This window comes from Anabrus simplex, chromosome 7 (assembly GCF_040414725.1).
Source record: "Anabrus simplex isolate iqAnaSimp1 chromosome 7, ASM4041472v1, whole genome shotgun sequence".
In the NCBI taxonomy this organism is placed as follows: Eukaryota; Metazoa; Arthropoda; class Insecta; order Orthoptera; family Tettigoniidae; genus Anabrus; species Anabrus simplex.
The window spans coordinates 305,441,562-305,729,919 of NC_090271.1; the positions used below are offsets into that span (position 1 = coordinate 305,441,562).

Genomic DNA, 288,358 nt, shown 5'->3' on the forward strand with positions numbered 1-288,358 from the left:
AGATCTATTTTTTAGAATATAATCATATAATCAGAGATATTCATGAATTTGGATTTTTGTTACTAAGTCCATATCAGCGCCGAGTCACGAGAAAATGGGTAAACAGAATTTAGTGAAAATCGGTATGTAAAGTCTGAGAATAAGGAACTACAGTCTAGGATATAAATAATTTTGTAGGACACCCTAATATCACAGAGTCGAAAGAAAACTAATGTGGAGGCCTGCAATATAGAAAGCCCATAAACTTTATCAACAATAACATTACATTGACCATTGTTTGTTGTGATGTGCTTTTTGTCTTCTGTTTCCTCTCATCCCCGATAGATAGGATTACTGCAGCGTACCGAGTTTTTTTAAATTTGCTTGACGTCGCACCGACACAGGTAGGTCTCATGGCGACGATGGGATAGGAAATGAATAGTGGTGTGAAGGAAGCGGCCTTGGATTTAAGGTACAGCCTGGTGTGAAAATGGGAAACCACGGAATACCATTTACAGGGTTGCCGGCAGTGGGGTTCGAATCCACTATCTCCCGGGTGCAAGCTCACAGCTGCGCGCCCCTAACCACACGGGCAACTCGCCTGGTCGTACCGACTGTAACAGCCTGCCTGTATATTGGCGGGAAGTAGCTGGGGAGTAAGATAACTTTCCTCTTTAGCATGCCATTCCTCTGGTTCATACATTTCCTGATATATCTGGTACGTAACACACTGTTTCATCATAGTATTCGAGCTATTCAATCCCTACACTGAGGCACTGATTGGAATGAGTAGTGTGCATATTTAACGGAATAATGACAGAGGAGTGTTCACGGCAGTCTGCGACCTGGTTATTCCATCTCTGGAACTTTGGACTCTTAGATCGGCAGCGTAGTACTGTTTGTTGAAAGTGAGGAAGTGTGCGGTTTTTCATTTAATCGAGTATTTTATATGATAACATTGCTTTCAGTCGCTACATTCCTACTATCGTTTTTGTAATGACCTATGTTGAATTCGGTTAGGAAAACCACCAAGTCAGTCTTTCTGAGAATCCCGTAGCGAAGCACGGGTACATCAGCTAGTTATTAGAATAAGTTTAGAACATTGTGCGTCTATGCCTGCCATCTAGCGGAGAAATTTTGTCGCAGCGTAGTCACAAAGAGGGTTTCATAGAGCAGGCAGTATAGGAGGATCGAGACGGCGGTGTTTGATACAGAATGGTAAATAAGTTTGCGTTATGTTTGGCAATGTACCCAAAAACAAGTGAGACGCAGACGTCGCTAAGCACGATAAGTTCTGATCAGGGGTTGAAGTACTGAAAGGATTAATTCTACCTTTGTTTCATAAACGACGAGCCGAAAACCGCTCACATGGATATATTATAAGTAAAATATACTTTGAGCATTACGTAATATAGTTTGTAATCTGTTAGATTATTTCTGTTCATTAATTGTTATTCTAACCTAATTTATAGGTTATATTGTCATGAATGGTGTAGCTCTTTTACTTTATATTTATACGGATTGTATATGTGCAGTTTTATTTTTGAGCATTGGGTAAACTGGACTATGATACATATATTTGTTTGTTTTCTCTTAATTAGTTTAAAGACTCAATCTAGTAGATCATCAAGGGTAAAGAAATATAGAAAAGTGGTTCTGTATTTAACTTTGTTTCAATTTGTGATATTTTTGCAGTCGTATTATGATCACGTTGACACGGAAACTGAAAAAGGAAACAGATGTGTCTCGCAGCACATCATCAGAGCCAAGCAAGCGAGTTTCAGTTCGGGACAAATTGCTCGTTAAAGAGGTAAATATAACACTTCGCACTATTTAGATGCTGTACCGCCCTTTTCATTAATAGTGCACATGTATCCTTTTATGTATTGATGATGGAAGTTGTGATTCAACTCAAAAATTGTATGAGGTAGGTGGGTGTGAGGTAATATTAGTACTGAGGAATTCCGTGCCATACTGATTTCAAGTATTATACAGTCTTCATTTTAAAGGGATGATCCTTAATTGTTTTGAAAGAGGTGTTATTTTTGTGGAAGGATAATTTAAAAACAGTTCTATCTCAGGTTTCTGAAGTCACAATGCATATGTAGTTATGCATTGTGAATTCTTGATTTAAATAGACTTTCTCGCATAACATAAATTGTAGTTATTTCTTAATGGTGGCATACAACGTTCATGAGTGATATAACATATCTACCATAAATTGTTTTGAAACTTGTCACTGGTTGGAGAGAAATGAGGTAAACCTAGTAGTATCTTGATTAGTTTTTCAAAAATTCTGTGAGTATTTGAGTGTCTTATAATTTATTCTTTACCATCCTGAACACAGACCTATATATTTTTATTAAAGTATGAATTGGAAGAAACGACTGTATTATTCAGCTCAGTACAGCAATTTCTTTTAACTTCATTTGTGTTCTGAGGATGAACGAAAGATGAAGTAGTGGTAATAATAGCATTTTGGATATAATTATGGGGGGTATTGCTTTAAACACTTCAGATTTCAAATCTGGATCAACCAACTTTTATTCGGTCATGTTAACGACTAAACAAGTTTCTGGAAACACCTCAAAAAAGGAACATCTAAGCTGTTCTGCAAGGTTATTTTTGGTGAAACTTTACTAGTGGGGATGCAAAAGAGTAGTTAGGAATCCAACATGGCACAGCTCGCACGTTGTCATAACACGCTTCACAAGGTTGGCAACTTAGTTGCAGTTGTGACAAGACCATTGGTGTAGTTTGGTGAGACCATTGGCTAGTAATAAGAACGGGAGATCAGCACATTTTGTGTTTGATAGTGGACAAAACTATAAGTAATAAACATTGACTTATGCACTATGGAGGGGGAAGGATTATGCTCGCTGCTGCTAGGAGTTTGACTGAGGCCTGTTCCCCAATAACCAGTAGACTATGAAACATATAACATTTATGGGGGAATGGTTCCCTTCCAAAAATGTAGCTCTCTTGGCTGAGTGCTGGAACTTGCAGGCGCATTTCTGGCATGCAAAAATTAATTTCCTTCCCCTCACTTAAACTTCCAGATCTCTCTCACAAACTCCACAATAATTCAGTTATATAATTACAGACATGCCAAGTCTCCCGATTTAAGCGGAAGACTCCCGATTTTTCATCGTTTCTCCCGATCGCCGGGACCAATCTCCTGATTTTCAGAGCAGTATCAGTAATTTTCATATTATTTTAAACTTCCGCGGATTTCCTCGTCCTGTCGATATATGGCTGAGTATGACTGGTCGATAGTAGTTCTAATAATGATACCAGATAGCAGTGCGGGGCACGGTAGCCAGTCATATGCTCCTCTTTGGCCTGTAATACAGTCATTCCCTTTGCAAGCGAGTCAAGCGAGTAACCTAGCCTCAGAAGTAGCACGCCATAGTTGTTTACCCGGGCCAGGACCTGCAGAAGTGCTCATGTTGTGTCTTAATATTTGTTTTGGCCAAAATGTCAGAAAAGAAATATGATGCAGTGTTTAAAAGTGCTTATAGGGAAGATTTTCCATGTTTGAGTCAATCCAGGACCAACGTTCACATTCTGTGCTATATGTAGGTGTGACTTTTCAGTTGCGCATGGTGGGAGGTGCGATATACTCAAGCATATGCAAACGAAAAAACATACGGAGAGTGCCCAGTGTGTAGAAAGAAACAAGAAACTGAACTTTTCATGTAAAAACCAAGATGTAAATCCTATGATGAATGCCACGGCGTTATTTACGTCATTTATTGTAGAACATAACCTACCTGTAAATTGTGCTGATCACGCGAGACCTTTGTTTTGCAAAATGTTTCCTGATTCGGAAATCGCTAAGCGATATGGGTGTGCAAGAACGAAACCAGCGGCTATCGTTACAGAAATGTGCATGGAAGAAAGGGCGAAAATTGTATCACATTTGTAGGAGAATGCATTTTCTGTTGCCACTGATGATAGCAATAAAAGCGGCTTGAAAATATATCCCATTCTTGTAACATTTTTTAGGCCTGAACTCAATGAAATTCAGAGTCATCTATTCTCTGACCCTAAATTAGAACGGGATGCTACTGGAGCTAACATCGCCAATCTTTTGCTCTCAGCTTTTCGGGAATTCCGCATTCCTTTAAAAACTGCCTAGCTCTTGGTGCTGATAATGATCCAGAAATGGTAGGTTTAAAGAATGGTGTGGCAGGATGTTTGAAGCGGGAACATATTAATATAACCATCGTAGGCTGCTCTTGTCACCTAATTAATCTTGCTGCAGAGAAGGATGCGGCGTGCTTGCCCGTAAATGTAGATGAAAGTATAATTGATATATTTTATTATCTGGAAAGGAGTGCAAAGAGGAAAGAAAAGTTCAGAGAATATCAGACTTTATACAACACAGAGATCAGGAAAATTCTGAAGTATGTGCCTACTCGATTCTTATCACTAAGAAGGTGTTTAGATAGGATTTTGCTGCAGTGGGTCCATTTGGTTACTTTATTCAGAAGCAAAATTGTAAGGATTGTCGGATGGAAACTTTGAAGACTTACAAAATTCGTAAGCACATTTTAAGTGCAGATGTGTCTTGTTTGTCTGAAAAGGTGAAGGGTTGTCATAACAGTTCACCACACTCCTCACTTAAAAGGAAAACCCAGTCATCAGTTTCACTATTCACTATTAAAAAAATGAAACTACTGATGACACTAAGAGCATGCATTGTGACGTGAACAACGACTGTTCATGTTCCTTTCATCAAATTTACATAAATCTTTTTGCCTTTTTCTCTCAGTTTTATATCTTTGAGAATACAAACGTAGCTCTTCGGTCAAGTATGCCGCACATCCACTTATTGAGGTCAGTTTTGGAGGAACTATTGAAGAATGTGATGGCAAGGTTTAATAATGTTATTTGTTTTACGTCCCACTAACTACTTTTTTAAGGTCTTCAGAGACGCCGATGGCAAGGTTTGTGAAACCACAAGTTATTAAAAGCTCTTCCTCTCTCCTTGATATAGATTATCATATGCCAGCAAATCAAAAGGATGATTGTGATCTGATGATAGGGAACTCTGTGTTTGTTTTAGTGAACACTTTAAGTCTGAGGAAAAATGCATATTCTTTAATTCTGTTGAAAGTGTTTCTCTTCATCATGTCACTACATGGTACACAAATTTCTGTTCAAAGATGACGTTTTAATTAATGCAGAAGTTGCAAATATTTCTGCTATAAGTAAAGCATCATTTTCTAGCCTTAGATTTTTTCATTAACAAGTTTCCGAACATTCTGACTAGTGAAACGGAACATTTAGATAAGGAAACTGATATTCTGCACTCCCAGTTCTGTAACTTTCAGCTCGAAGAAAGACACCTGGCGAAAGGAAGAATTGATGTTCAATGGGCATTGGTAGGTCAGATGAAATCAGCTGATGGTGAACTTACATATGTCAGACTCTCTAAGGTGATGCTTGCTATTTTATCAATTCTACATAGCACTGCAGAATGGGAAAGGATTTTTAGCAGAGTCACAAAGACAAAAACACAGTTCAAATCCTTGCTGTCTGAACAAACTTTGGGAAAACTTTTAACCTTGAAATCAGTTCAGCAAGGCAAGTGCTTTGAGCAAAATTTTAGTTCCGAGTTTTTGAAGAGGGTTAAGTCAGCTACGGGTGTGTTGAACAACAATTAGTCATAATGTGATCACCATGTTGAAGGATAAGTCACATGCTCCTACAGTTCAGGCATGTCCAGTATTTAGTAGTCACCTGTAAATGATGAAATATATATATATATATAGGCCAAATAGAATTGTTAATGTATTGAATTATAATGAATTAGTACATGTACTGCCATCAGTGATGTGTCGTAATGCGTCGCGATTCGCTGCCAAAATTCTCCTGATTTTTTACATTTGAAAGTTGGCATGTCTGTAATTAACTGGTGACTAATTTAAAAATCAGTGAATTCCACTTGTGTTCTTAATATATTAATGTCACAGATTCTGCAGTTGGATCTGGCACATGCAATGACACGTCATTTTTATTAAACTTCACGGTTTCATTTATTGCTTTAGGCTGTTCGATGTTGCCCAAGACCTCTCCATTTTTACGGATTTGAAACATTAGCTTTAATGTTAGATTATTGAAGGAATTATTTTTGAATTGCTATTTCTAGCCTTGGTAGGTCAGATGAAATCAGCTGATGGTGAACTTACATATGTTCATAATTTTTTAAATGTGTGGTTCATCACAGTGTAATTCTGTCACACTGAATGTACTGAAATATTTTTTCCCCCACAACTTGCTTTACGTCTCATCGACACAGATAGGTCTTATGGCAAGTATAGGCTAGGAGTGGGAAGGAAGTGGCCTTAATTAAGGTACAGCCCCGACATTTGCCTGGTGTGAAAGTGAGAAACCACAAAAAACCAGCTGCCGACAGTGGAGTTTGAACCCACTATCTGCAAGCTGACAGCTTCGTGTCCAAAACTGCATAGCCACTCACTCATTTGTAGTTATTCCTCTGCAAATTTATTCAAAATACTTGTACATTTGCAAATAATGCTCCATTATCACTAGGATCTCTCTAAAAGGCTTGTACTGTTGGGAATATCTGACAGTATCAAGAATATAAGAAGTTTCAGCAGTTCTGGAAGTTTTGAAATATGAGTGCCTCTTGCAAGGAGGAAGTAAGGCATCCATTTCTCAGAGTTCACCATTCTTGCTGTATATGTAACATTTGGTAGAATTACATAAAATATAATTAAATTCAGCACTCTTCCTCTTGCTGTGGTATTATCATTGTTTACTATGAATTGGTATTAGGATCATACACAAGGTTGTCTTTTCATATTTTGTAACACTGCTTTCATTCTTTTCATAGGCAAGTAGGATATTCTAAATGAATTAAAATTGTAGTAGAAAAACTAACAACAACTTGTGCTATAGTAGATAAGCAATGTTCTAAATTTGTATTTGCAATATTTAAAAAATTGATTTTTGTATTTTTAATTTGTCACACATTTAAAAATATTATTTTTCATTTGATGTAGTAAGATTTGATGCTTTTTTTTTTTTTTTTTTTTTTCTACGTGTAGGCCTATACTGGCTGTGTCTCCTGATCAGCTTATTAATGCGTTTCATGCTTCTTTCTCCTTTATCAACAACTAGCAGTTACATGCGGCTTAGTTCACGTGGATTTTGTAATTTGATAAAAGTAATCATTCCTCGGTACTGTACAAAGACATTATCTGAAAATCCCTAAAGTGTAAAAGCTCACTGAAAAATTGAGTTTCATTTACCCCAGAAACTCTTTGTAAACCTCGTTTGTGATATTGCCTTTTGGGGCTAAGATGTCCATTCGACAAAGAACTGTACATGTCAGAAACAGTCTTCTCTCATATTGAAAACAAAACAAAAACAGGTTTCTTTATTTTTAAAGAAGATTCCAAATACCTATTTCCACATCTGTAACATCTTCAGTTTTTGAGATATAAGTATCTCCATAAAAAGAATTTACCCCTTTATCAGTCATTCCCCCTCCTCTATCGAAGTGGATTTTCTGAAAACAAAAAAATACAAGTTTCTTTATTTTTAAAGGAGATGCCAAGTACCAATTTTCATATCTGTAACATCTTCAGTTTTTGAGATATACAGTATCTACCCTCACAAAAAATAATTCAACTCTTTTTTTCACTTCTATTCAACCCCCTTAAGTGTGTTTTCCGAAATAAATACATGTTCCTGTATTTTTAAAGGACTTTCCAAATACCAAGTTTCATGTCTGTAATATGTTAAGCGTTTGACATTTAGGCCTACTGTAGATATACTGGTACTCATTTTAAAAATTCACCTGCTTTTTCATTTTTTTCAGCCCCTTAAGTGCACTTTCCAAAAACAAAAGAAATTCATATTTCTTTATTTTTAACCCTAGACCGGGCGCGCCAATTTCTGTCACACTACCGGGCGCGTGGTTGACTTTGTCAACCAGTTACGTTTTCAGTCATTTACAGGCTTCCAATCGCATAAACATTTCATTTAACGGCATTTTATCTTTTGTTTCAATGTTATTCTCCAAATAAAATTATAAACTTGTATTAGTGATTAATATGAATGTACTTAAAATGGATAATCATGAACACATGAGTTCATTCTGATAGGGACATGAATTCTGCGCCTATTTAAAATGAGTTAAGTAGATACATAATTAAATTAAAATAATGGCCATATTTTAATATTTGCACAATTATACAATATGATCAGATATAATAGCAAAAAATTGACTGGATGAAAAAATAAACTTTGTCGCCATGTCCAAGAAATCTTTTTCTTGTTATATTAGGGATACTTCACCGTAGTGAAACGGATTGGAAAATGTGCTTATCCATTAGAAGACAAGGAAGGAAAGATCGTAGGCACATACAATATAAGAAATCTTAAGAAATATATCATGTGAGTTTGTTGATTAATTCTCATTACTATGTTAATTCACCATGTTTTATGAAGCTGGCATTGCGAACAGGACTTCAGTGAAATTAGCGTGTGTTGTGATATTAAGTGAAGCACGGCAGTGCAATAAACTCCCATGCTTGGAGAAAGTGTATATAATGAAATGTCTACGAGAATTACTTTTGGACACTAAATGAACGTTTGAAACGACCGAAGTGAAAAAGAAATGTATCTCTGTATGTAAATAATACTGTATAATCAAAGTGAAAATGATATTTGATCTATGTTTTATATGTGTAACAATGAACATCCAGATGGATGATACTATGTGTCCAATTTGTAAAGGGCATTTTTATACATATATCTATAGTGTACTTGATTTCAGGTGATCATGTATATATTTCATGAATCAATCGATTCATTTAATCGATTATTTCATGAGAGAGGCGTTCTGTAACCGTACAACAGGGTTACAGATTCCATTCAGTATTATTATTATTATTATTATTATTTACCTGATTCATTGGATTTTATATTCTGTTTTTCATCATTTAGACTGTAATAATTAGGTATCACACATGTATTTAATCATAGGTTAAGTGAATTTTGTTTGTAATTATTCTGTATATTAATTAGTGAGATTTGTTGGTTTCAAATAGTCATGCTGTGGCTTGTAACTCTGGCCAGATGAGCTGGCATAATATTCTGCAATTGAGGCTGTGTTTAACCAAGAATGTATTGAGCAAGTAGGTTTCCCGTGACACATGCAAGGTAGTCATCCGTAGTCCGCGTGGGCACGCTTATACGACACATGATTGATGACATCAGTGCGTGGGCATGTGATTTAGACCAAGTGTCTGTATTCACCAGCTAATGTTATGTATATTGTGTGAAGGAGATGAAGGTATAAGAGTAGTGGTAAGAGTAGCCACACTACACTGTAACGTAAATGTATTCCCAAAATTTCATTTCTTTATGTCCAGTAGTTTTGGCTCGGCGATGATGAATCAGTCAGTCAGGACATATTATTTTATACAGTACTAGCTGATGTACCCGTGCTTCGCTACAGAATTCTCAGAAAGACTGTCTTTGTGGTTTTCCCAACTGAAGTCAATATAGGTCATTATAATGACCTCAGAAGGAATGTTGTGATTAAAAGCAATGCTTTCATATGAAATACTCGATCAAATGAAAAGCCGCACATTTTTTCACTTTTAACGAACAGTCTAAAGTTCCCGAGCTGGAATGACCAGGTTGCAAACAGCCGTGAACACTCAATCAGTGCCTGGAATGCTGTGATGAACAGTGTGTTTACGTACCAGTAGTATCAGAAAATTTATGAACCAGAGGAATGGCATGTTAAAGAAGAGAGAGATTTAACTCTCCAGCTACTTCACACCAATATTCAGGCAGGCTGTTATACTCGCGGCACAGCATTAATCCCATCTGGTAGCAGAAGAGACAAATCGCATCACAACAATAGTCAATGTAATGCTATTGTTGATCAGTTTTATTAGCTTTTGATATTGCAGGCCTTCACATTTATTTTTCTTCCAATTCTGTGATATTAGGGTATCTAATGTAAAGTGAATCCTCCTTTCCTTCATGACTCCCTCTTGTCTTACTTAGGAAAAGGCTAGGAAAGCAACAGATAGGGAATCTGCCACCTGGGCGACTGCCCTAAATGCAGATCAGTATTGATTGATTATTCAAGTGATCATTCCTTTACGGTATTTTTTCATTTTTATAAACATCTTCACAATTTAACCTGACCATGAGTCCTGGCATTTCTTCCACTTACTTGTGCCAGGTTTCTCTCTCTCTTCTCTCCTATCCGACCTCCCTTGGTCAACTCTTGTCCTTTTCTGACCCCGATAGTAATACATGTGGAGGCTTTGGGAGTCCTTCATTTTCACGCCCTTTGTGGCCTTTGTCTTTCTTAGGTCGATACCTTTGTTCTTTGAAGTGTCGGACCCTATCCATTTTTTCTCTCTGATTAGTGTTATACAGAGGATAATCAAAAATTGTATTCTCTATAACTTTCGTTATGTAGTACTTTTCGATAGGACCAATAACATAGGAAATTACAAATTAAATTTTAGGCGCCTTCCCCTAAACTACCATTTCAACCAGGGTGAATAAAATTATTTATAGCGTAGACTGTAGTTCCTTACTTTACATACTGATTTTCATTAAATTCTGTTTGCCCATTTTCTCGTCCTTCGTTGATATGGACTTAGCAACAAAAATCCAAATTCATGAATATCTTTTTTACCATAGCTGGTACGATAAAAATGTATGAGACATAAATGATTGGAAATTTAATACTATATAACTTTAGTTATGTAGTATTTATCCATAGAACAATTAATAACATAAATATTTGGGAATTAAATTGTAGGCCTTCCCCTAAACTACCCTTTCACTCAGCGTGAACAAAATTATGTATGGCCTAGATTGTAGTGACTTATTTCCTGACTTTGCATACTGATTTTCATTAAATTCTCTTCAGCTGTTTTCTCGTGATGTGCGTACATACATACGGAGAGATAGACAGAAATTACGGAAAATTGGCATTTCCTTGTTACTGTGGACACAGCCGATACGGAAATACCATTCTCTTTTCAATTCTGAACAATGTACAGACAAAACTCTTATTTTATATATATAGATTTTGTTCCTAGGAGTCTCCAATACTTCCTTGCATGTAGGTGCAGGCTCCCCAGAATCCGAAGGCCTGCTTGCATCACTCAAGGCGACGGTGGATTGGTTACCACCTGGGGTACAATTTCCTGTTGAGTTTTCCTCCATGCTTTGCAGTTGAAAACTTGTAGTTTGGGGTCGGTGTAGTTTTACATCGACCAAGTTACTTCCAAGGTTGTAAGCCTTGGAGAGAGCCTGATGTTCGACTCGGGATGGCATTTCCTCCATACCCCATGCTTCGGTTCTCCCGCCGGTACTCGGGTCCGAGATCACAATAGAAAAGTTGCCTACAATGACTAGGATAACTGCCAAATCTTGGCTAAATATTTTGAATCTCTTCTTAACTGCGAAGAATCAGAATCAGAATTCACCTTTGAAGAATCCAGACATCCCAACCCAGACTCTTCTCCCCCCAAAAAAGAGGAAATCAAACAGATAATTACATCATTAAAGAACAACAAAGCACCTGGAGAAGATGCGATAATTGCTGAACTCTGGAAGTCTGCAGGTGAAAAGGCGATCGATAAACTGAGATCATTCGCGAGATCTGGGAAACAGAGAGGATCCCAAATGATTGGACAGCAGCCCTGATTCATCCCCTACATAAGAAAGGTGACAAAACAGATGTAAACAACTATCGCGACATCTCCCTTCTCTCAGTAACATACAAAATTCTCTCCAAAGCCCTTCAAACTCGGGCAGAAGAGCAACTTGATTCACAGTTGGGTGAATACCAAGGAGGCTTTTTGAAAAGGACGATCTTGTGCAGAGCAGATCATGAACCTTAAGTCTGTCCTGTCGTACCTAAAATCCAGGAATAAGAATTTTGTAGTTACTTTTGTTGACTTCCAAAAAGCCTACGACTCCATAGATCGACACACTATCCTCCGCATTCTGAAGGAAATGGGCTTAGACAACATATGGAGAGGCTAACGGACACGATTCGGAAAAGGAGGATTAATTTTTATGGCCATATAGCACGCATGAGCACACAGAGGCAGACCAATAGGATCTTTTCCTACTTTCTTAACAAGAAAACCAAGGGACCCTGGTTTATCGAAGTTGAAAAGGACCTTCAAGAAATAGGAATCACACTCGAAGATATCCAGAAACGTGCTCCTCTCCAGAAAAAGCTCCAGGGATATAAGAGTTTCCAAGAAAGGCCAAAGTTGAAAACAGGCAAGAAGTGGACTGATGAAAGAAAGGAGGCTCACAGAACGAGAATGCGTGTGTACTGGGGAAGAATTAAAGCTCAACGATGCAAACGGTTGAAATAACATGGTCCACAGCAGGCCGAAACAAAGAAAGAAAGAAAGAAGATGATTTATAGATTTACAAACTTACTGATATCTTTGTGCTACTACAGTAGCACAGTAGACTAGACTAGAAATGCATTTGGTATTGTTTTGTGGGTTGATGGACACATACATGCCTGAGTTAATGTATGATACCAACCCTGAATGCACTCGCTACATGGTTCCAGGCAGTAGTGGCTTGTGCTGAAATTCAAGAGTATGCCACAATTTTCAAGTAACAAACCTAACAAACAATAATAAAACCTGCAAACACGTAGCTTGTTGTTTAATAATAATAATACTGTTATTGGCTTGACATCCCACTGACTACTTTTGCGGTTTTCGGGAATGCTGAGGTGCTGGAATTTAGTCCCTCCGGAGTTCTTTTACATGCCAGTAAATCTTTGACATGAGGCCGACGTATTTGAGCACCTTCAAATACCACCGAACGGAACCAGGATCGAACCTGCTAAGTTGGGGCCAGAAGGTCCGCGCCTCAACTGTTTGAGCCACTCAGCCTGGCACTTATTGTTTTAAGGGGCCTAACATCTAGGCCATCGGCTCAAACACAAACATGTATAAGTAATGAATAGTAAGTTACTCACTTATTGATAAAGTTCTATACGTCACTGTTTTCTACTGCAGAACTTGTCAATACTTCAGAGGTGAACCTCTCATTGTTGGCAACCATATTCTTCTCACTTCATTGCATGACGCTAAACTGTAGCAAGAAAGGTCTTGTTTTTGTTAAGAGAAGAAAAAAGCATTGTATTGGTTCAGCAGTTGTCATGGATTTTACAACTAATATTATCAACAATATGGTAATTTGAGAGAACTTGTCCTGTAACTTGTTGGTCAGGATGAATTAATGGACCGAGCGAGTTGGCCATGTGGTCGCAGCTCTGAGCTTGCATTTGGGAGCTAGTGGGTTCGAACCCCACTGTCAGCAGCCCTGAAGATGGTTTTCTGTTTTCACTTCAGGCAAATGCTGGGGCTGTACCTTCATAAAGGCCAAAGCCACTTCCTTCCCACTCCTAGCCCTTTTCTATCCATTCACCGCTATAGGACCAATCTGTGTTGGTGCGATGTAAACTTGTAAAAAAAGAAAAGCACAGAAATTAAAACTTTTAATGGTAATTTCATGCCCTCATCCAGAGGTGGCGCAGGTCTTTACAGATACACCTCCGATGGAGGTGAGCTGCATGTTCCTCTTTAACCACACCCAGTCCTCCTCCCAATCTTAAATTTTTGACAGTACTGGGAAACTAACCTAATAGCGCTAACCATTACTCTATTGAGGTGAACTGAAGTAGAGGTACACCTCATTCAATGATCCTGAAGTCTGCTGTCTGGTCTTTGATATGGAACTGATATAGAACTGAAAGCCACAGGCCTGGGCAGCAACATTAAATTCTCTCTCAAGAAAATGACTAGAATGATTCTCAAATTTAGAAGATCCAATAATTTTGTTGCCTCTTTGAGGAGTGATGTGTATTAAAAAGAGAGGAGTAAGCCACATGCAACATTTTGATTGACAGTCTTGTAGCATAAAGTATGATTTATCACCATGCATGTGCATTAGGATGTTTATACATAGTATTTATACTCCTGTATGATATAGTTTCTCTTGAGAATTTCAGCACTTGCAAGGAAAGAAAAATGCATGTGGCTTACTCCTCTCTTTTTAATACACATCACTCCTCAAAGAGGCAACAAAATTATTGGATCTTCTAAATTTGAGAATCATTCTAGTCTTTGATTACTTTTTTTTTTAGTTTGTGACATAAATATTTCATTTCCCTGTCATATAGTTGCTAACCTAATACTCATCACCTTTTTCTTCCAGTATTTAGCTTTTATATATAAATCTTAATGGTGACATTACATTATTATTGGAAGTGAAAGGATATGCAGAAAGTACTACAATAATTCTGGTCTATTTTGAAAATATTTGCATTAAATATCAGTAATATTAATTTCCCTAACTCCCACGTGGTTTTGTACATTTTCACGTACCAAAGTTTATGTTTGCAAACTATTATCATTTGGTCAGTGTAGTATGTTTCTTTGAGAACCTCACATTTATATGGCTTAATAGATTTATATCTCTGGAGTGAGATTATTTGTACACTAGAATAAGACTAGAATTCCATCATGTTTCACTCTTTTAATATGTAATGTATCTCGGTTGTCCTCAGTACATAATATTGTGACTCCCAAAATGGTTTGGGATTTATTGTTATAACCATGGCCAAATTTAACTACTGCAACACGTCTGCGCCCAAATAATTTTGTGCCCCCTTCCTTAAACTTGATAAGAAAAATTGCAACTTTTATATAATGAATAAAGTAATACAGTAGAATGCCTCCGAGGTAAAATATTAAACATTCATACGATTAAATAACAATAATAATCAAACTGCCAAAATCAAAATCATACTGACACCAGAGAGAATAAAGAAGAAGACTCCACGAATACCAAAGTTTGATATGACAAAACTACAGTCATCAGGAATGAAATAGGAATGGGAAGAGGAGACAGCAATGACCTGGGGAGAATTCAAAGGGAAGATAATTAAGAAAGCTAAAAAGAAAATTCCTCTAACCAAAACAGAGACACCCATGGTGGAATGACATGTGAAGAAGTAATTGAGAATAGAAAAGCAACATACAACAATTGGAACAGTGACTAAATGGAAACCAAATTATCAATATACTTAGAGATCAGGAAGCAAATGACAAGAGACATTAGAAAGGTCAAAAGAGAATATCTAAAGGATCAGTTTTGAGGGGCAGAAGAGAACTTTCGTAACCACAATAAGAGAGAGTTCTACAAGATGTTCAAATGCAGGGCCACAGGATATCAACCACAAAACCTTTGCTTCAGAAAACTGGCACTGAACAAGAAAGAAAACTGCAAAACACTAGCAAAACATTTCAAAGAACTCCTGAATTGTTCCGAACCCACAGAGAGATTCCCAAGGATACAACATATCAACAGAAATGAGAAGACAGAAGCACCAGATGAATTATAGATCAAGGCACAAATCATGAAAATGAAGAACGGTAGAGCTGCAGGAGAAGGTGGAATCGTAGCCGAACTACTAAAGGAATTCGGACCGAAAACAATCAGTGAAATCATAAGGATAATACAAGATATTTGGGAAACTGAAACACTGCCTGAAGACTGGAAGAGTTCAGTCATACCCCCTCTTCATAAGAAAGGAGATAGAATGAATGTGGGTAACTACAGAGGAGTATCGCTGTTATCATCTGCATACAAGATTCTATCACAGTGCCTGCTAGATAGAGTACAGTCGCAACTGGAACACACGATAGGAGAATACCAAGCCGGCTTCAGACCTGGTAGATCTTGTGCTGAACAGATACTCAATCTGAAAACAATTCTAAGATATCATGCAATGAGAAGCAAAGAGAACATTTGTACCTTTTTGGACTTTAAGAAGGCTTATGATTCTGTAGACAGACAATCGCTGATACAATAACTAAAGAAGAGAGGCTTGACGAGAAGACGACAAACGTCATCAAACAGACACTAACGGACGCTAAATCCAAAATCAAATTCGTGGGGGAACTATCACATTCATTTGGAATTAGAATGGGAGTAAGACAAGGTGATGGTCTATCACCTATTCTTTTCAACATAATACTGGACAAAGTGATTTTGAATGGAAAAAGGAACTGAAGGCACAGGGACTTCATAAACCCATCAGGTAAGGAAGAAAGAACAACGGAATAGATATCAGTTGTCTAGCATTTGCTGATGATTTAGCAGTACTTGCAGATACCATAGAAACAGCAACAAAACACAATATCTGTCAAACCTGAAAGACGCACCGGAGGAAATTACTAAAAAATTCAGGAATATCAAGAGGATTCACACATTCAAGTACCTCAAAGAGATGATACAGGCCAATGGGATGGAGAAATCAGCTTACGAGCAGAGAAGACAAAAGATGACCAGAGCATTCTGGAAGACTGGGAACATCTAAAATAAATCATGTCTATCACGCAACACCAAAGTGGGACTTTATAACACGGTCATGAAACCTGAAACCCTGTATGCATCTGAAACATTGGTCTTGAATCGAAAAGGTGAACTAGAAAACATCAAGAAAGTAGAGAGAATTGTCAGAAAAATTCTTGGAGCCAAAAAGACACAAGAAGGATACCGGTTGCGAAGTAGACAGGAGACTGAGCAGATATCCAACATAGTACACGACATGATGAAACGTCAACTGAAATTCTGTGGTCACATCAAGAGAATGCCGGGCAGCCGATTTACTAAACAGATCTTGGAATACACCAAAAGCATAAATAACATGAAGTAGACTGCCGAAGTTAGAAAAGACTTGAAGGATGCTGGCATCACAGACTCGGACATACATGACAGATGTATATTCAGGCAAAAAGTACATAAGTGGAAAGTGGGCCTGGAGGTCAAGAAGTTGAAGACTGGAACAACTTTGAAGAAAGGAAGAAAGCACAGTGAGAAGATGAAAGAAGTGTGGCGCCTTGGGAAATCTCACATCATGTAGACGCTTTACGTGGTCCATTAGTGGCCTGTACGAGTAAAGGGAATGAATAATGATAATTCCAACTGAGAGATCAGATGGCTGTCAACTCCGGACAATTCACTACCCCGTCTTTTAAACATTAACATGTAATCACGATGAGAGTGGAAATTCTCATGTTCCGTTACCTGCTGATTTCCATGCTTCCAATATTCATTGAAGCCAGTTGTTGCAAGTTGGGATGTCCCTCCAGAAAGTTTACAAGAAGCATAAAAACCGATCGTGGGCTCCAGGAATAAACCAGATATTCACGTTTCATAATGTCTTGATTTAAAAGCTTTCTTTCAAACAGCACTTTTGTCAGAAATCGCTAATTGTCTGGATATATCCGCATAGAATTACAGACATTGTTCTGATTCTGTTTCACTCCACTTTTTGCATGGTAGTCTCTAGTAACATTATTCATAAAAGTTCCAACAGCAGACCAATGGAAACACAACTAAAAGTGGGCGTACACTTATCAAAGTTTTCTGTGCTGGTACCTGGGAGTTGGCTGTGCGGTTAGGGGCACGCAGCTGTGAACTTGCATTCAGGAGATAGTGTGTTCGAACCCCACTGTCGCCTGCCCTGAAGATGGTTTCCCATTTTCACACCAGACAAATGCTGGGGCTGTACCTTAATTAAGGTCATGGCTGCTTCCTTCACTCTTCCTAGCCCTCTTCTATCCCATCGTCACCGTAAGACCTACCTGTGTTGGTACAACGTAAAACAACTTGTAAAAAAAATTCTGTGCTGGTAGCATCATTTTTATTTATGTCATTGCATAAGAGAAAATTGTTTGAGCTATAGTTTTGATCCTGTGGAAAAACATGCCTAATTTGGTATTTAAGAGAACAGTTCTCTTTCCCTCCTCTTCTTCTCTTCTACTAATCTGCGCCACTTACCGTAATCGTTTTTGACCATCTGTGTTGTGTACGTTACATTTAAAACATTTAATAAAACTTTCATAAAATGAATAAAAATGGCTTTCACTTCCATAGTCTTCTCTGGAACTTGTGGTATTATGGGAAATTAGCGGCCTTCTCGATTCGCTCAACACCCCGCGCTTGTTGATTCGCCGCCCGCTCAACTAACTTGCAGTCTGAAGTCATCTTGATACCCGTATGCAGAACCGAGCGGGTTGTGTTTCAACATTGAGGGGGTATTTATGTTATTACCGACAGCTTTCACATCAGCAGAACAAAAATTCCACTGTTCCTGTTGGGATCTTTCACTTTTGAATACAACGAACCTGCGTGCATTCTAAAAACTCGTTTTCACACTATTAGATCTTTTCATTTTTGCCGCCCCAAAAATTTTCCGCCCTGGTTCCAGGCCCGAATATGGCTCTGGTTATAATGCACATACATTATAGCTCATGCAAATAGTGGAGAACACTTGCATGTGCAGGGGGGAGGAGCGACGCGGTGGAAGGGGACAACACTTGCTGACAAGTGATATGAGGAGTGTGTAAGCGACGATATTTTACAAGCCAAACCATTTGAAACATACAATCTTCCCGTAAGTTGTATCAATGCTGTGAAGAAGACTTCCACAGATTCTTTCAGTAATTACACATACACAATTGCACATTACACACAGTACAGTATGTTAATCACTTGACAGAGGATTATGGATCTTTGAAATTATTTCTAACACATAGGAACATTCCTAGCAAAATGCCCCTCCCAATGTTTCTTCATCTTCTGTAGCTATATCTAACTCGCTGGCACCGTTGATAAATTTTTTATCACCTTTGCTTGCGGTATAGGTATTGCTTTCATCACTGCCCCTATTTGCATCTGTGTCACTTCCCACGTTTATGATCATTTCCTGCGCTTGGTCCAGTGCACTGTCACTTGAAATGTACTGGTCTTCAATTTTTTTTATGTGCTCTTAGCGTTTCTTCCAGTCCTCGTTTGGAATGGAATTCATTCAATTAATGCAGTTAATTTATTCATACGTTTTAATAATGCATCTGTTCTGAATGTCACATATTCAGAAATGCTGTCCTTTACACTTGCTATATCAGCTCAATCGGATTCAGTTCTGGGTGGTATAGAGGAAGACGTAATACGATATGACCATGTTTGGCTAAAATACTGTGTATATAAGTACACTGGACTGGTTTGTTCATTTTGATTTATGAAAATAGCTGTTGCTTTCATCACTGCCACTATATGTGGCATGTCTTCATGGATATGAATTCTCTTTTCTGTTAACCAGGACATCACTTCTCTCCCCGTAGAGATTGAGGTGGAAGCACTAGTTAGCTGCTTGTTGTGGTAAGGAGAGTTACCTTTAACGAGGACAGTATGAGGAAGTAAGTAGATACTCATCTCTCCCTGAGCCACATTTGATAATTTGTGAAGTCCATTCATCATGGTAATCCCCTGTTTTCTGGGTAGATTTAAATCTTGTTTAAGAATTCGGTACAAAACCTTCCTCCCTGCCAGCACGATAATTGTTTTTAAAGTTAAAAAACTTCAAAATGTTCCGTATTGAACTGAGATCACAATGTTAAAATTTGGGTAAAAGTTCCACCTTTTCAATACAATATGTGTTGTTCAAGATTGTTATTTACAACATATTTTATTTAAGGTACTGGTTTCGACACCTGTATATTGTGTTATCATCGGCCTAAAATTGTAACCAAGCAAAAGAGCATACTAAATTGTCTTTACAATGTACATAAATGACACAACACGTTACAGAATTACATGCTAAAGTTAAAATAATATGAAATATGTGGCACTTGTTTTCTTTACAACGCATTATAGCATAATAGTCTTATATGGTTTTTGTGCTATTAACATCACTGGTAATGGAACCAAGATGTGATTAAATATAGGTTAAAAGTTTGATGTACAAATTAAAATCTTGATGAACGTGTTAAAATCGTGTTCTTCTGGTGAATATGAGGAAGAACAGTTGTTGTTAAGCAGGTTCTTCAAATTCTTTGTATTACTGGCACATTATGAGGTGGTAGGATTATACAAGTAGGCCTTAGTTGTTTAGGCCGCTGTTATTCCCAGTCCAATAGGGATTGCAAAGCCTATAAGAAAAAGAGGCCTATTTAGATGGATGTATATTTAAGATGAGAGCCTCCCTGGTTCAAATCCCGGTGAATCCGTGTGAGATTTGTGCTGGACAAAGCGGAGGCGGGACAGGTTTTTCTCCGGGTACTCCGGTTTTCCCTGTCATCTTTCATTCCAGCAACACTCTCCATTATCATTTCATTGCATTTATCACTCATTAATAAATTACCTTGGGAGTGGCGACCCCATTGTAATAAGATTCTATATATGTTTCATTCATTACATCCCTGACCCGGTCAATGACTGGAAAACAGGTTGTAGGTTTTCATTTTTCATATATTTAAGATGGGGTAAGACAAACATGGAATCTGTGTAGTAAGAGATATATGGGGCTTACCTTGTGCAGCGTGTCTTGCAGCTTGTCATGTTGAGAGGAGGAGTAAACTGGAGCGTGTGTGTTAGCACAAACTGGTCGGATGTGTTGGGGAAGGTGGGAGGAGTGAGGGTTAGGAGGGGAAGGCAAAGGTGTTTAAGGCGGGTCAGGAGGGCGGTGAGGTAGGAGTGTAATGTGCAGGAGGGTATTATTCATGGCATGAAGGATCATGGCCTATTTGAAAGCTTGATGCTTTTAAAAAATCTAATTAAAAGTCAAAGAGGATGTTAGCTTTTTCTGAAATTTCATTAAGATTTGAATTAGGGTTGAAAAAGTGGTCCAAGTGAATAAAACATTTTTCTGTAGTATCGAGGAGGGGGCCTTTGGTTATGTTCCTAAGAATTTCCTTATCCTGATCTATAGTACAAAAGTTGTGTTTTGATTCATGAATATGTTGACCCACTGCTAAAAACCTGTTATGTTTGATGGCAGGTTCCATGTATCTAATTTTAAAGTTGTGTCCGGTCTGTCCGATGTATGAGGATTCACATCCATTGCATCTGAAACGGTAGACACCTGACCTTGAGAAGATATTGGTTTTGTTGACTGACTTGGGATTGAGCATAATTTCCACATTCCTGTTGTTATTTCTATAGGAAATCCTGATGTTATGCTTCTTGAAGATATTTACAACATTATATATGCCCTTGTTAAATGTGAAGGTGGAATTAGCAGCCGGTTTAACTTTCTTTTTGTAATGTTGACTTTGACCGATATTTGAATTTGTTGATAATTCGTTCTATGAACGAATTATTGTATCCATTGGGTTTGGCTATGGTGCAGATGATGTTCAATTCTTTATTTAGGTTTTCCTTAGAAAGAGGTATTTATAAAGCTCGGTCAACCATGCTATTATAAGTGGCGCACTTATGTGCATGCAGGTGTGATGAGTCATTCCTAATAGTGGTTATTGTTTGCGTAGATTTTCTGTATATTTCATATGCTAATGAAGATGTCAGTCTCCTTATCGTGAGGTATAGGAAATTTGTTTTGTTAGATTCAGATTCCAAAGTGAATTTGATATGACGATTGATGTTGTTTAAGTTGTTTAGAGTGGAGGTTGCATTAACGGTTCTATCATCTAGGATAACCAAGGTATCACCCACATACCTGGCCCAAAAGCATATGTTCTCGAAGGTATTGTTGTTGTTAATTACCGTATGTTCTAGAAAATCTATACAGGGTGAAGCGTAATTCGCGCACTCGGGCGTCGCAGCGTGACTCCTCACATGCCAGCAATAAAAAAATGTCTCTTACAAAATTTCGTCTTGCGAGTATATCCGGTAGAAAACGGACGTTAAAGAGTAGCAATCTGGCAACACTGTAACCATATGTAGGGTAACTACCACTGTCAGCACGTCGTCGTCGTGGTTCGATCCTGGGTTGAGGCGCATTTTTTATTTGATAATTTCCATCTGACATTACCTACTGTAATACAGTAAGACATTGTTTCTGAGGTCGCATGTATCCTACATTTACAACATAATAATAATAATAATAATAATAATAATAATAATAATAATAATAATAATAATAATTCATTGAGATACGTACTATACAGCATGCGGTTACCAGACGCAGCATGCAATGTTGAAAGGCAGAATTATTGGGACCATGGTGATAACACATACAAATTGTAACCGAGTTTGGACATTATTCGCAGAGCACGTTGCTAGGCCTACTGGTAACGTAAGGCCCTAACGAAATGTAATGGACCTAATCGAGGCAAGAATAATAGTTGGTACTAATCTATTGGGTCCGCCTCTGTGGTGTAGTGGTTAGAGTGATTAGCTGCCACCCCCGGAGGCCCGGGTTCGATTGAAAAGTGGTATGAGGGCTGGAACGGGGTCCACTCAGCCTCGGGAGGTCAACTGAGTAGAGGTGGGTTCGATTCCCACCTCAGCCATCCTGGAAGTGGTTTTCCGTGGTTTCCCACTTCTCCTCCAGGCAAATGCCGGGATGGTACCTAACATAAGGCCACGGCCGCTTCCTTCCCTCTTCCTTGCCTATCTCTTCCAATCTTCCCATCCCTCCACAAGGCCCCTGTTCAGCATAGCAGGTGAGGCCGCCTGGGCGAGGTACTGGTCATTCTCCCCAGTTGTATCCCCGACCAAGAGTCTGAAGCTCCAGGACACTACCCTTGAGGCGGTAGAGGTGGGATCCCTCGCTGTGTCCGAGGGAAAAGCCGACCCTGGAGGGTAAACAGATGATGATGATGATGATGACTAATCTATGGGACCATTGGAGGAGGGTACAAAGAAAACAGGTTTCACATCTATTAGATGAAGTGGTGCGAATAAATTCACGCCCACGACGTGGAAAGGGCGCCTTTCAAAGCTGACCAATGAAAACGATTGTTCGTCCATTTCTAGGATCGTAGTATGTAAGTCCAAATGGTTTCTAGAGGACCCGCTGCAATCGCTGTTGACGATTAAGATGCCACCTGGACTATATTTACGAAATAAAAAACATACGCCTCAACCCAGGATCGACCACTCGACCTTCGCATGCTAACCCAAAACTCTATCCATTGCACCAACTGTACAATACGACTGACTACTGCTGACAGAGGTAGTTACCGTACATATGGTTACAGTGTTGCCAGATTGCTAATCTTCAACGTCGTTTTTCTGCCGGATATACTCGCAAGATGAAATTTTGTAAGAGACATTTTTTTATTGCTGGCATGTGAGGAGTCGCGCTGCGACGCCCGAGTGCGCGAATTACGCTTCACCCTGTATATATATCTCCGCCAAAATCCCCGAGGCCAGCGACCCTATGGCCAAACCGTCCTGTTGATAAATACAGTTGTCAAAGGTGAAAAGATTATTGTTTACCACCAATTTAACCTGGTCATAAAATCTTGGACCTCAAGTTTGCTTAAACTGCTGTATGTGTTTAAGTTATTTAGAATGATGGGGAAAAGTTTTTTAGTATTAATACTGGGGTATTTATTGGTGATATGAAATGAGTGAATGGGATGGTAGGGTTTTATTTGAAATTTATCCAGCTTCTCTATTAGCTCTAAAGTGTCCTTAAACAGATTTGTTTGATAGAAATTTGTAGTTTTTTATAAGAAATTTCTGAATAAATTGAGCTAGTTTATATAGTGGGCTGGGTCTATAATTAATAATGGGGTGGATGGGGACATAGGCCTTGTGGATTTTGGGGAGAGCTTTGGCGGTGGGCAGACTAGGGTTCATATAAGTTAATCGTGTTTTTTCCTATTCTCTGAATAAAAATTATGTGTTCTTAAGTGTTTGTTTCAAAAGATGTTGGATCAGTTGAGTTGGATCTTTTTTAACTACAGAAAGGGAGTTGTCGTTGAAAAAGTTTTTAGTTTTGTCAATGTATTCGGTTTTGTCCATGATGACAGTCGTATTTTCTTTGTCTACCTTTGTAATTATAAGGTTATTGTCTTTGATTTTCTTTTTGAGTTTGATAACGTTATCTCGTTTGACAAAAGATGTTCTGCTAGTGTTACTGTTAGTGGTTACTGTTTTACTTTTGAAAATTTGGATCTTATTTAATTTTCTTTTCACATCCAATCTTACTTCGTTACGAAAAATCTAGGGGTATCTTACTGACAGCTATTTCTGACTCTATGACTAAGTTGGTGACTGCATTAATTTTATTTAAATTTGGCCAGTTGCGCTTTGGACCTTTTGCTAGGATTGCATTTTCCTCTTCTGTTAACTTAGATTTTGACAAGTTGACCACCGGCGGGTGAAATGATAATGTTGTAAATATCTTCAAGAAGCATAACACCAGGATTTCCTATAAAACTAACAACAGGAACTTGGAAATTATGCTCAATTCCAAGTCAGTTAACAAAACCAATATCTTCTCAAGGTGAGGTGTCTACCGTTTTAGATGCAATGGCTGTGAATCATACATCGGACAGACTGGATGCAACTTTAAAATTAGATACATGTAACATGTCCGTGCCATCAAACATAACAGGTTTTCAGCAGTGGGTCAACATATTCGTGAATCAAAACACAACTTTTGTACTATACTGTAGATCAGGATATGGATATAGTAGTTCTTCGTGCCGGTAAATCTACCAACATGAGGCTGACACATTTTAGCACTTTCAAATAGCACCGAACTGAGCCAGGATTGAATCTGCCACGTTGGGGTCAGAAGGCCAGCGCCTCAACCGCCTGCGCCACTCAGTCCCGCAAGAAATCTTGAATAATGGTAGTGTTTATAATCAGGGACTGAGGTATCTTCAGCAGATCATTTTTTTTGTGTCATCAGGAAGTGTGTGTTTGCTTTTAATCAAAGCACATCAATTAAAAAACTTGAAGGATATTACATTTAACACCCATAAAAATGACTATCTTTTAAGTACTAGTATGGAAATACACTCATGTTTATAAAAACCAGAACATTTTGAAAGACTAGAGATAGGAAGTTCATATTCACACGGCATGTGTATTAGTATGTTTGGAAGAAATGATTAGCATTTGAACTATGTCGGCCCTCAGGTTCAAGGTACACATCGATATCTCGGCGCACCACCACTGACTGGTAAAATGTGCCTGCGGCTCTCGTTGTCACTATAAACCGAAGGTGGATCAATGTGACTTGAGCAGACAAGCAAAATGCCTCGCATACGTATGTGAGATCTGTACCGTCAAATGAGTGAGTTTGAAGGAGGATGTATCATTGGCATGAGAGAACTTAATTCATCCATTCAGGAAATTGCTGCTCGTGTGGCATGAAGTGTGTCGGCAGTGGAACGGGTGTGTACAGAATGGTTCACAGAAGGCCGTAGAACACGACGAGGTGGGTCTGGTCGCACCACCCAGACCACCTCCCGAGAAGATCGACACCTCATCCGAATGGCATTGCATGACAGATCTGCGTCCTCCTCGGCTCTGGCAGAACAGTGTAACACATCGTGCACTATCAGGAGTGACAGTCTGTCGCTGTTTATTACAGTCTGGGTTACCAGCGCGTCGTCCACTTCTCTGCCTAACTTTGACTAACGTGCATAATCATGCTAGACTGCAATGGTGTATGAAACTATGTCGCTAGAGACAGGAATGGCAGCAGATAGCGTTTTCAGATGAATCTAGATTCTGTTTGTTCGAAAATGATTGCCACATTTTGGTTCGCCACAGACTGGGGGAGAGGCATCACATTGACTGCATTCGCACAAGACATACAGTGCCAACTCAAGGCCTTATGGTGTAGGGTGCATTTGGGTACAACCACAAATCACAGTTGGTGCATGACCAGTTTGACCTACGTGAATGAGATCCTATGACCCGTAGCGATACCCTTTCTGCACGGCCTCCCAGACGCCATATTTCAGCAGGACAATGCGCGACCACATGTTGCTGCATGAACACGTGCCTTCTTGCTGTCACAGCATGTCAGACTGTTGCCCTGGCCCGCTTGATCACCAGACTTTTCGCCAATCGAAAATGTGTGGGATATGGTGAAACGATGGTTGCGGCCTATAACCCAATGCTAACCACCAAAGATGAACTGTGGAACCAAGTGAATGCAGCATGGATGGCTATACCACAGGATGCCATTCTTACCTTATATGCGTCAATACCATCATGCGAACCTAGGTGACTGAAATGCTAAGTGTTTCTGCAGAACATCCTAATGAACATATCCTGTGAATATGAACTTCCTATCTCTAGTCTTTCAAGGTGTTCTGGTTTTTATGAACATGAGTGTAGATTATCATCGTGAGAAAATGTCTCTAGAAACTCTTAGTATTTTCCATTGATAATATTTAACCCATTAACGCCTGAATTATTTTTTTCTAAATTTTTATTTGTTTTTTACATTATTTTAACTCTAAGTAACACAAACACACTGAAAAAGAAATTTTTAATGTTATTCATCACTCAGTTTTGAAAATATTTGCCGTTACCATATGGCAACGCTAGGCGCTTCTACTACCTACTTATATTGGGTATCACTTTGATTAAAAATTTACACTCTGAATCATCAGCAGGCTACTATTCTACATTATGATTATTATGTTATACTACTAAAATTCAATAACAATTAGAACTTCACATTTGATATATTACACACATCACTTCTTTCTGTGTTTGTAAAACCACACGGTCTAGCCAGTATGAAAAGGAACAAAACAGTCGATGCACAATCCCACTCCACACTTCAAGCACATTGTCCTCACACTGGATTTACAGTTTTCATTAGCGCACCTTTTCCTCTTCTTTCCTTCTGTGTGCTGGACAAGGTGGTCAGTTTTATCAAGTCTTACAGAATCTGATATGCGGCCGCTAAGAGAGGTCCGTGAAACTGCTGGTCTTCCAGCTCCTTTTGGTACATTCTGGTATCTCTGGAGATAGATTGTAGCTATTTCTCTTTTGAAATCCAGCTGAGTAATTTTTTGTTTTCTCCCTTTATTGTATAAAATCCAGCTGTTTTGAACAGCCACATCTAGCATCCATGTGAACAAAGGCCAGTACCATTTTTTGCCTCGTATCCCAGTGCGATAGCAGGCAACATTCTGATCCATCTGGTCAGTGCCTCCCATAAAGGTGTTGTATTTGGCGACCAGCCTTGGCCTTGGAATCATTACAGTTCGCTTCTGCTGCTGTGAGTATCTCTTTACTTGACCGACTTCTTGTGCACCACATGAAGAAGAGATCATTGTTACCACGGAGTTATCCATCCACCGGACATAAAGCAGTCCATCATTCTTCTCTAATGCTGTCTCATAAGTCCCACGATCTTTTTTGGAAAATATTTGCTTGTTTTCCAGAGGACATCCTTTAGGAATTCGATTTTCTCGAACAGTACCAATGGCAGAATAGCCACAATACTTGAGAAATGAGAAAAATCGTGCACTAGAAAATAAATTGTCCATGAAGAAGGTGTAGCTTAGTTCTCTTTTCTCATCTGGAACTTCCTCAAGCAGAACAAGTAGGGGACTTGCAGCCCTACCAAATAACTTGTCATAGTCAGCATTAGATTTTGGTCCTTTACCCTGGTACAACTCAAAATTCACTAAATATCAGTCCTTGGTGTTCAGGCTCCAGATCTTGTATCCAAATCTAATGGGCTTACCACGAATGAATTGTTTGCACCCATGGCGGCCAAAATATTTCACCATACATTCATCAAATAATAGATGTTCCTCGGGTATGAAATTATCAATACATCTCTTCTTTAACTTTTCCATTATAGGCCTTATTTTCCATGCTTTATCATTAGGGTCAATTCTAGATTTGTCTGCAAAGTGCAGAAACCTACAGATTTGAAAAAATCGGTCTCTTCTCATTGACCGAGAAACTGCCAGGTTCTTCAAGTCATCATTCAAATCCCAGAAGTGCCTTTTAGAAGGCATGTTATTGTAGCCACTAACATATAGAATGGCAATGAAGCAGCGTATTTCTTCTGCTGTTATCTTTGGGTCCAGATAATTCAAAAATAATGCATAGCGTCTGGTTTCCTCCACTAAATGTTCTATGAATTCTTCGTCTATAAACAATTCAAAAATTTCAATTACTGACAAGTGTTCATATCTTGAATAATCTGGAAGGGGGAATGCAGTAGGTTTTTCAATGTCAAAATCAGTTCCTTTCTCCCATCGCGTGTCGGATGTTTCCCTCTCAGCGACCCATTTCACCGAGTGTGGGTGGCTGTACCGATGGGCTGTACTCGTTTTCGTCCACACCTATTCTTTCTTCGTTGGATAACTTTATTTCAGCGTTAGCCAGTAATTGACGAGACGTCAGGTTGTCAGCTAATCCACCTTCATCCTCATTTCCAGAATCCTCATCTGTGTCTATATTTGGTATTGGTGGTTCAATAAACACATCACAGTCAATATCATCATTGTAAATGATGTCCAGTGCTTCAGCAAGTGAAAACCCGCTCCTAAAACAATAAAGCAAAATATACCTTTTACTGAGTATAAACGCCTAGCGTTACCATATGGTAAACTTGAAATTCGGAAGCCATAACTTCCACATGTTTTGAGTAAAATCATTTGTTATGGTCATATAATGTATATTACACTATACAAATAAGTATAACACCAAAAAATAATCCATGTAATAATTATAAGTTTATAAAAATGCACTTACTCGAAGCGGATGTCCATTTTTGCTGCACATTCAGCGATAGCAATTTTTGAACTGTCTGTATGTTATTATTGTAACAAACACGTCAATGAGCGCTACATTGTCGTAAGCGCGGTTCCCTTATAGAGCGATAAGCAGTGGTACCAATCCTCCAGCACAACTGTTGAAAGTACAGTAACAGCTTTAATAATGTATTACATGTGTTACCATATGGTAACGCTAGGCGTTAATGGGTTAAAGTGAAGTTAGTATTCTGACACTGTAATGCAAATTAGCAAACAGTTTGTGCCTAAAGTTGCTAATATGAGGAGCAGGAGGTCGGGATTAGCAGAATGAGAAGTGATGGACTAAGATGAAAATAATGAACTTAAGTGAGAATAGAATAATTTTACTTTCAGATGTAAGCTCACTGTACCCTTCTTCCAGGTTCAAGAGATGGAACAAACACTTCCTAATACCTGCAGAGTGAAATTTGAAAATCCGGATACACTGCATGATTTCAATCTTACTGTGATGCCTGATGAAGGTTTTTGGTGTGGTGGGCGGTTCTGCTTTCATATTTACATCACAGAAGATTACAACATGGCTGTAAGTTTGATTTTTTTTTTTTTTTTTTTAATGTCTGTGTTGGTATGAGCTGTTTTAATCTTATTAACCATTATTTTAAAAGCAAACTTTTTGTATTTCAGCCTCCAACAGTCAAGTGCCTAACAAAGTTATGGCACCCAAATATTAGCGAAGAAGGTGATATTTGCCTTAGTCTCTTGCGACAAAATTCCATTGATGGAATGGGGTGGGCTCCAACTCGTAAATTGAAAGATGTCATTTGGGGCCTTAATTCTTTATTTACTGTAAGTATATTTCATTGTTGATATAAATATTTTAAATGGTGCAGTACATCAGATGTTCCAACAATCCAGCATTAAATTAGTATACCTACCTCAAGGTGATCTCTCATACACATCCCTTTTTTCTTTCCCCAGTCAAATACAGTAACTCTTCTAAAATTCATTAGATTTTGATCTTGGTACATTGTGAATTGTTAAACTTATGTACGTACTAGCTGTCTCAGTGGATCAGACTGGTGATACTACGTTATCAGCTATTGTTATTGTCATCAGTTAGTGTTATTGTTACCAGCTGAGGTAGTTGACTTTCTTAAATGCAGGCAAAAATCTTGGTAGTTGTTGACATGTTAAGGATCTCTGATTTACATACATTTTCATTCTGGATAATAACATTAATTCATTTTCATCAGATGTATACTACAGTATGTAGAAAACATCCAATACGCCACATTAAAGGGGCAGTGTTTTTGGGCCATTTTAACCCTTCTGAATGGTAGCATTTAAAAATCTAGCGTTCACTGGATATGGGAGGAGGTTTCACTGGGCATTTAAAGGCTAGCATACCTGTGCACCAAGCTGTTTTATGATATCATATCTCTCTTAATTTCCAGTCAATTTTGATTATATTGGAAATAGCTTTCTGGTCCACCATATGTAGTGTGTTTAATCTCATCTTTGAAGTGAGGTAATTTGCATATGGATTCAAATTTGTCTAAAGATATGAATCAATAAAGGGCGTCACAGTGGTACAGTTTTTCAAGAGTAAATCCTAAAATTTAGTTTCTACACTATTCCCATCAACATGAAGAGGGCTAAGGTAACATACATCTCATTTTCGTTGACTGGAATCAATTCCCTTACCCCACATCGAAATGGAAATAACCTTCCTTGGTACATTATGTACCGTTAAGTGTAGTGATTTGTTTCCGTTACACTCAGCAGGAAGAGTTCAGTTGAAATAAAACCGTTTGAAAGACTTCACTAGTTGCGCAGCATTTAGAGCTAAACCTTGGGGTGAAAGGACCTTACAAAATGTGCATTTCTTAAGTAATTATCCATGTCATCCCAGCAAAATTTATATGCAGCACTACCACATCTAGCATGAATAGTGTCAAAAACAACAATCTCTCCTGTATCATTTCAGCCTCATCACGGTCTAATTCAGCAATATCAACATCACTGTCATCAGAATCATCACTAAAATTATAACTACTATCCTCAAAAATACTAAAACATTCCTTTAACATGCTTTGTATATCATAGCTAGAAAAATTACTGACGCCATTACGGGAAAAGTACACAAGCGAATGGGTTCAAAGGAGACTCACAAGATGGAACGACAATGCACATGCGGCGCAATGCGCGTCGGACACCTCACTCCCCAGCAGCAGACGGCTACTGCATGTCGTTTGCTACACGTCACTCTACGCCGTTGAGTTAAGTCGGGCACACATCAGTATTCTGCAGATGCGTCTGGCCGATGCAGAACTCTTCTCCCTTTCTATAATAGGTATTGAAGCTGTGGATCATGCCGTGGTCCATGGGCTGGAGCACTAATGTAGTGGTAGCAGGCAGTATCACTAGCTTCTTCTAGTTTCACTAGCTTCAGCTCTTTTGAGTTATCAGCTGCTAAATTTCCACAATTGATTAAGATATCACTTTATTGAATTCATACATTACCTGTATGTTGTACATGTTAAAAATATTTAGTCCTTACATTTCACTTACTTTACAGGAGAGCAGATAGAAGCTACTAAGGCACATACTTTGCTACCTTTAAGCCACGTCAAATAGACAGTTTTGATCGTGGTAAACTATTGTAAGAGCCAATACGATAAAGAGTACGGCAGATACCACAAGGTGGAACTGTTGTACGATCGCTTACCATTGTTTATCACTGGGTTCTACTGGCACGTATGATAGTACCACATAAGTTATCTTCATCGTACAAAACATGCCTATACGATATCGTCGGCTGCTACTCGTTTTTGAAAATACGTTTTTCTCTTGTAATTTTTCTTAAAGTCTGTTGGTTCTGTGGAGATGTTGCTGATGACTGATCAAGCCAATCTTCGCATGAAACATGCGACCACACAGGTCACATCTAAAGGTGGGTGGAGGACGTGGTTGGATCTGGCGTAGTTTCCGTTTTTCATGTGTTTCAGTTTCTTGTCTGTGACATGCCTGCTCAAAAAGTGAGACACCTTCTGCAATAGTTTTGCGCCAGAGAACACGGTTTTGTGCAGTTGTTGCTCCGTTGTTAGCATTTATGTTGGTGCTATTCATCATCTTCTAAAGCTGGTCTTTAAAGTGTTTCTAAAGAGCACCTTGAGGCCTTTTGCTATGACCAATCTCACCGTAGAGAAGTTGTTTAGGCAGTCTATCATTCATACGCTGGATGTATCGAAGCCAATGAGCAATGATGAAGGCTTCCATGCTGTTCATATGTGCCTTGTCAAGAACTGCCACATTACTTATGTAGTAATTCCATTTGATGTTCATGGTGGATCTAAGCTTCTGCCGATGGAAGCGTTCCTGTTTCTTTATGTCACGACGGTAAAGTGTCGAGGTTTCACATCAATATAGTAATGTTGTTATGACTACAGCTCGGTACATCATTAGTTTGGTATATATTTTGAGATCCTTATTCAAGAAAACTCGGTAGGAGAGGTGGCTGCAAGCTGCATGAGCGGAGCATATCCTATTTCCCACATCCTTTTCTGAGTTGCAGCGTATAGTTGGAATAATAATACTACCAAGGTAGGTGAATTGATCTACCTGTTCAAGAGGTGTTGCTGCTATGGTGACAGTTCAGGAACGGTACCACCTGGTGCCGGCTGTGCAAGTCTTATGGGTGTTGATGGTCAGACCTAATCATTCATAAGTTTCCTTAAAACAGTTGATGGATGTTTGAAGCTCCTCAGGTGTATGGGCACATGTTGCATTGTCATCAGCATATTGAAACTCCATTATGCGAGTATTATGAGTCAATCTCTGAGAACGGAGCCGGTTTGGTTGAACAGTCCGCCATCATACCAAAACTTACTTTCCACACCTACATGGTCAATAGTAGAAGTCTCGTGAAGCATGGCTGCCATGCACAGGGTGAAAAGGGTGTGGGCAAGCACGCTGCTTTGCCTAAACCCATTTGTGATAGAGAATTCTTCTGATAGCTCATTCAGGTGAAGAACTCTTCCAACCATTCCATTATGAAGAGCCTGTATGAAGTCTACAAAACGGTCAGGACAGCCAAAGCGCTGTTATGCCATCCACATAGCTTCTCTAGGAAGAGATTCAAATGCCTTTTCCAGATCGTAAATACTAAAGGAAGCAGGATTTGTTGTTCTCTGCATTTCTCTTGGATTTTCCTAGCACAAAAGATCATTTCAGTGGTACCTCTTGAGGCTTGAAACCCACATTGAGACTCGGGCAGTACCATTTCAGAGACAGTCTGTAGATGGTTCAACAAAATCGTTGCCAGAACTTTTCCTGCTATGGATAGTAGGGAAATGCTATGATAATTGTCACAGATACCTCAATCGACTTGAAAATGAATTAGGGAGAAAATGCTGGTCTTGAAAGATAGTCCTCCACTTTGAATAATTTCCAGAGGGATGTTATCTGGTCTGGGAGATTTTCTTGGTTTCATACTTTTGAGGGCTTGGGTGAATTCATGGAAGGTTGGTTGGACTGCCATCCACAGTTGCAGAGGATGTTGTAGCACATGTTGGAGACAGTCTTCAGCAGCAGTTGAGCTTTGATTTAAAAGCAGACTGAAGTGTTCTTTCCAGCATCTTAATATGTTTTGACTGTCTGTAAGGGTGGTGTTATTGTCAACGGCTTTCAGCGCACCTGATGAAGAGCGAGAGGGCCCAAAAATTGCCTTTAGTTTGTCATAGAAATTCCGAAGGTCTCTGGTATTGGACAAATTCTGGAGTTCCTTGGCTTTCTGCTGGCACCATTCGTTTTTTTTTCATCTGTCTTATATCAGCCTGACATATCATCTTAAGCCCGTGGAAACTTATTTTCTTCACTACAGAGGAAGGGATAAGCAGGCTTCTCTTTTTTTTTTTTTTTTTTAGTTTCAGAATGTTTTCATTATTATCAACAAACCAGTCATTTCTCTTCCTTTTCTTGTAACCAATTGTTTTTTCTGCCAAAACCTTGATGATAGTTTGAAGTGTGGCCCATTCCAGCTCTACATCCTTGGTGTTGATTGGATTGAAAGTTAGTTTCTCTCTTATGGCATTTTGGAATTCTTTAGCATCAGTTTCATTTTGAAGTTTAGAGGTATTAAATTTCTTCCTTGAAGTGTTTGTGAAACGAGTATGTGGTTTCTGGCGCACCACAATTCTGAGTCGGCTGATAAGAAGTCTATGATCCGTCTGATGTTTCTAGCTGTCTTTGTAATGAGGATGTCTTTCTTGTAGTGTTGTCGAGTTATGACATCAGTGAGGTACCAGTGTTGTGAACGTGGGTGCAACCATGTAGTCTTGTACCTGGTTGGTAAACGGAGTTGTGTATTGGTGATTAAGAATTCATGTTCAGCACAGAGGCAAGAAGAAGTAATCCATTTGCATTACAGTTTTCTATGTCTTAATTGCGCGTGATATTACCCCATAGCCGATTATCTCTATCCGCTCTAACATTGAAGTCGCCAAGTAATAATAATTTACCGAGCTCGATAGCTGCAGTCTCTTAAGTGCAGCCAGTATCCAGTAATCAGGAGATAGTGGGTTCGAGCCCCACTGTCGGCAGCTCTGAAGATGGTTTTCCGTAGTTTCCCATTTTCACACCAGGCATATGCCGGGGCTGTACCTTAATTAAGGCCACGGCCGCTTCCTTCCAATTCCTAGGCCTTTCCTATCCCATCGTCGCCATAAGACCTGTCTGTGTTGGTGTGACGTAAAGCAAATAGAAAAAAAAAAATTTATCCATGGTGGGCACTTTGGAAAGTATTGTATTCAGTTGATGGTAGAATTGTTTCTTAGAGAGGTGAGAGTGATGAATTTATCTCCAGAGAGTGGTATGTGGAGGGTCATGAGCCTTTCATTAACTGCAGTAAGACTTAACCTAAGCATGTTTACCAGTTTAGTTTTCACTGTAAATCCAACACCATGAATTTGATGTTCATCTTCATTTTTCCCTTTCCAGAAGATGGTATAGCTTGAACTAGATTCAGTAAGTTTTTTCTCATTCAGCAGTCTAGTTTCACTTAATGAGGCAGTGTCGATGTCTATCCTTCGTAGCTCATGTGTGACAAGAGCCGTTCGTCTTTCAGGTCTGGCATTACTGTCCTGTAAGCAAAGTTCTCTCATGTTTACGACCGGAAAATTGGGATGTCCCTCAGGGTATGGTTTCCCATCCAAGATCTGAGGCTACTGATGTTTGGCCCACATTTTCTAGGGCCTTTCTCACTCGGGGTGGGCAGTGGTGATCTAAATAGGCCTGCCCAGACACAGATGCAGGACGAGATTCCTGAGTAGCCACTAAGTCTCAGGAAGACGACCATCACACATCTGCTGTCAGCGTGCAAATCCAGGCTAGAAGCTCCCGATTTCACCCTAAATCTGCTTCCACCATCCTTATCCCATCGTCGTTGGACTTTGTAGGAGTAGCAGGAGAAAATGCCACAAGCATGGCCTTGTTTAAAGTGGACCTCAACTTGCAGGGAGTAGCCCCACACACACTATGATTTCAGAGCCTTTCACCGCGGCACATGTAGTATGAGACAGGCAGTAGCCAGCTCCAAAACTGCAATGAACTCCCGCAGACTCCAAATTAGTTGAGTAGCGCCTTTATAGCTAGTCCGCCTGGCTTTATCCTCTTCTGTCTCCACAGCCGTTGGGAAACCATAACATTGGAAATGGATCCTCTTCTGCCTGTTTTGCTATTGGGCACATTACCCTGTGTTAGGGCCCTCCATATTTATGTCCCCTGGAGAGAGGGTGTCCCAGGAAGCCCCCAGGAATTCAGCTTCCTGTTGGTCCACAGATCCAAAGATCATCCCTATAGGAAACCACCTATCCGTCACCTGGCGACGCGCTCTGAAGGGAGCAGGTTCCCCTGGTTACTCATTGGGAGTTAACCCCAGCCACAATGGTTGAGGTTATTTGCAAGACCCATACAATAGTGCACCCCATAAGAAGGCATGACCAAAACAAGTCACACCTCAAAATCGTCATTTTTGCATTTACGTTAGTTTACCTCTCATCCAGAATCAACATTTTAAAAAGTTTTTTTTTTGCTAGTTGTTTTACGTCGCACCGACACAGATAGGTCTTACGGCGACGATGGGACAGGAAAGGGCTAGGAATGGGAAGGAAGCGGTCGTGGCCTTAATTAAGGTACAGCCCCAGCATTTGCCTGGTGTGAAAATGGGAAACCACGGAAAACCATTTTCAGGGCTGCCGACAGTGGGGTTCGAACCTACTATCTCCCGAATACTGGATACTGGCCGTACTTAAGTGACTGCAGCTATCGAGCTCGGTCTTAAAAAGTTTAAGTAACTGAAACAGTGAATGCATTTAAAAGGAATGTTATACAAGCATGATGTGGTCAGTAACTATGAAAATTATTGTTGAAAGTCGCTTGACTTTGCAAGCAGTTGAAATCTTTATTGAGAAGTTAAAATACAGTCTAAATTTATAGTGCTGTGCTACTATTGTGAAGTTTGGCTGTTGGCTGAGATTGACTGTACCGGGTGAGTTTGCTGTGCCTGACATTTTCTGTTGTTAGATATCCTAACAAACTTTAGTGTTGGTGTGATGGTCACTTCTCCTTTGCCATACACCATGCCACAGTCGCCTTTAACCACTGCCTGCACCATCAAAGTCTGTCTAGTATGCTATCTGGTAAACTACTGGCCAGAGTTGCCATGGTGTCATAGGTTAATACTTATTTTGGTACTGTTCTAGGCCATCAGGGCTGCTTATGTGGATATTTTATAAGCAGGGCTGGACGAGGACAGAATAGTTGGGAGTTTGAATCCGCTTGACTGAGCAACAGCCTGTTAGAGCAGTAAGTGTTTGAATAGATGGCCTTCTGCAATAATGCACGTTTAAGCACATCGTTGAACTGACATTCAGGCCTGTTGTATTATTGGAGGAGTCATGGATTCATAGGCTTCTGTAATAAGGTTTCGTAGGCTTTCAGGATCTTCTGGCTGCTGAGCGTTCACTACATCCTTCAAATAGCCCCCATAGGAAGAAGTCCAGTGGAGTCAAATCGGGCAATCCAGCAGGCCAGATGTCAGGTCCTTCCCGTCCTATCCATTGACTGGGCTGTGTAGCATTCAGGTGGTTGTCTGCTGACATGTAAGGGGGAGCTCTGTTGTGTTGATACTACATGGTTACACGCTCATCCAGGGGTACATCCTCTGGCAGCAATGGTAGTTGATCTTAAGGGAACTCTAGGTACCGGGCTCCTGTCAAATGATCTTCATAGAAATATGGTCCAATCAGGTGATCACCCAGTATACTACACCAGACATTTACTCCCATCGTGCCCGAAATGCTGCCTACCTTACCCACTGGAATTTCCAACACACCAGTAGTGCATATTATGACGATTCTCAGAGCCATTATTATGAAATCATGACTTGTCCAAAAAGAAGATGTGAGATACAAACGCACAATCAATTGTCACTTGCATCAGTATCCACGCACAGAAATCAACATGAGTTTTGAAATCTCATCTGTGGAGCTCTTGATGTAGCTGCAGGTGATAGGGATGAAACAAATTGGCGTGCAGGATCGTACAACAAACGACTGGCTGATGTTGGCCTGTTGTGCTATTGCTCGGTTACTCATGTGAGGATTTCTCTGGAAAATGTCCAAAACCATCTCCGCAGTATCACTGGACGTAACGGGTGCCTTTCTAACAGGAACTGTTCGGGAAAGTGGCGAAGTTATATGCAGACGTCGCTCCACCCTCCTAAACATATTTGTGATTCGTTGTTGTCTTGTGTGGAAATACAAGGATAAGGTTATTTGTGCATCAAGAAAGGTAAATATGTGAAATATGTGGAATAATAATAAGAGATATGATTTGAAATGAGTAATGAAGAAGATGTAATGTTGTTACATGAAAGAAATGAAAGATGAATTGAAAGAATATGTGTTGCTACGATGATTTATATTCATTTATAGGAAGGGGAGTTAGGGATTAGAATAACTTACCCAGGGAGATGTTCAATAAATTTCCAATTCTTTGAAATCATTTAAGAAAAGGCTAGGAAAACAACAGATAGGGAATCTGCCACCTGGGCGACTATCCTAAATGCAGATCAGTATTGATTGATTGAATGTTTTTGATGATTTTATCCTATCATAATATTCAATTAAACACAAAACACTACATTGTTATCATAATATATGGCTTTTCGATGAAGTATAATGTCAATAATAAATGTAAGAAATTTATTTTATTTCATTACTTGTAACGAAGTATAATGTGATTAAATCACGTACATATGTGATCCTAATTTGTGTCAGTCATCTCGTCTCTCTCTTCAAATATTCCTAGGAATGGCAAGGAAGCGTCCATGGCCTTAATTAAGGTACAGCCCCAACATTTATCTTGTGTGAAAATGGGAAACCATGGAAAACCATCTTCAGGGCTGCCGAGAGTGGGGTTCGAACCCACTATTTCCCGGATGTGAGCTCACAGTTGCACACTCCTAACCGCACGGCCAACTCGCCTGGTTGTTATAACTTTAATGATATATCAGTGACCTGTCGTTATCTATTCGGTTCATCTCATATCTCAGATTAACATCACATAACAATATTCAAAATTGTAATTTCAATTATACTTAGTATTCGATAATATTCAAGTTGAAATGAAACCTAAGGAGTTTAAGTTAGTACCCAAAAATTCGCCTTGCCCTGCACTTTGTTTAGTCATACCGCCTATTAAAAAGGTTCCATTGCCCCCGAGAATTAATCGTGAATATTACAACTTTAAAAATGCTGATTTTCTGCAGCTCTATTGTAACATACGCGACTTCAACTGGAGTTTGTGTTCCTGCAAAAATATAGATCTTGCTCTTGATTTCTTTTATACATCACTCTGCAAATGTTTCAAAAACTGCATTCCAAAGCAGAAAGTCATTTGAAAATACAAATATCCAGTTTGGTTTACATGTGATATTATTCAATCCATAAAAAATAAGAATAAATGTGCTATAAAAAGAAAATTTTCAAAATATTACAATAAAGACAGCTTCAATCAAAGCTGAAAATAAAATTAGACATGGCGTATGCTGTTTTTATTCATACAACCTGTGGCAATAAAGTTTGGTGAATGAAGTCGGAATGGTCAATCCGGCAACACTGGCGACACACAACCTTCTCCCAATGTTCAGTTGAGCATCGTGTGTGTGTGTGTGTGCCATGTAAGACCTGTTTGACATAGTGTGTGTTTAGTTCGTTGGTTCTGAACTGCGATCAGGAACATGAATCACGAAAAGATCGATGTACAGTTTTTTTTAAGCTTGGCAAGACACCAAAAGAAACGCATGCAATGCTGGTACATGTTTATGAAAATCAAGCACTGTCCTTGAAGTGTGTGTACGAGTGTTTCGCCTGTTTTCGAGGAGGCTGCGAAAGTGTTTCTGACAGCCCCCGTAGCGGATGACCGGCGACCACCGTCAGTGACGAAAACCTTGAGAAGGTGAGGACGTTAATCACGAACAATCGGTGATTAACTGTGCGCATGATAGCGGATGAACTGCAAATTAACCATGAATCCGTGCGACAAAACGTTACCCAGATTTTTGGGAAGAGGAAAACGTATTCTCGTCTTGTGCCACATCACTTGACTGACGATCAGAAGCAGGCACGTTTAGAGGCTTCACAGGATTTTGTCGAAAGGGCAGATGCAACACCAAATTTCTTGAACTGTATTGTCACTGAGGATGAAACCTGATGTCTCCGGTACGACGCTGAAACGAAACGGCAAAGCATGGAATGGCATTCTCCGGGATCCCCTCGTCGGAAAAAGATCAAAGGAACGAGATTTGACGATATTCCTGACATCCAACGAAACGTGACGAATCTCTTGAATATTATCCCAAAGGAAGCCTTTTTGCAAAGTTTCCAGGACATGTATCGCCGATCTCAGCAGTGAATAGTTAGAGGAGGGGACTATTTCGAAGGACAGTAAGGTCACTGTCGAGCAGTGTTCATCTATGTTGATAGTACAGGACTATACACTGAACATTGTCACAGGTTGTACATACATACATACATACATGATTATAGACCGTTATGCCTTTCAGCATTCAGTCTGCAAGTCTCTGAATTTAACTAATGTCGCCACAATCCTCTATTTGCAACTAGTGCTGTGGCATCATTTAATTCTATACCTATTATCATTAAATCTTTGGAAACTGAGTCTAATCATCGTCGTCTTGGTCTCCTACTTCTCTTACCCTCCATAACAGAGTCCATTATTCTCCCTAATAACCTATCCTCCTCCATTCGCTTCACATGACCCCACCACCAAAGCCGGTTTATGCATATAGCTTCCTCCAGAGTTAATTCGTAACTTAGCCTTTATCTCCTCATTCCGAGTAACATCCTGCCATTGTTCCCACCTGTTTGTACCAGCCATCATTCTTGCTACTTTCATGTCCGTTACATCTAACTCGTGAATAAGATATCCCGAGTCCACCCAGCTTTCGCTCCCTTAAAGCAAAGTTGGTCTGAAAACAGACCGATGTAAAGATAGTTTTTTCTGGGAGCTGACTTCCTTCTTACAGAATACTGTTGATCGCAACTGCGTGCTCACTGCATTAGCTTTACTACATCTTGATTCAATCTCACTCACTATATTACCATCCTGGGAGAACACACATCCTAAATACTAGAAAGTATCTACCTGTTTCAGCTTTGTATCACCAATCTGCATTCAATTCTCTTGGATTTCTTACCTACTGATATTTAGTCTTCGAAAGGCTAATTTTCGTACCATACTCATTGCACCTATTTTCAAGTTCCAAGATATTAGACTGCAGGCTTTCGGTACAATCTGCCATTGAGACCAAGCCGTCAGCAAATGCCAGACTGCTTACTACATTTAACCTAACTGAATCCCTTCCTGCCACTTTATACCATTCAGCAGATGATTCATGTAAACTACAAACAACAAAGGTGAAAGATTACAGCCTTGTCTAACCCCTGTAAGTACCCTGAACCAAGAACTCAGTCTACCATAAATTCTCACTGCAGCCCAATTGTCAACATAAATGCCTTTGATTGATTTTAATAATCTACTGTTAATCCCATAGTCCCCTAGTAGGGTGAACATCTTTTTCCTTGGTACCCTGTCATATGCTTTCTTTAGATCTACAAAACTTAAGCATAACTGTCTATTTCTCTCGTAGCATTTTTCAGTTACCTGGCGCATACTGAAAATCTGATCCTTACAGACCCTCTGTGGTCTGAAACCACACTGGTTTTCATCCATCTTCCTCTCAACTGCTGATTGCACTCTCCCTAGTAAGATGCCAGTGAATACTTTGCCTGGTATACTAATCAATGAGATACCTCGATAGTTGTTGCAATTCTTCCTGTTCCCTTGTTTATAGATAGGTGCAATTACTGCTTTTGTTCAATCTGAAGACACCTCACCAACACTCCATGCTAATTTTATTATTCTATGAAGCCATTTCATCCCTGCCTTCCCACTATACTTTACCAATTCAGGTCTAATTTCATCTATTTCTGCTGTTTTACGAGAATGGAGTTTTTTTTATCATCTATTCCACTTCCTTATATTTATAATTTAGAAAAAGAGTTAAGAATAATAAGTCAGTTTTGGACATATATTAAAAGTAAGTAGAAATCACGCCCATGTGACAACGCACTGAATGAAAAACACCTATGCCTGGAAATATTGCAGATGGGTTTGCCAAGTATTTCTCATTGGTGTATGTCAACACAGTCTTTACTTATAATGTGAAATATATTTCTATGAATGAAGTTTCTATTCTGCCCAGGGTTGATAAGTTGTACATCACTCATATTGTTACGGAGATATCCGTGGTAGGTAGAGGTGAAAGAAGGTGCGGGTGTGAATGGGTTTCAAGCTACGAAATTAACGTGCAATGTAAAATTAATTTAAAATTTAACTAGGTTATATTTTCTTTTCAAAAACAAGAGATAACAATCATAACAGGTACAGAGTAGCAAAAATGTAGGTACAATATTACTGGATTCGGGCTCAGTGCCCTTACTTCATAACTCTTGGGCAATCAGCCCCGCCTTACTCCAAAAAAAATTTTAGCCAAGGGGCAGAAAACCCCATTCATGCCCAGGAGCACTGGCTCCAAACATTACACATAAAGCCTGCACGAGGCATACAGAAACAAATTTCAAAGAGCGATCCGCTCTCAAAATTGTAAGCCTATCACAAGGCCACACCAAACTCTACCTTCAAGCTGTCCTCTAAGGACGTATTCACAGGGGTAAAATACCCAACCTACGGAGGTCTATTACATGAAAAGAAGGTTGATTACATGACCTCTAAAATAACAATTTGAGAGGAGGCGAACTTGCACTCCTAATACCCTTTGTTTTTAAAACCTAATCTGGCTCTGGGCCACTAACGCAAGGGCTAATCCCATACTACAGAGGTGACTTAGAGAAGAACACTTTACATTACATAAACGAAGAATAGTTTGAGAAAATAAGTTCACCTCAAAACAAATGTGAGTGGGAGCTCGAGAGGGTTAGCACTCTCTATCCCAATATGTAGCTTTACAAGAAAAAGATGAAAAGAGTAATTACATTTTAGGAGAAGGTTACATGATGGAAATGCTTCGAACCCGCCGCGAGTGTTAAACTGCCGACCTAGCAAGAAAGGAAGTTATTAATAGGCCATTACCTGGTGTTGAACGGCTGAAGAAGAAAGAGGCGCTTCCCGCCTCCTGCTATGTACTTAATACACTGAAAGATGGAACAGAAGTGGCCCGGAGACCCCAAAATCAGCAGTTTAAATACTCTCGCGGAAGTTTCTAGGCGTTAGGGGAATGAAAACACCCGCCCACAATGTTTTTATTGGATAGGACCCCGCAACAGATACAAGTTGGGGGAAGATACACCAGATTGGTCAGAAATTACTAAAAGAAATTCGGGATTGGATAAATCTAAAACAAGGGGAAAAAGAGGGGTATACAGCCAACTTAAACAATAACAGAAAGAAATTTAACAAGAAACAAACTTTTGAAATAAAAATTTCTCCAACAAAATAGTTCTTTGACTCCGCACTAGGGTGCGCTATTGTTGATCTTCAGTAGTGTCCTCTAGAAGAGAAAGTTCACACTTCTTACTTCAAGCGAAACAAAAACACATCAAAAGTGACACAGTTCAAAAACTCAAAATTTTCCACGTGGTGACATCTTCTGAGAAAGTAGAGAATTAATAGAATAGATAAAGTTCAACCTTCCTCCAGAAGAGGAGTTTCAACTGGCGCAACTTTTAAATAAACGGTGTAGAGGTGTACCACCCGGTACAGACCTCCCCCCCCCAAAAGTTCCTCCAGGGGTGACACATGAAATCAGTTTGAAACAAAGTCCAAGTAATGATGTTGATACGAAGATAGATAGCAGAAGCATTTACAAGATTTCTTAATTCAGTTTCAAAATGTTGTTGTTGCAGGTGAATGAAAGTCTTTATGTTTGTAGAATTTGAATTTCTGAAGATAAACTTTTAATACTTAAAGGTGAAGAAAAATTTTGCAATGTCCACCAAATATTGTTGTTGAATTCCCAAGTGTAGTTATTGCTTATGGTGACTGTCCATGTAGTTGATGTAGATTGAGTCGGATGGCCAGACCGGCCGTTGCAGCTTGCGTCCAACGGAGGCCGCTCGGACCCCTCAAGTACCCTGAGATACCGCTCGCCCGCACTATGAGGGGAGCAGAGGTGTTGAAGTACGCCGCGCCCGCGGTGAACAGATACAGGCTGCGGGCATGTAGCAGGTCGTGCGCCGCACATCAGCCTTGGCCGGGAGGAGAGCTCCGGCTCGCCGTGCACATGTCGTCCTCGCTGGAGAGGAGGGGGCCCATCCCCCTCCCCAGTCGCTGCACGGCGCTGCGCGGCTGCGGGGGCGCTGAAACATTAAAGCTAGGCGGCAGAATTGTGTTGGACTATCATCTTCTTTGAGGGTACAGACTTGTGGAGAGGTTGAGGGGCCAGCGGCGTGTAGATATCCATTGCATTTACTATTATGAAGCCACAGTGTAAGGTGGAGCAGGAGACGGGAGCGTGGTAATGGCCGTGGCAAGAACAGGATGGCAGTTTAACGGGTCGGAGCAGGTTTCACACAAGGCTTACATCTAAAACCAAAATATTACAGAAGGGGCAGAATGCCTTAAAAGTGAAACTCAAAAAAAATATAACCTTCATATCCTTTCAAAATAATATGAAGCAAGTTAACACAGAAATTACACCGGTTTCACCTGGGACAGGTGAACTCTAAATATCCTCTCGGTGGCTGGATTACTTAGCAATAAGGTAACCGGCGTAAGAAAATCGAGAATGATACAAGGCCCATGAAATCTGGGGGCAAGCTTGCCTGCGGGAACAAAATTTTTGACCATAACCTGGTCACCTACCTTCAAAGTGGTGGGTCTCCGTCCACGATCATACCTTTCCCTAACCTTTTCATGAGACACTTTAAGATTGGCTTTAGCCTTCTTCCAAAGATCTTTAATGTTATCCGGATCTATTGTCTCGGGTAGAATGTCATTCAAAGACCAGAGGTTAGAGAGCGGCGAGTTGGGAACAAACTTGAACATCAAAGAAGCTGGAGTAAACTTGTGAGATTCATGAACCGCCGAATTCAAAGCAAAAGCTATCCAATGCAGGGACGTGTCCCACCTGGAAGGATCTTCATGATGATAGGCAATGAGTGCGGACCTGAGATTACGGTTAACCCGTTCAGCCAGAGATGGTTGAGGGTAATAAGCAGAAGTAGTTACATGAGAGATGGACAAGTCAAAACAGAATTTACGAAATAAATTTGATGTGAACGCCTTAGCATTATCAGATACAATATATTGACACGGACCAAAAGAAGCAAAAATAGAATTTAAGCAAGTAATGGTTGACTGAGCGGTAGCCAGCTTAGTCGGAAATAACCAGGAAAATCTTGTAAAACCATCTACACACACAAAGATGAACTTGTTGGCATTGCCCTTTGACTGGGGGAAGGGTCCCACATAATCAATATACAGGCGTTCCATGGGGCGCGACGCTTGATGAGAAGACAAAAGGCCTACTTTAGTGGACATGGTGGGTTTACTGATCAAACAAGATTTACAAGCTTTTACGAGTTCCCGAATTTCACCGTCCATACCTTTCCATATGAACATTTCACGAATCTTTTCACGAGTTTTAAAGATTCCAAGATGCCCCCCCAATGGGGTCTCATGATCGTATTTGAAGATCATAGGTACAAGAACCGCTGGAACAACAACTTTCATCAACTTATCATGCCTCGAAGGGCAACATAGAACACCATTCCTCAGAACATAAGGGACGGCATGTTCCCCAGAAGAAAGGGTTTCCATTATCGGAGCCAGCGTAGGATCTTCACGTTGGTATTTCTCGATATCCCTAAAGAGCATGGGAGCATCGGTTAGGATGGCATTAACCTCGGATAGTATGGACTCGGAAGGTGATGAACTGTCGACCGGTTCATGGGTCTCGACCTCGTTTGAAAACATACGGCTGAGTCCATCAGCCACAACATTTTCGGTACCTCTGATATGCCTGACATCGAATTGGAAGGCGGAAATACGGATGGCCCAACGGGCTATACGACCAGTACGACGCGGTCTACCTAAGACCCAGCTTAAGGCTTGGTTATCTGTCTCCAGGTCGAATTTGACATGTTCCAGATAGAGACGGAACTTTTCTAAGGCGAATAAGACTGCCAACCCTTCGAGCTCATAGATGGAATACTTGGCTTCTTGAGCCGATAGAGTCCTAGATGCATAGGCGATGGGACGCCTCCCTAGTTCAGTCTCTTGAAGAAGGACTGCAGCTACAGCTGACGACGACGCGTCCGTTTGGACGATGAATTTCTTCGAGAAATCAGGCATAGCAAGTACAGGGGCATTACAGAGAGCTAATTTAAGATCTTCGAAAGCGGCTTGTTGAGAAGGTCCCCACTCGAATTTGATGCCTTTCCTACGAAGAAGGTTTAAGGGCGCCGCTCTATTAGCGAAGTTAGGAATAAACTTCCTGAAGAAATTCACCATACCAATGAATCTAGCGATACCTTTGATGTCCTTAGGAGGTTTAAAATCACGGATGGCCTGTGTTCTAGAATGATCGACAGCTACCCCATCGGGTGACACAATATGCCCTAGGAATGACATAGAGGGCTTAGCAAAGGCAACCTTGGACAACTTGACAGTTAACCCAGCCTTACGAAGGCGATTCAGAACTTCTCGCAGATGATCTAGATGTTCTTCAAAAGTCTCGGAAAATACGACGACATCATCCAAGTAGTGATATAAGTACTCAAATTTGATGTCGGAAAAGACCCTATCTAGTAGCCTAGTGAGCACAGCTGCCCCCGTGGGGAGCCCGAAAGGCACGCGGTTGTATTCGTAAAAGTTCCAGTCCGTGGCAAACGCTGTAAGATGTTTAGACTCTTCGGCAAGGGGAATTTGATTATAGGCCTGATTCAAGTCCAAGATGGTGAAGAACTTGGCCTTACGAAACCATGAAAAGCAAGAATGAAGGTCGGGAAGGGGCACAGATTGTAACACCACCTTCCGATTGAGAGCCCTGTAATCAATGACAGGCCTGAAGCCCCCTTGGGGTTTCGGGACTAGAAAAATAGGCGAAGAATACGCTGACTTAGAGGGCCTAATAATACCATCTTTCAACATCTGCTCGATAATTTCTTTCAGAGCCTTCATTTTAGGTGGAGATAGCCTATAAGGTGGAAAACGGACAGGAATCGAATCCGTGACCTCAATTTTGTATTCAATAAGGTCAGTAACACCAAGAGTATCAGAGAACACCTCTGGAAACGACTGACACAGTTTCCGAATACTATCAGCCTGCTCCTCAGGTAGATGTCTAAGGTCTAACAACATCTCATCCTGGGTAGGCGAAATAGATGAACATGATACAGAATTACACTTTAACAAGGGAATTCTACAATTGGACGCAAATTTGAATGTGCACGACCTACTCTGGAGATCGAGCACAAGACCAGTGTGAGAAATGAAGTCCGCTCCCAATATGATGGGGCAAGACAAGTGCTTAGCCACAAACAGTTTGATTTTCCATGTAAATTTAAAAATACGAATTTTGACCAGTACGGAACCTAGAATTTCTAATGGCGATGAATTAGCCGAAACATATTGAATAAGAGCTGAGACATGGTCAGGTAGTTTACAAACAGATTTCAATTTAGAATACCATTCAGCCGAAATAATCGAACAAACACTGCCTGAATCTAAGAGAGCTGTTATAGGCTCGTTATTTAACTCAATCTTAAGAAAAGGAACAGGTGCGGGGGTATCCGCCGCAATCCTAAGACATTCTTTAGGGCATTCAAAAGATGAATTTGAAGGCTGATTGTTCTCTGCATTTACAACCTGTTTACTAGGGGCTGAGTCTCGGGAAGATGGATTAGTCGACTCAGCCGATGCCACTAGTCACTTTTTATTATTGGCATAGGTGGAATTTGCACCAGAAGTTGAGCAGGAGGGGGTGCTATTTGAGTTTGGGCAATTTTTGGCGATATGTGAGAAGGCCCCACACTTAAAACAGCCTTGTGATGAACCAGCTCCATTATTTGCCCTACTAGACTTGATCAGAGGACACTTATTGCGCAGATGGTCAGGCGACCCGCAAGCATAACATTTACGAGGGGTGACTGATCGGCGAGGTGGAAGCCGAGTATTACTAAAAGAAGGCGGGGGTTCTTTTGCCACACGCAAGGAATCGGCATACCTAACTCCTTCCGCAGAGACGGCTAATGCTTCCAGTTCAGAGAAGGTTTGCGGGCACGCCGCGAAACACAAATATGACCTGTAGGGTGGTGAAATCCCTTCGATAATAGCTTGCACGATCTGATCCTCAGGGAAGTGGAGAGCAAACACCCTAGTATAAAACTTAATATCTTGGATGAAGTCTGCCAGGTTTTCATCCAAGCGCTGTACCCGATAATAGTATTTCTGAATAAGAGATGACCTCGCGCGGGCAGGAATAAAATTTGCAAGCAGATGTGCATGGAAATCTTCGATAGATGACTGTTCAGCTATGGCTCTTACTATTTTATCTGAGAGAACCCCAATAGCATAAGGATAGATAATTTGCAAAATTTGACATGGGGAAAGAGAAAACACAAGGGCATGATCCTGAAATTCCACTAGAAATCTTAAAAATGAAATTACGTCACTGGTGGTATTAACGGAAAACTTGGATATACCTCTGAGCAACATTGCCAATGGATGAGGCAAGCTGCTAAACCCGGGCGACATAGTAGGTAAAGGTTTCAATGGCAAGGAAGTTAATTCAGCACGTACATTGTTCAACGATGTGCGGCGTTCAGACTCGTTGTCCAATGGGGCAGAGATAGTTTGAGCAGCAACGGTTATCCTATTGCCTTCTCCCTTAGCAGGTTCTTCCTCACTACTTACATTCACAATGGTGGGCTGATCAGATTTGGGAGGAACTTCCCCAGTTAACAATTGAGTGACTTTACTAGACAATTCAGAGATAGTTTCAAGGAGCGTATTAGCTTGCTTCCTCTGAACGTCATTCACCTTCAGAGACAACAGATCATTAACTCTATTTGAAAAGTGATATAATCTGCCTTGCACACGCTTAATTTGGTTAGGAGACGGATCATTTTCATCAAAAAAACTAACTACGGAAGCTAGCCCAGTAATATTCTCCGTGATCGTGGAAAGAGAGTCGTCAATTTCTTTCTCTCCCAAATTGGGGATGGAAATGGGCAAATCAAGGGACTCTCTAAGCTTGTTAGTGTCTATTGCAACCGTGCCTCCAGATTGAACGTTTCTGATAGTTAACTCGTATATCAACTCCTCTTTGCGCAAATAGTTAAGGAGGAGAACATCGCGAGGGCCGGACATGATGACAGAACAATTTTAAAAAAACTCAAAAAATTCCAGCAACTGAGAAAATTGTTAGAGTTCGAATTAAAGCAATGTTTAGCCGTCAAAAGGGGCTAAATTGAGACCCATTCAACCACGCTCTGCTACCACTTGTTACGGAGATATCCGTGGTAGGTAGAGGTGAAAGAAGGTGCGGGTGTGAATGGGTTTCAAGCTACGAAATTAACGTGCAATGTAAAATTAATTTAAAATTTAACTAGGTTATATTTTCTTTTCAAAAACAAGAGATAACAATCATAACAGGTACAGAGTAGCAAAAATGTAGGTACAATATTACTGGATTCGGGCTCAGTGCCCTTACTTCATAACTCTTGGGCAATCAGCCCCGCCTTACTCCAAAAAAAATTTTAGCCAAGGGGCAGAAAACCCCATTCATGCCCAGGAGCACTGGCTCCAAACATTACACATAAAGCCTGCACGAGGCATACAGAAACAAATTTCAAAGAGCGATCCGCTCTCAAAATTGTAAGCCTATCACAAGGCCACACCAAACTCTACCTTCAAGCTGTCCTCTAAGGACGTATTCACAGGGGTAAAATACCCAACCTACGGAGGTCTATTACATGAAAAGAAGGTTGATTACATGACCTCTAAAATAACAATTTGAGAGGAGGCGAACTTGCACTCCTAATACCCTTTGTTTTTAAAACCTAATCTGGCTCTGGGCCACTAACGCAAGGGCTAATCCCATACTACAGAGGTGACTTAGAGAAGAACACTTTACATTACATAAACGAAGAATAGTTTGAGAAAATAAGTTCACCTCAAAACAAATGTGAGTGGGAGCTCGAGAGGGTTAGCACTCTCTATCCCAATATGTAGCTTTACAAGAAAAAGATGAAAAGAGTAATTACATTTTAGGAGAAGGTTACATGATGGAAATGCTTCGAACCCGCCGCGAGTGTTAAACTGCCGACCTAGCAAGAAAGGAAGTTATTAATAGGCCATTACCTGGTGTTGAACGGCTGAAGAAGAAAGAGGCGCTTCCCGCCTCCTGCTATGTACTTAATACACTGAAAGATGGAACAGAAGTGGCCCGGAGACCCCAAAATCAGCAGTTTAAATACTCTCGCGGAAGTTTCTAGGCGTTAGGGGAATGAAAACACCCGCCCACAATGTTTTTATTGGATAGGACCCCGCAACAGATACAAGTTGGGGGAAGATACACCAGATTGGTCAGAAATTACTAAAAGAAATTCGGGATTGGATAAATCTAAAACAAGGGGAAAAAGAGGGGTATACAGCCAACTTAAACAATAACAGAAAGAAATTTAACAAGAAACAAACTTTTGAAATAAAAATTTCTCCAACAAAATAGTTCTTTGACTCCGCACTAGGGTGCGCTATTGTTGATCTTCAGTAGTGTCCTCTAGAAGAGAAAGTTCACACTTCTTACTTCAAGCGAAACAAAAACACATCAAAAGTGACACAGTTCAAAAACTCAAAATTTTCCACGTGGTGACATCTTCTGAGAAAGTAGAGAATTAATAGAATAGATAAAGTTCAACCTTCCTCCAGAAGAGGAGTTTCAACTGGCGCAACTTTTAAATAAACGGTGTAGAGGTGTACCGCCCGGTACACATATAATAGTAGATAAAGTAAGAACAGTTCTTAACTAGGGGACCCGTGCAAGAAATCTCACATATTCATGAAGTATGTGGTGGAGTAGCCCCCTTGTGAACTACTGTTGAACTAAGGAATACACAAATCAGTACAATTTATAGAGCGTTCCAACCTTAAATTGTAGTTCAGCAGTATTGGGATAATTCCGTCTCTTTCCTTCTCTCATGTTTTGCGCGTAGCGCTGTCCTACTCTAATGCAGCGGGTTTGCCAAATATCCGTAAATCAGAATGTTATCGGTTAAAATGGGTGAATATCGTGTTATGTACAGAATTTCAAGGCGCATTTGATGCCGTTAACAAAAAAATTGTAAAGAAATAATTTAGTGTGAAAATGGTAATATAATGGAAAGTTTTGCCAAATGCAAAATCTTCATTGCATAGAACTTATCATGCCATAACTCCTATTTTATATTCATAATTTTCCTAATTTTTTCACTGCTGGTAAAGAAACCTTTCAGCTCGATGTAGATAAGTTTATTTTTAAATTTAAATGGTAACAAAATGCAGTATATGCATTTATTTTCAGTCATGTTCAGGAAATTTTATGTGCAGGCACGAAAAAGTCAGTCGCTGGCCAGCGTCTTTCCTATTGAATTTGCATGGTGGGCAAAGCGAGGCAAATGGTCTTCAGATATGGAAGTTATTTTTAAAACAATCCCGAAGTTCTTATCTTGCTTAGTTCTTAATTTGTGACAGGAAGAATATCTCCTTGAATTTTGGTTTCGCGCGTGACTCGGCTGGCTGGCTGAAGTACCGGTAATGACCTCCCAAACGTGCGCTTTTAACATTTCCAGACAGTCGCATGCAGTGCAGTGCTCATTTCGTCAGCAGTATGTATAATAGTGATTAAATACATATCAGTAACATATGTACAATTCTTGAGGGAAAGTGTATTTTGTTTGTGTGGGTCGTGAGTTCGTGCTCGTGTGTGGGCATCTAATTTCGAAGAAAAAATGCAGAAGGATCATGGCGTGGTTAAAGCAAAGCAAACGGTCTTCGGATGTGGAAGTTATTTTTAAATCATACCTCAAGTCCTTATCTCGTTATCTCTTAATTTATGACAGGGAGAACGTCTCGTTTGTTTACGTTTCACAAGTGACTCGGCTGGCTGAGCTTTTAAATATACTGACAGCCGTGTGCAGTGGTGTTCATTTAATAAGTATTATACGATTGATTAAATAAAGATCAGTGATATATATATAATATTTAATGGCGTGTGGCCTCCGAAGAGGCCGAGTGCAGGTCTTTCGATTTGACGCCACATAGGCGACCTGCGCGTCGATAAGAATGTGGTCCTACCTGTGATGAATTCTAATGCTGAAGACGGCACACACACCCAGCCCCGAGCCATTGGAATTAACCAATGAAGGTTAAAATCCCCGAGCCGGCCGGGAATCGAATCCGGGGCCCTCTGGACCAAAGGCCAGCACGCTAATCATTTAAGCCATGGGGCCGGACAAGATCAGTGATAAATGTATAGTTCTTGAGGACAAGTGGATTGTGTTTGTTGTGTTTGTGTAGTCTGTGTAGTTGTCAGTTCATGCTCGTGCGGGGGGTTCTTAGTTCGAAGAAAAAGTGCAGAAGGATGTACAATGGATCGTGAAATTAAAAAGAAACGTTCCGTAGGTAAATTTGGGGAAAAGTACGCAATATTATAATGAGTGTCCTGGATTATCTTTTCAAGACTATGAATATGAGCAGCGCAGTCAGTGAAACAGCTAAAGCTACAGGTTGTTCCGAAAGAACAATCTATGCTATAAGGAAGCATAAGAAACGTTTGAGGGCACAAAATAAAGCTATAATGTACACAGATGAATTGTGGGTAAATATTGGGCAGACACGGACAAAAGAATGGAAGGATACGACAGTGAAAAGTGCACGGCACGGTCCTTTGCGAACTCCCGCAAAAAAAAAAAAAAAAGAGAGAAGAGAGAAGGACGGCAGAAAAATGCAAGGAAAATTAAATATGATAAAATTGTGCGAAGTGGATTGCGTCGGGTGGTTCACTCTCTTTTATTTGCTAAAATGCCACCGACATTGAAAGTTATTGAGTTGGGAAAATGGAGAAGATTCGTTGCCACGATTTTCCAAAACTATGTTGTATCGCTTCTTACATGCTATAGGCTTCCGTTATTTAAGACGGGGTAATAAAGTAGCTTTCATTAAAACCAATGAAATTATTAATTGGAGGCACAGATATCTCAGGGAGATAAAACGTTTGAGGGCACAAAATAAAGCTATAATGTACACAGATGAATTGTGGGTAAATATTGGGCAGACAGTGACAAAAGAATGGAAGGATACGACAGTGAAAAGTGCATGGCAGGCCGCCATTGAAGGGGTGAGTTCGGGACTTAGGCCACCGAAAAGCCAAGGACCGTGATTTGCCTTAGTCCACGCGGGTAATGAACATGGTTTTCTTCCTAATGCTGAACTAACATTTTTATGCCATAAAATCATAAGACAATTGGGCAAATTACATGAACGAAGTAAAGAAAAATGAAAGATATTTGTGGAAAGCAGACGAATTACAGGACGATGTCGACGATGAAAAGTTTTTAATACGACTTTCTTCATCGTCCAGATCATCCTCAAGTTCATCTCCCGAACCCGGTTCATCCAAAGCGGGAACATCAGGCCTTGCAGAAAGGATAGAAGGTGTACGTCCAATGTCTGAGAGCAACGCCAGTGATTAAGATATGTTGTATTTATTTTACCATCCTACAAAGATTAATTTATGAATGAACTTAAAATTATAAAATTACAAACGAAAAATGTGGAACTGTGACGCCCTGTTTGAGTCACACTCGAGCGTGATCTTCACGAGTCGATTTCGCAACAGCGCGCTCCATCTACGCTGTACTGCAATTTAAGGTTGGAATGCTCTATAGATAGAACTTACCATTTAATGTAATCTTTAATATTTTAACATTTATGGTATCCACCTGAACAGAAGCAAATGCAAGTGCATTATTATACTGACGAATCTTCCGGAAGTAATTTTAAGTTTCACTATCATTCTTTTCTTAACTGACAATTACAGCATATTATAATGACATAAAACAGGCGTCCCGCGGCCAAAATGTGTAGTGGACAGCAATGATGGTGCGTATTTTCCTACAGCAACATTATTTGCAAATCCCACACTTCGTACAATTTTTTTAAAACTCATATTTTAAAGAAATTATTGATATTTATGAAATGAGAGTACAATTCGTCTGTTCTCTTTCTTTTGAATGCTCGTTTGTCACGATCGGTTACTTGTGAGCGCCACTAAAGGGATCTATACTCCTGAAATAATATATGATTAAAAGTTAAAACCTAAGAAATCCAGTGAACCTGATGGCATTTCACCATACATAAACAAGGGCTGTGCTGAAATACGTTACTGGTTACTCATTTAATCTTCATTTTCAGTATTTCTTTAAAGACGTCCTGCTTCCCGGAAAAGTGGAAAATGGCAAAAATCATTCCAATCCTATAGGAAGGAACTCAGAGATGGAAGCAAACTATCGCCCTGTTTCAGTAATTAATACTATAGCAAAGGTATATGATCATATACTGTATTCTAGCATTTATGACCATATTAAGGTAGAGCTCTAACAATGTCGGCATTGCTTTGTGCCCAGCAGGCCTGTCATTACCAACTTGCTGGGTTTTGCTCAAAAGATTTACAATGCATTAGACACAAATAGACGAACTGATGTAATATACATGGATCTAGAAAAACCCTTTTATAAGATTGTCTATAAAATTATTTTGGCAAAGCTGCATCAGTTTGGAGTTTCTAAACCACTACTTCAATTATTATGTTGTTATTTAAAATACAGACCACGGTCTGTTTGTTTCAAAAGTGAAATTTCACATAATTTTGTTAGCTCTTGTTAGCTCTTAGTGTGCCATCATCGAGCAGCTCCTGGAGGAAGACAGACAATGGACTCTACTGGAGTTAAAGAGGGCAAGTGGCATTGAGAAATGCAATATCCCATCACGTCGGTCTGCACACTGACAGGTCATCCTAAGCGTTGCTGATCACCGGTTGCCACATGTCCTTGCTGAAACTTTCCTACCCACAATGTTACTGTTCGGTATGGGAGGGCATTATTCCCAAGGACTTCCACCAATTCACTATAATATTCTCTTGCATTTCTCCCCTGGAGAATGGCTATTTTCAGTATGACTGCTGCTCAACACGAGTTACTTCCATCTCACATGATGCTCACCACACACCTGATTTCGCAGCGCTCTCTGTGCTACTAGCAGCATCTGTTATTGTGAATACACACTATTCCTGCATAGCTTCCACACAACAAATAGCAGTTTGCGAGTCGCTCACATATCTGCAAAAAAAAAGTTACAGTGACTTTTGCCCCAACCCTTGTATTAATCCAACATATTGTATTGATGAAACAACACTTGAAATCTATTAACCTGCGAGTGGTCGTGCATGAGACTTTCTCTCACAATAAAATAAATGAGATTTTTCACAGTTTTGTGGGGCGTAAGGCTGAAATTTACTACTGAAATGAAGTGTAAGTTTTACCTTATACATTTTAGATAAAATGAAATGATTAGCTGTGTGAGAGAGAGAGAGAGAGAGAGAGCCGGGAGTGTCCGAGGACAAGTTTGGCACGCCATATGCAGGTCAGTTGATTTGACTCCTGTAGGCGACCTGCACGTTATGATGAGGATGAAATGATGATGAAGACGACACAACACCCATCCCCCACGTCAGTGAAATTAACTAATTAAGGTTAAAAATTCCCGACCCCGCCGGGAATCGAACCCGGGACCCCTGTAACCAAACGCTAGCACGCTAACCATTTAGGCATAGAGCCGGACATAATTAGCTGTTTATTAAAGACACAAATTACTACTTACAATAACATATGCAATGTACATAAAAATAACTTCCGTCCTGAAGTTGTAAAAAATAAAATCTCACACATGCATTATATCTAGTAATATTTACGTACAAAGCAAGGTTTCTGAACACAATAACATTTTCAAAAGCAAGATGTACTCATAATATAAATACTAACGTGTACAACAGGAATAAATTTCCCGCTCCACTTCAAAATAACACCAACGTCATTAGTCGCGCGATGAGAGAAACCCTCGCACAGCGCGCACGGACACATAGGAACCTTTGTTCTGACTAGGGGAGGGGGTGTTTACCCTTCAAATGTGAATCGCTCTACTCACAACAGTTATAAACTCAGCTAGAAGAGGGAACAGTCACCTCTCTTTCATCACTGTGAAGTAATATCACAATAAAAATAATGTGAGAGAAAATCTCGTATAGCGACCACTCGCGGGTTAATAATTTAGCATTTATTTTCGACAGCAAATTGATTTTAATAGGCATGTTGCAAAAGTAACGAGTTCGGCTAACAAAATGCTTGGTTTTATAATTAGAAACTTCAAATTATTTACTCAGCCAGAAGTAATTGTTAAGTTGTATATAAGTTTAGTACGAAGCAAATTAGAATTTTGTTCAGTAATCTGGGACCCCCTTTATAAGGACCATGTTCGTCATATTGAGACTGTACAGAAGAAATTTCCAAGATATTTGTATTTTAAAACTTCTAATGTACAGTATTTTGTCCATTTGACATTTCAACCCAGTTTTTTAGAAATTTGTTCTTTGAAAATCAGAACAACATTAATTTCATTACAAATATTGAACAAAATTTTAAATGGAAAAATTGACTCAAGAATTCCTCAGTTTCATCCTTTTTCATGTACCACAAGTAAAATCACAACAGCAACTACTATTTCACATCAAGAATATTTATTTGCTGGTGTTACCTTATTCAATAAGCAATAAAAGTGACTTTTACTAAATCTTAAACATTAGTCAGTTCCTTTTTGCTGGAATGCCGGATTCTTATAAGTTTTGTTGTTGTTTTTCTAATGTCAGTAGTAATTTTCTATGGCTAATCCATAGCTTGTATTATAGTATTATGTTTATTGTTTGCAATTTTAATTTTAAATTGTGTTCTTATTCATATTATTTATTTGCTTCTTTTCCTTCATATTGTTATTATTTTTGTTTTGATGCATTTAGAGTTTGAATCTAATATGTCCTGAAAGAACATAATTGGGCTTAGGCTTCTGTACCTTCACATTGTCACATAAAAACATATCAGCCTACTCTCCCATTTGCTGGGGACTTACGATATTTTCATACCAGTCTAATGGAAACAAGAGAGGTCCACCTATTCAATACCATACAATGTTATAAGAAAAATTATAACATTTTATTATACTCGGTACCGGTTTCGATGCTGGTGTGCATCATCATCAGCCAAAAATAAGAAAAATATACATAGACAAGGTTACAATAAACAGTGCATAAAGTATACACAAATTTTACAAAACTGGCAAGACCTAATTAAAAACGAGATCCATAAACATTAACCTATGACTTAAACCTAAAAATAGCACCAACTGTCTTAAAACTTTGAATATACGTCCTCTTGATAAAAGTCCTCCGAATCTAAAAACATTAAACCATGTGCGAGCAGATTAAATTAAGCCGAGGACAAAAACCAATGCTTCACTATCATAGAAGTCCAAGAGCATAATTTTAATTTTGTAACAACTTATGTATAAAAGGTTTTCTTGATGAACATTCACTGAGTATTAGAGTAACCGGTGCAAGAAGTAAGAAACCATTTTTCTCTTGGTTAAAAATGGCTCTCATTAAAATAACGTAACCAATCAAAAGACGTAACAACTTCCAGTACTAAAAAAGAACATGAGAGAACTTCAGACAGTGTTTTGTGTAATAAAACATATGTCTTCTCTAACTTAGCAGACTGAATCTAGCCGCGTTCTTTAGGTGTTAAATAACAAGATCTTTTTAATGAAAAATCGGCGGACCGTATTGACGGGATTTGGACATGGCCCGTTGTGCTTAGGACCTTTAACGAGAATAGCCCTTTCAACCTCATCCAAGGTTATGCTGGCCATGTCCAAATCCCGTCACTACGGTTACAAAACTTGTCATTGAGTCAGAGATGGCTATTAGTAAAATGCCACATGACCTCCAAGAGGAAGTCAGATTTGATGTTAAAAAGCAACTTGAAAAAACTTTTCTTTCTGATAAACGTGCATTATCCCCTAATAGTAGTAGTAGTAATAATAATAATAATAATAATAATAGGAATAATAATAAAAATAATAATACAGATCCTTATAAAGTAAATAAGAAAATGCAGGACCTCAAGAGGAAGGTATCTGCTAATAACCTTATCACAAAAGCTGATAAGGGCAATACTACCGTAGTTATGGATAAAACGGAGTATACACAGAAAACCAAAGCCTTTTTTAATAATGATTCTTTTTCAATTATAAAGAAGGACCGTACACAACTCATTCAAAGACAGCTAAAACAAATCCTGAAGGATTCTTCCTTCCTTTTTATGGAACAAGAAAAACAAAAGTTAATAACCATGAACCCGAGTTTGCCGACAGCGAGATCACTTCCCAAGATTCACAAGGCCAGTGTCCCCATTCGACCTATTATAAATTACAGGCCCAGTCCTCTTTACAAGCTAGCACAGTTTATTCAAACGTTTCTTGCTAAAAATTACAAGTTTTCTTCGAACAACTCTATTAAGAACACCACAGAATTAATTAATAAATAGGATAGTTATGTTCTTCGTCCTTATCACACTATGCACTCTTTCGATATAGTTAACATGTTTCCCAGTATAAGTACTGTACCGAGATTTATCACTGGCGAAACCTACAGAAGGTGCGGCCTCCATAGGGTCTGGACTTCTCGAGAATATAGCACAACCCAGAGGGCAAGAACACAGCCGAGGAAATCAGATTAACAAATTTATTTAACAAATAGGTAAACACCAAGAAAAGTGAAAAAGATTAAAGTATTTAAACGCGAACATCACCCAGGCTCCTCCGACACGTGCTCAATTGTAATTTACAGGGATCCAGCCCCTGTTCACAGTTCATCACCCAAAAAACAGTGTAAAAGGCAATTCTGGATAAAACTTATTGATAAACCGCCACCTCAGGTGGCTCAAGGAGGAGCGCAATTTTCCCTTAACATGACATACCACGATACCATATACATATATATATTTTCAACCACTAAGGGCACAAGCGCCCAATAAATTAAGTTGCAGTAAGACTGCAATAAACGGTCCCAAGAGGTTCACACATACTTTACAATTTAGAGGTAACTGTGCCTTTATAACAACTTGAAACAACTCTAGCTCCTATTCAGTGGTTGTAATCAAATAATGTCCTCCCATCGTCTTATAATTATTCAGCAAGTTCAGGGTGCTTACCTCCCATACCCCCTAGCGGTCCGGGGTTCGAAGGCGGTGCGTGAGATGCTCAAGTCAGAGAGCGAGGCAAGAATGACACTTGCTCCCAGCGGCCTGGCCAAGCGTAGCCGTGACGCGAGACCACGTGACGCGAGGCGACACGGTGTGTCTGCGTAAAGAGCTTGGCGCATCCGCAGGGGTACAGGAGGGAAGGCAGAGGGGAGGCAGCACAGGCCGGGCCGTTCCCAGGGCGGAAATAATTCCTTTACCCTGGGAGCATCTTTTAGGAATAATTTATTATTATTATTTGCCCAAAGGGACAACAACGGGCGAAAAAACACAATAATGTACCAAAATTGAAAAGCATTAAAAAACAGGCACAATAAATAGTATAAGAGGGGAGAGGATATCAAATACATGGCTCAGATCTCCCCCCCTAAAGCACCAACCAGGGTGAACAATAAATTTTCATCAATAAAATACTCTAGCAGTATAGTCGATTCAGTGGCTCATAAGCTAATAATATAATAAAAATCTTGCCTTACAATTAATAAGCTATATAAATTACTTGGAATACAATAGAAAAAATTCTTGTAGTATAATAGACGACAGTTCTTGTAGTATTATAGACGAAAGTTCTTGTCATAATATCCCGGGATGTAGACAAGTAACAGCTTCAGCTTAATTCAGTTAATTAATTAATAGCTTCACCAAGTGACATCTCAGTCAATTTTCGAGACCAGACCGGCCTCACACACCATCACCAATACAACCAAAAATATCTTCTCAAACAGCTGGACAGTTCTCGTGGCAGACACACGCCACGTGACGAAAGGCAGTAGCGACCTGCACAAACTAGGTCAGCAGTAGGCTGGCGGAAGATAGTCCATCACGAGCAAGGCCGAAGGGCTCGGGAACTGGAGACGAGGCACACCAAGACAGCCCACACGGGGGGCCCTTCCCATGCAGGCACGGGCGAAGATAGTCACTCCAGTACACTGTAAAACAAATCAAGCGCCAGCAATTGTGTCGAATAGATGCCCAGCACATTGGGGAGATGCAAGCAAGAGATGGTTCGAAGAACCGGACCGGGGTATGGGAGTGATAAGGGAGAAACGGGACTCCGGGAGGACTCACATAATCATTAAACATACCACTAAAATTTTAAATCCAAAGAAAATAGCTCCTTTTTAGGCAGAACACGTGTCAAGGGAACCGGAGGGACGGAAAACACAAGGAAAAGAATGAGCGCAAAAAAAACAATACACATAGCAAACAAAATGCCACAAAACCTAGATAGCACTAGGCAGCCTTAACCTGGGACAAATGGACTCGGAACACTCTCTCCGTGTCCGGATCTCTCACCAACAGGGTGACTGGTGTCAAGAAATCGATAATTTCGCAGGGCCCGCGAAATCGAGGAGCAAGTTTCCCAGAAGGAACGAAATTCTTAACAAAGACCCTGTCACCGACGGCAAGATCGGTAGGACGGCGCCCCTTATCATAGCGCTCCCGTTTCTTCTCATATGAGACCTTCAGATTTTGCTTGGCCTTTCTCCAAACGGCCCTGATATTAGGGGGATCAATCTTTTCAGGCAACAACTCATTTATATTCCACAAGTTGGTGAGCGGAGAGTTAGGAACGAAAGAAAACATGAGAGAATTAGGGGAAAATTGATGAGCCTCGTGTACCGCAGAATTAAAAGCAAATGCAAGCCAAGGCAACGACGTGTCCCACCTCAAAACATCGTCGTGGTGAAATGCAATGAGAGCAGACCGCAAATTTCGGTTAACCCTCTCGGCGTAAGAAGGTTGTGGGTAATAGGGGGATGTGGTGACATGCGAAATGGACAAGCTGAAACAAAATTTCTTAAACAGGTTCGATGTAAAGGCCTTGGCGTTGTCTGAGACCAAGTACTGGCAAGGACCAAAGGACGAAAATATAGACTTCAAACATCTAATAGTAGTCTCGGAAGTAGCTAGCCTCGTTGAAATCAACCAGGAAAAACGGGTAAACCCATCCACACAGACGAAGACAAACCTATTACCATCAGTCCTAGTTTTCGGCAAGGGACCTACATAATCGATATAGAGCCGCTGCATAGGGAGGGTAGCTTGGCTAGAAGACAGCAAGCCTACACGTGTGTTAGGAGAAGGCTTACTGAGCGCACAAACCTTACATGCTTTAACAAGTTCCCGTACTTCAGCGTCCAACCCTTTCCAAATAAAATTTTCCCTAATCTTCTCCCTGGTCTTGAATACTCCTAGATGGCCACCAAGAGGAGTTTCGTGAAAGTATTTAAAAATCATAGGCACCAAGACTGAGGGAATAACGACCTTCATTTTATGATCGTGACGGGCGGGACAACACAGTACGCCATTCCTTAACACATAAGGATCAATAATTTTCCCTTCCTTAAGATCTTGAACAATCGGTCCCAAAATAGGGTCCTCCACTTGAAACTTAGCAACGTCATGATACAGTAATGGGGTATCAGACAAGATAGCCCCCGCTAAGGGTAAGGACAAGGGAAGCTCAGAGCTTGACGATTCGCCCTCCTGAGAAGGCTGATCCGAAAACATGCGACTAAGAGAGTCGGCGACTACGTTTTCCGAACCACGGATATGACGTACGGTGAACTGGAAAGCTGAAATCCTAATGGCCCAACGGGCCAGACGGCCGGTTTTCCTAGGTTTCCCTAAAACCCAACTCAGAGCCTGATTGTCGGTCTCGAGTTCGAACCTTTCATGCTCTAGGTAAATACGAAACCTTTCTAAAGCGAACAATACCGCCAATCCTTCTAGCTCGTATACAGAATACTTGGCTTCGACAGAAGACAAGGTCCTAGAAGCATATGCAATGGGACGTCTCCCCAGTTCCGACTCCTGCAACAGGACGGCCGCAACGGCAGACGCCGACGCATCAGTCTGAACAATGAAAGGCTTGGAAAAGTCTGGCATAGCCAACACCGGAGCGTTAGATATGGCCAACTTTAAATCATCAAAGGCAGCTTGTTGGGAGGGCCCCCATTCAAATTTAACCCCTTTACGTCGGAGGGCGTTAAGAGGCCCTGCTCGATTGGCAAAATTTGGAATGAATTTTCGAAAAAAATTCACCATCCCAACGAAACGAGCAACACCCTTAACATCCAGAGGAGGTTTGAACTGGCGAATGGCCTCGGTACGAGAATGATCAACAGAGACGCCATTGGATGACACGATATGTCCCAAGAAAGACATTTGGGGCTTAGCAAAGGATACCTTAGAAAGTTTGACCGTAAGACCAGCCTTGCGAAGACGGGACAACACTTCCCTCAAATGGCGGAGATGATCCTCAAAGGTTTCGGAAAAAATTACGACATCATCGAGGTAGTGATAAAGATAGTTGAACTTGATGTCAGAAAACAGTTGATCAAGCAGCCTAGTGAGGACAGCAGCGCCAGTGGAAATACCGAAAGGCAAACGGCAAAATTCGTAAAGATTCCAGTCCGTAGCGAAGGCAGTCAAATGACGAGACTCTTCAGCTACGGAATCTGGTAATACGCCTGATTTAGATCTAAAACTGTAAAATATCTAGCCTTCTTGAACCATGAGAAGCAAGAATGCAGATCAGGGAGAGGAACTGACTGCAAAACGACTTTCTTATTCAAAGCCCTATAGTCCAAAACAGGTCGATAACCACCTTGAGGCTTCGGGACAAGGAAGATGGGGGAGGAGTAGGCAGAAGTAGACGGCCGAATAATGCCCTGATCCAACATTTTATTGACTATCTCCTTTAACGCTTGCATTTTGGGAGGAGCCAAGCGGTAGGGCGGTGACCTAACCGGAACCGAGTCCGTGACCTCGATCTTGTACTCTAAAAGGTTCGTCATCCCCAATTCTTCGGTGAAAACGTCCGGGAAATCATCACATATTTCCCTAATACATTCCGCTTGATTCTCGGGCAAATGACTAAGGTCTAATGCCATTTGGTCCTGAGGAGGTGAGGCAACACATGAAGAAGAAGAATTACACATAAATAAGGGTATCTTAGTAGCCTTACAGAATTTAAACCAGCAGGAGCCCTCCTGCATATCCAACAGGAGCCCAGTATGTGCAAAAAAATTAGAGCCGAGGATAATAGGATATGGCAAATTTTTAGTTACATAAAGGGGAAATTTCCAGGAGAAATTAGCCAGTCGAACCTTACACTTTACCACGCCGGAAACTTCCACTCTGGAAGAATTTGCAGCAACAAACGACAGAGATACAGGCAGTACATCAGAAAATTTACAAACAGAACTATTGAAAGCGAACCACTTCTCACTGACAAACGAGACTACGCTTCCGGAGTCCAAAAGGGCCGATACCGGTTCATTATTTATCTCTACCTTGACGAAGGGGGCTAATCCCTTGACCTCGGTGGATATGGCTAAACACTGATCAGGACACCCGAGCGAATATTCGCGGGAAGAAGGGCGAGCATAACCCGGTTCTACAGGCGCTAGATCTTGGAGGCCAACACTTCCCGCTTCCCGATCTAGTCAGCTAACATTTGGCTTACGCGAACACTGCCGCGCCACGTGGCCAGGAACCCCACACCTGAAACATACAACATTAGAAGGCCTAGACTGAACCCTGGTGCCCGAACTGGCACCCGACACCTGTGCGCCAGTAGAACGAGCAGGGCACTTATTTCGAAGATGATCGGAAGCCCCGCAACCAAAACATCTTTTTAATGGGGCAGGTTTATTAACGAACGGAGAACCAGAATTATCACAGGACAAGGAAGAAGTATTCTCAACTCGAAGTGAATCAGCATGCCGAAAACCCTCCGCAGACACAACCATCGCTTCCAACTCTTCAAAATTACGAGGCTGGGACGCGAAGCATAAACATGAACGGTATAAGGGAGAAATGCCCTCCACGATTGTAGCTACAATTTGCTCTTCAGTGAAATTCAGCGCAAAAACCTTGGCATAAAACTTGATATCCGAAATAAACTCCGATAGAGACTCATCCAAGCGCTGCACTCTGAAATAAAATTTCTGGACTAACGAATGTAGAGCCCTAGGAGGAATGAACTGAGCCAATAAATGAGCATGAAACTGATGTAGTGAGGATTGACTCGAAATAGCATTTACTATTTTATTTGACAAAACCCCAACCGTATATGGGTAAATAATCTGTAGAATTTGAGCATGCGTTAACCCAAAGACTAAGGCATGATCCAAAAATTCAATCAGAAACCGAAGAAAAGAAACCACATCGCTTGCCGAGTTTACTGAGTAACGAGGGGCACCTTTCAACATCATATTCAAAGGATGAGGCATACTCGAAAAGGGAGAGCTCAAAGATGGCACAGTGGACTGTTGATTCAACGGGCGACAATCAGCAGGAGCATTTAAATGAACAAACTGCCGCGGTGGAAGCGAAGCTCTCTCCTCGTCAAGCTCACCGCTACGAGACTGTTGATTCAACTCACCTTCCACCTGGGCAGGTGGGGGAAGAACGGGCTTAGATTTAATGGACAGCCCTGCCAACCAGGCCTCCACCTTCTCTAAAAGGTCAGCTGATGTGTCCTTTAATTCGAGAACCTGACCCGATATCTCTTCCTTCAAGTCCAAGGAAAGGAGATCTTCCACTCGTTGACAATAGTGATTTAATCTACCCTGTAGTCTCTTGAGTTGATGAGGAGAAGCCACGTCATTCTCCAGAAAATCCATGACAGATGCAATATTAGAAAGGTTAGCCTGAATAAGGGACAGCGCGCTAGCGACCTCGCCTTCAGCATAATGGGGTACCGTAATCGGTCTATTTAAGCTATTCCGTAACAAAATTTCATCGGCCTTGACGGTGCCTTTAGACTCTAAGTTACGTATCCCAAGTTCATACAAAAGCTCCTCCTTCCGCAGGGAACCCGGATAAGGTATGTCTCGAATGGACATGGTTGAATTGATATAAACCACACAACGACTAGAGAAATCCCGGAAACGGAAAGAATGTTACGGGCACAAATTCCTCGGCTAATCGAAAAGAAGTCCAGATCCAACGAACGCTCTGCTACCAGTTTTGTACCGAGATTTATCACTGGCGAAACCTACAGAAGGTGCGGCCTCCATAGGGTCTGGACTTCTCGAGAATATAGCACAACCCAGAGGGCAAGAACACAGCCGAGGAAATCAGATTAACAAATTTATTTAACAAATAGGTAAACACCAAGAAAAGTGAAAAAGATTAAAGTATTTAAACGCGAACATCACCCAGGCTCCTCCGACACGTGCTCAATTGTAATTTACAGGGATCCAGCCCCTGTTCACAGTTCATCACCCAAAAAACAGTGTAAAAGGCAATTCTGGATAAAACTTATTGATAAACCGCCACCTCAGGTGGCTCAAGGAGGAGCGCAATTTTCCCTTAACATGACATACCACGATACCATATACATATATATATTTTCAACCACTAAGGGCACAAGCGCCCAATAAATTAAGTTGCAGTAAGACTGCAATAAACGGTCCCAAGAGGTTCACACATACTTTACAATTTAGAGGTAACTGTGCCTTTATAACAACTTGAAACAACTCTAGCTCCTATTCAGTGGTTGTAATCAAATAATGTCCTCCCATCGTCTTATAATTATTCAGCAAGTTCAGGGTGCTTACCTCCCATACCCCCTAGCGGTCCGGGGTTCGAAGGCGGTGCGTGAGATGCTCAAGTCAGAGAGCGAGGCAAGAATGACACTTGCTCCCAGCGGCCTGGCCAAGCGTAGCCGTGACGCGAGACCACGTGACGCGAGGCGACACGGTGTGTCTGCGTAAAGAGCTTGGCGCATCCGCAGGGGTACAGGAGGGAAGGCAGAGGGGAGGCAGCACAGGCCGGGCCGTTCCCAGGGCGGAAATAATTCCTTTACCCTGGGAGCATCTTTTAGGAATAATTTATTATTATTATTTGCCCCAAGGGACAACAACGGGCGAAAAAACACAATAATGTACCAAAATTGAAAAGCATTAAAAAACAGGCACAATAAATAGTATAAGAGGGGAGAGGATATCAAATACATGGCTCAAGTACCAAGGAGCTTCTTCCTATCATCAAGAAGAATCTTCTTGCCAATAGTCAACTAAGTAAACTGGAAGTTTAAAATTTTATGAGTCTTCTTAACTTGCTAATTAATAATAATTACTTTACTTTTGATAATACCATTTATAAGCAGAATGGTCTGGCAATGGGGTCACCGGCCTCTGGGATTTTGGCAGAGATTTATTTAGACCACTTATAAAATAATGCTATAAGCAAAAACTTCACCTTCAGTAATATTTATTTCTGGGCTAGATTTGTGGACGATACCTTCGTAATTCTAGATGAACGGTCCACAGATGCAAAAGCTACTCTTGACAATCTTAACAGTTTAGATCAGAATATAAAGTTTACCTTAGAATCCGAGAATAATAATCGTTTGAATTTTTTGGACCTAACGGTTACTCGCTCACTTTCTTCCTTTTCATATAATATCTATAGAAAGCCTACTCAGACTGCTATCACCATCAGGAATGATTCTTCCCATCCTCAGGCCCATAAAAATGTCACATATAATAGTCTGGTTGACAGAGCCTTTAGAGTTCCTATGTCAAAAAAGAATCTGAATAAATTTAATCTGGGCGATAGCTAGAAACAATGGTTTTAAGAATGCTTTCATTGATAGAATTGTTAACAAGTTTAAGTACCGTCCTAATACCACCCTTTCGAGAGAAAAACCCAAAGTTAATAATTTTTCGACTTTGACCTTTACAAATAAAATACACAGCATCACCAACGTCTTCAAAAAACATAACACTAAGATTTCTTACAGAACTAATAATAGAAGTATTGACATCCTGCATAACTCCACTTCATTAAATAGAAATAATGTTTTTCACAGTTCTGGAGTATACAGATTATGCTGCCATGACTGCAGCAGTTCTTATCTTGGACAAACAGGGCGTAACTTGAAAATCAGATTCGCGGAACACGTTAACTCCGTTAGGTACAATAGGTTTTCAGCAATGGGGCAGCATATGAAAGATTTTCAACATAATTTTATTAGCGTTGATCAGGATCTCACAGTTTTACAGGTTATTAATAAAGGTACTTTGCTTGACATCTGAGAGCTGTTTTATTCACCTGGATCAATACTTTAATGTTGGTTTGAATCTTAATGATATTTCTGAGAAACCAAGAGTATTGTTCGATTTTTTTGATAGCGTTTTTCAGACTCAGAAAAGCTTCCAGTGTCTTCCCTAACGTCTAATAACACACATAATATATACGCTCCCAGAGGTGAGTCTCTTATTCGCGTTAATTCTAACGACAAGATTTTTTTTAAAAAGCCTTTCTTGACATTCTTTTCTTTTTTATTTGCTTCAGGTCCTAATTTGAACCGAGAACATCGTTCAGTACCCTGGAAACACGGTGTCCGCCGATTTTTCATTAAAAAGATCTTGTTATTTAACACTTAAAGAATGCGGCTGGATTCAGTCTGCTAAGTTAGAGAAGACATATGTTTTATTACATAAAACACTGTCTGAAGTTCTCTCGTGTTCTTTTTTAGTACTGGAAGTTGTTACGTCTTTTGATTGGTTACCGTTATTTTAATGACAGCCGTTTTTAACCAATAGAAAAATGGTTTCTTACTTCTTGCATCAGTTACTCTAATACTCAGTGAATGTTCATCAAGAAAACCTTTTATACATAAGTTGTTACAAAATTAAAATTATGCTCTTGGACTTTTATGATAGTGAAGCATTGGTTTTTGTCCTTGGCTTAATTTAATCTGCTCGCACATGGTTTAATGTTTTTAGATTCAGAGGACTTTTATCAAGAGGACGTATATTCAAAGTTTTAAGACAGTTGGTGCTATTTTTAGGTTTAAGTCATAGGTTAATGTTTATGGATCTCGTTTTTAATTAGGTCTTGCCAGTTTTGTAAAATTTGTGTATACTTAATGCATTGTTTATTGTAGCCTTGTCTATGTATATTTTTCTTATTTCTGGCTGATAATGATGCACACCAGCATTTAAACCGGTACTAAGAATAATAAAATGTTATAATTTTTCTTATAACATTGTATGGTATTGAATAGGTGGACCTCTCTTGTTTCCATTAGATTCTCGGTTCAATACGGAATTAACATGAAGTTTTTAAACTTGAATTTTCATACCATTCATAACAGACTGGCTGCATAAGGAATGGTATTACTAGCATTGCTCATACCTCAGGCACTTTCATATTGTCAAAGCCAAGGATAAGTCTAGCCCATACTAGAAGATAAAGTGCACAGTGAATACTATATCTCGCCAGCAAAAGTATAAGTAGGCATTATGTAAGGTAAAGAGAGTGGGGACACAGAAAGGCGCACATGTGTATATACAGGGTGGTCGTAAACAACGTGAACCGGGTATATCAGTGTTAGAGGTTTGGTTATGCTGATAAACAATTTGAAAGAAATAATTCTATATCTCGCACCACTGTCATTTTATCAGCTGCTGAAGTTAGCCAGTCAGATCACTTCGCAGGCGAATTCAAATGGACCTTGCCAGGCTGTGTTGCTAAATCTGTACGAGGCTTAAAACCGGCTTGAGAGCACCAGTCTGAGATTGAAACTTCGCCAGGGGAGAGGTTTAAAAACAAATCTCTGAGCTCTCAGGATCGTACCAAAGCAAATATGATACGGTGACACTGGCTGAAACCAATGTTGTGTTTGTGTTTGATTCTGATTTCTCAGCATGGTTCTCAAGCCATTCTTATGTCACTGCAGATGTACCAGCACTGCTGTGCAAAGCCCATTTGAATTTGGCCGTGAAGCGATCTGATTGGCTAACTTCAGCAGCTGCTAAAATTACAATGGTGAGAGATATTGAATTATTTTATCAGTATTACCAACTCTCCAACACTGATTCCTGTATATCACTCCTATTAGCTTAAGTTCACTACAGTGAATTCATTAAAACTACTAGACGACTATATCAGATGTCTTTTTAAGCCTTTAGTTGTGTGAAATTCAATATGGTATAAAATTATTAAGAAATTATTGTTTTAATATTATGTCTTACTATTGTTATAATCTACCAAGTGGAGTGGCTCCGTATGTTCATGCTCTACGGCTATAGAACCAAGTTCTGCATTCAGGAGGCGAGTGGGATTCGAACCCCACCATCAGCTGTCCTGAGAATAGTTTTCTGTAATTTCCAATTTCGACTTCCAGGTAAATGCTGGGACAGTTCCTATTTTGAGGCCACAGCTGATTCCTTCCAGCTCCTTACCCAAATTGATTCACCAACATTAATTTCATGTTCATTAGCTCCTCGACTGAGCTAGCGACAGGAAGGGCATCCAGTCGTAAAATCATTTCACATCACCTCATCCCTGATCCCGTATCAGAAACAGAGCTAAAGGGTAGACATGTATACATACAGTTGTTATAATCAGACAAAGCTCAACTAAAGAGCAGAAAATTAGGACAAGCAGTGATGCCGCGTGGCACTGGAAGTGCTGGGGAGCCATACTGATCCATGATCGCCGCATAGCCTCCTATAATCCAGAGCAGGGTCTATGGCACGCACATCCTTCTCGACAGCATCCCAGATGTGTTCCACGGGACTCGTCGGGGACTAGGCAAGCATCTTCACATCAGTGGAATGCTCATCGAACCAGTCAGCCACAGTTTGGGAGCGATGGGCTGGACCATTCTCTTGCTGTAGCTACAGGTTACCTGCAGAGTGCTAGAGACAAACAGAGAGGTGAACATGGTCTACCAGTAAGTTCCTGTAATGTTCGCCAGTGACAGACTTTGTCAGATGTACCAGGGGACCCATTTCATCCCACATGAACAATCCCCATATGAAGATACCATCACCGGCCTGAACTGTACACAAATCTTCAGCTAAAAGATTTAACAAAAATTGACAGGACAATTAAAATATATATGATGATTATGATGATGAGATAAAATGTTCATTCATGTTGGGTTAAAATTTTCCACCAAGTCAATGTCCAAGTTAAAGAATAACGAATAAAATCGGCGTAAGGGGAGAAGTATATACTTGCCGAGTCTTGAAGATAAACTTAAGAATATAAAAGATTTTCTAACATATGATTATCAGGGGAACGCTTGAGAACAACCATAGTTCAAGTTGACTATGAGACTTATTACAACATTTTAACTTCAAATTCGACTTCAGTTGTTAAATCTGGATGTTCCAGAATTGGAAAGAAACATCATACTTAGAGATTAAGCTGGATTATGTCATGTAAACAATAAACTAGCTATAAGAAATTGTACAAGCATTGGAAGGTGGAAATTTCCTTGCAACATAACTTTAGTTGTGTTGAGCCAATACGGGACAAAATATGAGATTTATAAGCTGTACATACTCGAACGCGGGCATCGGCATGTACCAACTGGTACCTCGACTCTTCTGTCCATCCAACATTTTTCCATGCTTTTAGAGTCTTATATTGGTGTTCCTTTGCACCTGTCAGTCGTGCCTTGTGACAGATGTTGAGCAGAGGCACTCTCGTGGGATGGTTGCTTCTGTACCCCACAGTGAGGGAGGGAGACAAAGGTGACCATAGTTAGTCAGTTTTTAATGATTAGGTAACTAAAGGGGTGTAAGTAAACAATGCCCCTGAGTTGGAAGTGGAGGTGTTCCTTTAATTCACAGAGGCTTGCAGACTGAATGCTGAAAGGCATAGAAGTCTATAATGAAGATTAATGTATGTATGTGTGTCTGTATACAGTATATGAAACAGCATATGTTTAGAAACTGCAAGTGATGTAATAAACCTATAATATGAGATGAGATAAAAGTAGTAGAATGGTAGTGTGTATGAAGCATTTTTTTTCTTTCTTTTTTTCTGCAGGTAGAATGAACTCACAGTAGTTTTAGTAACATTGGTGAACTAGGTGTAAACTGTGAAAAATTGATATTTCTGATTAAATAATTTTCTGAATTCTCTCTTTTATAGGATCTCTTGAACTTCGATGACCCTCTCAACATCGAGGCAGCTGAGTTATACACAAAGGATAAAGAGGCGTTTCGTTGTAAAGTCCGGGAATATGTTACAAAGTTTGCGAAGAGATGAGATAAACTGCATCTGGTGATAAACTGCATTATGTGGTTGTGTTTTATGTGATGGCAAGAATACTGCTTGATTGATATATCAACACCAGAACATTCGTGAAGAGTGATTGAGCTAAGTTCTACATTTTTTTAAGTGGCTGAAGCTTTACAATTTATACACTATTTAATGCCAGCGTGTAACTATTTTACCATTTGAAACTTTTCAGTCATTTAAATCTTAAAGTGTAGATTTTAGGAGTTCATGGTGGAAAGGGTAAATTAAATAGGATATTCCTCTTGGTAAGAATCGATAATGTTGAAAATTTTGGTCACAGAGGCACTGTTTTCGTACAAGAATAATAATTTATTACTAATGTATGCCATTTCTTTATTGTTAGTATCTTGCGATTTACTGATGTGCTTTTATCTATAATGGAATACCATGCTGCTAGATTTATGATTACTCTTTCATCCTAACCTTGTAACTAGCAAAGATAAATACCTTCTGGGCGGGTGGTTTCAACTTAATGGTTGTGATAGTATTTTAAGGTGCTGAACGTCTACCATGTTCTTTCTCTCACCTTCACCCTTGTTTAATGCCTTGTACTCAGTATTAAAGTTTCTTATTTACACACAGAGGAGAACAGTATTCTATCATTCAAATATTTATGTTTAAAAGTCATGTGCAGCAATGAACTAAAATATACAGTGATCTTCGTTTAATTTCCTGTAACATTTTTGCCAGAATTATGGTGTCTGAAAAGGCCATCTTTTATTGCCAAAACCATTACTTTCAGAAATAATCTTATCTTCCAAATAATATGTTGTTGAAAGTTTAACTTGCTTTACAATTATTATTCGTATGTAAAGGCTTAACATTTATTGTACAAATTATTGCCATCTATTCTTAATGTGCTTTACATACTTTTTAAGTTCCTTCAAAATGCAGTTCCATTAAACGAACAATTTTGTAATTTTTACTCTAGTTAAAATATATAGAGTTTTGTAATTTCATACTTTCTTCCTGCAATTATGTTTTTCTGTTTCCTTATTGTTTCCTCCCACACTCTATGATCTTACTTCCTTGGCCATATTCATTATCTACTTGTACATTAGTTCACGGCATGAACTGCTACCTCCTTTCTTGTTGTCAGCATTTGATATGTGTAGTTTTGTATTTTGTTAGAATTATTCCAAGACTCTTTTCTATGGGAGGGTCCTTGTACAGCTTTCTTCTGTTTAGATTTTGAGACATGCCCTTCAGGTAGTGGGTTTTTTTGCTTATAGGCTTATTAAGCACTTCAGATGGTTGGCTTGTCTTATCTTCCTTATGGGGATTATAGTAAGTACCTAGGTGTTAATATATGGAAAGATCTTCATTGCGGTAATCACAAAAATGGGATGGGTTATAAGGTTATTTAGGGGGTGTAGTAAGGATGTAAAGGAGAGGGCGTATAAGTCTCTAGTAAGACCCCAACTAGAGTGTGGTTCCAATGTCTGGGACCCTCGCTAGGATTTCTTGATTCAGGAACTAGAAAAAATCCAAACAAAAGCAGCTCGATTTTTTTCTGGGCCATTTCCAACAAAAGAGTAGCATTACAAAAATGTTGCGAAGTTTGGATGGGGAAGACTTGAGAGAAAGGAGATGAGCTGCTCGACAGAGTGGTATGTTTTTGCAAGAAATCAGTTTCAGCTTCATTTCTCATATCACATCTTATTTACATTGAATCAATAACAGTAAATTTCCATAATCATTTACAGAACATGTTTCGTTCCATTTGGAACATCTTGAGCTATATACAATACTTAGGTGAAATTACAAAGTATATTTATCTTCTTAAAAAAACATCTTAATACAGTAAGTACCTTGTTATGGATTCACAACTAAGTATTTTTTATTTTCCACCTTGTCGATACATTAATTGGTTAAGTGGTACAGCTTTAGTATATTATTAACATCTTAGCCACATAACACTGTTTAGATGAAAAATTCATATATGACAAAGAATCAATGCTTGAGAGGAAACATCCTCTCATTTGCATTATTAAGCACTTCAGATGGTTGGAAACTTCCCAGCACTTTTTTCACTATGATGTGTGATTTTCTAGTTGTCTACTAATAAAAAGTGTTTGAAAAATAATTTTCCTTTGTTAGTGTTCTATTTTTTACAAGAATGTTCTCTTCTTTTGCTCTTCCCAAGGCGAATGTTGTTTTTTGTTTTGATTTTATAAAAGTGTCTCTTGAATTCTGTTAATGCAGGAACCCTGAAGGTGATTGCTGTTTTATTATTATTAAAAGAGCTTCCCCAAAGTCTTGTTGTTACGACCAACCTAACGTGCCCTTCAAGGAGCGACCCCTAAACATCCATAAGGAAGCCAACCAACTGAAGAGCTTATCAGGCCTATAAGCAAGAAAAAAAAAACCACTGCTGAAGGGCATGTCTCAAAATCTAAACAGAAAAAAAATCATACAAGGGCCCTCCCGTAGAAAAGAGTCTTGGAATAATTCTAACAAAATACGAAACCACACATGTCAAATGCTGAAAACGACAACATTCGCCTTGGAAAGAACAAAAGAAGAGAACATTCTTGTAAAAAATAGAACATTGACAAAGGAAAATTATTTTTCCAAAACTTTATTAGTAGAAACTAGAAAATCACACATCATAGTGAAAAAAGTGTTGGGAACAAAAACATTTTTTAACATCTGTTCAAGTGAATAGATATTTGATTTTAATTATTGTAACTTTTTATATTCACATAAATTTTAACCCATTGAGCCGTGCATATTTGTTGGATTGAAACTGCATTGGTGCTGGGATTATTTTGGAGGAAATATAGTGTCGCTTCATATCGTGAGAAATTCCATACTTACAAAACCATTAAAGATTTAAATATACATGAAAACAAAAGGCTTTCATACCACAAACTGCGGAACAAGCAATACAGTAAAACATTTTATTTTATTAGCATGACGAGTCCATACTCAGACCGCCTGCTGAGCTGTAACACAGCCTCCTCTCTGCATTTCCTCTTTGATTTCCACATATTTGTTCTTCAGGAGCATTGCTCACACTAGTACTAATATTATTACTAATTTCACTGAAAAAATTACATTCCTAATCATCATTACTTCCTAAAAGGGGTTATATATCTGTAAATATCAGTTCTATACTGGCAGCCATCTTGTTTTCAGACGATTCTCAAAGTCGAGAGATAGCCCACTTCAAACTAATATTACCAAGCACACTATTAATACATATTAGCAAAGAGCATATAACATTGCAAAGAAAGAGTCCCTACACAAATCACAAATGCAACCCACTCTGCCAACTCTTGAGGAAAAGTTGAATTACATAGTAAAATGAGACAACGGAACAGTTCCGTGGTCCGCCATTTGGTCCACCGAGACGAAGCACGGAACGGTTCCGTGGCTCGGGCCCAATGTGTTAAGCATAACAAGGTACTTATTAAGATGTTTTTTAAGAAGATAAATATACTTTGTAATTTCACCTAAGCATTGTATATAGCTGAAGATGTTCCAAAGGGATGAGACATGTACTGTAAATGATTAATTAACTTGCTTAAAGGAAATATAAGTATCAAAATGGTGGAAATTTACAGTTATTGATTCAGTGTAAGTGGGATGTTCCGAGCTGTCAGTGGAGAGATGGTGTGGAATGACATCAGTAGACGAATAAGTTTAAGTAGTGTCTTTAAAAGTAGGAAAGATCAGAACATGAAGATAAAACTGGAATTCAAGAGGACAAATTTATAGGAAGGGGAGTTAGGGATTGGAATAACTTACCAAGAGAGATGTTCAATAAATTTCCAGTCTCTTTGCAATCATTTAAGAAAAAGCTAAGTAAGCAACAGATAAGGTATCTGCCACATGAGCAACTGTCTTAAATGCAGATCAGTAGCGATTGATCGATTGAAAGGAAAGAATGATTGCAGAGAAATTGGAAATTTATTGAACATCTCCCTTGGTAAGTTATTCCAATCCCTAATTCCCCTGCCTATAAATTTGTCCTCTTGAATTCCAGCTTTATCTTCATATTGTGATCTTTCCTACTTTTAAAGACACCACTCAAACTTATTCGTCTACTGATGTAAATCCATGCCATCTCTCCACTGACAGCTCGGAACATACCACTTATGATAAACGGACCATTTATATTGGTATTACATACCACTTAGTCGAGCTGCTCATCTCTTTTCTCCCAAGTCTTCTCAGCCCAAACTTTGCAATATTTTTGTAACACCACTCTTTATTCGAAAATCACCCAGAACAAATCAAACTGCTTTTCTTTGGATTTTTTCCAGTTCTTGAATCAAGTAATCCTGGTGAGAGTCCCATACACTGGAACCATACTCTAGTTTGGGTCTTAGCAGGGACTTATATGCCCTCTCCTTTACAACCTTACTACAGCCCCTAAATGCCCTCATAACAATGTGCAGAGACCTGTACCCTTTATTTAGAATCATATTTATGTGATTACCCCAATGAAGATCTTTCCTCATATTAACACCTAGACACTTACAATGATCCTCAAAAGGAACTTCCACCCCATCAACAAAGTAATTAAAACTGATAGGACTTTTCCTATTTGTGAAACTCACAACCTTTTAACCCTGTTTATCACCATACCATTGCCTGCTGTCCATCTCACAACATTATTGAGGTCATTTTGCAGTTGCTCACAAACTTGTAACTTATTTATTACTCTGTACAGAATAACATTATCTGCAAAAAGCCTTGTCTCTGATTCCACTTCTTTACACATATCATTGATGTACATAAGAAAACACAACGGTCCAATAATACTGCCTTGAGGAATTCTGCTCTTAGTTATTACAGGGACTGATAAAGCTTCGCCTACTCTAATTCTCTGAGATCTATTTTCTAGAAATATAGCCACCCATTCAGTCACTCTTTTTTCTAGTCCAGTTGCACTCATTTTTGCTAGTAGTTTCCCATGATCCACCCTATCAAATGCCTTAGATAGGTCAATCGTGATACAGTCCATTTGACCTCCTGAATCCAGGATATCTGCTATATCTTGCTGGAATCCTACAAGTTGAGCTTCAGTGAAATAACCTTTCCCAAAAGAATATGTTACTATTCAAGGTAACAAAACTGATCATGCACACAAAACATTAAGAACCATAGTTTGTGTTCAGTCAGTAATGTTTTAAGCAAGCCAATCATTAATTACTGTAGCGGACTTGGATACCAGACAGGTATGATCAGAGGCGAGGCCTGGTTTTCTGCTTACGAGGGGAAACCGTCAAGTGTAACAACCCGATTTGCCAGAAACTTCGCTCAGTGAAAGAGGGGTCGAAATAAGTGAACACTTGTTTTGGCTCAACTGTAGACACTCCACCGTTTCCGAGAAAATGACAGTCGAAGTTTCCGATGTGCTTTATGTGCCTAATAGCGCGTAGCAAGTTCAACCGATGTGGGTTTTCGCTGCAATCTCACACCAAATCCGAATTAATTTTTAATTTTTATTCTTTTTTTCATTTTCATTTATTTACTTTTTTCTATTAATATTCTGTGTGGTAAAGGAATTTTAAAACATCGATTGTTCTACACTCATTGAACAGCAAAGAGATATCACGACTAGATGCCATGCAATAAAAATCCAAGCAGTGATTCATGATGATCTGTTATGCGCGGTTTGTCGCAAACTTAGTCCTAACACGTGAAATCTTCAGCAATATTAATGTTGTTTCTTTCAGGAGAAATGTAAATGTAACTGTGGTAAACCTGCCTTCGCATGATGTTTGTGGTGTGCAAAATTTCTATGTTTCCAATGTTTGTACAATAGGTATCATCCACCATATCTCCCTGAAACGTTAATATAAGAATGAACTTACAAAACATTGTAATCCCTTAAAAATACTATATATATAATATAAATACGTAACACTTATTATGAAGATGATGGGAAGATATGCGACAATTATTGCGGAATTACACTGTTGTCACAAGTAGCCAAAATATTGGTGGAGGGTGGGAATGAAGGCTAAACGTAGTATGGATCCGACAGCTAGGTCAACGATAGACCCTATATTTATCATGATATTACTGATGGAAAAATAGTGGGAATATGGAAAAGATTTGGTGATGGTATTCCTTAATCTAGAGAAGGCATATGATAGTGTTAATAGAGAAAAGGTGTGGGAAACCCTGGAAAGAAAAGGATGTGGAAGGCAATTGAGGGAACTGGTGAAAACAATGTATAAGAATTGTTATACAGTAGTTGTGTCCAGACTCCAGTGGGGAGAACAGATTGGTTTAATAATAATAATAATAATAATAATAATAATAATGTTATTTGTTTTACGTCCCACTAACTACTCTTTTACGGTATTCGGAGACGCCAAGGTGCCAGAATTTAGTCCCGCAGGATTTCTTTTACGTGCCCGTAAATCTACCGACACGAGGCTGACGTATTTGAGCATCTTCAAATACCACCGGACTGAGCCAGGATCGAACCTGCCAAGTTGGGGTCAGAAGGCCAGCGCCTTAACCGTCTGAGCCACTCAGCCCGGCACAGATTGGTTTAGAAACCGAACTGGACTAAGACAGGCAAGTGTATTGTCTCCATTTATGTTTATTGCCAACAATTCTAAAAGGAAAAAAAAAAGGTCAAGAAATGGAGGGGGATATGAAAATATTGTTATTTGCAGATGACATAGTGATCTGGGGATCAATAATATGGAAGTGCAAATCCAACTAGAGGCTTAAAAAGGCAATTTTGGGAAATATGGTATGAAAATCAGTGTGGAGAAGAGCAAAACAGTGGTGATGACAAGAGGAGGAAAAGGAATCATTAATATCAGGTGACGAAACTTTGAGGTTGTTGATTACTTCATATATGTGGGAAGTCTGGATAAGAAGTCAGCAGAAGGGTGGAAGTGGGAAATACGTTCTACCAGAATGTAAGGAAAGTACGGAACAGAGAAGTTCCTATGAAATGTAAAGAGATATGGTACAAGATGTACTATACCCCTATATTAATGTGTGCATCAGAGACTTGGACTTTGATAGCATGAAATGAGAGTAAAATTCAGGCCAGTGAGATGAAATTCGTGAGGAGTATGGTAGGGAAAACAACGAGAAACAAAGTAAGAAATGTTGAAGTCAGAAAAGAGAAAGGGCTGGAAAAACTGAGTTATAGGATGGAGAAGAATAATTGAGATGGTTTGGACATGTTATGAGTATGCCAAAACAAGTGTTGGAGGCTAAGATAGAAGAAAAAAGGGCCAAGAGCAAGATGGATGGACTCTGTCAAGAAAAGTATAAGAAGACTGGACTGAAATACAATTGCTGAAGAGGAGTGGTGGAGGGAGAGACAACGGTGGAGAAGTGTCGTCAACACCCCGACCTGGCAGGAGATGGACAAGGGGAAATGAAATCCAGTTGTAATTTTACAATCAACATAACCCCCTTGTATCCACTGACTTGATAAGAAACATTAGTGTAGTAATCGTCAGTGGACATAAGTAGATAAATGAAACAAACATACATTGGGATTTGCACGCGGGGTACAGAAAAGTGAAGCTGTGGCGATAGCCGCTGTGCCACCACGTAAGTTGAACTTGTTACGCTCTAAAAGGCATGTGAAACTTTGACAGTCATTTTCTCGGTAATTGTCGAGTGTCTATGGATAAGCCGAAACACGTATTTCGACCCCTCTTTCGCTGAGCAACGTTTCTGGGAAATCGTTTTTTTACTCTTGACGGGTTCTCCTCGTTAGAGAAAACTAAAACATTGAATTCTTTTGCGATTATTGTTAAAACTAAACTAGATCAATTCTCTGGTCTTTCATGGAGAAATACGGGAAAAATTAAGGCAACAAAATGCATTACCTCAGAGAGAGAGAATGAATATTAAATCATTTTGAATTTTGGGGGAAGTACCACAAAAACTCCTGAAGTTTTTAAGCGAGTTCAAAGTTGATTGTCGTGATGTAGCAAGATGTTCAAAATCTGAACATTGATATCTCAGTTCAAAGATGCACTACTTTCCTCATGACCCATAAAATCAAGTCCCTGAGAGCTTAGAAAACAAACAGCAGTTATTAAATGACACATAATTTTCCTGTTTTGTTGAATAGTTTCATTGTGTTTTTCCATGGCTATGTTATGCTGTTCACTTAATATAAATTAAATTTGCATATTTTTCTCCAAATAACTGAAGTTCTTTTTAGATTTGTGTCTCTTACCTGCTTTATAAATGTTATTCAACCCATGAGTGTTCCATACATTCCTTTCTTAAATAAAAGACAGAGCCAACAATACATTCTATTTAATTGTGTACAGCCACATGGCCACAGTATAGTCATAAATTATTTCATTGATGTGCCAAGTAAATGCCTTTAGTTTTTTACCGAGCTCGATAGCTGCAGTCGCTTAAGTGCGGCCAGTATCCAGTAATCGGGAGATAGTGGGTTCGAGCCCCACTGTCGGCAGCCCTGAAGATGGTTTTTCATGGTTTCCCATTTTCACACCAGGCAAATGCCGGGGCTGTACCTTAATTAAGGCCACGGCTGCTTCCTTCCAATTCTTAGGCCGTTCCTATCCCATCGTCGCCATAAGACATATCTGTGTTGGTGCGACGTAAAGCAAATAGCAAAAAAAAAAAATTTAGCCTTTGTTTTTGTTTTCAAACAAAGACTTAGCTTTGGAGGATCTTTTTCAGTAATTTCTAATTTTTCATGAAATGGTAACAAAAAGAAAGGAGCTTTAAATAGTTTTCAATTGAACACTTCCAACTATTTTATTTAATCCCTGTACTGCAGTCTGTACTTACACCACTTTTGCCTGCTGTCGCCAAGTCTTCCATGCTGGTTTCAGTGGGATGTGAGTTTCTAACTTGCCTACATCTACACTCGTTCACAGCACACTGGATGTCTCAAATGTATAATCCACCTCTAGTACATATATAAACTTCGATATACATAACACCATACACTAATTAAATATACCACTGACGTTGAAAATGCACGTAATGAAAAACTAAATAGCAATACGGAAGATCATTTTACTATGCCTTCATACTACTGTTCTTTGTGATCTTGCCTGTAATTTAAAAAACACATCCATTGGATGAGCTTCGGAATTCCTACTTCCTACCTCCTGACTGCAGACCTTGCAATGGGGTTCCGACGACCGACCTTACAATGGGGGTTGAAAGTTTGTGCTTGAGACAACTTGGGGATTTGCTGGCAAAAGTTAAATGAAATTAAAATATCGCATACAAATCCTTAATCTATAAATTCATGTAGTATTTCAAATTTGAACGGAAGTGGTGCTTCCAGCACATCCAAGGGCACTATGCACCTGGGTGCGATGTTCTGCGGGAGATGTAGAAATATAACTTATTGTGCCTTTCTAAATAATACTTCATTCTTAAATAGCAGTTTTGTCTTTCACCAGTGATAACATTTGTTGTTATGTATACATGAAGATGAAATACCATATTTGCTCATGCATGGTCCAGGGGTCTTTTATGTGAAACATTTATCCTAAAATAAAGATGCATATTGTGTATGAAAACCCTAATTCTCCTCTCATAAAGTACAATGTAAATGATGCAGCTTCTTCTCTTTGCTGCAGTCAGAGACAATGACATTTGTATAATGTGTGATGGATTGAATTGGTCAATTCTTTTTTCTCTATATCTTAAAAAAGAAGGGAGTGTATGGATTGCTTAGATGAAAGACTTTCCTAGTAAATATATTGCTTTAGAAGAAGTATTTGAAATGTGATAAAACCTGTAACGTAGAGAAGGGAAAAGTAATTAAAAACATTTCAGACAATGCCAAACCAAGCCCCATGGCACTTTACGCCCTTGAAAGGGCCTTGCCTGCCCAGCGACCGCTGCTCAGCCCGAAGGCCTGCAGATTACGAGGGGTCATGTGATCAGCACGACACATCCTCTCGGCCGTTATTCTGGGCTTTCGAACCAGATAGCTCCTCAATTCTAATCACGTAGGCTGAGTGGACCTCGAACCCGCCCTTGGGTCAAGAGAAAAATCCCTGACCTGGCTGGGAATCGAACCCGGGGCCTCCGGGCGAGAGGCAGGCATGCTACCCCTACACCACGGCTTTCGGACAATTCATATAAACAAACATAGGTATCATATTAAGCGTGCTTGTCAGATTAATGTAATTCACTGCTTCCTTCTGTAGCAATGGTGTCTTCGTAAAGTGTAGATCCTCAATAATTTAAATATTTTATGTTTTATTCTGAATTGCTTTTAAATGTTTATAAAGATTATATGATTTAATTACAGTTTGTTTATACTTGATCAGAAAGATTTTATGTGTAGAAGTTTCTTTGTGAGTGAAAAAAATAGCTTTAAACAAAGTTTTTATTTTGTAAATGTGTCAACATTTGGTATTGCTATGCTTCTTTTTACTGATGATTATAAATACAGAACCTTATGTTAAAAAATTCTTCTGGTTTCGTCTCCTCACTGAAGATTGGCAACTTTCTTGGAGTACTCCTTCCTGTTTTGTGTTTTCCAAATCAGAGTTGCCATATCTTGGATGTCGAACCACTGTCAAGGGTTCTGTGTCCAGGATAATTATATCAGGTATTTTGTTATGTAAGCTGATGTTTAGTAAATCAATGTTTTGCTCAAGAAATGTTAGTAGGACTGTAAATAATTATATTTTGTTGGTTTGACTGGTTGATGAAGCCTATCCTGTGTTAAACTCTCAATCTCCATGTAACTATCCGTTGCTGAACAACTCGCAGCTAATTAGACACCCTTGCCATATTATCATTGCTCCTTCAAGAACCGCTGTGTGAAGTACTGTATTTCTGCATGGAGCTTTGGCCAGCAAGGTCATCTAAGGTTCAGTATTGTGCGAACTCAGCCGAAGAATTCTCATTCTGAAGGACATTCTGGATATGCTGCAGGCCAATGTTTCTCTGATGGCATCATCACATAAGCAATTTTCGCAGGCCCAATGACAATATGCCCAAAGTATATTTCCAGTGTATTCCTGCTTGATAGGGACTAACGACCTTGCGGTTTCGCACTTTAAAAACCGCTCACAGTAACAACCACCACTATCCCGATTAACTTGCTACCCTGACAATTGAAGAATATTCTCACTTGACAGTGCACACTGTTGATACTTTTAGCAATGTAAATCTACATTAGGGAATATCTCAGTTGTCACAGCTTGTACAGCACAGTATAAATGTATTGGATATAGAAGATTGTAAATTGGAGTTTCTATAGTTTTCGTTATGTACACTTCCAGAAAGAACTAATATTTCCAGAGATATTTGGTAGTTTTTGTGAAAATTGTAATAATCACAAATCCTCTCAATATTGCTACACAACCGTATACTAATAACTAGAGCCTGGATTAAATGTAACATAAAAATGAGAAATATGCAGCTAAAATTGACAAAATATGTAGTTATATATGTAATAAATAAAACATTTGTAAATGTCTGAAGAGGTCCTGTGAACAAGTACGAAACATGTAGTAAAAAGTGTGTGACTTGTAAATGTTAGTATAATGTTATTTCCTTGGCTGAATGGTCAGTGTTGAGGCCTTCGGTTCAGAGGGTCCCGGGTTCGATTCCCAACTGGGTCAGGGATTTTAATCGCAACTGATTAATTATTCTGGCTCGGGGACTGGGTGTTTGTGTTTGTCCCAACACTTTCCTCTTCATTTTCAGACAACACACTACACTACCAACCACCACAGAAACACGCAATAGTGATTACATCCCTCCATATAGGGTTGGCATCGAGAAGGGCATCCGGCCGTAAAACAGAGCCAAATCCACATATGTGTGACACAGTTCGCACATAAGACCCCACAAGTGTGGGAAAAGCGGTAGAAAAAGACGAGGAATATAATGTTGTTATTAATAATAAGAAGAAGAAGAAGAAGTTAAAGATTTTAAGAATCTGATGTTTTATTGAATAAGGTGGATTCAGAATAATTTCCTTTCAAGATTATTGTGTGATCGGTGGTATGTGTCGCCAGCAATGTGCCAACAACCTGTACGTCCAATTCGCTGACACCAGGGCAGCCCAGGCAAGGCATATCATCTACAATGTTGATTCTCCGCACACTTCATAAAGACCTTGATAACACTTCTGCACCGTACGGCTGTGGCACTTTCAATCTTAATCCAACTTTGCTGTTCCTTTTTTGAAAACATCATGATTATTCCTCTTTAGACCGCCAGCTCAAGGCTCTTCATTGCAGTATCGCAAATGGGCGCTGCACTGTATGGGAGAGTCCATGTAATGTGAGGGGATTAGGTAAAGATCTAATGTGTGGTATAGGCAAGAGACATTGGGTTCTTATTAATATTGTTAAAACAGTGCTGCCACTATTGAAGTACTAACCCTTGTAGCTTTGTGTTGGTTTCTGCTATATCTACACGTAAGATGTTTTGGTGTTACTTTTTGAAAAATTTTTGTTTTTAAAAATGAGAAATTTGATGTTATTGGTGTTGTTAAATAGCAAAGTGAATGACATAATATTTGTATATAAAACAAAACCCATGGCCCTACATCCCTGTTGGACCTTGGTCTACCAAATGACCGCTACTCAGCCTGAAGGCCTGCAGATGGTCAGTGCAACAAACCCTCTCAGCCGTTATTCCTGGTTTTCTAGACCGTGGCTACCATCTCACTGTCAGATAGCTCCTCATTTGTAATCACGTAGGCTTAGTGAACCCCAAACCAACCCTCAAGTCCAGGTAAAATCCCTGACCTGGCCAAGAATCGAACCCAGAGACTCCACATGGGGCTGGCTTTAATATTTTAATATATTAAGTGTAATCTGTGTTGGTAATATACATAGTAGGTGAATTTTTCAAGTTTGCTCTAGTAATTCAATAACAAACAGAAACATTAATGACAATCATCATACTTGCAATTTTAAGGATTAAAAGTTCACAAAGAGGATCACTATCTGGCAACGAAAGGTAGCAATAGACATGTCAATATTATTGCCATCAATCAAGAAAAAAATACTGCAGAAATTATTGATCCAACCATTTGCTTTGAGCACTCACTAACTCATCCCCAAGAAGTGGACAATGAGAAGAAAATCATCTATGAACCAACTATACCACACTTCCTTCAATCATGTGGTGTTAAGCGGATAACTTGACTGCTTTATTTCTAGGAGCTCGTGATACTAAACCAGAATTCTTCAATAACTGGTGTGTGATGAACAAAATAGAGAAGAACATCCAAGAAAATAGCTTAACAGTGACAATTAAACACTTCTTCATACATTTTCTGCTTCAGACAAAATTACGGTAGTTGTCTTTCCTGTGTGGCTGATTGAGCTCATTGTTTTTTGCATTTGTCTCTGCATTTGTGCTCCACATGTCACTTGCAGAACTTGCACAATAGTATTTTTATATTACTTTCATTTCTGTAAAATCCTTCATCTTTAAATTCAAGTGCTGGAGTTTTATCACGACACTTAGTTTCAGCAACGTGTTGTACTGTATCACTATCTCAAGTATTCAATGCTCTACTCGTGTTGCATAAACCCATGTGCTGTGTCTCTTTTCTGCTTCACTCTCGGTTGTAATTTAATGGAAACAAGGATTGAACACACTGCTATCAATGAAAATAACTATATAGAATCTGTGAGTACAATGGTTTTGAATATGAAAAGGTCTTTGCATAACTTTCCTATATCTCCTCATTTCTGATTTTGTCTCTTCACGTTTTACCTTCTGTACTTATGAGGATCACTTCTGCAGCCTTCCTGGAGTTCTTTGTCCAAATCTCAGCCAAATAAGTCAGTATCAACTCAAAGTAAACCACAAAAAGGGTTTTCTTTCAATTAATTAGGAGTCTTCTCTCTCTCCATAACCTAATATATCATCATCTTGAATTGTTTCCAGCTTTCAGCTGGGTCTTTTATTAATTCTGGCGCAAAGTCTTATGACCGCATGCCCTTGTTGATGCCAACCCTCCATCCGATCTGAAAGGCTGTTACTAACCTGGAGAAATCATGCTCTTGTAGCCATCCCTAATCTGGGGTACAGATGTTACTGATGTGTTTCAGAGACGTTTCCGTTCCTAAAGAGACCATCACCCTGCCCAAAGCCATTTACACTCTCAGAGTGTCAGGCTGTTTCCTGCCGCCCAACACTCGGCACTATGTTCCTGGACTTATGGTCTATTTGCAGCTATCATGATAGAGAAGCCTGCTACCAATGACTGTGATGTTACATGTGTCTGCATCGTCTCATGTAATTACTGTATTACCGATATTATACTTTTAATCACAGTATGGCAGAGGAATGCATTAATAGCCTATAAACACACAAAACTGAAGAAATGTTATCAAAATAAATTGCATACAAATACACAATTATATGCACCAAGGTATATTACATATTGTAAAAATGTTCGAATGAAGGCTGCTCAATTGGACTGTATGATGATGGTCAATAGGCGAATTGTTGTCTCTCAAAATACGTATAGTAATGCCATTATTTTATGCTTGTTTGAGCACATGGTGGTAGTTGGAATTATTTTTGAGTTACTAAAAATATTTCCTTAAATATGACAGATTTTCACCTTGGGAGTGGCGACCCCATTATAATAATAGTCTATATTTGGTTCATTCATCACATCTCTGACCCAGTCAGAGACTGGAAAACAGGTTGTAGGTTTTCAGTTTTCATTTTCATGACAGATTTTAGACACAACAAACATTCGCTTCACAAATCACAGAAACTACCTGGTACTTCATATTTCATTTTCAAAGAGATTAAGAATGCATCCCTTTTGCAAAACAGTGAACCCACATTCATGTACCTGGACTGTTAATTTCCTTAATTCTTCTGCTTGTAATTTTTTTTACAGGATATAAAGCAATAATATCCTCATTTGCAGAAAATAAAGCCGTTAACATGAATGCTTGAATTTCAGTAGCAATGTCATTGTTTTCTGAAAACCCTTCTGAATGACCCGGCCCTATATGTTGCAAGCAATCATCTGAATTTTCCATATTGATGTTGTACACCATTAAAAGAAGTATTAAAAAAAACACAATGGTTCCACCTGATCGGTATGTTTATTTGTTTAAGGCAAATTAAAAACTGTAGAACATGTTTAATCTACTTTGTTGACGTCTGCATCTACAAAGTAGATGAAAGCTTTTTTTTTTTTTTGCTAGTTGTTTTACGTCGCACCGACACAGATAGGTCTTACGGCAACGATAGGACAGGAAAGGGCGAGGAGTGGGAAGGAAGCGACCGTGGCCTTAATTAAGGTACAGCCCCAGCATTTGCCTGGTGTGAAAATGGGAAACCACGGAAAACCATTTTCAGGGCTGCCGACAGTGGGGTTCGAACCTACTATCTCCCGAATACTGGATACTGGCCGCAATTAAGCGACTGCAGCTATCGAGCTCGGTTAGATGAAAGCCTTAAGCAAATAAACAGTACTGATCAGGTGGAACCGTTGTGTTATTTTTACTTCTTTTAACTGCCTCTGTATGGCATACTTTGCATTATGTGAATTTTATCAAAAAGAACATAGATAATTTTTCATGTGGTTATAAATATTTTGCTTTTGTGAGATAATTTGCTTGAGAGTCCTTCAAACTTGCTTCACTCTTCAACTCAGTACCTTATCTTCTGAAGTAAGAAGAGTTAGGTAATGTCAAAATACTTGAATTTCTCAATTGAATGTATGTACTAGGAAAAGAAAAAATATTGGCGATGTCCACAGAAATATCTTTTTCCTTAGACATACTGAGCTCAAGTTGTTCTTTTAAAAACTAGAGTTTTTGAATGAGTGGCAATGTGTCATCACAGTTGAGGTTTATTAACTTATTAACTGTATACAGTGACGTAGAAGAGTTGCTGAAAGGATTCAAATGTCTTATTAAACACTCAACTGCTGAACATGTGGTATATAACAGACTATCTCCTAAAATCAAGCTATATTCTGAGAAGGTATCTAGCAACAATTTAAGCATTCTTGCATACTTAAGTCTTTGAAAATAATTGTTATAGATACTTTGACAGTTGGAATGTCTCTGGTTTGAAGTTTGTTAAACAAAACTTTATCCGACATCAATTTTGCTTGAAAATTCAAATAAATTTATGTTTGTTAACTTACCCCACAAGTCGTCATAATTTGATATCTTGTCTTCTTTACACCATGTCTTGAATGTTCATCATTCTGCCATATGAAGGCGACCTAGATAATATTATTGGCATAGCATAGTCATTACAAGTTGTCCATTTCATGACCGTATCGATGTTTAATCAAGAAGTAAGTATAAATAACCACCTAATCGATACTTTATTAATGCCTCAGGCAAAATTGAATAAAATTAAAACTTACTTCTTGATAGCATAGTCAGTTAATTTTGGCTTTCCTCTGGGTGCGGTTAAAATGGAACCGTCTGATCTATTTGTAGTGTCTACCCAAATTACATGATGTTAAAAAAATATCTATACAGATACAGACATATTTACTGGGTTCAATTTAGCTCAGTGTATAGAATTTATTTATTTATCTCTCCTCCTTATCGCTAGGAAACGCAAATGTTGAGATAGTCCCTCCTTATTTGAAAGCAAATGAGACATACAACCAGGCACACTGCATGTAGTAAGAGGAGCATATATTACACAAACACATTATAATAACAATCATAATTAAATACTAAATTTTAAAGCACGTTAGACAATTCATAATATTTCAGTGGGTTCTCAGAATCTAGCAATGCTTGCTAACAGCAAGTGTTGTAGAGTCAGCTTAATAAAGAATACAAATTATGGTAGTATAACTGTTGCAAAGCCGGGCTGAGTGGCTCAGACGGTGAGGCGCTGGCCTTCTGTTCCCAACTTGGCAGGTTCGATCCTGGCTCAGTTCGGTGGTATTTGAAGGTACTCAAATATGCCAGCCTCATGTCAGTAGATTTATTGTATGTGAAAAAACTCCTGTAGGACTAAATTCCAGCACCTCAGCATCTCCGAAAACCATAAAAAATATTAGTTAGTGGGACATAAAGCCAATAACATTAAATTAATTTTAACTGTTGCAGATAATCAGAATCTAATGCTCAAACTACAATTCTATAGTAGTAAACACATGCTACTGCAGAAAACACAATTTTACTGATGCCTGTTTGTAATATTATTACTTGAAAACACTAATGAACACCTTTAATAATCTTGAAATAATAACAACATGCTACCAAACTGTCATGAAAACAAAACTCATGGCTCCATATCCAAACACCAAAACAGTGACTTCATTCCTTTGGAACTGGCAAGTGAATAAGGCCGTAACTAACCTCTTTAGTTGGCCATGGTCTACTCCATTGCCATATTAGGGTCTCTTGGCCAGACATAAACCAAGTATCTGACCCTGGCTAATATCATAATACAAATGAAACATAAATGACATGGAAATATATTTCATAAATAGTGATGTGTGTTTCATATTGGTGATAAAAGTATACAATTAATCAAACTAACGTAACTACACTTTTCAAAGTTCAACAGATTCTCACTGGAGTTATTGTGAATACAGTCATCCTCTGCGAACATGTTGTAGAGTCAGTTTATTTAAGAATATGAAGACAGTTATAGTAGTATGGATGTTGCAAATAATCAGTCTAATGATGAACATTGTCCTGTTGATTGATTGACATGTGTCTTTGAGAGAAGACAAAGGCTGATTTGAAAGGGATTAGGTAAGAATGTTACACTTCATTTAGAAAAGGGGCACCTAGCTCAGAATCAAAGCATATTGGTGGTGAAGCCCTGAAATTACATTTTATTACATTTTCTTGATCAGATTATGCCTCTGTGACCAACTACCTTGATGAATACCCTTTTCATTCTACCTGTATATAGAGTATTGAAAGTTAATTTATTTGCAATTGCTCAGGAAATGTGAATAAAATTTGTAAGAATGTCTCTGTGACTGCAAATGGATGATAAGATTTATTGCCAATTTTATATACCTATGGCCTTAAAAGTAGGTTTTTGAGATTATTTTGAAGTATTGTTTGAGTGTACGTTACCATGGTCATTATTACCTGGAGTAAGATTTAGGATAGGTGAATGTTCTTATAATATTAATCCTTTTGTTTGTTTGTTTGATTGTTTGTTTGTTTGTTTGTTTGATGATTGCATTTCAGATCACATTAATCTGAAGTTTAAGTTCCCTGCAAATAAAAATACACCCAACACATCCATGTCTTAATGTCTTACAAAATGCTCTTCCTTTATTACCTTATTTAGTATCCTTCACTTTCAGTGTATCTGATACTGTATGTGAGAAATATTTAGCATTTTTGCATTTGCCCAGTGAATACCACATTTAAAAAAATGATATAGTTTTGGTGCTGAGTCATTATTTTGAATCAAGCAATTGACTTTAATACCTGCAACTATCCTGATATAGAGTATATTTATTTTACTTGTTCCAGGTAAAATTTTTACTTGACACTGTATATTCTAAAAAATTAAATGAAACATTGAATTTAAACAGAAACTATGTTCATCCCTCTTAACATTTGTCCATTGCTCCTATCTACTAATTGTTAAACATATTAACAAAAGAAAGATAAATGATACATTTTATGTGTACATTGTATTAGTTTGGCTTTCTTCTTCCTCTTCTTATTCTTCTTCTTTTATGACTACATAGGATCACTTTAGTCAGTCCGTTGTTCAGGTCTCTTTAAAGGTATTGTTCGGGCTTTGCGGTCCTCCCAGTACTTCTTCAGATGCTTCGATCTTCGTGCCCTTTCCTCAGTTGAAAATATGCGTGTTGTTGGTTTGTTTTGTGTAAGGGTAAAGCGGAGGTTTGTATTCTTGAGTTTTGTATTCAATTTTATCTTATTTGTGGTGTCTTCTGTTGCAAGGCCTATTTCCTTCAGATCCTCTCGTACTTCTCTGATCCATTTACATCCTGTTGTATTTTTTGAGACGAGATTGTGTTGTACTAGTTGTTTCAGAAGTCTCGAATCCTGCATCCTTTATGATGATTTTATTAATAACACTTCAAAATACTGAAGAACTCATTCCAAGTTTTGCTGGAAATTATGCATGTTCATCATAATGGCTTTTAGCATTTTTACTTTTAAATGAGATGAGTAGTGTATTATTAGGTAAGTTATTCAGTCTTAACAGCAGACAAAGTGATGTTTGGCTTTATAATCATTTTTATAATAATTTTTTAAATGTTATGTAGAAGGTAAAACAATATTATAAAATACTACTACTAAAAAACTTGAAAAAAATATATATATATTAGGGTGTGTTTGAAGGCATTGGCCCTAAAGTATGACTGCATACAATTCAAAGTAGTAAATACTACTGGTATGGTGGTTCATACTTAGAACTACTTTTCTTTTAAGCCTTGGTCAACAGCCGACAAGTATCACATGATTAGGCTAAGCAGATTTCCTTTTGGCCAAAGGAGGACATTTATTCATATACCTGGAATATGTTTTGGAGTACAGAATGATTACAAAATTAAAATTCAGGTATTGATGTGTTATATTACTTTTTTATTAATTTTTACAATGATTCTATTAATAACACTTCAAAATATTGAAGAACTCATTCCAAGTTATGCTGAAAATTATGCTTGTTCATCATAATGGCTTTTATCATTTTTACTTTTAAATGAGATGAGTAGTGCATTATTAGGTAAGTTATTCACACTCTTAACAGCAAAGTGATGTTACAATTTTTTATACTTTTCAGATGTTATTTCCTTTAATGAATGAGAGGAATACTTCAAAAAATTCAAGAACCCAATATAAGTCTTTTGGAAATTATACTTGGTCATCCTTATGGCAATGTCCGAATACTATTTATTTGGGACATTTTCTGAATGTGATGTGTTGTTTTGTACTTTTCTTTCAACACAAAAATTGCTACTGTATGTATGTTATCACGACAAAAAGCAGTGATCATGTTCAACCAGCACTTCACATAACTATTTAACCACATTTTCACAGTGCTGTATGGTGTATAGAACAAGACTTCAAAATCTTATGATTCGCATACAAAACATCTACATTGATGTTGATAAAAAAACTGTGCTAACTTCAGTCTTCTTAATGATATATCAGAAAAAACCAATATCCTTTTTTGAGAAGATCAGTCAAAATTTAAAAAAATTTACATATGTACAATATAAACTTCCCCATCTTCCTCTTCCTTGTGTTTTGCATTTCCCGCTCCTTTCCCACCTCTCCTTCTACACAAATACATGCACAGTTGTGTTAGTTATGGCACGTGCTTTAGTCAGTGCTGTACTAAGCATTTAACCATTAATCAGGTGCGTAGCGGTCTAAACGACCGAACTCTAAAAGTTTTGGACAAGGAATCCGTCTGAAGGTCAGCTATGCCCCCCCTCCTCCAGACTATCTCCCCCAAGGGATCATCTAGCCACCTAATATGGTGGCCCCTCCTCAGTCGCCCTGTAAACAGAGATGTAGATGGTCGAGTCAGTCTGCGGTCTTTTACACCTGTGCACCCGTTAGTGTAACTTGTGTCTCGGTCATTATGACCAGTAAGCGCCCGGCTGTGTTTTACTAGATTCGTTTAGTTGCGTGTGCATATACATCTCAATGTGGATCCTGCTGAAGAGGAAAGGATCTCACTATTGATAGAGAGTGTTTAAAAGGAGAAAATTGAAAGAATAACTGCATTTGTGAAAGACAGAGACAAAGCAGTAGGATGCCTATTGAAGAAGTTGATGAGGCATCAGAAGATTCTTCCAGACAGCAGCCACAAAGTGATGATGAAGGTGAAACTGACAATCTTCAGGTTAGTGACCATGATACAGATAGTGAGCTATCTGGTGATGACGGATGCGGTGCTGGTGTTTCTGAAGTGAATTTGACAGGCAAAGACGGTGAGACAGAATGGCGTGCGCACCCAACATCGCAAGGACTGGTCGTGGATCAGGTCATAATATTGTAACGCCTTCCAGGGCCTAAAGGTTTAGCCAGGAATGTTAAAACTCCAATTGAAACCTGGGAGCTATTTTTTCCAGATGATATTGTATAAGTTGTTTCCAAAAATCTGTTAGGAAAGTACAAGTTTTTCGTGGATTTTTCGATGATCTGTAGTGAACTAAGTATCTCTAGGCCCAGGGTAGAGAAAATGAAATCTGTCTGCAAACGAATAAGGGTAGAAAATCTCCAGGACGAGGAAATTAGAAGTACATGGATATGATTAGTGAGAAGTTTCGAATAGTAGACAGTAAGCAGGTTCAGGATATAGAAAGTGAATGGGTGGCATAGAGGGATGCTTAGTAGAAACAGCAAGGAAATGCCTAGGAACAACTGTGTGTAAAGATGGGAAAAGGCAAACATCTTGGTGGAAAGATGAAGTGAGAACAGCCTGTAAACATAAAAAGAAGGCTTATCAGAATGGCTCCAAACAAGGGCCGAGGCAGACAGGGATTTGTACGTAGGTGAAACAGAGCGAAACAAATAGTTGTTGAATCCAAAAAGAAATCATGGGAAGATTTTGGTAATAACCTGGAAAGGCTAGGTCAAGCAGCAAGGAAACCTTTCTGGACAGTAATAAAGAATCTTAGGAAGGGAGGGAAAAAGGAAATGAACAGTGTTTTGAGTAATTCAGGTGAACTCATAATAGACCCCAGGGAATCACTGGAGAGGTGGAAGGAATATTTTGAATATCTTCTCACCGTTAAAGGAAATCTTCCTGGTAGTGTTGTGAACAGCCAAGCTCATGGGGAGGAGGAAAATGGTGTTGGTGAAATTATGCTTGAGGAAGTGGAAAGGATGGTAAATAAACTCCATTGTCATAAGGCAGCAGGAATAGATGAAATTAGACCTGAAATTGTGAAGTATAGTGGGAAGGCAGGGATGAAATGGCTTCATAGAGTAGTAAAATTAGCGTGGAGTGTTGGTAAGGTACCTTCAGATTGGACAAAAGCAGTAATTGCACCTATCTATAAACAAGGGAACAGGAAGAATTGCAACAACTATCGAGGTATCTCATTGATTAGTATACCAGGCAAAGTATTCACTGGCATCTTACTAGGGAGAGTGCAATCAGCAGTTGAGAGGAAGATGGATGAAAACCAGTGTGGTTTCAGACCACAGAGGGTCTGTAAGGATCAGATTTTCAGTATGCGCCAGGTAACTGAAAAATGCTACGAGAGAAATCGACAGTCATGCTTAAGTTTTGTAGATCTAGAGAAAGCATATGACAGGGTACCAAGGAAAAAGATGTTCGCCCTACTAGGGGACTATGGGATTAACAGTAGATTATTAAAATCAATCAAAGGCATTTATGTTGACAATTGGGCTGCAGTGAGAATTTATGGTAGACTGAGTTCTTGGTTCAGGGTACTTACAGGGGTTAGACAAGGCTGTAATCTTTCACCTTTGCTGTTCGTAGTTTACATGGATCATCTGCTGAAAGGTATAAAATGGCAGGGAGGGATTCAGTTAGGGGGAAATGTAGTAAGCAGTTTGGCCTATGCTGACGACTTGGTCTTAATGGCAGACTGTGCCGAAAGCCTGGAGTCTAATATTAGGGACTTAAAAATAGGTTCAATGAGTATGGTATGAAAATTAGCCTCTCGAAGACTAAATTGATGTCAGTAGGTAAGAAATTCAACAGAATTGAATGCCAGATTGATGATACAAAGCTACAACAGGTCGATAATTTCAAGTATTTAGGTTGTGTGTTCTCCCAGGATGGTAATATAGTGAGTGAGATTGAATCAAGGTGTAGTAAGGCTAATGCAGTGAGCTCTCAGTTGCGATCAGCAGTATTTGTTCTGGGTGATTTCCGACAAAAAAGTAGCGTTACAAAAATGCTGCGAAGTTTGGGTTGGAAAGAATTGAGAGAAAGAAGACGAGCTGCTCGACTAAGTGGTATGTGATGTAGATGTTGATTCCCATAGGGAACCTAAAATATTTGCCCCGAATGAGTAAATTTATTTCATTGTTTTAACTTTTGACAATTTAGCTTTCAACATTAATCCTTGTATTTGCTGTCATGTGTTTTATATTTCAACTAGTCATAGTTTAACATTTGTCTTGTAGGTGCTATCATGTGTTATATATTGCTATTCGATAAGTTGCATTTTGCTCAATTGATTTGTTGGCTGATGATGACGCGCAATGAGCGTCGAAACTAGTACCAACCTTCTCTAGACGTTATGTGATATATATTAACATCAATAAACATTCATGGTATTGAAAGGGTGGACCTTTAACATTTTCATTTTACTGTAATCCCAGTTCAATACGGAACAAAATGAAGTTTCTAACTTTCAATATACCAGTATATGGTTAAAACAATGACAATAATTCTTCAGTGTGTTCACATAAAGAAAATAGTGCAAAATTGAACTTGAATATGAACTCAAATACATGTAAAATAATGTATAATTCTCTGATATACATGCTTTTCACAAAGGTGGTTGTTATTCTGTAAAATTAGAAGTTTTTATCATTTGAAATACAAATATTTCTGGAAAAAAAATGATGTTTTAATTTATGATTACTCATGCCAGAAATATTACAGTGACATTGGATGAAGGGGAGGATAAATATATATCTAGTTCAAGTAGCTTGCATTTTACAAACCAGAAAAAATAAATAGAACGGGAAGTTATTTTTCAGTCAAAATTTATTTGTAAATCAACTCAATTTTCAACAAGTTTTTATTTTCCTAATGCAGTCATTGAGTACGTAAAAATGTGTTAAATATTATATAAATAAAAGTAAACTTACTTTCAACAGTATTAAACTTCAACATTTTTATTAGATTCCAAGGCCGTACAATAAATTATGAAAATAATCGCTGCGTTCTAAAAGACCGTGCACGCCCGAGTGTGTTCGTCGGAAGAGCGTGCCTGATTGAGGGTTAATAATGAGTTCTATGGTGTGTAAAACACCATACTGTATCTTTTTTCAAAATCTCAAATTAGTATTTCTTGGAAGAACCTTTGTTTTGATGTGCTCTTTTTTTTTCTTTTTCTTTTGTTTTTCTTTTTTTTTTCTCCAGAGTCGCTTGTATACCAGACTGCATTCTGCATTGTACTTCACTTTGTCCACCTCTAAGGAGAGTACATTTAACTTTATGTATATAGTTGATCTCAGCCAACAGTCAAACAACATGATAATAGCACAACTGTAGGCCTATACATTTTAACTTCTCAATGAAGTTTTTAACTCTTTGTTAACAACAATAATTTAAATTTTAATAATAATTTTAATAGTTACTTATCTGACATCATGTTTGTATAACATTCCTTTTAAATGCTTAGTGTGTACTCAACCATGTACTTTAACTATTTCAGATGTTAACTGTAAGTAGGACTAAATATTTTTAAGATGTACAACACACAAGTTATGAATTCTATATTTTTATGCTATATCTAGGGTCCGAAGCAGACCCGGCCAACAGCTGGAAACTGCAGATAATGATGATGATGATGATCTAGGGCCCAGAAGTTCATGACCTAAGAATTCAGGAAATATGCATGCATATAAGCTCTCAAAAGCCTGAAAATATGCCCATAAATATACACTATTAAACTGAAAGAATGTCCCTTGGCATCAGAAAAGATGTATAAATTTTGTATAATTGCTAGTTGCTTTACGTCGCACCGACACAGATAGGTCTTATGGCAACGATGGGACAGGAAAGGGCTAGGAGTGGGAAGGAAGTGGCCGTGGCCTTAATTGAGGTACAGCCCCAGCATTCGCCTGGTGTGAAAATGGGAAAAACATGGAAAACCATTTTCAGGGCCTTCAAATTCTTGCTTCATATATTGTTTTTATCTTGGATAAGCTTTCTCCGCTATAGTAACAGAGCAGACTGTACAGCCAGCGACTCAACACTGTGAAATAAGCCAACAACCTGAGTGTCAAAAGCTCCACCGGGAGTATTAAATTAATATACTGTACTTGCATTACTCCCCCGAGGTTGAAGCAGAAGTGGTCCTGTTGCCAATGTTGACTGATTAATTGGAGTTCACAACCATCACATTGCACAAATTTTCAGTTCAAGAACGTCTGTTGTCTCGCAAATCACCTTTCATACAAGTAACTAATCTCATATCTGTTCCGTATTGAAGACAACAATACGTAAAATACTTTCAAGAATAAAATTTACTGTGTCCACCTATTCAATACAATTATATTCTGTAGTGATTAAATCCTACCTAATGATTCATCCATACAGTTGGAAAAGTTCCATTTTACACTATGGACAATTTCTAGTCATTGTATGATAATTTTAATTGCTTCCTTGTCACAAATTCTGGGTTTTAATTAATGTACACATTGTAAATCTATGTAAATATCACCTAAAGCACAACTTTTTGTAAAAAAAAAAAAAAAAAAAAAAAAAAAAAAAAAAAAAAAAAAAAAAAAAAAAAAAAAAAGACCATTGTATTTAGTTCTAATGTTTAATTGGTTTAAAGACTTGACTTTAAGATTATTATTAGGCTGAAGGGCGAAACATGTTCCTAATTAGTATATGTAATTCATGTAGGATTTAATCACTGCAGAATATAATTGAATAGGTGGACACAGTAAATTTTATTCTTGAAAGAATCACCTTTGTAACTTGAAAAAACTCTCGACAGAGAGAGGTGAATCTCCTGGCGTGATGGACGGTTTTTCTTTGAGAATGTCTCGAATATCACAAATCTGTTTATAACCAGGTTTTTGAAATTACACAATTCACTTTTTTTTTCACTTTTTGTCCTATACTGCGAGGAACAGAACTTAGATCGCTTACTTTTTTTAAAAAAAGAAAGAATTTAAGGGAGATCCTACAGCTTCCAGTGACGTAAGAAAGAAAAATGGGCAGATGTGAAGACAAGATTCTCTTCCAACTCTATGCCTGACAGTGCAAGCAAGTTAAATGAATTAAGTTGAGTGTTTGTCATGATTTTACCATGTAATTACTTCCATCTGTAACAAATAAAAGTAGCTGGTCATATTTGATACCAGATGGTCAGGAGTCCATCACATACTGGGTCCCAGTTACATTTTTAGTGGCCAGTACTTCACACACATTAAGATGATGAGGTATCTTCTTTTGTTTCTTATTTAGGACACCGACAAATATATTAGCAATAAAATTACCCTCAGGATCGGTGGTTTTATCAACATACAACTACACAAATTGATCCACTGGTTCGTTCTGTAAATTCGAGATTATGTTATTGTAACAATGTCCTATGCAGTGTGCGTTCTTCAGGCACACATTGTTGAGTGTATTTGGCAAGAAAACATTGTAATGTGAGATTATTAATTTTCCACAAGGGAATATCAGCAGCTAAAAATGCTTGGCGCAAGTCATAAGAAAATTATGTAACCCTACTTTTGAAGCACCATACTAGTTGCTTCTGAACAGGCTCTTTATTTGCGGTTTCCTGGTTTAATTCTCCTTATGTTTTGCGTTGTTGTGTATAGAACTACCGTATTTGAAATATTTTCTCACTCCCTACACATTTTTTTACCCGTTCCACAGAACAGTATTCGATTGACTGTAAATATTAAATCACCTGAAACCGAGCTCGATAGCTGCAGTCGCTTAAGTGCAGCCAGTATCCAGTATTCGGGAGATGCTAGGTTCGAACTCCACTGTTGGCTGCCCTGAAAATGGTTTTCCGTGGTTTCCCATTTTCACACCAGGCAAGTAATGGGACTGTACCTTAATTACGGCCACAGCCGCTTCCTTCCCACTCCTAGCCCATTCCTGTCCCATCGTCGCCATAAGACGTATCTGTGTTGGTGCGACGTAAAGCAACTAGCAAAAAGAAAAAAGAAAAAAATCACCTGAAAACTTTTTCTGTAAATTAGTTAACCTGCCACTGAAAGTTGGTCTTACTTTTGGCATTCAAAGGACTTTCAACACACTTTATACATGTAACTTTATATTTATCTGGCATGCAACCAGTTCACATCACCGTTAACAAACTACAGCACTACTAGCAGTACTGCCAGTGGCCAGCCAAAGCAGGGAGGGATGATGCAACATGGGATTCTCTGCATGAAATCATCATATCAGCATTAACTTTTCCTCGTAACAAGTTGCTCCATCGTGTGCAACATTACTGCCAACATGATCCAGATGAAAAAATAATTTTAGAAAATAGCTAAATTATGCCATCTTCTTCTTCCTCCGCTTTTCCCACATCTGTGTAGCATGTCTGGATTTGACCCTGTTTTACGGCCGGATACCCTTCCTGATGCCAACCCTATATGGAGGGATGTAATCACTCTTGAGTGTTTCTGTGGTGGTTGGTGGTGTAGTATGTTATCTGAATATGAAGAAGAAAGTGTTGGGACAAACACAAACACCCAGTCCCTGGATCAGAAGAAGTAGATGTGATTAAAATCCTCAACCTGGCCGGGAATTGAACCCGGGACCCTTTGAACCGAAGGCCTCAGTGCTGACCATTCAACCAATAAGTATGCCATATAGGCAACAAAATATTGAAATATGATGCATGTATCAGAATCACTAAAATATGCAGTTATATGCACCATAAAATAATGTTCAAATAACTGGAAATTCCATGATTCGTACACATAATGTATAAGCATAAATCTTTAACCCCTAAGAAAAAACATGTAAATGCATGAACTTCTGTGCCCTAGTTATATCTTAGCCAACTGCGAAGATTAGGTGGCTGATGATGGCTCAAAAGAGCTGGAACATATACCAGTATCCATGTAAAATAATCTAAAGAGATTATTATATAAGAGTATTGAATAGGTGGAAAAATAGGTACTTCTTCTGAATGTTTATGTATGTGAATTGAGAAAATGCCCTTAAGTATTAAATATCTTCATCATAAAAAAACTGTACATTACTTCAAACTGAAATTTAAGTCCTGCAAAGAAGTCAAATGTGGCAGAAAAGTATGCACTCCAGTGTTCCACGGACACATCACCATCAACTTTTCCTACCCACTGATGGTGGGGTGTATGCAGGTGAAATTTATCAGAAGCCTATTTATGAGGCACAGTCTGATAACTGCATACGGGAGATAAAACTCCACAGTGGAATTAATGCCCGCCTAGCAATTCCAAATGGAAATTCTAAATTCCCATGGAGGGAATTAGATATTTTTCCACCAATAGAGCATATAAAAAATCAGATCAAATTAGATGTATGGCTTTTCAGGCGTTTGCTCTATTAACCAGCATTTCGTCTTAGGTCTGACACTAGACTCGTCAGAGTGGGATGTGTCAGACCCTACCCACTGATGCTGGGGTGTATGCAGGTGAAATTTATCAGAAGCCTATTTATGAGGCACACATCCCACTCTGACGAGTCTCGTGTCAGACCTAAGACGAAATGCTGCTTAATAGAGCAAACGCCTGAAAAGCCATACATCTAATTTGATCTGATTTTTGATATGCTCTATTGGAGGAAAAATATCTAATTCCCTCCAAGGGAATTTAGAATTTCCATTTGGAATTGCTAGGCGGGCATTAATTCCATTGTGGAGTTTTATCTCCCGTATGCAGTTATCAGACTGTGCCTCATAAATAGGCTTCTGATAAATTTCACCTGCATACACCCCAGCATCAGTGGGTAGGGTCTGACACATCCCACTCTGAGTCTAGTGTCAGACCTAAGACGTAATGCTGGTTAATAGAGCAAACGCCTGAAAAGCCATACATCTAATTTGATCTGATTTTTGATATGCTCTATTGGTGGAAAAATATCTAATTCCCTCCAAGGGAATTTAGAATTTCCATTTGGAATTGCTAGGCGGGCATTAATTCCATTGTGGAGTTTTATCTCCCGTATGCAGTTATCAGACTGTGCCTCATAAATAGGCTTCTGATAAATTTCACCTGCATACACCCCAGCATCAGTGGGTAGGGTCTGACACATCCCACTCTGAGTCTAGTGTCAGACCTAAGACGTAATGCTGGTTAATAGAGCAAACGCCTGAAAAGCCATACATCTAATTTGATCTGATTTTTGATATGCTCTATTGGGTGGAAAAATATCTAATTCCCTCCATGGGAATTTAGAATTTCCACATACCACTTAGTCGAGCAGCTTTTCTTCTTTCTCTCAATACTTCCCAACCCAAACTTTGCAAAATTTTTGTAACACTACTCTTTTGTTGGAAATCACCCAGAAAAGTAAACTAAAGTAAACTCGTGTCCTCATCCTGAGGTGGTGCAGCTCTTTTTAGGCACACCCCCATTGGAGGTGAGCTGCATGTACCATTTCAACCAGATACCAGCCCTCATGCCATTCTTAAATTTCTGGCAGTACCGGCAATCGAACCCGGGCCCCCGAGGACGGCAGCTAATAACACTAACCGTTACTCCACGGATCACCCAGAACAAATCGAGCTGCTTTTCTTTGGATTTTTTCCAGTTCTTGAATCAGGTAATCCTGGTGAGGGTCCCATACACTGGAACCATACTCTAGTTGGGGTCTTACCAGAGACTTATATGCCCTCTCCTTTACATCCCTACTACAACCCCTAAACACCCTCATAACCATGTGCAGAGATCTGTACCCTTTATTTACAATCCCATTTATGTGATTACCCCAATGAAGATCTTTCCTTATATTAACACCTAGATACTTACAATGATCCCCAAAAGGAACTTTCACCCCATTTCCTATTTGCGAAACTCACAACCTGACTTTTAACCCCGTTTATCAACATACCATTGCCTGCTGTCCATCTCACAACATACGGTACTGCCTAATAGCCCTACTTTTAAGACCTTCCTTTCTATCACATTTATTTTTAACTACCACAAAAACAGCTTCATGATCACTAATACCATCTATTACTTCAGTTTCCCTATAGAGATCATCTGGTTTTATCAGCACCACATCCAGGATATTTTTCCCTCTGGTTGGTTCCATCACTTTTTGAATCAGCTGTCCTTCCCATATTAACTTATTTGCCATTTGTTGGTCATGCTTCCTGTCGTTCGCATTTCCTTCCCAATTGACATCTGGCAAATTCAGATCTCCTGCTTCAATCACATTTCTTTCCATGTCGTTTCCCACATAGCTGACTATCCTATCAAATAATTCCGAATTCTCGTCAGTGCTACCCTTTCCCGATCTGTACACTCCAAATATTTCAAGTTGCCTATTATCTTTAGAAATGAGCCTTACACCTAGAATTTCATGTGTCTCATCTTTAACTTTTTCGTAGCTTACAAATTCTTCTTTCATGAGAATGAACGCTCCCCCTCCCACCATTCCTATCCTATCTCTACGATACACACTCCAGTGCCGTGAGATAATTTCTGCATCCATTATATCATTTCTCAGCCATGATTCAACTCCTATTACAATATCTGGTAAATATATATATCTATTAAATTAATTCTATTAGAGGTTAGAGGACTATAGTAGGCCTATTCATTTGAATAAACGGATATTAATGGTACACCACATCCCACTAGATGTTCAGCTCTGCATGCACTAATATAAGAAGAAGAAGAAGAAGAATGCTAAACAATACAGACAGCCTTCAACTCCTAGATGAATACTTTAAGAATCTTCTAAACTATCCTGATCTGGAAGAGACTTTCTATTTTAAGGAGATACATGATCTAGTAGCCCCTTCGGAACCTCCAGATAAAAATGAAATTTAAAAAGAATAATCAAATCCTCAAAAGACAAAGCAAGTGGCAAAGATTGACCAGACCCAAACAATTATAGGGGGATCTTCTCATATTTATAGGGTATAAGATCCTGAGAAAAGCATTACTAAACAGAATCCAACCAATCATTGGGAGAATACCAGGGAGAGTTTAGACCAGGCAGAAGCTGTGCAGAACAAATCTTCAATTTGAAATCAATCGTAATTATTTAACAATATGAGAGGCACAAAACTGGATATAGTAACAATATTTGTAGATTTCAGAAAACCCTATGATTCGATCCATAGAACTTCTCTCTTTGAAATATTAAAGGAATTCAAAACAGACACAAAAACTATAAGCATCATTAACGAAACACTGACTGAGACCTTCTCAAAAGTCAAATTGTTAGGTAAAGTCTCAGAAACATTCGACATTAAAACTGGTGTGAGACAAGAGGATGGATTTTCCCCAATGCTATTCAATTGTGCACTGCAAAATGTAGTAAGAGAATGGGTTGAAATATTGAAAGGAAAAGGAATCTACAAATCAGTTGTAATGGTACCATCAAACAAACGAATTGTAATAAACCACTTAACTTTTGCAGATGATCTTGTCATACTAGCAAAAATCCGAGATGAACGATAAAAATAGAAAACATTGAAAAGTGTGTGGTCAAAATAGGATTTAAAATTTCCTGTAAAAATAATAGAATGTATTACTAGTATCTACAATGTACCTGCAGAAATTAAAATATCCAAAACAAAAGAATCAAGAGTCTACAAATTCAAATACTTAGGTGAAGTAATAACAGTAACGGCAGTAGAGAAGGAGAGCATGAAGGCATAAATTCACAAAATTCAAAGAACTTTTCATGCAACGATGAATATGTACAACAAAAAGTCAGTATCTAGGAATATTAAATTGAGACAATACAAAACTGTAATCCTTCTAGCAACTTTCTATGCAACCGAGTATTTGAATACCTTCTCAGATAGAAGAATAAGCAAAACAGAAAAGATAATTCTAATGAGAATTATGGGACCAATTTGGGAGATTGGCATTTACAAACTGAGACCAGAGCAAGATTTATACAAAATATTAAAATAAATAGGTAATGCTTTCAGGAAAAGAAGATCAAGATTCTTTGGTCATCTGTACAGAACGGACAAAGACAGATTAACAAAACAAATTTTTATTCACTATGAAAATGAAAAAACTAAATCAGGATTTTTCAAAGAAGCCAAAGTTTTGGAACTACTTAACAATAAGAAAGAACTAATTGCAAATAGAAAATAATTTAGGAAAGCAATGTTTGAAGATATTTCCAGAGAAAGCCGAGAAGAAATGAGGCAGTGAATGAATGGAAGAAAGAAACCACCACCACCAAGAAAGTATATTTTGGGAAGAAAAGAAGAAAACTGTTTATGCTGTCCTACGATGGCCTAATCGAATGAATGAATGTATGAATAAATAACAGTAATAATAATAATAATAATAATAATAATAATAATAATAATAATATGAAAATGGTACCTGTTAACTCTCAAATGTGATGATGGAATTAGTGACGTCTTCTCCTTCTTCCTTGTCCTCTTCGTCTCCCAAACTATCTGGATAATCCTGTACCTTTTGCAATTTGGTCCCAAACTCTATTAACTGATATTAAGGGCCTGCTACATCTTGCATTTTCAAACTCATTTTCAAAATTCCCCATGTACTCGACAGACCAGTTACTTTGTATCTGAACACATTGCTTTATCCATTCCTCCAAGCAAACACACAAGTCAAATAAGACATAAAATGATGCCATTAACACATCCATCTATAATTAAAACTACACTAGGTTGTACGTTTGATTTTCCTACTTCTGTTGTACACTGAGTGGCCAAAAGTCACGGAGAGGGTTTTCCCATTAGAAAATGTGCCATGTGTGACCCCTGAGCATTGCAGCTAGCTGAGCAGTCTGTCACAGACACCAGTGTCTGTGAAGATAGCAATCTATTCTGACTTTGAACGTGGGATGATCATCGGTGCTCGACGCAGGGGTTGTAGAATTGCAGAGATTACACGCGAATTTGGATTTCCGAAGTCCAACAGTGTCGAGGGTGGGACTTCAATATCACAGAGAGAATGTTACCTCCCACATAAACTGCTGCACAGGAAGACCACAGATGTTTAACGAACGGACATCACGTCACCTCCGCAGAACCATACTGTGCGCTCGACAGGCTATAATAATTCATCAATTAATTGTTTTCAAAACTGCAACGTGCTTCTTATAATCCAACATAAAGCAGTTATACAATGTGTGGCCAAAAGTCATGGGAAGACACTGAATGTGATGTTAATAAGAATTGCTCCTCCGTGATACCTCAAAACGGCAGCAGTATGGTGAGGCATCGATTCTACAAGGTGTTGCAATCATTCTGGAGGGATCTGGGCGCATCTTGCACTGCTGCTCACAATTGGTCTTGTGTAGTTGGTGCAGGGTTCATGGAGTGTACACCAGCATCGACAGCATCCCATACATGCTGACTGGATTAAGATTGGGGCATCTGGAGGACCAATCCATGGTTGCAACTTTACTGGAGTGCTCCTCCAACCACTTGCGTGTCACCACAGAGCGGTGACATGGCGCATTGTCCAGTTGAAACATGGCATCTCCATCAGGGTACTCTAGGGCCAGAAAGGGATGCAGATGGTCTGAAAGAATGTCCACATAACATGCACCTGTCAGCGCTTCTTGCAGCCAGACAGTGGAGCCTAATTGTGACCATGAGAACGCTGCCCAGACCAGAACTGAGCCACCTTCTGCCTGGACACAACTTTGTTGACACGCAGGATTCATAGCTTCATGGGGCATACGCCACACTCTCACGCACCCATCAGCTCGACACAACTGGAACCGGGATTCATCAAACCATACCACACGCCGCCACTGTTCTATGGTCCATTGCCAATGTTCGCGGAATTTGAAGGAATAATTTGATCCAGAAAATGTCATTCACAATTTAATATGAGAAAATTTAATGAATGATTTTGTTTAATCATAAATAACGACAGACTAGACCAAGAAAATTTATATCAGAGTTTAATTTAACCCATTTTTGCCCAAATTATTTTTTTCTTCCGTTATTGATAACTTGCATATATAAACACTTAATATGACCCATTATTCATGCACAAATGAACAAAACAATATTTACTTGTTTACAACCATTATAAACACATGGGTCGTTGACGACCCGCTAAGCACTTGCTCGGGAAACAGGGAGAGAGAATATTCTGAACATCAACCTTTGCAACAATTTATTTCTCTACAGACTTATAGTTCACTTATCTTTAGAAATGAGTATTATCATGACACAAAAATCAATTTGTTATTTTTAATTATAACAATATTTAGTACTCAAAACATGTAACTTCAGATTTCATAACTGACAGTGGAACTGAGACTAACTCATGGTAATTTACACAACACCTGTCAGGAAGGGAAACATTACACCTTGCAAAGGCCTTCACTGTTTATTGCAACAAATCTTGCATCAGCGCCTAGGTTTTTGACGTAGCAGCAGGTGACCTCGATGGTCCTTCCTCTGGCGTTCCTTGATAATGTCAAGCGATGTAAGTCGACCTCTTTCCCTTAGGAGCTGTCCCATATTTGTAGAGAATTGCCTTGATTGCTTCGCAATGGAAAGTTAGTGGATCAAGAGACATATAGCTTCTGCTAAGAATCCAGGCATTGTTCATGCATAAATCGAGGAACCAAAACAAAATAGGAATACCATTTTTTGCCATGAATTGAAATTAGTAAATCTGACACGTTATGGTTCATGAGATCAACTCCACTCATGCTTTGGTTATACTTACAGAAAACATTTGGGTGTTTGACTTTTATTTTCCCCTATTTGCTGACTGAGAGTCTTGTGACCTCTTGAAGGGGAGCTACACCAAACTGATTTGACATAATGTTCACTACACCATTGTCTTTCCAACACACAACTATCACACCATGCTGTTTATCAAAACAAGATTCAAAGTAACCACGCTCTTTCTTTTCAATGACAGGCTTACCAGAAATAGGGCACTTTAGCATTCAGTTGCTTCTGAGAGTTCCTGTAGCATGATGGCCTACATAGAAGCTTAGCTGACGTTAAAAAGTTGTCAAAATAGAAAGAAAAATCAGTCCCAGGAAATACTTCAGAAAGAATATCCACAAATGCCATCACTACTGCTTCACCTAATCCTACTCCTTTCTCCTCCTTTATATCCTTGGTAAACGTCAGCCTGGAGACTGTAGCCTGTCCACTGAACAGCTACTCAGCCTTTGAAGCTGGAACAAATTGGCTTGCCGCAGATGAATTGCTTACGTCCATGACGCCCAAAATACAGGATCATAAGACTCATCAATAGATACTTTGTCTTCATTGGGAACATTTATAAGAAATTACTTGTTTAGATGCTCCATAAAATTACTCAATTTACCCATTTCGTCACCTGCCAGGAGATCCAGTTTGTCACAAACATGAAGAAATCGGAATATTTCTTCAAACCTAATCCTATGCATGCTATTCTGAACAAGTTTCTTTCTAACATCATCTGAGTTCTCCGAAAACATCCTCCTTCATGGTAGGGGTACGTATCCACTCAGAAAAATTATGCCGAGAAAAGAGTACATCTCTTCCAATGATAATTGAAACTGTGGATTATCAGTGTAAGAGGCATAACCAACAATATACAGGGTGTTTCAAAAAGAATTTATATATTACAAAGTATTATTTTGTCCAAACTATCGAACGCTGCGCCTCGGCTCGGATATTAGAGAAATGAATACATAGTCTAGTTTATATTAATAGCCGCTAGATGCCAGTTGTCTTCTGTTTTGCTTGGTAACCGTCATATGTTTAAAATGGCTACTCCACAGCAGAAATCATTTTGTGTTCTCGAGTTTGCGAAGTGCAATTCCATGATTACATTGCAAAGACGTTTCAGGTTGAGGTACCAAATTGATCCTCCGAATGGGTGGAACATTCGCATATGCTATCGACAGTTTGTAGATACAGGATGTGTATGTAAAGGAAAGAGTCCTGGCTGGTCTCGTGTTCCTGAAGAAAATGTTGCACAAATTGAAACTGCTTTCCAACGTACTCCTTCAAAATCAACTCGTCGTGCCAGTCGGGAGTTACAACTGCCTACAACAACAATTTGGCGTGTTTTGAGACGTCGGTTAGTTATGAAGCTGTCCAAGTTACAGCTGTTACAAGCTCTGCATCCTAATGACACATGCAAACGTGTGGCTTTTTGTAACGAGATTCTTGATGCTATTGACAATGATAACATTTTCGCACAACGCATCGTGTTCAGTGATGAAGCGACTTTCCACGTTAGTGATCAGATGAACAAACACAATGTTCGAATTTGGGGCCTACAGAACCCACATGCAGTCATTGAACATGTACGAGATTCGCCCAAAGTCAATGTGTTTTGTGCGATATCCCGATCATCTGTTTACGGCCCATTCTTCTTTGATGGAAACACAGTTAACGGTCAGAAGTATCTCGCTATGTTACAAAACTGGTTGTTTTAAAGGCTGCGCGAAGACAACTTCATTTTTTTAATAAGACCCCCTCGCTGGAGTCACCAAGTGCGTGAATATCTGAATGAAACTCTACCGAACCATTGGATTGGTTGTCAAGGAGCTGGCGACTTAGCATGTCTCAGCTGGACTCCACGGTCACCGAATTTGACACCTGTGACTTCTTTCTATGGGGTTTCATTAAAGACAACGTTTATGTACCACCACTCCCACAGAACCTGTAAGAGTTGAAGAACCGGATCCATACTGCCATAACATCAGTGACGAAGTACATGCTTGCCCGAGTAAGGGAGGAATTTGAGTATCGATGTGATATTGTTCATATCGCTGATGGAGGACATATTGAACATCTGCAATCTGAACTTGAGAGGTTCGTAAATATGTGTGTGTAAAGTTTCATATTCGTATATCATACAGTTTAATAAATATATGCATTTGGAATACGTATATTCTTTTTGAAACACCCTGTATTTCAATATTTGAAGAACTGTATCTGCTTCGAGAACTGCATCCAAAAAATCTATAGTGTGATAGGTAAGAAAGTGGAGATTGTTATTAGTGGAATACTGTGTAGGAGGGATATTGACTGGAGGGTGATTGGGGATTTAAATGAGACTATGGAGTGGGTATGTGGGAAACTGGGAGTGAAATTTCTAGATCCTAATGGGTGGATAGGAGATAGGGATCTGCGTTCAGATGGCCTTCACTTAAACCGCAGTGGTACGTATAAGTTAGGAAATTTGTTTGGCAGGGTAATAGGGAGGTACATTCAGGGAAACGGGGTGGCCTAGGGAGCAGTGATAAGGGAACAGGGAACTGGAAATCAAGTAGGGATGACATAAAATTGTGTTTTGAACTGTAGAAGTATTGTAAAGAAAGGAATAGAACTAATAATTTAATAGATACTAGCTGTAGTACCCGGCGTTGCCCGGATAGTTTCTGAATATTTACCTTTAAGATTGGCATTACCAGTTAGTTATTTGTGATGTGAATTTTTATAGAATTCCTTTTTGACTTGCAGATTGATATGTTATGATCTATTATGTAGTTTTAAAATTATTTAGATGTGTTTGATTTCAAGTTTTAGATTATTTAGTTTTCGAGTAAAACTTCGTTCTTATGGAAACTCGAATCGACTGGGAAGTATTTGATCCTGTCAAAAATTAATAAGTGATAACTATATGTATTTAGCCGTCGCACTATAGATACGATGTACAGGATTTCAACTGTCAGTGAGACTGTCCCCCCTCCCGCCCTCCACCACTAAGAGATATATATATATTTTTTTTTTCTATTTGCTTTACGTCGCACCGACACAGATATGTCTTACGGCGACGGTGGGATAGGACAGGCCTAGGAATTGGAAGGGAGCGGCCGTGGCCTTAATTAAGGTACAGCCCCGGCATTTGCCTGGTGTGAAAATGGGAAACCACGGAAAACCATCTTCAGGGCTGCCGACAGTGGGGCTTGAACCCACTATCTCCCGATTACTGGATACTGGCCGCACTTAAGCGACTGCAGCTATCGAGCTCGGTACTAAGAGATATAAAATCTGGATTGTCACCATTCATCTCAGTGACCCAGAAAACTGTAGATTCGACACTGTTTTCGATTATTTTTATATCTCACTCCCCCTCACCCACACCCCAAAGGGGGCTGAACATGAATTTTAAAAAATTCGGAGAGTCACTAATTATTTCAGCTACCACGAAAACTATGGATTCGATAATATTCTAGATTATTTTTATACCACCCCCCTCGCCCCCTGCCCTTAAGGGTGCTAGGGGTGTCTTACCCTCACGCAGTTTGTCTCCTGATACTAAATGATAAGTGTACCAAGTTTGGTGAAATTGCTCCAGTGGTTTAGGAGGAGATGTGTCATTTACACACCCACACCCATGCACACACATACATCAATTTTTATGTATAGTAAGAAGAAGATAATATTTTTATATGTAGTTTTTCGATTAATTTTATATCTCACTCCCTTCGCTCCCCACTTGGACTTGCAAAAAATCTGGAGTAATACTATTCATCTTAGAAACCCTGAAATCTATGGATTCGAAACTGTTTTTAATTATTTCTATATCTCACCCCCCCCCCCCTTTGCTCCCCACCTAAAAGGGGGCTGGACTTTAAAAAATTCTAGAGTATTACTTTTCAACTCAGCGACCCCGAAAACTATGAATTCGACACTATTCTCGATTATTATTGTAACTACCGCCCCCCCCACTTGACCCACTCCCTTAAGGGCGCTAGGCATGGCTTACCCCTCACAGTGATCGTCTCCCGATAGTAAGTAATACGTGTACCAAGTTTGGCTGAAATTGCTCCAGTGGTTTAGGAGGAGATGTGTCATTTACACACACACTTCGATTTCTATATATAGTTAGATTTTTATACTCGTACTTCACCCCCTTTCCATCCCCGCCCAAAGGAGTCCTATGAGTGCCTTACACAACAGTATATTTTTTCCAGATATTAAGTCTTATTTGTACCAATTTTGGTTGGCAGCTATGCCCAAACGTACATACATAATCTCACTGCTCTAGAATCCTGGAGCTGACGTTGCCATGGTTACGGCAGTTCATTTCTTTATCCGATTCCCAGAGCAGGGGTAGTGTGGTGCCAATATCTCGGTAACGGTTGATTTTAGGGCCTTAAAACATGGTTTTCGGGCCTGTAGGGCTTACCAAGTTTTGTTCTTTGCGTCAACAGGATTAAATTGAGCTTTGTCTCGTCCTTATACGACGAATTTGATATTTTGCCTAAAATAGTATAAAACCGTTGTGGTTTTCCTATAAAACCCCCGTCTTTTCAAAGATTTTAAAATGATATACATATCGAAACCTTCCCCGGGGTGAGTATACTCTAAATATGAAGTTTGGTCGAGATCTATCCAGCCGTTTCGACGTGATGGTGGAACAAACAAACAAACAAACAGACACGAACAACTTTATTTATAAGATATATTTACCAGATATTGTAATAGGAGTTGATTCATGGCTGAGAAATGATATAATGGATGCAGAAATTTTCTCACGGCACTGGAGTGTGTATCGTAGAGATAGGATAAGAATGGTGGGAGGGGGAGTATTCATTCTGGTGAAAGAAGAATTTGTAAGCTACGAAAAAGTTAAAGATGAGACACATGAAATTCTAGGTGTAAGGCTCATTTCTAAAGATAATAGGCAACTTGATATATTTGGAGTGTACAGACCGGGAAAGGGTAGCACTGACGCGGATTCCGAATTATTTGATAGGATGGTCAGCTATGTGGGAAACGACACAGAAAGAAATGTGATTGTAGCAGGAGATCTGAATTTGCCATATGTCAATTGGGAAGGAAATGCAAACGACAGGAAGCATGACCAACAAATGGCAAATAAGTTAATATGGGAAGGACAGCTGATTCAGAAAGTGATGGAACCAACCAGAGGGAAAAATATCCTGGATGTGGTGCTGATAAAACCAGATGATCTCTATAGGGAAACTGAAGTAATAGATGGTATTAGTGATCATGAAGCTGTTTTTGTGGTAGTTAAAAATAAATGTGATAGAAAGGAAGGTCTTAAAAGTAGGACTATTAGGCAGTACCATATGGCTGATAAAGCAGGCATGAGGCAGTTTCTAAAAAGTAACTATGATCGGTGGAAAACGGTAAATAAAAATGTAAACAGACTCTGGGATGGGTTTAAAGAAATTGTTGAGGAATGCGAAAACAGGTTTGTACCTTTAAGGGTGGTAAGGAATGGTAAAGACCCACCTTATTATAACAGAGATATAAAGAGACTAAGAAGGAGGTGCAGACTGGAAAGAAATAGAGTTAGAAATGGCTGTGGAAATAAGGAGAAATTGAAGGAACTTACTAGAACATTGAATCTAGCAAAGAAGGCAGCTTAGGATAACATGATGGCAAGCATAATTGGCAGTCATACAAATTTTAATGAAAAATGGACGGGTATGTATAGGTATTATAAGGCAGAAACAGGTTCCAAGAAGGACATTCCAGGAATAATTAATGAACAAGGAGAGTGTGTATGTGAGGATCTTCAAAAGGCAGAAGTATTCAGTCAGCAGTATGTAAAGATTGTTGGTTACAAGGATTATGTCCAGATAGAGGAGGAGACTAAAGCCAAAGAAGTATTAAAATTTACATATGATAACAATGATATTTACAATAAGATACAAAAGTTGAAAACTAGAAAAGCGGCTGGAATTGATCAGATTTCTGGGGATATACTAAAGACAATGGGTTGGGATATAGTACCATATCTGAAGTACTTATTTGATTATTGTTTGGTCAGAGGAGCTATACCAGATGAATGGAGAGTTGCTATAGTAAGCCCTGTGTATAAAGGAAAGGGTGATAAACATAAAGCTGAAAATTACAGGCCAGTCAGTTTGACATGCATTGTATGTAAGCTTTGGGAAGGCATTCTTTCTGATTATATTAGACATGTTTGTGAAATTAATAACTGGTTCGATAGAAGGCAGTTCGGTTTTAGGAAAGGATATTCCACTGGAGCTCAACTTGTAGGATTCCAGCAAGATATAGCAGATATCTTGGATTCAGGAGGTCAAATGGACTGTATCGCGATTGACCTGTCTAAAGCATTTGATAGGGTGGATCATGGGAGACTACTGGCAAAAATGAGTGCAATTGGACTAGACAAAAGAGTGACTGAATGGGTTGCTATATTTCTAGAAAATAGATCTCAGAGAATTAGAGTAGGTGAAGCTTTATCTGACCCTGTAATAATTAAGAGGGGAATTCCTCAAGGCAGTATTATTGGACATTTATGTTTTCTTATATATATAAATGATATGAGTAAAGGAGTGGAATCGGAGGCAAGGCTTTTTGTGGATGATGTTATTCTCTATAGAGTAATAAATAAGTTACAAGATTGTGAGCAACTGCAGAGTGACCTCAAAAATGTTGTGAGATGGACAGCAGGCAATGGTATGTTGATAAACGGGGTTAAAAGTCAGGTTGTGCGTTTCACAAATAGGAAAAGTCCTCTCAGTTTTAATTACTGTGTTGATGGGATGAAAGTTTCTTTTGGGTATCATTGTAAGTATATAGGTGTTAATATAAGGAAAGATCTTCATTGGAGTAATCACATAAATGGGATTGTAAATAAAGGGTACAGATCTCTGCACATGGTTATGAGGGTGTTTAGGGGTTGTAGTAAGAATGTAAAGGAGAGGGCATATAAGTTTCTGGTAAGACCCCAACTAGAGTATGGTTCCAGTGTATGGGACCCTCACCAGGATTACCTGATTCAAGAACTGGAAAAAATCCAAAGAAAAGCAGCTCGATTTGTTCTGGGTGATTTCCGACAAAAGAGTAGTGTTACGAAAATGTTGCAAATTTTGGGTTGGGAGGAATTGAGAGAAAGAAGAAGAGCTGCTCGATTAAGTGGTATGTATGTCTCAAGTATTATTACAATATTATAAGTCCACCTGTTCAATACAATACAATACAATACAATACAATACAATATTGTATGTATTGTATTGAACAGGTGGACTTATAATATTGTAATAATACTTGAGACATACGTCAACTTCAATACGGAACCAAAATGAGAATAGTTACTTGTAAGTGGTATGTTCCGAGCTGTCAGCTGAGAGATGGCGTGGAATGACATTAGTAAGCGAATGTCCGGCTCCATGGCTAAATGGTTAGCGTGCTGGCCTTTGGTTACAGAGGTCCCGGGTTCGATTCCCGGCAGGGTCGGGAATTTTAACCATCATTGGTTAATTTCACTGGCACTGGGGCTGGGTGTATGTGTCGTCTTCATCATCATTTCATCCTCATCACGACGCGCAGGTCACCTACGGGTGTCAAATCGAAAGACCTGCACCTGGCGAGCCGAACATGTCCTCGGACACTCCCGGCACTAAAAGCCATACGCCATTTCATTTCAGTAAGCGAATAAGTTTGAGTGGCGTTTATAAAAGTAGGAAAGATCACAATATGAAGATAAAGTTGGAATTCAAGAGGACAAATTGGGGCAAATATTCATTTATAGGAAGGGGAGTTAGGGATTGGAATAAATTACCAAGGGAGACGTTCAATAAATTTCCAATTTCTTTGAAATCATTTAGAAAAAGGCTAGGAAAAGAACAGATAGGGAATCTGCCACCTGGGCGACTGCCCTAAATGCAGATCAGTATTGATTGATTGATTGATTGATTGATTGATTTTTTTCACCTGGGTGACGAATATTGGGCGAAGAAGAGGGTGGGAATTTTGCATCACCTGTTTCCCAATTGAAAGATTAAGATTTAGCACTCTCATTAGTACAATTTGTGTCAAAGTCACTAACTCTGCCAGAGCTTGAAGCTGAGCATGATTTAGTCTGTCCGGATCTGAACAATCTTCATCACCAGAGTCAGAATCTGTTTCTTCTCATCCATCTTCAGGCAGCCCAATAAAGATATCAACACCTGAGTCAGGGATATCTGGATCGGTCACTTCGAGCTCATCCAGAATGTCTGCAACTGTTAGTTGCTGTACTCTGCAATAAATTACATAGCAATTAGGAATACTAAGACTAATTACATAAGGTTTAAATTAAATATGTGGTTATTATCTAGCGAATGTGAACGTCAGCGACAGTTCTCGGGTAACTGTCCAGCAGGTCATTAGCGACCCACACTGGATTCTATTGAAAATACTGGAAATTCTAAGCAAGCTATGCAGATGTCAAATTATGTATGTATATTATTGAAGTTTTAAATAGTAAATACTGCAATGAATAACATGCCATTAAGAATAGTTGTCAATTCTACTTACATTCTTCTCCCGCGTGCAGAGGGCTGACAATCCATCTTTCTTCTGTTGACTCCAGATCAAGAATAACGCCAACAACGAATCGAATTCCCGCCTAAAGGTTTTACGAAATATATATAACGGTTAACTTAATCAATCTTACAAGTGTCAACAATGTGATAATTTAAAGAAGGATAGCATAATTTGATGGATCGAAAATGACTCACCTGGGCATAAATGGGATAAACCAGATGATCTGTAAATAGTATAAATAATTTGTAGGTGTTTAGTACGATTCAAATGGAGTTAGGTTTTGTTATTAGTCACGTGTAGTAACGAGTTTGAGTTTATTTTGATATTAATTTGAGTAAGTGAACTGAATTAAAGTGCTTTTTGGCAGATTAATTTTTATATAGGCCAAAATGACCTGAAATTAATTCAATGAGTGAATGAATTTATTTGTGTGAATGAGGGTTGTTTGCCTTCAGTGTATTTTCACGTAACCAAGATATGAGGTTAATCTTTTGGTTCTTTCTGGTTTATTTCAGAATATAGTCGAGGTCATCAGTTTGTCAAGCTTATCTTGAATTACATTGTATAAATTTTTGTAAAATGTGTGTGTGTGGATCAAAGAACTTTAACACCATTAAGAAATGACTATTTTGCATTTACCATTGGAAAAATTGCTTGTGATGTGCTGTATCATTAATAAATGCCAGCCTTATTTAAATTTGTGTTCATTTCTGTGTTTCCATCAACCCAATCCTTTTAATGCATCTGATAATTGAACAGGCAGCATTACGAACGATCCACCTCGGGATCTCTCGTGTTGTATATAGGATAATATCTTTTGTTTATTTCCACCTATTCAATACATTACAAGATGTTGGTATTTATGTTAAAACATTTTTCAGATGAGACATGTTTCGCCTCCTACTGTGAGGCATCTTCAGTCATTATCAAAAAACCTTATTATTTTACCAGGCATCTGGTTAAAGATATTCTAAAATGTGTTTGATGATTATAAGAGAGATAAGATTTATATTTGTTATAAACATGTTCATGAAGTAACTAAAAATCTAATATAGTGATAAAAACATATGTAGTTCTTTGTTGAATAGGACTACGTTCAATTGTACTATAGTAAAAAAAAAAAGGTGACTTGAGGCTGTAGTCATTAATAAATGTCTAATACATAGTGGAAGGCATAAAATATCAGTTCTATGAGAATATAAATTACATTCAAATGATACTAAAAACTGGTGGATTCATAGGTAGTACATATAAAATGTTCAATGAAATAACTAAAGATCTAATATAGTGATAAAGACATATGTAGTTCTTTGTTGAATAGAACGTCGTATGATTGTACGGCTTAAAGCCGTAGTCATTAATAGATGTCTAATACATAGTGGAAGGCATATGAAGTCAGTTCAATGAGAATATATAATACAATCAAATGATACATAAAAACTGGTAGATTCATAAGCAGTACATTTAAAAATGAAGGCGTCATGTGACTATAAATGACAGTTGATGGCTTAAAGCCGTAGTCAATGTTTGAAGTATAGGTCAAATAACTGCTAATATATGGTAAAAAGATATAAGTCAAAATATAAAGCTTAGTATAAAAATATGAAGGAAAAACATTCCAAATGCTTGACAAAAGTTAATAGACGTTGGCGTGCATTTGTCCGTGATATTTATTGGTCAACAGTTCATAGGTTATTTTAGATTTATTCGGCAAGAATGCATTGACAAGAAGTTCACCAGATGTTTATAGTTGGCCTAATTTGTATTAAGTCATCAAGAAAGTTACAGAGATGATGATGGGTTGAAATTCTCAACATTGGTATGGTTTTTTGACGCCATAGAACCAACCTATAACAACAATAATTCAACAGCCTCATCAGACTTCCATAATACTCTTCAATGGTATAAATTATCACAATCAATGTTTTTTATTAAATATATTGTCATCGAAGAAGAAAACAACTGCTCTCCAACCTTCACGTCAAAAAACCATACCAACGTTGAGAATTTCAACCCATCATCATCTCTGCAACTTTCTTGATGACTTAATACAAATTAGGCCAACTATAAACATGAACTGTTGACCAATAAATATCACGGACAAATGCACGCCAACGTCAAGCATTTGGAATGTTTTTCCTTCATATTTTTATACCAAGATTTATATTTTGACTTATATCTTTTTACCATATATTAGCAGTTATTTGACCTATACTTCAAACATTGACTACGGTTTTAAGCCATCAACTGTCATTTATAGTCACATGACGCCTTCATTTTTAAGTGTACTGCTTATGAATCTACCAGTTTTTATGTATCATTTGATTGTATTATATATTCTCATTGAACTGATTTCATATGCCTTCCACTATATATTAGACATCTATTAATGACTACGGCTTTAAGCCGTACAATCATACGACGTTCTATTCAACAAAGAACTACATGTCTTTATCACTATATTAGATCTTTAGTTATTTCATTGAACATTTTATATGTACTACCTATGAATCCACCAGTTTTTAGTATCACTTGAATGTAATTTATATTCTCATAGAACTGATATTTTATGCCTTCCACTATGTATTAGACATTTATTAATGACTACGGCCTCAAGTCACCTTTTTTTTTTTTTTACTATAGTACAATTGAACGTAGTCCTATTCAACAAAGAACTACATATGTTTTTATCACTATATTAGATTTTTAGTTACTTCATGAACATGTTTATAACAAATATAAATCTTATCTCTCTTATAATCATCAAACACATTTTAGAATATCTTTAACCAGATGCCTGGTAAAATAATAAGGTTTTTTGATAATGACTGAAGATGCCTCACAGTAGGAGGCGAAACATGTCTCATCTGAAAAATGTTTTAACATAAATACCAACATCTTGTAATGTATTGAATAGGTGGAAATAACAAAAGATATTATCCTATATACAGTTTATGAAACTTTCAATATGGACGAAAAATGATTTTCATCACTTGTAATCTCTCGTGTTGCCCGGCTGAGCTATGCCATGGCAAAAGGGGGCAGGGCAGAATGTATTTAGTGATGAGAAATCTTGGAAAGAAGATAGGAGGACAATGGACCCACAAAATTCAGCAAGATCTCAAAGCGGTTGGACTCAAGATAGCGGATGCCGAGAGCAAAAATAAAATTAACACTCTTGTTAAGACTCTCAATTTTCAGCAGAAATGGCATATAGAAGGGCTATAGCAATTTCAGACTAATTGAGGAAAATTATGATTGGAACGAATTACAAGAACCAAACAGTACAACCTTCAAAGAGAAGTTGAAGCAATTCAAGTGGTGCAATATGGCCAATAAAGTTAAATGAAAGCCATTTTGGAATTAATAATAATAATTTAGAAATACTTTTGTATTCAGATATTTGAAACTTTTGTTCTTTAATATATGTACTAGGCTACTACAATTTCACAGTACAGTTACATGTGCTAGACTGATGTTCAGTTCTGATCCAATTATTTGTATTTCTGCATATCCAGATTGTGCCATTTTTCAATTACCGGTACTCTTGGTAATGGGAGTTCTACTATATTATGTAATAGACTGCATCAGCTAGCAAGATAACATGATCAGGTGCAATGGTTTGATCTCAGTTGTTCCCAAGAGGTTTTAAACTTATCCTTCTGTCTCAATACGGTTTTGTGATGAGGTTATGTTCAAGCATTTGGTGAGTAGGAGAGTTCCTTTCAAGTTGAATTTTCCTACACTCTCCTTACCAATTACACCAGGCTACAGAGCTACGTCCTAACCAACTCGAGCATTTAAGTCTCCAAGAGAATATGAAGTATTCTTGTTAGAAGCATATCAAGTTGGGGGTAGAATGCTTCCTCCAGTCGGAAGTGACACGGTAAGTAAACACTCATAAATGTAGCTTATAGGTTATTAGCAAGCTTGAGGTGTAGGGTATCGAGTCTTTCATTATACCAGATAGTAATTTACAGTTAAAATTGAAATAATAAATAAAGAGGTTCAACCTATTCAATACAAAAGAATAAGAAATGCAGTGATTACATTCTTATTTAATAATAAGTAGAAGAGGTACACAGTGCGTGTGCCATACTGCCATTCAGAAAATTACGCACTGTATCTTTTAAGTGACTTACATTTTACTTCTTCTGAATTTTACAGTGTCTACCCCCGTCATTTTTATATTGCCTCTTCTACTGATCCGGAGTGAACTTGATCTTTTATTTTCTTTTTCCTATGCATTGTTTTTCATGTTTTAATCGGCTGATGATGACCTGGACTAGGGTCGAAACCAGTACCACTTGTACTTATTATTAAATAAGAATGTAATCACTGCATTTCTTATTCTTTTGTATTGAAAAGGTTGAACCTCTTTATTTATTATTTCAATTTTAACTGTGATACTTTTCAATACGGAACAATGAAATTTTTATCTTTGAACAGATAGTAATTTGTCAAGGTGAGGAAGAAGTTTGTTCTTGCTACCAAACCAACTGCATGAATGTGGGGATCCAGTCTAACCTAGTCAGCGTTCGGTGGCAGACGTATTGTGTGGAGGTGTCAGGAGAGCAGGCGTGGAATGTGAACGGTGGCCAGTAAAGTAATTCGAGAGGGAAGAGGAAGATGATCGGCGTGGATCAATATCGTGTGGCTATTGGAAGATGGCAGATGAAAGGGAAAAAGAAGATAGACAGAAATAAAGGAAGTATAATGGAAACAAGAATGATGGACGAGATGATATTGGCGGCAGTGGTGATTATGATACTACTAATTATAGGAGGAGTAGAGGTAAACCCCGGCCCGACTTCTAGTGGCAACATGAACTGGGAAGACGTAGAGGTCATTAGAAAAGTGGTGAAAGAAGTGGTGGAAGAAGTATGCCCGTTTGAGCAGATTAAGAATATGATGAAAGAGCAAATGAAAGAACTTGAGCATATAAGGCGGTGGATACAGGGAAAAACAGACGAGATAATGAGTAGAGTAGAAACCAACGAGAGAGAGATCATATCACTCAAGTCAAAAATAAGGGAGATGGAAGGAGAGGTGGTGAAGTTGCGAGCGGAAATTGAAGACTGTAACCGAGAACGGAGGAAGAAATGCCTATTCATATATGGAGTACCGGAAGACAAAGCAGAAGATAAAGTACTGACAACATACAAAGTTGTGGAAGTCATCCAGAAAATGATGAGAATTAATTTTAGCGAAGTCGATATTGATGATGTAGAAAGGATAGGTAAAAACGGGGTGATAGACCAATAAAACTGAAGCTATTCTCCACCTTGATGGCGGAAGTAGTGATAAGAAGGGCAGATAACATACGGAGCACAAAAATTTGGATTAAAGAAGACATTGGTAGAGAAGGGGTAAAGAACATAAACACTCTGAAGAAACATTTGGCCAGGGCTAAATTACAGGGGTTAAGAGCTCATATTAAGGGTCAAAAATTAGTAGTGACCAACGGTACTTGGACTAGAATGTGGACTGCGAAGAAATTACGAGAAATGGAAGATGACAGGAATAACGAAGTGGTAGTGGGAAAGAGAGTGGAGGAAAGACAAGCCAGAGACTGTAAAGTGGGGGATGAAGGACATGGAGGCAAAGAAAGAAACAAGGATAATAAGGTAAAGGAACCAAGCTCGCAGCATGAAGGAAGTAACTTGATAGATTTGTTAGCCATAGCGAACAGGGAGGTAAAGGCAGATGTGAGGAGTGTGATAAGGAAGGAAACCAGGGAGACCTGGGCATTAATGAAGGAGTCCAGGACGGAGGCCAGTGGGAGAGAAGATAGAAGGATACAGGGAGAGATTGTGGGAGTAGAAACACAGGACGGAACAAGAGCAGGCAAACGAAGTGAAAACAAGACTGGGAAGCAAGAAGAAGAAGAAGCAAGAGGTGCCCTAGTGAGAGGGAGAAGTCTGAGCCTAAGAGAGTTATGGGGCAAAAAGAACAGAGTAGACGAAGGCATAGTGACAAGAAGCAAAAAGTTAATGTGTAGTGAGAAGTAAATGGCTGTATACACGATAATAGTGGAGTGTATGCGTGTTATTCATAACTATGTTAAGAGCGAGTAAACGACAGGTGTGATAGAAGAGGCAAGTTTCCAGATGGTCAAGTGTGTAGTGAATGAGGAAGAGGGTGAGACAAATTTTTTTTTTTTTTTTTTTTTTTTTTTTGCTAGGGGCTTTACGTCGCACCGACACAGATAGGTCTTATGGCGACGATGGGATAGGAAAGGCCTAGGAGTTGGAAGGAAGCGGCCGTGGCCTTAATTAAGGTACAGCCCCAGCATTTGCCTGGTGTGAAAATGGGAAACCACGGAAAACCATTTTCAGGGCTGCCGATAGTGGGATTCGAACCTACTATCTCCCGGATGCAAGCTCACCGCCGCGCGCCTCTACGTGAGACAAATTGGTCAGATGATAAGGAGAAAGATAATATCTGGTGACGGTTGGTTTATGAGCTGGGGTCCTCGTTATCTTAGTTATCCTAGTTATAAGTGAGTAAACATGGCTTCGTTTAAGGTGGTGAGTGGCATGGGTTCTAAAGTTAACAAATATAGTGAATTAAGAGAGGTTGAAGAGTGATCAACAAGAAAGAAATGTAAAGTGTAATAAACTACACATCAGCACTACAGTGGAGATAACACATAGTCAGGTTAGCAATATAAGTAGAATATAAGAAAGGTCAGTGTCTAAGAGAGAATGTGCTGAGTGCGAACCCGGCCGGAAGTGGAACAGTCTGTGGTCTAGTGCAGACTCAGCCCAACACAGCACTGTACTCTGCTCAGTTATATGTTGCCAGTTTTAGTTTCACATTGCCATAGTCTATAGATGGAATTACCCTGTTGCAATAGTTCTTTTAGTCTTCGTTTTATCCCTTTTCTTAATAGCAATATTGAGTTTTTACATTTTATTATTATCATTTTCAGTACTACTAGCTTTCGTTTATCCTTGGTCTTAATAGCAATATTGAGATTTTTTGAGGTTTTGTTTATATCTGAAAAGATAACATTGACTCATGGACATTTGATTATTATTATTTCCAGCAACTTTGTTTTTCCACATTTGGTGTTAGCTATGTTTACTATACGAGTATTATTTTATGTGTATAGCATCTTAAGCTGTCTAGGTTGGGCACTATTATTTTTCTCCCTTAATGGATCAATAAGGCTTCATCGCTGTAGATCTGGAAGAAAAATAAAGGCTTTACAACAGAATGTGGGGATCCTCTATATCCTTCCCTATCCAAAAGAAAGTCTAACCTCCTCCATGTTTCTGGAGTCATCATTTACCTGCTTGCCTATTTTCACTTGGTGATGCAATGTCTGTGTTAAATTTTCTCAGTTCACGAGATACAATTACTGTTCGTCTCCCCGGCCGACTTTCTGTGTCATTTTCTGAATGTTCCAACTCATATTGAGCAAGCTGGTGGATTGTTAGGTGGTCTGGCTGAGTGCAGATCACCAAGATAGAAGAGAGAGGTGAGCTAGAGTGCTGATTTTGACTAGTCTGAACAAATAATATGACGGAACTGCATATTAGATTTTGATATGGAAAAAATAAGATTTTTCCTTGAATACTTGATGTTGTATGTCCTCCGGAGAGGCCTGGTGCAGGTATTTTGATTTGACTCCCGTAGGCGACCTGCACGTCGTGATGAGGATGAAATTATGATGAAGACAACACATACACCCCGCCCCCATGCCAGGGGAATTAACCAATTACAGCATGGTTAAAATTCCCGACCCTGCTGGGAATCGAACCCGGGACCCCTTTGACCAAAGACCAGTGCGTTAACCATTTAGCCATGGATAAATGCTTACTTTTTCTGACTAGTAAACACATTTCACACATAAATGTGATCTTGCTGTAGCATAATACTAGAGTGAGTTGGAGGCTGTCAGTCACTTACTGGATTAACTTTGTTCTGAAAATAATTGATGCATAAAACTTTAGAATAAAAGAATACAGTGACACACTAATTTATTCACAGCACAAATGTGAAGTGCAATAGCGTTGCAAAACAAAAGTGGTGCACTAGCAGGTCATTTACATTCCGAGGGCTAATTGTGCTACTTTTTTTTTTTTTTTTTCAGTGATGATTGGTCTTGCCTAGCTGAGATATCTTTCCATAGAAGCATGAATTGCATGAATTGCTAAAAATTTGACCATTTCAACATGTCTGCCGTCTTCCCACTGGCAGCACGGCTATACCCGGTCCAACAAACACAAGGTACTGGAATACCATGCATACGAGCGAGCTTTGCATATCAACAACCACACTGTCCTCGTCAGATTCAGGAGCCTAAGACAAATGGTGATTCTGGGACTGCTGCAGCCTTCATCCTGACCGCTACAGCTGTGATAGAAGTTCCTGCACCTGGTCTGTCACTAAGATCTTGCCACATTCTATGTCGCTGACTATTGTTGGTTCATCTATCTTTAGAACCATATCTCCTCTCTGGGCTGTTGGCGTGGTAGAGGGGGGACTTGTACTAGGAGACATATGGTCACCAGAGCTTCATTAATTTAAAGCAAGATCCAAGATAAGCAGGTAAGGTTGACATCTGGATAGGAATGCTGACAAATTCCTGGTCAGCATGGCCACTGTGAACACACTGTTAAAAACAGTTAAAAAACTGACTACTCATGCCATTGTCAGACTCCTTAAAATTTTGGACGGTTGTGAACTTGTATAGTTTTATCTTTAACTGTTTAGTTGCTTTTTTTGGTGGAAGAAAGTGACACACTAGCCTGTATAGAGGGATGCGATAGAGATTAATCTTTTGCATACTGATTTCACAATCATCTACTTAGAGCCCTCCGATGAGGTTTCTTTCCTTCTTTCTTCCTTGACATTAACAAAAATGTATCAGTTGGGTGTTTACGACTGTCTTAATGCTCATTTTTATTTACATACAACACATTACACTACCAACCACCACAGGAAAATGCAACAGTGAAGACATCCCTCCATGTAGGGTTGGTATCAGGAAGAGCATCCGGCCATTAAATTAGACCAACCTGATACTTGGGAAAAGGCAGGAGAGAAGAATTAACAAGAATGTATCAGAGACACACGATTGTGTATGGAATGAAGTGAAGGTGAATGCTGAAGATCATTAAAATATATTGATATTGGAACACTGGTATTGGCAACACTGTCAGTATTTCTGACACGCCGAGGGCTTGCACCAGTTTGTTTAGTATCGCGCTAGTCAACGCTGAAGAATGTGCATCAGCTGTTACACAGCATTCATCTGTTCCCAACCAGTGTTTAGATTTGGAATTATGCAAGTCATAATCGTAATAAAGAGTTATTAAGTGGGTTTATAGACAGATATGAGACTATTTCAGAGGTATGGGATTCATCCCATCCTTCTTACATGAAGAAATTAAAAATGAAATGCATTGTAACTTTAAATCCTCAAAACTCCTTTCAATTGCGAGGTGTATCTGCTAGTCTCTCTTCAACTGTAACCACATGTTTGTATTCTGGCTTGGTACAAGGGGCCTCACCAAGGTAGGCTGCACTAATTTGGAATTAGTTCCAGTGGCGTATACTGAGGGCTACCAAGGCTATCATTGAAGCCCAAACTTCAATTGATAATGATGGAAGTCTAAAGCACATTATAATGTAGGCATCTGAAATATTGTTCCATTTACAAAACTCGAAAGCCGTGAGAAAAAAAGGTTGCACGTATTTCTGAGAGCAAGGCATCAGAGACTGATATTGCAGCCCAGACTCTCACCCCTCTCCCTTCGACTCGTCACACGCGGCTTGTTGCTGTATATCGGATAGGAGCGGGGACCGGCGGAGGATTGGTGTGCTAGGCTTCGGTCTGTCAGGTCGCCACTGCTAACTATCAACCATACGTTACTCACCTATATTCTACCTCACCTCATGCTTCTGACTTAATGATATAGATAAGAGAGTGGGGATCTTCCACTCCCGTTTACTTCTACATCCTTGTGGGAAGAGACTGCAGGGCTGCTGTTATAGGAGGAATATACTTTTATTTTTATTGGTAGATCTGCTAAAAAAAATGCCATCTTTCAGGTTTAGTGTTTTCTTTTGTTGGTTGGAATCAAACCCGTGATCATGGGTCGGACACCACCACTGATCTCCCGAGGAAGCTAATTAAGCAGTGAACGATGGGTATGACCGCTGTAAAATTCAACATTTTAATTTTATTATTATTAGTAATAAAATACACAAATTATTATTATTACTATTAGTAATAGTAATAATAATGGGGCATGGCATCTGTATAGGCTTGGTGTTGACCTAATGGGGATAAAATGAATGGCGAATATGTCAAACATCCCAGTCCCCTAGCCAGGGGAATTAATAGTATCAGGGGGTTGATTCTGAAAACTGAACCGGGGCCATTGGACTAAAGGCAAACATTCTCTCCATTTAGCCACAAAGCCGGACTTTCATTTGCTAAACCTTAGGCTACCATCTCCACTGATCATTGGCAGTAGCAGAGGCTAGGGCAGTAGCTTGTGAAGGAGCTTAGCAGCCTTGACAACACAGCAGGCTGCTCCGTTGGCTACTGACTGCAGCTCAAAACGCTGAAGGCTTGAAGTTCACTAAATCAACCATCCAAAAGAGGTAACGTAAGTCTAGTGGTACCCCATGTCTTAATCCCAGCATACGCCACTGATTAGTTCCTATTATCCTCTACTTCAGAAAGTTCCATTTCCGCTAACAGATTCAAGCTGATATACTTTTTGCACTCTTTGAACCTCTTTGTAACGTACCTTTAGTTTCGATTAGTTCCTATTATCCTCTGCTTCAGAAAGTTCCATTTCCGCTAACAGATACAAGCTGATATACTTTTTTCACTCTTTGAACCTCTTTGTAACGTACCTTTAGTTTCAATAGATTCTTGAGACTAATAGTGCTATAATTACAGCTAGACCTGTGAGGAAATTCACCACCTGGGGAACAGTCCTAAACATAGATAAAACTCAATCATTTTAAATCGTGTATAGTGATCAAGAAACCTTCAATACTGAACTGAAATACTGATTGTGTAGCATCTCTGTAATAATGATGCAAACTGTTTGTAATATTAACTTGGTATTACTAACGCTATAGGGTATGCTATAGAGGATATGAGAAACAGAGCCAGAGGTAGTATATAATGGTTAGGAGCAGGAGCAGTGCTAGTTGAAAATAGAGGATTTCAGAGATGATTAGGTCATTTACACAGCCAAATCTAGGAGTAGTGAATAAGTATGTTAATGACTGAATCAATGGCCTTAGTTTACAAGATTTTATCAGTAGGACCAAGGATGGTTTTGGAATTAAGCAACCACAATATTCATAATCAACGGAATAGTTTTATTGAGATGTAGGTACACTGTGTGATACGCCACATTAATGTTCAATGACTAAGTGCAGAATGCACTTGAACAATATAGTATTGCAAATATTTATGTAGAAAACTTAAAACATTGGTGCTAAAGTTGGACAAACAACAATATCACCTATCACACACTGGCCAAGGCAAGGCAGATTGGCTTCACTTCTTCAAATGAAAAAGAAAGGCATTAGAAACATCATACATATTCTTAAAAAATCTAAGAGCACACTCATCCTCGTTAACATTCATGCTCAGTATTTAAGTACAACAATAAAAAATACACATCGTCTGCCTTTCTACTAATATTTTTGAAGAACGACAAAAATATTAACATTTGCAATACCAGAAACTCTTAGCATAATTTCAACAATAAGGTGTGTTCATATGTTTGTAGAAAACTTAACAATGAGGAAACTTCTATTCATTTTGCTAGAAATATTTACAAAACAATGAGTATACTGCAAATGTGTATCAATATGAAATACAATTAACAATGTATATGTATAAAAAAGTCCATTTTTACACTCAACAGTGCATGCAGGTTATAGTCAAATGGCATAAAAATATAGTAAAGTATTCAGAGCACACACCTTGAGTTACAAAATGATCAGTATAATACTACATAGATATCTTACACGATGTGTTCCAAATTAGCATTTAAAAACTGTTTAAAAAGCTAGCCAACAGTTCTCAGATCATTACAAAGGAGTTAAAAGTGCTCTTAACAAGCAAAGCAACTTATTATCGTAATAAAATCTGCTGTGAAATGAATGTAATGAAGCCAAAGTACTGAGCTGTCCTATAAAGAACATATGGGCTAGGACTGGTAAAATGTGCAGAAAGAAAAAACCTTTTCTACTATTCATTCATAAAAATAAAAAAACCATCTTCCCAGAACCTCTCTTTCTGATTTCAGATCATGAAGATTCATTGCATTTCAAATTACAGCATTACAGAAGTAATCCAAAAACACAATCATTATCAAGGACATACCTAGCATTTCTTTTCTTAAGAGGATTCATAAAAATATATATGGGGAGAAGAGCCAGTTTTATTTCTGCTCCAGGAATGGTTCATCTCAAATCTCTGCAATGGCTGAAATATTTATAAAGTCAATATTTCATATTAGAAACATCATACATATTCTTACAATATCTCCTTAAAACTCCTTCAATTACAAATTATAAAAGGGTATTTCATTCTGTCGCAGCTTTGAGGAAGAGTTCATGAACAAATGGCTGGTGTTGAGAACTATTACTTCCATACCAAATAGCTCTGCTTGTACACTCGTCAATATTTCTTACTAATTTTTAGAATAGGGAGCATTATTAACTTTATTTTCATATTTTAAGGTTCTAAGCATTCAGTCGCCTCGTACAAGTTGCAAAATTTTGAATTAAAGATTTGTGAGAAGTGAAAGTAGTTTTAACTTTTTCCTCATAAAATAAAATTGGTGAGTGAGATATGCAAAGAGGTTATTTGGACTAGCATATTTTTGTTACTAAATTTGAAAAAAAAATAGAACAGTTCGTTTTGTGGGAAAGAAAACTAAATTTGAAAAGAAACAACAGAGTTTGTAAAAACTAATTATACATTGCCTACTTTTTCCTGTAGCTAGCTCATGACTACTTTTTTTTTTTTTTTAATGTTCAGTATATTTCACCATTCTTTAATACGGAATTGTTTATTAAGTAACTGGGGAAAAAAAAAAAAAAAAAACTCTTGTGTTCAAAGTGGTCAAATGCACTCATGAGATGTAACATCTAAGCATTTAAAGCAGTGCCTAGCAAGATGTTTTGGTGCAACCTTCTGCCATCATCCAGACTGTGGTGACAATGAATCCTTATGCTCAATAAAATAGAGTAGGAGTCCGTCTTTTCAATACTGTTCAATACTCATAAGCAGAACACAGTTAAATATTTACTAAGAGTACACGTTTTATCCCTATGAGGGACATCCTCAGCTGTAAGAAGATTGAGCACAAGAAGTCCAAAAAGTTAAAGATACATAAAAATTAGTTAACTAAAAAAATTATATTTGACATGCACTTATTGAAGGAACACTATAGTTCAAAATGTGTCCGATGTTAGACATCTCGCCTCTCTACTAGTGTAACTATCAGAAGAGCAGACCAGCAAGCACGGCGGTGCTAGATCCAATGATCCGCATTGAAAGCAACATGAATTTTGGCCATGGAGATCGACTAAGAACTATGAGCCTTGTATCTCATATTTAAGTGAAAACTACAATATCTGTCCTGAGAACTGATCTATTTGTACGTACAGGTAGTATGACCAAATATATGTGTGTAATTCTCAAAATCTTTAAAATTCAGCAGACTGGAGAAAATTATAATAAGCCTAATCTAGGACTCCATCACTTTACTGATGTCAGAACCTTCTTCACTGAAGACGAATCTCCCTCAAGTGTTTTCATTCCATACTTGGTATCACTATGTGCAAATTTTATAAGTCCTTGTGGTCATTCACTGATGTCTGAACAGTGGATTGTTAATGTATGTAGCTTATTTTTATAATAAAAAAATTATACCAAAGGACTTTCTTTTTAAGATCTATTATTTCTAAAATGATTTACAGTATGTTCTGAAAAAGATACCCTACATCATAATTTCTACCATACTCGCATAATTAATTTTTTTTTTTTTTTTTGTATGAGGTATTGTAGTATACAAATGGTGACAGATGTTTGTGCTGATGTCAAAAGCAAAGTGTAATATTTCCTTCTAAACACCTCAAAACTGCAAGGGCTGAAAGAGTACTTTATTTAAATTTCTTAAAAGAACCCAATACAGTCCTTGGCCTGTCAAGATGATGGCTGACTAGCCAGATGAATCGCATGGTCAGAGTGAAAAATTTCTTGGTTTTATTAACAGTGGCTACTATTTCTCACATCAGACAGCTCCTCAGTTGACCTCACAAGGCTGAGAGAACCCCAAAACCTCAGACCAAGATTTAAATCTGTGGACGAGTTCAGAATTAAACCTGGGGCCTCGAAGTATTTAAATTTCTTTGAACTTCTTCCATAAGGTTTTTTGCAGAAATTCATGAAAGATTTTCCCTTCCACAGATGATAATAAAGTAGTTTTTCAATGAAGCACCAATTATGACTGGAACCAGCAGAGTAAGTAGAAAGGTATGATTAACATTCGTTTTACTTCTCTTCAACCCAAATAAAATTTTCTTGCTTTTCCTGCTTTCTGTGAACATTACATTTCTGCTCATTCCTAACATTTCCTTTTGATTTTCATGGTCTCTCACAGGTTGACTGCTATTGTTTGCTTAATAATTTCAAACATCACTTTTTTCTTATGACTAGCTCTGATTCCCATGCATTAGTTTCTCTCATTCCAATAAAATTATGTCTGAATATTGTGGAAAGTTTTCTTCAGAGTAATTATGCTCTGTGTACCTTACTGGTAGATTTTAAGACAGAGTGTATTCTACAGATGTTGATTGTTATGTAATGAACACCAAGACAGTAATGATGTGCTTTCTGGTGGATTAATATTGTATGAATAATATGTTCACATGGTTCCTTTTATACATATATCATGTCTGGACATAACACAATGTAGTGAGGAAAGGAGTAATGCCATTACATATCGAACAATAATGTTTTTTGGTGAATTACTGTTTTAATCAAGTCCACACAACAAAATATCCATCACAGATATGCAGTAAACACTGGCGTTACTTTAATTCACAAATGACACACATTTTGTAATGTTATTGCCAGTACAATAAATTGCATTTCATTTTGTTACAGAGTAAGTAATCAAATGTACGTTTTCTGCTCCAATCAATGAATTCTTTCATTGAGCTTGCCCCAAAATGACCATAGAACTGTTCCTCTTTTTCTTTTCAGACTTGAGTGCCACTCAATAGTGATACATTTTCACATAAAACATATATGTAATCCAGAACTGTTACGAAAAGAAATGCTGATCCGGAATACAACCAAGAATGGCTAATTGCAATTATCATGAGATACAATAATATCAACATTTCGACAGTTATAAACCATAGCTAAAACACATCTTGCCAGTCCCAGTTCACAACTATCTATTTTTTAATAATGTTAATACTTTTCCCCCCCTAAAACTTATAAATATAAACAATTTCATCAGCATTTTCAGAAGGTTATATGCATAATGAGCTTGAGAGCAATATTCAACTCCTACACTCAAGAGGTGTGCCCCTTGCATTTGATACATTACACAGTAAAAATGTTAACATTACATAAAATTATCACAGGACGACACACTTGAATGAACCCAGTGCATGGAGAAAACTTCTGATTGCATACTGACAATGTTTACAGCTTGTACCCTGTTTGGCCGATAAAACATGTAATCACATTTTAAACGACTTCCCCTGATTCACCTGATGTGGTAACAGCAGTTATATTTTAAGGCAAACAGACAATTCATTTACCAAACAAGTATGGTATGAATTTTCATACAGAGAGATTAGATATTGATAAAAGGCTTGGGTTACAATGAACAACCATATCACAACTTCCAGCTCCCCTTGGTATCACAATTATTTCAGCAGTTTGTGTTCTTAACTGCAGTGTGTATTTTTTACCAGTATATACATAACATACAGTACAAACAATATAAAATGAAGTGTGCATAAATTAACCTCTTTCACTATGTACAGTATTTTTTCCCTATTAAATTAGAAGTTATAGCATATAATTCCCAATAATCTGGCTTTTCTAGTAATATCAAGAGGGCTGAATTACTAAGATTGTACTGCATCGGAATCAGTAAGAGAGACTAGTAACGTGTCTGAGTGCAGGAACTATATGAAATTGGGGAGAGTTATAATCTCCCTTAGGGACTCACTTTGTGTGAGAAATATTTGGCAATTAGGGTCTAGCTGAATCTGTCATTACTTCCAATAACATGTACCAGGCTCATCTTCACCCTTCCTTAACTCCAGGTCTGTACTTTTGAAGAAAAGAGGCACAAACAGAAGATAAACGGGAAGCTTTCTGGGCTTCATAAATCTAACATCATTGAGTTTAGGAAAGAACATGAGTTGGCTTAGGGAGGTTTGAAAACCAATGTGGCAGGGTAGGATTTCAATTCATAACTCATGAGTGTCTATATTTAGTACCCATTCCTTCCTCTCTGAAAGTCAGTACATGTTTTGAACAGTTTACATCCTTATTCATACACAGATATTTCAATCTTCAGGGTGCACAATACTCAATTAAGGCCATGGTCGTTTCTTTCCCGAGAAAAATATCAAGTGACAGATCAATTCATATACAGAAAGCTTGAATGAAGTTTTTAAAACATTAAAGATCATAATATGACAATATCATTGGAACTGAAGAGGCTTACAACTCAATCAACCGTCCCAGACAGTATTTTCAGTTCTACGAGAACAAGGCATGGACTACAACACGTGCACAACCTCATTCGACAGAGTGGTGGTGGTGGTGGTGATTTTTGTTTTAAGAGGAAGTGCAACTAGGTAATCAACCTCTCTGAACAAATTAAGTGGAAAGGAAATTTAAAATAAAACAAAATTATTTATTCAACTAAGGAATTTGGAAATGAAGTACAAAACAAAACCAAAAATTATTGAATTAAGCCAAAAAATGAATGACCTTCACGAACTACTATATTTTCTCGCATAACATAAATTCCATTCGGAATTGCTAGGCGGGCAATAATTCCATTGTGGAGTTTTATCTCCCGTATGCAGTTATCAGACTGTGCCTCTTATATAGGGCTTCTGATAAGTTCACCTGCATACACCCCATTGTCAGTGGGTAGGGTCTGACACATCCCACTCTGACGAGTCTAGTGTCAGACCTAATGCGAAATGCTGGTTAATAGAGCAAACGCCTGAAAAGCCTTGCATCTGATCTGATCTGTCTTTTTTTTTTTTTTTTTTTTATCTGACACACTTTTTTGACGAAAAATACAGGCGAAAACTCTGGATACGTACATTATTCATTTATTTACATTTAAAAGATACATCAAATACAATAAACACACAACTGGTTCCCATTTGGTGTAAAATTAGTGTGTGCGTCAAATAGACAAACAAGTTCTAACATATGTATTTATATCTTCTGAAGTACTGAATGGTGGAAAATACATAATATTCCATTCAGAAGAATAATTATTTTACCATCATTAACCAGACGTCACTGGTGGTGGAGCACTGAATATGACTGTACAGTTGATGAGCATGTCATGACTGAGACAAAATGGACCATGCTTTTTGGTTGAAATCATTTGGTATTCTTTGGCATAATTTTGTTGTTCATCAAAGAGAAAGTCGATTTCTCTTCATAAAATTAATCATCCAGCCTCGCCTAACCTTAAAATCTGAGATGTTGATTCCATGTGCAGCAGCTATTTCTCGTCCTTTAAAATATAGCATTTTGCAAGAAACAGCAAATCCATCCTTGCGTAAAAAAAATATTTAAGCATATCCTCCTCTACTTGCAGAAACTTGCCACTTTTTGTTCCATGAAATGTTCTGAGATTTGTTTGTCGCTTCAAGTGCACTTTTCTGTTTCCGCCAGTAGCACAAGTTTCATTCGGACACTGATTACTTGCGGCCCGCTGCCCTATTCCTGTATGTTTTGGCATAACCGATCACCACAAGCTTATATGATGCAGTATCACTCAAATACTTGGCTCATTGTGGATTAACAAACAATTTTGAGATCACATAAAATGCATGTACTGTACCCGAAAAACTTGTAAAATATGTTTGTAATAGACTGGAATAGAGCATCACTAGTCACTTCTGTGCTGATTCACTCACTGAACAGTGCTGTGATACTTCCTACCGGCTGATAAGAGTACCAATTTAGTTGGTCCATTATTGGACATTATTTCAGGTTCCCTATGGGAATCAACATCTTTATCGGCTGATAACAGTACGTTGTGCAGTATTTGGAATGCCCAATTTTGCAATAGGAAGGCTGCTACTTGAGTAGTAGACATCTTTATTTTGAAGTGAATCCGGAACTGCGTGATGGATGATCGAAGAAGTGGGTGCATCAAAAACGGCAATGTTTCTTTTTCTCCAGTTTGGACCCAAAAATATCGGGATACATAAATTATGTGAGAAAATACGGCATAATAGAGTTTCAAAATTCAAACAAGGGTACGACAAGGAGATGGCCTCTCATCAATTTTGTTCAATCTGGTGCTCAAAGTCATGAAAACCTGGGAAAATAAAATGACAAGTCTAGGAATCAAACTGGTCACCATTGGAGCCCGGACTAGAAAGATCAAAATCAGGTGTCTGCCCTTTGCAGATGACATCGCTATCCTAGCCAATAACTCTGAGGACCATTGCCACCCGTCCTACATGAGACAGCAGTGAAGACAAGACTGTAAATATCGTATGGCAAAACCGAGTACTTCGAGAACTTGCACCCTGGAAAACCCCTTTGATAACCATCCATGGAACGATTGAAAGAGCTGATTGTCTCTGGTATCTCAGTGAATGGGTTCATCCCCATGGTAGAGACAGCACCTCCCTCACAGAAAGATGTACAAAACTTAATGCCAAGATCTGTCTCTACAGAACTGAAGTCAGGTCCCAGTTCCTATATGAAGCAGAGACTCTGTAAATGAACAGGAAAGGTACCATGGATGACCTGAAAAAAGGAGAAAGATGTATCCTCAGGAAAATTAAAATTCATAGACCACGAGTACTCCCAGACAGAACCTACCGACTAAAGCAAACTCTGAACTATACCAGCAGTTGGAAACAGTTAACACCAGTATGCAGCATACGCGACTGAAGTTCTACAAACACCTTTCACGAATCCACAACAATAGATGTACCAACATGATCTTTCCAGTAATTAAAAGCTATAAGACTGGGAGTCTTTGATTCAACAAATTTCAAAAAGACCTGGATTCTGCTAGAATTTCTGATCTTGATGTCATAGACCATTCCAAATTCTGTGATATGGTTAATTCTTGGATGTAGCAAAAACATATGAGATGAACTTAGGAGATGTTAAATTTCACAAGTCCTCTTTGAGTTTTATATTTTATAAAATAACTTCATATTTGTCTCATACATTTCAAGAAAATGCGATGGATTTATTTTCTGTTGTCTACATCTGTTCTTTAGATTGTTCCATATTTGGAGGCAACATTAGTTTAGTATAAAATTGACAATAATAATGCACACAACCGTGGTAGCCTAACAAAATAATATGAGAAGGATTATCTCAAAGTGGCCTGCTGTATCCCTTCTATCCCTTAATAAACTTCCTTATAGCACAAGACAAAATACTATAATGCATCAGTGAGTTTTAGAACCAGTTCTTTACATGGTGCTGGGCAACAATGAATCAACACCATAGATCAGTGATGGTCAACTGGCAGCCCACGGATGGATGTGGCCCACGAAGTGATATATATTACAGCCCCAGCGAGTCTCATGTTTACTTATTGAATACAGTAAAAGACAAATTGTGCAGCAGGAAGATCATGTTGAGAGGATCCACTCCGCTCCACTCCAATCTTTCACTGATATTTTGGATGCATAAATATTAAGGAAATCAAATCCACATACCAATTTTATTTTAAATAACCAGGAGAAGTGTGGAAAAGTATTGAAATTAAGAGGGAAAACAAGATAATTAATGACATTTATTAACTTAGCACAGGCGTGTGATTTTGTTTCCAAGGTAAAAACTACTATAAAAGCTGCAAAGCAATTTATTTTAAATAATGCTGTTTCATGAAACAAGTGGGCAAAACAGGATAGTTTAAAACTGAAACTGTGTTAGGACAGAAATGTATATTGTTACCTTAACTGTTTATAATAGTGATGGATAAAACAAGAGCTTGTGATATGGAGAAAAGGGAGAAGTCCAAGAACAGCATGGTATGGTAAATGGGACAACTGAACAAGAGGGAGTGAGATTCAGTGCATAAAAGTACACCACATGGTGATGACAAGAGAAAACAAAAATAGGAAACAAAATTAAAACTTGAAAACAATGATACTGAAATCGTAGAGAACTAATGTATATAATACAATGACACAAACATGGAATGCAACAACTTGAACTAATGAAAATGAAGCAGAAAAAGGATAACTTTTAACATAGATGAGTAAGAAGGAACAAACTAAATTCACACATGGCAATATAACCAACACAGTTAAATACACTACCAGAAAATGAAATCTCAATAAATATCAAGGAGTCGTGCTAGATGATGAAAATTCGGGAGGCATGCCTGCACATTCAAAAGCTGATGCCTATTCAAATAAGCATGCTAGTCGACGAAGAATGGTGGTAGTAGCATCACTTTGACCTTGTAAAGCAAGTTTGCTTTAACTACACACTGTACACTTCATGAACATTAGTCATTGCCTGTTGACGTAGGTGTGAGTCAAACATGCCTTTAAGGAGACGAAGAAAGCAGTATCAGTAGTTTACTGAGTGTTCACGAGGCAGTGAAATAAGGCTACGAGAAGGTAGATGTTCTGTCTGCGATATTGCAGAAAGACTTGGCAGGGATGTATCTACAGTGCATCAGTGTTGGCAACAATGGTCACAGGAAGGCACTGGGCTCCGGTCGCACACAAGCCACTAAGGAGAGGGTACACTGTTGTATTCATCGCATGGCTGTGATGGATTGTAGTGCATCAGCAGCAGCCATCACAGCTTCAGTTGACACCAGAGTAATACAGCGAACTGTAACAAATCGATTATTTGAGGGACAGCTCCGAGCCAAACGTCCAGTAGCGTTCATGCCGCTAACTCCGAATCACTACTATCTACGACTTCAGTGGAGTCAAGCTAGAGCTCAAGGGAGGGTGGAGTAGAGATCTGTTGAGTTCTCAGATGAGAGCCATTTCTATCTTGGTACCAGTAATGGCCATAATTTGGCAAGGAGGAGGATTGGTGAGCACTTGGAACCAAGCAGTCTGTGGCATCGACACACTGGACATGCACTGGAAGTTATGGTCCGGGGAGCGATTTCCTTTGACAGCAGGAACATTCTCGTTGTTATCCCACAAACTTTGACAACAGATTTGTACATCAGACTGGTGATTGAACCAATTGTGCTGCTATTCATTCGCAGTATTCAAGGGGGTGTTTTCCAACAGGATAATGCTCGTTCTCATTCTGCTGCAGTCACCCAACATGCTCTACAGGGTGTCAACTAGTTGCCTTGGCCTGCGAGATCACCAGATCTTTCACCCAATAAGCACATATGTTTCAATAAATCCATCATCATCCAATACTAGCATTATTACATGTTATAAACCTCATTTTAGGTCCGTATTGAAAATTTTTTAACAGTTCAACAATAATAAAGGTGTTTTAATTTATTCCACCTATTCAATACTTATATTTTCACTTATAGTTGTTACATAATTAAATTCTTAGTTACATGGGACATGTTTCGCCCTCAATTAAGGGCATCTTCAGCCTAAATACAATAATCAAAAATACAACTAAAATAAAAAATGGAAGTTAAAAGTTTAGTCTGTTATTAAAATTCGGAACAATAAAAATGTGAAAAATGATAAAATAAAAAGATGCTAATGGAAAACTGTCTTATGATTAAACTATAATCTTGTCGGAGACTAAAACTTCTATTAAAATTCTAATTAAAACAGTTCATATAAAATATTGGAAAATCAAAGTGGTAGTAATAAAAAGCCAACGACATGAGGGCGTGTACACAAGCATAAACTTGATTGTCATGAATACAATCTTTTCAAGGCCACTGATGAAATTCGTAGCAAGTAAGGCAGAAGCGTCTATTGAAAAATTGTAAGAGGCCGTTAGCACCGGTAGGTAATAAAATGGCTGAATCCTTGCCAGAAAATGTCAACAGATGCAGAAATAAGTTTTATGTAAGTGGAAGTTGTTATTTGTTAACTACTGTTGAATTGGTTGCTGCCCGTCTGTTGGCTCTGAGTCTGGTGTTATAACTGTGCTGCGGCACAGACTCAGAGCCAACAGACGGGCAGCAACCAATTCAACAGTAGTTAACAAATAACAACTTCCACTTACATAAAACTTATTTCTGCATCTGTTGACATTTTCTGGCAAGGATTCAGCCATTTTATTACCTACCGGTGCTAACGGCCTCTTACAATTTTTCAATAGACGCTTCTGCCTTACTTGCTACGAATTTCATCAGTGGCCTTGAAAAGATTGTATTCATGACAATCAAGTTTATGCTTGTGTACACGCCCTCATGTCGTTGGCTTTTTATTACTACCACTTTGATTTTCCAATATTTTATATGAACTGTTTTAATTAGAATTTTAATAGAAGTTTTAGTCTCCGACAAGATTATAGTTTAATCATAAGACAGTTTTCCATTAGCATCTTTTTATTTTATCATTTTTCACATTTTTATTGTTCCGAATTTTAATAACAGACTAAACTTTTAACTTCCATTTTTTATTTTAGTTGTATTTTTGATGATTGTATTTAACTTCCACTTTTAATTTAGTTGTATTTTTGATTATTGTATTTAGGCTGAAGGTGCCCTTAATTGAGGGCGAAACATGTCCCATGTAACTAAGAATTTAATTATGTAACAACTATAAGTGAAAATATAAGTATTGAATAGGTGGAATAAATTAAAACACCTTTATTATTGTTGAACTGTTATACTAGCATTAACCGTTGCTGATTTGCCTGACCATGTGCAACAGGCGTGGAACTCCATCCCACAAAATGATATACAGCAAACTGTATGACACAATGCAAAATCTTGGTGACTATAGTGGTTATTAATGTACCACCATGCCACGTGTCTTTTCCTGCACCTGAACCTGTGACCAGGAAACTCTAATCAAATATATTACCTAGACATTTGCTTAGCCTAAGTTTCATTCCTCTTAATTATTCTCTTCTTGGTGTTGGGATTTCATTTCCTGCCAGAATATAAAAGAATACAGGAATGTCAGGTACAAGGCAAATTATATATCCACTATTTATGAGATACACATGTTAGACGTGGTCAATGACAAAAGATGAAAACTGATCAATGTTAGAAGAAATACAACTTTAAAACTAAAATCCAGAAAACGGAGGGGAAGGTAAAAAATGAAGACATATGGAAAGAGCCCGCCTAGTGGCCCTGATCATTAAGGCATCAAGTCTACATGGCCTGACACCATGGTCATCAAGTTCAAGTCCTGTTGGTGGAAAAATTGTCACCATCAGAATATTGGCTGGTGGGGTAAGAGAGGTGGTGGCATACAATTTTTAATCACTAGATTGCTCGCCAAAAGCCTTCAATTCCAAACCTCTCTGCTGTGTTCATATGGAGAGAGGGCATGACGCTGTTGATGGTGATTCGCCCAGTAGATGGGGACGATAAGCCCCTTGATGTTATTCGACAGGAGTAGGCTATGTGACGATGCAGGGTTTCACCCACTCCCTACCTAATCATCATCATTCCACATCCAGAAACGCAGGTCGCCCATGCGCATCAAATAGAAAGACCTGAACCAGGCAAGCCGAAATGTTCCCACACTCCCAGCAGTAAAAGCCGTGCACTAAAATAAATATGGACAGAAATTGAGGAGGAATGGTTGGGGGGGGGGAATAAAACAACATAAAAATAGACTGAGATGTTTCAAACATAATAAATGGAAGAATTAAGAAAAAAATAAACTATGGAATTACAAATGAAAGGAAAGAGAGGTCAAGGACGACTCAGGTCACGACAAATAGAACTTGTTAAAAGTCAACTGGAACTGGTAGGAATACGATATTGGATGAGGAGTGGTAGAGTAAAATAGAGAAGGACCTTATTTGCCCTAACCCAACTCATCTGGATAAAGGGAAATGATGATGATTAATCTGAAGAAAACAGTAGAGTATGCAAAGTTGCAGGAAAATGTTGGAAAGAGGAGGAATGTATAAAATTATATTTGCTGGGCCTGTACCATTCCATTTATATAATGCACATGTCAATGTAGTTGAGAAGAGTATTTCCTAGGATTTATATAAAGAACAAGGAATTACCACAACTCTTGTAATTAATCCTCCTAATGAATGGAAAAGCAATACATGTAAAGAACCAAGACAAGGGATAAACCATCTTGACATGATCAATGGATCTTTGGCCTTTTAGCCACCTTAAAACAAATGCACTATCTCCTTGTAAACAGAAGTAGAGCTATTGAATAGAGAAATGATGCACAAAGAAATTTCCCACAACTGACTTTGCATTCTAACACCACACAATAGCTGATAGTCCACTCTTCTCCCTATAAAACCACCACTAACACATAGTCTTTCTAATTGGTATTAAATACAAAATATCCAATTTCCAATTAAACTAGCATAAAAGCAAATGCTTACTTAAGACTCAGCCTAGAATAAAAATTTCAGAACAATACTGTAACTACGATGACCCTCCTTTGAAATGATATTGCACTAAGCAGAAAACAAATGCAGCTAAGACATGGAGTCAAATGATGCTGAATACAATCTAGAGATAATGGAACAAACTGTTAGGCCAGACTGCATTTAAAGCAGGACAGCTCAATGAGCATGGAACTGAACAGAGTTCAAGTACAACCAGAAGTCTCCATTTATTAGCAAAATAACCCAAGCCTTAGACTCTCGTATAAGTATTTCTTTTTTCCTAAAAACATTATTCTTGTACATTTAGCAGTATGTATATATATAACTTTTTAATATAATGAACTCAGCAAACACAGGTAACTGTGCACGAATAAACATTCTCTTGCAATTACGAGGTGTCTTGCAAACATAATTGCCTTATTAAAAATTTGATAGTCTTGCAACATTTTAAAATCCATACGTTTTTAATTCCTATTATTACATCTATGGCAACTATAAACTTAATACTTAATAATCAACAACATGTTATAATGAATTTCTAGTGATATAATCACTATTTGTACTTTTTTGTCTTTCATGACATATTCAGTCTACACTGGCCAAAATCTATTAATATAACATTATAGAAGTTCTGCAACTAGCAAAACATTATCAATGTCTGTATTAGGAACTTCTAGTCTTATTACTGCATCACTTTATTGACTCAAAGACACGCTGGTGACAACAACATACTTGAATGATTTCATTTATCACATGGTGTTTCAAATAAGAATAGCCCACATACAAATCTATATCATACCATGACACATGCATGGAATGCAACAACTTGTACTGATCATAATGCAACATAAAACAAGAAAAAAGTTTAAAATAGATAAGAAGAAACAAACTAATTTCATACAATATTCTATTATTATAATCAAGTGAGTTGAATATAACAGAATTCATACCTATTTAACAATCATATATAGTACACATTACAGTTCTCATGTATTCCAACTAATGGTGTAGAAAATTATTCATGTTGTAGCCTAAGTCAAATATAATATTCTTCTGAATATATTTAAGTCCAGAGCAATATTGTTTCTCAGATAATGTCATTTTGAAATCTATGGAACAGTAAAAATCTTATTTTGGATAAAATTATATGAGGGCTATTTTTTAAAGTAAGCACTCTTTTGCAATAAAATAAAATAAAATAAAATAAAATAAAATAAAATAAAATAAAATAAAATAAAATAAAATAAAATAAAATAAATATTTTTGAGCAATATATGTTCCATCTGATTCTACACACATTCACTTTTCCACATAGTCTCCATTTTTGTTCGAACATTTGTTGTATTGAGACATGTTTTTGTAAGCCCTCATCAGAGCGACTGCAATGACAGTCATGCCTGACCGTTGTTTTCACTTCCTCATCAGTGTGGAAATGCTTGCCAGTAAGGAACCTTTTCACATGAAGAAAGAGAGAGTGTTCACTAGGCTCAAAAATTAATCTTGATATAGCTTAGCTTGTCATTAAAATGTTTTAGGGTGTTTTATGAACTTTATATTTAAGGCTGAAGAAGGCTCAATGGCACCAAAACATATATTTGCTATGTGATTTTTCTTAAAGTTTACTTTAAAGACACATTTGTGTATTGACTAAGGTGGACTAATTATGTAGTTTTCTTATACTGTACAGTTAATACAGAACAACCCAAATATGAGATTTTAAAATCACTGTGAGCTTACGTTCGAGGTGCAGTGAGGTCTTGCATTGTCACGAATCAACAACACTCCAGCAGACTTAACCCTGAGCTGAGCTTAAGAAGATTTTAAATTTATTGTTAAAAACATGAGACTCGTGCATCTCTCATTGCACAAGCTTATCAACACACATCATTATTCATTACCAAATCTCCTAACATGAGACTCGTCCCTATCTCATTGCACAAGCTTATCAACACACATCATTATTCATTACCAAATCTCCTACTGATGCGGATTTTATAAAATACAGTACTATATAACTCACATTAAGATGTTTTTAATTTAAAATAAGTATGTCAACATTATAACAATGGATTGAATGAATGAGTATATGTGTGAACATCAAGAACAGTGTCTTAACGAACTGGTGAACATACTGAAATTTCAAAGCTACTCTTTCTAGCATATTTTATTATCACAACATATCATTGTATTTTAGCATAAGTCATTCACAATTAGTGTAAGTAATGTTTTATTAACTCAACATTAAGATGTTGTTAATTTAAAATAAGTGTGTCAACATTGCAACACTAGTTTGAATAAATGAGTATTTGAGTCAACATCAAGATCAGTGTCACAACGAACTGATGAACATTTTAGACTTTCAAAACTACTCTTTCAAGCATATTTTATTAACACAACACATCATTGTAATTTAGTATTAGTCATTCGTAATTAAGATAGCCTGCGTAATGTTTTAATATTATATGTTGTTTTTATTAAGACGACGAAGGTTCTTTAGCAGCTGAGGATGACCCACAAATAGGGTCAAAACCAGTACTGTTATGTAAAAATATTTAAAGTACCTTATACGAAATAAATGTATTGATTAGCTGGAAAGTTCCTATCTTTATATTTGCGATTATTAGAATTATCAATACAGATAATGAAGCTAATAGATTATAATGGATTAGCAAATACATTAGCTTAAAAAATTCCCTCTAGAAGAACAAAAAGTAACTTGTAAATCTATGCTGCAGATAGGCTACACCATCAATAAAAATTGGGTATGCTTCTGTGTGTGTTAAAGAGTGAGGGGGGAGTCTGAAGAGCTATTTCAGTGAGTAACATCACAGCAAAGTAATTGTTAATAAAGATTAACATGCTTAAAAATGCCAAACACATCGTTTACAAACACATTTCTGAACCCCACTAAATTTTTTAGTATAGGAAGAATTATGTTAGTACGGGTGGAATTATAGCAAACATAGAATTTTGTCAAAGAAATTATAGTATTACCATATTTACTCCTGTATTAGAACCCCCCTGGCATTTTGGGACAAAGAAAATGAAAAAAATAAATCTTGCATACAAGAACCCCCAACGCAATTCGCCACAGAAGAACAACGATTCCGCTTCGAAGCGGGTACAAGCCTTACTGCAGCTCTAATGATGTATGTATGTATGTATGTATGTATGTATGTATAGCCCTCAGCCTAAAGGCTGATTGGATCCTCAACAGCTCCGCCATCAGCTGTCTTAGATGGTCGAGGCATACTGAAGAGGCATACTAGGGAAATGAGGAGTGAGGTAGTTTCCCATTGCATTCCTCGCTGAGCCAGAAGTTGCTATTACATACCAGTCTGCCAAGCTCCGATGTCATCACACAAATTTGTGAACAGTTTCGTCCAAACGACCCGGGCAATGAAAACATGCATCAAAAGTCATGCGGTACATCTGTGTTTCGTAGTTTAGAAATGTCACCTCTGTAGTGTAGGCCTCTCTTATAAAAAGTTATGAATTTCATTATGGTCCGTGTTGACAATTGACCATGGTATTGAGTAGGTGGACCCTTCCTACCCTTTGATAGAGGCCTCTGTTATCTCAATTACAGCTGTTTAGGTAAATCCTGATGTGATAAATGTAGAGAACAAGCATGAAATATACTTAGAAATAAAGGTCTAGTTTTCAATAGCCGCAGTTATCCAAACAATGCTTCCAGTCACTATGTATTACATTCGGAAATACAACTTGTAACATACGCTAGTTATCAGCTGGTGGGTTGGCACGCTTTTTACAGCACGGCTTTATTCAAAAGGGGTGGCTTCTGCTACACACACACCAACTGGGAATAATTGGGAATAACAGAAACAATCTCCAGAAACAATTTGTGAATAGATTCTCACTGTTAGGACTCTTACAGTTGGGAACAAAGCTATTTTTTAAGTTGCAAAAAGACGGGATCATGAATAATCGCGATTGCCGTGAATATGACGTCATTTGGAATGACGAGGCAACACGCCGGTAGCAGGGAGGTTGGCGGCACAACACGACGATAATTCAAATGAAGGCAAAGATCAGGTTTACTGTGTGGTAGGCCTACTGCTTAACCAACAGACACAAATGACTACCATTACGTTCTTTTGTATTAATATTGCATAATACGATACCCTTATCCCTTTTCTCTACGGGGTTGAGTATGAAGTGAGACAAATTTTCATAGTGAGTTTTTACGATCACATACCCTTCCAGGCGTCAACCTCATCAGAGGAGTTAATGAGATGAAACGAATGATGTGATATAAGAGTAACTAAAACTAATTATATTTACTTATATGTAGGCTAAAAGTCATGTGTTTATTATTTATTCTTTTTAAATTTAGAAATACTGCCTTCCAACAAAAATAGCCAGTAAAACTTGGAATACATTCGTAAGTTTGTTAAAGAATAGTGTCGAATGTTAAGATGTACAATTTATAGATCCTTATAGCCTTTACAAGATATTAGAATCACTCCGTATTGATGGTTTTCACTTTACAAAGGAAATTTCCTTTGTAAAGTCTTTATAGCCTAGAAGTCACGTGTTTACTGCACAAAATTTGAGTTATCGCATATTGGACTCCACCTTACTTTTCTAGGCTGTAAATGTAGAAAGAAAAAAGGGGTCTAATACGCAAGTAAATACGGTAATACTATCCAATTTCTTGCATGAAGTCTACACATGAGCATACGATACTGAAATTTAAAAACAAAGTGGACCCATAAAAATGGAATGTAAAACACACATATATACATATCAATCAACAAATGGAGTAACACTTAGAAAAATACAAACATACAAAATGGAATGAAATTCTTAATAAAAGCAACTGATCCTCTAGCCACGAGGGAATGTTGTGCACATATGCAAGGATACATTTTGGGAACATGGATTAGAGTTTTCAGTAATATCTTTTGGGAAAGCACCAATTTATCCTACTCGATTACAATGATGTTCCTCGTCTTATTATTTGTAACTTGCCCTACTAGAGGTTAGAAAGGATAAGTAATATGGACAAAACACAGTGGAAAACTCCTGCAGGATAATGATTGCATGAAGGCTGTAAGAGAACATAGGTGGAATAACTATGTTTTCTCTCTTTAGCCCAGTGGGAAGGAATGAGTAAAGAAAGATGAATAGGGGAGATAATGGGGAACCGTCAATTTTGTGTATACCTTCTAAATGTGAAAGGTTACATCTGATTTGCAGTGATCTAATTTTATTAACTGGAGCAGTATAGGGTATAACAGAAAGTGGAAGTTGAAGGTTTTTGAGACTGACAGTGAAGGGAGAAAGAGAATCTCTATATGTCTTTAGAGTAACGATCATATATCCTTTTATTAAAAGTGTCCAATTTAGTCCTTCGAGGTCAAAGAACATATCTGCTGCCTGCTGTTTTACAAACTTTTCTCTTGATAGTTGTTTAACAATGCGCCAACACAAGTAGGTTTTTGGCACTGTTGAGATAGTAAATGGCGAGTACTGAGAGGGTAGCGGCTAAGGTACAAACCTGGCACTGGACTGGTTGGAAATGTGAAAGCGTGGGAAATCTTCACAGCCACCGATGGTGGAATTAGAATCTACCATCTCCTGAAAGCAAGTTTACAGAAACACAAATTGTATGTGTAACAATTTGTTTGGCCTTTTCTGTGGGTATGTAGGTTGTGAGGCCACAGTTATACAGTTTCTACTGGTATATTATTCACTGCTCCAGATCCGAGTTGAAACGCATAGTTTTCGCATCACCTCGGTTCTCAGGGTTTGAAATGTTACCAGTAATTTTCACTACCAAACTCGGGAAAGAAAGTGCTGATGGTGTGTTGTCAGCCAGTGGTTTCAGGAGGGCTCATCCAAAACAAGGTCAGAACTAAGAATAACATTTTACAGAAATTCTGTGGGATTCCATGGGGTTTGTCAGTGTTAACAAGGAGAATTTCTGTTCTTGGAATGACATACCCTCTGGCAGAATAATGTACTCCAGCCTGGATTACAGTATTCGCGCCAGGCTTGTTAACATTCAACTTTAACAGACCGTGTGCATTATAAAGTTGGAATTCAAGAGGACAAACTGGGGCAAATATTCATTTATAGGAAGGGGAGTTAGGGATTGCAATAACATACCAAGGGAGATGTTCAATAAATTTCCAATTTCTTTGAAATCATTTAGGAAAAGGCTAGGAAAACAACAGATAGGGAATCTGCCACCAGGGCGACTGCCCTAAATGCAGATCAGTATTGATTGATTGACTGATCGCAGGAACACTTAGAAACACACCAAATTTCTGGTAGTCCATCCTTAGGCATATACTACCTCTATCTGTGCAATGTGAATGTGCTCTCACAGATAAGTTTAGAAAAACAATGGCTGATCCTGCTCTTTTTGTTCATGAAGGCATCCCAATCATGAACAAAAACAGGCTTTGATCCGACTGCCCTCCACTACAAACTGCTCGGATTATGAGTAACAAAGGAGGACTGATGGTAGAAAATATGGCAGACTAGTGCTATCCAAGGGCAGCTTGAGCTGCCCCTTATCTAAGAACACCAGAAAATCTAGTCACCCTTAATAGAATACAGACAAACTGTGGAAGATCACTGTAAACACATTATCACACAGCGTACTGTCCAGCACTCCTTAATGGCATGGAGGAGTTCCTGCTGGCAATGGATAAATCAAATGAATACTTTTGCGTATCAATTGAATACAAGTTTCTGGACTATTTCCTCCTTAACCTTCTGTAAAAAAAAAAAAAAAAACATGGTTGTTCCAGCAAGCAGTTGCGATTACTCTTGAAATTGTGGTGTTCAGTCTATTGCAAAAGATAGCTAAATTTAACATTTTAGTGCAAAATTTACACAGTATGAACATAATGAACTCTTGAAACACTATTCAATTTTGTATTTTGATACAGTACATTATGTAGAGATTCTTTAGCCTATATGTACTACATACACATAAGGAATAATTTGAAACACACAAAATTCCAACTAGTGTGAAAACCAACCAAGGGCAATAAAACATTAATCAAAATGAGAAACCTATTTCTCACTTTTAGAAAATTTTACTTTTTTAGATCACACACTTCAGAAAAAACATGGAGGCAATATATTAAAATCAGTTTATCATTGCTGCCATCATAGCGAAGTACTTAGGCTTTCCATAAATGACTAGTATGCAGGTGTATTTTATCCACAAATAAGGAAAATTTTGGATAAAAAATGTGTCAAATATCATGCAATAAATTTTAAAGATGTAAACAATGAAGTACCTCATCATCTTAACAACTGATCTGAGGGGAATGTGCATACTCGCTTCTTGTGCTGCTAACGTAAATAAGGACTGGTGTGAAACTATCTATGAAAGAGACCGTGAGAAATGTATGTCAAAATTATCCTTAAACATGCTGATCCTTCTAACAATAAGCATATGGGATCCAATCAGCCTCTTGGCTGTATAACAGACAAATCAGAAAGGAGTTCTTTAAGAGACACTTTTTACACCACAATGCACCAACAGCAAGTACAGAGGTCTCTTTCCAAAGTTGACAGACAAGTTCATTCATTTGGCTCTTTGCACCACAGTCATAAATAACACGTCATTTCTAACAATACTGATCATCGTACCCCATATGATGATGTTGATGGTACATAAAGAAGGGGGAGGATTGATGAAATTTGAAGTCCCTTTAAATGCCAACAGTCTTAAGCAAGCAAACAAGCAAGCAAGCAAGCTTGTAGTTTTATGTGACTATTGGTATCGTGATCGCAGCCATGGAACCTGTAGCTTCACGTGGAATTCAAGACAAAGAAATATGACTTTTCATGCACTGACCAGGATTTGAACCATGGCTGTCTTGGTGAACAAGCCACTCAACTATCATGCCCTGCCAACAGGTTTAAAGAGAGGCCAGAGTAGTGGAAGTTTGATCTCGTAGGGTACCTAAACCACTAGAACAGTAACAAAACTACAGATAAAGTGATCAACCACCTGTTTCCATTTTCTGATGGACGCAGTACTTCTGCATCTCACTCTTGGCAGAGGCCAGAGCAAAATGTAGCTTCCAACGAAGTCTCAGTCAGTCTCAATTACGGTTGTGACAGAATAAAAACTGCTGATGTATGGGTTGTACAGAGTATTGTATTGACATTCAAAATATGACTAGTGCGTGTGGACGTTATGAAAGGCAATTCTATGGGTGTCATTCATACTGCAATAGCTCTTTCTGACCCAGTGAGAAAAACAGTGGCAAAATACCTCATGCCTCATTTTGGCACTGCCATCAGTTCCTTACAACCACATAATCTCTACTGGTGCAATCAGAGGATCCAATCTACCTGACAAGGTGGTCAATGAATGGAGATTTACTGCTCCCAAAAAAAACGTTGCTAGTTGCAGAAAGTGAAAGCCTCTACGTCACACACAATACTTAGCAGGTCTCCATAGTTTTTATGAACGTGACCATTTGTACCTTTATTTTTATATTTTATAAGGCATATTTAACATTTGCTTAAACACTAGATAACTTAATTCACAATCTATAGACCCTAAGCAAATGCTTAAACAAATTTTAAGAGACTAGATTGAATATTGGTAATTTTTTTTTTTAAACGCTACACCGAGACAGATAGGTCTTATGGCAATGATGGGATAGGAAACGCCTGGGAGTGGTAAGGAAGCGGCCGTGGCCTTAATTAAGATACAGCCCCAGCATTTGCCTGGTGTGAAAATGGGAATCCACGGAAAACCATCTTCAGGGCTGCCACGGAAACAACATTACTTTGGGCTTTAATTAAGGTTAACTATTGTTATTTTTCAAGTTTGCTTCAGTCCTTAAAAAACAAAATTATTATACGACAGCTACACCATAGTGGAGACAAGCATGACAGATCTGAAATTAAAGTAACCTTGTCAACAGTCACCTCCTTCCTCTCTGACTATTGTAAACTAATCTTTGGACATTAAAAACAATTGGTAACATTTTCCACACAGACATTAAACAATTAATACCCTGACAGACAAATACTACTAACATATCACATTTTCCCATACTGATTAACTTGTATATCACCAAATTAGAGCTCAACCAAATCAGAAAGGAATCCTTTAACACAGACATTTTACACTACTCTGCACCAACGGCCAGTATAGAGGTCTCTTTCCGAAGTTGGTCCGGCAGTTATAAAATATATCAAGGATCGGAACAAGAAATTATCATATACATATATAAAATGAGCAAGTGTAAAAAGTAATAACAATCAATGAACCTCTGTAATGAACAAGAAGATCCATCAACAATAACAATACACTGAGCTATTCTATTTGAAACACCATACACTAAATATCTAAACAAGTTTTCATTCTAAGCACTTTGTTTAGGCCAGGTATTCTACAAAAGTTTAAAAATATTTCACTGCAGTGCAAATCTTGAATATGACATATAGTTCTATACTTTCCTTTTTACTTTTTATATTGGTCCCCAAAATTGAGCATAAAACTTTGGTCCAGCCAGTTAAAATTGATCAATAAAAGGGGAACTCACCCACCTGATTCTCATATGAAAATAAAAACATAAGGCATATTTAACATTTGCTTACACACTAGCGTGACTGATAAACAACACTAACAACGGTAACTGACAATCAATTTCAAGGCGGGAGACCCACCTCAGTCTCTTCACTTGGAGGTTTTGAGCCAGCATGGTTTGCTTCCCGCTGCCGTATTGTCCAGTCCTGCAAACATTAAATTTGAAATGAGATTTTCAGGTTTCAACATAAACTTGGAAATGCTGATCTCAATTCATATGCTGTTATTTCCTTAACATTCATAAAAATGTTATGTTTACAATCTCTCGCCAGAAACTCTTGAGTGTCAAAGCTCAGAATGCTGTGGTGAATAATTATAGTTTTAAAGTGAAGAACTATATCAAAGCCTCACAAGTCAGGTAAGGAGAGGAAGAGATCCCACTCTTCAAAGAAAGAAGGTTAAGTATTAAAAGAAAGGGAAGAGCTATGAAAGACCAATGGGATCGGAAGGAAACAAGAAATGACAGAAAGATAAAAGTGAAGAGACTGGTAACAGACTGGTACATGCTTTTAAGCTAATAACCCCAAAGGAAATTCAGATGGGAATGGAGTTACGGCACTGTGGAAATGAGCAATCAGTCACATGGATGTGAACAGTAAAATCTAGGGTGACCAGATCAAAATTTTCAAAAGCAGGTCATTTTGTAAAACACCTGACAACACATTAAATTTCACATGAAGACACGAATTTACATCTGACCACTGGGTGTTGATTAGTGAAAATACTCCTTCAACATTAGCATTATCGTAGAGACCTGAAAAACATGAGATTATTTCTTTCTGAAAAAAAAAAAAAAAAAGGAGTTATTTTCTTTTTAAAAAAAAAGGAAGGTTATATTTGCACATTGTTCATTAACCATGACAACTTAGATACACATACAAATTATCCCTCAAATAACATTGCTGATAAAGTAAGATGTTGTCTTCAAAATTTGTTCTCTTGTCAGTTAAAACATTATTGTACATACAGTACACTGATTAGCACAAGAGAATGCATCACCTGAGAAATATAACATTCTAGTGAGATAATTTTATTTGAAGCATTTCATCCAGCTACTACATCTATTTTGTGCATAATGGAAGTATGGTAAGCATTTCTTCAACAGAGGAGCCACAAAACCTTTTCTCTGGCTGCAATAACATTGGGTAAAGTGGACCAATACAACATGGCCAACTGTTTTCAATTATTCAAGTAAACAATTGTCAAGGCTACCATTGCACTCATGAATATTACAAGAGTTTACCAACAGGTTCTGTGGAATAAAGTTACCAAACACTCGGGGTGAAGTTTGTAAAGGCCTTGGTGGATGATGGAATAAGCTTACACTATATAACAAATTATTTCGCAGCATCGAATGGGAGCGTTCAACATTCAATTAAACATTATTGGGACTGACAGAGTGAGGAATGAAGAGGTGTTAAGGAAGGTTGGAGAGGAAAGAAGCATGCTACAGGTAGTGAATAACAGGAAAAGGAACGGGTTGAGACACAATTTAAGAGAAAATGGAGGAGAAGGGAGGAATACAAAATCATGACTGATTTTGTATATGAAATTATATGATTTTTTTTTTTTTTTTTAAAGGTGCTTGCATAGCCAGTGTCATGAAATACAGCACATATTCATCATCACTATCACCATTGGTTAAATGACACTAAACACCAACCAGACCTTACATCGCCACTGAAAATGTTGTGAAAGCATGAAAAATGCTAAAAGGGTGGGTTTTCCACTCTTGGCTCAAATCATTGTCTGCAGACGTCTTGGCATTGAATCCGCAAGTGAATGCAAATCATCCTGAGGAATGAGGTTCCATTCTTCAACCAAAATTTCCCTCAGTTCTTGCAGGGTCTCCAAAGTTTCTGATCAAGCATATTCCATGCATGTTCAATAGAACTTAAGTCTGGGCTACAGGACTGCCAGACAAGAGTTTGTATTGTGATGCCATGAAGATACTGCGTGATATATCCAGCAGCATGCGGGCATGCATCGCCACACACGAACGTAAAGGTTTCATCGATGAATGGAGGAAAAATTACTATATGTTCATTGAGAACCTCATGGGTGTACCTCTGGGCATTGAGCATCCCACCATTGATGAGCTCATATTCATTACAGGCATGGATTTTGTGCTGCCCCACACCACTACGGAACCTCCTCTGAATGGCACTCTTGGGGAGAAACAAGCTGATGAACACCTCTCTCCCTGTCTCCTCCAGACCCTTTCATGGCCGAATATACTTTCATCTGAGAAAAGAACCTTACTCCATTGTTCTTTCGGCGAGTCCTGAACGTGAAGTTTTCATCGATGAATGGAGGAAAAATTACTACATGCTCACTGAGAACCTCATGGGTGTACCTCTGGGCATTGAGCATCCCACCATTGATGAGCTCAAATTCATTACAGGCATGGATGTTTGTGCTGCCCCACACCACTACGGAACCTCCTCTGAATGGCACTCTTGGGGAGAAACAAGCTGATGAACACCTCTCTCCCTGTCTCCTCTAGACCCTTTCATGGCCGAATAAGCTTTCATCTGATAAAAGATCCTTATTCCATTGTTCCTTAGGTGAGTCCTGATAGTACCCTGAAGAATTCAGTCATGCTACCTTTTGCGCTCGTGAGAGTATCCTATCATGTACTTCTCAAGAAAGGACATAGCACAGGGACGGCACTACTAAGAATTACAGACGACGTTAGACGAGCTATAGATGAGCGGAAAGTGACTATACTTATTTCTGTAGACTTCAGTAGTGCGTTTGACACAGTAAATATTGACATATTATTAGCGAAACTACAGTAAATATTGACATATTATTAGCGAAACTACAAAGATTTAATCTGAGTCCCTCTGCTATTCAGCTCTTTGCTTCATACCTCACCAATCGGTGACAACGTGTTGTAATAAACGGCATGCCCACAGACTGGAAGACGGAGCAAACAGGTGTTACACAGGGATCTGTGCTTGGACCTCTTCTGTTTACTCTATATATCAATGATATATCTTCTCAGTTCAGTAACTGTAAGTATCATTTATATGCAGATGATCTACAAATATATTATCACTGTAAAGTGTTGATATTGAGTTTGGAATTCATCAGATGAATTCTATTTTAAATCTGATTAGCTCCTATTCTAATAAGAACTGTTTATTAATTAATCCTAAAAAGACACAAGCCATTATAATAGGGCAACAAAGGCAGTTAAATATCCTTAATAAGAAGTTATTGGCTTCACTTTTGCTATACCATTTCGGAAGTTGGTAAAAAATCTTACCATAAGTGACACACGAGATTGGAGTGAGCACATAACAAGCATCTGTAGGAAAATTCACTTTCACTTCACCCTCTCAAAACTCGCCAATCACTTCTTCCACTAAGCATGAAAATTAAACTTGTCCAGACCTTCATATTTCCCATACTTAATTATTGTGATATTGTAATGATAGATGCCACCAAGGAACAAACATTAAAATTACAGAGGGCAATGAACTCATACATTAGGTTTATATTTTCAACTAAATTTTCAATTCATATCTCCCCCTATTATGAAATTATCTCCTGGTTAAAAATCAATAAACTACGGCATCTTCACATTGCAACTCTTGTATTTCATCTGTTGAATGAATCTAAACACCAGTATTTATCCTCAAAGTTTAATTTACTCTCCTCCTCTTAGGAACATAACACACGATCGACTACTACACTTTCAATTCCTGTGCATCGCTCATCTTTATTTAACTGCTCCTTTCAAGTGTCTGGTGCAAGGCTATGGAATTCCCTTCCAGTCAGTGTTAGGAATTGCACTTCTTTAGCTTCTTTCAAGCGGTCTTGTCGAGATTACCTATTAAATGTATAACCAGCTTGTATGAATGGAAGAATTAATGAGATTAATTAATGAGCCTTAACTTCGCCACAAATGAAGGCGTGAAATAAATAAATAAATAAATAAATAAATAAATAAATAAATAAATAAATAAATAAATAAATAAATAAATAAATAAATAAATAAATAAATAAATAAATAAATAAATTAAATAAATAAATAAATAAATAAATAAATAAATAATTTAGTAAAGTGAGAAGTAAAACTGCTAGTGAGTCCAAAAAGTAAAATTACAGTGACCCTATTTTTCATCCTGATGAGTATAGAAAGAAATATTTTTTTGCATCAACATGGAATCCACATTGCCTCTTCACACATTTTTGAGAATTCTGGATATGTCAAACTAACAGCATTCAAACACTGCATAATGTACATTGTACTTTCTCTTGCCTGCTTCTGTATGCACCATTTCAGTTCACAAAAACCAGGCACTAATTCACTTTGTTCCAAATCTTTCAAACACTTGACCTTGCACAACTGTTTGATAAGTTAGGGTTAATGTCAGCCAGCATTATATTCCTTTGATCTAGGATAATCCCAAAAGGATCAAATGAAATCAATGAGTGAAGTTCTATTGATGTTTTTAATGCTGTCTGCTTAAATTTAGCCTTGACAGCAGTAGCACATTGAATACCACAGCGATCCAGAGCAGCAGCAGCAGCAGAATTCAACTTTATATCTCCCTACAAAATATGGCCTATGAGACAGGTAGAACCCTCCTACTTTGTAACGAGTTCTTCTAAACATTTCACATGTTCATGCACAAACACGGCTTTGGCATAAATTTAAGATATTTTGCCACAATTTAAAGGGCTAAGAAAGTCCACACAAGCATTAACTGAATTGAAACTGAAAAGAGATTGCTTCACATACCACAAATCACACATTGTTTATCTCTCGAATCTCCACAGTTCTAACAAACGTAACAATTTGTTGAAAGTATTCAGACGAGTCAAATTCACTTTGAAACCAAGAGTTCCATCGATTCACAACAGGTACTGGATACAATGGACATCTCTGCCCCAGCTATTCCTCTAGGAAATGTGCATACAAATGTTTTCTCTTACGGGTGTTTAGAAACAAATTCTTGATTTTTACAACAGCCTCATTCAGTTTCTGGAGCTCTTTCACCCATGTTACCAATTCATCATTATCATTTTACAGTACCAATTTCCCAGGTACTGTTGGTGAGGCACTTCTACTGTCTTATTGAGATACATTCTCTTGTTAATGATATATTATAGTGTCCTTTCCCTATCTGCGAGATGTCTGTCTCCATGGCTAAATAGTTGGCATGCTGGCCTTGGGTCACAGGGCTCCCGGGTTCAATTCCCGGCCGGATCGGAGATTTTAACCTTAACCCTTTCGTGCGCACAAGCCTCATATGAGGTCCCAAAATTATGTTTCGTTTAGTGCGCCATTCATTTAATATTGTTATGAATTTGTGGAAAATTATGACTCTGTTCTTCACTTTAGATCTCATGTGAGGTGTGATATTAGTTACAACTATATCTATGAGATGACAGCACTTCCTTGCAGCTGCGAAGTTGTAGGCAGTTGTGTCGCTCTTGTTATTTGTGTGTTTCATATGGAGACTAAATTATTGAAATTGATACATCCTTTACAAATATATGCAACTGATAAGTAAAAATGTTTTATGTAGCAGAAAAGCATGCTCTTTCCAATGGTATTAGTATTTTTAATGTACATGCAATTTATTACCATTATTTTGTGTAATAAATAATTAGGTCTAAATGTACGAGAGGTTATGGTTCACAGTCATAACCTCAATTAGAACTACATCATATTGTAGTGTTTTGGTGGAATTTTTTATGCAAACCAAGACAGACTACTGATGTTTCATGGCACATTTGTCATATATTCTCACTTCTATGCATTTAGAACAAAATGGATGAAGAACCAGGGCCGTCTGTAGAAAATGTAGTCTTCACAATAGATGTCACAATATACTCTGCGCCCCGTCAGTAATACCTGACAATATGGTATACAATCGCTTTTGCATGATACGGAAGTATTTGCACTTCATTGACAATCAGAACATTCCAGCAGACATCAATGATCGGCTTATACGTTTATGTCCTATGATTGACCATTTCAAGCACATCTTTAGATGTTCTTCCCAGCCAAAAGAATTTTTATCAGGTGATGAGATGGTCCCTTTCAAAGGCCGATCAAAGCTGAAACAATGTATGAAGAGTAAACCCTAAAAATGGGGCTTCAAAATTTGGGTCTCAACCATTTCCTCAGGATACATCCATAGCTTTGAGATCTATCAAGGAAAAGTGCAAAATGGTGCAGGTCATTCTGAATTTGGAGCAGTTGGTGATGATGTTCTTAGGCTGCGTGAAGACGTGAAGTTCAAAAGCGATAAACTTTTGATAATCTGTTTACGTCGATTAATCTTCTCTAGAAACTTCTTGAAGATGGCATTTATGCTTCCAGGACTATCAGAGCTAACAGGCTTTGTGGTGCTGATCTCAAGCTGCGATCTGTGAAAACCTTGAAGAAGGAACCGAGAGGGTTGTACTCTGTTACGTTGCAGTCCAACATCACAATAACCTGCTGGCATGATAATTCATTTTTACACGTAGCATCTACATTTGCTGGAGCAGAACCTGTAGGTGTTGCTAAGAGATGGTGTCGAAAACTGTGTGCAATCATTGAAATTCCACAACCATATTTCATCAGCATTTACAATTCCCACATAGATGGCGTACATCTAATGGAGTCGCTCGTAGGTATTTATAGGCACTCCATAAGGCACAAAAGGGAGTACTTCAGAGTATTCCATTATCTACTGAATGAGACCATTGTAAACTGTTGGATCCTCTGAAGAATGAACCCAGATTGTGAGAAGCTGGATCTGTTAGAATTCTAGTCCTCAGTAACTACTTCTCTCATTTACATGGGAAGCAATCATGAACCCAAGAAAGGAAGACCCGCTTCACAGATGCCACCAGCAACCAAAAAATGGTTGAAAGCAAAGGCTACCTATAAGCTGGGAAAGGATAAAAGTGCCACCTTCACGGTTGTTCAAGGAAAACCAGGTATATGTGCCTTCGCTGCCAATATGCCCTTTGTCCACAGTGTTTTGAGGAATTTCATAGCAGGAAATAACAACAACAGCCACTCCTTAATGCAAAATTTAGTTTGGTAAAACGTGCACGTAAAACTGACAACCATTATTCCTCACTTCAGTTGTGTTGTGGTGTGTGTGGACTCCCTTCATGCACATGGCATTTATAAAAGTATGAAAGATCACAATATGAAGATAAAGTTGGAATTCAAGAGGACAAACTGGGGCAAATATTCATTTATAGGAAGGGGAGTTAGGGATTGGAATAACTTACCAAGGGAGATGTTCAATAAATTTCCAATTTCTTTGAAATCATTTAGGAAAAGGCTAGGAAAGCAACAGATAGGGAATCTGCCACCTGGGGGACTGTCCTAAATGCAGATCAGTATTGATTGATTGATTGATTGATTGATTGATGCGTGTACGAGAGGGTTAAATGGTTAATTCCCTTGGCTCAGGGACTGGGTGTTTGTGCTATCCCCGACATCCCTGCAACTCACACACCACACATAACACTATCCTCCACTACAATAACACGCAGTTACCTACACATGGCGGATGCCGTCTACCCTCATCGGAGGGTCTGCATTACAAGGGCTGCACCCGGCTAGAAATAGCCACACAAAATTATTTTATCTGCAAGATCCATCTGTATGATATCCATCCAGTGGGTTCTTGGTCTTCCCACCATCCATTTTCCTGCCATATACTTCTCCTGGTTAACATAAACCTGTCCTTGTTGGCTCCATCCACATCACCCGAGAGTGGATTCTGGCATACACTATGTGATCAAAAGTATTCGGATACCCCTAAGACATACGTTTGTCATCTTAGGTGCATTGTGCTGCCACCTTCTGCTGGGTACTCCATATCAGCGACCTCAGTAGTCATTAGACATCGTGAGAGAGCAGGATGGGGCGCTCCGCGGAACTCACGGACTTCGAACGTGGTCAGGTGATTGGGTGTCACTTGTGTAAGTCTGTACGCAAGATTTCCACACTCCTAAACATCCCTAGGTCCACTGTTTCTGATGTAATAGTGAAATAGAAACATCAAGGGACATGTACAGCACAAAAGTGTACAGGCCGACCTCGTCTGTTGACTGACAGAGACCACCAACAATTGAAGAGGGTCGTCAAGTGTAATAGGCAGGCATCTATCCAGACCATCACACAGGAATTCCAAACTGCATCAGGATCCACTCCAAGTACTATGACAGTTCAGCGGGAGGTGAGAAAACTTGGATTTCATGGTCGAGCGGCTGCCCATAAGCCACACATCTCGCAGCTCAATGCCACGTGATGCCTCGCTTGGTGTAAGCAGCATAAACATTGGACAATTCAAAAGTGGAAAAACGTTGTGTGGGGTGACAAATCATAGTACACAACGTGGCGATCTGATAGCAGGGTGTGGGTATGGCAAATGCCCGGTGAACGTCATCTGCCAGCATGTGTAGTGCCAACAGTAAAATTCTGAGGTTGTGGTGTTATGGTGTGGTCGTGCTTTTCATGGAGGGGGCTTGCACCCCTGGTTGTTTTGCGTGGCACTATCACAGCACAGGCCTACATTGATGTTTCAAGCACCTTCTTGCTTCCCACTGTTGAAGAGCACTTCGGGGATGGTGATTGCATCTTTCAACACGATCGAGCACCTGTTCATAATGCACGGCCTGTGGCGGAGTGCTTACACAACAATGACAGCACTGTAATGGACTGGCCTGCACAGATTCCAGACTTGAATCCTATAGAACACCTTTGGGATGTTTTGGAACGCCGACTTCGTGCTAGGCCTAACCGGCCGGCATCGCTACCTCTCCTCAGTGCAGCACTCCGTGAAGAATGGGCTGCCATTCCCCAAGCAACCTTCCAGCACCTGACTGAAAGTATGCCTCAGAGAGTGGAAGCTGTCATCAAGGCTAAGGGTGGGCCAACACCGTACTGAATTCCAGCATTACCGATGGAGGACGCCACGAACTTGTACGCCATGTTCAGCCAGGTGTCTGGATACTTTTGATCACATAGTGTATTTACATGTTTTGTTTGTTTCAAGATGTAAGATGCCCATAAGAAATACAGGAGATGATACCATTTGAAATCGAATGACTAAGTTCTATAGTGCATATAAATGCATAAATATGGAATGTACACATAATCTTGACATTATAGACAATGAATCTCATGTTAGATGCATGCTGACGATTGAACTTCTTACAAAATTGTACAGAATTATGTTGATATCCTCTTGGTCAGTACTATAATATTTTATGTCCAATTAAGATGAAACTTTACACAGACACAGACATAGACATGTTTCGACCTGGTACTGGGTCATCCTCAGTAAGACATATATAATTAATTAAAAACATCAGGCACACAAAATGAAATATTAGCTAAAAGTTTTTTTTCTTAAAAAACACTCTTTAATCATATTTGTATCATGTAGGATTTAATCACTAGAAAATATAACTGTACTGAATAGGTGGACACAGCAAATTTTATTCCTGAAAGAATTTTACTTATATTATCTAACTCCCATCAATAAATTGTCATTGTATTGAAAAGGCGGATCCTTAACATTTTCAATTTACTGCAAGTGAGGTCATACAGCACAGATGAAAGCGAGGCAACTGGTGTAAGTGGAAACAATTCCAAACACACTTAGGAGAACTGTGGTCACCAACCCAGGCTCCCAAGCTGAAAGACCCTGGTTCCCCTTTTAATTGCCTTTTACGACAGGTAGAGGATGCTGCTGTGTATTCTATTGCCCCCACCCATGAGGGACCCAGAAATGTAGTGCTCTCAATAGGTTTTAGTGCACATACTTGTACGCGCTCATATCAGTTTCTTAGAGATCTTCAAATACACTCACCGGCAAAAAAGTTAAACACTACATATTTCGGACAAAATGTAATGTTAATCCATTTCAAACCTTGTATACATTAAATGTTATAACATTAAAACAATATGGCAGTGTATCATAAGAATTAGCACATTAGAGAAGTTTCAGCACAATAATTGATAAACATTACTGATCGTGACAATCACAACACCAACATTGCCATTTCCCACCTTTGGCCAAGAATAATAACAAACAGCTGTCTTAAGGTTTATTGATGTGAATTTTTGTGCCGTGTATTTTTGTGGAAATTACAGCTTATCTACAACAGTTAATCTTGCTTCTAAGCCACGTCATAATACATCTTTCACCTGAAAGCTCAGCAAGGGCCGCGGCATTAGTGGAGGATGGGTGCAGAATACACTATGTAGCAGACGTTACAGCACGTCTTGTTCTAACGTGTACAGACATGTTAAAAGGTACAGAGAGGACAATATCTACACCAGGAGGCCCAGTTCTGGTCGTAAGACAAGCACTACTGAGCGCAATGATCGCTTTCTCGTAATGCAAGTTTTTCGTGATCAACACACAACAGCTGTGGAGCCTGGAAATCATTTGCAGAAAGTACAGTGCGCGAACCTTAGCGAAAGGATAACAAGGAGCAGGTTGTTAAAGTGGATTTAAAGTCCAAGAGGCCCGCCACAGGACCTCTGCTTACACGTGAGCACCGTACCTCTCGGATGCAATTCGCTAGCATCCATCTAAACTGGGGCAGTGGAGCTCAGTGCTGTTTACGGATGAATCCAGATTCTATTTGAGGGCATCGGATGGAAGAGGAAGAGTATGGAGAAGGTCCGGGGAACGTTGTTCACCCTGTACTAGGGATGGGTCCAGTTAGTTCATTCGCTTGAACTAATTCATTCGATACCGTTTGTCGCCATGAGTTGTTCAAATGAACAAGGTAGTTCACGAGGTGATGTCATAGAAACAACTCTCGCGGCACTTCGTTCAAATGAACAAGTTAGTTTATTATGAGCACGAACAAAAAACAAAAAACAGCTACCAATGCCACCGCCAGTTTGCCTAAGTGAAGAAATGGTATGTACGAGAGACAGATAAGCTTTCTTAATTTTCTAGAACTCCTCCTCCCCCAGTTGAGAAGTGTGAGAGGAGATGTGCTGTCTTGTGACCATTAACACGGTACTCCATTGGCCATTCACGCGCGAGCTTATTTTGTCGTTGAAATGAACGAGGTAGTTCATTTCTGCTTCCTTCGTGTAAGCAGCTCTTGCGGCACTTCGTTCAATGAATGAGGTAGTTCATTTGTGCTGTCTTCATGGAAACAGCTCTCGCGGCACTGATTGAAGTTGTTCAAATGAATGAGGTAGTTTATTATGAGCTATCTTAGCAACAAGCAATAGCAGTGAGAGCTAGTACATACATTTTACAATAGATGGTGCTTACTTAGGTCTTCGTCCTCCATTAATATGAATGACAAACGATATAGCCTTACACCACACCCCACCTCTTACGCTGCTTATAGCTCAGCAGTTCGAGGAGCGTATGAATCAGTTGTTTGAGAGAGAAAAAGCTATTTACCAGTTTTATCCACGGGAAAATATTTCTGTAAGATGATAGTTGTCCTTTTTAGCTGTTCAAGAGCTGGGGAAGACAAACCCTGTGGAAACGTCCTGTTAATAAAGAATGTTCTTGAATAGCTAACTAATATTACAATCAAATAGCGAATATTTAAGATTAACTTAAATATTATATTTAACACATATATAATTATTATTTATTTATTTACATATTTTACGCCCACATTGGAGCACTTAAATCAATACATTTGAGTTAATTTCTTCTTTTTCTTCTCCCAGAACTTTCTCATCCTCTCCGACCTAGAAGCCCTTTGTGTGTCCGATATAGTATATTGTTTCCGTTCAACTGTTTTTAGTTTGACACTTATGCTTTTGTTCTTCAAAATCCTCTTCTCTTTCCTGTCTTTGATTTGTTGCCGAGTTATACCCAATTCTTCCAGATCATCCTGAACTGCTTTGAACAAATTATTATTGATTTTATTTTTCAAAAAATAATCAAATAGTTGTTTCAATATCCTAGTGTCTGGTAATCTTGATATGTGACAGAAAAAGGAAATTCTTCTTTTACGCATTGTAGATATTATTGATTCACATTCACAATAGACAATGTTGTTAGGCAACAATCTCCACTGAACATCAACTTCGTGTTTTTTATTAATAATTGTTCTAAGAATTCTTCTATCAGTTTTCTGTAATTTGGCTGTTGTAGATTTTACATTTAATTTGAATAAAGTTTCACTAGCGTGCGTTGCCTCTGGTTTAACTATGGAATTATAGTGTTTCAGCTTAGCGTTTATCGAAAGAGATTTTTTTTTAATAGGTTGGCCAGGTAAGTCTTTGTGCTTGTTTAAATTTAGTTGTTCAGTGTTCTATTGCTTCTTTTTCATTTGTGTTCCATGTTATTATTTCCCCAAGATATTTGAATTTCTGAACAATTTTAATCTCTTTATTACTGTTCAGTTGAATAACTGGTAAATCAACTTTAAAAGTTGGCATCATTTCTGTTTTTTCAAATGAAATTTGTAATCCCATTTTTTTGGCTATAATTTCTAGTTGTTCAATTTGAAATTTAGCCTCTTCTATTGTATTTGCAAGTAATGTTAAATTGTCCGCAAAAGCAAGGCAGTTGAGTTTAATATTTCTACCAATCTTGATAGTTGGTTGGCATTTCCTGTTCCATTCATGCATAACCTTCTCCAATGCACAATTAAATAACAATGGTGAAAGTCCGTCTCCTTATCAAAGTACAGCTCTTATAGTGAATGATTCTGATAATTCACCTCTAAATTTAACTTTTGCCTTCGTATTTTTAAAAGTCATACTAATGAGGTTAACAAGTTTTTGGTGTAAGCCAAATTCTTTAAGGCTCTTTAATAATGATTCACGATGAATACTGTCGTATGCTTTTTTAAAATCTACAAACGTGATGACTAGACCCTTACTTCAAACTCTTTGGTGCTTCATTATACATTTTAAACTAATGATTTGATCTGGACAGCTTCTACCTGGTCGAAATCCTCCCTGATAATCTCCAAGTTCTTGGTCGAGTTGTTCTTGGATTCTTGTGTATATAATCTTGGATAAAATCTTGTATGTAATATCAAGCAAGGATATCCCTCAATAATTATTTGGATCGGAGCGATCACCTTTCTTATTCCTCGGGAAGCTTCTCCGTGTTCCAAATATCAATGATGTATTTATGTAGGTTTTGAATAGTTTGATCATTAGTATTCTTCCATATTTCTGTTACTATTTGATTCTCTCCTGCTGCTTTGTAGTTTTTAAGTGCATTAATTGCTGTTTTCACTTCATTGTAAACTGGTGGTATAATCTTTTGTAATGGAGTTTTATTTTTTGGAATAGGGTCAAATTCTAAATGTTCCACAGGATCCTCAAAATCAAGTAACTCTGTAAAGTATTCTGCAAGGAGGTTAGCATTATCTTGATTATTGTGTGCCATTTTTCCATTTTTATTTCTTAACATAAGTGTGGGAGGGATAAACTTAGATTGATATTGCTTGAACGTTTTGTAATAGTCTCTTGTTTTATGCTGATCGAATGTTTCCTCTACAGTGTTAAGCATTTCCTTTTGATAATTTCTTTTAATTGTCCTAATTTCTTTAGCTGTTTGTCTTCTGGCATTAATTAGTTCTTCTCAAGATTTTTCTGTTTTCCTCTGTTGATCATTTAACCATGCCTTGTGCCTTGCTTGAATTGCTTTGTCACATTCCCCATTCCACCACGCATGTTTCTTTCTCCTTTTAATTGGAGCGATTTCTTCAGCTATGGTTTTAAGTTTGTTGATCATCGTCTCTATTTTGTCATTTAAAGGTGTTTTGGATCTCTCTAAATATATTTTATTATTTATTAACTAACTGGGATCATAATTTCTCCTTGCTTTGAGATGATTACGTTTTTGTGTTTCCTTTTTGGTGTTAACTTGATTTTTATTTTTGAGACATAATGATCCGAGTCAATGTCTACCCCACAGAGGACTATGACATTATAAATTTCTTTATGATAATCTTTATCCATAGCAACATGATCAATCTGAAACTCTCCCAATTTTATGTTAGGGCATTTCCATGTCGTAAGTTTATGTGGTCGCCTCATGAATCTGGTGGTTTCCAAAATGAGTCCATGATCTGCACAAAGTTCAATTAATCTTTGGCCATTTTTGTTTGTTAATTTATGAACTGACCATTTTCCTACAACTGTGCGATACTACTTTTCTCTGCCTATTTTAGCATTGAAATCTCCAAGTAAGATTTTTATATGCTCATCAGGGATCTTCGATAATATGTAATCAAGTTCTTCCCAAAAGTTTTCAACTCATCCTCTATCTTTATTGTTTTTGTCATTTGTTGGTGCATGGACATTTATTAAAGTACAAGTTTTATTATTATATATGTATTGAATAGGCAGACCACTTAAATATAATATTTAAGTTAATCTTAAATATTCGCTATTTGATTTATAGTCAATATGAAATTATTATCTAAAATGAAGCTGTTAAAGCTTGTTATATGTAATAATATTACAATGTTAGAATTAAGTCTTTTTAGGTGTTTACTCTTTAAAACCAGTGTTTTTCCTTAGGCCTGATACGGCACTCATAAGAGTGGAATGTGTCAGGCCCTACCCACTGATGGTAGGATGCATGCAGGTGAATTTATCAGAAGCCCATTAACTTCTGCTATGCTCTATTGGTGTGTAAGACCTAATTCTCTCAATACTGTATTTCCATTAATATTACAATACATAAAGGGGAATCATGACTGAAATTATGAACTACTATAGTTTTCTGTCCATCACCACCCAATTTTAACCACTACTACATACATCTCATTAGGCATCATTACACATGGAACAGGAAAGATAGTGTCCGAGAATAGGAATTGTCTCACAGGAAAAAGGGTTGAGCAGCTATTATTTCTGAACAGTAACAACGGAACTGTTTAATGGCCCCCCATTTACTATCGTGGTTTCCAGGGATGTTGAGGTGCCGAAATTGTATCCCGCAGGATTTCTTTTACATGCCAGTAAATCTTATGACAAGAGGCTGTCGTATTTGGGCACCTAGAAATTTATGACCGTTTTCTATGTGGTATGAATAATTTAACATATTTTGTTATTTTAGTTGTTCTACACCGGTGCACTCATCTTAAGACAACCTATGTGTACTGAATATACTACTGTAGTCTCATGTCTGTTACCATGTGATAAAGCTTTTTCTTCGTAATGGAAATCCGAGTAATGGTATTGTTCCCCGACATTATGTGGGATATTGTTTTAATTGGTAAACTAGCGACATTATCACCCAATCATGTGTATTGTGGACCGTATCTTGCATAGGACCAGACTCGAACCAACATTAACTCGGTTATATAGCTAGCAGGCAAGTACGACATTCTGTAAACTTGGAATTTGATCATCATTTTTCGGAGCACCCAGCACAAACAGAAAACAGCTACCCAATGCACAGCGCCGCCGCCAGCCTGCCTAAGTCAAGAAATGGTATCTACAAGAGACGGAGAGACAGCTAAGCTTTCTAATTTTGTATAACTCCTTCCCCTCCCTCCCCCGAGTATGTGAGTGAGTGAGTGAGTGAATGAGGAGGTAAATTGAAAAACTTGAAACGCGAGTTAACTTGTAAATAACTGTCGATATTAGTTAAATTTTTTGCTAGGGGCTTTACGTCGCACCGACACAGATAGGTCTTATGGCGACGATGGGATAGGAAAGGCCTAGGAGTTGGAAGGAAGCGGCCGTGGCCTTAATTAAGGTACAGCCCCAGCATTTGCCTGGTGTGAAAATGGGAAACCACGGAAAACCATTTTCAGGGCTGCCGATAGTGGGATTCGAACCTACTATCTCCCGGATGCAAGCTCACAGCCGCGCGCCTCTACGCGCACGGCCAACTCGCCCGGTGATATTAGTTAAATAAATTTAATGTATAGTAAGACAAGCTACCTCTGGGACCCCAATAACCAGCTACAGTACTAACCTGAACAGCCATTTGCAATGGTGTAGCCTGGTGATAGAAATGGACAGCTCCAGGTTCAGAAGGAAACCACCTAAGGCTCGCCATTTCACTCTCTGTAAGAGGTGATATCCCAGGACAATTGTGACCAGTCAGGATGGTGAATATCGTATGGATGGTTCTTCTCTGAGTAGCTTCTAGCTGACGATGTAATCGCCCAGAAAGATGGAGCCGGTGCCTGGCTGCTGTTGTAAAACTACGTTCACAAAGCAAACAGTGATGCTGTTCTCTTGTGCTGGGATGCTCCGATGAGAGATGAGAGACAAAATCCACCTGAAAAATAGTTCTCTTGTTGACTAAATGTTTTACAAATGGTAACACATTATTGTTTGTGGATATGCTAAATGAAAATATACATCATTCTCCAATGTACAAACTAATAACTGCCATTAAACCAAAACCTCAAAACTTTCCACAAACTAACAAAGCCATACAAAAAAAAAAAAAAAAAATGCCCTTGACACACACTGAGGACATCTCTGGTACAGTAGCTGAAGTACTTATGAAAACAACATGCATATCATCTTTAGCCCCGGTCACTAAGTATTACATCTTATCCATCAGGTGCTAACAATTTACAGTAGATTTCCACAAGAAGAGTAAATGGAGGGTCATTTGGTTATGGACAGATCTACACCAGTATAATAATTTCGTGTGGCTATTTCTATTACATGTGATAAAATTCATTTTTGGGGTGGTATTGAAAATATTTGTATTAAATAAGACTTGTATGTTTTAATATTCATCCACCTATTCAATACAATACAGTTTAATACAAATGGCTATTTCTAGCCGAGTGCAGCCTTTGTAAGGCAGACCCTGTGATGTGGGTGGGCGGCATCTGCCATGTGCAGGTAACTGTGTATTATTGTGGTGGAGGATAGTGTTATGTGTGGTGTGTGAGTTGCAGGGATGTTGGGGACAGCACAAACACTCAGCCCCCGAGCCAATGGAATTAACCAATGAAAGGTAAAATCCCCCACCCGGCCGGGAATCGAACCTGGGACCCTCTGAACCGAAGGCCAGTATGCTGACCATTCAGCCAACGAGTCGGACATCTACACCAGTGAAACAGCAGATGCATGGTTTAAAAAAAAAAAAAATAATAATAAGGTAAGGTACCTATATATACATACATACATCACGTACATCTGAGATGAGTAGTAGCTTTCCTCTGAAGAAAAACCACAAAAGCCTTGAATGTAAGAAAATATCCCACAATTTACAACACGGTATCTTCCAGAACTATGAATTAGGGCAGAAATAATTGCACAACACTCAAGGAAACTGAACTAGACACAGTTTGACTGGTTCTTAGGGGGCAAAAAACTTAAATATAAGAATGACCCAATTTTATCTGTATCATATACTACGAATTTGAAATAAAACATCTTCTTTCCTGGATGCAAACATACCCATAAAACGGGCAGTTCTGAGCTCACTCAGGGACAGATCCTCTGACTCAGAGAGAGTACGTCTGATGTTCTTGCACCAGATCGAACGGCATTTCACTTTTCCTTAAGGCAGCCTCAGCAGTTCGTTTCCATGTTGCCTTACGGAGCCCTCTTCCTCTCTTCAATGCAAGAGTTTTCTGTTCTAAATGGCGTTCATTTCTTCTTCTGATGTGACCGTACCAACGGAGCTGTTTTACATCCACCTTGTCGCTAATGGGCACAACTGTAATAGATCCTTGCACATGCTCATTGCGTACATCGTCATGCAGAGAGACCCCTACCGACCATCGCAACATGTACATCTCTGTGACATGCATTCGCTGGTCATGCCTTGCCCAACATTCGGAGCCGTACATGAGGGCAGGTGCATTAATTTGACTGGCATCTGCTTATCACAAAGAACACCAGTAAGAGACTGTCATTTCATTCAAAATAAATTGGAAATGCATAGTTAGGTATAACAGTTTATAATGACTATAATGTAACAATACAAGTCTGTAGAACAAAAGAAAATTATGTTCTCTATCTCAGCAAAAACATTTGGAAGTATAGACAAAGTTTATAATCCTCTGTCATAACATGAATGACAAGAAAATTATACATATAAGGTCTCTTTTTAGGTCAGAAAAGCCAAGATGAATTTAAAATCACAGATACAAACAGGAATGAGTCCCTCTTTAGTCTCTACTAGCTGATGTACCCGTGCTTCGCTACGGGATTCTCAGAAAGACTGTCTTCGTAGTTTTCATAACTGAAGTCAACTTAGGCCATTACAAAAACTTCAGTAGGAATGTAGTAATTAAAAGCAATGTTATCATACAAAATACTCGATCAAATGAAAAACCGCACATTTTCTCACTTTAACGAACAGAACTACGGTGCCGATCTAACAGTCCAAATTTCCAGTGCTGGAATGACCAGGCCGCAGACATCCGTGAACACTCCTCTGCCATTATTCCATTAAATATGCACACTGCTCATTCCAATCAGTGCCTCAGAGTAGGGATTGAATAGCTCGAATGCAATGATGAACCAGTGTGTTACGTACCAGTAATATCAGAAAATTTATGAACCAGGGGAAATGCATGCTAAGAAGAAAGTTGTCCAACTCCTCATCTACTTCCCGCCAATATTCAGGCAGGCTGTTATACTCGGCATGACCAGGCAAGTTGGGCGTGCGGTTAGGGGCGGGCAGCTGTGAGTTTGCATCTGGGAGGTAGTGGAATCGACCACCCTTGATGACAGCCTTAAAGATGGTTTTCTGTGGTCTCCCATTTTCATACCAGGCAAATGCTGGGGCTGTACCGTAATTAATGCCAGGGCCGCTCCCTTCCCACTCCTAGCCCCTTTCCTACCCCATCGCCGCCATAAGAACTATCTGTGTCGGTGCGAAGTAAAGAAAATTTTAAAAAACCCTGTATACAGCAGTAATCCTATCTGTCGGAGATGAATTGCAACAGAGACACAAGGCACATCCCAACAAACAATGATCAGTGTCATGTTATTGTTGATCAATGTTATGAGCTTTCTGTATTGTAGGCCTTCACATTTAGTTTTCTTTCGACTCTGTGATATTAGGGCGTCTTACAAAATTATTTTCAGCTTAGACTATAGTTCCTTATTCCCTGACTTTGCATACCGATTTTCATTAAATTCTGTTCACCCATTTTCTCGTGGCTCAGCGCTGATATGGACTTCCAGTATGGTAAAAATGTATAAGACATAAGTGATCAGAAATTTAATACTATATAACTTAAGTTATGTAGTATCTGTCGATAGGACCACTAATAACACAAATATTTGAGAATTTCATTTTAGGCCTTTCCTTAAACTACCATTTCACTCAGCGTGAATAAAATTATTTATAGCCTAGATTATAGCAACTTACTCCCTGACTTTGCATGCTGATTTTTATTAAGACAGGACCACTGATAACATACATATTTCAGAATTAAATTTTAGGCCTTCCCCTAAACTACCATTTTTCTCGGCTCGAATAAGATTATACATACATACATAATCATCATAGACTGTTATGCCTTTCAGCATTCAGTCTGCAAGCCTCTGTGAATTTACTAAACATCGCCACAATCCTCGATTTGCAACTAGTATTGTGGCCTCATTTAGTTCTATACCTCTTATATTTAAATCGTTAGAAACCGAGTCTAACCATCGTCGTCTTGGTCTCCCTCTACTTCTCTTACCCTCCATAGCAGAGTCCATTATTCTCCTAGATAACCTATCCTCCTCCATTCGCCTCACATGACATCACCACCGAAGCCGGTGTATGCATACAGCTTCATCCATCGAGTTCATTCCTAAATTAGCATTTATCTCCTCATTCCGAGTACCCTCCTGCCATTGTTCCAACCTGTTTGTACCAGCAATCATTCTTGCTACTTTCACGTCTGTTACTTCTAACATATGAAGATATCCTGAGTCCACCCAGCTTTCGCTTCTGTGAAGCAAAGTTGGTCTGAAAACAGACCGATGTAAAGACAGTTTCGTCTGGGAGCTGACTTCCTTCTTACAGAATACTGCTGATTGCAACTGCGAGCTCACTGCATTAGCTTTACTACACCTTGATTCAATCTCACTTACTACATTACCATCCTGAGAGAACACACAACCTAAATACTTGAAATTATCGACCTGTTCTAGCTTTGTATCACCAATCTGACATTCAATTCTGTTGAATTTCTTACCTACTGACATCAATTTAGTCTTCGAGAGGCTAATTTTCATACCATACTCATTGCACCTATTTTAAAGTTCCAAGATATTAGACTGCAGGCTTTCAGCACAGTCTGCCATCAAGACCAAGTCGTCAGCATAGGCCAAACTGCCTACTACATTTCCACCTAACTGAATCCCTCCTTGCCATTTTATACCTTTCAACAGATGATCCATGTAAACTACGAACAGCAAAGGTGAAAGATTACAGCCTTGTCTAACCCCTGTAAGTACCCTGAACCATGAACTCATTCTACCATCAATTCTCACTGAAGGCCAATTGTCAACATAAATGCCTTTGATTAATTTTAATAATCTACCTTTAATTCCATAGTCCCCCAGTATAGTGAACATCTTTTCCCTCGGTACCCTGTCATATGCTTTCTCTAGATCTACGAAACATAAACACAACTGCCTATTCCTCTCATAGCATTTTTCAATTGCCTGGCGCATACCAAAAATCTGATCCTGAAAGCCTCTCTGTGGTCTGAACCCACACTGGTTTTCATCCAACTTCCTCTCAACAACTGATCGCACCCTCCCTTCCAAGATGCCAGTGAATACTTTGCCTGGTATACTAATCAATGAGATACCTCGATAGTTGTTGCAATCCTTCCTGTTCCCTTGCTTATAGATAGGTGCAATTACAGCTTTTGGCCAATCTGAAGGTACCTTACCAACACTCCACGCTAATTTTACTACTCTATGAAGCCATTTCATTTCTGCCTTCCCACTATACTTCACCATTTCAGGTCTAATTTCATCTATTCCTGCTGCCTTATGACAATGGAGTTTATTTACTATTCTTTCCACTTCCTCAAGCATAATTTCACCAACATCATTTTCCTCCTCCCCATGAGCTTGGCTGTTTGCAACACCACCAGGATGATTTCCTTTTACATTGAGATTATAGCAACTTATTCCCCGACTTTGCAAACCGATTTTCATTAAGATAAGACCACTAATAACATAAATATTTGAGAATTAAATTTTAGGCCTTCCCCTAAACTACCATTTCTCTCAGTGTGAATAAGATTATTTATAGCCTAGATTGTAGCGACTTGCTACCGGACTTTACATACTGATTTTCATTAAATTCTCTTCAGCCGTTTTCTCGTGATGAGTGTACATACATACAGACAGAAATTACAGAAAATTAAAAAGTGCATTTCCTTGTTACTATGGACACAACAGATACAGAAATACCATCCTTTTTAAATTCTGAGCAATGTACAGACAAAACTCTTTATTTTATATACATAGATTAAAGTGTTGACCTTTCATAGCCATCCTCATTCTGATTAAAATTATAGCTTCTCTGAGACAAACAGAAGACAGTCCGTTTTTTCCTATAGGTCAATATACATGGTGTGTCTAAAAGGTTTGGTGAATGGTACCTAATCTGAATGGCAACATGGTACAGGTGTGTACGCATGCACATGGCTCTTCAGAGATTACAGTAAAATGAGACTCGGGAGAAGAGCTCTCTTATATGAAGTACGTGATCAACAAGGTAAACCCACTGTGACCAGTAGAAAATAGTCGGTGTGAGAGTTAGTGTCAGAGCACAATGGAACAATGCACAAACATGAAGTTATGCTACGAATTGGGGAGGAGACGCACAAAATGTTGATGGAAGTTTATGGGGCAGAAACCATAAACAGAAAATGTGTTTATGAGTGATTCAAATGCTTTTGCGAAGGGAAGGAATGATAAGCCATGTTCAGATCAACTGTTGACAAGCAGGCCTACAGACATGATCGAACGAGTGTGACAAATGCTAGCACAGGATCGGCGACTGACTCGACTGATGGCGAAAAATTTGGGTATTAGCAAAGACATGGTGCGCACCACCACATGTGATGATTTAGATAGCGGAAAATCTCTTCCCAGTTTGCGCCGCACAAGCCGACAGGCCAGCAGAAAGCAAAACAGACAGAAACGTCTGGAGATTTTGTTACCATATATGACCAGCATCCATCCTTTCTGCGAATCTTCCTCACGGAAGATGAGACCTGGTGCTGCCAGTTCAATCCAGAAACAAAGCAGCAATTGATGGAATAGAATTTGACTTCGATGTGACCAAAAGAATGAGGCACCTACCACAGTTCAAAGTCAAAACAACGATGATCACAATCTTTTGTGAACATCGCAGCCATCCAAGATCGTGCGACAGCCGTTTGGCAGTAGATTCCTTAAGAGGTCTTTGCTGACAGTTTCCTGAAACTGTATGAAGGTTTCCAAAAGTGTGCTGTAGCAGATGGCGATTATCTCGAAGGACCATACAGGATTTATTTTTTATTTTTTATTTTTTTTGCTTTACGTCGCACCGACACAGATATGTCTTGTGGTGATGATGAGATAGGAAAGGCCTAGGAATGGGAAGGAAGTGGCCATGGCCTTAATTAAGGTACAGTCCCAGCATTTGCCTAGTGTGAAAATGGGAAACTACGGAAAACCATCTTCAGGGCTGCCGACAGTGGGGTTCGAACCCACTATCTCCTGATTACTGGATACTGGCCGCACTTAAGCGACTGCAGCTATTGAGCTCAGTGAAATATGCTTGTATCTTCCGTATTGTTTGTTTTGTAATAGCAGTCACCAAACTCCTTAGCCACACCACATACATGAAGCAGATGGAGAATAGTGACTGACCACATGCAAACATATTAGAATATAAATAAAAGCATGGAAACTTCAGAAGAATTTTCAGCTGAAACCTTCAGTGGAGGAGGATGGAGGAAGTGGCCGTGTTCATTGTTGAAATCTAGATGCTGCAACAAGGTAGATGGGAGGGAGAAAGTGGCATAGGAGAATCGCTAAAAGGAGTGCTTATTTGATGATGTTAAGGTCAAGTGCTTCACTAGGTCTGAGTACCAGCTGATGTCCAATTCTGAAATACCTCACAGAGAGAGGGTGAAGAAAATATTAACAAAGAAACATTATACCATTCATACATAACCAAATATGTCATCTGAACTACCTGTTAATCACAATCGCTATCCATTCCTAAGTAAGTGCAGTTACGAAGGACAGTTCAGAGGGACAGTGTTGGGATGATGATGATGATGATGATGATGATGATGATGAAGTGCTTGAGGATAGAATTATTAAAACTGTTAGAGATGATGATGTGTTTCTATTTTCACAGATGGATAGAAATGTGGTAGCCATGAGATCAACAATGCATTTAGCATTCATGGGATCGAGGTCCGGGCTCCTCATAGGCCAGGCAAGTAGCTTACATCCCTGGAGTGCTCATAGAACCAGTCAGCCACAATTCGGAAGCGATGGACTGGAGCATTGCCTTCCTGTAGGTACACATTACCTGCAGGGTGCTGAAGGCAAACAAAGGGGTGAAAATGATCTACCAGCAGGTTCCTGTAACGTTCACCGGTGAGGGATGTTGTTGTATGTACCAGGAGTCCCATTTCATACCACTTGAACAGCCCCCATACAAAGATACTATCAGCCTGAACTGTGCTCTGCTGGCAAGAGGGATCCATTGCCTTACATGGTTTATGACTCACTCGTACCCGGCCATCTGCATGCCCCAATTGGTACCTCGACTCATCTGTCCAGGCTTTTTTCCATGCTTCAAACGTCCAATGGTGGTGTCCCCTTGCCCACGGTAGTCATGCCTTGTGACTGATGTTGAAAAGAGATACCCTCATGGGACACTTGCTTCTGTACTCCATGGTGAGGTGATTCTGGATGGTATGGCAGATCAGTTGAGTTTTAGTCTGTGTACAATCAGCAGTGATGGTGCAACCAGAGATTCTATCTTCAACAACCCATATTAGCACAATTCACAAATTCATATACAGCTACAAAGTTCTACAAATATAAACTAACCATACCTCATTTTCAAACTTCTGAAAAATGATAGACGTTCACAAATTAAATGCAGGCAATCGACTCTACTGAAGTTCTCTCCAGAAAAAACTGCCAATTTCTCCTCAGCATCATCTTATTACCCAATTTATAGGTTTCAACTGACAGTACTCATGTGACATTCATGATTATGTGAATGCTAAAAATTCTTCACAGATTCAACTAATTAATGGGACGATAAAATGCTATTTTTATCCAATGTGAATGTCATTAGAAGTAATTTTAATTTTAAGAATTTATACCTGTAGTGATGGCACCGACACAAATTTTACTTTTTAAGACACATCAAACATAACAACACAACTCATGAGCATATCACCCAATTTTTAAAATAAAAGTTTTGTCACTGTTTTATGTATACATACAGAGTCTAATGCTTTGTCAATTTTTAGTTATAAGTGGCTGAGGATGATCATTATATGACAAACTAGTCCCACAATGTGATATATTTAAATAGTCACACATAAATATGATTGATTAGGTGGAGTCCGTATGTCTACCTATTGTAATTCCTATACAAACTGCAAATATTAATGGCATATGAGAAGTAACCAATACCACTTATGCATGGTGCAGTGTTGCCCAGCTAGGTAGGTAGGTAGGTATGTACGGGCATGAGCCCAGCACATAAAAATGCTATTACAATCATACATACAAACATACATACATACATTATCATTATAGACTGTTATGCCTTTCAGCGTTCAGTCTGCAAGCCTCTGAGAATTTACTAAACGTCGCCACAATCCTCGATTTGCAACTAGTGTTGTGGCCTCATTTAGTTCTATACCTCTTATCTTTAAATCGTTAAAAACCGAGTCTAACCATCGTCGTCTTGGTCTCCCTCTACTTCTCTTACCTCCATAACAGAGTCCATTATTCTCCTAGGTAACCTATCCTCCTCCATTCGCCTTACATGACCCCACCACTGAAGCCGGTTTATGCGTACAGCTTCATCCATCGAGTTCATTCCTAAATTAGCCTTTATCTCCTCATTCCGAGTACCATCCTGCCATTGTTCCCACCTGCTTGTACCAGCAATCATTCTTGCTACTTTCACGTCTGTTACTTCTAACTTATGAATAAGATATCCTGAGTCCACCCAGCTTTCGCACCCGTAAAGCAAAGTTGGTCTGAAAACAGACCGATGTAAAGATAGTTTCGTCTGGGAGCTGACTTCCTTCTTACAGAATACTGCTGATCGCAACTGCGAGCTCACTGCATTAGCTTTACTACACCTTGATTCAATCTCAGTATATTACCATCCTGGGAGAACACACAACCTAAATACTTGAAATTATCGACCTGTTCTAGCTTTGTATCACCAATCTGACATTCAATTCTTTTGAATTTCTTACCTACTGACATCAATTTAGTCTTCGAGAGGCTAATTTTCATACCATACTCATTGCACCTATTTTTAAGTTCCAAGATATTAGACTGCAGGCTTTCGGCACAGTCTGCCATTAAGACCAAGTCGTCAGCATAGGCCAAACTGCTTACTACATTTCCACCTAACTGAGTCCCTCCCTGCCATTTTATACCTTTCAGCAGATGATCCATGTAAATTACGAACAGCAAAGGTGAAAGATTACAGCCTTGTCTAACCCCTGTAAGTACCCTGAACCAAGAACTCATTCTACCATCAATTCTCACTGAAGCCCAATTGTCAACATAAATGCTTTTGATTGATTTTAATAATCTACCTTTAATTCCATAGTCCCCCAGTATGGCGAGCATCTTTTCCCTCGGTACCCTGTCATATGCTTTCTCTAGATCTACGAAACATAAACACAACTGCCTATTCCTCTCGTAGCATTTTTCAATTACCTGGCGCATACTGAAAATCTGATCCTGACAGCCTCTCTGTGGTCTGAACCCACACTGGTTTTCATCCAACTTCCTCTCAACGACTGATCGCACCCTCCCTTCCAAGATGCCAGTGAATACTTTGCCTGGTATACTAATCAATGAGATACCTCGATAGTTGTTGCAATCCTTCCTGTTCCCTTGCTTATAGATAGGTGCAATTATTGCTTTTGTCCAATCTAAAGGTACCTTACCAACACTCCACGATAATTTTACTACTCTATGAAGCCATTTCATTTCTGCCTTCCCACTATACTTCACCATTTCAGGTCTAATTTCATCTATTCCTGCTGCCTCATGACAATGGAGTTTATTTACTATTCTTTCCACTTCCTCAAGCATAATTTCACCAACACATTTTCCTCCTCCCCATGAGCTTGGCTGTTTGCAACACCACCAGGATGATTTCCTTCTGCATTGAGAAGATGTTCAAAATATTCCCTCCACCTCTCCAGTGATTCCCTGGGATCTATTACAGTATGAGTTCACCTGAATTACTCAAAACACTGTTCATTTCCTTTTTCCCTCCCTTCCTAAGATTCTTTATTACTGTCCAGAAAGGTTTCCCTGCTGCTTGACCTAGCCTTTCCAGGTTATTACCAAAATCTTCCCATGACTTCTTTTTGGATTCAACAACTATTTGTTTCGCTCTGTTTCTTTCATCTACGTACCAATCCCTGTCTGCCTCGGCCCTTGTTTGGAGCCATTTCTGATAAGCCTTCTTTTTACGTTTACAAGCTGCTCTCACTTCATCATTCCACCAAGATGTTCGCCTTTTCCCATTTTTACACACAGTTGTTCCCAGGCATTCCCTTGCTGTTTCTACTACAGCATCTCTGTATGCCACCCATTCACTTTCTATATTCTGAACCTGCTTACTGTCTACTGTTCGAAACTTCTCACTAATCATACCCATGTACTTCTGTCTAATTTCCTTATCCTGGAGATTTTCTACCCTTATTCGTTATAGACAGATTTCACTTTCTCTACCCTAGGCCTAGATATACTTAGTTCACTACAGATTAGATAGTGGTCTGTATCATCGAAAAATCCCCGGAAAACTCGTACATTCCTAACAGATTTCCTGAATTCAAAGTCTGTTAAGATATAGTCTATTATGGATCTGGTACCCCTAGCCTCCCATGTGTAGCGGTGAATAGCCTTATGCTTGAAGAATGTATTCGTAACAACCAAACCCATACTAGCACAGAAGTCCAGCAAACACTTCCCATTCCCATTAGCTTCCATATTTTCCCCACATTTACCAATCACCCTTTCGTATCCTTAAGTTCTATTCCCAACTCTTGCATTGAAATCGCCCTTTAGCACTATTCTATCCTTGCTGTTGACCCTGACCACGATGTCACTCAATGCTTCATAAAACTTGTCAACTTCATCCTCATCTGCACCCTCACATGGTGAATACACGGACACAATTCTTGTCCTAATTCCTCCCACTGACAAGTCTACCCACATCATTCGCTCACTTACGTGCCTAACAGAAACTATGTTGCGTGCAATGGTATTCCTGATAAAGAGCCCTACCCCAGACTCTGCCCTTCCCTTTCTAACACCCGTCAAGTACACTTTATAATCTCCCACCTCTTCTTCATTATCTCCCCTTACCCGAATATCACTTACTCCTAGCACATCCAGATGCATCCTCTTTGCTGACTCAGCCAGTTCTACCTTCTTTCTTCCATAAGCCCCATTAATATTGATAGCTCCCCATCGAATTCCAATTCGTTCGCCAAGTTGTACCATACAGATAATAATCATACCTGCCTAGTTGGTGTTTGTACCGGCTGGTACACCTCTACGCCGCACATTTGAATTTTCCACCTTAAAGTACTCCTCTACAGCAGAAACTGTGAACTTAAAACTGGATATACTTAAACTTTTACTCTGAAGATGTCACTGTGTTAATTTCATCGTGTTTTTGTTTACTATTTATCAAGAAGTTTGGACATTGTCTCATAGATGTCTCTACTAAAAACTATGATCATGCACCCTGGTGCGAAGCGAGGGAACTTTCTTGAAGATATTTTGTACTCATAAGTTTTCTTATTACTAAATTTCGTTCTTTCATTTGTGGGTTGGCAATATTAATCTTTTTCTTCTGCCAGTTTTGAAGTTAGCCAATCAATTATTTCTGTAATTAATTTTTGACCAATCGTGTCTTTCTTCTTCGATTTTGTGTGTAACTGTGTACTGTAACCAATAAACGCCTGTGGGTGTGGCTTAATTATTCATGAAAGGTCTCGAATCTTCCCCGAGGGTATAAAAACTGATTTTCTTGTCTCTCAGCCACTTCATCAACATCTTAGTGTATGAACGTGTAGCAGGAGGCGGGAAGCGCCTCCTTCTTCAGGCAGCAGTTTTTTCAGTAAGGTAATGGCCACTTAACATCTTTATTTCTTGCTAGCTCAGCAGTTTAACCCGCGGGGAAGGTCCGAAACCTTTACCATGTAACCTATCCCTTAAAAATGTAAATTTCTTCTTGTTTATATAAAAACATATATCTTCAACTGTAAAATGGGGATAGAGAGTGCTTTAACCTCTCGAGCTCCCCTTCATTTTGATTTGAGGTGACTACGTTTTCGTAACCAATTTTCTACTCTTCCTTAATGTGTTAAATTTATTCAGTATACGAGTCGCCTCCATAGTTTGGGAATAGCTCGTTTCATCGGCCTAGTGCCTCTTAGGTTTTAAGAAGTTTCATCTAGGAGTGCAAATTCACGCCTCCATTCATTTTGCATTTTGAGCCATTAATGTATTATTTTTCTACTAAGGCCCAGTAGGTTGGGTACAAGATACCCCCGTTTCATGTTGTGTAAGTTGTGCCTTGATGGCAATTTAGGGTTGAGCCTGGTATTGCCTTTCATAGGCTTGGAAAACTGAGAGCGGGTCAGCTCTTTTTAGTATTGGAAATGTGCCTCTAGGAGGCTTGACATTGCTTGGTGGGAGCAAGTGCTCCATATAATTTGGGGATTTCTGCCCTGTGGTAAATATGTGTTTGTGAGCTGAGAGCTCAGGAATTGTAAAACTTGGGGCTTGAAGCCCAGATTGTTGAATTGCCTTTAAATCTTGGCTTTTCCTGGTCTTGTACCTGATTGTCGGTTATTTGTTGAATTTTTGTTATTTGTTAAACTTTAAAATTCTACGTGAATATTGTTAAGTTTTGCTATTTTCGAAAATATAACCTTTAATGCAATTTTAATTCATATCTCGGCCTTGTAGTTAGACCCATTCACCGCGGCACCTTCTTTCACCTCTGCTAATCCACCAAACCACGGTAACAGTGTTGAATATAATTTACACCACCTCCGTACGGCAACACGAACAACTAGTATAGTAGTTTACTACATATATTCATCTTTATCTTTTTGCTTTATTTTTCTCTTTACTTTTTCTGTGTTCATCCAGTGTTCTTCTCATCTTACACTTCATCAAGACTGAAGATCTGTCATGACTGCCCCTCAATGAGAGTTGATGAAGCTGAGAAGTAGAAATGAGCTTGTTGCGGGCTGAGAAAGATAATTTATTTGAAAATAGAAATGTATAAAGATGTGGAGACTATCCTTGTCCTTCTGCGTTTCCTTTTTACTTCTCCCTCTTCCCACATTGACCTGTAACAGTGTTCACCCATCTTCTTTCTTCTTTTATCGATTTTGGCCAGCTGTGGACGAAGTAAATAACTCCTCATGATTTAAACTTTCTTTGGCGCCAGTACTCCTTCATCCTCCTGCTTGTTGCTTCTTTTCTTTCAGCCATCCATTGCTGTTTCTTCTTGGTCGCTGTTTCTGACTCTAGGAAACCCTTAAATGAGTGTAAGGTGATTCTATTGCGGATGTCTTGATGGGTGATGTTCATTTCTTGCAAATCCTTCTTTGTGTTAACAAACCATTTTTTGTAAGAGGTGCCTTTCCTATTGTATGTTCCTTTTTATTTTCCTGTCTCTCCCTATATATGAAGGGACAAGCAACATTCTCCGTCCCGCGTAGTAGGGAAAATAATAGTAATCCACCAGCGGTAAAAATCATATAACCACATTTCAGTTGAGAATTGTAGTGGGTATATTTATATAGTTCCGAATCTTGCCCGCTATATTCGTGTGTATCTTTCGTGTGTGTATCTATTAGAGCATAGTACTAATAACAATCTGTCTAAACATAGCTTTGTTGGTAATCTTTGAGTACAGTAGTTCTTGCAAATCTCAAGCTTGCAATTTTCATTTCTGTTTGTGCTTAATGGTGACATACGGAACCGGCATTGTAATTAGGATATGCTAGAATGTAGTTTAAAATTATTGTAGTGTACTGTACAGTAGTATACGAGTAATATCTTGTTAGAAATTAGTATGCTTATTTTATTATTGTAAAATATTTGTGTAGTTTAGTAGAGGTATCTGTAGAAACTCTCTTACTAAAATTCTGTTGTAATTAGGATAGGCTTAACTGCAGTTTAGAATTGTGTAATTCTTGAGTATTCCTTTCGGTATTCAGTAACTGACAGCAGTTTTTATCCTGTTATGGTGTTGTAGGATAAAAAATAGAGTACGACTAAGTAGTATTACATTATTGTCATGTGATCTTCGAGTACTATCCGCAACTTGATTGTATAGGCCATACGCTAAATAAATAAATAAATAAATAAATAAAATGAGTACTATCCTAGACAATATTCCCTTCCGTTCACTTTTTCTGCACATAAGTTATTTTATTTTTATTTTCGTTTATGATTTTTCCATAAAGAATGGCTAAGGAGTGCAAGTGTAGGAACTGTGGGTGTGACGAGGCATTGAGGGGTATGAGGGAGGAGTTGGAGAGTTTGAGGGAGATAACTGGGACTCTCACAGAAGACAGGAAGGAAGGTAGGCCTCCCTCAAACAATGTACAGGTTACAGTAGGTATAAAAGAGGGTGGGGAAGGAAAGGGGGAATTGTAGAACACAGATGGTCTAATGTTCTAAGGGGAAGGAGATTGCAGGCTAAGGGCTCTATTCAGGATCAGAATTCAGGACAGGTGTCTGTGAGAAATTGGTATGAGTCACTCCAGGTAGAATAACAGAGGGAAGATGAGGAACAGGGAACTGTTGCTGAGATGTGTGGAAGTAGGAGGAAGGGAAAAGGTATGAAAGGGAAATGTACAGTAGAGGATAGGAAAAGACAGGTGGAACAGGGTCATGGAAAGGAGAAAAGGGAGGAGGAAGTAGCTTCTGCATCTATCAGGAAAGATAGGGCTGACCAGGAGAAGAGGAGATCAAATGAGGTGGGCAGGGTTGTGGCTCTGGTCATGGGGGATTCCATCGTTAGACATGTGGGGAAAGTGTGTGGAGGAAAGGGAACCAGGGTAGAGTGTTATCCAGGAATTAGGTTGAGGCAATGTTGACGAAAGTTGAAGAGAAGGAGGAGGGGAGGGAGAAAGTGGTAGTGTTTCACGTTGGTACCAACAACGTAAGGCAAGCTGGTATAAGTACTAACATAGTTGCAGATGTGGGGATCTGGTAAACACAGCACAGGTGGAGTTTAAGGATGGTGGTGGTGGTGGTGATTTTTGTTTTAAGAGGAAGTACAACGAGCTAATCATCCTCTCTGAACAAATTAGTGGAAAAGAAATTTAAAATATAAAACAAAATAATTTATTCAACAAAGGAATTTGGAAACGTAGTACAAAATAAAACAAAAACATTTATAGAATTAAGCCAAAAAATTACAAACGAAACAAAAGGGAACGTACTTGTAATTTATATACCCTTGATAAGTCCACTGTCGCACATAAAGCAGATGACGAGATCAGCAATAGTCTCGTCATCGGCTAGTATGCGTTCGAGTGTTCCCTGCAGGCGAGGCTCCGTCTTAGGCCAGAGAGATCGGCACACTCTGTGAGAATGTGGGCCACGGTGAAGTCGGCACCACAAGAACACACTGGGGGGGGGTCTTCCCTCTTTAGGAGATAAGAGTGCGTGGATCGTAAATGACCTATCCTCAGCCTGCACAATACTATGGCCTCTCTCCGTGAAGGTCGGAAAGAGGACTGCCACACGGTAGTTGTCTTCTTAATTGCTCTCAGCTGGTTGGGAGTTCGGATAGCTAGCCACTCCGCTTCCCAGGACGCCAAGATGGTTCGACGTAGCTGAGAACAAATATCCTTAGCAGGTACATTGACTGGTCTTGGAGGTAAAAGTACAGCTTCCTTTGCAGCTTCATCCGCAAGTTCGTTTCCCCTAATACCAACGTGGCTTGCAAGCCACGCGAAAGTTATTCTGGTTCCAGCATCCCTTAACCTAGCTAGAAAGTCATGTATCTGCTGTACCAGTGGGTGATGCGAGAAACAGGTTTCAATAGACTGCAGAGAGCTTAATGAATCAGTACATATAAGAAAGTGGCTACTTTCGTCTTGCAGTGCAAACTGCAGAGCCTCTAAGATGGCGTAAAGCTCTGCAGTATACTTGCTACATACTTTAGGAAGAGAGATCTTCGTGCTCATATCATCAATGACGAAAGAACCAACCAACATTATCTCCGATTTTAGAACAATCCGTGAAGATATGTCTCGCAGCCGGATATTGGTGAACGAAGTCCTGGAAATACCTTCAATAAACAGAGGAATCCGTGTTCACCTTGGGTCCACGGAAAGATCTAGACATATATCCGAACCACGGAGGTACCTCACTAAGAGTTTGTTCAAGACAACCACCGATATCGATATTCAAATCATGACACAAACTATCAATCCGAAACCCAACCGGCCGTGTGGCATTCGGCCGGTCTTGGCACTGCTGGTGGTATTCGGTACAATAGTTGCATTGATAGCTTGGATGTAGTGGCATTCAAGAATTTTGGCAGCGTACGTGAGGAGTAACTGCTACCTCCTTATCCGTAGAGGTGGAACTCCCACTTCTGCGAGTAGGCTGGTAATGGGGCTAGTACGGAAAGCTCCCGTTGCCAGCCTTACTCCACTATGGTGAATACTGTCTAAAAGGCTCAGAGTAGATTTTGATGTTGAGCCATAAGCCGCACTTCCATAGTCAATTCGAGAGAGGACCGTCGCCGTGTAAAATTGTAGCAGTACCGCACGGTCAGCCCCCCACGAAGTGCTGCTGAGAAACTTAAGCACGTTAAGTCTCTTCATGCAGGCAACCTTCAACTGACGGATGTGGGGCTGCCACGTACGTCTCTTATCAAAATGGAGACCCAGGAATTTGCAGGTGTCAACCACTGGTAAGACACTGTTTCGCAAGCAGAGATCTGGTTCTGGATGCACAGGCCTACGTCGACAGAAGTGTACAACCGAGGTTTTCACTGCTGAAAATCGAAAACCATGTTGCAGGGCCCATTTGTTGACTCGGTTAATAGCTTGCTGTAGCTGTCTCTCAGCAAACGCCACCCTTCCGGAGCTGTAATGTAGAGCTAAGTCATCTACATACAGCGATGGAACGACTGCAGGCACAGCAGCGGCAACTATGCCGTTGATGGCGATTGCGAACTGTGCGACACTCAGTACCGATCCCTGAGGTACTCCATTTCCTGGAACGTAATTTTGAGAAAATGCATTCCCTACTCGGACTCGAAAGAGACGGAGGAACATGTTCTCAATAAACGTTGGCAAATTTCCTCGAAATCCCCACTAGTGTAGAGTGGAGAGAATCCCATATTGCCAGATAGTGTCGTAAGCTTTCTCCAGGTCAAAAAACACGGCAACCAGGTGTTCCTTCCGGAGAAAGGCCTCCAGAATGGCGCACTCCAGTCTGACCAGATGATCAGTGGCAAACCGATGAGAGCGAAAACCACACTGATAGGTAGACAAGAGACCCTCCTTTTCCATGGCCCACACAAGACGCCGGTTAACCATCCTTTCAAATAGCTTACAGAGGTCATTCTTAAGGCATATTGGCCTATAACTATCCAGAAATTTCGGATCTTTACCTGGCTTGGGAGTTGGTATCACAATTCCCTCGCGCCATTGAGATGGAAACACTCCCTCACTCCATATTCTGTTGAATAGGATGAGGATATTCTTGAGACATCTGTCACTTAAGCTTAAGCATTTGATTATGGATTTTGTCCGGTCTAGGAGCCGTATCTCTGCATAGCGCGAGTGCACTCCGCAACTCCCACTCCTGAAGGGCACGTTGTAGGGATGCGAAGCACTAGAGGCAAAAGAGAAATGGTGTGCCTCTGCTTCGCGCTTAATTGGAAGAAATGCAGAGTCGTATCTTCTAGAGCTGGATGTATCTGCGAAATGTGACGCGATGTGGTCGGCAATGACTGAAGGAATCGTAACTATATCTCTATTAATGGAGATTCCGGGTACTCAAGGCACATTCTGTACTCTGACAATAAGGCGGAGTTTTGTCCAAACTTGTGACGACGGAGTATGTGCCGTGATGGATGACACATACTTATCCCACATAGCGTTCTCACTGTCTCGAATAAAAAAACGGGCCTTTGCGTGCAGACGCTTAAATGTGATATGATTGGTCATTGTAGGATTCCGACGATAATGCTTAAAAGCCCATCGGCGATCATGTATGGCTGCTGCAATTTCGTCCGTCCACCATGGGACTTGCTTCCGGCGACGAATACCGGATGAGGAGGGAATTGTTTCCTCCGCAGCAGCCAAAACTCCAGTAGTAATGGAAGAAATGTGGTCATCAACAGACTCCAGCATATCATAAGCCATCACTGCACGTTTCGTAAATTCTGGCCAATTTGCCTGCCGAAGTAACCAGCGCTTGGGTACTTCGGACTGTCTTTGATTCAAGAGAGATAGAATTATCGGGAAGTGATCACTATCACAGAGGTCGTCGTGTACTTGCCACCGTAGCAGGGGAACTAGCGCATGGCTGCACAAAGGTTGTAATCCGGTAGAATGTACACGTTGCAAACCGTTGTCATTACTGGCAATGGAGTGCGAACTGCAACTGCATCCAGCTGAGTACAGAGTGGTACTTCTTCGCTGAAGATGTCAGAGCAAACTTGGGTACAAATGCCCCCAGTTGCCGCACCATCCACAGCTACTCTGTCACAGTCGTGTCGTGTCCAGGTCTCAAACGAGATTCCTGTAGACAGACTATGGAGGCTGCATAGATAGATATCAATTGACGTAACTCAGCTAGGCGACAGTGATAACTATTGCTGTTCCACTGTGTGGATTGGTAATGTTGCGAAATTAGGACTATTGCTTGCCCTTCTTTCTGTCAACTACCTGCCATTTTCCGCCGTTCTTGTCGGTATTGTCGTCACCATCCATGATAATGAGTAGTTCAGTCTCCATCGTCTCCTCAGAAAATGGAGGCGCGGTGACTGGATTATCCACGAACGGTGATCTCATTGATCGGGAACAGTGGGCCTTCTTCCTGGGAGAACTAGGTTCTCCAGAAAGTGATCGAACAAGAAGGCGTCGAGGCCTGTCGCTCTTACCCACCGTTTTCGAACACTTTGGAGGAGGGATAGCAGATGACTTGCCAGGCTTTTTTGGGGATCCTGGGACCTGCGGTCTCGTTGGAGAAGGTTTCTTCTCCAAACGTGTAGGGGAGCATTTAGGCTTCCCTTTCTCCTTTTTCGGGCCAGTTGAAGGATGGCTGGAAGGTGATTTTCCAGCCTTTGTTGGGGAAGTCTTTTCCCCCGCCCTTGTGAGGGAGGACTTCCCAACCAAATGAGTCTGTGAAGAATTTTTCCCGGACGTCTTCGGCAATGACGTGCTTGCTGACTGTTGAACCTGTGGCTTGACATTTACTTGCTGAGTACTTGATGTTTGCGAAGTTGATGGTGGGACAGAGGGTACAAAACTTATGGGAGATATGCGTACACTAGCAGCCTTCTCTGCAAAGGAGACAGAGAATTCCTGAGGAGCCATTGATTTATACTTCTTCCGTGCCTCTGGATAAGAACGTTTATCCAGAGTCTTGATCTCCTGGATCTTTTTTGCCTGTTTAAATGTAGGGCATTCCTTGGACCAAGGGGCATGCTTCCCAGTGCAGTCAACACACACTGATGGTGGTGTGCACTCCTCACCGGCATGCGCCACTTTTCCACATGCCCCGTATATTGCTAATCCCTGGCAGCGTGGTGAGGTGTGGCCAAAACGCTGGCAGTTGTACCACCTCATAGGAGCAGGTAAATATGGTCGAATAGTGAGTGTGTATAGTACGCGAACTTTTTCTTGAGCCCTAGTTCCCATTCAGCACAATGGAGTTCAGGCCTCAAGAAAAAGTTCGCGTACTATACATGGATACCTTAATACGTTCTGGCAGTTTTTCAAGATCGAAAGTTAAGATGAAAGCCCCCGTGTCGTAGAGGTTATCACGTTTAACGTCGGACGCACCTCTACAAGCAAGGCTCCGGATAAGGTCATCATCGGAGGCCTTAATCAAGTGCCTATGAAAGATAACTCCTTTGCGGGAGTTAAGGGACTTGTGGCTCTCAATCTTAACTGGCACTGGTCTGAACATTGTAGCTTCCAATAACTTTTTACTTTGCACGAGCATACTACTCTTAATGAGTACGCTACCATCCCGCAATTTCCTCATTTCATCTACTTCACCAACAAGACCTTCCACACCATTGTTATCAGGAACGGGTTCTCTTGAAGAAAGCTCTGTCCATCAACTCTGGTCGCAACCAGAAATCGTGGCAGACGCTCTACAGAAACTTCCTTACTAGACAGGTCAACATGATTGAAACGTTTACGTTTCCTAACTGAACGATTAAAGGACGCAGTTTTAAGGCCTGCAGCCTTCGAGAATCAAAACCAAACTCAAAAACCATACATAGTCCCACGAGTACCCGCGATATAAAAGGTCGACCTGACGTACCGAAGGCAAGGCTATATACTCCATAGGGCACCCGGTATCTGGAGGTGGGTCGCTAGGAATTACTCTCCCAGTAGACATGCATCACCTTGCCACAACCCGAAACTTGCGATTGGGGGAATATAAAACCTGAATACTAACCTATTCTAACTATTCTTATCATTTATTCTACCCGAGGCAGACAGGTTGGCTAGACAGGAAGAGGAACGAAATTTAAGAAGGTGAGAATAGAAGTTTATTGAAGCAGAAATTGTTATCAGTGGAATACTGTGTAGGACGGATACTTACTGGAGGGTGATTGGGGATTTAAATGAGATTATGGAGTGGGTATGTGGGAAACTGGGAGTGAAATTTCTAGATCCTAATGGGTGGGTAGGAGATAGGGATCTGTGCTTAGATTGCCTTCACTTAACGTGTCTCCCGGCGGCCCCGGGTTCGATTCCGGGTCGGGCCAGGGGTTTTTAACTGTAAATGATTAATATCCCTGGCCTGGGGACTGGATGTTTGTGTCTCCTTAACGTTCCTTTCCTCACATTCTACACTTCTGCAATTACAGTTACACGCAAGTTCCTATCAAATGGTGAAAGTAGTGGCAAAAGATCGACAAAGGTCGACGCCATGAACAAATACCATTCTTAAGAGAGTATGTGAGAATCTTCAAAAGGCAGAAGTATTCAGTCAGCAGTATGTAAAGATTGTTGGTTACAACGAAAATGTCCAGATAGAGGAGGAGAATAATGCTAAAGAAGTATTAAAATTTACATCAGATAACAATGACATTTACAATAAGATACAAAAGTTGAAAACTAGAAAAGTGGCTGGAATTTATAAGATCTCTGGGGATATAAAGAAGACAATGGGTTGGGATATACTGTAGTACCATATCTGAAGTACTTACCTGATTATTGTTTGGTTGAAGGGGCTTTACCAAATGAATGGAGAGTTGCTATAGTGGCCCCTCTGTACTTTGTATAAAGGAAAGTGTGATAGACATAAAGCTGAAAATTACAGGCCAGTCAGTTTGACATACGTTGCATGTAAGCTTTGGGAAGGAATTATTTCTGATTATATTAGACATGTTTGCAAAATTAATAACTGGTTCGATAGAAGGAAGTTCGGTTTTAGGAAAGGTTACTCCACTGAAGCTCAACTTGTAGGATTCCAGCAAGATATAGCAGATATCTTGAATTCAGGGGGTCAAATGGACTGTATCGCGAATGACCTGTCTAAAGCATTTGATAGGGTGGATCATGGGAGACTACCGGCAAAAATGAGTGCAAATGGACATGACAAAAGAGTGACTGAATCGGTTACTAAATTTCTAGAAAATAGCTCTCAGAGAATTAGAGTAGGCGAAGCCATATCTGACCCTGCAATAATTAAGAGGGGAATTCCTCAGGGCAGTATTATTAGACCTTTATATTCTCTTATACATATAAATGATATGAGTAAAGAAGTGGAATCAGAGGTAAGCCTTTTTGTATATGATGTTATTCTGTATAAAGTAATAAATAAGTTACAAGATTGTGAGCAACTGCAACATGATCTCGATAATGTTGATGATAAACGGGGTTAAAAGTCAGGTTGTGAGTTTCACAAATAGGAAAAGTCCTCTCAGTTTTAATTACTGTGCTGATGGGGTAAGCGTTCCTTTTGGGGATCACTGTAAGTATCTACGTGTTAATATAACTAAAGATCTTCATTGGGGTAATCACATAAATGGGATTGTAAATAAAGGATACAGATCTCTGCACATGCTTATGAGGGTGTTTAGGGGTTGTAGTAAGGATGTAAAAGAGAGGGCAGATATGTCTCTGGTAAGACCCCACTTGAGGATCGTTCCAGTGTACGGGACCCTCACCAGGATTACCTGATTCAAGAAATAGAAAAAATTCACAAAGAAAAGCAGCTCAATTTGTTCTGGGTGATTTCCGACAAAAGAGCAGCATTACAAAAATATTGCAAAAGTTTGAGCTGGGAAGAACTGGGAGAAAGAACTGTTCGACTAAGTGGTATGTTGATTGAAATAATAATAATAATAATAAATTATTTTATTAATTTGGATACCTAATCAATACAATAAATCTTGTCTTTGTTTAATTCCAATGACATGTTAATTAAAATGGTACATGTTTTGCCTTACATATAGGTATCATCAGCCATGGGTTGAACTTTGAAATAAAATCAGGCACCTGATTTACTCGTACTATAAATTAAAACTAATTTATAAAAAGCCTTGAAGAGACTTGAAAGAAAATTAGCTTATGGTTATGTTTTAAAAAATACGATTTTGCTAGTTTTTTTTTTGGTAGTTGTTTTACGTCGCACCGACACAGATAGGTCTTATGGCGACGATGGGACAGGACGATTTTGAATGTGATTCTCATTATTATCTAGTTCTAACCGCTAGTTGCTCAACATCATTTTATAGCAATTTTACCACTTGTCTATAACAAAATGTTGCTTTATTCATTTTACTTATGATGTTAGTCTTCCAATGTCACTATTGAGAGAGAGATTTATTAAAGAAATAAATCATCCGTCCACCAATGAGGGTGACCATTTGGATCCGGAATACAGTTTCAATTTCAATGGTTTAAAAATATCAAAAGATGAACATTTAATCGTTAATGTTATTATCTTCTTTTTTTCCAGGGTTAGTGGGGGAGGAATGTAACTCACGTTCTCAGGTATAGGTGGAAATGAATGATTTGCAGCGAGTCCCTCAGTATCTGTATTACTATTTTTTCTAACTCGCAGAATGGAACTTTCAAATTTTGTAGGAAGTTCGATGTCTGTCTAGGGAGGGCGCCTTTTGCTACGAAAAGCAGGCCTGTGACAATCCACTGATCAATAGGTATTTTATACTTAGATGAAAGGTAAGGCAAGCACGGAACATAAATAGTTTGCTTTTCTAGGTCCACATCCCGAGCCTGATTAAGGTCTCTTTCAAAGCAAATGGTGGGATCTAAGACCATCGCTTTCATGTCCTCTCTGTTGATGGCTACGATGTCCGCCCTCCGATTAGAGTCATCAGTAGAGATGCAGTGAACCTCCTCGTGCACCTCCGATCCACGCTGTCTCAAGCCTCGAGCAATCGACGTTCTTACACGATGGTGGCGATGGTTGCGCATTAGCTCAGTACTCCGGCAGAATCCCAACACATGTCCAAGGGTTTCTGTCTCGTTGCAGCCATTTTGGCGGCAACGGGCTGTGTTGAATGACCTACCAGGAACCGACCTGACAGCGGTGAGGTTGCATGTCATCTTCACTGCGTTTATGTATTCAGAAGAGGACAGAGGTGATTTACGAGTCATCCAGGAGTTTGTTTTTGGGCAGTCTGAATATAACACTACTCCTTTTCCTTTATGTGGTAGCTGGCACCACGACTGAAAGGATCGATTTCTCATAATTTCACGTAGTTTTCTTCCGTCAGTCTTTGAAGGAAGACTTTCTTTTTTTATGTCAAGTCTGTGGAGTGCCATATCTTGTTCTTCAGGTAACTTCCTTACGTATGGTAGATGTACGTCCTGAACATGGAGTAAGCGATTACATATATTGTAATGCTGTATATTGGCTTCCCATTCTGCGCAAATTAATCCCATCCCTCTGACCTTCCTTGCACTATACAGCATCGAATTTGGAGTATCATCTGGCAGCATCATTATTTCTTTTACAGAACTTCCTATAATTTTGTCCAGATCTTTAAGAAAAGTGTTTGATAGTTGTGTCAGAGGGGCACATTGTAGAGGATAGATCAAACCCGGCCAAACAAACTCGTTAATAATCTTGATCTTTTGCTCTGGTTTTAGAAGCTTTGTTTTTACCAGATTATTTAAGTCAGAAGTTATTGTGCGTATTAGTTTATGCCTGTCAAGAGAAATTTCACTGTTGAAGTCAATTCCTAAATACTTGATTCGTTCATTGTGTGTTTTTATCAATGGGATTGTTGATCCCTCAAGTGTAGTGATGTTTCCTTCAGTTAATTTTCCTTTCTTCAGGATTATAGATTTGCTTTTATGAGGATGGATATATAAACCAATTTCTGCAAAGCTGCTTTCAGCTAAATTTAACACGGTAGTAGCATCATTTTCAGTTTTGCTGAGTATGACTAGGTCATCTGCGAAAGCAAATGAGGATAACGGCGGTAGATCATCAGATAAAGTATAGCCATAACGTTGGCATATGTCATGGTCGGTGAGATTTTGTATTACAGTATTGATTGCTAAATTGAACAGCAGTGGTGAGATAGGGGACCCTTGAGCTACGCCACACTTAATTTCGATGGGGTTTGATTTCTTATTATCAGCTTCCACTTGAATTGTGTTCTTTGTAAGAAATGCTTCAATTAATCTACATAAGTTAGGAGGAATTTCAGATTGTCGAAGAGATCGTTTGATATGTTCATGTCCGATAGAGTCAAATGCTTTTGTGACATCTAAAAAAATGATGCAACAATCCTTTTTGTTGCGTTTTGCATCTTGGAGGCAACCATTCACGAGGGAAGCGTTGACATGAGTTTCAGGTAATGGCACGAAGCCACGCTGGTGAGGACATAGTGTGACATATGAACGCAGTCTCATATCTAGTACTCGTTCAGTTATTCTCCTAATCACCGAATATATGGTTATAGGTCTCCATTCTTTAATATCATTTATGTCTCCACCCTTATGTATTAAAATTGTTCTGGCCATTTTGAGTTTTGTAGGTACGTAGGAAAAAAGAAGCATCGTGTTGATGAGTAACGTCAGAAATTTTGTAGCCTTGAGGTGCCTTAATACACAAACTGTAATATGATCTGGGCCTGGTGAGGTGTCAACTTTAATGTTGTATAATGCTTTATGGACATCATCTACTGAAATATTAATATCAGCAGGTAAGTCATTGCTTTTTTCCATAATAAAAAGAGGAGAATTGTTATTTTCGGTACCAAAAGTCTTTTCAAAATGATCCGAAATCGTAGTTATTGGGATTTTACAAGAATGGGCCTTATTAGTTTTGTTCAAAATTTTGCAAGCAATTTTCCGCCTCGGATTATAGAAATGATATTGGACTACCTCGTAGGCATAACGCTCTCTGTTTTTCTCTTATTGCCTTTTAGACCTCCGTTGTGGGTTACTAGAGGTTTTATGGTCATATTTACGATTATTTTGTAATTTTCTACTTCTGTAAAATCTAACAAGCAGGATGTTGAGGGCCAGGTAATTCATTTACCTGATCAGCAAAGAACTGCATAACCTCATAAGTAAAAGATTCCAGCTGATTAGCATTACCGTTTTGCATAATGTTTGAAATCCTATCCTCCCAATTTTTCATAGGATTAATATTTTCATTTTCATGATCAGCGACCACTGTCAACTGTAAGCTTTCCTCAACATTCATGTTACTGGTATTAGCATATTGTGTTGAGAGTTTATTTCTCCTTTTCTCAGGGTGAGCTTTTCCTAACGTAGACTTACAACATTTATTACAGATAGGACATGGAATTTCGTCACCAGACTGTGAATCAACGTTGGGCATTTTAATTCATTATATTTATTCGAACGTGGCAAGAGATGAATATTATTTTGTTTTTCATAGAGTTATTAAGGTAGATATTGGAGCTGTAAGTATTCTTAGCGCTGGATCAATGATAATTTTGAGAATATAAGATAGATTGGACGTGCTGAATATTGAAAAGAAAAACATTGTAAATATAATGTATACAAGGTACGTAGAATATACAAACGGGTAGATATACCAACTCCATATGATGATGTCAGATGTAACTAATGCGAATTCCGCCAGATGGTAGTGCGTTATAACTTCCAAGATTTGGTAACGTTTAAGTTAGTCTGCCTCGAGAAGAACAATGTGTAATCAATGCCAAGCAATAAAATAAAGATGGCTGTTGACTTTGGCACTAATTTAATTTCACAATTAAATGAAGAATCTCTTAACAGGAAGATCGCACAAGACAGACAACACTACTACTTACGTAGAACATATTCTTGCACCCTAATTTTGATTAAATGGCATTACGGAAGTCATAATTTTCGTGATCAGCATTATTAAACACCACGTATGATATCAAGTAAGATCGTTGTTCATGGCCAACAATATGTTGCCTCAAATGTAAACTTCTCACTCAAAGCACAACTTTAAAACCAACATTGTACTAGTCTTTTACCATAAGTTAATTTTCTTTCAAGTCTCTTCAAGGCTTTTTATAAATTAGTTTTATTTTATTGTAAATCGGTGCCTGATTTTATTTCCAAGGTTAAACTCATGGCCGATGATGCCTATATGTAAGGTGAAACATGTACCATTTTAATTAACATGTCAATGTAATTAAACAAAGACAAGATTTATTGTACTGATTAGGTGGCCAAATTAATAAAATAACTTATTGCTATTATTTCAATCAAACATCATTAATACGGATCAAAAATGATATTTATCACATGTAATAAGTAGTATGTTCCGAGCTGTCAGCGGAGAGAGGGTGTGGAATGACATCAGTAGATGAATCAGTTTGAGTGGGGTCTTTAAAAGTAGGAAAGATCACAATATGAAGATAAAGTTGGAATTCAAGAGGACAAATTGGGGCTAATATTAATTTAAAGGAAGGGGAGTTAGGGATTGGAATAACTTACCACGGGAGATGTTCAATAAATTTCCAATTTCTTTGAAATCATTTTTAAAAAAGGCTAGGAAAACAACAGATAGGGGATCTGCCACCTGAGCAACTGCCCTAAATGCAGATCAGTATCGACTGATTGATTGAAATCATTTATATGTTTACGCAAACTGCAGGACTTCTAAATTGGCAGCAAGATCTTCATGCAAACTGCTAACATTAACACAAATGAACCAAAATCAGACACTGTAAGTATCAATCCCACAGTCAGAAAATAGTGAGAGATCTTCATGCTAACTGCTAACATTAACACAAATGAACCAAATGGCCTACAGCGAGATGGTAGTAGTACCAGACCTGTAGCTTAGTTCCTTTCCAACAGAACAAAGATGGCCTAGGCCACCATAGCTCAATTGGTAGAGCAACCGACGCGAAATCGGGAGGTTGTGGGTTCGGATCCCACTGGTGTCTGGTTGGCCATTTTTGTTCTGTACTTAACATCTCTTCAATACGTAGTAAATGTACGTAACACGACCTAATAGGTTGAAAGTCGGTTTCGATTACAATGCGGTCGTGAAAATTCAATATTCATTGACTTGGCCCTCAATGGGCAACTTAAACGCACTCTACAGTGAGATGGTAGTAGTACTAGACCTGTAGCTTAGATCCTTTCCAACAGAACAAAGATGGCCTAGGCCACCATAGCTCAATTGGTAGAGCAACCGACGCGAAATCGGGAGGTTGTGGGTTCGGATCCCACTGGTGTCTGGTTGGCCATTTTTGTTCTGTACTTAACATCTCTTCAATACGTACTAAATGTACGTAACACGACCTATTAGGTTGAAAGTCGGTTTCGAAAGTCTCAGTATTTTCAAAAAGTATATGACAGGAAAATATTCCGAAAATTGATACTTCTTTAGGAAGGGGAGTTAGGGATTGGAATAACTTACCAAGGGAGATGTTCAATAAATTTCCAATTTCTTTGCAATCATTTAAGAAAAGGCTAGGAAAACAACAGATAGGGAATCTGCCACCTGGGCGACTGCCCTAAATGCAGATCAGTAGTGATTGATTGATTGATCAATGATAACTCTGATATATGTGCATTAAGTGATGGGGACAAGATGTTAAGTTGGCCAAATTTGAAAAAAAAAAAAGCATATGTAACTTTTTGTTTAGTCCTGCTGGTGAGATTATAAAATGACTCTCCACGACAAAATAATCTATTAAATTGAAAGTGAAATTGATGACTGTATCATTACTGACAAATTAGAATTATTCAAGGAATAGTTAAACTTAGCCTTTGCAAAAAAGTGTCTTACTCCTGTGTACTAATAACATGGATGGCTTCAATATTTTCCACATTCCCTGGGGCATATAAGAAGATACGACAGTCAATGTTCCTTACAATGCCTAACCCTGCGTATTTACAGTCTTTTACTGCAAAACTAAGAGCCCCCGTGGCTCAGGCGGCAGTGCGCCGCCTCTCACCCCTGGGTTCCGTGGTTCAAATCCCAGTCACTCCATGTGAGATTTGTGCTGGACAAAAAGGAGGCGGGACAGGTTTTTCTCCGGGTACTACAGTTTTCCCTGACATCTTTCATTCCAGCAACACACTCCAATATCATTTCATTTCACTTGTCATGCATTAATCATTGCCCCAGAGGAGTGCGACAGGTTTTGGCAGCTGGCACAATTCCTATCCTTGCCGCTAGATGGCGGCTTCATTCATTCCATTCCTGACCCAGTAGAATGACTGGAAACAGGCTGTGGATTTTCACTGCAAAACCAGGCACAGGAAATTCGAGTATAAACGTTTCACATTCAAATTACTTGAAAAATAAAAATTGTTAAATGAAATTTTGTAAATTGTTTTTGGATGAAGTCTACGTAAACCCTGTGCGTAACTATAAAGGAAGAAAGGTAGAGGAAGTTGCGTTCGGTTAGTAAAAGTGGAGAAAATAACGCATTAGCTACAGTTGTACAAACTTCTATGTTGTCATCCATTCTTAGAAAAAATAAAGACGTTGCTTTGTTTCCATGTAATAACCTAACATCGCATTTCTTAGAACATGTAACTTTGCAAGTCCTTAAGGTAAGACAGCATGCAAAATTTCTGATAAAAACAGTGTTAATAGGAAATGTTTGGAAAGCTGTGCAAAAGGAATTTACAGATCACTTTCCAAAATACATCTGATGAAACACAAAAGATTTTTGTAATGTTTTATACTGTTCATTTATTTAAAAGCTTAAGAAATAATTATCTTACCCAAGCTGATAACTTACAAACTTTCGTGTTCCCTGACTTTGACAACACTGAGTCAGGCAAAAAATGTTTTGCTAGTACAGCTCAGCTTAAACAGCTGCACAGAGAAGAAAGAATAATGTAGTTAAGCTTACTCCTGCCCTAGACCAAAAAGTTTTGTACCCAACTTCTTTAGAGCGACAAAATGTAAACCTTTGTTCTGAACTGTTTAATGAGAAAAATGTTGCCACTTTAAGACACTTTCGTAATCTATGATCTTCATATCCGTATTGACGAACTACACAATTAGAAATAGGAAAGGACTTCCACCTATCAATACTTATTTATTGCACTCATTATGCTACAGTACCTGTTTCGACCCCCTACATAGGGTCATCTTCAGCTGAACAATACATTCACATACAGATCATGAAGCTATGATTAAGATTACATGCCCCATTTGGACGTGACCAAATATTTGTTATCATAGGCATTCGCCAGACAATGTAATCTTAATCACAGTTTCATGATCTATATGTGAATGTATTGTTCAGCTGAAAGATGACCCTATGTAGGGGGTCGAAACCGGTACTGTAGCATAATAAGTGCAATAAATAAGTATTGATAGGTGGAAGTCCTTTCCTATTTCTAATTGTTAAGACACTTTGATAACTTATAAAATAAAAATGATTTTAAAACCACAGATGTAGTTTTAGAAATAATTCTTCAGTGGTGGATGATTGTTAATATTAAGCATGCTTTCAAAGGTGATTAATTTAATGACCCTCATTGTCGTGCAATGTTTTATTACTGCGCAAGTTTTTAACCTGGTTAATTAGGTGGGATAATCTGCCTGTTCAAGGGGAGATCACAACAACAAAAAATCAGAGAGTCGTCATCGAAAACTTACTAATGGAACTCAAACAGCCTTAGTTCGTACATTTTTTTTCTTTTACAGTTGGCTTTACATCGCACCGATACAGATATGGCGACGATGAGCCAGGAATGGGAAGGAAGCGGCTGTGGCCTAAATTAAGGTAGAGCCCCAGCATTTGACTGGTGTGAACATGGGAAACACGGAAAACCATCTTCATGGCTGCCGACAGTGCGGTTCGAACCCACTATTCCTGGAAACAAGCACACAGCAGTGCACCCCTAACCGCACAGCCAACGCGCCCGGTAGTTCACACTATAAAAACAATTCTGGAGTTAGAAAAATTCTTGAAAACAAGTTTCAGATTCAGACATGTATTGTTAGGGAAATTTCAAACTGACGAGTTAGAAGCAAGTCTTGGGCAGATAGGGAAATGAGCGATGCCTGCTACCATATTTGTGAAGGATGTTCTTAAATCAGAACGAAAATTAAAAGCACTAACGATAATAAATGCATACTCTGCTATTAGTGATATTTCATTAAGTATATGGATTGCAAGAGCTCATATTGTAAAAGCTTCAAACCTACAGAAATTTCACATTTTGAAAATGCGGAAGTTGAGTGAAATGATGTTATTGTGTCTAAAATCATTTTGTTAGGTCTAGTTTATATTGTCATGTTTGAAACATGCAGTGATTGTGGAAGTAGTTTTAAAAATTTTGTTGACAAATGTATTATATTATCGATTAACTATAGAAAAGTTATCACAGACAAACTCATGGCTAAGAAGAAGAAATCCTCAAGTACTGTAAGGACACCCACAAATCGCCAAAGAAAAGAAAAATGGATAAATTGAAACCTTAGGAATTGTTAAACAAGTTTTAAGCTGAAGCCTAATTTTTAAGAAAGGTTCCAGACCATTATTGTGAATTGCTATAATGTAGTTTCATAGTAACATTAAAACTATTTTTATATGTACTATGGGTTTTAATCTTTTACATGAAACCGTGTTTCGTTACAAATGACAGCTGTTAGCTTAATTTTTCGTAGAAATGTCTCTTGAGATAATATTAGTACATAAACTGCCCCACCACCCACCCCCCTCCCCCGGCGCATAAAACTTGTGTAGTACACAAGCCTCAATAAAACCACAGTTGAAGGCACATTCAATTATATCGATAAGATTCAATAAATGAACAATACCATGGTGACAGTGAGAGCAGGCCGTACACTGCGATGCTGAATGTCGACCACTTTCGTGACGTCATGGTCCGAGCCTTGTGACCTGTCTAACTAGTGCAGATTTGCACTGAACCACTAGCAGTTTCTATATTTCTTTAAATGAGGGCATGAATCCGATCCATTCTTTCCCTCAAACAGCTCGCATAATCATGCCCAGCCACCTGGTGTTCGCTGGATCTACTGCCGAACTTCACATAGCAGGGTAAATACAGCTTTCTCCCGAAGAGAACACAAGCCAGAGTCTGTCCTGTCGTTTCACGGACCAAAGTTTGATATGCCATTAAAAATAATGGCAGATGTTCATCATCCAACTCACGTTGGTTGTCTCTAACAACTTTAGAAAGATGTTTTTCAATCATCTTGTTTATCTGTTCGACCATTCCATCTGGTTGGGGATGCAACGGTGTTGTTCTGGTTTTTCATATACACACGAACTGACAAATTTGCTGGAAGACATGAATATTCAAAATTCCTTCCTTGACTGGAGTGTAATTCCAAGGGAGCACCAAACCTCTAGAATAGCTTCTTCACTGGGCTACTGGCAATTGTAACACCTTCCTGGTTTGGAACCGCGTAAGCTTCTACCCATTTAGAGAAATAGTCCATGGCTACCAAGATATATTTGTTTCCAGCCTGTTTCTATCGCTATTCTCTCAAAGAGAATTCCCACAATTAATTGGCATACGAGTACTTTCTTCCTTCCTCTTGGTCCATTCCTGGCAGCAGAGACCTAACACTATCTGCACCATATTCTGACATCATCTTTGCAGTTTAACCAGTAGAACATCTCTCTAATCTTAGCCAGTGTTCTACTCACACCAAGATGTCTTCCAGAACTCCCATTACACATGTATGATAAGACTTCAGGGATCTTTATTCGAGGGATAATGATCTGAATTCTTGTACATGTATCATATGAGTCCTCAATGAGGTGCTTCAATCATTTTGTAGCTGCAAATAATCTCACTGGGCCCAATAGGACTTGATTGTTGGGCTGAGTGGAGCAACATCTTCCCAAGGGGGTCGATGACCTGTTTCCTTACCTTACAAAATGGATCTTCATACTGATTTCTACAAATTTCTACAGGTTGCCAAATGTTATACACAACCATCACCATTCTTGGGTAGCCAGCTTTCATTTCTTGTTGAGAACAACGATTACAATCCATTGGACACAGCCTTCTGGACAAAACATCGGCATTCTTGTTGCCTTTTCCTGCTCGATGTTCAATCTTGAAATTGCATTCTTGCAGACGTTCTATCCACCAGGCAATTTGTCCTGGGTTCCTAAACTGCATTAGCCACTTCAATGCACCATGACCTGTTCGTAGCAGAAATCTCTGACCATGCAAGTACTTATAGAAGTGCTCCACTGACTTCACCAGAGCTAACAATTTCTGCCTGGTCAGGCAGTAGTTTCTCTCACGCTTGGAAAGCGTCTTGCTGAAGTATGCTATCACACTTTCTTGACCGTTGTGCATCTGGGATAACACCCTACCTATTCCTAAATTACTGGTATCAATGTCCAGTATAAACAGACCTGTAGTACATGGGTAGATCAGAATGGTGGCGGTGGTCAGCAATGCCTTAAGTAAAAGGCCCATGAGTAAAAACGCCATTTTGCAGTAAGTTTTGTAAAGGGTTTAGCTACATTGACAAATTTGAGCACAAAACATGGGAAGTAGGAGCATACGCCTAAGAAACTCCTAAGTTCATGAACATCTCTGAGAACTGGCCATGCGTTTACTGCATGCGTCTTCTCTGAATCTATGGCTACACCATCTTTGGAAACAACCTAACCGTTTCCTGGAAGGGAATCCATTACTTTGGATTCAGCTTTAGGTTGGTACCCTGCAATCACTTAAAGACTTCCTCCAGGTTTGATACATGTTCATCGAAAGTCTTACCTATTACTAGAGGCATGATTTTTCGCATTAACGATAAACGCGACAAAAAATATTTTGAAGCAATTTTGCAATATCTTTACGAATCATATGTTTCTGGTTAAGAAAATATGGATATTATGTTCACGAAGTAAAGCGATAAGGCCATTTTAAAGCGAAATTCAATTATTTCGTGATAAGCGTGATATTACAGTGAAATCTGTAGTGAATATCGAACTTGACATTTTGTTCCAAGATTACGTATGAAAAGAAAAGGAAGAGCGAACAAAAATTCATCAACAGGAAAGAAATATGTTATCATTAATGTTCTGGAAAATCTCTTTACGACATGGCATCAAAGCAAAGGGGTTGGCTCCAGGCTTCTTGCCAAACGAAATGTTTGCAATGTTGTTCTTGTGGTGACTGGTAATCCCATCCGAGCCTGTCTCCTCACGGCATTGTGCAATCCTGGAATCCCTAATGACGTCTACAAGCAGCACAATTGGCTGGTGTATTCCGGCTTCGTGGTCAGGTAAAATTAAGAAAGTGATCACAGACAGTTGCGAAGATGGGTCGCTCGACAAGTGTTACTGTGCACAGCAGAGCTAAACAGTTTGCGAGTGAAGGTTTATACGCTTCGGAAAGCAATATTTTAATGTGTAAAGTTTGTAATGTTCATATCGAGTGCGAGAAAAAAGATACCATCTAAAAACATTGTTTTAAAAATAAGGAACATTCAGACCGTAAATTTAGCACTCCAACAGTGAAACAGCAGGCAACAATAGAACTCTCATTAGATATGCAAAAGAAAGCTAAGAGTGAAAAAGTAGAATTTATTCACAAAACAACAGCGATGCTACTCAAAGCCAACATCCCGCTGGAGAAGGCAGACGACCCTGCAGTCCGGAAATGGCTTCGAAAGCATGTACCAGGTATGTACAGTCTATCAATTAATCCTCCACAATCAACAAAAAGTGACAGTAAGATTAAGTTTTCTAAGACCTCTTTCTGATAAAGATTTTTCTTTTTTCTATTGGTTAGGATCTGGAGACCTTCCCACAGCCAACTAACTAAGAAAACAATACGTCCTCTATTGCTCAAACGAAGTACTAGCAAGCATCAAAGGGCCGATTGCAGAAACAATGACTAGTTTTAAGCCTTCGACAACGTCTAAATTGAGCACGATCTTCCATTGCATAAACAATGTTCCGTCAATGTTTAATTAGTCACTGCTTAAAGTTCAATTTTGGTTTGAAAATGGAGACAGAAGTATCTTTCATGCAACTCTTTGCTTGTCGCAACCAAGTGACTCACAGTTTCTACCCCCATCATCATTTTATATTGCCTCTTATACCAATCCAGAGTTCACTTAATCTTTTTCATATGCATTGTTTTTCATGATTTTTATGTTTTGATCGGCCGACGATGACCTGGACTATGGTCGAAACCGGTCCCAATTCTAATTACTATTAAATAAGAATGTAACCACTACATTTCTTTCACCAATAAAATTTGTCGGGTGCGCGTGCCGATCGCCAGTCAGCTGTTTGTCTTCCTACCTACACATTACTCAAATATGGCCAAGCATGAGCATGACGTGCCCAGAGATAAGATTATCACTTTCGTTGGAAATTAAATCTCATCATAATATTATCGACACTAAAGTGACATGCCACCGTACGGGGAAGTAGAGCTTTGATTATAGCATTGTTACAGTGAGTGTAATGACTCATAAATACGGTAGCTTTGACGAAGGGAAGATAAAGCAATAGTAGTGTGTAAGAGAGTATGCTGTATGGGCCATATAGATGTAGCTTGCATTCTGGAGATCGTAGGTTCGAAGCGGATCATCAGAAGCCCTGACGGTTGTTTTCCGTAGTGTCCCTATTTTTACACCAGGCAAATACAAGGGCTGTTATTATGGCCATGGCTCTTCTTCCCCAGTCCTCTTTAAACAATAATCACTAGCCTTTTCCTATTTGATAGTTACCGAAAACTTATATGATTATGTATTTATAAAAACCACATACAACCTACTTTTTAGTTTTGACTATTACTGTATGTGTGTTTACTTGGCAGTAAATATAAGTGATCCCTCACGGTTGATGTATGTGACAGCCCTCTGACGAGCAGGACACGTAATTCTGATATATAAGTAGTCGAAGTGACCTATAATTCCATGGAAATTACCCCATGTATATAATAATAATAAAATATACCAGTTGCCAAGAATTGTATTCAAGTTGACAGTTACCGGACTGTCTCTTTGTCAGTCTCAAGAAACAAGTTTCTCGAAAAGTGAAACCTTATTTTAAGATCTACCTCCCCGTACATGTCAAAGGAATTGCTGCGATTTAGCAGCGGGCGACCCACAGAGAGGCCGTCGGACTAACCTTTCTTCCTGGAATCGTCTCAGCGTGATAATACAAATTACACGTTTCATAGTACATAACCTGTGATTGTGATTCACTCCTCTCATTTGAGGTTAAACAGTGCTCTCGGCAGTGTTTAAACATGACTGGCTGAACATCGGTTTTAGATGGTGTCTAAGTGATAAATAACGTCTCTGCAATGCAGCAGCCATACTTAGGCATTGTTTAACCATAGACATTGTCTAAATACCGTTTCTGCAATCAGCCCAAACAGTCTTTGGAAGGGAAAACGGACTTGGCTCTTATCTGCGACGAAACCACAGACTTTTCAGACTGCAGTGTGTTCGCAATCTTGAACAAAACTTCAAGATCCAGTATCTGAACAGGAAATATTTTCGTTAGAATGTGCGTTTCTTGATGCTGCGATCAGAAGAATGTGTTCTAAAGCAATCCTGCATGTTTTGCATAATTCTGAAATTAACCATGAGAATGTAAAGTATGTGATAACTGATTCAGCCCTGTATATGTTAAAAGGTTGTGAACTGCTTAAGGGAATTATGGGAGAACATTTAATTCACATCACTTGCTGGGCTCATAAATTCAGTTTGTTTGGTGATGTCCTGCAAAAGAATTTGAAAGAACTTAATGCCATTGTGTCAAAAACAAAGAAATGTTTTCATATATCAAGGAAAATCAAACGCGTTTTGTTCATACCTAGACGAAAACTTCGCAGATATGTCAATTTCATTGTATCCCGAGCCTGTGTTGAGTAGATGGGGAATTTGGTTTAAAGCTGCCTCTTACAAACATGCAAATGTAGATATCCTCCACTCATTTTTCAAACACTTGGTCACTGAAACCCGTACCAGTGGTAAACTGGTTGGCAGAAATGGAAGATGCCAGATTTTGCAACCTGGTAAAATCCCAAGCAGCATTTGTTTTTGAAATTTGCAAGTTTATTGCAGACGTTGTTTTGGAATTGGAAGGGTCTAATTATCCATATTCTAACTTGCTTGTTTCGAAAATAACAGAACTGAAAGATAGAATGAATGCAATTGCTTCTGGCCATGTTGGTGAACTAGTTAGTAAGATTATTGAAGGGTTTAATGAATCGTTAAAAAGTGAAACGACTCTTCTCTTCCAAAATGTTAGTGTCTTAGTTGTAAAGAAAATTGTAAAGCATGTGTCCCCAAGTGATAACATTTTATTTGGACTTTTGAATGATATGTTTCATCCAACTAATGTAATTCAATCAAACTATCCAATATTTCGTCACTGAGTGAAAAAGTACAAAAACTGTCTGGCTTTAAAATGTTGAAGCAGTCTGATATTATTGCTGGGTACCTTGCTTTTAAAGATATTCTGCGAAAACAAATTGAAGTAAATCCCGGTCAACAAGTAGAAATAATTCAGTCACTGCTAGCATTACAATTAATGCACCTGAAATTTGCAAATTCTGTTTGAAGTCTATTTGGGTTCCCTGTTCATCCGTTGATGCAGAGCGATTTTTTCAAAGTACAATTTGATTGTCAATGGCCGGAGAAGACTAATGAAATATAATAATGCTACTTGCTTTACATCCCACTAACTACTTTTACATTTTTCGGAGATGCCGAGGTGCCGGAATTTTGTCCTGCAGGAGTTCTTTTACGTGCCAGTAAATCTACCGACAAGAGGCTGACATATTTGAGCACCTTCAAATATCACCGGACTGAGCCAGGATCGAACCTGCCAAGTTGGGGTCAGAAGGCCAGCGCCTCAACTGTCTGAGTCACTCAGTCCGGTGGACGACTAATGAAAGAGAGCTCCATTGTAACATGTGCTATGTTATCTTTTCACAAAGTAAGGAATGGGTACGTTGGCCCAATGATACTGTAATGTAAATGCTATAAGTGAAATAATATTGGATGCTTACTAGTAATTTATACATCTACCATTCACGTAAATAATTCAGAACCACAATAATGAAACCTTCAACGATTCATTTTAGAATTTCATTAAAGCAAAATTAAAGTGATACGGCAATATCTATTTTTCAAAATAACGCGAAAATTAGTATCGTTCTCATGAAATCGTTCAAAAATGAATGCGAAAAAAATCATGCCTCTACCTATTACTATGACGCCATCCAAGTAAAAGAGGCAGGTTTTCCACGAGAAACCTCGCAATACTGCTGCCGGGTGGGGACTACAAGAGAGGGGGTGATCATCAGGAAGATTGATACTAACATTCTGCGAGTCGCAATGTGGAATGTTAGAAGTTTGAATCGTTGTGGAAGGTTAGAGAATCTGAAAAGGGGGATGGATAGACTAAAGTTAGATGTAGTTGGTAGAAGTGAAGTACGTTGGCAGGAAGAACAGGATTTTTGGTCAGGTGATTACCGAATTATCAATACAAAATCAAACAGAGGAAATGCAGGAGTTGGTTTAACAATGAATAAGAAAATAGGGCAGCGGGTAAGCTACTACGACCAGCATAGTGAAAGAATTATTGTCGCCAAGATAGACGCCAAACCAATGCCCACCACGATAGTGCAGGTCTATATGCCTACTAGCTCAGCAAATGATGAGGAAATCGAAAGAACATATGAAGAGATAGAAGATTTAATACAATATGTAAAAGGTGATGAGAATCTAATTGTGATGGGAGACTGGAATGCAGTGGTAGGCCAAGGAAGAGAAGGTAATACAGTAGGAGAATTCGGATTGGGACAAAGGAACGAAAGAGGAAGTCGGCTGGTTAAATTCTGCACTGATCATAATTTAGTCCTTGCCAATACTTGGTTCAAACACCACAAACGACGGCTTTATACACGGACGAGACCTGAGACACAGGAAGATATCAAATAGACTTCATTATGATTAGGCAGAGACCACAACTTGTTGGTCATGAAATGCTATCTGAAGCTGAAGAAATTGAAGAAAGGAAAGAATGCAAAAAGATGGGATCTAGACAAGTTGAAAGAAAAGAGCATGAGGGATTATTTCAAGGAACATGTTGCAAAAGGACTAAAAGAAAAGGCTGAAAGAAACACAATAGAGGAAGAGTGGATAGTCATGAAAAATGAAGTCAGCAGGGCTGCTGAAGAAATGTTAGGAAGGAAGAAAAGATCTTCTAAGAATCACTGGATAACTCAGGAGATACTAGACCTGATTGATGAACGACGAAAATACAAAAATGCTAGAAATGAAGAGGACAGAAAAGAATACAGGCAATTAAAGAATGAAGTGGACAGAAAGTGCAAGGTAGCTAAAGAAGACTGGCTGAAGGAGAAGTGCAAGGATGTCAAAGGTTGTATGGTCCTAGGAAAGGTAGATGCTGCATACAAGGAAACCTTTTGAGCAAGGAAATCTAGGTGTATGAATATTAAGAGCTCAGATGGAAAGCCACTTCTAGGGAAAGAAGACAAAGCAGAAAGATGGCAGGAACATATCCAACAGTTGTATCAAGGTGAAGATGTAGATAATTTGGTTCTGGAACAAGAAGAGGCTGTTGATGCTGATGAAATGGGAGACCCAATTTTGAGGTCAGAGTTTGACAGAGCTGTGAGCAACCTAAATAGGAACAAGGCACCTGGAATTGATGACATTCCCTCTGAATTACTGACTGCCTTAGGAGAAACCAGCATGGCAAGGTTATTCCATTTAGTGTGTAATATATATGAGACAGGAGAAGTCCCATCTGATTTTCAGCAAAATGTTGTAATACCTATTCCCATGAAAGCCGGTGCCAACAGGTGTGAAAACTAGTATCTCACGCCTGCAAAATTTTAACACTTATTGCTTACAGAAGAATGGAAAAACAAGTTGAAGCTGAGTTGGCAGAAGATCAATTTGGCTTCAGAAGAAATGTAGGAACACCTGAAGCAATCCTGACTTTACGTCTGATCTTAGAGGATCGAATCAAGAAAGACAAGCCAACGGGCATGGCATTCGTAGTTCTAGAAAAGGCATTCGATAATGTTGATTGGACCAAGCTATTTAAGATTCTGAAGGTGATTGGGATCAGATACTGAGAATGAAGAATTATCTACAATCTGTATAAAAATCAGTCTGCAGTGATAAGAATCGAGGGCTTTGAAAAAGAAGCAGCAATCCAGAAAGGAGTGAGGCAAGGCTGCAGTTTGTCCCCTCTCCTTTTCAGTTTACATAGAACAGGCAGTAAAGGAAATCAAAGAGGAATTTGGAAAGGGAATCACAATCCAAGGAGAGGAAATCAAAACCTTGAGATTTGCCGATGATATTGTTATTTTATCTGAGAATGCAGAAGATCTCAATAAGCCGCTGAATGGTATGGACGAAGTCTTGGGTAAAGAGTACAAGATGAAAATAAATAAGCCCAAAACAAAAGTAATGGAGTGCAGTCGAATGAAGGCAGGTGATGCAGGAAATATTAAATTAGGAAATTATGAATATTTTTACTTGGGTAGTAAAATAACTAATGATGGCAGAAGTAAGGAGGACATAAAATGCAGATTAACACAGGCAAGGAAGAGCTTTCTTAAGAAAAGGAATTTGCTCACTTCAAACATTGATATAGGAATTAAAAAGATGTTTTTGAAGACTTTCGTGTGGAGTATGGCATTGTATGGACGATAAATAGCTCAGAAAGAAAGAGAATAGAAGCTTTTGAAATGTGGTGTTACAGAAGAATGCTGAAGGTGAGATGGATAGATCAAATCACAAATGAAAAGATACTGAATCGAATTGGCGAGAGATCGATTTGGCTAAATTTGATGAGAAGAAGAGATAGAATGATAGGACACATCTTAAGACACCCAGGACTTGTTTAGTTGGTTTTTGAAGGAAGTGTAGGTGGTAAGAACGGTAGAGGTAGACCAAGGTACGAATATGACAAGCAGATTAGAGCAGATGTAGGACGCAGTAGTTACGTAGAAATGAAAAGGTTAGCACATGATATGGTGGCATGGAGAGCTGCATCAAACCAGTCTATGGACTGATGACTCAAACAACAACATACTACCACCTCTCCTACCCTGCCGGCCAACATTCTGATGGTAATCTATTTGCGACCAACAGGATGCAAAGAGGCTCACCACTGTGTCAGACCATATAGATTTGATGCCTTAACAATCATGGCCACCAGGTCAAATTAAGATCCTACATTCAAATAAAGGAAATACTCCTTACACTTTATTTGGCTATATGAAAGTACAACAGGGCCTGCATGGAGGTGGCTTTTGAACGCACAACATGAATGTACAATATTGTTATGGTACCTTAATGGAAATGTATTCAAGCTTGAGCATTGCCTGTAAACAAAACATTGCAATATACTATTTCAGTGCTATACATCAAAATGTATGCTCATATTCTTGTTATCCTGCAACAAATCAAATCCTATCTTAACTCATTGAGGACACAACTTCAGTTTTACAATCTCATAGAGATGATATTAGAATTGTCAGACCAGAAACCAAAGACCACAAAACAACTGTCATAACCTCTGTATTATTAAAGCTAGCCAGCTTTTCCACGAAAGACAACTTTCAATTTATATTATACAGGAATGTAAATGCAAGTCTGATGGCAAAAGACCAAAACACATGCAACATTTTATCATCATCTTGTCCCATTTTTATAGCTAGTAGGCTATTTACAGTGACACAGCTTAATGTGAATTAAATACTGGCTTCTTTAGTCCTGCTAATACCACTTGCTGATACAAAGACAATAGATACCGGTCATGTGTTTGAGTATCGAGAGAGCAACCTTTACAGACAATCATTTAAGTCTAAAGTGAATATGGACATATCTAAAATATACATTTCCTCAATAATATTAATTAAGATATTGTTTAGCATTACTTGCAAATACAATAGAAGAGGCTAAATTTCAAATTGAACAACTAGAAATTATAGCTAAAAAAATGGGATTACAAATTTCATTTGAAAAAACAGAAATGATGCCAACTTTTAAAGTTGATTTACCAGTTATTCAGCTGAACAGTAATAAAGAGATTAAAATTGTTCAGAAATTCAAATATCTTGGGGAAATAATAACATGGAACACAAATGAAAAAGAAGCAATAGAACACAGAACAACTAAATTTAAACAAGCACAAAGACTTACCTGGCCAACCTATAAAAAAAAATCTCTTTCGATAAACGCTAAGCTGAAACACTATAATTCCATAGTTAAACCAGAGGCAACCTATGCTAGTGAAACTTTATTCAAATTAAATGTAAAATCTACAACAGACAAATTACAGAAAACTGAGAGAAGAATTCTTAGAACAATTATTAATAAAAAACACCAAGTTGATGGACAGTGGAGATTGTTGCCTAACAACATTGTCTATCGTGAATGTGAATCAATAATATCTACAATGCGTAAAAGAAGAATTTCCTTTTTCTGTCACATATCAAGATTAGCAGACACCAGGATATTGAAACAACTATTCGATTACTTTTTGAAGAATAAAATCAATAATAATTGGTTCAAAGAAGTTCAGGACGATTTGGAAGAATTGGGTATAACTCGGCAACAAATCAAAGACAGAAAAGAGAAGAGGATTTTGAAGAACAAAAGCATAAGTCTCAAACTAAAAGCAGTTGAACGGAAACAATATACTATATCGGACACACAAAGGGCTTCCAGGTCGGAGAGGATGAAAAAGTTCTGGGAGAAGAAGAAGAAGAAATTATCTCAAATGTATTGATTTCAGTGCTCCAATGTGGGCGTAAAATATGTAAATAAATAAATAATAATAAATAATAATAATTAAGATATTGATAATATAATACTAAACAAATATAAAATTTACATTTTAAATATTGATTTAGTTGTTAATATAACTACAATATTATCAATATCAATAGGAAGACACCTTAATGTTAATACAGGGAAGAAAATACACAAATTAAGTGAAATGATGAAGTGAAGGACAGAACTAGAATAGTGATATTTTACAGAGTCCATTCATCACAAGGCTACAACATAATTGATATTATAATAGAGATAAGAGACAGGAATGTGTTATAAGCATGCGACATTAGGTAACAGATGAGACTGATAAGCATGCAATTCACTCACACAAAATTTGTTGTTAGTAACAAGCAATATCGAGGTCACTTGGGTTTCTGAGTAAACAGGTCACACTGGTCAATACAACCTACAGCAATTATCATGATAATGGTGAAAAAAAGAGACTAAATAGCATTATTTTTTCAAGAAACTCAGAATGAAAGGAACTCATCACCATTAAGTAATCTGAACAGAGAATAGCAGAATAGTTATGAATTCTGTTTCACATTTGCTGGAGTAACCAGAAACTAAAGGGCAGCAAGAATGTTGTACTGATAAACTAGGCCAAATTAAGAACCTACATTCACAAATAAAACTGATCGTCAACCTTTTTAATTTTAGGAATGCAGCGCCTAAATAAATGTTCTCTCTCTTTTCAGAAGCAGTTAAAAGCCACTATCTGAAGCACACTACAGCATATCGTGTTGTAGTAAAAATGGAAGACAAGTGGTCAGTAGGAACAATTTATTTGTGCAGCTTTGTAGAATAAATACTCCATCTTCCTTTCACTGCATATACCAAAATGACTGTTTCTTATTATGAAGTGTGACAACAGGAAGAAAGTATTCCACTGAATTTTATCATCTTACCTTGATTCAAATGAACAGCTGAAGATATTTCAGAAATTTTTTTTCTAATGTATGAGCACGGATCTCAAGTTAGATGATTTAAACCTGTCAACGTAATCGGAGAAGAAGTGAAATACAGGGTGGCCCACTTAAACGTTTCATCACAGATATATCTGGAACAACAAGATATATTGAAAAATGACTTTCACAGACATGAAGGCAGGGAAGGGGCTAATTAAAGTAAATACTATGAGCCAGTCAAAAATGTACGAAAATAGTATTTTCAACATCAACTTACGTTTTTTTTAATGGACACCCTGTATTATTTCATGTGCAATCGTTAACAGGGTTTCCTGCCACAGCAAAAGGATATGTAAATAACGGTTTCACTCTTGTGTGTTTTATTTACCTACACAGTACATTGCAGTACTCTGTACTGTACTACTTCAGAATGTTCATAATTCGTACAGCAAAGTTACTGTAACGAAATTCTCTTATTTTCATCTCTCTTGATAACAGTGCAAATAGAATTAAGTACAGTGCCTGTCGCATCGTAGTACGGCAATCATATTGTGAGTAAGAGGACCGCGAGTTTTGCGCTTGACTCTCAGGATGTGCAACTGCTGCGCGTTTCGTTTATCTCAAGCGTCAACTTCACGTTGCAATATCTCGGGATGTAATTGACCTATTGCGATGAAACAAACGCCATTACCTATGTGATTTTTCATATTAACGATTGCTTACGAAATAATACAGAGTGTCCATTTAAAAAAACGTAAGTTAATGTTGAAAATACTATTTTCCTATGTTTTAGATTGGTTCATAGTATTTACTTTAATTAGCCCCTTCCCTGCCTTCATGCCCGTGATAGTCATTTTTCAATTTATCTTCTTGTTCCACATATATCTGCGATGAAACGTTTAAGTGGGCCACCCTGTATATTCTTTTCAAGATGTTGAAGCATGGCAAACATAATAGAAAGATAGAATTCTGGATTCCAGAAATCAGAAAACAAAATATCAACATAACATTAAGCACATGTCAGAAATCGTTCAGTTAACTAATCTGCAGGAAGAACAACAACAATCGAATAATATTCCTTATATACAAAACAGGGTGTCATATTTATTTCAACAAGTTATTCGTATCTAAGTACAGTGATGGAAATGAACAAGCAAGTGACAAATCAAGCCATTTTCCTGTGCTCATCTGGCTTTCTTCTTATCCACGCTTTCCACATCAAGACCGTATATCAGTCAAAATGGCCCCTCAATGATTGTTGAAGTTCACCCTCCATGCCTCCTTTTCATTGCTCCCTCCTCCCACGTTGACTTTTCACTGTATTCATCCTATTAGGTGTTCCTACTCATTAACCATATTATATTACCCAGTGTTCTTCCCAGAATCTTTTCAAATGGGTGGTCCGCCATGTCATTTTTACAGACCACCCGGCTAACATAACCTAGATATGTGCTAGTTTCATAATATTAATATATATTCAGTCGCTGGGTGTCCGACCGATTGGCTGAATGGTCAGTGTTGAGGCCTTCGGTTCAGAGGGTCCCGGGGTTCGACTCCTGACCGAGTCAGAGATTTTAATCGTCTTTGATGAATTCCTCTGGCCCGGGGACTGGGTGTTTGTGTTTATCCCAACGCTTTCCTCTTCATATTCAGACAACACACTACACTACCAACCACCACAGAAACATGCAATAGTGATTACATCCTCCATACAGGGTTGGTGTCAGGAAAGGCATCCAGACGTAAAACAGGGCAAAATCCACACTCCAAATCCACAACTGAAAAGTTGTTGGGTGTTCCAAATGTAAATTTAAATATTGTAAAACTGTTTATTTATACGACAAATCTTCATTATTGTCAGAATAATTGCATCAATTACATCGGAGTTTAAAGGTTTAACTTGACTACACACATAGTGTGTGCATGAGTGGTGCCTGGATTAGCGTGGAATCGCAAGCGATTCTGCATGACGTCATAAACCCGTATGACACTCCATAGCAACGAAATGGTAAGCCCCGTGTTACATGATTATGAGCGAACAGTAGAACACTAGAAGTTCAAAATACTCTGTTATGTTATTGTGATAACACTAAAATAGTTGAATTTTGCAGTTAATGTTTACCTGTCCGATATTATTAATGCCCTGAGGGGAATACAATGAAATTTTATCATATCCATTTTTTACTCCCTATATCCTGCCCGGCTCCTCATTCCTGACACCCGGCTGACAAAAATTTCTGTGGAGAACACAAACTTAAACTAATCCAGTGCATAGTAAAATACTAATCGAAGTAAATGAACTAACTTGACTAATTATAAAATGAGGAATGAAATCCAAAGTCAGAAATCGGAATTTTATGAACATTAACAAACATCCCAAACTAGTTATGAAAACATACTAAGATAGTTAATAAACCAAATGAACTAATTTGAATGATTATAAAATGAGAAATTAAATCTAAGAAGGTTGGTATTATAAGTAACAACTTGACCTAATCCAGTTTAAAAATCTACTTCAAAGTGAAGTTTAAAAACATAATTGTTGAAAATTTTGCACTTGACAAACAGGATCATCTTTCTGTTATAGTATGACCCTGCTTTGAAAATAATGTCATTTTTCTGTGTAAAACTAAAACCTTACACTGCAGAGAGCAGTGTTCTTTTAGTAACCTGAATTGCAATTCAGAATATGAAGCGTTTATTAACTTTACTTTCTATACGATGCATGTTTTTGCCACTCGAGGACAAACGGTTAGACCAGTGGGAGGAATCTCATGCCTTCTCAAACCCAAAATGGCCCCCTTTAAATTGCTGTACAAAGTACCGGAGATGATAATAGTCAAAACAAAACTATGCACAGTGATAGGCGTATACTTCCCACCACGATACAAGGCAGAAGACACTGTGGATATTATTAGTGCTGGGCTTCATAGAATACAACCACAGGATCTAGTAATACTCACGGGAGACCTGAATTGCAGGATAGATATTTGCAACTCTAAAAACCGAGGAACTTCTGGAATACCTCAAGACAGAAGGGTTAAGCCCGATTAACGAACCATGTGAAAAGACATATATATGCCATAATGGAAGTAGCACAATAGATTTGTTATTTCCCAATATGAAGGACGTTGAAATGATTTCCCAGACAGTTTTTCGCACAGCAACCAGGAAGTACTTACCAGTGGCAACAACACTGATGCTGCGAGAGAGAACCAGAGCCGTCACTAAAACTACAGAAGTATCAAGGAAAAACAACATGCGGGTAATATCAGAGTCTAATGCACTAATAGATATGGTTTCACTACAAGTCCAAGATGGTGTTCTGATAGTGCAGTATCGAAACTACAAAACATTATCCTAAATTCCGCTATAAAATATAGTCAAACTGAGAAAAGAGCAAAACCATGGTTCAACGGGACCTGTTACCAGGCTAGATATGAAACAATCAAACTCCTCCATACTGCTGCAGACACGTTAGAAGAAGAAGAAGCACTAATAATGTACCCCTGGAAAAGAAGGGAGTACAAAAAGCTAATAAGGGAAACTAAAGTGAAATACTATGAAGAGACAGCACTAAGATAGATAGAAGAGGCAGAAAACAACCCTTACATGGTTATCAAGCCAAAATGACCAACATTTCCTCAGAATATTCCCATGAGCAGGTGGACGGCTCATTACACACAGGTTTTGACATTTATGGACATGAGACCACGCATTATCAACGACAGCACCAAAATTGACGGACCATTAGATATTTCCGGCGCACAGGAGGTACTCTTAAATTTGAAAAATAACAAAGCTCATGGGCCAGACATCTGAAGAGTTTGGCTCCCGTTCTCACTGAACCTCTTACTAGCCTATTCAACGAATGTGTTAAACAGGAAAGAATACCAGATCGATGCTGGACTTCAACGATAAAGACCCTTTACAAAGGGAAGGGAGACTTAAGCGACCCTAATTCATATCGAGGAGTAGCACTAGAATGCACATTATTGAAGATATTGACCAAACTGTTAACGCAAAGGCTGAGTGCTTTAATAGATCAGTATCACCCAGAAGAGCAATTTGGATTTAGGAAAAAACAGTCCACAATACAGCGTATAGATTGCCTTCAGAATGATATTCATGAAGCCTTTAGATTCACGAAGGGGAAGCTAAATGTTATATTCGTGGATTATTCGAAAGCCTTTGATACAATTAGTCGAACACAAGTCATATCAAAGATTGAGGATCTCGTAGGAAAAAATAATCCCATATTGCAACTAGTAAAAAACATTCTGGCAAAGAATGAGGTGCAAATAGATAATTCAATCACAATATCCGATCCAACAGACCAGACTACAGGTATACTACAGGGTGATCATTTAAGCCCTCTCCTTTTTAACGTCGCAACCCATGATGTCATTCAGGCAACGAAGACAGAAGGCACAAACATTTATATGTATGCAGATGACATGGTTTTAGTGTCCAGATCATACCTGCTCTGCAGTTGGCATTTGATCGGCTCGTAAAGTGGGCTAAAACAAATTACCTTCATGTTAACAGAAATAAAACCATGACTATGACCTTTAGGAAAGGAGGCAGACATGCAGCAAGTGATGGGATATATTTGGATGGAGAACCATTAACCAGTGTGAATAAATTTAAATACCTCAGAATAAAACTGCCTATACAAGGAACCAATTTCACAGTGCATATCAAACAAAGATTAACAGCAGCATTGGTGGCTATTAATGACATCATATTTATATAAAATATCCCTTCAGACTGCATTGAAGTTATTCAGAGTGAAAATAGCACCTGTAATAACCTACTGCATCTCCAGTATCTGGCGGTATCTGTCAGTAAGAAACTTAAAGGAAGGATGTGGAGAAGATTAAAGCAACATTTTTAAAGAGAGCCCTATGTTTACCTTTTCAATACAAATAAATGTTATAAGTTTATTTACAACATATATTTACACTTGGAACTAGTTTCGACGCTGTTTGGCGTCATCTTCAGCCAAAATGTGGGAAATAGGCATAGGCGTAAGCAAACAGACATCTACAATATACAAGATGTTAAATCAGTGTGATTAAATGAGAGACATGAAATAGTAAATTACAATGTCAGTTTACAAAATGGTCATGAAGGGTGAGTCAAAATTGTATAAACATGAGTTAGGGCTCAAAAACATAATCACATAAAAAAAATATAAACCGCAACAACCACGCGGAAGTTCAAGATGAAATTGGCATTGGAGAGTCAACTTATTTCAGGCACTCTTCCACTGAATGTTGCTTGCCGCGAGTGTAGTACAAAACATAGGTTAGATTTCAACAAACACAATCGTCTCAAAAATGCACAAAACATTTTAAAAATATTTTTGGGTTCAGATGAAATTTGGCAGTTAGGGATTGAAATAACTTATTCACTAAGAGTCAATTCAAAACCAGCTGTGAAGGGTGAGACAAAATTGCACAAGCGTGAGTTTGGACTCAGTAAATGCAAAACCTGAAACACATGCAACACACTCGAAACTGTAGGTTCGCGATGAATTTGGCACATAAAGGTCTGCGTTCACTCATTCATTGAATGTCACTGGTGCCAGTGTAGTTCAAATACGAGTTAGGATTTAACAGAATCAAGCCTCTTAAAATTGCACATGACATTTGAACATGGTGCGAGATGTTTAAATCTAAGAATTTCATTTTGTCCGTATTGAACTGAGAATGGAAGATAGGAAACTTAAAAGGGTCCACCTTTTCAATACAAAAATGTTATAGTTTATTTACAACATATATTTACACTTGGAACTAGTTTCGACGCTGTTTGGCGTCATCTTCAGCCAAAATGTGGGAAATAGGCGCACACATTTCTGAAGAGCCAGCAGCAGGAAAAAGCAAAGTGAAACCTTAAGAGTTCTTCTGAGAAGAGTTCATCATTTTTTCTATGTTCCGACTAACTAATGAAGTCTCCCTTGAGTTCCTGATAAACATACACAACAGGAAATTCTCCTTCACTCTCAACAATAGCTATAAAGACCAACGGTAAATTGCATTTTATTTTTTTATTTTTTTTTTGCTAGGGGCTTTACGTCGCGCCGACACAGATAGGTCTTTTGGCGACGATGGGATAGGAAAGGCCAACGAGTTGGAAGGAAGCGGCCGTGACCTTAATTAAGGTACAGCCCCAGCATTTGCCTGGTGTGAAAATGGGAAACCACGGAAAACCATTTTCAGGGCTGCCGATAGTGGGATTCGAATCTACTATCTCCCGGATGCAAGCTCACAGCCGCGCGCCTCTACGCACACGGCCAACTCGCCCGGTAAAATTGCATTTTAAATATTGTGCAGAGACGTGAAAGCATGATCTTGAACATGATATAACTTCTTCATTTAACCCAATTTTTTTTTTTTTTTTACACAAGGTGTTACATTAAACAATGAACGAGTAAAGGTTTGAATTTGTAGATATTCAGTAATGCCACTTCAAAACAGTCCTGAAGGGTGAAACAAAAGATATAACTCACACGAGTTAGGACTCATTAAATACTCATTTCAAATACTATAACATATTCAAATTTTTCGTAAGCACAAGGTGAAATTGGCAGTTAAAGAATTAAAATTTGTGCACACTTCTTCGTCAGATGCCATATAGGTCAAGCGCAGCATAAGTATGAGACAGGGCTCAACATATCCAAACTTGTACAAATGCATATAACATATCTGAGATGAACAAGGTAGTTAAAGAATCACATTTGTTGAGGGTGTAGTAAACATATTCAGCTCGACAAGAATACAAAATTCGAATTATGTAAGACGTTCCTCTGAGAGCTTAGAAGTTGACTGTGCTAATATTTGTGGTCTATTGTTGCAACGTTACGTGTAGGGTGAGGGCAGTTTCTATGATGTTCACAGTTCATTGCGGGACCTAAGGCGGTAAAGCTATGGCGCGAGATGAAGAGAAACAGAGCACGGTGGATAGTTTAGGTCGGGGGAACGGCCATTGTTGGATTAGGAGGGGAGAGGGAAGGAGCGGTAGGGGAGGAGGAGTGGAAGGAGGGGGACTATGGAGGGTGATGCGGTGAAAGTGTGTGGCATGACAAAGTATTATGCATAAAGTGAAAGACAGATCTGTTTTTCGGAATATTAATATTTTTGAAAAATTCAATGAGAAAGTCGAACAGGATCTTTGGTTTCTCTGAAATATCATTTAAGTTTAGGTTTGGATTGAAATATTGATCTAAATGAATACAGAGGTTTTCAGTGACATCTAGTAAAGAACCTTTGTTTAGAATTTCTAATACCTCAAGATCTTGATCTATTTCAGTAAAGTTGTGCTTAAATTCTTTTATAGGTAGGCCGACCGCGGAAAAACAATTGCGCTTTATGGCATTGACATGTTCTGCATATCTGATTTTAAAACTGCGTCCTGTTTGCCCTAGGTAAGAGCTTTTGCAGTCTTGGCAAGAAAACCTATATACACCTGATTTTGAAAAAGGACTACTTTTATTTATTGATGAATTATGCAGGATCTCTGTGCTTCTATTGTTAGTACGAAAGGCTATTTTAACATTGTGTTTTTTAAAAGCGTTAGTGACGTTGTAAATTTCTTTATTAAAGGTAAATGTAGAAAATGTGGCAGTGCTAGTATTGTCTTTTCTTAGGGTGGTTTTTGGGCGGTGTCTGAATTTATTGATTATTCTTTCAATAAAGGTTTCAATATATCCATTAAATTTTGCTATAGAGCGAATGGTGTTCAGTTCTTTATTTAAGTTTTTTCTGGACATCGGAATCTTGAATGCTCGATCTACTAAGCTATTATGTGTAGCTGCTTTATGTGTTTGAGGATGTAGTGAGTCATTTCTTATAGTAGTGGCCGTTTGAGTGGGCTTTCTATAAATACTATATGTAAATGAAGAAGGGTGCCTATTGATTGTTAGGTCTAGAAAGTTGATGGAGTTGTTTATCTCTGATTCTAAGGTAAATTTAATGTCATGATCAATGTTATTAAGGTTTATGAGGGTGTCTATGGAACGTTCATCTAGGATTATAAATGTGTCATCCACGTACCTCGCCCAGAATTGGATATTAGCAAATTTGATGTTATTGTCGATGGTGGTGTGCTGTAGGAAATCAAAGTAGATCTCTGCTAAAATTCCTGAGGCTGGTGAACCCATTGCCAAACCATCTTGTCAGTTCAATATGGAAAAAAAAAATTCTTAGATTTAAAAAAAAAAAGCCCTATGTTTGTCGAAATTCACCTCTTCGAGACTGGTGTATGAGCTAACTAGGGAAATGATGTTTTTGAAGGAAATACGGGACAAATTTTCTCTCCTATCAACTCCAGCATACCAAAGTTTATTTTGCGAACATCAGAAAAAGAAATCGGAAATCTGGTTGGACTTCTACAGTACGGAAGTGATGATGAATGACAAATGAAAGGAAGCCAACTACGAGTTACGGCACGTATCAACAAGGCTTGCTGTGCATGGTTTTCACTTCAAACTATGCTCCACGACGAAGTATCACTCGCCAAATGAGGGATGCATGTGTGCTTTGTGCGGAAAGATGTGAAGGAAGGAAAATTCCTCTAATTAAGTTCTGCATTGAATGATTTTGTTTATTCTTTGTACATGGCAATTAGCTGCAATAAATATATTATTAACAAGTGTCGGCTCATCTTCAGGGCAATGTCATGCGGAGTGTTTCTACTGAGACGAGTAGATAAAGTACCATCACCGTTTTGAAGCATCAATGTAGCTGACATGTACGGAATGACTGGAGTTTCTGTTCATGCAACACGACACAAAAAGCCATCTCACAGCTTCGAAACAGTGAAGCGTTGATGTGTCAAGGCACTGAGACAGCTGGCTGCACAAACTCAGTGTTTCGAAACAAACACACACTAGCCAACTCTACTGTCAATGGACCCTGTAGCATGTAGACATTGATCCTGCCATTTCAGCAACCGTCTTATTTACGGTGTAAGTGCAATTCCACAACAATGGAACTGTTAATCAACATAATATGCATTACTTCGAGCACGTCCATTATCATAACTCCCACCACATGCCTGCCTGCCAGCCACGTGAGCTATTGAGAGCTTGACATGCAGCGTGCAGTTTCCAGCCTATACAATACCTGTTCCTAGTCTGTGTGCACCTCCTGTTGTAAGGTGTATATATATATATTCTTCGTATCTCTACGCATTTTTTTGGGTTCATTAGGAATACTCACAATGAATTAATAGCGGCGCTCACGATTCCGCCGTAACCACACATCTCGTTATATTACCACAGTTTAAGGAGAGGGACTGGTGCATTTCAGAATTGTAGTAAACGCAGTACAATGCATAAAACTAAATCGCAAGGCGCAAATGACCACCCAGTATATTTCATTGAAAAAGATTATGGGTTACTTCACGTACAGCCTTCAACATTTGTAAATGTGTATCAGGATCTAATTTACCAAATATTAAATTAGCTTTATATCAGCCTAGGCTCTTGGTCATCTAATCAATGGCGATTCAAATACCATATGATGGTAAACTTTAAGTAATGTAAGATTAAAAATTACTGGAAAATACCTGGAAAAGAAAACATTTTAAATATTTTCTTCCGTGAAATGTCCGACCCTGTACAAATGTGAAAGAATTTCAGAGACAAACTCTCTGCAGATTATTTACATGAAGCCAGAATTGCAGAAACTGTACTCAGTTTCAATCATGGTATTTATGACCAGACTATGGTGGCCCTTTACCAAAACCTGCTCCAGTCCTGTGGAAAAACTGTGGACAGCTTCGGCCTGCCTGTTCCAGAGGAGATGCTGGCAGTGGGTACTGTGTGGAGAATTATGGCACTGTCCAGCTCCAAAGCTTGATCAATGCCGATGAACCTCTTTCAAACGTAGAGCAGAGGTCTGCCTATAATGCACTCTTAGAAAGTGTCAATAAGGACTTGGGGAAGCTTTACTTTTTGGAAGCATTAGGTGGTACAAAGAAAACATTTCTCCCCTCAAATATACAGTAAGATCTCACTGACAAATAGCTTTGGTGGATGTTTCGTCAGGAATTGCAGCCATTCTGCTGCCTGGTGGCCAGACTGTTCACTCTACCTTCAAGTTGCCACTCAACTTAAAACTATGATGATCATCCTGCATGCAGTTTAAAAAGGGGACTGTAGACACCAGAGTGCTTAAGGAAAGTACTTTTATTGTCCAGGACAAAAGCTCTATGTCTCATAGAGGAGCACTTGGAACACTGGATACAACCCTCCAAGATCTGCCAGGTTGATGAGTGGAGTGACAGTTCTGCTCTCAGGTGACTTCCAGCAAACATAGCCAGTCATACCAAGAGGCATTCACACTGATAAAATAAAGACATCAATGAAGAGCTCTCACCATCAATCATATGTGGAGACTCTCAAACTCAAAGAATGTTAAGAGACCAAAAATCAGCAGACCTTGTGGTTCAAATTTTTGCTGACTTATTGCAGCAAATAGGGAATGGGAAGGTCTTAAAGACCAGCCTGTTGAGTTGCCTTTTCGAATGGTTTTGCACAAGAGCAGTATCAACAGTAAGTGATAACACCTTTTCTCAACAAAAGACAAGAACCTCCCTGTCAATCAACTGCACGGTTGAAGACTGACGCTGAAGATTGGTTCTTTTATCACGTGGCTCAAAAACATGAAGCTCCCTTCTCTGTGTAACGGAACAAGCCTGCATGTCAGCAATCTAATGGTCATGGTAACTGAAGCAACAACAACAACAGACCAGTAAACGTGAAAGCATTTACATTCCTCTGGTACTTTCAGACTACCCCATTCCTTTTAGGAGGACTCAGCTCCAGGTGAAGCTATGCTTTGGGATAATGATCAACAAATCACAGACCAGACAATCAAAACTACAGGGATTGATTTGACTTCACCCTGCTTTTACCACAGCCAGCTGTACGTAGAGTGCTCACGCCCAACTTCTCCGTGCGACCCAAATCTTCTCACGCCCAATGGGAAAACAGCTACATGGTTAAGCGGGGCTTAATTGAAGTATCCCATTCATTGGCCGTTGTTTGTGTGTGTGTGTGTGTGTGTGTGTATGGGAGGGGGGGTGACTGCTACACATATAGCATACAGCAAAACACAAGTGTAAGCAGTTTTCCAAAGTCCAAATTACTTTTTAACATCAAATTCCCAGAATGTTTGCAAATTTTTTCGAGATATTAAGGACATAAGGAAGATATAATTCATCGATAAAAGAATTTATTTTTCCCTTCAATTTCAAGAATGTGGTGGACCTGTTTCACCTGTTAGTTTAGCATACATTATTTATAAGTAATGAACTTCATTCCAGTTCCGTATGTCAGTGTGGAGGTCAACACCGACCCAACCTGATCTATACAAGCACACGGCTGGAGGAAAGAGGAAATCCTGGCTAGCCTATACTTGTATTCTCCATGAAGAAATTTTAAGGATTTTAAAACTTCACTCCATTTTCAGGGACATGACAAATAGAACAACATTTGACAGTCTTCACAAGTTTAAAGTATTCCTCCAGTCAACCAATAGTTGTGTTAAATACGGTTGGACCCACACCTGTTACAACTAAATTCACCCACTATTGAAGCAATGAACATTTTAAACGTAGATTTTCATTGCTTTTGTTGATTGTAATCTCAAGTCTTTTAATAATAATAAAATTGTTATTTGCTTTACGTCCCACTAACTACTTTTACGGTCTTTGGAGACGCCGAGGTGCCAGAATTTAGTCCCGCAGGAGTTCTTTTACGTGCCAGTAAATATACCGACACGAGGCTGTCGTATTTGAGCACCTTCAAATACCACCGGACTGAGCCAGGATCGAACCTGCCAAGTTGGGGTTAGAAGGCCAGCGCCTTAACCGTCTGAGCCACTCAGCCCGGCTCAAGTTTTTTATATATCACTGTTTTTGTATATGTCCATCTTTGTGTTATTTTTAGCTGATGGATGACCTCGAGGCTAGCTCGAAACATGTCTTATGCAGCTTTTTAGACAGATCATGTATCAAATGGCAAACTTGTTTTGCACAGGTGGACTTTATACAATTAAATTCTTTTACAAATTTATCTTAGATTATATAATACACTCCCACTGACAGGATGCAATTACTGTTCCTCACACTTTTTAAGACTCAATGCGGTTTGTGTGTGCAGTGAAGTGCACAGGTACTGATAGTATATTATAAAAAAAAAGGCATGCAATAAACAGCATGTTTGAAGAATGGTCCTTTTAGCTTGGTTAGAAGATAGCATACAGTCCTTTTGCAAGTCTGACTCATTTTACGTTGCTGACATAGTGGTAGCAAGAAGAACAATATTGACATTAAGGACTATCAGTGTTAGTTGGGTTGCATATATTCATGAATTAAAAGGGGCTAGTGGACCACAAACTGAAAAGAAAATCAGGGAATACTTTCTGTGACAAGGGCTTGACGTAAGACTGTACAAAATTCGCTGTTGCTATTACAAAAATTATGTTAAGGAAGTTAGGTGAATATGCTTCAAATCTGTTTTTTTTCTTTTTTTTTTTTTTGTACATTCTCCTGCTGTTTACGCATTGGCATAAATGCAATTTTTTATCACTGGATACCTAAAAGTAATAAGCTGATTAATTAAAACACTTGCAAATTATGATTAAAAGAATCCACAACCACAATTCTATCTCATACAACTCCATATAAAGTCTAAAATAGATTGTGATATTTGAAATTTAAGCTCCTCAGGCCCTTGGTCAGCATTTTCCAACGTTATTTATTTCAGGGAACCCACGAAATATAAAACTGGCTCCCTGACACTTTATTTTAACCTAGAAGAAAAAATATGGTTGACAGATTTTGTATTAGACTCTGAAATCACATTCCCTAAAGAGTTTTCCTTATTCAGGGTTGATCGTAGAATTGGATCCCGTGGAGGGGGTGTTTTAATCGCTGACAAACCTAAATGGCACGCGGCCCTATGCTCTGACCTGATGAATGACTGTGAAGCTGTATGGGTTGAAGTTATATTTCATAACATAAAACACCTGTTTGCATGTTTCTATAGACTACCTCATTCTTATCTCAACTATTCTGAAGCTATTTTCCTCGGTGCTTAAACCCGTTCATTCCAAAGATATTATTGTCATACTAGGAGACCTTAATCGGTCCATCTCCTAGATTTCCCCTTCATTAGGTCAGCCTTCTAATAACCTTGACAAATGGTATCTAAACTAACCCCATAGCACTACAGCCCTGAAGGGCCTTGGCCTACCAAGCGACCGTTGCTCAGCCCGAAGGCCTGCAGATTACAAGGGGTCGTGTGGTCAGCACTATGAATCCTCTTGGCCGTTATTCTTGGCTTTCTAGACCGGGGCCGCTATCTCACCGTAAGATAGCTCCTCAATTTTAATCACGTAGGCTGAGTGGACCTCAAACCAGTCCCCAGATCCAGGTAAAAAATCTCTGACCTGGCCAGGAACCGAAGCCGGGGTCTCCGGATAAGAGGCAGGCATGCTAACCCTACACCACGGGGCCGGTGTGACATATGGTATCTGGACCACTACATTACTGGACTGAACTTCAAACAGCACGTCTTCAAAAATACCTGTGGAAGTAGTCTTCTTGACTACCTGCTTTCTTATAACGAGCCTCATCTGTTTTGTGAAACGAGAAATTTTGAACTCCAACGGCAAGTCCGTTGAAGCAACTTTTATTCTCACCCCTCCCTGTGTTCTGAAACGTCAACGACCTGTCCTTAGGAGCTCTGTGCCTGTGTGGCATAAAGTTGAACTGGCAGACTGTTAATCGTACCCTGTCCCTTTTACCATGGCATTTGTTGCACGTGGGTGAAGTTCAAGATGTGGTGGACTTGTCATACTAGGAAAAGAGTGGAAAAAGAGTGATGCTGTACTTAAAAAATCAGAAGCCTGAAGACAATGGAAGAATGCGCCCTCCAAGAGAAATTATAAAATATTCTCTGACCTTCGCAAACACCACAAGTATTTATTACTCCTAACGGTCTCAGTCCTATCTTCCTTAAGAATACAGCAGTAGCTCTATCATACCCTATTAGTGAGATATTCAACCGTTGCTTCTCAATGGCTACTTTCCGAGCTCCTGGAAACTTGCTTATATCACACCTGTTCTTAAAGGTGGAAATAGGTTGGATATTGCCTGCTTAATCAATCATTCGTGAAAGGATCATCCACCAGTGTTTGTTTTCATTTACAATTCCATATATATACCCCCAGCAGCATGGTTTCCCTCCTCGAAGTTCCTGCGTAACTAACTTGGCTACCCTCCTTCATCATGCAACATCTGCTATCCACGTGGGTTCTCAACTTGATGTATGCTATATTAACATTGCAAAGGCCTTTTTTAATAAATCACAAAGTGTATTGAAAAGGTGGACTTCTATGAGACAAATCTTTCATGAGCTTATACATAGTTCAATATGGATCCCAACGTGAAATTTATAACTTGCAAGGCCTTTGATACTGTGGATCATGCGCTTCTTGCACACAAACTTTCTCAGCGGTTTAACGTGCATGGTAGTCTCCCAGCTCTTATCAATAGTTTTCTGCGAGAAAGACTACAGCGCGTGGTCCTTGATGGATGCAGTTCTTCTCCCAACACCACCCTCTCTGATGTCCCGCAGGGCCATGTCCAAAGTCCCCTTCTTTTTTCCCTGTTTATTTATTATCTAATCGATACTGTTTCCCACTATTCATGTGAAATCCTTCTCTTTGCAAATGACTGTAAAATCGTCAAGCAGATCGATTCTCCCACAGATACAATCCACTTGCAAAATGTACTTGATTCACTGTCATGCTGGTGTACAACATGGCATCTTAAACCTCATCCCTCCAAGTGTTCTGCCATTTCATTCACAATTCATAAACGCTCCGTTCTACAAAAATATCACCTACTGAACCAACCGATTACAATTGTTGATAATCAAAGGATTGCATTTTGGGAGTAAATTGTTGTTTGTCTCACACATAAACAGGGTTACCTCACATGCTATGTCATTCCTTCGTTTACTCTACAGCATAGCTGCCAACTTTTAGAAATAATAAATAGGAAGATTTTTTAATTCTTGGATTTCATCACATATATTGTGCCACGGTCTAAGTAAAAAAAGAGACAGGATAAAAGGCATTCATATCTACAGTTACAATGTGAATTAACCATTACATTTAAAATCCTAAACTAAAAAACATGAAAATGGTTACAAGAAAATGTACCTAATCACTCCCTTTTATGACACATACATACGAATAATAATACAATCGAACCTCGATATCTCAAACCTCCATTACTCGAATTTTCAGAATCTCGAAGTAACTTAAATTTTCTGGCCGTTTGTCCTATTCTTCCATGTGTATTTATTTTTCTATTCTCGAAATTCGGTTACACGAATTTCTCAATTTCTTGAAGCAAACATTTCCTCCCTTGAAACAAAAAATACTCTGTAACTTGAATTTTCTGCAACATTAACTGTGCAATACAGCATTTGTGGTTTGCGAGGAACAGTTAACAAGTAAAGAAAGGGTTACAGTGAAGCTGGAAACTAATATGACGGGAACCAAAAAACTCGAAATTCTAGTGATCGGCAAATCCTCACAGTTTCTCGGGTGTCAATTAATTACCAGTCACATACGAAAGCAAGCCCAGAAGTTGTGGATGACAAGCTCCATTTACGAAACTCGGCTGCGTGGTATTGATGAGAAGTTACGTGAAGGGAGGAAACAAACGAGACTAATACATATTTTTCCAAAGGTTTTAACGGAGCTATGTTTCTTGTTTTACTACTGTATGTACTGTATACCGTCTTCTAAAAAGTTACTATAATAAGTGTTATAATTAAAGTGATGCCGTAAAATAGAGTTTCTCTGTATATTTTTAAGTACCGTTAAACATAATGTATTCAGTAAAAGCCTGTAGATACATATGATTCAATTTTGTGCTATACATGCCCCAAAACGGTATTCCCTATATCTTGAAATTTCGATAACTTGAAATAAAATATATCTCCCGAGGTGATTCGATAATAGTTTCCTTTATTAGACTATAAAATGAACGGAAATTAAATTTTATAGGTATCTCTGAACACTTGGAGATAACGTTTGTTATGTTTTTTTGACCATAATGTGAAGAGAAAATACCAGAAACTGTCACCCACACAACTCCCTGAAATACACTTAACTCATTAAAATTAAGTAAGAATAAAAATGCACTGAAATACGCGAAACTACCACATACAAAACAGAACGGTACGTCTCATACATTATTTTTTTTTTTTTTTTTTTTTTGCTATGGGCTTTACGTCGCACCGACACAGATAGGTCTTATGGCGACGATGGGATGGGAAAGGCCTAGGAGTTGGAAGGAAGCGGCCGTGGCCTTAATTAAGGTACAGCCCCAGCATTTGCCTGGTGTGAAAATGGGAAACCACGGAAAACCATCTTCAGGGCTGCCGATAGTGGGATTCGAACCTACTATCTCCCGGATGCAAGCTCACAGCCGCGCGCCTCTACGCGCACGGCCAACTCGCCCGGTTCATACATTATTAACATAAGACTTTGACACAGGAAAAAGCACAGAACCACTAGAAAAATCATGTGGCCTACAACTCCAACAAAATTACACACAGAAACGATGTTATTAGTGCGCGAACCACACGATAAGAAACTCATTCTTTCATCCCGATTAACTGAGTCACTAGCACGCGCTAGCCTCTCTTGTTTGTAGGACGATTGCCGCCCAGAATCCCCAGCCGTAAAGCACATATGCTGTTGTAGCGAACAGGAAACACGATACTCAAAGGTGACAGATGATACACTCGAAAATAAAGCAAATAAAAGCGCCTGAAAATGAGGGTGGGTGAATTACACAAGCACATAAGAATTTATCCTTTATCCTAGGGGAAGATTATTGACTGTACTGGAGGTTATATGGATCAAAAATAGGAATTAAAAATAAACCGGAAAATGAGTTAAAAATGGAAAGTTTCTGGGTAAATTGGAAGGGTTGGCAGGGATGCTACAGGTTTTCTGACATCACAGATGTAAATGCCCTCGGAGCATTCTACGTTTCCTGTATCTTACCTATTATTGAATACGCCTCTCCAGTCTGGTCCATTTCTGCTTCTTCAAATCTCCACCACCTTGACCACGTACAATCTTTCTTCTGTGCAATCGTCAGAGCCAGGGTACCTGCCTGTCGCAACTTAAGCACTGACCAAGTGCTTGGGAAACTAAAACTCTTTCTGCTCGGAGGAAAGTAGCCAAACTAAAGCTGCTATACAAAGCAGCTAATGGTTTATTTAGGTCTCCAGAATTAGTTTCCTTATTCCCCCTCCATGTCCCATCCCATAGTATGAGAATGAAGACCCTATTCCATATTCCTTACTCCTGGCTTTCTCTCACCCAAAGATCCTTTTCTATACGTATTCCAGCAATGTTTAATACTCTATCTATCAACAAGAACCTAGACATCTTTGTATCATTTCCTTCCTTCTGTCATGATATTTCTCATGTAAAATTTTCCTACAAGTTCTTTCCTGTTTCTGCTCTAGTATTTATAAGCATTTTCCTTTGTTTATGTCATTGTTTATGTAAATATGTATTATACAGGATTGTACAGTTTTTATTGTGTATCTTTGTGTCCTTTGTAAATATTTATATCTCTTTCATTTTAGATTAACTGTATAGTACGCGAAACTTTCTTGAGCCCTGAGATCCATAGTGCTGAATGGGAACTAGGGCTCAAGAAAAGGTTTGTGTACTATACATAGCTCAGAGCATTATAATTCGGCATTATGCTGTTGCTGATCCTGAATAAATAATTTAAAAAATAAATAAATCTCTATATTTATATGCAAGCATTTAAAATAAGGAATTTATATTAATACAGTACTACCGTTGGCTCCTTGGCTGAATGACTGTGCACTGGTCTTTGGTTCAGTAAGTCACGAGTTTGATTCCCAGCCAGGCTGAAGATTGTAACTGCATAGGGTTAAATCCTACAATTCAGGAACTGGGTGTTTGTGTTCATCTTCATACACTTCTCTTCATATACACACAACACACTATATTACTAACCACCACAGAAACACGCATCCCTTTAAACAGGGTTGGCATCAGAAAGGACATCCGGTCATAAAACTGAGCCAAATCGAGAGCCAACACCAACAGAATGGGATCAAGGCCAGAAAGAAGAAGCTATAGATATTCATACTGCCTCTCTATTGTCAGTTGTTTGGATACACCATTAAAGGGTTTCTGTTCTAGTCTTCTTCTTCATTTCCAGTCTTGGGTGGTTCAGGTTATAAATCCACCACTCCCTCCCTTCTCCACTATTTCTTCTGCTTATACTACTCTCCATCAGCATATCCATCCACCTCTTTCAAATATTTAATTCTACTGACACTGACAATTTAATAAGATACTTGGGCTTGGAGCACAATAACTCTATTCTTGGCTGTAACTTTGACAGGCAAACACAAAGTTCTTCGATGGGTAAAAAGCTTATTTCATTGTTTGGTTATAATATTCGTCAAACATGAAAATTCTTGTTCACATAAATAAGATGTAGAGAATTACATTAATACGTTTAAAGCATTTTGTGAAATAGCAGGAAATTTTTTCTCGACTGATAACCAAAATTCATCACAAGATTGAACAGAATTGAACTTTTAATGTCCGATTACTTTTCAGTTTGGCCAACTGATCTTATTCTGGCAGGGAGAATAAATTATTTATATTGCTTGCATACTCTGTGAAAGGGTTTCTGATCCAGTCTTCTTCTTCTTCTGCATTTCCATTCTTGAGTGGTTCGGGTTGTGAATCAAGGACCTCCAGAGTTTTCTATTGCTCCACCACTCCCTTCCTTCCTCCAATATTTCTTCTGCTTTTACTTCTCTCTTCTCTATACTCTCCTTCACCATATCCACCCACCTCTTTCATGGCCTTCTCTGTTGTCTACCTTTTAATATTTTCTCCATAAATAGTCGTTTTGGAACTCTATCCTCTTCCACTCTCATCATGTGTCCATATCATTCCTGCTTACTGGCTTCTCTCTTGTTTTTCAGTTTAGGTACTGTGTAGAGATGAGAAGAATGCAAGAATGAGGAATGTGGCCTGCAAGCACGAACTTCCTGTTCTGCTCAGACAGATAGGTTCTTATCTGCTCTTATCTGCTACACGAAAACATTGACTCACACTTAGCAGTTTGCTGGATTACAACTGACAAGAGCGAAGAGCTGCCAGTAGAAGATAATATAAAATCGCCTGGGTAGTATCGGAGTTGCTATGGTAACCATTGCGTCACTGGCTCTGCTGGTGAAAATCCCCTAGCCCCGTGCCTCACCGGGCATGTGCATTCTTCTGATCTCCCAACAATAATCCTATTCTCTCTCCGATTTCTATGTTTATGATTTTATTCCTTTGTGTCTTCCCAATTATTCCTCTAAGGAATTTCATCTCGACTTCTTAGATTCTGCTTTCATCATGTTTTGTTGTCCGTTTGCCTGCCACAAATGTCAAAATTGGTGTGTAATACACTAAGTACAGAAATTTCTTGCATTTCTCTGGGACGTCCTGGTTCCACAGTATACCTCTCACTCACTGGTAAAACCCACTGTCATGTTGGATTCTCTTTCCAATTTCTTCATTTATTTTCCCATTTTCTGCAAATATATTCCTCAAACATTTGAAGCTTTTCACAACTTCTAATTGTCTTCCATTTACTTCAATATTCCCTCTTCCTTCTCTATTACCTCTCATCATCACTATTATCTTACTCTTCATTGCACTTATTTTAATTCCATATTCCTCTATCTCCTGATTCCACACAGTAATTTGTTCTTGTACTTCTATTTCATCTTCTCCCCATATAAGCCTATGCCAAATAATAACCAAGTTTTTCTGACAGAGATTCACAATGGCCAAAAATAAGTGGTACAATATTTTCATGCTTGTTAGAGCCTGGAACAAAGATGAGGAAAGCATTTCATCATTACATTTCAAAAGGTGTTTTATGCATTTTATCTCCTCCTTACATCTGCCATTGTTATTCTACTACCCAAGAAACAATATTAATCTTCTTTCCTTAAGAATTAATTTACCGAGCTCGATAGCTGCAGTCGCTTAAGTGCGGTCAGTATCCAGTATTCGGGAGATAGTAGGTTCGAATCCCACTGTCGGCAGCCCTGAAAATGGTTTTCCGTGGTTTCCCATTTTCACACCAGGCAAATGCTGGGGCTGTACCTTAATTAAGGCCACGGCCGCTTCCTTCCTACTCCTAGCCCTTCCTTGTCCCATCGTCGCCATAAGACCTATCTGTGTTGGTGCGACGTAAAGCAAAAAAAAAAAAAAAAAAAAAAAGGAATTAATTTACTCTGATTAAACCATGATTATTTTTCCACATTCTTCTTTGATTTCCTTTACTCCCTGTACATAAACATAAACAAATACATAAACACCGAAAAAATGGGAGAAGAAACTTCAGCCCTCTCTTACTCCAAAATGACCTATATTTTTTTTAAACATAAAATTAGAAATTTTATACAACTATTGGTGGTTGTGATTATTGTTTTAAGAGAAAGTACAACTAGGCAATCATCCTCTATATAACACTAATCATAGAGAAGAAATGGAAGGGATCTGACACTTCGAAACATGAAGATATCGGTCAAAGAAAGACGAGGGCCACAAGGGTGTGAAAATGAAAATCAAAGACTCCCTAGGCCTCAAGTGCTCTAATACCGTTGGGGTCGTAAAAGAACAAGAGTTGACCAAGGGAGGTCGGATAGGATAGATGAAAGTGAGGAGTCTGACACAAGTAAGTGAAAGCAATGCCAAGACTCAGCTCAGGGGCCCGTTGTTGCCAATCCACGCTCCGAAGTTCAGAGCCCCTGGGGCCCTTTTAGTTGCTTCTTACGAGAGGCAGGGGATACTACAATGAGATAAAATAATGAAAAAGATATTAATTTTATGGTATAGGTTTTTTTTGACATTTGCAAAAGTTGATTTATCTCTGTTGTGACAAAATATTGGTTAGCCCGTTTTTGTGAGCACCCATTCAATTAACATATTTTATAAGAGAAATCTGTTCTCCAACAAAACTTTTACATTCGTCTGTGTTCAGACTGATTTTGTTGTAAAGGAGAAAAAAATAAGTGGACTTAGGATATCCGATTCATAGGTTGGAAGTCACAGACATGAAAGTAGGAAGAATGATTGCTGGTATGAACAGGTGGAACCACTGGCACGAGTGTACATGCTATGAGCAAATAAAGGCCAAGTTAGGACCAAGATAATGAAAGTTGGACTCGGGTTTTTAACCCAATGAGAATTATGGCACAACATATTGCATTTCGAACTTCCAAATGTCGTATCTTTGAGCAATGATTAAAAAACTATGGCATCTGCCGTCTATGGCTATTTTACTGAAGCTTGACCTTGTTTGTATCCTCACAGGAATTGCTGTAAACTCCCTTTTATTTTTTTTATTTTATAACCCATTCACCGCCAAACCCGTATATATACGTTACTGAACGCCGTGCCTCGTCCGCCAAACTCGTATATATACGTTTTGGTGCAGTGTGTACTTCACCGATCTCACAAATTAATACAATGTAGTGTCATGCATTGAGATTCTATGGAAATGCTCAAAGAAGTTCTGTACGGCAGATATACCACTCCATTTCACGTGTTTTGAAAGCAATCTGGTGTTATTTCAGCTTCGTTGGAGTGGAACATCTTTCCCGCTAACGTGTAGCCATCATGGCGTCTTGAAGTATACATTCATTTCTTGTTGTCCGACTCGTTGGCTGAATGGTCAGCATACTGGCCTTCGGTTCAGAGGGTCCTGGGTTCGATTCCTGGCTGAGTCGGGAATTTTAACCTTCACTGGTTAATTCCTATGACTTGGGGGCTGGGAGTTTGTGCTGTCCCCAACATCCCTTCAACTCACACACCACACATAACACTATCGTCCACCACCACAATACGCAGTTACCTATACATGGCAGATGCCGCCCACCCTCATCGGAGGGTCTGCCTTACAAGGGCTGCACCCGGCTAGAAATAGCCACACGATTTTATTATTATTTCTTGTTGATGAAGGAAATGAATGTTTCCTCATAAATAGGGATTCTGGAGAGCTGTATTTCGATAACGAATATGGAGAATATCTAATTCTTGATTAATTAGTTTCATTCTCCGTATTGATAGTTAACACGTAATATACATAAGAAAAGGTTCCACCTTATCAATACCAATTTTATTTATATAAGATTAACTTACAGGACTGGTTTTGACCTTTTGAACAGTCACCATCAACTGTACATTGGTACCTTTACGTAAGTCAAATATTGGTTGGATTGCCTTTCTAAATAGAGAAGTTGAGGGGAAGCACTATGTCAAGCATTCAAATTGGGTATGTTTAAGAGTAAAAATTGGTTATATGGTACATTCTAGATGGTTGAAAGAGAGTTTGTTTTTTAGGTCTAAAATTTGTGTAAATTAGCTAATTTTTAAAAAGTACAGGTATATTACACACTCTAAAATGCATAACACATGTTAAAATCACATATTAAAATATACAGTGCGTGTTAAAATCCTTTATAATGGCTCAGATCACTTCATTGGAATGGATTTATACGTCTTGCGTATGTCTATATTCTTGTTTGAGTCCAACGTAGATGAAGAATGTCAGTGGTTGCGTTCATGGGTAGTGCTCTCATGGGGGTTCTATTATATATTAAGATATATCCACTTGTATATTTGATTGGTTTATCATATTGTTAATAGCAATTCCAGTATATGAACGGAAGTAGATATGTGCAGCTGTGATTGATGCATTGACTTTAAGTATTGAATGTAGTCTCCGTTGTGCGTGAATATTTCAGATGCAGGTTGGTGGCTCTTTCATTGTCTATAATATATTTGCTGGTGTGTGTCTGTAAGAGAAAAAAGAGTGAGAAAGTTATAATCTGAAAAAATGCCTCCTTGTGTGTGTGTTAACGTGATAGGTACTTACTATTGCTGTCGTGGTTGCCTGCCATGTACTGTATCGCTCTCTCTTTGGGCTTGTGTCCGCTGCTGTAAGGGGGATAGAGGGGTGGCTGAGGAGAGTTACTGTCGTAGGGGTGTTGGAGCTGGGCGTGTTGGTCATCTGCGCTGTGGCGCCTACTGAACTCTGTTCGTTGATTATTTTGAAGTAGTGGTTTTCTAAAGCGGGGATGATTTTATTAAATATAAGAAGGCTTATCAGAAATGGCTCCAAACAAGGGCCGAGGCAGACAGGGATTTGTACGTAGATGAAAGAAACAGAGCGAAACAAATAGTTGTTGAATCCAAAAAGAAGTCATGGGAAGATTTTGGTAATAACCTGGAAAGGCTAGGTCAAGCAGCAGGGAAACCTTTCTGGACAGTAATAAAGAATCTTAGAAAGGGAGGGAAAAAGGAAATGAACAGTATTTTGAGTAATTCAGGTGAACTCATAATAGATCCCAGGGAATCACTGGAGAGGTGGAGGGAATATTTCGAACATCTTCTCAATCTAAAAGGAAATCATCCTGGTGGTGTTGCAAACAGCCAAGCTCATGGAGAGGAGGAAAATGATGTTGGTAATATTATGCTTGAGGAAGGGGAAAGGATGGTAAATAAACTCCATTGTCATAAGGCAGCAGGAATAGATGAAATTAGACCTGAAATGGTCAAGTATAGTGGGAAGGCAGAAATGAAATGGTTTCATAGAGTAGTAAAATTAGCGTGGAGTTTGGTAACGTACCTTCAGATTGGCCAAAAGCAGTAATTGCACCTATCTATAAGCAAGGGAACAGGAAGGATTGCAACAACTATCGAGGTATCTCACTGATTAGTATACCAGGCAAAGTATTCACTGGTATCTTGGAAGGGAGGGTGCGATCAGTCGTTGAGAGGAAGTTGGATGAAAACCAGTGTGGTTTCAGACCAGAGAGAAGCCTTCAGGATCAGATTTTCAGTATGCGCCAGGTAATTGAAAAATGCTACGAGAGGAATAGGCAATTGTGTTTATGTTTCGAAGATCTAGAGAAAGCATATGACAGGGTACCGAGGGAAAAGATGTTCACTATACTGGGGGACTATGGAATTAAAGGTAGATTATTAAAATCAATCAAAGGTATTTATGTTGACAATTGGACTTCAGTGAGAATTGATGGTAGAATGAGTTCTTGGTTCAGAGTACTTACAGGGGTTAGACAAGGCTGTAATCTCTCACCTTTGCTGTTCGTAATTTACATGGATCATCTGCTGAAAAGTATAAAATGGCAGGGAGGAATTCAGTTAGGTGGAAATGTAGTAAGCAGTTTGGCATATGCTGATGACTTGGTCTTAATGGCAGACTGTGCCGAAAGCCTGCAGTCTAATATCTTGGAACTTGAAACTTGCTGCAGTGAGTACGGTATGAAAATTAGCCTTTTGAAGACTAAATTGATGTCAGTAGGTAAGAAATTCAACAGAATTGAATGTCAGATTGGTGATACAAAGCTACAACAGGTCGATAATTTCAAGTATTTAGGTTGTGTGTTCTCCCAGGAAGGTAATATAGCAAGCGAGATTGAATCAAGGTGTAATAAAGCTAATGCAGTGAGCTCGCAGTTACGATCAGCAGTATTCTCTAAGAAGGAAGTCAGCTCCCAGACGAAACTATCTTTACATCGGTCTGTTTTCAGACCTACTTTGCTTTACGGGAGCGAAAGCTGGGTTGACCCACGATATCTTATTCATAAGACATGAAAGTAGCAAGAATGATTGCTGGTACAAACAGGTGGGAACAATGGCAGGAGGGTACTCGGAGTGAGGAGATAAAGGCTAATTTAGGAATGAACTCGATGGATGAAGCTGTACGCATAAACCGGCTTCGGTGGTGGGGTCATGTGAGGCGAATGGAGGAGGATAGTTTACCTAGGAGAATAATGGACTCTGCTATTGAGGATAAGAGAAGTAGAGGGAGACCAAGACGACAATGGTTAGACTCGGTTTCTAACGATTTAAAGATGAGAGTTATAGAACTAAATGAGGCCGCAACACTAGTTGCAAATTGAGGATTGTGGCAAAGTTTAGTAAATTCGCAGAGGCTTGTAGACTGAACGCTGAAAGGCATAACAGTCTATAATGATAATGTATTGTACCGGGAACGCCACTACGGAAGCGAAGTTCGAAGTATGCTTATTGAACTTTGCGCAAGGCGGAAGATATGCAGCCCGCCGAACTCAATGACGTACGCAGCGAGTGACGTAGCCGCCTCGCGTGTCCCCTACATGACCATATATGATTGTGTTCCAGCCTACCTGCAAAAGTCTATTTTGCATTAAAATTTTGCTATTTTGACACTGCCATCATAAAGACCATTATAATGGACGCAACCTGTCAACATTTCAGGGAAATCCACCATAGCTGCTAATATACAATCTTTAGAACAAATGGATGGAATACTTCGTAGATTAGACACAGCCCATGCTCAATCTTTACCCAAAGGGGGTAAGACTAAAGAAATGACTACCAGTCCTGTCGCTATTGTGACACAAGGACGTCCAGATCTAGAAATACCAGAGGAACGGCCTACACAACGACACACACCTATCCGATATCGAGGGTATAAAGAACGGCCGAGCCGAGGGAAAGTGCCATACCAAAATAAATCAACATGGAGGAAGCCAACAGAGGCCCAACAAGTAGAGGACAGGGTTTCTTATCGGGAAGAATTGAACAGACGATGGCGAGATACTCAAGAGTACTTGAAAGAACAGCGGAAAGGCGAGGATCGAGGAGGAGCCGCCTCATTAGAGTATCAGGAATCTGCTGGTAACAGAAACGAAACACCTGCCCCGAACCCTAACGCAACGGGAGCAAAAATAAAAACCAACTCAATGTTCTCTTACGAAGATTGCCTGAAAAACAAAGGAGGGAAGAGCCGCTCTGCGTGACTTAGGTACATTATTGGCACGTAGAGGACTCGGAACTACTCCATGAGAACATGACACCATCTAGGCCAAGAATCCAACGTAGCCTGCCAGTAATCGGATTGGCAACATCAAAGTTATGTCGTTGGTAGATTCAGGAGCTCAAGCCTCCCTCATTTCAGTTAGACTATTGGAAGCCATAAAGGAAAGACATGATGTACTTGTGATGCCTGTTTCCTAACTTAGGATTAAAGGGATTGTTCCAGATAAGTGCATTAAATGTAAATTACAGACTTTTGTGGAATTCATCGTGGGACATGTTCAATTTGAGCATGTTTTTCTAGTGATTTCTCAGATGAAATTAGATGTTATCCTTGGTTCTGATTTCCTTATCAAACATGGAGGAGTGATTGATTATACTGCAAATGTAATTACGTTTTATAATGTTGACCCTGTAGAATTACAGCTGATCGAAGGAGACGATGGTCGGATACAAGAGATAGATACCCCAAAAGAAGAATTCGATGGTGGGAATAGCGATGCTGCACCAGTCGAAAATGAAGAGGGTGATCCGATGAAGTGGGATCCGTCGAAGATGTACCCCTGATAGATGAGATGTACGACGGTCCAGACTATGTCAGCTCCATAGTCAGTGTAAATGAAGACCCAGCGGCCAATAAAGACGTTGCAGATTCAGTCGAGGAAATCTTCAAAACTTATCCAGACGTGTTCAATGACAAGCCCGGAGAGATCCGAGATTTTAGATATCATCTGGATGTCAAGGATACTTCCACATACAAGAAACTACTCTATCCTATAGTAGGAAGATGCAGAGCATAAGCAAGTGCGCACATCAAACAAATGGAACCACCGAAGGCATATATAATGCTTCCAGCTTAAAAACATACTTCGAAAGAGAAGCATAAAGAAAATCTTGATCGAATTTTCTTTGCCCCGAGAGGGGGGGACATGTACCGGGAACGCCGCTACGGAAGCGAAGTTCGAAGTATATTTATTGAACTTTGCGTGAGACAGAAGATATGCAGCCCGCCAAACTCGATGACGTACGCAGCGAGTGACGTAGCCGCCTCGGGTGTCCTCTACATGACCATATATGGTCGTGTTCCAGCCTACCTGCAAAAGTCTATTTTGTGTTAAAATATTGCTATTTTGACATTGCCATCGTAAAGACCATTATAATGGACGCAACCTGTCAACATTTCAGGGAAATCCACCGTATACTTTAAGAGTTATAAAGGTAGATAATACTCATGTTCTAGATACTTCCCCACAACCGGGTATAAAAGGAGGACGACCCGGACTACAAATTCAGTATCTGTCACTTCACAGTCTCTGCAGCACGGGTGACGGGAGGAGCGCTGTGAGTGCAGACCAAACCTATAGTTGGAAAAGTCTTTGAAATCCGGGTGTTGGAACTTTGTTATTTTCTTCAAGTGCCGCGTTGGGACTTTGTTATTTTCTTCAAGTATCGCGTTGGGACTTTGTTATCTGGTGACTATTGAAGGAACTTAGAATTCTCGTGAGTGTCGTGACTTCTGCAAGCACTACGTTTGAACTTATATTTCAAACTCGTGCTTTCAGAAACATAGAAATTCTCCGAGTGTGTAAGTTGGACTTGTGTTCTATGACAAGCTGTGTCAACGTAAACTTTCGTGTGAATGGTATGATTTTTCTTCCAAAGTACCACATTGAACTTATGTCTTATGACAAACTGTGGAACTTAAGGTATTTTTAAACATTGCGTTCGATTGTGAAAATATGAAATACTTTCCGAGTACTGCATCAGGACTTGTGCTTAGGCTCGTGTCAACATAATAGACTGTGACAACTTAGAATACACATGCCACATTCCGAGGGAACATAGAACTTTCCAGCGTTATAAGTGAACTCGCAATTTACGGAGTTAGACTTTTTCCAAGTACCATTATTTTTAAATGATTATTTAATTTGCTTATCGACCGAATAAGACATTTTCCGAGTGCTATTTCATTTACTAAGCTTACTGCAAATGTGCCAATGTGTTTCGAACCTTCATAAACTGTGCATTAAGAACTGTGGTGACTATAAACGGCAATTCTATAGAACATTCTAGTTTACCGTGCCTGTGTTAGTAAGTTGACGTCAAGAACTTAACATTTTACACATTAATTCTACCAGTACAAGGTCAAATATTTAATGCAATCATCCTGTTTTTCAAGTGACTGTTTAGGAACATTTTCGATTCAATGAAGTGTCTGAATCAAGGATTTGGTAACACTTGTCACATTTCATTGTACGAGTGGATGCAATCATTGAAAGGTCACATCTATTTAACAGTGCCACAAATAAATGGAGTGCCGTACAGGGAACTTGCACTTGAAACACGTCTTAAAAATCGAACCCCGGAACGTGTGCGTCCAGAACTTCGAGAAATTCCAGAACTTCACATCCAGGCGGGCGTGGTTCCTACCCAGGCCGTATCCAGCACCATCCCAGGACCTGGAGTTACCAACCAGCCACGACGCTTCAATTCTACTGTATGAAGATGATATTAACTTGTTTTCAACGATCAATAAACTCAGATTATCCAAAAAATCTCTAAGTTCGATGAACTATACCCCTCTCTGTACCAACTCCAATGTTTTTAAGCCACACCCTAAGATATAGTCCATGCTCATCAGATTTGTGTCAAGCGCCTCAAAGATAAATATTTTTTTCCTGGTACAGTATGTATGTATGTATGTAGTGTTGGTTTTTTCTGTAATTTCGTTTATGTTGTAATTAGGATTGACATATTGATCTAGTAGTATGTACAATTCTTCTGTTATATTGAGCAAGGGGCCTTTAGGGTTTATATTTAATATTTTCATATCATTTGCAATGTTTGTGAAGCTGTGTTTGTATTCATCAATGTGCTGGGCTATTGTGGAAAAATGATTATGTCTTACGGCATTTATGTGTTCATTATATTGGATTGTGAAGTTCCTACCGGTACGTCCTATATAGCTAGTCTCACAGTTGTTGCATCTGATTCGGTATACTCCTGATTGATGGTACTTATTGTTGATTGTCTTGGTGTTGTGTAAGATGTTAGTGCTATTATGCATCGTCTTGAAGGCTATTTTTAAGTTATGTTTTTTAAAGGTAAGGTAAGGGTTGTTCTGCCCGAAGGCAGGTCCGAACCTCCGCAGAGGTGTTCCTGAGCCGGAGTTTACGTGCGGTAGGGTGGCCAGTTACTTTCCGCTCCTCCATTCTCTTACCCCCCACCAACAGCGCATGGCGACCCATCCAACTCCTGACCACGCCCAATGTTGCTTAACTTCGGAGATCTCACGGGATCCGGTGTTTCAACACGGCTACGGCCGTTGGCTGTTTTTAAAAAAATATTGGTTAATGGATATATGTGTGCATTATTGAAAGTAAATGATACATAGTCCTTTTTAGGCTTATCTATTTTGGTCAATCTAGTTTTTGGTTGAGATTTGATTTTTTGAATGATAGTGTTGATCATTTCTTTCTTGTAACAATTATTTTTAGCTATTTCGTAGATTAATTGTATCTCTTCTTTCAAGTCAGTTTCTGATAATGGTATATTGAAAGCCCTGTAGATCATGCTATAATAAGCTGCTTTTTTGCAAGTATTGGGATGGATGGAGTCTATTTTGATGGTATTCGATGTGTGTGTGAGTTTTTGGTATATTTTGAAAGACAAGTGGTTTTCATGCCTGGTTATTGTTAAATCAAGATAATTTTAAGTATGATTGTTTTCAGTTTCTTTTGTGAATTTTATGCAGGGGTCTATTGTGTTAAGTCTTTCCAGTATGGTATTTTCGTTAGTGAACCTATTGTCAATGATGACGAAGTTGTCGACAAATCTACACCAAAAGAATATATTGTCTATTTTGCTAATAGATGCGTGTTCTAAATAATCTATGTAAATGTCAGCAAGTACGCCGGAAGCAGGAGACCCCATTGGTAGGCCTTGTTGTTGGTAGATTGTGTCGTAAAATCTGAAATAATTGTTATTAGTGCCGAATTCAAGTAATTTTATAAATTCTTCGATCTCTAGATTGCTGAAATCACTATGTTTTTTTTAGATTAGATTGAATTATTTCTATAGTTTTCTTGGTGGGAATGTTGGGATACATATTAGTAATGTCAAATGAAGCGATGGTGTGTTATTGCTCTATTTTCAGTTCTTTGGTTTTATTGCAAAAATCTATTGAATTTCGTATAGTTTTGTTTGCTTGGAAAGAGTAATGCTTCTTAAGGAATTTTTGGATAAATTGTGAGAGTTTGTATGTTGGACTTGCTCTGTAATTTATAATAGGTCTCATTGGTATTTTGTCTTTGTGTATTTTTGGATAGGCTTTTGCAGTTGGTAGCTGGGGGTTCATTACTGTGAGGTTTGCAGATTCTGTTTTAAGATTCTGAGGTTTTAAGATTCCTTTGTATATTATTTGTTGGATCTTTACGTATGACTCGAAAGGTGTTGTCTATAAAGCATTCTTTAGTTTTTGATATATATTCGTCTTTACTGATGATAACCAAGCTGTTGCCCATGTCGGCTTTCGTTATGAGAAGATTATTCTGTGTAAATTTTTTTTAAAAGTTTGTTAATGTGTACTTCATTTGCAAAATTACTGTTTGGATTATTGTTACTGATTTTGTTAATGTACTGTGGTAGTCTTTTTATGATATCGTGTCTAACTTCTTCACGTAAATCGTACGGAATCTTTTGTATGGCATGTTCAGTTTCTGTGAGGCAGTTGTGATGTTCTGGAAGGCTGACATGTTGCCCCAATTATGTTTGGGTCCCTTGCTCAATATATCATTTTCTGTTTCATTGAATGTGATTTTAGTGAGATTCTTCACTGGTGAATGAAATCTGTGTTCAATGAATTTGTTGAGGTGAGTTGGAGGATTAGTGTTCGTGGCTTGAGACTGTTTGTTTCATTCTGGATGACTGTTTTAGGGTTTCTAGTTTCTTGTTTAGAGTGTTTTGTTTTTTGATTGCTAGGTCTTCTATTTTTTCACTAGTGATGTGTTGGAAATGATCCCAATAGTTGTATGGGAGCTCTTGGGAAGCTTTCAGATGCAGTTGGTATAATTCGTTGTTAAGGTATTGCTTTTTACGATAGAATAATTTTATTTCTGCTCTTAGCCAAATTTTGTTGGTCCTCTTTTGTGTATTACGTGTCTGGATGATAGATTATGTTTGTTATTGTATTTACTGAGAAATGTGGGTGTTAAATCATTTGAAAAGCATTCTTTCAGAAATGCAATGTTTTTAGTTGCATTCATTAATTTGATCTTTATGTTCTGGTATTTGTATGTGTTTCGTTTTGCGTGGTTGGCCGTTATATCTTAATTAATTATTTTTATTTTCCATATTGATAGTTAACATGTAATATAGATAAGAAAAGGTTCCATCTTATCAATACCAATTTTATTTATGTAAGATTAACTTACAGGACAGGTTTCGACTTTTTGAACAGTCATCATCAGCAGCTGTACATTGGTACCTTTACATAAGTCAAATATTGGTTGAATCAATCACAGCTGCACATATCTACCTCCATTCATATACTGGAACTGCTATTAATTTCTATTAACAATATGATATACAAGTGGATATATCTTAAAATATAATAGAACCCCCACGAGAGCACTGGCCATGAACGCAAGCACTGACATTCTTCATCTACATTGGACTCAAACAAGAATATAGACATATGCAAGACGTATAAATCCATTCCAATGAAGTGATCTGAGCCATTATAAAGGATTTTAACACGTGCTGTATATTTTAATATGTGATTTTAACATGTGTTATGCATTTTAGATCGTGTAATACACCTGTACTTTTAAAAAATTAGCTAATTTACACGAATTTTAGGCCTAAAAAACAAACTCGCTTTCAACCATCTAGAATGTACCATATAACCAATTTTTACTCTTAAACATGTCCAATTTGAAAGCTTGACATAGTGCTTCCCCACAACTTCTCCATTTAGAAAGGCAATTCAACCAATATTTGACTTATGTAAAGGTGCCAATGTACAGCTGATGATGACTGTTCAAAAAGTTGAAACCAGTCCTGTAAGTTAATCTTTCATAAATAAAATTGGTATTGATAAGGTGGAACCCTTTCTTATCTATATTACAGAATATCTAATTGGCGATATTGAATTACAAGAAAGTGCAAGACAAAGTAGTAATGATGAATCTCATGTGGAATTGTAACCCCTCCCTCAGATAAATAATTTTTATCCCCAAATGTAAATGATTTTGATAATACCAGTTCTTGGATCAACAATTTTATATTATATTTCAGTAATAGTATCACCGAGTGGAGTATCCACGTGTATTAACATGCTACGGCTATGGAGACAAGTTCTGCACTTGGCAGGCGAGTGGGTTCGAACCTCACGATCAGCTGTCCGGAGGGTGGTTTTTTTTTTTTTTTTTTGTGTGTGGTTTCCCTTTTGCACTCCCAAGCAAATGTCAGGACAGTTCCTATCCATAAACCACAGCCAATTCCTTCCATTTCCCTACCTAGTATCATTCACCATTATTTATTACCTTCTCAACTGAGGTTTGCATCAGGAAGGGCATCCGGCTGTAAAAATATGGTGTAAAATATAATCTCACTTCACCCCCGACCCCGTATTGGGCTGCAGGGCTAAGGGGACGATATGCATTCCATTAATAGTATCAGTAAATATGTATCTGTAAAAGTGCCACTTCCTTAAAAAACCCGGCCCTGAGGGCTCACCTGCTCATCAAAACTTTGCAGTGAAAAGGTTAAATGTTAATGTCTACTGTTTTTGGGAAACAGCTGCTGGCTGATAAACATGGCTGCCCACAGTCACGCTGAAGTAGTACTAGATAGTGAGAAAGTGTTCAAAATATTTAACACTGGGCGAGTTTGCATTCGGGAGATAGTGGATTCGAGCCCCACTGTCGACAGCCCTGAAGCTGGTTTTTTGTGGTTTCCCATTTTCACAGCAGGCAAATGCTGAGGCCGTAACTTAATTAAGGCCACCACGGCCGATTCCTTCCCACTCCTACGCATTTCCTTTCCCATCGTTGCCATAAGACCTATCTGTGTCAGTGCAACGTAAAGCAAGTTGTAAAAAAAAAATAATAATAATAATATATTTAACAATGATGGAAATGGGGGTTCTGATTTTGACCATAAGAATGAAGAAGTTGATGATAACTTCCTTTCTGAAAATATCATAATTAAAGGTGAAGGAATATGTGATAGTGACAAAGAGAATTATAACCACCAAGGACACTCATACCCGGGGGCAAGGTGCCCCCCTCCACCCCCCCCCAGCTCTCAGGGAAAGGCAAAAATCTAGTCTAGTCAGAAGTGGTAGTACCCCGCGGGGGGGGACACCGTGGGTTATTCTACCACAGAATACAAGTCAGCATTTATCTTCCAAAATATTAAAAATACTACGTACCCCTAGGTCTGCCCCCCCCCCCCCCCCCCGCCCTCCCTACAAACTGTCATATGGGTGTTGTTGATAACCACCATCTGCAAAGAGGTAAAAAACTTGTACCATGCACAGTTCATGGAAAATAATTATCCAGGAATTCCTCCCTTAGCCCAGAGTACAAAAAATAGGCTGATAACTGTGAAAGGAATATGTTTATTTTTATGTAAAGAAACATACCATACAAGCATTACAATTCTAATCCATTGATCCACTCAATCCACAATCCTCTATTTTCTTGGCTCATATTTTGTACATATAATTAATCTCATATTAAAACCATATTGAAGATCATATATTAAAATTATAAAATTCTTTTATTTATAACCACCTATTCAATACATTAAAATACACTCATTGAATTATAATATAATCATGAAGTGTCTAATATTTGGGCATGTTTCGTTCGACATAGCGAACATCATCAGCCACTAATGTAACAAAAACTAGGTCAGGGCCATTGTGACATGTTCCAGCAGCCTCATACTTGTTTTTAATTCCACAGATTGCCACCATTAATGTACTCCACGACGAATTTTGCTTCTAACTTGCATATATTGTTACAACCTTAAGTCTAATGTTTTTATTGTACTGAGTGTTGATTATCACTTTTTATTATGACATGGTTCATTTTTTAATATGATAACATTCTCTATATTTTAAGCTCAGGGCCCTGACCTAGTTTTTGTTACATTAATGGCTGATGATGTTCGCTACGTCGAACGAAACATGTCCCAATATTAGACACTTCATGATTATACTATAATTCAATGAGTGTATTGTAATGTATTGAATAGGTCGTCGTCTTCTTCTTCTTTTATGACCACATAGGATCACTGTCAGTCCATCGTTCAATTCTCTTTGAAGGGACTATTCGGGTTTTGCGGTCCTCCCAGTACTTCTTCAGCTGCTCCGATCTTCGTGCCCTTTCCTCAGTTGATAATATGCATGTTGTTGGTTTGTTTCGTGTAAGGGTAAAGCGGAGGGTTGTATTCTTGAGTTTTGTATTCAATTTTATCTTATTTGTGGTGTCTTCTGATGTAAGGCCTATTTCCTTCAGATCGTCTCTTACTTCTCGGATCCATTTACATCCTGTTGTGGTAGTTTTTGAGACGAGATTGTGTTGTACTAGTTGGTTATAAATAAAAGAATTTTATAATTTTAATAATCATATTTTGTAATAAAGCAATTCTACAGTTCTTTCATTTCAATTATAACAGTTCTCAACTTCAAGATGACAAACTCAACGAAATCAGCCCAAAGAAGAGAACCAGGAGAATGGAGGGTCTTTATCAGTGCAAATACTGTAACAACACGCTGTGACCAGCACTATACTTTGAGAAAAACCACACAAAAGAACATTATTAACCATGAACATTGTGTGATTTTAATTTCACTTTTTTTATGTATAACTAGGCTATTTAAGATAATATAATGTACTATGTTTCTGTACACTTGTACACTAATGTATAATGCAGTTTATTTACGAATGTGCAAAAACAGAAATTGTGGGGTATGTCAGTGTTTCGAACCTGACCCTCAAAGGGTTAATGATCTAATGATGAGAGGCATGGATTAAAACAAGGTCAGAGTTAGTTACAAACAGAGGATTGTGGAGGAAGTTTGTTAATTTCTTTTGCAGATAACTCACAATTGCGCCTCTCCCCTTGACTTATGACCTCTATATTATAAGAGAAAAAAAGGGTAACTACGCAAATAAATATGGTATATAATTGCCCAGAAATAGAAAGAGACACTTATTTTTTTTTAATCTCATTGTGAAAAACAAATAACACAATGTGCTTTAAAAACATTTTCAAAACATAAATTAAAAATTGGAATCTCATCTGTGAGAAATGCAACACTCACCTCTGACTTGAAGGCCAAATGACAGCGTTGACAATGGTACGGATGTTGCCTGACGTGTGCAGCACGTTCCGCCTTATCGCCAAAGATCCAGCCACAGGCTCGACAAGTTCCATCCTTCACATCGCTATCCTTCACCTCCACTCGCTTGCTAACCACTTCACCCCCTTCTGATTCTGGACACAAAGAATGTGAATTGTTTTTTGGAAATCCATTGCACTTCTTTTTTGTATCACTACATTGTTCACCACCTTGAGCACTATCAGAGTCACTCACTTGTGATTCTTGCCAGTTACGTTTCCTACAAACGTTCTCTGAACCTACTACAGTAAGCTGGTCTTCTATGCTACAACATGTTTGTTCTGTATTTGAAGAACCCAAACCCTTACTGTTTTGGTCAAAATAAAACGGACAGTCTTTAGAGATCTTTTTCTGAATAATGCTACTTTTTATTTCATTTTCAATATCAAACATCTCACCATCTTTACTTTCACTCTGACTGATGTTACAAACAGCACCTTCACTACTCAAACACTGTTCAACACTTTTCACCTCATCAGACTGCCTAGTTTCTAAATTGGTGGAATTTTCTTGCAGTACTAAAGAATTATCTTCTGCACAATTATCTTTGGTATAAAAGTTATCTCTTACATTCACGTAAGGTTCTTTGTTCTTTTTGGGGGAGCTATCATAGCCTTTTCTGCTAGTTTTAATATCTTTATCACGTCTCCTATCCTTGTAACACTTACTCTTAACAAATTTATCTTCTTCTACTCCTTTTCGTTTTTCATTCTGGAATGTCTGTTTCATTTCTTTGGAATGCTTTTCAACAACATGACTGCAATCTGCCTTGTTAACAGTATCTCGATCCTTGCTGTCACACTGTTTTCTACTTTCAGTTTTTATTTTTGTAAAATCATCTTGTAACTTAAGAGGATTACTTTCTATTAATTTTGATGACAGTTTCCTTTTACTTCCATCAGTAATAAATCCCATTTTTTCTAGAGCCGCTGAGTCAACATTCACATGTTTCCCAGCTAAACCATTCTGCATTATCTTCTTGGACAAACTATCCAAAAATGAATTTCTCTGAAGAGCAACTACAGGTTGCCAATGGCTTGTATCTGCTTCTGAAACACGTAGGAAACTCCTGTACTTGGCAGTTCCACATCCTGTTCTTTTGATAATTACTCGTGGCAACTGCTGTTTCTGCTGGCCTCGAGTATTACTATCCTGAGAGGTGGAGCTGTCATAGGAATCATTACTTGAATACCTTGGTGATACTGGATAAATTTCATTCGAAAGGATATTACTTTGATCGTCTAACCTGGATTGACGGATCTGTCCATCTTCACAATCACTTGGTAGAGGAGATAATAGCGCATTTCTGTCCAACGTTGCACAAATATTGTTTATGTGCTCATTTTGTTCTTTTGTAGATTCCTCTCCTTCCTGGATTGATGTTATTGGACAGGACACAGCCTCAGTACCATGGATTTGAAGCGTGTCATCTTCTGGGTTATCCTGATCAAAATCACTGTTATTGCTTGAACAATCTGGACTGTTGTCATCAATAGAATTCCTGGCATCACATTCCGAATGATCACTAGACGAATTTTCACTGCCATCAGCTCTACATTTTAAAATCAACTTCTTAACCAGAACAATAGGTGTGGACCCAGTTGCTTCTCTTGTTTCATTACTACAGCTATCAGATGATATGTAATTGTTGTTGCTTTCTTTCATACATGACCATCTGCCACCTTTCTCATTATTAGGGTCATCTACAACTTGCCACATTTTGAACTGATCTTTGGTGAATGGTTTAGGAGCAAGTCGTACTTCAATCTTTGCTGGTCCTAACTCCAAGCCGTGAATAATACCTTTTTTTGAATTCTTCTTTTCCAGTAACTTTCTATCAACCTCTCCCTTCTTGCTAGCTGTACCATCATTATAATGCAACATCTGTGAAGCAACTTTCTTATCTTTTTTCTCCTTCACTCTAATCTTCTTCCTTTCATTGAATTTTGATAGATCAAAAATCTTTTTCCAGCTCAACCGGCATTTCAGACCACCTGCAGCCAAATTAAATTTCTCAACATTCTCTTTACTATTTGAATTCTCAGGCAAAGAAGAAACACTACTGTTATTCACCACTGCAACTGATTTCTCTCTCTCCCCCTCAGACATAGAAGAGTTTCCAACACAAGAATTCACCAATAGTTCAGTTGAATCGGTGTTTGAAGTTGGTGTCTCAGCAAATACTTCTTCTTCTACATATGGCCAATTTGAAACTAAATCTGCAGGTAAAACTTCTACAATGCTAGAATTAATACTTATATCAGGGTCACTGGCAACAAAGGGCACATCAGTTTCATCTGGCAGTACATTGTAATGATTCGTGTGCAACACATGTTGGGAACTTTGTAACTCAGTTTCATTATCTACAATAGGAGTGCTATAATCATCACTGACTTCATCTCTAACAAGTAGTTTGCCATTATTTTCCTCTACTGGACTAACATTATGCTCTTGGGTTTCACTGCTTTTGATAACGAGTGTCTCATCATTGTTACATGTACAATTACCATTAATATCCTTTACTCCGTTCACTTCTCGATGTTCTTCCTCGTGCACTGTAACTCTATAGTCCTCACAATTACCAGAGTTTTGGTTTTCTGTTGTGCCTAAATTTAAATTAGAATTATCTGCTATTGGCTTCATATTATTATAACTCTTGTCACATTGTAGATCCTGCTGTAACGTAGTAACTGGAGCAGATACATCAATTTCACTTGATGGTATGTCTGGTTCTCCAACAGACAGAATAACTTCCGGAATGGAAGGTTCATTAAGCTCAGTGACCACACATACAGAATCAGACATTGCTTCAAGACATGGCATTTCTAAGGTTTCTGAATCATCTGGTACTACTTCTGAACTGACTTCTAGCTGAGGCATTTCTTCTCCCACAGACAGTACTTCTACACAAGGGGTGCTGTCTTCAGCAGTAATAACTATTTCTGAACTAGGATCACCAATAGGTATAACTTGTTCCTCTTGGGTAGAATGATTTATAGACGATTCTGTAGATAAGTTATGTGAACTATTTCCTGAAATATTTTCATTTTCAGAAATGTGTTTCATAGCTGTGCTTGAGTTGGAAGAAAAGAAATTACTGTCATTATTAGAGGGAATAGCTAATGAGCTTGTTGTATCATCCACTCTCTGCTCTACCAAGCTTTCAGGTTCATATTCCTTGAAATGTTGCTCCACGTGAGTTTCTGAGACCTGCTTATTCCTATCTTCAGTGGTAACTTTGCAGCACAAATCACTATTCTCAGATTTTAAACCAACACAATTATTATTCTTAATATGACACATCTGGTTTGAAAATAATTTCTCTTCAGAAAATTCTAATCCACTAGTACACCTCATGTCAAAAGAGGCCTTTTCCACCATGTTACCGTCTTTACCTGTTGCATTCAAATTCTCTGAGTTACCAATAACCTCACAAATTTCTGAAGAAAATGATAAAGTCCTTCTGTCCTCTTCTTTGGGAGTCAATGCATCCTGGTAGTCATTATTATCAACATTCTCACAAGCAGGTATTTCTATAGAAGTAGGCTCTTGTTCTGATTTTTTGACTGAATCACTGGAATGTAATATTTCAAATTTATTAATATTAAAATTATCTTCACAATTATCTTCAACAGCTGCATTAAATGATTTACATTTCTCTGTTTCCAAATCTTTGCTTTCCAAGTCTTTAGCACCAGAAGAGGACAGCATTAAATCCTTAGCAGGACTGCTTTTATTAGAAGTTTCCAATGAAGGACTCACACCAACAAAGGTATCCACACACTCGTTATCAACAACTTCATTTGAAGTTTCACAATGGGACGGTTTCTGTACATCCAGCAGTCCAGATTCAAATGTATAAATAGAAGACTGTTCTTCATGAGCAGGAGAACTAGGTGAAGTCCTCATACCTGACATGAGCTTACTATTAGGTAGTTTGTTGCATTTCTGATCAATATATGTTTCAACACTTGAATTTCCTTCACAGTTATCTAAATCTGTCTTCATCTCAAGTCTCCTTTCATTAGAATGTACACTGTCCACACCTTTTGGATTAGTAGCACCATCCATATAAGTATTATAATCTTCAGAGTTTTCCAGAAGTCTATTTACTTGTTGATTACCTTTCTCTTCTGCTGAAATTACTGTTGTATCTCCTGTTTCACTAACTTGAACATTATTTTCTTCAACATCACACGACTTCACCAATTCAACTGGACAGTCACTGGACTGTTTGACAATGCCTTGCAGCTCTTCTCCAGCAACTGCACAAACCTCAAAATCTTCAGAATTTTCCTGTAATATATCTTCATGTTGTTTGGATTTCCTTCCTGAATAAATTACATTCATATCTGCTAATTTATGAACATCTACATGATCTTCCTCACTGTCGCAGAATGAATTCCCTTCTGCTCCAGGTGCTGCAGGATGCTTAATGCGATCGGGACTATTTAACAGCGATGGTTGTCCATTATCCAATGATTTCATACTGGAAAGAGAGGTACAACTGGAGGCTCCCTTTCTTTCTGAAATAGGTACATATGTTTTGTCTTTTACCGTTTCTGAGTTCTGAAGATTACTGTAAACTATTTTATTTTCTTCAATAATATCAACCCCTCCACAGATAATCTCTTCTTTGATAGACTTAACTTCTATATGATTATCTTCTACAGTTTCAACAGAATTACACTTTGAAAGATCATTCTGATCGTCAGAACTTTGCAAGTTCTTAAATTCATTGGAACTACGATCTTGAACACGAATATTCTGTGGCAACTCCAAATTACTCACTGTGTTTTCTTCCAATAATTTACATTTTCCCATATGGTTTCCTTCCTGGTGAGGTGTTCTCTCCCAAGAACTCGCAGGTGAAAAACATTGAGTGACAGGGTTGGTAACAATAGTAGCTGAAGTGTCACTCTGCTGAGAGGAATGATGTGACGTTGCATTACAAAGCTCTGCTTCTAATGTATTTAAATGGGAGACAGTGCTAGAACCATCAGTAAGTAATGGTAAACATTCTTCACTAAGAGAATCAACTGCCATCTGAGGAGATTTTTGGGTCCGACCTTCTCGAGTTGCCAGTTCTGTTACAGATGAAAAAGGTGAACTAACATTTTCATACTTCTGGTCATTAAGATCTGCCATACCGAAATGGTTGGTTACATCAGAGTCACAGCTACTATTGTTGCCAGGGAGACACTTTGAATCTTGCACAGTTGAAACAACAGACTTATTTTTAACCAAATTATTTTCTGATAATTCATCGTTACACTCCTTGAACTTAGAGGCCAGCTGGCCATTTATACAAGATGTTTCACCAACAGGACTAACAGCTATGTTTGGTTTTATAAAAGAATTATCTTGAGATGCATGATTTAAAGTTACTGTGCTTTCAGAAAAGTTTTCATAGGGCTGTGATATTTCCGAAGTTACTTCTCCTATGCTGGTAATATCTGTAGATATATTTTGCTTTTTCATGAGTGAAGAACTATCACTCAGTTCTTCATCTTCGTGGCTGGACATCCCACTTTCAAAATCAAAATCTTCCTGAGTATTTGAGTAACTTGGAGTACTAACAACTGATAGAGAATCTGGAGTAGTACACCTGGAACCAAATTTGTGTTTTAAAGGCTTGTGCCTCTCTACTGCAGCATTACTGGAACTTGAACAACCTCTTTCATTGAGAGTCTGACCATTAACCGAACAGCAAAAATTTGCATTTTGTAACTTATCAACTAAATTAGACATACCGATACCATCTTCTGTATCAACCAACGGAGAAGTATGTGAATTTTCACATGGGCTGTTCTCCTCAGCTTTCGACAATGGAGAATAAGAATGAGGACTACAAGTTGAATGACTGGATGTAATAGCAGGTACCAAAATGGTAGTATCAATAGCATTATCACGATTGGTGGATTTATAATTAATAACCTCAGCAACCTTTTCTTCATAACTACATTCTTTAACAGAAGTTGAATCATCTGATCCAGAACACATATTAATCCTCATATGACTTATTTCTTTGTGCAGATTTCCTTGTTGATTACTACAAAATTTTATATCTGATTCATTGGAAGTTAAGTGTTTCTTGTCCAACTGTAAAACTTTGGGGGCATCATTTACGGCAGAATGTTTGCAAACGACAGCTTCTTGATCAGTAGCAACACTTGGAACGAGAGTTGCAGTTTCCAACACCGGAAGGTCTTTCTTGTCTATAACCGTAAGTTGTTCATCTTCACTTACTGAGTTTAAAGGTACATTTGAAATATCAGGCATACTAGCTCCAGATGATGGTTTTTCCTCTAATGAAGTATGCTCTGGTGATGCCATTTTATCATCAACATAGGCAGCTTCCTTAATTTGGCCACTTACACAAATATCTGCTTTTTCAGGCATAGTTTCATCCCGAGGTTTTATAATGCACTCAGAATTTGACTCTGATAACTGTGACATAACACATACAGCATCAGTTTTTAATTTATGTTCATCAGAAACAGACACATGAACATTTTGAGAGTCTGAACTTGGTTTGTCAGTAAGATCTGAAGATTCAGAGGAATTTTCCTTTAACTGATTGTCATTCGAGTTGATGTCTACATTTGAGGTAATCATACTTTCGAGGGGACAGGAATTCATTGTGAATGACTTTTCACTAATTTTACTGCTTGTTTTGTTAACTGTAGTGACTGAGGATAAGGCCATGGGTGAAAGAACTCCATCAGCTATACAAGTCGAATTACTTTCACCATTTTCGAGAACTTCCTTTGCTGCATGGGATTCCACAGCATCAACAGGAACAGAAGATTGAGAAAGTGGAGAATTATTAATGCTCCTTACTGAATCATGGACAACACCTGCAACCAAGTCTAATGACTTACCCTCCTCATCCTTTGTTGTCACATTACTAGGTATAGTAGTTTTATAATTAGCATCATTTTTAGACAGTTCAAAATCTATATTTACATTACTAACTGGTACACGGATAGGTTCATTCAACTGTTCATACACAGGAACTAAGCTGGAATTATGGTTTTCGGATGCAGAGGAGTCTACAACATAGAGAGACGAATTATTTTCGCTGAGAATCACGTCAGGTAATTTAGGTGATGTAGTTAAGTCTTCACTTTCTTCATCCCATGTGGCTAGAAACTGACGGACATCAAGAACTGGCTCTCCACTTCCTTGATGATTGTTACGTGTCCATCGCTTCAGTGACTGAGTAACACAATACCGTTCTTCTTTAACAGGACCTTTAAACCGAGACTTTCTCTTTTTGATAGGGCGATCAACTCTGTCACCAGCACAATCATCACTCAAGTTAAATACATCTGTTGACCCATCATTTGGCACTACGGAAGAGATCAAATTTCGCTCTCTTACCCCTGAGTTCAGCGGCATCATATTCATGTTTGCTCCGTTATTTTCAAAATGAGACTGATGGTCAGGTGGGATATTGTTATAAAACAAATTATACTCTGTTTCATTCCTATTCTGAACTGACTGATATGAATTACAAGCAAGAGGATGAGATTTGCTTGTTGCATAAGGACCAGAACTCTTCATATCCCGTTTGTCAACATGGTAACTATCCACAACCTGCATTGTTTTTCCATAAACTATATCATCAGACATTTTATTACAAGGCTCTAACCCTGGAACATCATATATATCACCTGGGTCCTTACTGGCACTATATCTAATAACATCAGTTGTATTTTTAGACTGAACAGAGGATACAGTAAAATCTACCACAATATCATTATTGGCACTGTATTGATTTGAAACTTTTTCAACCATACTGACAGGACTGTTATGACAAGTTAATGAACTGAAATTATTGCCTGATAAGTTACAATCTGCAGGAAGAGGGGCAGTGAAAGATTCACCACATTGGTGAGATAACAGTAAATCATTACTACTCCTGGATATCTTACTTTGAGTATATGTCATCTGCGGACTGAATCGAGATGGAGGTTGAGCTATCCCGGTAGTATAGTTTTCAGATGGTCTATTACGAGGATATGGAGCGTAATTAGTTCTTCCATTATGAATGTTATTTAAATTTGAATCCCCGTACCTTCTTCCAGTTTCAGGAGATGGAAATGTATCCTGAGCAACACCATATGGAGCCACAACAGAAGTATGGCTAATAACAGCACCTGAATGCTTTGAAGTTTCTGGCACTTCAGTAGGCACCTTATGACACATATTCTCGAGTTCTTTAGTAACATCTTGATGCTTTAATAAATGTGAAGGGTCTGCTCTCGCATTACGGTATCTTGTGTTATCTGGACATCTTCCATATATTTCTTGGTTCTTCCTCTGAGAGTCAGAGTACTTAGTCATACCAGGATATTTATCTTGCAAAACCTCGTCATTTTTCTTTGGTACACCTTCATCATATCTAGATAATTCTCCACCTGATTTTCTCTGTGTCTCACAATATCTTACTTGATCCTGTATTCTCTTCTTCTCCACTGGATCTTGAAGACTTCTACCATGTGATTTATACTGAACTACTTCTTGGTAACTAGGAAGTTGTGTTGTTCCACTGGCTAAATTACCATTTCGTTCCATCCAAAATCCTGGCGGAGGTCCATTGTTAGGTAACCGCATACCGTCTGGTGGCATCCACAGATTTGGATGATTATTTGGTAACCACACATCTGGCTGGGAATGGCTATTAGAAGCCCATTGGTTACAGGGCTGAGCCATGGCCCCATTACTTACTGATGAATGCCCCGAGTAACGAACGACATTTTCTCTGGTAGTGGTAACTGGGTGAGGTATATCTTGAGAAACACTATCCAAATTTGCAAATTCAGGAATGACAGCTTGATGATCATACATTCGACAGCTTGATCTGCAGTCATCTTGACAACTTAAACAAGATTCTTTCTTGGTCGATTTGTTATGGGGAAACTTCTCCGGAACTTCATCATGCGAGGGTTGAAGTCGTGAAGAACAACTTTCTACTGGTGAGGTAACACTCTTCTTCACACCTTTAGGGGCAACACTTCCGTGATTAACACTAGCATCTCTAGGAAACTTTGAGAGTTTGTTCAGTGAGGTAGCAAAATTATCTGAAGGCCTAAATCTTGCTTCATCATGCAAAAATGTTTGTGAAAAACTAGGTATATCTTTGGTCAAAGACGGATTACCCAGGAACCTTACACTATCAACAGAAGAACCCCAGTGAGTAATTCTACCTGGATGATTGCAGCACAGATTCCCCCTTGACTGACAGTTAATAAGAGCCGTCGGTCTAACAACAGTCTGATGACTATTACTGGAATTAGAATAATGGACAAGAACATTATTGTTGTTATTTATACTGTGCGAAGTCTCTTTCCTTTCGAACTGTGGTGGGAGCACAGAAGGGTTATGTATAATTGAGGGTGGCAATCTGTGATTCAAATGTTGATCATTGGGATAAAATGGTACATTATTATAACTCTGCGAAGGGTAATCCCAGGGTGGAGCAGACGTTTGTTTTGTTCCTTCACAGGGAAGAAATGGAGGTTGACTACAGTTTTCAAAGAGAGGCTGATTACTGTAACAGTTTGAGGGGTCCTTAAAGCCGTTAAACATGGCTTAATTGATGCACTTCAAACATAACTTTCTAAAATAATGTTCCTACCGTAACTGTTAGACGGCGGAATCCCAGTCGTGTCGAAAACAGAGTCTGGAACCCTGTGATCCTGTAGACCGCAAACGAAATATACTGATAAAGCACAATCAGTGAAAATAAAAACATTGCAACGTAAGCAAATATCTATATCTCTAAATACAGCTTCATTTATGAAAACACTCTATCTGTTATTAATGACATAATCTTACCGTAGCAACTTAACAACATCACGATATCTACGCCATTTTGAAAACTGTGCAATACGTAAACAATCGGGTGTCTTCCACATGTCAGTGAATGGATCGAAGTTCCCTTTCGACTTCGCTCGCATTTCAATCCGGAATGTTTGACTCAGAAACAGTTTGACCTCTCGATATATAAATAATCCTTGCATACTTTAAGTAAAGATACACGTTGAATGAACACATATAATTTCAATATGCATTTTTCTAACGATTATTACATACCAAATTAAAATATTCAACAACTAAAGAGGTATCAGCAGTATTCAACATGATGGATCCTCAACACTTCAGACCGAACTACAGACATGAACCGATAACCAAGACAGCTGAAAATTTGTAAACTCCCTGGCGGTGCATGTTTGCCACTAAATATTAAGCCCAACGAGCTACAATTATTATTATTAAGAAAAGAGTAGCGAAGCCCATTAAATAACGTAGACAAGACAAGACAAGACAATTAAGAAAAGAGCGCACAAACATGCATAAAATTAGTATACACTGAACAAATAGATACAAAATACACTATTCTTTGCTGTATTCCTTTAGAGTCTTGTGTCTCTGTGTACAAATTGAAAAATGATAACGCTCACACACTTTGTTGCATAGTTTGCATAAGCAGTCTTCATCTGGGTCATGGAAGTATGTTTTCATGCACAATTTATGGTGAAATCCATGTACGGCTAGTCTAGTAATGGCACTACGCAAAACCTGATTTGGTCCACTCCATCTTCGGTCTAGCATGGCTTCTGTCGTGAAAAATTCCGGCCATATTTCTTCTTGTTTTTCCTTTCTTTTCCTAAGGACTGCTTCTGCTTGTGGTGTAGATGGTAGCTGTAGGATGTAGTACCTCATATCTTCTATGAAAAAGCGTTCTTTTGCAAGCATATACGCTAGTCTTGACGGCGCTGTTTTTGCTATCCCCAGTATTCTTTTCAGGAATCTGGCTTTTACTCTTTCTAGGGTTTCTAAGTCGGTCTTAGTAAGGTGGTCCCAAATGAGATGAATACCATAGGTGAGAGTAGGGAGAATTTTGCTGCGGAAGAGAAGCATTGCTGTTTCTAGTGAGATCATGGTGGGGTTTTCAATGTCGTAGATCCCTCGTATGGCTGCTGCCGTTCTTTCTCTTATGTGTATTCTGTAAGAGATACCATTAGATTGAAGAGTGATGCCGAGGTATCGGAAATTACCTACTCTTTTCAAGGTCTGTCCTGAAAACGTGATTGTGTCTTGTGCCACAACTCTTCCTCCTTTTCGAAATGGCATGTAAACAGTTTTGTCTTTATTTAATTGTAGGTCATTTTCGTCAGCCCAGATCTGTAACTTGTCCATTGCTTTCTGGAGGACCTCCCTGTTTCTTGAGCCTAGTATCATATCATCAGCATAGGCGTATAGCACGACTGGAGAATTCTGTATTATCTTCCTTACATCTGCTGTGGCGATATTGAATAAGATTGGGCTTAATGGATCACCCTGGAGGACCCCATTGGTTTGTGTGATGGGGGACGAGGTTGATACACCGTCTTCGATTTCAACGAAATTGAATGCTAGCAAATTATTTATTGCAGTGACCAGAGGGTTGTTTTGTCCAATCATATGTTCTAGCTTCTTTATTAACTTGGCTCTGTTCAGGAAATCGAAGGCTTTCGTATAATCAATGAAGACAACGTGAAATTTTCCCCCTCTGTGCCTTAGTGCCTCATGTATCTCGTTTAGTAGATTTGCAATTGCGTGCAGGGTCCCTCTCCCTTTCCTGAATCCAAAATGCTCCTCCGGAATGTGGATTTCAATTTCCCTCTCAAGTCGCCGGGCGAGAATTCTTGTGTAAATCTTGAAGGAGTTGTTCTCTAACGCTATTCCTCTGTATGAGTTTTCATCATTGGCTTCTCCTTTTCCTTTATAGAGGATTTTCATTCGTGATTGACTCCAGCTATCTGGAATAAATCCGCTTTCAAGACTTCTATTGAAGAGTTTTGTCCATACGGGACCTAGTATTTCCAGGGAGTCTTGTAGATTTGCAGTATATATCCCGTCTGGCCCTGGAGCCTTCCGCTTTTTCATGGTAAATACTATCTCTTTTACTTCTGTAAGGGTTATTGCAGATATTGTTGTATTGTTCTGTTTTCTGATGTCGAGAGCCCGGGTTCCGTTTCCTTTGTTGAGAATTGTTGTGAAGTGGGTTTTCCAAGATTCAATGGATATATGATTAGACTGATGTTGTACTTTTTTCTTCAAGGCTATGTAGGGGTCTTTAAGAGCTTCCTTAGCTTGTATCTTTGCATGATCTTCCATATATGCTGATTTCTTGAGAGCTAACAGATGCTTATCGAGTTTTCTTTGACGAGCGTACATTTGAAGGTTTGATTTATTCGATTGTTGTCTGGCTTGGCGCAGTAGTTGAAGTGTTTTCCTTCGTTCTTCATAACACTCATGATCAAACCAAATTTTTGAGGTCCGTTCTGTTTTGGGTATCATGGCGTTTTTAATGTAGTGGTTGATAATTTCTAGAGCAGAATCTGTTTGGCCTGCTTCAACGAGCTGTGATGCTAATTCTACCTTTGTTTGGTTTGCCTGTAGATTATCGATGTCTAGTTTCCTTGATCCTGTTTGTGTCAGTTTTACTTTGTCTTGGCAGTTCTTTCTTACTCTCAAAGTCGCATAGATTGGTAAATGTTTCTTGAGTACTAAGATGTTTTGTCGTTTTCTATTTGGTAATCCATAAAGGTGATCCCTCTGCCTCGGAAGAAGATGAGATCGATAGTGCTAGTTCCATTCGGTGCAATGTATGTAACTTCCTCTTTTTTATTGATCAGATTGTGTCCTTCAGCTGCTAAGATTTCGAAGAAGAGATCCGTCTTGCTGTTCGGTTTGTCGAGTCTGCAGTTCAGGTCACCGGTAATTATAACATTTTCTTCCTTTGCTACATATGTTATTGCCCTAATGACTTGTTCCATCGCGTCATCCATAGCTTTTGCAGGGCTGATATAAATTTCTACGAAAGATATGTAGGCTGTTTTCACAACAATTGTATTTTCTTCAATATTGATTTCTTTGATCACTCCTATTTTATCATTATAGAAGCAGGACACGCCTCCTTCTGGTCTTCCCCGGCTCTTTTGGATTGCTAGTGCATGTTTGCTGTATTAGTGAGGTATGTCTAAATTTTCTGTGATCATTGTTTCTGTGGTAATTATTACATCTAGTCCGTTCCATAGGTCATCAGGTGTTGTTTCGATTAGTTCCCGTAAGCCTTCTACGTTCCATAGCACGACGTTTATTTCAAGAAAGTTCGTGTCCTTAGTCTTTGCTGATTCATCTTCTGCACTGATCGACATGTCAAAGTTCGACCCAAACTCGCCTTTCTCGGCGAAATTTGAACCTTCTGACTATTACTCCTTTTGGCCAGACCAACGAGCTACAATAACCACCGCCGTCTCAATCTCCATATACTGCCTGCTCTATGCTATGCGGTTAACATACTTCTCAGCGTAAGCTCTTAGTGTCACAAACCTCCGCTAGGAGCGCCAGTTAACGCACCCAACTTACATCCGTACCCACGTTGTTGAGTTCCAGTGCGTTTGCATCGAGTATGTGCGTATCTCTAGTTGTAAAATGATGAATTGTTGTGTTCCTCTCTGTACAGTATATCATAGGAAGAAATCCGAATTCTTCCCCCCCCCCCCACGAGTAAAGAACTTGGGGAAAATTGGCTTAACGCTATCAAGGCAGGCATCAACCAAGTGTAGCCAATGGATTCCATCCGATTATTCTTGTGTTTGTAGCCTGAATTTTAGAGATCGAGATAAAATAAAAAATAAAAGAAAAATATATTGAAGCCAGAGAGCGTGCCTAGTCGGTCTTCGAATTATCCCCATTACCTTCAAACCAGAAAAATAGCTCCATGAAAGACCAGACAGTGACAAGATATTTCTTCGGAAGAAATATTCATGAAACAAGCTCTTCAACCGCGGGAAATACATTGGAGGACGAGTAAGAAATTCATGCGAACAACGATGTCTCAATTCAAGTCAATATTCAAACGAGTAAGAATGACAGCAGTGATCAGAAATCAGACAGTAGTGGCTCCGATCGAGAATTCTGAGACTGCGATAACAGCTGACGACTAAGCATAATGAAGTTGTAAGGCAACAGACGAAATTCGAAGACAACCCAGAAATTGATCGTCTGGATAAAGTAAAGGAAGCAGCTAAATATAATGAAAAATGACCGTTCATCTTTAAAATCAAATTCATAATTTTCGCAAGACAAAATCCACGCGGTAAGAACAAATCACACGGTACTATGTGGCGTGGAGATTAGTATCCCAAACGGTTAAGAATATGGGAGGACTTTTAGTCTAGTATCAGCTCCGTCACAAAGTATTCTGGACAGGTATCCTCAATGGAAAATGTTGATAGTGTTTGTCGGGATTTCCCAATTAGTGAAGGAAAGACTTAGAGCTGAATGTAAAACTCTCAGACCAACAGAAAGAAGTGTAACAATGATTGCCGATTAAATGGCTAATTAGGCACGGCTCCTCTACGACCGAAACAGTCAGAAGTTCGTTTGCGTGGTCAGTGTTGAAGGTGTATGCGGCACAGATAATGAAAAATCTCCTGCTCTCGCGAATAAACTGTTGTGTTTTCTTGTAAACGGACTTTCCTCATTAAAGATTTAGAAGTCTCCGATCTATCCCTTTTAATTCAAAAATGATTAATGCCGTTGACTGACAATCATAGAGCCAATGTTTAAACATTTTGGAGAGGGAAAAGTGAGAACGTGTGCAACTCATCCATTCTATCCTAGTCGTAAACTTCTTTTCAGTTTTCACTGTTACCATTTTATAAATGTGCGCTCCCAGTTCTTAGACAATGAAATGACACCAATGGCATCATCACCTCAAAATATGTAAAAGAAGTTCATCGCCTCCAGAGAGACTTGACAACCAATCCTGTTCGGTATTACGAAGAAATAGAGTGATTTGGAATTGGTGAATGTTCTGCTATACAAATATTTTCCTAGCAGTCACTGCTGCTATTCGCTTCGTGAAAGAAAACCATGCCCGTTTATAAATACACGTTTAGATTTTCATGCGCGGAATCGACGGTGCGCTTCATGGAAGGAATTTACAAATTTTTCACATTCCACGACGTCATTGACAGAACTCAGCACATTCGGCAAAACAATCCAGATTGTGTGCATTTCTATTCACCTTACAATTGTTGAATGCTGATTTTATCGAGACGTTAAAATAATTCACTTGGAATCAAACGTGAAAAACTGAAGTGTCTGACTAATTAGATGGCAGATGCTGTCTCGCTAACTGTGAAATCTATAGTGGAATGTGTCTCTTATCTGTTACGAAATCGGTTAATTTATGTTCTCACTAGATGATTTTCTGGTGACGCAATAGAATCTGGTCATGAACAGAGGGTCAGTGAAATAGTGATAGATTATTTTGCGTCCACTGCTGTTAAATAACAGTAAATAAAGGGCTGAAAAGGTGCTCCGTTACTCGTATCGAGAAAATTCTGAAATTTTTATGTGCCATGCAGCAGTGGGATGATCCTAATATATCTACTGAAACTGGTAAGATTGTATACATCTTACGTATCTATATCTTAAGCCAAGCTCAAATGTGAAATGTTAGTTTCTGTATGTGCATTATCTTCTCAATTAGTAACGTGTTAAGGATTATTTTTCCTTTTTTTATTGGTGTTGCTGACGAACTTTCATTTAACCAACATGTGGTCTGGGTGCGGTAAGTGCTGCCATCTACAATGTCGCCGTAAACGCAATTCTCGCAGCAATTATTTTTCATATAGAATTGAATTGGGTATCTGCTGTTCATGTATATATAAATAAACATATAAATGACTTGAATACATTCACAGCTATTTGAATATAAATATAATTAACAGAGCCTGAATTTCATTTTCTTAAGAAACAAGAATCAACAGAAAAGCTCATGTCCTACACTTTTACTTCCTTACAACTTGGTCTTGTTGTTGCTTGAGTCATCAGTCCATAGACTGGTTTGATGCAGCCCTCCATTCCACTCTATCCTGTGCTAACATTTTCATTTCTACGTAACTACTGCATTCTACATCTGCTCTAATATGCTTGTCATATTCGTACCTTGGTCTATCCCTACCGTTCTTACCACCTACACTTCCTTCAAAAACCAACTGAAAAAGTCCTGGGTGTCTTAAGATGTGTTCTATCTTTCTATCTCTTCTTATCGTCAAATTTAAACAAACCGATCTCCTCTCGCAAATTAGATTCAGTGTCTCTTCATTTGTGATTCTATCTATCCATCTCACCTTCAGCATTCTTCTGTAACACCACAGATCAAAAGCTTATATTCTCTTTCTTTCTGAGCTATTTATCGTCCATACAATGCCACACTCCACACGAAAGTCTTCAAAAACATCTTTCTAATTCCTATATCAATGTTTGAAGTGAGCAAATATATTTTCTTAAGAAAGCTCTTCCTTGCTTATGCTAATCAGCAATTTATGTCCTACTTACTTCTGCCATCGTTAGTTATTTTCCTACCCAAGTAACAATAATCGTCTACTTCCTTTAAGACTTCATTTCCTAATTTAATATTTCCTGCCTTCGTTCGACTACACTCCATTACCTTTGTTTTGAACTTATATATTTTCATCTTGTACTCCTTACCCAAGACTTCGTCCATACCATTCAGCAGCTTCTCGAGATCTTCTGCAGTCTCAGATAAAATAACAATATCATCGGCAAATTTCAAGGATTTGATTTCCTCTCCTTGGATTGTGATTCCCTTTCCTAATTCCTCTTTGATTTCCTTTACTGCATGTTCGATACAAACATTGAAAAGGAGGGGGGGCAAACTGCACCTTTGCCTCACTCCTTTCTGGATTGCTGCTTCTTTTTCAAAGCCCTCGATTCTTATCACTGCAGACTGATTTTTATACAAATTGTAGATAATTCTTCGTTCTCGGTATCTGATCCCAATCACCTTCAGAATCTTAAATAGCTTGGTCCCATCAACATCATCGAATGCCTTTTCTAGAACTACGAATGCCATGTTCGTGGACTTGTCCTTCTTGATTCGATCCTCTAATATCAGACGTAAAGTCAAGATTGCTTCACGTGTTCCTACATTTCTTCTGAAGCCAATTTGATCTTCTCCCAACTCAGCTTCAAATTGTTTTTCTATTCATCTGTAAATAATAAGTGTTAAAATGTTGCAGTTATGGGATACTAAACTAATGGTGCGATAGTTTTCACACCTGTCAGCACCAACTTCTTAGGAATAGGTATAACAACATTCTGCCGAAAATCGGATGGGACTTCTTCTGTCTCATACATCTTACACACTAAATGGAATAACCTTGCCATGCTGGTTTCTCCTAAAACAGTCAGTAATTCAGAGGGAATGTCATCAATTCCAGGTGCCTTGTTCCTATTTAGGTCGCTCACAGCTCTGTAAAAGTCTGATCTCAAAATTGGGTCTCCCATTTCAACAGCATCATAAGCCTCTTCTTATTCCAGAACCAAATTAACTACATCTTCACCTTGATACAACTGTTGGATATGTCCTGCCATCTTTCCGCTTTGTCTTCTTTCCCTAGAAGTGGCTTTCCATCTGAGCTCTTAATATTCATACATCTAGATTTCCTTTCTACAAAGGTTTCCTTGATTTTCCTGTATGCAGCATTTACATTTCCAAGGACCATACAACCTTCGACATCCTTGCACTTTTCCTTTAGCCAGTCTTCCTAAGCTACCTTGCACTTTCTTTCATTCTTTAATCGCCTTTATTCTTTTCTGTCCTCTTCATTTCTAGCATTCTTGTATTTGCGTCGTTCATCAATCAGGTCTAGTATCTCCTGAGTTATCCACTGATTCTTACTTGATTTTTCTTCCTTCCTAACATTTCTTCAGCAACCCTGCTGACTTCATTTTTCATGACTATCCACTCTTCCTCTATTGTGTTTCCTTCAGCCTTTTCTTTTAGTCCTTTTGCAACATGTTCCTTGAAACAATCCCTCACACTCTTTTCTTTCAACTTGTCTAAATCCCATCTTTTTGCATTCTTTCCTTTCTTTAATTTCTTCAACTTCAGATGGCACTTCGTGACCAACAAGTTGTGGTCAGAGTCCACGACTGCTCCTGGGAAAGTTTTGCAATCCAACACCTGGTTTTTGAATCTCTGCCTAATCATAATGAAGTCTGTTTGACACCTTCCCGTGTCTCCAGGTCTCGTCCACGTATAAAGCCGTCGTTTGTGGTGTTTGAACCAAGTATTGGCAATGACTAAATTATGATCAGTGCAGAATTCAACCAGCCGACTTCCTCTTTCGTTCCTTTGTCCCAATCCGAATTCTCCTAATGCATTATCATCTATTCCTTAGCCTACTACTGCATTCCAGTCTCCCATCACAATCAGATTCTCGTCACCTTTTACATATTGTATTAAATCTTCTATCTCTTCATATGTTCTTTCGATTTCCTCATCATCCGCTGAGCTAGTAGGCATATAGACCTGCACTATTGTGGTGGGCATTGGATTGATGTCTATCTTGACGACAATAATTCTTTCACTATGCTGGTTGCAGTAACTTACCTGCTGCCCTATTTTCTCATTCATTATTAAACCAACTCCTGCATTTCTTCTGTTTGATTTTGTGTTGATAATTCGGTAGTCTCCTGACCAAAAATGTTGTTCTTCCTGCCAACGTACTTCACTTCTACCAACTACATCTAACTTTAGCCTATCCATATCCCTTTTCAGATTCTCTAACCTACCACAACGATTCAAACTTCTAACATTCCACGTTCCGACTCGCAGAATGTCAGTATCCATCTTTCTGATGATCCCCCCTCTCGTGTAGTCCCCACCCGGAGATCCGAATGGGGGACTAGTTTACCTCCGGAATATTTTACCCGGGAGGAAGCCATCATCAGTACATCATTCATACAGAGAGCTGCATGTCCTCGGGAGGTGGTTACGGCTGTAGTTTCCCGTTGTTTTCAGCCGTGTAGCAGTATGAACACAGCTAAGCCATGATGAGTATTATTATAAGGCCATATCAGTCAATCATCCAGACTGCCGCACTTGCAACTTCCGAAATGCTGCTACCCTCATTTCGATGAACCATTCCTTAGTCTGGTCTTTCAACAGATACCCATCCGATATGGTTGCACCTGCGGCTCGCCTATCTGCTTTTTCGAACACGCAAGCCTCCCCACCGCGGCAAGGTCACATGTTTCGCAGGGTGCGGAACTTGTTCTTACTGTGTTTTTATTGCTATAATTTGTCAAATACGTAATCTTATTGACAGAAACTTAGAAATCTGTACAGTTCCTGTGTCATATTATGATTACCGGAACATGAAATACTGAACTTGAAGTACTGTACTTAAAGTACTAAAAGACAGTTGTAGAAAATTACCTTCAGCGTTATCTTTATTAAGAAAGTAATTACCGATACTGCGTTTCTGAAAGGTTACCCCAGTATGTTGACAAACACTGAATGCCTAAATGCATTAAATTATGGATGGTAACTATTGTTATCCATTCATATGGTCATTTCTTTGGGTTCTAAAGCAAAAATACTCTGCATATGCAACAATGATGTTCCTAGCTACTCTTAAGTTGCTTTACGTCGCACCGACACAGATAGGTCTTATGGCGTGGAGTGGGAAGGATGCAGCCGTGGCCCTAATTAAGGTACAGCCCCATCATTTGCCTGGTGTAAAATGGAAAACCACGGAAAACCGTCTTCAAGACTGCCGACAGTGGAGTTCGAACCCACTATCTCCCGAATACTGGACACTGGCCACACTTAAGCGACTGCAGCTATCGAGCTCGGTACTCTTAACTAGTTTATTGATAACCTATGCAGCTATATAGTACAAAGTGGTGGTGGCGATTATAGTTTTAAACGGAAGTACATTTGAGCAAACACTAATCAGAAGAAAACAAACGGAAGGGGTCCAACGCTTCCAAAAATGAAGGTATCGGCACAAAGAAAGATGAAGGCCACAAAGTGCGTGGACATGAAAAACGTCTTAGACCTCGAATACGCTCATGCCGTCGCGATCGGAAAAGAACAAGTGTTGACCACGGGAGGTCGGATAGGATAGACGAAAGTGAGAGCCTGCTTCAAGTAAATGAAAGCAATGTCAAGACTAAGCTAAGGGCCTCGTGGTCATAACCCAATTTGGAATTCCCCTTGTGGGTGGGGGAAGTAGAATAACGCCCACAGTATCCCCTGCCAATGGTCTGTGATGGAAGTGAAACCGATAAAAGTGATTAAGGTGCAGTGATTCGATCAGTAGACTGTGTCCTCTTTTCTTAGGGTGGTGATATGGCATCCCTAACCCTCCTTTCGATTCTATCCTGTCTTAAGGTACCAGCGATGGTTCCAAGAAAAATGGTCTTGTAGAGGGGGTGGTCTCTTGATAGAAGACATTTTAAAATAATTTTAAATGGTAATACCGTAGCAATTCTGTAATGTGTATACTCTATGATTAAAACGCATAAAGTACCGGTACCAGCATTTGACTGCAATTTGTTTACAGTGGTTCACGTTGAAAGTAATTTTGTGTTCACAATTCTGGTCATTTGTTACCACACAGCGCCTTTAATAAACTGAGCTCTGATTCTTTTTAACATACCTTTGTTTAACAATATTGTTTTCCAGACTCTGTCAACTGCAACTAAAACAGCTTTGTGATACATCTGTCAATTCAGTTTCTCTACAGAGGTCATAGTAGTAGGGAAAATAATACTAGTCCACCAGCGGTAAAAGTTCATATAACCATACTTCAGCTGAAAATTGTAGTGTAGAGACACTGTAGTATAGATACAGTAGCCTACATTTAGATAGTGCCGTATCTTGCCTGCAATATTCGTGTGTTATCATTCATGTGTATCTATTAGGGCATAGTACTAATATACGGTAATTTGTCTAAGTATTTAGCTTTGTTGGTAATCTTTGAGTACAGTACCGGTAGTTTTTGCAAATTTCATTTCGGTTTGTGCTTAGTAGTGACATACGGTACCGGTATCGTAATTAGGATACGTCTGAAAGTAGTTTAAAAATTACTGTAGTGTACTGTACAGTAGTATACGAGTAAGTTAGAATTTAGTGTGCTTATTTTATTATTGTAAAATATTTGTGTAGTACTGGTGTAGTAGAGGAATCCGTAGAAACTCTTACTGAAATTCTGTTGTTGTAATTAGGATAGGCTTTATTGCAGTTTGGAATTGTGTAGTTCTTGTGTATTACTTTCGATATTCAGTAATTAACATCAGTTTTTATCCTGTTAGGGGTTGTAGGATAAAAAATAGAGTACGACTAAGTAGTATTGTAGTGTAGTCGTATATTAATTACCGTATTGTTGTGTGATCTTTGAGTACTATCCCAGACAATATATACCTCCGTTCTTTTATTTTTTGCAAATAAGTTATTTTATTTTTATTTTCATTTTTTCCATAAGAATGGCAAGGAGTGCGAGTGTACGAACTGTGGGTGTGGCGAGGCATTGAGGGGTATGAGGGAGGAGTTGGAGAGTTTGAGGGAGATATTTAGGATTCTCACAGAAAACAGGAAGGAAGATAGGACTCCCTCAAACGATGTACAGGTTACAGTAGATGTACAAGATGGAGAGGAAAAAAGGGGGGAGTTTTAGAAGACAGGTGGTCTAATGTTCTAAGGGGAAGGAGATTGCAGGCTAAGGGCTCTATTCAGGATCATAATTCAGGACAGGTGTCTGTGCGAAATCGGTACGAGTCACTCCAGGTAGAACAACAGAGGGAAGATGAGGGACAGGGAACTGTTGCTGATATGTGTGGAAGTAGAATGAAGGGAAAAGGTAGGAAAGGGAAATGTAGAGTAGAGGGTAGGAAAAGACAGGTGGAACAGGGTCATGGGAAGGAGAAAAGGGAGGAGGAAGTAGCTTCTGCAGCTATCACGAAAGAAAGGGCTGACCAGGAGGGGAGGGGATCAAATGAGGTGGGTAGGGTTGAGGCTCTGGTCATGGGGGATTCCATCGTTAGACACGTGGGGAAAGCGTGTGGAGGAAAGGGAACTAGGGTAGAATGTTATCCAGGAATTAGGTTGAGGCAAATGTTGAGGAAAGTAGAAGAGAGGGAGGAGGGGAAGGAGAAGGTGGTAGTGTTTCACGTTGGTACCAACAACGTAAGGCAAGCTGATATAAGTACCAACATAGTTGGAGATGTGTGGGATCTGGTAAATGCAGCACGGGTGAAGTTTAAGAAAGCGGAGATTGTTATTAGTGGAATAATGTGTAGGAGGGATACTGACTGGAGGTTGAATGGGGATTTAAATGAGACTATGGAGTGGGTATGTAGGAAACTGGGAGTGAAATTTCTAGATCCTAATGGGTGGGTAGGAGATAGGGATCTGCGCTCAGATGGCCTTCGCTTAAACCGCAGTGGTACGTATAAGTTAGGAAATTTGTTTGGAAGGGTAATAGGGAGGTACATTAAGGGAAACGGGGTGGCCTAGGGAGCGGTGATAAGGGAATAGGGAACTGGAAATCAAGTGGGGATGACATGAAATTGTTAGTGTTGAACTGTAGAAGTATTGTAAAGAAAGGAATAGAATTAAGTAATTTAATAGATATATATTTACCAGATATTGTAATAGGAGTTGAATCATGGCTAAGAAATGATATAATGGATGCAGGAATTTTCTCACGGCACTGCAGCGTGTATCGTACAGATAGGATAGGAATGGTAGGAGGGGAGTATTCATTTTGGTGAAAGAAGAATTTGTAAGCTACGAAAAGTTAAAGATGAGACACATGAAATTCTAGGTGTAAGGCTCATTTCTAAAGATAATAGGCAACTTCATATACTTGGAGTGTACAGACCGGGAGAGGGTAGCACTGACGCGGATTAGGAATTATTTGATAGGATAGTCAGCTATGTGGGAAACGACACAGAAAGAAATGTGATTGTAGCGGAAGATCTAAATTTGCCAGATGTCAATTGGGAAGGAAATGCGAACGACAGGAAGCACGACCAACAAATGGCAAATAAGTTAATATGGGAAGGACAGCTGATTCAGAAAGTGATGGAACCAACCAGAGAGAAAAAATATCCTAGATGTGGTGCTGATAAAACCGGATGAGCTCTATAGGGAAACTGAAGTAATAGATGGTATTAGTAATCATGAAGCTGTTTTTGTCGTAGTCAAAAATAAGTGTGATAGAAAGGAAGGTCTTAAAAGTAGGGCTATTCGGCAGTACCATATGGCTGATAAAGCAGGCATGAAGCAGTTTATAAAAAGTAACTATGATCGGTGGAAAACGGTAAGTAAAAATGTAAATAGACTCTGGGATGGGTTTAAAGAAATTGTTGAGGAATGCGAAAACAGGTTTGTACCTTTAAGGGAGGTAAGGAATCGTAAAGACCCACCTTATTATAATAGAGAACTAATGAGACTAAGAATGAGGTGCAGAGTGGAAAGAAATAGAGCTAGAAATGGCTGTGGAAGTAAGGAGAAATTGAAGGAACTTACTAGAAAATTGAATCTAGCAAAGAAGGCAGCTAAGGATAACATGATGGCAAGCATAATTGGCAGTCGTACAAATTTTAGTGAAAAATGGAAGGGTATGTGTATGTATTTTTAGACAGAAACAGGTTCCAAAAAGGAGTTCCAGGAAAAAATTAATGAACAAGGTGAGTGTGTGTATGAGGATCTTCAAAAGGCAGAAGTATTCAGTCAGCAGTATGTAAAGATTGTTGGTTACAAGGATAATGTCGAAATAGAGGAGGAGACCACAGCCAATGAAGTATTCAAATTTACATATGATAAAAATGATATGTACAAAAAGATACAAAAGTTGAAAACTAGAAAAGCGGCTGGAATTGATCAGATTTCTGGGGATATGCTAAAAGACAATGGGTTGGGATATAATACCATATCTGAGATACTTATTTGGTTATTGTTTGGGCGGAGGAGATATACCAGATAATGGAGGGTTGCTATTGTAACCCCTGTGTATAAAGGAAAGGGTGATAGACATAAAGCTGAAAATTACAGGCCAGTCAGTTTGACATGCGTTGTATGTAAGCTTTGGGAAGGCATTCTTTCTGATTATATTAGACATGTTTGTGAAATTAATAACTGGTTCGATAGAAGGCAGTTCGGTTTTTGGAAAGGTTATTCCACTGAAGCTCAACTTGTAGGATTCCAGCAAGATATAGCAGATATCTTGGATTCTGGAGGTCAAATGGACTGTATCGCGATTGACCTGTCTAAAGCATTTGATAGGGTGGATCATGGGAGACTACTGGCAAAAATGAGTGCAATTGGACTAGACAAAAGAGTGACTGAATGGGTGGCTATATTTCTAGAAAATAGATCTCAGAGAATTAGAGTAGGTGAAGCTTTATCTGACCCTGTAATAATTAAGAGGGGAATTCCTCAAGGCAGTATTATCGGACCTTTATGATTTCTTATATATAAAAATGATATGAGTAAAGGAGTGGAATCGGAGATAAGACTTTTTGCGGATGATGTTATTATGTATAGAGTAATAAATAATTTACAAGATTCTGAGCAACTGCAACGTGACCTCGATAATGTTGTGAGATGGACAGCAGGCAATGGTATGTTGATAATCGGGGTTAAAAGTCAGGTTGTGAGTTTCACAAATAGAAAAAGACCTCTCAGTTTTAATTACTGCGTTCATTGGGGTGAATTTTTCCTGTTGGGGATCATTATAAGTAGCTAGGTGTTAATTTAAGGAAAGAACTTCATTGGGTAATCACATAAATGGGATTGTAAATAAAGGGTACAGATCTCTGCACATGGTTATGAGGGTGTTTAGGGGTTGTAGTAAGGATGTAAAGGAGAGGGCATATAAGTCTCTGGTAAGACCCCAACTAGAGTATGGTTCCAGTGTATGGGACCCTCACCAGGATTACCTGATTCAAGAATTGGAAAAAATCCAAAGAAAAGCAGCTCGATTTTTTCTGGGTGATTTCCAACAAAAGAGTAGCGTTAGAAAAATGTTGCAAAGTTTGGCTAGGGAAGAATTGAGAGAAATAAGAAGAGCTGCTCGACTAAGTGGTATGTTCCGAGCTGTCGGCGGAGAGATGGCGTGGAATGACATTAGTATACGAATAAGTTTGAGTGGCGTTTATAAAAGTAGGAAAGATCACATTATGAAGATAAAGTTGGAATTCAAGAGGACAAACTGGGGCAAATATTCATTTATAGGAAGGGGAGTTAGGGATTGGAATAACTTACCAAAGGCGACGTTCAATACATTTCCAATTTCTTTGAAATCATTTAGGAAAAGGCTAGGAAAGCAACAGATAGGGAATCTGCCACCTGGGCGACTGCCCTAAATGCAGATCAGTATTGATTGACTGATCTAGTTTTATCAGCACCATGTCTAAGAGAACTGGAACGTTCATTTAAATACACAGCATCTACACAGTAATTCAGAAAAACCTATTTTTTATGTTCTAATATAGGTACTTCTCATCTCGCTACATATTTTGTTTGTGCACCACATTGTAACTGTTCGCTCCCCCAGCTTCTCATTAGAGGAGACGAAAGTTAATACCTGGGGACACATGAATATAAATATAACTATATGTGGCTTGCCCGCAAATTACCACGCAAATAGAATCAATTAACATTCCATGGTTTTCCATTTCTCTATGTAATGTTTGGACGCCGCGTTACAGTTTTAAACAAAACTGTAAAGCAAAATTTATATTTACTAGCACAGAGACTTATACTTAAAACACAGGGGTAGGATTTTAAATAATTAACCATTAAGTATCGCTTGAGAAAGAAAATTAACGCAATATTAAATAAAATGAATTCATTATACAAAAATGGGATGAATAGGAAAATTTCCTTTAAGCTTGGAGGGATTTTAGAATTTATGTTACTGAAATTAACTGTTGCTTTATCTAATTGAGGCTCACCAATTACAGCTTCCGTTGAGGTCATCTGTATTCCGTGGTTACTCGTTCCCCTCTTCTCGTTGTAGAATTGGCTCCATGGACATCCTTCCTTCCTTCTGTGATGTGGTTTGGGCTATCTGGACAAGCACTCCATAATTGCTTAGCCTTTAATTTAGACATTGGCCCTATACTTGTGGAAATTGATCACCGTTGATCTAGGAGGAGAATTTTTCCATGCTAGCAGAAATCTCAATCCAACTTAGCTATTCTACTGATACAATACAGACTTGTACCAAATTCCGTGGACTTGAACTAAACGTAGTTCTTCGTCCAGAATAATTACTGAATATATCATCCGACAGCATCACAGCAGCTAAGTACTGAGTCGAAGCGAGAACACACTGTACGAAAAATAACTATGTCTCGAAGCCACACTGTCTCCAAAATCAATAAAGTAGTTGTGGTTCTGGTAGTGGTAGTGAGTCGAGGGTTGCTCCGCGTTAGATAATATATCCCCGGCCTCTCCCCACTCTTGGTAACAGCTCAATACCAAATATCAATACAACGAAGCATCTGATTCGTAGATCCATTATCATCTCCCTCTCTTCATTCTTCACAAGTAACCAGTAGGCGTGGCGATGATGTAAATGCCTGGCTTGTTAGCCTCACGCGCGGGTCGCTGTATACTACCTTTGCTCATGAGTTAAACCCGTGAGTCATCCAACTACCCCGCTTCAAGAATAACTTTTCCGTGTACACAAGTATGAGATGAAATGACACCAACTCTGTCTCAACATTGACCATATTTACAATACATAATGCATTCCTATCCTACATAATATAATAATTTAAATAATAAATGATGTTATAATATATACAGTATGATTCCAGGAGTTGGTTTAATAATGACTAAGAAAATAGGGCAGCGGGCAAGTTACTGCAACCAGCATAGTGAAAGAATTATTGTCGTCAAGATAGTCACCAAACCAATGCCCACCCCAATAGTGCAGGTCTATTTGCCTACTAGCTCAGCGGATGATGAGGAAATCGAAAGAACATATTAAGAGATAGAAGATTTAATACAATATGTAAAAGGTGTCGAGAATCTAATTGTGATGGGAGACTGGAATGCAGTAGTAGGCCAAGGAAGAGAAGGTAGTACAGTAGGAGAATTTGGATTGTGACAAAGGAACGAAAGAGGAAGTCGGCTGGTTGAATTCTGCACTGATCATAATTTAGTACTTGCCTATACTTGGTTCAAACACCACAAAGGACGGCTGTATACGTCGACGAGACATGGAGACACGGGAAGGTATCAAATAGACTTCATTATGATTAGGCAGAGATTCAGAAACCAGGTGTTGGATTGCAAAACTTTGCCAGGAGCAGACGAGGACTCTGGTCACAACTTGTTGTTCATGAAGTGCCATATGTTGAAGAAATTGAAGAAAGGAAAGAATTTAAAAAGATGGGATCTAGACAAGTTGAAAGAAAAGACTCTGAGGGATTGTTTCAAGGAACATGTTGCACAAGGACTTAATGAAAAGGCTGAAGGAAACCGTATAGAGGAAGAGTGGAGAGTCATGAAAAATGAAGTCAGTAGGGCTGCTGAAGAAATGTTAGGAAGGAAGAAAAGATCAACTAAGAATCAGTGGAAGAGGGCAGAAAAAATACAGGCGATTAAAGAATTAAGTGGATAGAAAGTGCAAAGTAGCTAACGAAGAATGGCTGAAGGAGAAGTGCAAGGATATCGAAGGCTGTATGGACCTGGGAAAGGTAGATGCTGCATACAGGAAAATCAAGGAAACATTTGGAGAAAAGAAATCTAGGTGTATGAATATTAAGAGCTCAGATGGGAAGCCACTTCTAGGGAAAGAAGACAAAGCAGAAAGAAGGCAGAAGCATCGAGTTAAAGATGTCGATAATTTGATTCTGGAACATGAAGAGGCTGTTGATGCTGATGAAATGGGAGACCCAATTTTGAGGTCAGAGTTTAACGGAGCTGTGAGTGACCTAAATGAGAACAAGGCACCTGGAATTGATGACATTTCCTCTGAATTACTGACTGCCTTAAGAGAAACCAGCATGGTAAGGTTATTTCATTTAGTGTGTAAGGTGTATGAGACAGGAGAAGTCCCATCCGATTTTCGGCAGAATGTTGTTATATCTATTCCCAAGAAAGCCGGTGCTGACAGGTGTGAAAACTACCGCACCATTAGTTTAGTACCTCATGCCTGCAAAATTTTAACGCGTATTATTTACAGAAGAATGGAAAAACAAGTTGAAGCTGAGTTGGGAGAAAATCAATTTGGCTTCAGAAGAAACGTAGGAACACGTGAAGCAATCCTGACTGTACGTCTGAGCTTAGAGGATCGAATCAAGGAGGACAAGCCCACGGGCATGGCATTCGTAGATCTAGAAGAAACATTCGATAATGCTGATTGGACCAAGCTATTTATGATTCTGAAGATGATAGGGATCAGATACCGAGAAAGAAGAATTAACCACAATCTGTATCAAAGTGATAAGAATCGAGGGCTATGAAAAAGAAGCAGCAATCCAGAAAGGAGTGAGGCAAGGCTGCAGTTTGTCCCCTCTCCTTTTCAATGTTTACACAGAACAGGCAGTGAAGGAAAGCAAAGAGAAATTTGGAAGGGGAATCACAGTCCAAGAAGATGAAATGAAAACATTGAGATTTGCCGATGATATTGTTATTTTATCTGAGACTGCAGAAGATCTCGAGAAGTTGCTGAATGGTATGGATGAAGTCTTGGATAAGGAGTGTAAGATGAAAATAAATAAGTCCAAAACAAAAGTAATGCAGTGCAGTCGAACGAAGGCAGGTGATGTAGAAAATATTACATTAGGAAATAATGTCTTAAAGGAAGTAGATGAATATTTTTACTTGGGTAAAATAAACGATGGCAGAATTAAGGAGGACATAAAATGTAGACTAACACAAGCAAGGAAGAGCTTTCTTAAGAAAAGAAATTTGCTCACTTCAAACATTGATATCGGAATTAAAAGATGTTTTTGAAGACTTTCGTGTGGAGCGTGGCATTGTATGGAAGTGAAACATGGACGATAACTAGCTCAGAAAGAAAGAGAATAGAAGCTTTTGAAATGTGATGTTACAGAATGCTGAAGGTGAGATGGATAGATCGAGATACTGAATCGAATTGGTGAGAGGAGATCGATTTGGGTAAATGTGACGAGAAGGAGAGATAGAATGATAGGACACATCTTAAGACACCCAGGACTTGTTCAGTTGATTTTTGAAGGAAGTGTAGGTGGTAAGAACGGTAGGGGTAGACCAAGGTATGAATATGACAAGCAGATTAGAGCAGATGTAGGATGCAAGAGTTATGTAGAAATGAAATGTTAACACAGGATAGGGTGGCATGGAGAGCTGCATCAAACCAGTCTATGGACTGATGACTCAAACAACAACACTGACTAACTTGGAAAAAGCGTCAATCACCACAAAAATGTATTGATAGCCATATTTACCACGAACTACGGGTCCAAATAAGTCTATACAAACAAGTTCACCCGTTTTCTCAGTAATGACCGCTTGCCTAGGTCATTCGAGGTACCTATTGTGAGCTTTACTCAGTTGGCATAAATCACAAGAGGAAATAGTTTCCCTAATTTCCCTTCCCATCTTATCCCATACAAAAATTCTCTGAATCTCATACAACACTTTACTTGCACCAAAATGTCCCAACTCCTTATTAATGAAGCAACTTAATTCCGTTCTCAATGATTTGGGTACACATATACGCCAACGATCGTCACCACAATTCTTCGTTAAAAATTGATCAACCATCCTATAAGGGTGCCTACCTTTCTTCACACTTTCCTGATCTCCGTTCTCAAGTTCACTTATCACATATTTACACTCATTATCCTGAGATTGTACAAAAGGCATCTTCTTTAATCTATTCAAAGCAAATGCCTTCGTGAGTCTTAATGACACTACCTTCATTACACAAATCCCGGTCTCTGGATAGCAAATCGGCTAACACATTGTTCTTGCCCTTAATGTGTACCACTTTAAAAATCATACTCCTGTATTGCTAAAATCCATCTACTGACCCTGTTAGATGACAATTTGCAAGTATAAATAAAAGATAGCGCATGATGATCGGTCCAGATCTCAAATTTCGTACCCAGCACGTACATCCTAAATTTACTTAGAGAATATATAATTGCCAAGAACTCTAATTCAGTTATCGTATAGCGTTTCTCAGCTGCACTAAGCCCTCTCGAAGCCAACGAAACAAGTTGTTCTCATCATCCTCCTGACATAGAACTCCGGCAATACCACAATGTGATGCATCAGTCATCATAACATACGTCTTATCTCCTCTAGGATATTTCAGAATCACAGCTTTCCTAAACCATCTTTCACCGGGCGAGTTGGCCGTGCGCGGCTGTGAGCTTGCATCCGGGAGATAGTAGGATCGAATCCCACTATCGGCAGCCCTGAAGATGGTTTTCCGTGGTTTCCCATTTTCACACCAGGCAAATGCTATGGCTGTACCTTAATTAAGGCCACGGCCGCTTCCTTCCAACTCTTAGGCCTTTCCTATCCCATCGTCGCCATAAGACCTATCTGTGTCCGTGCGACGTAAAGCCCCTAGCAAAAAAAAACATTTTTCAGCTCTTCAAATGCCTTCTCATGGTATTCTGCCCAATTCCACTTATTGCCAGCTTTCAGCAAATCTCTAAACGGCTCTAATAAGTAGGAAAATCTTAAGACAAATCTTCAAAAAAATTACATACTCCAATACATGATCTCAATTCTTTTATATTCCTGGGCCTTTTTGCATTCAACATTTTCTCTACACACTGACTACTCGAAACTTCAATAATACCATCCTCTAACATGGCTTCTATTTGATTGTCTACTGCTTTAGCATATTTATGTGGTATTGGATATCTCGGTCCAGCGAATATACTTTGATCTAGCACTGAAAATGAGTGTTCATACACATGTGTTTTGCCAGGTTTCAATGAAAATACTTCCTTGTGTTTCCTCAACACATACAACAATCGGTCCCTCTGACCTCCTTCCAAATTGCTACTATCTACCGCTTCTCTCAATGCATCATATTGGTTCTCCTCTAACCACACTTCACATAACTTAAAATTCGTTCTTTCTTCTTCATCTTTTGAAACCTCATTGACACACCACATGTCACGAACATCCACTTTCGTCTGAACTTTGGCATCCCAACTGATTTCAATATCCTCATTATCCTACCTTAAATATACCATCGCCTCATTGTAATCTAACCGAGCTGAGTATAATCTTAGCCATCCAGATCCCAAGATAACATCAAATATAAGGTTCGGAATAACAAGACATATCTGAATTTTCGACTTCCCGTTAATACAAATAGGTATGACAACTTGTTTACATATTTGCTTCGATCGTTTACCTACAGCAATGACGATATATGTGGATTTCACAGGCATTTCTTCAATCTCAATATTCTCCCTTTTTCTGTTCTCATACCACTTCGAACTTACACATGACCTTTGACTGCCTGAATCCAATAAAGCCTGATAATGCGCCCTCCATACTATGATGGTAACAAAGGGGTTATCACTTTTACTAGCAACTACGACTTGATCCACTTCCACCTCCCGTAATAACTCATCTCTGACATCGAGATCATAATTCATGTGCGTCATTACACAATTTTTCGCAACATTTTCTGAAGACTGATAATCTGATCTCTCATTACCGTCTACTATCAGTTTAAATTACTTTGTCTCCTTGTATCCTGATTTCGGATTGTACCTTCCTCAACATTACGTTCACTTTGAACATTCCTATTTTGCTGGTGTGACTGATTACCTATGTATTGTTGTTTCGGCTGAAACTGACCACGGTGATTGTGTTCTTGTCTTCTGGGTGGTGTTTGATAGTTTGTGTATTCTCGTGTACTACCGTACTACTATTACCTAACGCATCGAAACTTGCTAGCAATCTTTCCATTCCCTGAATAGACTCTATCTGTTGCATACAGCTAGCTTCGCGGACTTTGTTGGGAAAATGTCTGAGTAATAATTTCACAATATCTCTCTCCGCTGACATCTCATCTACGTTTTTACAAATCATAACGTGGGCCAAAAAATATTCTGTCATAGAAACTCCTTCGTGTGGCCTAAATTTCCCCAAGACAATTCGCTCTCTTTCCCTGCTTTGTATAACTTTACTCCAGAATTTCTCCGTGAAATATTTCTGGAATTCCACCATACTTGTCATGCTGTTCTTATACACCGCAAACCATGATTTAGTTTCCCCAATAAAAGCATTGCCAATTATTTCTAACGCTTCTTCCCATTCAATGACTCCTTCTTCTATTCGCTTTTCAAACCGTTTCTTAACAGTGTTTAAAAAATCTAAAGGGTTTGTCTGCCTCCCATTAAATTTAGGTAGTTCAGTTTCACATATGAAATTCGTACCATGGCACTGACTTCCTATATTACATTTCTTTTCTCTGATTTCTTTACGTATTTGTGCCTCCGACCTATCAATACGTTCATTTATTCTTTCCACTTTAGTTTCTACGTCACTCGCAATGTGTTCTTGTCTTTCCTTGGTGCCTTTAATTTCAACCGCATATTCTTCTGCTTTCTTAAACTTTTCATTACATACTATTTTAGCATTAATCTTCACCTTACCACACAGATCATCGTATTGTCGTTGTGCTTGTTCTCTAACTTTACTAACTTCTCCTACTTGTTCCTGAATTTTACGATTAATTCCTGTGATCTGCTGGTCTACTTCGCTCCTAACTTTACAATTTTCCTTCTCTACCAACTCCATGATTTCGCTTTTATGTTCAGTTAACTTTCTTTCTACCACTTTCTCATGTTAGCTACGTCTCATCTCCTGTTCCGCTAACTGATTCTCAAAAAGTTTCTGCTGCTCTAGTGCTTCATCTAATCTACAATTAAAAGCATCCATTTTGGTGTTAACTTCTCTGCTGATTTCGGTTTTCGTCTGTTCTATCTCCTTTCTATTTTCTTTAATCTCTGTCTGCGTTTTCTCTACTTCCTTCTTAATTTCATTAGTTTCCTTAATAATTCCATCTATCCCTTTCGTTTCCTTCCTAATTTCATCCGTTTGCTGTAATATCCCTTGCATCATCACAAACAGATGTTGAATATTCACTTCACCATTCGTATTACCTTCCTTCTCGCCCTCCATCCTAGCTACATCACCTTCAGTGCTATTTTCCCTGCTACCACCACACTCAACCGTTTTATCTACTTCAATGCAATCATCTTCAACATTCCTAGAATTCAGCGCCTCGCCTCCTTTTACTAAGTTTCCACTGCGTAATTTCATGTCCTCTTCAAGTTGTGCAGCCACAATTCCCCCAAAATCACACATATAAATTATATGGACACTCACTTAACCCCCACAAACCCAGATTCTACTTTACTGCTTTCTTTCCACGAATACTTAATGGTTTTCGAGCTCCACGTTGGTGCGACAAATGCAACTGTTCGCTCTTCTAAGCTTCTCATTAGAAGAGACGAAAGTTAATACCTGGGGACACATGAATATAAATATAACTATATGTGGCTTGCCCGCAAATTACCACGCAAATAGAATCAATTAACATTCCATGGTTTTCCATTTCTCTATGTAATGTTTGGGCGCCGCGTTACAGTTTTAAACAAAACTGTAAAGCAAAATTTATATTTACTAGCATAGAGACTTATACTTAAATCACAGGGGTAGGATTTTAAATAATTAACCATTAAGTATCGCTTGAGAAAGAAAATTAACGCAGTATTAAATAAAATGAATTTATTATTAAAAATGAGATGAATCGGAAAAGTTCCTTTAAGCTTGGAGGGATTTTAGAATTTATGTTACTGAAATTAACTGTTACTTTATCTAATTGAGGCTCACCAATTACAGCTTCCGTTGAGGTCATCTGTATTCTATGGTTACTCGTTCCCCTCTTCTCGTTGTAGAATTGGCTCCATGGACATCCTTCCTTCCTTCTGTGATGTGGTTTGGGCTCTCTGGACTAGCACTCACTAATTGCCTAGTCTTTAATTTAGACATTGGCCCTATACTTGTGGAAATTGATCACCGTTGATCGTAGGAAGAGAATTTTTCCATGCTAGCAGAAATCTCAATCCAACTTAGCTATTCTACTGATACAATACAGACTTGTACCAAATTCCGTGGACTTGAACTAAACGTAGTTCTTCGTCCAGAATAATTACTGAATATATCATCCGACAGCATCACAGCAGCTAAGTACCGTGTCGAAGCGACAACCCACTGTACGGAAAATAACTGTCTCGAAGCCACCACTCACTGTCTCCAAAATCAATAAAGTAGTTGTGGTTCTGGTAGTGGTAGTGAGTCGAGGGTTGCTCCGCGTTAGATAATATATCCCCGGCCTCTCCCCACTCTTGGTAACAGCTCAATACCAAATATCAATACAACGAAGCATCTGATTCGTAGATCCATTATCATCTCCCTCTCTTCATTCTTCACAAGTAACCAGTAGGCGTGGCGATGATGTAAATGCCTGGCTTGTTAGCCTCACGCGCGGGTCGCTGTATACTACCTTTGCTCATGAGTTAAACCCGTGAGTCATCCAACTACCCCGCTTCAAGAATAACTTTTCCGTGTACACAAGTATGAGATGAAATGACACCAACTCTGTCTCAACATTGACCATATTTACAATACATAATGAATTCCTATCCTACATAATATAATAATTTAAATAATAAATTATGCTATAATATGTACAATACGATTCCAAAAACCTTATTTACGCATGATTGAAGTTAAATTAATATCTCATTATGAATAATTTCCGATGGCGGATAATCTTGATATCGAGTGAAATCGCGTAAAAGGATTGTACACTAAATTAGTATGGGTGGAGAAGCCTGGACGTTTACAACATACAGTAACACGAGCAAACTAGTATGACATGAAATCATCTCATGTTTTTATGCGGCACTGAGTAGCAATCCATTCTTAGAATTTTGTAATGAACTTGGCTATTTAAACTTCTGCCGGCCCCGTGGTGTAGGGGTAGCGTGCCTGCCTCTTACCCGGAGACCCCGGGTTCAATTCCCGGCCAGGTCAGGGATTTTTACATGGACCTGAGGGCTGGTTTGAGGTCCACTCAGACTACATGATTAGAATTGAGGAGCTATCTAACGGTGAGATAGCGGCCCCGGTCTAGAAAGCCAAGAATAACGGCCGAGAGAATTCGTCGTGCTGATCACGTGACACCTCGTAATCTGCAGGCCTTCGAGCTGAGCAGCGGTTTCTTGGTAGGCCAAGGCTCTTCAAGGGCTGTAGTGCCATGGGGTTTGGTTTGGTTTGGTTTAAACTTCTAAGCCACCATCTTGTAGAAGTGTTGCAATCCAACTGATGAGCACACTGCTACACTGCGGCAAAATACTGTTAATTTCATGACTGACAAGACCTGGAGAGCTTGAACTTCTTTTAAACATTTGCAGTCAATTGACTTAAATTATGGTTTCCTTCTGAGAACTTAATTTTTGAAAAACAATATTATTATTCATATCTAAAGACTCTTTTTTCACAAATGCCATATACTGAAATGGAGACCACTTGAAATCTGCAGAATTTTCTTTTACTTAGCTTCTTAACTCCAAATTTAACGTAATAAAATTATAACTACCTTTACAGTTTGAACAGATGAAATGAACTTGGTAATCACATGAAATTTTATTTTTTTGCTGTTGGCTTTACGTCGCACCGACACAGATATGTCTTATGGCAATGCTGGGACAGGAAAGGGCGAGGACTGGGAAGGAAGCGGCCGTGGCCTTAATTAAGGTACATCCCCAGCAATTGCCTGGTGTGAAAATGGGAAAGCATGGCAAACCATCTTCAGGGCTGCCGACAGTGGGGTTTGAACCCACTATCTCCGGAATACTGGATACTGGCCGCACTTAAGCGACTGCAGCTATCGAGCTCGGTAATCACGTGAAATAAAAAGGTCACACATGATATCACATTTCATTATTTGGTAAAAATGGCGGCAGTGAGTGTGTGATATATTAAGTGAAGTGACGAAAAAAAAACAAATTTATGTGAGTAATATCCACAATTCTTCAGGAAGATACTGCAGATCAGTAACATTAATAACTCAGGAAACCATTAAAACAAAATCGAATTAGCACTCAAACAGCTACAACTAAATAAATAAGATAAACAACATCATTGTGTTCGTGTGCTCCCCGTGTGTCAAGAAAATAAACAATCAACAGACTGTAGGCTGTAATGGTAAATGCGAACGTTGGTTCCACGTAACATGTGTAAAAATGAACAAAGAAACTCTGCAAAATTTCCGTAAGGAAGAACAATTCCAATGGCCGTGTAAACGTGAAGACTGCATTGCACAACCGAACATAAATGATGTTATGGCGAACTTTTCCAAACAACTTGAAGAGTCCCTCAAAGTACTAACGGAAGAAAACAAAGAATTACGGAAATTAGCAACCTTTCTTTCCGAAAATTATGATGACCTCAGGAACGAAATGGGCACTTTGAGGAAAGATAAGAAAACTGCGAAAATTGCGACAACGGCAGCCGTGAACGAGCTAGAAGTCTTGAAGCAGTATCAACGCAAAAACAATTTACTACTGTATGGAGTTCCTGCTGAAAAGGATGAAAAAGTTTTCCAGAAAGTAACTGAAGTTGGCAAGGCGCTGGGAGTCGATATAAAGCCCGAAGATATTGACGCTGCACACAGACTTCCATCCACGAAACCTGGACCACAACCTATCATCGTAAAGTTTGTTAATCGATGGAAGAAAGAAGAAATCCTCAGTAGCAGACGACAAAAAAAGACACTAAAAACGAACGAAATCGGATATAGTACGGTTAATAACACTCATATCAGCGAGCACTTAACGCCTAGGAATGAGACCCTCGCCAAAAAATGCCGCGAGCTACGGCAACAGGGGAAAATATTTGGCACATGGGTCAGGGCAAAGCCTACTAGATTCTAGAAGGCCTGGACAGAGAGCCTATTTCTTGCATTAAAAGCGGGGTAATAGTTTTTCTCTTTCCCACCGCTAGGTTCGCGTTTATGTTCTGTTGTTTGACGAGAATTCTATGATTACGTGTGTTACTGCAACGTGTTTCATGAGAAGAAATAACTTATTAAACTTCGTTTTATACGGCAAGGCCTTATCTAACATGAAATATGAAGAGCTTTGTCCCTTTTTAATTTATTTGGTCTCACGATTTGCTATATATGGATGGTTGCTGAGATGCACTTAACATTTATTTAGTTATGTGCTTCCATATTACCATCAAGGTGGTGGTGGTGATTATTGTTTTAAGAGGAAGTACAACTAGGCAACCATCCTCTATATAACACTAATCAGAGAGAGAAACTGGAAGGGACCAGACACTTCGAAAAATGAAAGTATCGGCCAAAGGAAGACAAGGGCCACAAAGGGCGTGGAAATGAAAGACTCCCTACCCTTCGGAAACCTAATAGCGTCGGGGTCGGCAAAAACCAGAGTTGACCAAGGAAGGTCGGATAGGATAAATGAAAGTTAGGAGCCTGGCACAAGTAACTGGAAGAAATGCCAGGGCTCAGCTAAGTGCCCCGTGGTCGCCAACCCACGCTCCAAATTTCAGAGCCCCTGGGTCCAATTGCCGTCAAATTTCTCTTTCCATTCTGTAGGTTAAGGTGGTATATTGTTGCGTGCCTAACTGCACTTCTGACACAGCAAAGAAATATACACAAATATAAATTTTCACCTTTTTCCTAAAGATCCGAGTTTAGGGGACAAATGGAGGCTTGCTACTTCTCGACAGGGCAGCAGAAAAGGATTTCTTTGGGCTCCTAATGATAACTCCAGAATATGTAGCTTGCACTTTGTCGAATCAGATTACAGTCCAGTACAGTGAGGGGAATTCTGCTCCCCGACAAAGTGCCGACGCAAATTCGTCTCCTTCTTAAACATGTATTAATATTTACAACGCAGGCGTTAGGATATCTCTGAAAATGTAACCTTGTCCGAAAGCTGAAATTCCGTACCGCTCCAAAGTTTAAAGAGACGTTTCAGTACCGCGACTGTGATCAAGCACACATCACATACGTCATACTTACAAAAATTTTCAGGCCTGTTCTTGATACTTATGCAAAGATAGTGACTAAAGACTGTGATTTATTAAACAAATTCAAGAGAGAGCCTTTGAGCAGAAAAGTGTTGAAATTATAGAAATAGGGAAAAATCGTGTGAGTACTTCTATGTTGGCCTATTTCCCTATTCTTTATTCTTGTGTGATAATCAAGTGTAAAATGAAATAAATATATGTAGTGTGTTCTAAGTTGTTTTATATATTTATATCTGATTCACACCGAGAATAATGATAATGTAAGTAAGGGTTATTCTGCCCGAAGGAGGGTCCGAATCTCCGCAGAGGTGTTCCTGAGCCGGAGTTTACGTGCGGTAGGGTGGCCAGTTCCTTTCCGCTCCTCCATTCCCTTACCCCCCACCAACAGTGCGTGGCAACACATCCAACTCCTGACCACGCCCAATATTGCTTAACTTCGGAGATCTCACGGGATCCGGTGTTTCAACACGGCTACGGCCGTTGGCATAATGATAATAAAATGTATTATTTCACGTTATTGTATGAATATTCAATGTAAGGATATAGACAGAACATGAGAACAACAGAACATTTTTTTGCTATGGGCTTTACGTCGCACTGACACAGATAGGTCTTATGGCGATGATGGGGTAGGAAAGGCCTAGGAGTTGGAAGGAAGCGGCCGTGGCCTTAATTAAGGTACAGCCCCAGCATTTGCCTGGTGTGAAAATGGGAAACCAAGGAAAACCATTTTCAGGGCTGCCGATAGTGGGATTCGAACCTACTATCTCCCGTATGCAATCTCACAGCCGCGCGCCTCTACGCGCACGGCCAACTCGCCCGGTACAACAGAACATAAACGCGATCCAAGCGGCCATTACCTGAACTACTTGTTCGCCCAGAAATGTGTCCGCTTGTCCAGGCCTTCTATTATAGCGTAGGAGCAGTCTCGTCCGCGACATTGTACTGTACGGTTGGTAGTGTTCGAGGTATCGTGTTCGGTGTCTGAAGTTTCTAGAACTTACTCCTGCATTCGAGTGCTAGCTTGCGTGTGATTGTGAAGTGGTGGCATGAGTTCTGATAGTGGAGGTACTCGGGACTTTCATCCCGCGTCAAATAGTAATGTTGAACGGGAAGAAGAGGTGAAAATGGATACAAATGTGACTGATAGTTCTCTGCTACCCCTTCGTTGCAAACTTCGACCCAATGCAATAATAACCCTCCCCTTCCTGCTCAACCTCCTAATACTATTACATGTAATTTATACCCCTTAAACCACCCAGGACCATATCTTGTTTTTGTTTCATCCAAACAAGGTAATAACATTGGCAACCTGCACCCTATGGCTATTGGGCGTTTACACCATGAAAGAAACTTTCCTGTTAAATCCATCCAGATTAAGGCCGTAAGAGGATTCAGGTAAACTTTCACTCTCCTAATCATGCTAATGATTTTTTGCAGAATAAGTTCCTTGATACACACAAGTTGCATGCCTTTATTCCTCACTCCAATATCTTCCGCGTAGGCATTATACGCGGTGTTGAGAAAGATCTGACTGAATCAGATATTCTTACTTTACTTAAGAGTGACGTCAAAGTTCATTCTGTTCATCGCCTACGTCGTAAAACCCTCCACGATGGTCAGGCAGTATATCTACCTACCGGCTCCGTAAATATTGTTTTTGCTCTAAAACTTTGCCCAAGTATGTTTCAATATATCACGTAATGTTAGAAGTCAATCCCTTTATATTCTACCCCATTATTTGTTCCAAATGCCAGCGTTTATTGTCACACCATACGCAATTGCCAGTCCACTAACTTTCGCTGTCGCAACTGTGGTTTGAATCACGCTACCTCTGACTGCCTTGCTAATGTCAAATTATGCGTACATTGCAATCGGGAACACGAGACGGGCTCATCTGATTGTGCTGTTCATCAGAAGCAAGTGGACATCAAAAAACTCATGTGCACTGATAACATCTCCTTCTCAGAGGCTTCTACTCGACTATTTCCACCTACTTATTCTGAGTATAATAACATTCAACAATTTCCTCCCCTACCATCTCAACATCCTTCTCCAATACAAGAAATCCCTCGCAAACGCAAATTCACACAAATGATTGTCAAGGATGTGCCACCTAAGCCTTCTCCCGGATATGATAGAGCTGGATATCTCCAGCTAGTGCAATCCACTACATCCTCTCGCCCCTCTCAATCTCTGAGTTATCAATACCCCATTCAACCCAGTCAGACAACTCCCTCAACATCGAGCCCGCCACTCCCTCTGCATCCCGCACAACATCACCAAACAGTTACTACACTCCCACAGCGAGAACATGTTCAACCAACACCTCCTAGATATATAAGGCCTCACAACTGTTCTGGGAATATACTGTGACGTCAAAATCGGGAGGCAAGCTTGAACCTTTTCAGTAATAACACAGCAATGAGTTTGGCCATGTAACGCTGAAATTAGAAGAGTTTTAATTCGTTTAATGGTGCCAATTGTTAATACCGTTGTACGTAATGGTACTGATGTGCAGCGTACTCAACTTTAAGGAGAATTCCGGCAGTGATAACGAAGTGCATGCATTAAGTTTACGAAAGACGAGGTTATGCGGCAGATATGTTTACGTGCAATTCCAAGACAAGACTACAGATTTACTAATAACTCAAAGGTGAGTAACTATTATTATTACATTCTCACACACTTATAATGAGTATAGGCCTATGACGTATTTAACTACACGCAACAGCTGGTGATATGTAGGCATATTTACTCTTCAATGATATAAGGTTATGTTAGATCACAATCATGGGATACATTATTTCAACGGTATTATTATTATTATTATTATTATTATTATTATTATTATTATTATTATTATTATTATTATTATACGCATTAAAACATACCACCTACAGGAGCTGCTGGTGTAGGCCGATTCACTCTGTAAATGCACGAATTTCGCTCACGGTGATACATTATTTTACAGGTATGCCACAGGCATTTCAAAGTCGGTGATATTTTATGGTAAGTAATTGGTACTGATCCTGCCAGAATGTGACTATAAATATGATGGGCAGTTGGAAAAGATATAAGCGACTGCTGTCTCTGACAATCATGGTCTTGGAAAAGGAGTAGTTAAAAGAACCAGGCAAAAATGTAGAATAGAAAGGAGCAATAAAGAGAGCCATTGAAGATAGTACATATCTCATACACAGAATTTCAACACAGCTGAAAAGTACAATAAACACGTTTGTTACCTGATGGTTGTTGTACTGTGATGAAGGGAACGTAAGTAATTTTTCTGTACGTCGATACATCAAGGCAACCATACTGCATGGCATATGTAATCATCTTATAAGACATGGCCTTTATTCTAAACGGGTTTTATTAAAGTAAAAAATATTTCTAATGAATATGTGGACAAAATTACTAATACAAATGCGGTATATTCTTTAGTTACAAAACATCATAGCTGCATCACAAGGAATGAGTGTAACAATGTGTAGAAAGATTCAATAAATAAGTTAATTCTAGTCCTAGTTGGTGAATTGAACACCGAGGATGATGTCCCCGCAGTTAATTTAATAGCCATAGTTAAAATATTTCTTAGTTCATAAAGGAGTATGTGCGTGATTTTCTTGTTATTTGTTCAACCTTCTGTCTGATATCTCCTCATGTTTACAAATTTATAGCCGACCCCGTGGTGAGGGGATATAATGCCTGCCTCTTACCCGGAGGCCCCGGTTCGATTCCAGGCCAAGTCAGGGATTTTTACCTAGATCTGAGGGCTGGTTTGAGGTCCACTCAGCCTGCGTGTTTACATTTGCGAGCTATCTGACGGCGAGATAGCGGCCCAGGTCTAGAAAGCCAAGAATAACGGCTGAAAGGATTCGTCCTGCGGAACCCAAGACACCTCGTAATCTGCAGGCCTTCGGGCTGAGCAGGATCAAGGCCAAGCCCTTCAGGGCTGTTGCGCCGTGCGATTTTTACAAATTTATGAGACAGTAACAATTTAATGTTGCCACAATATGTCAATACTTTTAAAAGAGTAGGCTCCAGTCCGAATGGTAGTCCAATATTAGGTTAGAAACTTACATACTTTCTGGCATACATAAAGGTTTCGAACAGAATTACAAATTAGTAACATCGATGGTAGGTGAAATTCTCATAACCATACATGAACTTCAAGGGAGGAAACATTGTAGGCTCATGTGCATATACTGCCAGTGATGCTACATCAGCTTAGATGTTAGGCCTATGCTAATATTATACGTGCAAGTTTTCTTTTAAGATCACGTAATGCCTATTTAAATTGAAATATGTTTGTAACATTCTGTTGTGATGTTAGCAATTCGGCCTAAGTGAGTTAACATTGCACCGAGCTCGATAGCTGCAGTCGCTTAAGTGCGGCCAGTATCCAGTATTCGGGAGATAGTAGGTTCGAACCCCACTGTCGGCAGCCCTGAAAATGGTTTTCCGTGGTTTCCCATTTTCACACCAGGCAAATGCTGGGGCTGTATCTTAATTAAGGCCACGGCCGCTTCCTTCCAACTCCTAGCCCTTTCCTGTCCCATCGTCGCCATAAGACCTATCTGTGTCGGTGCGACGTAAAGCTACTAGCTAACTAGTTAACATTGCAAAATGCTGTCGTGTTTTACAACTGTCTGCTGTTTATCTTTAATGGCAGAGTCACTAAAATACGGTAATAACGACAGTGTAATTCAATATCCTTCAAATTTGAAACGCTATTTGTTAGTAAATAAATTATTCCATTGGCAAAAAATATTAAAATCATGTCTGTGTTTAACTATGTTCCGCGTTTCTCTGCATTGCCATCGCCTCCGTAGCGTGACGTCACTACGCTGTTGTTAGGCCTTATTATCTAGGAGGTGTTGGTTCAACAGTGTGTTCTCAACCTTCTCATGCAACTTACTCAACTAATTGGAGATCACCCCAATATCTTACCAGTCATTAGTCCACTTCGATAAAGTTCACACCTTATCTTTAATAATGGTAGTACGCATCCTTCAATGGAATGCTAGGAGCCTACAAAATAAACAATACGAATTCAAAATTCTAATGCACGAAACATCTCATATAGTCGCTCTGCAAGAAACTTGTTTTTCTCATAAAATCAACTTTTATTTTCCAAGTTATTCTATTGAACGCCATGACGGACCAGGATTTGATGGTGTCGCACTTATGATACATAATTCGTTATCGTACACTCCATTACATCTACAATACATAATACCAAATACCAAATGTTATAAACTTATATAATCCTCCAGATAATTACATCTCCTTCGCCCAGTGGTTCAAATTTTTTAATTAGTTTCCATCTGATACCCAACTCCTTTTTTGGGAGATGTCAATATACTGTACATCATACTCAGTGGGGAGCCCCGCTCGACACCTCTAAAGGCACACAGTTCTTACATGCCGTAACTCAACATAATCTCTTGATTCTTAATGATGGTTCCCCTACCAGGCTCACTCCTCCTGGTTCGTTGCCGAGCGCAGTAGATTTATCCTTTTGCCGCAACACTATCGCCTCTATAACCACGTGGCGAGTACTAAGTGACACTCATACAAGTGATCACTTTCCTATCCTCATTACTTATGGACATGGGTATATTACTAAAAACCCTCTTAACCACCATTATACCGCTCAAATTCGTTCCATGAAACACTTCAATGCTTCGTGCTTTCAGTCCTTCATGGTAACCCAATTAGAGACATTCCCTGTAACAGAATTATCCTATCAATCAATTCTCAAAATAATAACACAGTATCTGGACCTCTACCATCCTTTTAAAGCACCATCAAACTCCATAACAACTAGTACCTCTAAATTAAAGTGGTGGGGCACTGAATGTCACCAATTAATCCTTAAACGCAAGAGAATCTTCAAAATATATCGTAAAACTCTAACCCCTTCACACTACTTTCACCTCAAACATCATATTGCTCATATTAGACGTGTATTCAATCAAAAACGCCGACAAGCCTGGAAAACTTTTATATCCTCTTTCCATACCCATATTTCTGCATCTCAGTTATGGAATGCTATCCGTGCTCTCACACGGGCTTCCACTCACGTCCCACGCCCTCAAATCACATCGAATATTCTGAATCAATTTCTAACGTCCCTCACTCCAGATTATGTACTTCCCCCTTATACCCCAGCTATGTCTGCTTCAACTAGTCGGTCTTCAGTCCTTTCTCGTCCCATCACTCTCCCAGAGCTCACGTCCATTCTTAACTCCTGCAAATCGTCCACCCCAGGTCCTGATTATATCTCTTATGCTATGTTACAACAATTGCCGATAAAAGCCCTACAAATGCTTGTTCAGTACTCTAATTTTGTATTAACCACTACGACTCCACCTCCGGAATGGAACACATTTTTCCTAGTCCCCGTTCCAAAGCCTCGTCGTCCAATGACCACCCCTCACAATATGAGGGGAATAATATTGCCATCTTGTCTACGCAAACTATTTCTCAAAATCATGCTCCAAAGGTTTCTATGGTACTTAGAGTATTATTCCCTTCTTCCCAAGTATCAGTATGCTTACTGAAAAGGTGGAAATGCTCAGGATGCGATCAATATGCTTATTGACATATTATTAGCTAAATCGAGGAAAGAGCACACTATTGCTGTCTTCTTAGACATACAAGGTGCCTTTGATTCAGTCCCCCTGAATATATTATGGGATGTGTTATCTCAAAAAGGAATCCCGACTACTTTCATAATTCTTCTACGTCATCTGTTAATATATCGCACTCTCATCTTCAAACCTCCCCTCACTACACAATCCTCTCGTCAGGCTACTGTCGGCATCCCTCAAGGTGATATATGCAGTGGAATACTCTTTGGTTTATATTTATCCGACCTTGAGCAACTTGCCCTCCAATCTGCCAGAATTCTTATGCATGCTGAAGACATAGTTCTCTATTTTTCCCATAAAGATATAGATGTTGCCCGCAAATGCATAACACAGCTCCTGCTTAAAGTCCAGTCTTGGTTACACACTCATGGGTTATCCTTATCTCCTGGAAAATGCTCTGCAGTAATTTTTACTACCAAGCGTGTTTATAATTCAGAGCCTTTACTGTTCGATAGATATGAAATTCCCATACGCTCGCACCATAAATATCTTGGCATTATACTTGATCGTAGATTACACTTCTCCCACCATATAAAACATCTACGAAACAGTACTGCCACAAATATATTAACCTATTAAAAGATATTACACGTCGTTCCTGGGGAGATGATCCTGTTACAGCAAAATTAGTATACTGCTCCACCATCCGTGCTCGTTTCGACTACTGTGCATATATATTGATCTTGCTTCACCATCCTCCCTTCA

At 38.8% G+C, this 288,358-nt stretch overlaps 1 protein-coding gene across 3 annotated transcripts; it reads left to right on the forward strand.

Annotated features, from left to right (window-relative positions):
• Positions 1 to 1,236: 1,236 nt before the first annotated feature.
• LOC136877134 (NEDD8-conjugating enzyme UBE2F) lies at positions 1,237 to 114,245 on the forward strand. 3 transcript variants are annotated; one of them, XR_010860724.2, is made up of 6 exons: positions 1,237 to 1,362; positions 1,675 to 1,789; positions 28,969 to 29,130; positions 29,232 to 29,393; positions 68,262 to 68,350; positions 70,472 to 70,578. XR_010860724.2 is itself a non-coding variant. In XM_067150946.2 (5 exons), the coding sequence occupies exons 2-5, from the start codon at positions 1,682 to 1,684 to the stop codon at positions 114,194 to 114,196; spliced, it is 471 nt and encodes a 156-aa protein (XP_067007047.1). In that variant the 5' UTR covers positions 1,237 to 1,362; positions 1,675 to 1,681; the 3' UTR covers positions 114,197 to 114,245. The 3 variants fall into 3 exon arrangements, 2 of the variants coding, with proteins under 2 accessions (XP_067007047.1, XP_067007046.1); XM_067150946.2 differs by lacking the exons at positions 68,262 to 68,350; positions 70,472 to 70,578 and adding an exon at positions 114,158 to 114,245; XM_067150945.2 differs by lacking the exon at positions 68,262 to 68,350 and having other exon boundaries at positions 70,472 to 71,872.
• The last annotated feature ends 174,113 nt before the right edge of the window (positions 114,246 to 288,358 follow it).

Coding starts and splice junctions, on each gene's coding strand:
- LOC136877134 (XM_067150945.2), top strand. CDS start 1,682: ATGATCACGTTGACACGGAAACTGAAAAAGGAAACAGATGTGTCTCGC. Junction 29,131..29,231: donor CAGAAGATTACAACATGGCT/GTAAGTTTGATT, acceptor TTTGTATTTCAG/CCTCCAACAGTCAAGTGCCT. Junction 29,394..70,471: donor GCCTTAATTCTTTATTTACT/GTAAGTATATTT, acceptor TCTCTTTTATAG/GATCTCTTGAACTTCGATGA.